This window comes from Neofelis nebulosa, chromosome 3 (genome assembly GCF_028018385.1).
Source record: "Neofelis nebulosa isolate mNeoNeb1 chromosome 3, mNeoNeb1.pri, whole genome shotgun sequence".
NCBI lineage: Eukaryota > Metazoa > Chordata > Mammalia > Carnivora > Felidae > Neofelis > Neofelis nebulosa.
In genome coordinates, this window is record NC_080784.1 from 41,177,196 (window position 1) to 41,441,170 (window position 263,975).

The following is a 263,975-nucleotide window of genomic DNA, read 5'->3' on the forward strand; positions in this document are numbered from 1 at the left end:
GAGTATCTTAGAAGCAGTGGATAAGGGCAGCTGAAAACCCAACACCTCTCACCCATATCTCGGTAACTGGCCTCCAGTGCTCCCTATTAAGCTTCATGTTTCTTGTGCATTTTTTTCTTTTGAATGTTAAGTGTTGATATCGAAGAATTTAAGTAATACAGGGTTTTTTTGTCTTTCGAAATTAAAATCTTAATTATACAGGTACTGTGTATATGATATAGAAAAGGTAAACATTATTGAACAACTGTTTACTATTATGTGGCTTTTTCACAGCAGTAAATAAAGTCTCTGTAGTCATGAAGTTTACATTGTAATGAACGGTAACAATATACCACCCTAAAATATGTAGGTATTCAGGACATGCCACTTCAAAAACTGCTGCTTTGGTATACTAATTATTTCTGAGCTGTAGGCACTTGAAAAACAGCAAATGCGGTCAGAAGCTTTCTCTGAGCTCCCTTTATTTGCCTAAAGACAAATCTTAAAAAACCCTCTGTTGTCATAAACCCCAACACTGGGGTTTCCAGAGTAGAAGTGGAGACCATATCCAGACGAATTTTGTCAAAATATCATATCCCATCTACTCTTCTAAGGGCTCATTCATCTTTCCTAAAAATCATTCTTCCCTGAGACGCCTACATTCCCACTTCCCTTTCCCTATTAAGATGATATTTAAGCCTGAATTCTAAGCAACCTCAGTGAATTACTAATTTTTTCTAAATATCCTCCATGTATACGTGAGGCATACATGTTAATAAATCTGTTTTTCTCTTGTTAATCTTTTATTGCAGGGTTCACAACCAGGACTCAGAACAGTAGAGGGAAAATTATTTTTCACCCTCTACATTTTTTCTGGAGCCCATTTGAGCAAAGGCCTGAAACAGGAAAATGCATGCCACGTAGAGCAGATAGGGAGTACATGCTTAGTGTGTTCTCGGCTCAGCAGGGATGCTAATATCACTGAAGTCCTGTTAATGAGGGGAAGGAATTGGTAAGTGATAAGATTAAAGAAGAAGCCAGGGGCCATGGTAAGAATTTGAAGTGTGTGTGAGTGTATATGGTAAAATAGTCATAACATAAAATTTATCTTTGTAATCATTTTCTTAATGTTTATTTATTTTTGAGAGAGAAAGAGAGCATGTGCACAAATGGGAGAGAGGCAGAGAGAGAGGGAGACAGAATTCAAAGCAGTGTCCAGGCTCTGAGCTGCCAGCCCAATGTGGGGCTTGAACTCATGAACCATGTGATTATGACCTGAGCTGAAGTCAGGCACTTAACTGACTGAGCCACCCAGGCACTCCTCTTTGTAATCATTTTTAAGTGTACTTGTTCAATGGCATTAAGTACATTCACATTGTTGTACAACCATCACCACCATCCATCTCTAGAATTTTTCATCTTCCCAAACTGAAACTCTATGCCCATTAAATAACTCCCCATTCCCTGTTAAAAAGAAAACAACAGACCTCAAATGGAACCACTATATTAAGAGCCCCACATCAGCAAGCCAAGACTTAATACCTAACCTGACTGCAGTTTCAACCTCTCTGCCCATCCCTACCCCCAGCAATGTAACCTTTAACTAGCCAACATGGAATTTACTGGTCAGTACGAGGAAATTCACTGATAGACCCCTTCTGTTACCATCAGGAAGGTGACCGTGCCTTACACAATGGATTCTTTGCTAAATTCCTTTTTTATCCTCCTTCTCTACCTTTAAAAATCTTTCCTTTTCTGCAACTTGATGGAGCACCACTCTATTTGGTAGATGGGATGCTGCCCAATTCATGACTCAATTAATAAAGCCAATTCTATTTTTAAAATTTACTTGGTTGAATATTTGTCATTGAACACCTTTTCCCTTTAACCCCCCCAATAATCAGCTTTTACTTCATGTCTCTATGAATTTGATTACTCTAATCAAAGAGTAATCCTCATAGAAGAATCATAATAGTATTTGTCCTTTTGTAATTGGCTTATTTTGCTTCACATAATGGCCCCCAGGTTCATCCATGTTGTCGCATGTAGCAGAATATCCATTTTTAAAGCTGAATAATATTCCATTGTATGTATATACCACATTTTGTTATCCATCTGTTAATGGATAACAACTTGGGTTGTTTTGACCTTTTGGCTGTTGTGAATAATGAAATATCTCTTAGAGTCCCTGGCTTTCACTTCTTTTGGACATACCCAGAAGTGGGATTGCTTGATCATACGGTAATTCTATATATATATTTTTTAATGTTTCTTTATTTTTGAGACAGATATAGAGTGAGAGGGGGAGGAGCAGAGAGAGTGGGAGAGAATCCCAAGCAGGCTCTGTACTGTCAGCGCAGAGCCCGACGTGGGGCTCAAATTCATGAACTGTGAGATCATGACCTGAGCCAAAATTGAGGTGGTTGCTTCACTGACTGAGCCACCCAGATGCCCTGCTATGTTTAGTTTTTTGAGGAACTTTCCCCCAACCCCCAGAGGTTCTAATTTCATTGGTTTAGAGTGAGGCCCTGGCATCATGTTTTATTGTGGGTTGTTTTTTTTTTTTTGTCTTTTTGTTTGTTTGTTTAAAAAATTTTTTTTAATGTTTATTTATTTTTGAGACAGAGAGAGACAGAGCATGAACGGAGGAGGGTCAGAGAGAGGGAGACACAGACTCTGAAACAGGCTCCAGGCTCTGAGCTGTCAGCACAGAGCCCGACGCGGGGCTCGAACTCACAGACCGCGAGATCATGACCTGAGCTGAAGTCGGCCGCTTAACCGGCTGAGCCACCCAGGCGCCCCTTGTTTGTTTGTTTTGAGAGAGGGAGATGGTGAGCAGTAGAATCAGAGAGACAGAATCTCAAGCAGCTCCATACTTAGTGCAAAGCCCGATTCAGTACTCATTCTCATAACAGTGAGATCATGACCTGAGCCAAAATCAAGAGTTGGATGCTAAACTGACTGAGCCACCCAGGCACCCCAGCAACAGTATATTTTAAAAGCTCCCTTTATAATTCTAACATGCAGCCCAGGTTGAGAATCTCTACTCTTTCAGTCCATGGTGCATTAAGTCATTAAGTCTCCCAAGGATATCAAGGTGTCACAACTGCTGGGGAGACAGGCCAAGGTAGAGTTGAAAAGCAACCACTATGTCATGGTAAATACAAATAAACCAATCAATAAAAAAATGTTAAAATATATTACTTTTTAAAATATAAATAACTCACAATGTGTGTATAAATAAAATAAGATAGAAGTTGTAGTGCAAATTATTCATCAATTTTTAACAGCTTTATTGTTGTATATTTTAAATATCACAAAATCTACCTCTTTCATAAGTATAGTTCATCATCAATTAATTTTTTATTTTCAGGAATTAGGGATAAGAGTTTTTCATTGGTATAGCTGTTATTACTACATGATACTACTAATTTGATTACACTCTTCCAGAGTCTTCCCCTGAAGTTTGGTAGTTATTAGGTGCCTAGAGATTGTGTTAAATGCCTGGGCTTCCAGTTCCCCCCCCAGTGCTCTCTAGGCTTCACCATTTTCTCTTTGGCTACAGTCAGAAAGGATGATACCTATACTGCTTCAGGACATCGATTGCACTCCATGAGCTAGTACCTGGTAGAAAGGGAGGAGGAAAAAGGGAGGGGGAAAAAGAGGGGTAAAGTAGATGATTACTGGTTAATTCTGGTTGCCAGAACGAGGAGCCTATGTTTGTCTTTTGGCTGCTTAACTCCACCATCAAGACTAACGAAAGCTGTAGCTCATCTTTCTATAAAGGCCGTGTGAAATTTTGTAAAAAAGAAAGACAATTTCAGTTTTATCAAGGCAGCTTGCTTCTGTCTGAACACTCTGAAGCAACTGTTAAAATATATTGCCAAATATAATGTGTAGGCTGGCTTCCTCTTAGAAACAGATAGTTTTTAATGACTGCATGATATTCCTTTTATATACTGTACTTTATATAGTACTTAATCATTCATACATCATTCAATATTTAACATTTATAATTTTTCACTGTTATATTTCATTCAATGACTATCTTCATATTAATAAACATGATCCATGATTTAATAAGGATTCATTTTGTGACCAGTGTGGACCAGTTACTGTTCTCAACAGCAATGAAAAGAAATCAACAACAAAAAACTTCTGTGCTTATGGTACTTTCACTATAGTGAGGGAGATAAAGAAGATAAACATGTAGTATTTATTGAATGCTGACAGTAACAAATGCTAAGGAGAATAGGCAGGAAAGAGAGAAAGTGTAGAGGTGGGTTACTACTGATGTCGATAGGGAGGCCTTCATTTTGTAGGTGACATTTGAATACAGATTTGAGTGCATCAATGTAAATATCTTTCCAGAAGATCATTTCTGGCAGAAGTCCAAAAACACTGAGGAAAGTGTTCATGATCTCGGAGGCTAGTGTGGGAGTGTAGGTGCAATGGAGTGGTTGAAGGGTAGGGTACTAGGTGATGAGGTCAGAGAGTTAAGGCAGAGCAGATAACATAGGGCCTTACAGGATTTTGGCTTTTACTCTCGAGTTAGATGGGGAGTCATTGAAGGATTTTGAGTAGTGGAGTGATGTGATTTATGCGTTTACAGGTCAGTGTCTTCTGTGTTGAGAATGGACTGTCTTTCATCCATTCAAAATACAGTAGCATGGAAGGGCAAAGTAAAAATAAGGAGGACCAGACAGTTTACTGCGGTAATCCAGGAGAGATAGTGACTTAGACTAGGGTAGGAATAGTGAGAGTGGTGAGAAGAGGCCAAATTCTGGCTAAATTTTGAAGATTGACTTGTCAGGAATTGCTAGGCTATTGGATATTGGGTTTGGGTGAGAGAAAGGGAGGGTCAAGGATGACCCCAAGACTTTAGGCTTGAGCAGTGATGTTGACATTTGCACATATAGGGAATTCTATTGCAATAGGGAAAAGTGTGTGTGTGTGTGTGTGTGTGTGTGTGTGTGTGTGTGAGATTGGGAGGGCATTTAGGAGTTATTTTGGACATGTTAGGATTGAGCTACCTTTTACATATTCAATAATATAAATTGAGTAAACATTTGAATATATGAGTCTGGAGTTCAGTCAGGTCTGTACTGGAGACTCCAATACGGGAGTCTTTAGCCCAAAGCTGTTATATAAAAATGAAAGACTGAATGAGATTATTAATGTAGTGAGTGTAGATAGAAAAGAGTAGAGGAGGAAGGGTTGAACTCTGGTGGCATTTCAATCATTAGAAGTTGGAGGGGCGCCTGGGTGGCTCAGTTGGTTAAGCGGCCGACTTCGGCTCAGGTTGTGATCTCGCAGTCCGTGAGTTCGAGCCCGCGTCAGGCTCTGTGCTGACAGCTCGGATTCTGTGTCTCCCTCTCTCTCTGACCTTCCCCTGTTCATGCTCTGTCTCTCTCTGTCTCAAAAATAAATAAACGTTAAAAAAAATTAAAACAAAACAAAACAAACCCAAACATTAGAAGTTGGAGAGAAAAGGAAGATCCAGCAGAAGTCACCAAAAAAAAAAAAAAAAAAAAGAATAGCTGTAGCAATGGTAATAGTAGAATAATGAGACAGATGTAGTGCCCTGGAAGTCAAATAAAGAGTTTGACAAAGGTGAGAGGGATCAACCTCAAGATATACAATTTTTTTTCCCTGAGAGTTTTATAAATTGTAGCGTTTACAGTTAGGTCTATCATTAATTTGAATTAATTTTTGTATGTGGTCTGAGACATAGGGGTCTAACTTCATTCTTTTGCATATGGCTACTTGTCCCAGCATGATTTGTTGAAAAGAATGCTTTCCCCATTGTATGGTCTTGGTACTCTTTTCTTTTTTTTTTTTTTTTTTAAATTTTTTTTTCAACGTTTTTAATTTATTTTTGGGACAGAGAGAGACAGAGCATGAACGGGGGAGGGGCAGAGAGAGAGGGAGACACAGAATCGGAAACAGGCTCCAGGCTCTGAGCCGTCAGCCCAGAGCCCGACGCGGGGCTCGAACTCACGGACCACGAGATCGTGACCTGGCTGAAGTCGGACGCTTAACCGACTGCGCCACCCAGGCGCCCCATTGGTACTCTTTTCAAAAAGCAATTGACCATAAAAGTAGAGGTTATTTCTGGGTTATCACTTCTATTCCATTAATCTATGTATATCCCTATATAAGTATCACACTAGCTTGATTACTACAGATTTGTATAAATACTCTATATTTATTTTTTATAATGGAAAATGTCAAATACACCCAAATATGGGGAAAATAATACAATGAACTATCATTCACCTGTCACTCAAATACTGTAATCATCAATTTATGGATACTCATTTCATCAATATCCCTTACTTGATCTCCCAACCTACTGGATTCTTTTGAAGGAAATCTAAAACATCATATAATTTTACTATAATACAAAGAGTATAATTCTACTACCATTATCCTGCCTACATTTATAATAATAAAGACTTCTGTTACTACCAATATGGAGTATCAGGGACTGGAACAACTGAAAAACTGGATCAAAAAATGAGACAACAGGGGCGCCTGGGTGACTCAGTTGGTTAAGCGTCTCAGTTAGGCTCAAGTCATGATCTCACAGCTCGTGGGTTCAAGCCCCACATCAGGCTCTGTGCTAACAGCATGGAGCCTGGAGCCTGCTTTGTAATCTGTGTCTCCCTCTCTCTGCCCCTCCCCTGCTTGTGCTCTCTCTCTCTCTCTCTCTCTCAAAATAATAAATAAAAACATTTTTTAAAAATAAGACAACAGTTCTCAGATCACTGGACATCAGAAAAATGAAACTGATTCTGGAGCAGTGGGAAACAAGTAAGGTGAATCCTATAATTGTTTTAACAGCCTATAAAAAATTTCCAAATCAGGGCTGCTGGGTGGCTCAGCTGGTTAAGTGCTGACTTTGGCTCAGGTCATGATCTCACGGTTTGTGAGTTCGAGCCCCTCATCGGGCTCTGTGCTGTGCTGACAGCTCAGAGCCTGGAGCCTGCTTCGGATTCTGTGTCTCCCTCTCTCTCTGTCCCTCCCCTGCTCATGCTCTGTGTATGTGTCTCTCTCTCAAATATACATAAACATAAAAAAATCCAAATCATCATGATGTAGTGAGGGGAAACACAGTCAGAACATAGTCGTCTTTCTGAAATGAGGCAGAGCTGGAAGTCTGAGGAATCCAAAGTGGCTATATTTTAAAGGGCAGAATGCCTGAAAAGAGACAGCTACCAAGAGGGAACTCCAAAGATTTGCAGAAGTTTTCAGTTGAGTTTCAGTTGAAAAATGTGTTTCAGTTGAATAGTATATGAGTTTCAGTTAAATAATGATCAGTGTATGTGTGTAAGGAAAGTAACCAAGGCTGGAGAAAGTATTGCACAAAGGATTAGATAGAATTCCCAAAGCTCATACAGGGTCAGGAATACTGCCATCTAAAGTGAGAAATCACATAATCCACAGGGCATTGGGTAGAGTAATCAAAAAGGTCTTGCCTTAAAACAAGACACCACCACACACCTATTAGAATGGTCAAAATCCAGAACACTGACAATACCAGATGCTGACAGGGATGTGGAGAAACAGGAACTCTCATTCACTGCTGGTGGGGATGCAAAATGCTCAGCCATTTTGGAAGATGGTTTGGTGGTTTCATACAAAACTATACATATTCTTGTCATACAGTCCAGCAATTGTGCTCTTAGGTACTTACCCAAAGGAGGTGAAAACTTATGTCTACACAAAACCTGTACACAGATGTTTTGTTTTTTAGTTAATTTCAGGAATAGAATTTAGTGATTCATCACTTACATATAACACCCAGTGCTCATCCCAACAAGTGCCCTCCTTAATGCCCATCACCCATTTAGCCCATCCCCCCACCCAAGCCCCTCCAACAACCTTCAGTTTGTTCTCTGCATTTAAGAGTCTCTTATGGTATTAGTATATGGTATTAGTATAGTATAGTGTGATTCCAACTATATGACATTCTGGAAAAGGTAAAGTATGGAGACAGGAAAAAGAGGGACAAAATAATCCTAGAGTAAGCACTGCTCTGTTTAGGTAAGATGCAAAGGGATAAAACTGTTTCCAGTTAACTTAGTCATATCCCATAAAAACAGTTTAAGGATTATTATAGGAAAACATTCAGTACTCAACAAAATAAAATTCATAATCTATGGTATACAATTAAAAATTATTAGGCATGCAAAGAAGCAGAAAGATTTGACTGGTAATCAAGAGGAAAAAATTCTATGAATCAAAATTGACCAGGAACAGACAAAGACAGTACAGTCAACAGACATGGACATTTCTACAATTATAACGGTGTTCTATATTTGTCAAGAAGCTAGAGGAAAGATTAAACATATTAAGTAGAGATGTGGAAGATATACATAAAACCAAAACACCAAAAATATATGGAACTTCTAGAAGTGATGAGTACACTGAATGGCATTAAAGGCAGATTGGGCATTACAGAAGAAAAAAGGAGTAAATTTGAAGACAGCAATCGAAACTATCCAAAATGAAACAGAAAAAAAAAACTGAAAAGAGATTAATCAGTGAGCTATGGGACTTCAGTTCACTAATAATGTAACCAGAGTTCCCAAAGGAGAAGAGACAGAAAAGTTATTTGAAGAAACAATGGCTGCAATTTTTATAAATTGGATGAAAAATATAAATCTATGGATCCACAAATCTCAAAGAACTGCAAGCATTAGAAATGTGAAGAAAAAGTGGCCCCTGGGTGGCTCAGTCGGTTGAGCGTCCAACTTTGGCTCAGGTCATTCATGATCTCTTGGTTTCTGAGTTTGAGCCCTGTATCAGGCTCTGCGCTAACAGCTCAGAGTCTGGAGCCTGCTTTAGATTGTGTCTCCTCCTCTCTCTTCCCCTCCCATGCTGATGCTCTCCCTGTCTCTCAATAATAAATAAACATTTTTAAAAATGTGAAGAAAAATATATACTGGCAAATCAAAATCAAATTGCTTAAAATGTGATACAGAGATTATCTTAAAATCAGCCACAGTAAAAAGATACACTATGTACAGAACAAGCAAGGATGACAGCAGATTCTTACTGGAAGGTGTGGCAGATAGCCTCAAAGACAGCCCTTAATAACTCCACCTGGTGTTCATGCCTTTGTATAATCCCCTCCCTTTGAATGTGGGCTGCACCTCATGACTAGGTGTGGGCACCTTTATGTCTCTCAGAGCTCTCCCTCACTCTGAGGGAAGCAAACTGCCATGTTGTGAGCTGTGCTATGGAAAGGTACATGTGGCAAGAAACTGATGTTGCTGGCCAATAGTAAGGAAGACCCAAAACCTACTAACAGTTATGTAAGTAAACTTGAATGTACACTGTTCCCCAGTCCAGCTTTGAGATAACTATAGCCCCTTTGTTATTATTGTAGACATTCTACCTTTTTACTTATTTCTTATTTGAGAGAGAGGAAAGAGAGACAGAGAGAGAGAGAGCGAGCGAGAGGGATAGAGGAAGACAGAGAGAATCTCAAGCAGGCTCCACGCTCAGCATAGAGCCTGACATGGGGTTTGATCCCATGACCCTGGGATCATGACCTGAGCCAAAATTGAGTCAGATACTCAACTGATCCGCCCTGGTGCCCTCCACTTTTCTATTAATTTGTGTTGACATGATACATCTTTTAAAAAATATTTTTTAAGTAAGCTCTATGCTCAACATGGGGCTTGAAGTCATGACCCTGAGATCAAGAGTTGTCAACAGCCAGCCAGGTGCCCCAATATATCTTTATATTTTTTTTTGTACTTTTTTTCCACTTTTCTTTTAAGCAATTCTGTCTTCATATTTAAAGTGGTTTCTCGGGGCGCCTGGGTGGCTTGGTCGGTTAAGCGTCCGACTTCGGCTCAGGTCATGATCTCACCGTCCGTGAGTTTGAGCCCTGCGTGGGGCTCTGTGCTGACCGCTCAGAGCCTGCAGCCTGTTTCAGATTCTGTGTCTCCCTCTCTCTCTGCCCCTCCCCTGTTCATGCTCTGTCTCTGTCTCAAAAATAAATAAACGTTAAAAAAAAAAAAAAAAAAAGTGGTTTCTTGTAGAAAGTATACAGTTAGGTCTTCCTTTTATATCCTATTTTTTTAATTCTGTGTTTAAGCCATTTACATTTAATATGATTACTGATAGTATGAGGTTTAAATCTACATTCTTGTTATCTGTCTTCTATTTGGTCTTTGTTCCCATTTCTTTTTCTGTTTTCTTTTGGAATAATTGAGTATTTTTTATTCCATTTTCTCTCCTTTGTGGACTTATTTGTTGTAACTTTATTGTGTTGTTAGTGCATGCTTTAGGACTTATACTACATTTCTTAACATGGTCTAATTTCAAGTGATATTATATTCCTTTTTTTAATGTTTATTTATTTATTTGAGAGAGAGAGAGAGAGCGAGCAGGGGAGGGGCAGAGAGAGAGAGAGAGGAAGACAGAGAATCCGAAGCAGGCTCCAGGCTCTGAGCTGTCAGCACAGAGCCTGACATGGGGCTCAAACTCACAAACTGTGAGAACATGACCTGAGCCAAAGTTGGACACTTAACCGACTGACCACCCAGGCACCCCTCAAGTGATATTATATTCCTATAAGTATAGCATAAGAACCTTCAATAGTGTACTTCCATTTCATCCTTTCCAGCTGTTATGCAAGGGGTGGGGATCTCTGGAAACATGTTCTTTAAAGGCAGAGAACTTTGGCTAGGAATATAGACACAGATATTTATATTCTCAACAATTTCCTTAAAACATAGTCATAGAAATTAACTATTACAGTAAGGTGTAGAAACATTTAGCTCATTTTTAAAGTTTATTTGGGGGGGGTGGGAGTGGGAAAGGGGCAGAGAGAGAGGGAGAGAGAGAGAGGATCCCAACCATGCTCCACACTGTCAGTGCATCCCCCGACATGGGGCTCGAACCCATTAACGGTGACATCATGGTCTAAGCTGAAGTCGAGAGTCAGACGCTCAACCTACTGAGCCACCCAGGCACCCCTTAGCTCATTTTATATACAATTGGATAAAAGAACCATGAGCATATTTGTGGCTTCAAATTTAGTGGAGTTTTATGTAGTATTTACCTCAGGTTTTGCTCATACTGAAATTATGTACCTGATTGTATACCACTATGATTGTTTTTGGCACAGGGTTTAAAAGATATGGAAAGATTCTGGCTTCAGAAGTATGATCTTCATAGAAATCTTCCTTCCAATGGCAGCTGTGGTAACTTGGTATTCCTCCATTGAGAAGTGGAGTGTATTTTTGGTCAGCCCTCAGAACCCACTCTAGTCTGTGACAATTTTGACAAAAATGATGCTATGTAGTTTCCGGGCCTAGGTCCTAAAAGCTGTGAAGCTTTCTTTCACCTGGGTCTCTTAGAACTCACTCTGAGGAAGCTAGCTGTGTGTAAGTTCATCTACCCTGAGACTCCATTTTGTGAGTGTCCAAACTAGTCATGTCAGGAGGTTGTGTGTGGAGTTGCCTGATCAGCCCTCAGGTATTCCATCTGTATCAGTCTGGATACCAGATGTGTGACAGAAAGCCTTCAGATGGCTCCAGCCTCAACCATCATCTATCTGCAGCTCAATGAGGGGCTGAGCCCGTCTCCAGATGCAAGAGAGAGATTATATTGTTAAAGCCATTAAGGTTTGGAGTGGTTTGTGATGCAGCAATAACCTGAACAGTATATAAATGTATTTAAGGCAAACTGGTAGGTTTTACCTGAGTGAGGCTTCTATTTGGGAACTTTTCTGTGTTGTGCTTCATTTAACCAAATCTTTGAAGGCCAAAAATACTTTGCTTATTTTTTGATTCAACCTACCTTTGTCCTTCACTTCAATATTAGGAGAGACACTCAGAAAATGCTAAATAAATATGGTATCTCCATGGTAATGAGTGAAGAAAACTTATACTTATCTGACATTAAAATGGGCACTATTTTGACTACATAGCTATTTTTTATCTTGGTGCTAACTTCACTTTGAAATTAATTAGCTGATTATTTTAATGTAAATACAATCAATTTCCACACTGCTACTGCCACTTTATCCAACACTAAAGATGTCATATTCCAGTAAGGTTTAGGGTGGAGATGAGGAAAAGGGTGAATTTTAAGGGTGGAAAAGGAGCAGGAAAAGGAAGGAAAGGAAAAGGAGCTCATATCACCTAAATGGGATGCTTCAAGAATAATGCTTTAGGGGTACCTGGGTGGCTCAGTTGGTCAAGTGTCGGACTTCAGCTCAGGTCAGGATCTCGCATTTCGTGGGTTCAAGTCCTACATCAGGCTCTGTGCTGTCAGCTCAGAGCCTGGAGCCTGCTTCTGATTCCGTGTCTCCCTCTCTCTCTCTGCCCCTCTCCTACTCATGCACTGTTTCTCAAAAATAAACATTAAAAAAACCCCTTTTTTTAAAAAAAAGGATAATGCTTTATATTATTAAAGAATGCAATTACTCTACCATTGGTTATTGCTGTACTGTCGGTAGTAAGGTTGATGGTGCTAATGTGGTAACTCTGAGAGGGGAGAAGCTGTAATGTTTAGCTTTTATCCCTTAAGAACTTTGGACAATCAGCTTACAACTATTAAGAATGAGACTAAATCAAAACAAAATCTCTGATAGGTACTGGAAAAAACCCTCAAAGAATATTTAGTAATTTACAATAAGTCAATGGCATAAACTTTATTATTGTCTAAGATTATTTATTTAAAAAATATTTTTAATGTTTATTTTTGAGAGAAAGAGAGAACAAGCAGGGGAGGGGCAGAGAGAGAGGGAGACAGAGTATCCCAAGCCAGGCTCTTCACTGTCAGTACAGAGCCCGACATGGGGCTCGAACTCACAAACTGTGAGATCATGACCCTAGCTGAAATCAAGGATTGGATGCTTAACCGACTGAGCCATCCAGGCACCCCAAAATTTATTTATTTTTGAGAGAGAGAGAGAGAGAGAGAGAGAGCGAGCAGGGGAGGGAAGACAGAGAAAGGATGAGAGAGAATCTCAAGCAGGCTCTGCACTGTTAGTGCAGAGCTGGATGTGGGGCTCAAACTCACCAACCATGAGATCATGACCTGACTTGAAATCAAAAGTCAGACACTTAACCGACTGAGCCACCCAGGTGCCCCAATGGCATAGTCTTTAAATTGATAGTACACTATGGCAAGTGCCAAAGGCAAGTGGATGAATAGTATTAGATAATTATTAAGTATGTGTTTGTCATGGTTTAAAGAGTAAGAAGAAAAATCTACACTGAATTTTTATACAAGTCTTTATTTACAACTTGTTTAACAACTGTACACTTTTTGCAGCCTTGAAAACATTTTTGTACTTGAATGGGAAAATATAGTTTGACCAAATCTTAACTTTATTCTTCATATACATATACATATATTATATGCATACATATAAACATATACATATAATTAATACCATAACAAGTTGGCAGTCATAAAATTAAAATGAATAAGTGATATCAAAAGGAAATGCAATATAAGATTTCAAAAAAATTAAAAATCTCTCTTCCGGTGGTTTATTGGACTTAATGTTTCTGTGACTTTAGTGAAAATTTCTTACTGAGGCTAATAAGTCATTCACCTCAGAAAAACAGAAAATCCACCGATCTAATATACAGTAAATGGTTGGTAAACTTGGTAAATGTGGAAAAATCCTTGGATGCTGTTATGTACTATGTTGCTAAATCTGTATTGATTCCATTGTGAAGTGAGAAATTTAGAGTTGTATGTGGCTTTCATTTTTGGATTATAATGACAAAGAATGAAGTTGTTGAATTATAAATTCAATAGTCAACCAGAAATAAGAATATACCAAGTAATATCCTTTTTGCCAAAGCTTAACTGCAAGGTGGATAACTGTGATGCCAAATAGGAAACTAACAACAATTCATAGAACAATCAATAATACTTAAGACATGAGTATAAGGCTTTAGAGCTGGGACTGTAATCAATACAATTCCAACTCCAATGTACTAAGGTGTTTTCCAGCTCATCTGAAAAGTTTAAAAAATACTATAGGAAAAAAAAAGCCTTTTCTATCCTCAAATCTTTAATAGAATTTACTAATCAAAATAAGGCAAATTATTAAATTATTAGATATGTTTGAATTTTACCATTCATTACACAACCAAAAACTGGGTGTTATAAATGGTGGGGCAATTGTCAAAACATGAAAACTGCAAAACAAAATAAATCTGGAAATTATTCTAGGTGCAAAGCATTCTGAATTACACATAACCTGTTCACAGCAAAGTTAGTGACAGCAATGACATTTTAGTGCATCTAAATTTTAAATAACTAAGGCTATTAAAAAATAAAAGGCTACTATTTAAAAAAATTAAAAGGCCTCAAATCATTGATTGGCATTTGTGTACAGTCTTTTCCTGTATTTATACTAAAATACTATGTATTTCAAGCATAATGAGAATTTCCCTTAACTAACATGAATCTCTGTAGAACACATATTAAATTAGGCCAACAAGAAAATAATAACACAAACTCAAATCACACCATTTACCGATCTGTACTTGAATGATGATAAGAATTTCATAATTTGCTTGGAATTTGACCTACTGGATTGAGTCTGTTGCTTGATTTAAAACATTTAAAACGGAAGAGGAAAGCATCATGACTTCCTAACAGGACAGTTTTAACTAAGTACCAAGCCTACTGAAAAGAATTATGATTAAGTCCCTTATTTTCATTAAAAAAGTCAAAGATGCATCCATGTGCATCCTTTTCGTTATGTTAAAAAGTAAATTAATAAATATAAAAAAATGTTTCATTGACTAAGTCACTGGAATAAAATTCTTGCTTCGTATATGAAACTGAACTTAATTCATGTAATCCAAGTTATTAAGAGCAAGAAAGTATGAAGAAAACCAAGGAATTATTTGGATCTTGATATACCTTTAAGGGGGAAACAATCAAATGTGATGTTAGGGAGAAATGTTTAAAGGGACAGAAACAAAAACTGTTGCCACTTTCATTAGATCTATACAGATTTAAAAATAACAGAAGGATAAATGTTTAGTAATTTTTATTTGTGAATAAATAAAGCATTCATTGGTTTTTGCTCTATGTGTGTTAGAAACTATGTATCATCAATTTGAGGACTACAAAACAAGGAGAAAAAAGCCTGAAGATACTAAGTTATGATTTATGAAATGATTTAATTTTATCACTTGAAAAGTAAAGTGCTAAGAACCTGTTTAAAAAAATACATTGAAAACTAGTTTCAAAGAATGGGGTTTTGATTTTTCCAGTGTCTTTAAAAAGGGCTGGTATTAATTTTTATATGAAAAACAGCTTTCTTCAACTACGGCAGTAAAATCTAATAGTTATTATAAGTTAACTGAAAACTTTCATTTTGTCCTTGTTTTCTCTTTGGGCATGACAGCACTGTACAAAGGTATTTTCTGCAATGATGGAAATGTTCTAAATTTATGCTGTCCAATATGGTAACCACTATCCATGTGTGGCTACTGAGCACTTGAAATGTGGTTGGTGATTAGAGAGAACCAAAGTTTGAATTTTATTTAATTTTAATTTAAATGTAAATCACCATGTGGCTAGTGGCTAATAAATTGGACAATGTAGGCCCAGGATCTACTCTTATCTAAATCAGCAAAAGCCACCGGATGGTAAAGACATTTAGAAGGGAACTTATTCACTCAACAACTAAATTAACAGATATTCAAAACATCATATTCTGTCTTTGTGTGTGTGTATGTATGAGCATATTTCTTTTTTAATTTTTTACTTCAGGGGGACAAAAGCAGCTCTTCTCTCAAAGGTCAGGGTCTAGACTTCTCTATTTCAGTGTTGCTCTCTTCTAGGTGACTTGCTTAAGCAAAGCACATCAGTAGAACAGGGGGTAATGCAGAAGAAAATACTACAGAAACTTTTCACAATATAAAGGCATTTCTCTCATGTGAAAGCACAAAACAAAACTCTAAGAGAATGTTCTTATGAGCAAATCTCCCTATTCTTTGGCAGTAATCATGTGTCAATGTTTACATAACAACAAATATTTCACTACTTTTTGACTATGATTTGAGTATTAACATTTTTAAGTTACAAATGGAAGAGTCCTGATTTCTAAAAATATCTCTGAAGAGAACAAGCCGAAAACTTAGCTACTTTTGAACTTAAGAACAGTCAAGTTCATTAAGCATCTGTTATAGCAGAATGAAGAATATTTCTGCAGCGTTCTGCTACCTTTTCTCATCAACTAACTCCCACCATTTTCCAGATTTTCCAACTTTATGGCTCCTGGAACCTGGTTTTCTTTCTCCTGTCTTTGGGTATAGGCAATGATGAAGAAACTATGAGAGTTAAGGGCAATTGGTAGGTTTGTATTTTAGGAAACAGCACAGCAAAGGTGAGAACTCCCCATGGCTGATGGTCCATCTCTCTGGGAGTCAGGAGGACCAGGAGTGACTTAGTTATCAGGCCAGTGGACACTTCCCCTTTTATCAGGAAGCCTGCTGAGAACAATTCAGCTGGGTTTAAAGGGTTCGTCTAAGCCCAGGAACTGGACTATTCTTGTCTCTCAAAATCGGGTACACACAGGCCATGGGACTAGGTGCCTTCTGGTATTCTCTAATTAATTAGAAGATTGTTTACTTTTTACTAATATAACTCCAGAAAACAAAAGGTTTCAAGGGTGTTGGCATTTGAGAGAATTTGGCCTCATGAGTACTGACTTATACAAGTCTTATTAATGTGAAATATAAAATGCAATTTATGCCCAATAGCCCCAATCCAGCTTCAAATAGATCTTTAGACTTGGATTTTCAGATCCCACTTTAAACATTTCAGGAAGAGTACAGAGCCCATTTCTTTGGGCGATCTTTTACATTTTTCTTAGTGAGTACTCCAAAATAAGGAAAAGACCCTAGCAGAAAAGACATAAGTAGAAAATGCCACAGAAAAGAAGAAAAATAATTATCTAATATTAGTAAAGTGCTGTGAACCTTGCAGTAAAGTATAAATACATAAATGATTAGATAGAACAGTAAATAATATTAAGACACTCATCTATAATAGTGACATATACACACTATAGAATGTATACAGTAAGCACTGCCCATAGGTTGACAAATACACCAAGAATAAACATGAATCCCTTTTATTAATTTTAACAATTGCTAAACTAATTATTTTCCTTTGTCACCTTAGAGATATCTAAAGTGATAACACCTGCTCAGAAGTCTCCCACATACATTAAAGCCTCAACATGCTTTGGTAGTTTTCTTTTTCTCATTTTGACATTATTCTTGTCATGGTATTTAATTCTTCCTTTAAGCTCTGAGTAGGTAGAATTTAGGACATTTGATAGCCCTTTGGGCCTGAAATTTTGAGGCTATGGACACTTTTTCTGATGATTTCATCTTCAGATCCTAAAGATCTAATTCAGAGCCTGGTGATAACGTATCAGGTACATAAAGACTCTCTTAAATATATTTTTAAAAATCTCTACTCCTGCTTTCAATTTAAACAAAATATTGTGGGGCGGGGCTACTATGTCTAATTAGGGGGGAACATAAAATTGATCCTAAGGTGTATAAACTAGATAAAGCAGCAGATCTAGAGAAGTCAGTAGTAATTTTCAGCCACCACAGAGTTCTTCTGATCAAATCCAAGTATCCTCAATGGCTTCAAATCACTATCTTAGATTTAGTAATGGGTTAACAGTTTCAAAATAAAAATAGATGCTTTCCCTTCCACTGATAAACGTATAGTTAATATTGTATGCCAGCTAATGCCCACTGAAGGGAAGGACAGTTAGAAACTAAATTATATTTTTGTCTACTCTTCTTTATTTAATGATCATGTAAGAGAGTCAGAAGATTTTATGTAAACTATCACTTGAGGAACATTTGTTAAGACAATGTTATTTTTAATTGTATTAGTACTTCTATCAGCCTGGATATTTGTTTATAATCAGGCCATTTCTTATCCCAATAATACACTCTAATTTCTAGGAATGGATTTGCCTTCACAGTCTTCTGTTACTTCCTCACATTTTTATGCTCACTTATAAATACAGCAGACAAACTGGTCTTACAGAATATTATTGGAAAATAGAAAAATAATGAAGAGAGACATCACATTAATTGTTGACATGTAATCATTAGGAAACATGTATAGACCCCCCCTACAATTGTCCAAACTCATATACTTGCCATAATTAGGTTCAGGTCTCTTGTTTCTCAAATAAACTAATGTCCCTTTCTCTATCAATTTAATAAACTTCATAAGTTTTTACATTCATAGATAACACGCATGAGTTGGATTGGGTTGATAAAGGGCTGTTTAGCAACAAAATAATCAATAAATTCTTCTCAAGAACATATTCAGTGATTTAGAAGAGATGGATATCATCACATTTGTGCTGTCCTTCGTTTTATAAAAAGGAAGCTAAATATTAATATTTCTATGATTTGGGGGAATAGGGAAGGGCAGAAATTAGCTGTGTCAGCACAGAATTATTTTGTTTTTTAGGTTCTGAGAAATGAACAGTATTTACTATAAAACTTTAGAAGAATAAAATTATTGTGCTTAAACTGGACAATAAAACATTTTCAATAAAAGGAACATACACCAATTATTATTTAAATATGCTTTATAGAAAGTAAAAAATTGGATGACACACACATTGAGAATAGCCTTCCTCATATAAAAACTTCATGATATAAAATATTAGAATCATTATAGTTACAAAGAATAAGCTCTGAAACCACTTTCTAAATGTAATGAATCAAATGTACCAAAATAAACTGCCATTTCGACAGTTGGGACTATAGAAAAAGAGATTATCATTATTGAATGACCCTCTTAACTTAGAAAAAGGGAAAATAAAAGGCATGCTAAAATAATTTTCAAAGATTATGATGCCCCATTTCTTTTGTTAACACACTCCTTCGTCTACTTCAGGGCATCACACAGGTTTGACTTTGAAGTATAATGAATATGCTACATCAGCACAATGAGTCCCTTCATCACACAAGGGGGAGAAGTCAATGCTTCCTTCCACAGTTTAAGAAATAGACAACAAAAAGCATTTTGCCTTAATGTTGTTATTCTGCAATTAGCAAAAAGCAAAACACCAAGCACTTTCCTCTCACTTTAGGGTCACGGTGTTCTTACCCACAGGGCTGGAAACTAGCTAGGTGTGCAGTAGCTGTGGGTTGTGGGTGCTTTTTCAGATAATCTCACATGTTCAACTGGCAATAACTATAACATTCCAGAGTCTGAGATCTGGACAATTGGAAATTAAATGCAGAGAGTTAAGATAATTTTAAAAATTTAGACTTTGGTTTCAAGATAATTCTCATATTGGGATAGGGATTTTCAAATTTTTAACACGGTGTTAGCTTGAAAAGATGAATGCTTGTCTGAGAGCAAGAGGCACTGGAAGGTATTTTGTATCATTAGCTAACAAAAATAAACAAAACTGCTATTATAAGGAGAGGTGAGTAAACCAGCTAATAAAATGATCTTTTCTTTAGCCTAACTCATCTCTCACTGAACAATCACTTACTGCTGATGTGCTTGCATAGTGTGGATTTTCATGCTTGTGCAGGGTTAATGAAATGTCAGGGCCAATGTTTCTGACTGGATAACATCTAGCTTAATTTTTTACAATTGAGCTTTACTGTATAAACAAAACAATAAAACTTCAACAAAATTACAAATGCAAAATTATCCTATTATAATCTACTCATCTCACATCCCACCAAGCCAATTTTACCAGGCTAGGACTATCAAATAGAAATAATTCAATCTTAATCAATTTTGGAACATGGGTCCTTTATTTAGGGACTTCTTTTTCTTGGTTATTATCAAGGAATTAGACAAATGATAAAAAGATATGATTGAATTTTTGAAGCTCTTTTCAGATATGTACAGTTGTATTATTTATTCTCTGTTTCTAGGTGGTAAAACTACAATATCTGTTGGATTTTTTCTGATTACAAACTTTGTAAATGCACACTGCAGAACATAAATGTTACTCTTTAAAATTTTTTTAGTTATTTACTTTGTATTTTCTTACCCTGGTTAGAAGGAAAACAGAAAAGAAGATTTTTGTTTATAAGAATTCAACACTGCGGGGATGGGTCACCCCAAGCTAATGCAGTAACACTGTACTTACTCCATTGTGGAGGCCAGGGCTACAGCTCTGTTGTTGTTCGAGCAAACTGTGGCTTCTTGAAGCTACTGTATACAGGGAGTCTGTAAGAATATAGCACAGTATAGCTCACATCTAGATAAAGTGCCTAATGGCTTTTAACTTCCAGACAAACCATGCATCATCACAAACCTCCTGAAAAATTATTAATCATTATTGGAGAAATAGTGATTTATAAATCTCGCCCAAAGCTGGGCAAGGGAAACAAGGTTGTCACTGCTACAGCTCAGTTTTATTCCTGCTTTTTTAAAAAAATATCAGAATGTTTAGGAATATAATTTCTGCTATGCAATGCAAGTAATATACTAAACCCATACAGGTACAGTAAAGGAACATGAAAGTTATGAATGTAAACACCAAAATAATAGCATGCAACAGATGCCAAAGAAAAACGAGTAAAACTTGCTTCTAAAAGCCTGGCACCTGGTAGCCTACCTACCAGGTAGACCAGAAGACCAGGACTGGAGCAGTAAACAAAGAACTGAAATTAAAACCTCTCGTCTCATAGGATATAATCCATCTAATAAAGAGATCATAGACTCTTTTTTTTATTTTCATCTATCTTATTCTGCAGGTAGTATAATTTTCAAACAATTTTAATGTTACCTGTTAGTGTTCATGACCTGTTTTAAAACAGCTAAATCCTTATGTTATTTGTGAAATAAGGGGGCAGGGGTAAGAACCATCTTAACTAGTTTTTAATCTTGTACTGTTAAATTGCCTATGTTGATGAGGTCTGCTTAGCCTCCTGAAACCTCACAATGCATTCTACTCACGTGGCTCTCTCCATTATTACTAATTCTTCCTGCTTTATAGTCTTATCAGGCAGAAGCAATCATACTGCTCTCAGACCTCTGTACGTAATGTAAAAAATTAGCACAGTGTATGGAGTCATTTCCGTGTATACTCTAATAGCTTTCTTCAAGAATGGTTTCTGAGGACAAATGAAAACACTACTAATTTTTAGGTCAATTTTCTTACAAAAAAGAAAGTAAGGATTTAAAATCAAACACTTGAATATAGTTTCTGAAAGTTCTTAATTACATTTAACTTGATTTAGAGTTATTCATTTGTATTTAATATACAAGACTAAATGAAACCTGAACTTCCAAATAGCAAGTACATGAAATAAAATCTTTTTAGGTGACGTATCTGAAACCAAAACCAACCAACCAACCAATCAACCTAATTTCAATAATTTTATGCTTAAAAAAAATTGGCTATGGTGCAAGAAAAAGGCTGGAGGGGAACTTAGATATAATTTGGGACCAAATACTTAATATGGAAAGTTAGGCAGAGGCATTTCATTTTCAAATGAATGCTGTTTCACATTTATATAGCACCTTATACAGCCAAAGTGCTTTACAATCATTATGACTTGATGGCCATTCAAAAAAGTAAATGAACATGGTTTACAATCTGTCAACAAATCTAAGAACTTTGAGGCAACCAAATACCCAAGAGAATCTATTCAGTGGCTGATTCTTGGACTAGTACATAGAATTAAGAAAAAAATGTTAAAAGACCTGTCATAATGTCACATACAAGAAGTCACTTATTGATCTTAAGGACTGATACTAAGATGTTAGGTTTAGGAATTGAGAAATAGAAGGGTTTATATTAAAGAATAAGTAAAATGAGGTGCAACAAGGAAATTGCCCAAAAGGTAAGGCTACCTTTACTAGTAAGTATATGAAAAATAAATCTTTTAGATGTGGAGGGTAACTGAAACTGTAAATGTCAGCCGCATTGCTAGAATCTGACCCTCAGTTACTATGATATTTCAAAACAAGAAAAAAATGAATGCACTGCCTGATTTTTTTTTCTGTAATTTCCCCCCAAATAACCTAACCAATCCATTATCTTCTGTCAGCAAACAAGATAGCAAGAAATAATGAAATTTTATGTATGTTTTAAAAATAGTTTCCAAATCTTCGGACAAATTTAATTTCCTATAAAACAACGTGGAAAACTTATTTTTTTCCCTCTAAATAAATCTATCAGGTGCCTTAGGTAACATCGGATTAGCACCTCTGCCAATGTATTTATGTCTTTGCAAAAAGTGCACTTGCCAACCATTTTATATAGTAAATATGCAAGTTATTTGAAGTGCATTTGGAAAACAATTGAAAACACAGATTAATACATCATAAAAAGATTAATTCCCTTTAAACAAAGACATTCTTATAAAGCATGGTAACACAGAGGCACAATAAAGAATATAAATTGTATATCAATTATTGGCAGAAAATCTAATTCATTACAAAGCCTACACCATTGGGGAAAGGACATTTTCATACAAAGAAAAGTACTACACTATTATACAACACTTTAATTGGGCATTTAAAAATTTTTGGCACATTAAAAGGAACTGAAAGGACTACAAAATAAAGAACCAAGAAACTAAAATATTATAGATATAGGAGAGAGAAAGTCCTCAAATGAGAAACAACTAAATATCAACATAAAAGAGACAAAAAATAAGCTGGCTGAATTTCCTGAAATGTTGTCATATGTAACAGAAGTATGCTTTGAATGTAGGATGTTTTTTTATTCTGATGGCAAGACTTGTCTACCTTGCTGTGGCTGGTTGAACATGGCCCGGATAAGATCTTCTTGTGCTGGTTGCTTGTCTTTGCCTAGCCAGAAATGACTGCCCTGAACCTGTACTAGCAAGTCTATCTTCAGCCGCCTTTTTATGCAGGGTCATTCCCTATATAACATAGGAAAAAAAAAAAAAAAAATCAATATAAAAAAAAGTAGAACATACTCTCACTAAATAAAATTTCTTCACGCGGTATTTGTCACAATGAATCATAAGACACAATTAGGAATGTTAATTCTGCTCATTTCAGATTAAAATCTTACAGAGACATTTTGTTCCAATAATTAAGTACAAATTTTCTCTTGGAAAAATTAAGCCTTAATTTTCTGAATTTACAATAATCAAAACAATAGATTACCCATAATCATATATACTTCCTTCTCAAATCAAATGTATAAAGTGATTTCCCAAGAACAAATAGTGCAATTGATTGGTAGGAGTTGATTCACACGTGGTTGTGGAAATCACATGGCTTACTTATTTTGAGTGAAAAGCACAGGTTGTTTCTTAAGGAGGAAAGCCACACTAGGTATAATACATACCTTCAGGGTGTTTTTCTTCACTTCAGGCAGGCTTGCATTCTCAAGCAAATTAAGAAAAGTTCCTGACAGCCCACAACAGAGGCCCCAAACCAGAGCTGGGGGTCTTTCTTGAATACTGGAGTAGGATGGTCTACTAGCTTAGAAGGGAGAGGATATAGAGTTGCTGGGCCCAGAGCACCTTACCAGGGGGGGAGGAAACCTCTGGGAGCGCACCTTTTCAACTGTTAGTCTATGAAGAGATCAGGGAAATAGTGGTTTTGGTACTTATTTCATAAGCCAGTAAAGAACCTTGGCCAGGGAAACATTAAGAAACAAGAGGAGCTATTTAATCTCACTAGTGATTGGCCACAAGTAAACTGATGGGGAGAAGTGGACGCTGTAACAAGGAAGAAAGTAAGAAATAAGCAACTGAGAACTAAAAGGAGAGCAGGTACATATGCCAAGCAATGTGAAAAGTCCTAGGGCTTTCCTAGAGAAAGGAAAGACTGGCACAGAAGACAGAAGACTAAACAATCAATCTTCCTATCACTAGTTAGCTTCTAGGGAAAACACTGGCCATGGCTGTGTATCTTTAACAGAATCTGTCATGTATACCCAAATACATAACACTTCTCCATTTTCCCAATGAGAAAACCCAGAACATGTATTTTTACTCAATTTGAAATCAAAGCATTTAAGAATCTGAAGAAAACTAACAAATATCTATTGGTAATCTTTAATTTATTAACTTGGCTACATATATTAACAAGTTATTTAAAATAAACTTTTTTTTTTTTTTCCATTTTCACATTTCAAGCAACTTATTCAAGTTCTTCACACACCTTTAAGACCTCAATAGCCACAACTGGGCAATTCTCTGAGATACTTAATGCCTTTTCCCAGTGCCTGTCACCTCCCCTTCCATTCAGTAGTCTGAGATGTAGAACTTTCTGAATATATGTGTGGCTACCTCACTAGAATATAACTTGTGTGAGACTATATGGAGTTACTCCTTTACTCTCTGGAGAGCTAAAAATGTTCTTTAATGCCATGTCACAGAATAAATAAATTTGGTTCTATAACCACAATATGTGAAGTCATATAAATCAATCAAAACTTATGAAATGACTACTAAGTATTGAGGGGCAGAGTTCCAAGATCACTAACACCAACCTTTAAAGAGGACACAGAAGAGGTGGACTCAGAACTAATTCCCAGAGAACTTCCTTAGGTAGTTTTCCCCTATTTTTATTTTTTAATTTTTAAGAAATCTATATTTGTTAATAATAGTATTCTAAACCTAATTTGGTTTGTTTTTGTAAATTATGATAAGATCTGAAATATGTAGTTTTAACCAAGGCAAATATAGACAAATCATGAAATTGTCTGAGTTTCTGACAAACATAAAATCACATTATTAGGAAATCTGGGGCATTACCCTTGAAGACACAGTATCAGTTACAACTGTAAAACAGAAACAACAGTAACATAACTATAGGGTCACAGGGGGATGATGAAAAAAAATCTGGCTCAATTTCCTGTCTTAGGCAACTAACATTTTGACAAGGCAGAAGTGGTCTTACTGGGAAGAAAAACAAAGAAGAAAAAAAAGACCAGTCTAGGACAAAATATTGAAAAAAAAAGTACAGCATTCTTCAAAATTCACAACTATTTATATCCAGAAAGTGTTACTGAAGCCCAGAATGTTGTTGTCCTGCAAAGGCAATGAAATCATTCCACAAAATAAAAGCTACTGCATCTGTGTTTAGATGTTATTAAAGTCCCCTTCCCCTGGAATAAAATGGTTCCAAGGGATAGAAATCAACATCATTTATCTTTCTATGCTGTAGGAATAATGATGTGTTCAAAACGTCCTAACCCTGCTTATAGTGGTTCTCATTTCTGCTTTTCAGTCCTAAGATCAGCATTAGGTTTTCTTAGTGTGTGTTAGGATAGCAATTACTTTCAGATTCATTTAGTAGAATTATTTCTATAATAAAGGTAGTATAATAATTATTACATATTCATTGAACTTTGCAATATGTTTTGAAGTGTTATTTCCTTACCAGATTGTACCAGGCACTAACAATATATTTCTCCTCCATTTCTCTTTGACTCTTTGTTTTCTCATATTCTTTCTAAAAAATAAGCACATGTAAACATGTAAAGATGAAAAACAATATTAATAAAATGTAATTAGTTAGCTAAATTCATGAACACAATTGTATACAGCAAGGCTCCAAGAAAATAAAGAATCAAAAATCAAATACCTTATTGTTATTGTATAGTATAGCAAACTACCTACCTCTAAGGAATGGAAGAGTCGGTCTCGTTCCTGGAGCTGATTTTTAAGAGCCTGTATTTCTGGTGCTGCTCCTTGATTCTGCTTAGGATCTAAAGTACGGATAACCTGCAAAAAGGAATAAAAGAAAAAAATTTGAAGTTTCAAACTTGCAAGAATGTAACATCTAAGGAAGCAGTTATATAAAAGAAAAAATCAAGGACAAGCCTTGTGAGAATCATAAAGCTATCTTACAAGGATACTTTAAAATTTGAATGTATGAAATACTATTCAATTGTAGCTTTCAATTATATAAAACTTTTATCTATGTAAAGAATCAATTTTAATAAGTAATTCTGGCTTAAAATTAATAAAGAATACTACAACACACATTACTGACAGCTGTGTTCCCTTTCCCTTTCTTCTAAAGTGGCTTAGCTACCCTATGTCTCTGAGAGAGCTGATCCTGATGGTTGTCACTGTGACCCGATCTCCTACTCTGCCAGTGGCTTGGTTTAGGCATGGGCATGTGATGCACTTCTAGCATCTTCTAGCACTTCTAGACCTTCTGGGGAAGGTCTTTTTGCTTTTTGGCCCAATACTTTTACTATCAAAACTGATCAAACCTAGGGAAAACTTGGGGCGCCTGTGTGGCTCGGTCGGTTAAGCGTCCGACTTCATCTCAGGTCATGATCTCCCGGTCCGTGAGTTCGAGCCCCGCATCGGGCTCTGTGCTGACCGCTCAGAGCCTGGAGGAGCCTGTTTCAGATTCTGTGTCTCCCTCTCTCTCTGCCCCTCCCCTGTTCATGCTCTATCTCTCTCCGTCTCAAAAATAAATAAACGTCAAAAAAAAAAAAAAAAAACAAAAAAAAAAAACCTAGGGAAAACTTGAAAGAGAGGAACAATAAAAACCCATTTCCTTTAACCCTAATTCGCCAACTGCTGCACTGCCACATTTTCTCTCCACACACACACAGACAACTTGCTTGTTTGGGAGCTCCCCCTGCATCACCTTTTTTTAAATGTTTATTTTATTTACGAGAGAGAGAGAGAGAGAGAGAGAGAGAGAGAGAAAGAGAGAGAAAGAGGATCCAGAGCAGGTTCTGTGCTGCAAGCAGAGAGCCCAATGTGGGGCTTGAACCCATGAATTGTGAGATCATGACCTGAGCCAAAGTCAGATGCTTAACCGAATGAGCCACCCAGGCACCCCTAGGAGCCTATTTTAAAGTAACCAGCATGGGGCGCCCAGGTGGCTCAGTCAGTTGAACATCCAACTTTGGCTCAGGTCATGACCTCACAATTCATGGGTTCAAGCCATGTGTCAACCCCTGTGTCAGGCTCTGTGCCGAGTATTGATCCTGCTTAAGATTCTCTCTCTCTAAAATAAAATAAAAACAAAAAAACAGAATAAAATAATCTGCAGACCTCATGACATGTAAATACTTCTTAGACTAAGGATATTCTCTTACATAATCACAAGATCATCATCATCTGTAAGAAAATGAACAATTCTAGAAGTCATCACTATGGGTTCCAAATCCACATTTCCACAGGTGTCTCCAAAATGTCTTTTATAACTGCTCCTTCCACCACCAATATAGGACTCAAAGATTAATGCATTACATTTGGTACTTAGATCCCTTTGGGCTCTTTTAAATTAGAACAGCCTCTTGTCCTCCCCCATACTCAAATGCCTATTTTTGTTTTTTGTAACATTAACTTTTATCCCCAGTTCTTGATTTATCTGACGATTTCCTGAAGGTGTTATTTAATTTGTTCCAATAAACTCATTTTCCCTGGGAACTGAGTTAGGTTTAATAGGTTGCTTAGCTTCAAGTTAAATATTATGACAATGATACTCCATCAGGAGGCATAAGATGTTGGCTGTCCTACCATTAGTGTAGCTAATTTTGATTACTACTTAAGGAGGTGACTGCCACTTATTTTTTTTTTTTTTTTTTTTTTCCAACGTTTTTTATTTATTTTTGGGACAGAGAGAGACAGAGCATGAACGGGGGAGGGGCAGAGAGAGAGGGAGACACAGAATCGGAAACAGGCTCCAGGCTCCGAGCCATCAGCCCAGAGCCTGACGCGGGGCTCGAACTCACGGACCGCGAGATCGTGACCTGGCTGAAGTCGGACGCTTAACCGACTGCGCCACCCAGGCGCCCCTGCCACTTATTTTCTACATAAAGGAACATTTTCCTCTTGGTAATTGATAACTATTCTGTGGGGTGATCTATTTTGATCACTGCTTTTTCCTCATGCTTTTTCTTTGTCAAAGGTTTCTTTTGTTCTTCTGATAGCTCTTGGCGTGAGAAGTCACTGTATATGCACTAAACTGGATGACCAGTGAAACATGATTAGAAAGTGGAGGGGCACCTGGGTGGCTCAGTCGGTTGAATGTCCAACTTTGGCTCGGGTTATGATCTTGTGGTTCGTGGGTTCAGGCCCCATAATGAGCTCGCTGCTGTCAGCATAGAGCCGCTTCGGATCTTCTGTCTCTCTCTCTGTGCCCTTCCCCCACTCACTCTTTCTCGTTCTCTCTCTCAAAAATAAATAAACATTTATGGGGCCCCTGAGTGGCTCAGTCGGTTAAGCGTCCAACTTTGGCTCAGGTCATGATCTTGTGGTTCTTGAGTTCGAGCTCCACATCAGGCTCTGTGCTGACAGCTCGGAGCCTGGAGCCTGGAGCCTGCTTGGAATTCTGTGCCTCCCTGTCTCTCTCTGCCCCTCCACCAGTCACACTCTATCTCTCTCTCAAAAATAAACAGTAAGAAAATAAGGAAAGAATAAACACTTAAAAAAAAAGAAGAAGAAAGTGGAGTGAGATGCCCAGAAACTCATACTTACACTTTTGGCTTTCTCTAAGTATTTTTTATATCGTTCTTCCATTTGTTTCATTTCCTCTTCTTTCTTTCGTAAAGCTTCTTGCAGTTCTTCAATTTTTAAGGCTACAGATGAAAGAGGGGGGGAGTTAGTGTTTAATGGGCACAAAGTTTCAGTTTGGGAGGATGAAAAAGTTCTGGAAATATTGGTTGCACAACAATGTGAATGTACTTAATGTCACTGAACTATATAATTAAGAAAAGTTAAATTGGTCTTTTTTATGTGATGTAGATTTTACCACAGTGGGGAAAAAGAAAGTCTGTGTCCTGCTCCACACAAAGGAATTAATAGGCTACCTACATGTGTAAATACCAAAAGCAGTCAAAATCTGGCTGACTTACATGCAACTTTACTATGAAAATAGCTAATTTCATAAAATACTCATTAGCATCCATAGTTAAGAAAAAAATCAAAAGTATAATCAGAAATACTCTGAAGATGATTATATACTCTGTAAGTAAGACAAATTTTTTAATTGCTAGGATATGTAACAGGACCTATTTCTGAAAGAATTTTTTTTTTTTGGTTAACGTTTATTTATTTTTGGGACAGAGAGAGACAGAGCATGAACGGGGGAGGGGCAGAGAGAAAGGGAGACACAGAATCAGAAGCAGGCTCCAGGCTCCGAGCCATCAGCCCAGAGCCCGACGCGGGGCTCGAACTCACGGGCCATGAGATTGTGACCTGAGCTGAAGTCGGACGCTCAACCGACTGAGCCACCCAGGCGCCCCTGAAAAAATTTTATATAAACTTATTACTAGGGTAATGCCTGGCTAACCAATTTAAAACTATGCTAATTGGCAATATGTCAACTATACTTCAATTAAAAACAACTATGCTAATTAGGAAAAACTCACAGCTGTTATTAAATCGTGGCTCAAGATCTTCAATAATGGCTCTCTTCTTCTGCAATTCATTATTGGCTTCATGCAGCTTCTCCCTGCAACAAAATATATAACACATTGTCACCTACTACTGGTTCGTGTTTTTCTCCACTTGAAAGATTTAAGTTCTTTATTCTTGGGATACACTTGCATAGCACACAAGTGCTATGAAACAAAGATAAAAAGCGTAATCCAACATGAATTAAAACACACACACAAAATAAGCAAAAAAAATAGAGACAAAAATCTCAGACTTTGAAAGTTATCATTTCTTTTACAGAAACATGCACAAGAAGGTATAAAGAATTTAGTGATCTTCATCTTCTAGGAGTAAGGATATTATAAAAATTAATTTAAAACTTTACAGAGGTTTTACAATGCAAAATCTTATTCTAAAAAGTAAAGCTCTAAAAATAAAAATTAACAGAAAGAGCACAATCCTCCAATAAAAAAGAATTAATGATACATGCACCCACCAGGATAGATTCCACAGAATAATGGTGACCATAGTAAGTCAGATACAAAGGGTAATGCTTTGGATCCTTTTTTTTTAATGTTTATTTTTGAGAGAGAGAGAGACAGAGAGAGAGACGGAGAGGGGCAGAGAGAGAGAGAGAGAGGGAGACACAGAATCTGAAGCAGACTCCAGGCTCTGAGCTGTCAGCACAGAGCCCGAAGCAGGGCTCAAATTTGTGAACCACAAGATCATGACCTGAGCCAAAGTTGGATGCTTAACCAACTGAGCCACCCAGGAGCCCCTGTAGGATTCCTTTTTTTTTTTTTTTTTTTTTTAAATTTTTTTTTCAACGTTTTTTATTTATTTTTGGGACAGAGAGAGACATAGCATGAACGGGGGAGGGACAGAGAGAGAGGGAGACACAGAATCGGAAACAGGCTCCAGGCTCTGAGCCATCAGCCCAGAGCCTGACGCGGGGCTCGAACTCACGGACCGCGAGATCGTGACCTGGCTGAAGTCGGACGCTTAACCGACTGCGCCACCCAGGCGCCCCTGTAGGATTCCTTTTATATGAAGTTCAGAAAGTGTCAAAACTAATGAAAGGTGATAAGAGAGCAGCATAGTGGCTAGATTGCGGATGGAATCAATTAGATGGGAAAACGAAGAGTCCGGGGAGTTGCTGGAAGTATTCTACATGTTGATTTGGGTTACCTTTATATTGTAGGAAAACACTCATCAAGCTCTAGACTTAGGAACTTAGAAGTTGTGTACTTTATGTAAGTTATATTCCAAAACAAAAGTAAAAAGTGAACAGAAAGTTTCTTCCTGGTAGTTATATAATATGCATAATTCTGGCACTTTATGAGAGGGGAAAAAAGGCTGCACAAATTGGAAAATACAGGAAAAAAAAGCTAAGAAGAAAACAGCACTATGTTAAGTCTATTCCTGTTTTTTCCTACGTATAATACTTCAATAAATTAGTATCTTTTAAACAAATTCTTTGAGAATGTGATATATCTAGATAAATAATATATAGTTTAAAGAATATGTAACCTAGTAAAGAAACAGGTTATGAGACAAATTATCACAGAACCTTAGGGAACCCAAGCCCAGAATTTTCACCTTTCTCCTGATTTTTGTGTAAGACTTTGTGTGCATTCCTGAACAATATACTGCTGAATTTTGCCCGATTTTACTTTGTACATTATACTGTATGTATTGGTCTTGTGACTTCCATCTTTAACACTGTGCTCTCAAGATTCATGTATGTTGGTGTGTTGGCCCTAAGTTACATATTTTACCACATTGTTTGAATATACTTCATTCTATCTATCATTTTACAATTGGTGGCATTTGTATTGTTTCTACTTTTCTATGATTACAACGTCCTTTCTTACGTTGTTCTACATGTCTCCTGATAGATGGTAACAGCATTTCTAGGAATCTAGGGCTTATACAGGGAGAACTGATGGGTCACAGGATAGGTGCATGTTCAGTTTACTAAGTAAATCAATGTATAGTCCTACCATCAGTGAATTAGAACTACCATTACCGAACAGCTTTGGCAATTCTTAGTATGTCGGACTTTTAAATTTTACCAACTTGGTATGTGTCAATCAGCCTCCACTGCAGGTATAAATGTGCATGAGAATGACCATTTGAAATGTCTACGGACCCTGTTGTGGAATGAATTGTATCTCCCAAAAAAGATATAGTGAAGTCTTAACTCCCAGTACCTGTGAATGTAACATCATTTGAAAATACCATCTTTGCAGATATAATTAGTTAAGATGAGGTCATAATGAATCAGGGTGGGCCCTAAATCCAATGACTGATGTCCTTATTAGAAGGCCATGTGAAGATAAAACAGAGAGAAGAATGCCATGTGAAGACGGAGATAGAATGATGTGTCTATATGCCAGGGAACACAAAGGACTGCTAGCAGCCATCATGAAGAGGGGTATGGAACAGATTCTCTCTTAGAACCTCCAGAAGGAATCACTTCCTTGATTTTAGACTTCTAGTCTTAAGAATTGGTGGAGGATAAATTTCTGCTTTTTTTAGCCACCCAGGCTGTAGTAATTTGTTGTGGCAGCCACAGGAAACTAACATAGGCCTCATTATCACTAATAGATTCTTTTAGATGAAGATATTTACCATGTAAATGAACACAGAACAATGGTCAGTTTTATGAAACAACAGGTACTCCACTTTTTTTGCAATAAAGAAATGGGAATAAGAAAAGGACAGAATTCAGGCTCTAGGTAACCTCACAATGGCTAGAAGGTACCATTTTCTGTCTACTAGTACATTAAGAATCTGCCCATTGTTAGACTTGCCAGCAAGTGTCCATTGCTAGGATTATCTCACTTTTCTCATGTTAAAAAAAAATTGGAGGTGCCTGGGTGGCTCAGATGGTTACACTTCCAATTCTTCATTGCCGCTCAGGTTATGATCTCACGGTTTGTGAGTTCAAGCCCCACATCGTGCTCTGCGCTGACAGTGCAGAGCCTGCTTGGGATTCTCTCTCTTCCTCTCTCTCCGTCCCTCCCCTGCTCGCTGGCTCTCTCTCAAAATAAATAAATAAACAAAAAATTTTTGAAAAAAATTTATTTCATCTTTAGATTAAAAAGTCATTTTCAGATGTATTTGCAATTGAAGGATATGTTTGCAAATCTGCTACGGATAGCTTTGTACTACTTTAAAACTTTACTTCAAAAGAAAGATTCAGCTGGCTATACTCTAGGGCTGGCAAACTACAGTCTGTGGGCCAAATTCAGCTTGCTGCCTGTTTTGGTATAAAGTTTTATTGGAATAGTCACAACATCAGTTTATAATCAGTCTATGGCTGCTTTCAGATTACAGAGCTAAGTGGTTGTGGCACAGACCATGGCTTGCAAAAGCTCTCTGGCCCTTTACAGAAAAAGGTTTCTGCCTCCTGATCTAGACTGCCTCAAACTCCTCACTATAGTTAGTTATAAATACTATCACAAAGATGTAAAACCCAGGAATCTTATTTGAGAAAACAGTTCTAAAGCAGTAATTGCTTTGATTTAAGGACCTTGGGTTGAGATGACCCTTTAGACACTATTAACATGTCTTATAATTTCCCTTATCTTCAGGGGCCACCTGTGCCATGGCCTAGACACTCCGTAACCATCTAACAAAATACTTCTATTTCACTAGAAAATAGGATAATGAGACGCAACAGCTTTTATACTTACAGATGTTCTTCAAGCTTCTTTTTTAGAAGAACTGACTGAAAATGGAAAATAAAGAAGTTTATTTAAAATTTTAACTAATAAATTATTTTTTTTAAATAAAGAGTACAGTAGTAACCAACTCTGAATAAATTCGCAGTAAGTTCTCTTGTCAAAGAGCTCAAAACACACAATGTACCTAGGTCTATTTCTTTTTGGTTAGAGAGAGAGAGAGCAGCCCCTGATTGATAGTAATTGGTATAAAATACCCAGGAACTGCATATCTGAAATCTCTATAGTCATGAGGGTCAGGAGGAAATGACTGAGAAGACCATTTATATATAGACCTAATATTCTTGGAGTCAACAGGCAGGTAGCTAGAACTCTAGTAACTCTAATAGATTTTTTCCCAGGGCATGTGGCTCAGTCAGTTACATATCTGACTTTGGCTAAGGTCATGATCTCATGGTTCATGAGTTCAAGCCCCATATGGGGCTCTCTGCTGTCAGTGTAGAGCCTACTTTGGATCCTCTGTCTCCCTCTTTCTCTGCCTCTTCCTTGCTTGCGTACATGCATTCTCTCTCTCTCTCTTTCAAAAATAAATAAACATTAAAAAAAAAAACAATAACAGATTTTTCCCTAACATATTCTTTATCTACTGTATTATTTCCTTGTATCATGATAGATACTGGGATTAACTTCCATAAATACTGACTCACTCCGAGATTTCTGAATATGCACACAAATAATTTATGTGATGGTATGGGAATGCGAAGGATGGCATATGCACAGAATTTAATGGACTGAAGAACACGGCTTTGGCTGAGTATTTTTTAAAAATTCTCCTAAAAAGCAGATCAGAATTGACCTAAAAACAAAAAATAATGGCATTCTACATAGGACCACTAGGTTTCATTATACTTGTAGGGCACATATTATTAATGAATTCTATCAAACATTCCATTTTGAGATAAATTCAGCCAAACCCAGTTAATAAAACAAACCCAGCTTATAAAACAAACTGTCCAATCAGTCAATAGCAGCAGTGAGGGGCGAAAAAGCCGCACATTAAGTTCTTTGATTTTCAGTCACCTTATTTAATAACGATTACTATAATTATTCATTCAAGTCCATTGTAACACAGCTCTGGAATTTATCAAATTCATTTCTTTGCTCAGTATATTAACTAGAGCAAGATCAGTGGACTATAAGGTCCTCTATCAGTGCTTCCCCCAAATATAAAAAAAAGGGAATAACCTATTAACTTTCAATTATTGCTTGTTCCTTCTTTAGTACAGAGAGTAAAGTGAACATATTTTCTAAATACTTTAACTACAACTTTGCATTTGTATTTTGACTGGAATCTAGCAAAATTAGTTTTAACTGAGATAATACACAATAATTACCTCATGAACGGTTAATATACCAGACACTGTGTACAGTGTGTACTGTGTACAGACTGTCGCATGCAGTCTCATGTTAATCTCACAATGTGAGCAATATTAGCCCCATCTTATAGGTGAGGGAGGTAAGACTGGGGAGCATTCAGTGATTTCAAGTGGCAGACCCAAAATTAACACCCAGGTCGGCCAGACTCCAAAGTTTATACATGGTCTTTACTTCCATGTTTTCGATGCTCCAGTACTTCTCCACTAAAGACTGTTACTATTAAAGTAGTGGCAGGAGGCCAGTTACTATTTGCCATAGGAAAATAGCTTCAATGTAATTTATAAAAGGGGGTAGAACAGAAGTGGGATGGTAAAAAAATAAGAGCAGAGGTTTTTTGGTTTGACTTGTTTTCAATATCCTCTTAAATATCTTAAGTGTAAAGGGCATAAACCTATAAGGCAATAATATTGGTATATTCATTTTCCATAAAATTTGTATCACTTAAGAATTTAATACCATCAACTGTGATGGAAGAGAATGTACATAAATCAAAAAGTTGCTCAATATATAGAAATGAATAGGAAGCCATACTTACAATAGCCTTTTGAGCAGAAACCATGCCAAGAGACAGAGAGGACATATTAGTATGAAGCAAACACAGCAGTCAATAGAAGGAACGATTTAGTAATTCATGAATAGAAGTAAAAGTTATGCATTTTTTTTTTTCAAAAATGTACAGTTTTCTTTCTTCTATGGTGTCCTCATCCTGTCTCGTTCTCTGGAGTTTTATACAATGTGGCTAGCTCAAATTATCCATATGACTGGATATAACAATGTTTTTCTGCTTCCATGCTAAAAATAAATGACATAAAAATAATAATAAAAATGTGTAAACCATCCTACTCTGACTTAAGGTCACATGAAAGGACTGTGCTTTTGATAACAGAAATAGGCAGGAATTATAATGTTCTCCAGAGAGGACCAGTTCCACTGGGCAGGTTGTCCTACATACTACATACTCTGGAGACGCAATGCCGTAAGGTAGTGAAAGAGAAGAGGAAAGCATCAAACATTTGCTGGGGGAAAGAACCACATACTTTCTCCACACCATTTTGAGGCATATCAGAGAAAGTTCCTATTGGAATAGGAACTCTGAGGAAATATCTAAGAATTTAGAGCAAGACATTTAGAATCTGGGCAGTCAAATAAATGGACTACCTTATGCAAATAGTACTTTTAGGGCCAGGATCTCACTTCTGAAATATGTTCTCTTAAAGTGATGGCACAGAGCATATTCAATTAGATTTGATTACCACAGTGATATCTCAATCAGGCTACACAAAATTATTTTTTACAGAATAAATTCCCTCTGTGTCTCTAATATGAGTAAGAGAATCAAGCCTGTACAATGGCTATCGCTATAACACTAAAGTAGAGCTGATACTGATGTTCTGCCACTCTTACTTCCTATGTACCACATGCCCTTCCCCTTTCTACCATAACAAATCAACAAAAAGTCTCCTCAAAAGTTTTAGAGACCAAAACTAAGTCTACATTTACCTCAGTTTAAGGGACCCAGTGATTTCACTGAAGAAATCACTTTGGTTCATCTCTAAGAACTTAGCTGGGCTTCCTAATACTTTAATACACTAATGGTGGTTTTGCTTCACCTCTTCCTGGTTTAGCATTCCGGATTAAAAGTATGTTTAATCAAGTATGTTTATGACATTTCAAACTAGTTCTATTTTAATAAGGGAATAAGGTAGGTTGGATGTTGGTTACAATTTTAGGAACTAGGAATCAATCTGGGATCTAAGAAAGACTATCAACACATTAATTAAAGGATAAATTAAACCACCGATCTTAGAGGATCCTGTCAATAGAAGACAGATACATGTTTATGAAACTCCTAAAATTAGGTCAATAATGAGCTTTATGCATCTAATATTTGGAGGTTTTGAGTAATATACTGGTTTAATACCCCTTTTTTGGTTCCTTTTGTTTTTATGCCCTCTTATATTTATAAGGCTGGAAAGAAATGATAGATCTATAGTTCTGACATTCTCCAAAAAGACTACCAATGGAAGCAACTGTGTAGGTTTATACTCAAAGGCCAGAGTTTATAGCAAATTATACCAGCAATAATAAAAGAGAACCAACCGACTGAAGCAAAGATTAAACTATTTTTGAATACTTTATTGTTGTAATTCTACTGTATACTGCTTATTAAATGTAAAGGATTTGGAAAATTTGATTTATTTGCACTTTCATCAGAGACTGACTATTATGTGCTACAGAAGCACTGTGATAGACAGTGAGCATGAGAAGACGAAAGTCCATCTAGTTCCTGGCTTAATGCATTTACGATATTCTAGTGTGAGCGTGCCATTCAAGCAGGCAAGGCTATGACAGACATGCAGTACTCTGCATAAGAGAATATAAAAAGAAGGTCAGTGAACTTATATTGAGTGGGGCAGTGCTGGGGATAGTAAGAGGGATTCAGAAATCCAGAGGTGGTTATTTCTAGGAATAACACTATTTTTAAAAATATCAATTATACATAAAAATTTCTATTTGAACATACTAAATTTGTACAGCATTTTTGTTGTTGTTGACCAGAGGGAAAAACCTTGTACTCTGAATACTGAGAGGAGTACATTTAAAACACAAAGCCTCAGGGAGCCTGGCTGGCTCAGTTGGAAGAGCATGTGACTCTAGATCTCAGGGTCGTGAGTTTGAGCCCCACGATGGGTGTAGAGGCAACTTAAATGAATAAATAAATAAAAACTTAAAAAAAAAAAAATCCTAGCTTCTCTACTCTGTAAATCAAACAAACAAAAACCCCACGAAGTGAATTCCTTAGTTAATAACTACAAATAAACTTCTAATTCCCAGCAGAAGGATTCCAAAACAGACAATGAAGTACTGTCTGGTCCTTTTCACAAGGAACATTAGTAAAAGGAAAACACTGTTTTGTTTTTTTTTCTATAACGAATATAATTATAAATTATTTTGACAGAGACCATCAAAAAAAAAAAATAAATAAAACTTATAGCTTTTCTTAACATTGTGAAACTTTTGGACCATGCTCAGTACACATTAAAACTTACATCTTCTGCTTTTGAGCCTTGATCCTGTAAAGATTTTTGCAGTTCTTCAACTTGTGACTGTACTTCCAGAAGTCTTTGATTCACCAGCCTAGAAATCAAACATATATTAATTTGTCAAGTTCAGACTTACTTATACCTTCTCCCTTGGTTTTCATATTGGTTAGAGACACAGTATAATTAGCAAAACAAAGCTAAGATAGTAGTGCAGCTTACTGTTCAGATTATTTTTTGTTTTACTTGAAATTAAAAAAAAAAGTTTATTTTTGAGAAAGAGTGTTTGTGCATAAGTGAGGGAGGGGCAGAGAGAGGGGTACAGAGGATCCAAAGCAGGCTCCACACTGACAGCAGACAGCCTGATGCAGGGCTCAAACTCATGAACCATGAGACTGTGACCTGAGCGACAAACTCAGACACTTAATGACTGAGCCACCCAGGTGCCCCTTACTTGAAATTTCTATGATGATTTCAAATATGGTATTTTAGTGGACATATCTTGTCATACCACTATACTTATGCATATCTAATTATCTGAAATTCACTTCAATACATGTTTATTCGCACTATGTGTCATGCACCATGCTCAGCATGGTGTTAAAAGATCCCTGTACTCAAGGAATTTAGTGGGGAAGCAAAATGTTAAAATACAAGATAAATACTTCAACATATCACATAGAGGTACAAAAAAGAATAATGATTGCTCAAAGCAGCAAGAATTAAATCTAATTGTATGGGGGAGTTAGGCTTGACTGAACTGAGACTAGAACAATAAATAAAACACTTAAGTGATTAAGGATGGAAAGGGGATTTAAGACAAAGAATTCATCATGTCCAAAGCACACAGAAATATGAGGGGGCACAGTGAGTTCAAAAATGGCATGTCTAGAGCCTACTTAAAATTAAAAAAAAAAAATTCTATTTTTTTTCAATGTTTATTTATTTTTGAGAGAGAGAGACAGAGAGACAGAGTGCGAGCAGGGGGAGGGGCCATGAGAAAGGGAGACACATAATCCAAAGTAGGCTCCAGGTTCCGAGCTGTCAGCACAGAGCTGGACGTGGGGCTCCAACTCACAAACCATCAGATCATGATTGTGACCTGAGCCAAAGTCAGATGCTTAACTGACTGAGCCACCCCGGTGTCCCCCTCCCCAATATTGTTTAAGTATGGGGGTGTCATTCAGTTGGTACGGTGTGTGACTCTTGATCTCAGGGTTGTGAGTTAAGCCCCACATTAGATCTGGAGCCTACTTAAAATTAAAATTAAAATAGGTAAAGTTAAAATTAAAATAGGTAGTAAAAAAAATTCCTTAAGAATGGCATGTCTATGAGGGGAACAATGGCTAGATGAAACCAGAGAAGAGGAGAGGTTGTTGAGTACAGCCTTACATGAAATGTGTATTTAGAACTTATCCTATGATCTGGCCTAAAATCTGGCTGAATAACTCAGCCTTTAAGAATGTTGATTCTGGACCTCATACATCCTCTAAGTCATTATGATGCAACACTCAGTATACCAGCCTGGTTCTCTAGGTCTTGGGATTCCTCCTTGGAATCTCTGAAGGATTGCCAGAGGGTGAGACTTAATCAAAAATAGTTTACAAAGATAACATTGATTTGAGGATGGAAGATGTTATTAAAAAGGTCAAAGTGAAGGCATGAAGACCGGAAGGAGACTACTACAATTATTACTAAATATGCCTGAAAGAGGAGGGAACAAGGATGAAATATATCTAAAAGGCAAAAGACTACAAGGATTAAAAAATAACACTCAGAATTCTGGTTTGAGCTTTTGGAAAACATTTACTGAGAAGGAGAATATAGGAGAAGCAGGTTGCTAAATGAAGGTAAGCTCATTTTGTAGTTGTTGAAAATGCAGCACCTTGAGTTATCTGTCAAACAGCTGTATCTCTGCATCTGAAGCACAAAGAGAAATCTGAGTTGAAAAGATAGATGTGAGAGCCATTTGGAGTTAACAGAAGCCTTGAACAAAAATAATATCGATTAGAAAGAATGTAAAGAAGAGTAGAAAAGAGGAACAAAGATGGTCCATGGCAGATCACCAACCAGAGGGTAGAAAGAGGAACATCACCCTGAAGAGAAGTAGGAGAAACATAAGAGAGGTATCTTAACTGAAATTTTAAAAAGTTTAAGGAAGGGGAGGATGATCAACAACAATAAATACAACAGACACGAGGAAAGATAAAATTTTGAATGCTCCCACTGGATTGGCCATTTACAAGATGACTGGTTATTTTAGTAGGAAATTCTTTAGTGGAATGGTAGAAGCCAGACTATCTCAAATTAAGGACAAAACAGGGCAATGAACATTTAGAATCTAAACAGCCAGAAAATTCAATAAGCATTTTTTTTTACTAAACAAACTGTAAGAAATTCTTCCCATAAATGTTACAGGTTCTATAATTAGTGACAATCACATTGAAAATTCAATCTAATCTCTGATAATAACTAATGTTTTTCACATCAAGGAACAGAAAATCTAGGTGCTTTTTATTTATTTTATTTATTTTCTTAAAGTTTATTTATTTTTTGGGGGGAAGGAGCAGAGAAAGAAGGAGAGAAAGAATCCCAACCAGGCTCCATGCTCCATAACTGTGCAATCACAACCTAAGATTGTGAGATCTTAACCTGAGATCAAGAGTTGGATGCTTTACCAATTGAACCACGCAGGCACCCCTAGGTGCTTTTTAAATAGTGAAGGAATTATTTGAAAATCCATATTCAATATGGGGAGATATACAAATACATTATTAGTGACACTGTAACTTTGTTCAATCTTTTCAGAAAGTAATATGGAAATAGATTTCAAACCATTAGAGTATTTCAACCACCCATCTTGGCCATTTTTGAAATTATTTAGTCAGCAAATACTGTAAGCCTATTAGGCCTTGGTAAATGCCATATATATTAAGTCTACCAAGATGTTCCTTGGAAGTATTTGAAAACAACACAAATTTTCAGTAATGGGGAATAGACAAGCAAATACCCCAAACATTAATGGGGAATAAACAAGCAAAAGTATGAAGTATTTACACACATACAAGTATGAAGCTATGTAAACATATGAGCTCACCTTTTTTCAAAAAAATGCAAACTTCAAAAAGCCAAGATAAATGAGGACTCTAATACCTACTTCATGGTGCTGTTTAGAAAAGTAAGGTCTTATATAGTGTCTAGTGCAGTATCTGTACAGAGCAGGCACTCTATAAGTGTGAATTGCTTCTACTTATTTTCTCCCCCTTCAGAAGTTATCATATTAATTAAAATCTACTTACATATAATTTTCAAGGGCGTACAGAAAGAGGATGAGCTTGTAATCACAATATACTCTGGGCAGGAAGGGAACAAGGTCACGTATGCTTTGAGAAAGCTCCCTGAGTGAGGGTCAGCAGGTATTACAGATTTTTAAAATGCCAACTTGCTGAGAAAACTAATTGGAAAGGACTTTGGAGGTTTACTACAAACCTTTCCTTCTGACAGACAATGTACCGGTGCTGAACAAATTGTGTTTAAGTTAAAAGATTCAGTGGAACTCAAGTTTCTTTGTACTAGTCTAATGCTGTACGCTTGTAAGAGATTAAGTTGGAGACAAGGTCATCTACTTACTTATTAAACTCAGTAAGAACTAACTAATCCTGAAGAGAAAAAAATCCTCTGCAGGAGAAAGAAAAAATAAGTTTTGCAAACACGGAAAAAGATAACTTGGCAAGAAAGAGTATGGATGGGGTGCCTGGCTAGCTCAGTCAATGGAGCGTGCAGCTCTTGATCTTGGGTTGTGACTTCAAGCCCCAGAGTGGGTATAGAGATTGCTTAAAAATAAAATCTTTTATTTTTATTTTTATTATTTTTTAAAATAAAATCTTTTAAAAAAGAAAGGCAGGAAGGGAAGGAAGGGAGGGGGAGAAGAAGGGGAAGGGAAGGGAAGGGAAGGGAAAGAGAAAGAGGAAGTAAAGAAAGAAGGAAGGAAGGAAGGAAGGAAGGAAGGAAGGAAGGAAGGAAGGAAGGAAGGAAGGAAAAGAATGAAGGCAGGCAGGCAGGATTAGATAGAGGCTCTGAATTCGGGCAGCCTGGGTCTAAGCCCAAATTCCCTCACCAATAAAACTTTAATAAAGATAAGACTACATATTTAAAATAAATAGCACAATGTTTGGAACAGACAAAAGCTAATAAACATTAACTGCTATTATTAATATTATTATTGTTATAGGTTACAGATGGTCATACTATAAATGTAAGGTATCAGCACTGTAATTCAGGAAATAGTTCTGCTAGGAAAATGGCAGAGTAGGAGGACCATGACTAAGCTCATTGTGGCCCACAGCTACAACTAGATAACATTCACATCAGTGTAAATAACCTACAAAATGACCCGAGGACTGGCAGAACAAACTTCACAACTAAAGGTAGGGAAGAGGCCACATGGAAGAAGGTGGCAAGGGCAAAGCCATGGTCTGGGAGTGAAACAGACCATGACTGTCTGTGGCGGGGAGGGAGCCAGAAAGAGCAGAAAACAGACTTTCAAAATATTTGACTTTGAAAGTTAGAGGGGCCAAATTTTATGAGTTCTTAAAACCAGCAGGACTTAAAGCCTGGAATTTTAAAAACTGGTGAGCTTGGTTCTGGTAGAGACCTGAGTGCATTAGGAAGTGGTGCCCCAGTCTGTAAAGAGACAGCATGACCAACAGCAGTGTAAGTAAATACAGCAGAGAACCAGCAGTTTGAGGGCAGATGAGAGGGAGAGTGATTTGTCCATCTCAGAAAGTGGCCTAGAGAGACATGGATCATGCAGACACCCCTCCAGGAACAAGGAGCTGGTAGTCACCATTTCCCTTTCCCTGGCCCAGAGCATCAACACACATCACCACTCCTACCTAACTTCTTTGCACCAAGCACTGCTCCTGATGTTCTGCCCTTCCCAGTCATGCTCCCCTTAGTCCCTCCCAGCACTGTAGGTCCCCTTCCCCCAGAAGATAGTGCAAACCCTGCCAACACCACATCTCCCAACCCACATGTTTTGTGGGGCAGGTCTCATTTTCCAAGCACACCGTTGCACATTAAAATGCACCCCACCCCTGCTGGGGACCAAACACTGCCCACAATACGCAAAGAGAGCCTCTATAGACAAATGACTGAAGGACAAAAAGGTCAAGACACAACAGCAGGGTACACACAAAAGACTCCTTGAACTGCCAAGCCCTGGGGAACAGGGGACACTGCACTGCAAGGCACCACAGGACCTCTTCTTCATAAGGCTATTATCATTAAAAGTAAGAGAAGTAGCTGACTTTCTGAACAAAAACAGACATAGAAAACAAAATGAAATGAGAAGACAGAGAAATGTTTCCCAAATGTAAGAACAGGACCACACCACAGCAAGAGACCAAAGCAAAGTAGACACATATAATATGCCTGATAGGGAATTTAAGGTAATGATCATAAAGATATTCACTGGACTTGAGAAAAGCATGGAGGACATCAGTGAGACCCTTAACAAAGAGATAAAAAAAATGACTTATCAGAAGGGTGTCTGGGTGGCTCAATCAGTTAAGTGTCTGACTCTTGATTTCACGTTAGGTCATTATCTGGAAGGTGGTGGGATCGAGCCCTGTGCGGGGCTCTGTGCTGACAGCATGGAGCCTGCTTGGGATTCTCTCTCTCCCTTTTTCTCTCTCAAAATAAACTTTTTTTTAAAAAATGGCTAACCAGAGATGAAGTATACAATAAATGAAATTAAAAATACACTTGATGGAATAAATAGCAGGCTAGATGACTTGAAAGACACAATAATGGGAAATAACCAAGCTAAGCAAACAAGAGGAAAGAAAATTAAGCAAATGGAGAATAGTCACAGGGAACTCAGTGACTCCATCAAACATAACATCCACATTATAGGGATCTCAGAAGACGAAGAGAGAGATAAGGGGGCAGACAATTTATTTGAAGACATAATAGCTGAAAACTTCCCCAATCTGGGGAAGGAAACTAACATCCAGATCCAGGCACAGAGATTCCCCCTAAAATTCAACCCCAAAAAAGTTCACACCAAGACACATAGTAATATAATGGCAAAAAGCAGAGATAAAGAAAAAAATTTAAAAGCAGTAAGAGAAAAGACAGTTACATAAAGGAAACCCCACAAGGCTATCGGTAGATTTTTCAACAGAAACTTTGCAGGCTAGAAGGGGTGGCATGATATATTTTAAGTGCTAAAAGGGAAAAATCTGCAGCCAAGAATACTCTATCCAGCAAGGCTATCATTCAGAATAGGTGACAGAAAGAGTTTCTCAAACAAAAACTAAAAGAGTTCATGACCACTAAACCAGCCCTATAAGAAATACTGAAGGGGATTCTTTGGAAAGGAAAGATCATAAAGGAATATGAAAAGTAAAAAACACAAAAGTAGGAAAAATAAATTTTTTTATAAAAATCAGTCAAGGGATTCATAAAAGAAAAGGATGCAAAATATGACACTATATACCTAAAACGAGGAGCAGAGGAATAAAGAATGGGTTTAAATTTAAGCAACCATCAACTTAAGATAGACTGCTATATACAGAAGATGTTATATACAAACTTAAAGGTAACCACAAATCAAAAACCAGTAATAAATATGCAAAGAATAAAGAGAAAAGAATCCAAGTATATCACTACAGAAAGCCAATAAACGATGAAAGAGAACAAGGATCAGAGAAAAACTATAGACACGACCACAAAACAAGTAACAAAATGACAACAAACACAAATCTATCAATAATTACGTTGAATGTAAATGGACTAAATGCTCCAAAACACACAGGGTGACAGAGTGGATAAAAAAACAAGACTCATCTATATGTTGCCTACAGGAGACTCATTTCACACCTCAAGACACCAGCAGACTGAAAGTGAGGGGATAGAGAAACATTCATCATGCAAACGGATGTCAAAAGAAAGCCAGGGAAGCAATACTTCTAAAACACAAAGTAGACTTTATTATTATTATTTTTAAACGTTTTATTTATTTTGAGACAGGGAGAGACAGAGCGTGAACAGGGGAGGGTCAGAGAGAGAGGGAGACACAGAATCTGAAACAGGCTCCAGGCTCTGAGCTGTCAGCACAGAGCCCGACGCGGGGCTCGAACTCACGGAGCGCGAGATCATGACCTGAGCCGAAGTCGGATGCTTAACCGACTGAGCCACCCAGGCGCCCCACAAGTAGACTTTAAAAGAAAGACTGCAATAAGAGACAGACAGAGACTATAAGATAATAAAAAAGGGATGATCCAACAAAAGGATATAACAATTGTAAATATTTATTTTTTTTCAACTTTTTTTTTTTTTTTTTTAATTTTTGGGACAGAGAGAGACAGAGCATGAACGGGGGAGGGGCGGAGAGAGAGGGAGACACAGAATCGGAAACAGGCTCCAGGCTCCGAGCTATCAGCCCAGAGCCTGACGCGGGGCTCGAACTCACGGACCGGACCGCGAGATCGTGACCTGGCTGAAGTCGGACGCTTAACCGACTGCGCCACCCAGGCGCCCCATCAATTGTAAATATTTATGCATGAAACATGGGAACACCCAAATACATAAAACAATTACTAACAAACATAAAGGAACTAATCTGTAGTAATACAATAACAGTAGAGGACTTTAACACCTCACTTCCATCAATGGACAGACCAACCACATAGAAAATCAAGAAGGAAACAGTGGCTTGAATGACATACTGGACTAGATTTAATAGACTTAATTCAAAACATTCCAAAATAACAGCAAAATATACATTCTTTTCAAGTGCACATAAAACATTCTCCAGAACAAATCACATATTTGGCCACAAAACAAATCTCTCAACCAATTCAACAAAATCGAAGTCGTATCATGCATCTTTTCTGAATATAATGCTATGAAACTAGAAATCAACCACAAGAAAAAATCTGCAAAGAGCATAAATACATGCTACTAAACGATGAATGGGTCAACCAAGAAATCAAAGAAATCAAAAGTTAACATGGAAACAAATGAAAATGAAAACACAATAGTCCAAAATCTTTGGGATGCAGCAAAAGTGGTTCTAAGAAGGAAGTTTACAGCAATACAGGCCTACATCAAGAAGAAAAATCTCAAATAAACAATCTAATCGTACCCCTAAAGGAAGTAGAAAAAGAACAAACAAAACCCAAACTCCGCAAATGGAATGAAATGATAATGGTTAGAGCAGATAGAGGTTATATAGAAACTTAAAAAAAAAAAAATCCATTAGAACATATCAGTGAAACCAAAAGCTGGTTCTTTGAAACTATCAACAAATTTGATAAACCTGTAGCCACTTATTACAAAAGAGAGAGGATCCAAATAAATAAAATCACTAATGAAAGAGGAGAAATAATAATGACCACGACAGAAATACAATTTTAACAGTATTATATGAGAAGCTACATGCTAATAAATTGGACAACTTGGAAGAAATGGATAAATTCCTGGAAAACATGTAACCTACCAAAACTAAAGCAGGAATAGAATATTTGAGCAGACCAATTACTAACAATGAAATTAAATCAGTAATCAAAAAACTCCCAAGAAACAAGTCCAGGACCAGATGGCTTCACAGATGAATTTTACCAAACATTTAGAGAAGTTAATACCTATCCTTCTCAAACTATTCCAAAAAATACAAGAGAAAGGAAAACTTCCAAATTCATTCCATGAGGCCAGCATCACCCTGATCATACCAAAACCTGATAATGACACCACAAAAAAAGAGAACCATAGGCCAATATCTCTTAGGAATATAGATGCAAAAATCTTCAACAAAGTATCAGGAAACTAAATCCAATAACACATTAAAAACCCTCTGCAAAGTAGATCTACAGGGAGCATACCTCAAGATAATAAAGCCCTTATATGAAACATCCACAGCCAACATCATATTCAATGGTGAAAAACTGAGAGCTTTTCCCCTAAAGTCTGGAACAAGACAAGAATGTCCACTCAGTACTTTTATTCAATATAGTACTGAAAATCTGAGCCACACCAATCAGACAACCCGAAGAAATAAAAGGCATCCAAATTAGTAAGGAAGAGGTAAAATTCTCACTATTTGCACTTGACATGGTACCACTTATAGAAAACTCCACCAAAAAATGACTAGAACTGATAAAAAAAATTCAGTCGCAGGATACAAAGTCAAGATACAGAAATCTATTGCATTCCTATACAGTAATAATAGAGCAGCAGAAAAAGAAATTAAGAAAACAATCTCATTTACAACTGCACCAAAAACAATAAAATATCTAGGAATAAACTTAACCAGAGGTGAAAGACCTGTAAAAGAAATTTAATATGAAGTAAAGAAATGGAGAAACATTTTATGCTCATGGATTGGAAAAAAAAATATTGTTGGGGCGCCTGGGTGGCTCAGTCGGTTAAGTGTCCGACTTTGGCTCATGTCATGCTCTTGTGAGATCACGTAGGGCTCTGTGCTGACAGCTCAGAGCCTGGAGCCTGCTTCAGATTCTGTGTCATCCTCTCTCTCTGCCCCCATCCCCACACTCACGCTGTCTCTGTCTCTCAAAAATGAATAAATGTTAAAAAAAAATTTTTTTAAAAGGAAGAACATTGTTAAAATGTCTGTATTATCCAAATCAGTCTACATATTTAATGCAATCCCTATCAAAAATGCCAATAGCATTTTTTCATAGAACTAAAAAAAAAAAAAAAAAAAATCCTAAAATTTGTATGGAGCCACAAAAGACCTTGAGTAGCCAAAGCAATCTTAAAAAAGAAAAATCTGGAGGTATCACAATTCCAGATTTCAAGTTACATTACAAAACAGCAGTAATTAAAACTTTATGGTACTGGCATAAAAATACACAAAATAGATCAGAAAACTCAGAAATAAACCCACAATTCAATTAATCTTCAACAAATGGTGTTGGGAAAAATGGGCAGCCACATGCAAAAGAATGAAACTTGACCACTTTTTAAAATTTTTTTAAATGTTTTTATTTATATTTGAGACAGAGACAGAGAGACAGAGACAGAGAGAGCATGAGCAGCAGAGGGGCAGAGAAAGGGGGAGACACACAATCTGAAGTGAGATCCAGGCTTTGAGCTGTCAGCACAGAGGCTGACCCAAGGCTCGAACTCACAGAGTGTGAGATCATAACCTGAGCTGAAGTCAGACACTTAACTGACTGAGCCACCCAGGCGCCCAAACTTGACCACTTTCTTATACCATACACAAAAATAAACTCAAAATGGATTAAAGACCTAACTGTGAGACCTGAAACCATAAAAATCCTTGAAGAGAGCACAGGCAGTAATCTTTCTGACATTAGCTGTAGCAACACTTTTGTAGATGCGTCTCCTGAGGCAAAGAAAACAAACTATTGGGACCACATCAAAATAGAAAGTTTGTGCATAGCAAAGCAAACAATCAACAAAACTAAAAGGTAACCTATGGAATGGGAGAAGATATTTTCAGATACCATATCCAATAAAGGGCTAGTATCCAAAATATATAAAGAATGTACACAACTCAACAATCAAAACCCCAAATAGCCCAATTAAAAAATGGGTGGAAAACATAGACATTTATCCAAAGAAGACACACAGATGGCCAACAGACACAGGACAAGATGTCCAACATCACTCATCATTAAGGAAATGCAAATCAAAACTATATCAGAATGGCTAAAATCAAAGACACAGGAAAAAAGTGTTGGCAAGGAGCTGGAAAAAAAGGAACACTCTTGCACTATTGGTGGGAATGCAAACTGGCACAGCCACTGTGGAAAACAGCATGGAGATTCCTCAAAAATCTTAAAATAGAACTACCTTATGATCCAGTAGTCGCTCTACTATTTAACCCCCAAAATACAAAACACTAATTTAACAGGATATTTACCCCCAAAATACAAAAACACTAATTTAACAGGATACATGTATCCTTATGTTTACTGCAGCATTATTTACAACAGCCAAACCATGGAAGCAGTCCAAGTGTCCATCAAAAGATGAATAAAGAAGATGTATTCACACACACACACACACACACACACACACACACACACACGCACACTGGAATATTATTTAAGCGTAAAAAAGAATGAAATCTTGCCATTTGCAACAAGACAGAGCTAGAGTATAATATTAAACAAAATAAGTCACTCAGAGAAAGACAAATACCATATGAACTCATTCATATGTAGAATTTAAGAAATAAGAGGTGCCTGGCTGGCTGGCTGGCTCAGTGGGTTGGGTGTCTGAACACTTGATTTTGGCTCAGATGATGATCTCACAGTTAGTGGGTTCATGGGTTCAAGCCCTGTGTTGGGCTTGGTGCTGACAGCATGGAGCCTGCTTGGGATTCCTTCTCTCCCTCTCCCTCTGCCCCTCCCCCACTTTCACATACTACCTCTCAAAAATAAACACACATTAAAAAAAAGAATTTAAGAAACGAGCAAAAGAAAGGAAAAAAGAGAGAGACAAAACAAGAAACAGACTCTTTATAAGGAACAAACTGATGGTTACTAGAGGAGAGGTGGGTGTGGGGATGGAGGAAAGAGTACACTGATCATGATGAAAAAAATAAAATAAAATGATTAAAAAAAAACAAACACAATACTAAAGTGTAAACAGCTGTAAGTGGCATTGGGACTTGGGAGGCAATCAGTCATCTACAACATGAGTGCTGTGTAAATGACAAGTAGTTGTTCTTTTTCTGATCAGAGAAGACCAATGGCCATAAGATCTGTGAGAAACAATGCAAAGCATTATAAAGGAAGTTATGGGTGTTGATTCACTGGAAAAAAATTAAGGTACAGGGAAGACCTTCCTGACTAAAGATGGATAAAATATAGCCCAGAAGCAAAGGACGATGGAGATGAACACAAGTGCTCTCACCCATGGGGCTGCATGATTGCCAAGCTGCTTTCTGCAAGTCCCTTTTCTCCACTTTTCATTCTAAACTTTTTCTAAGTATTTTAAAAAAGTATTCATTCTCTATGCTCTAAGAATTGATATAAAACTGTCCTCCTTTTTATGCTTTATTATGCTCTAATAATCACCCTGTTATTTATGCTTTTTGCTGATTTTACCACAGCAGCTTTAAAAATCAAACTGCAGGGGTGCCTGGGTGGGTCAGTCGTTTAAGCGTCCAACTTTGTCTCAGATCATGCTCTTGTGGTTCTTGAGTTCAAGCCCCACTTGGGCTCTGTGCTGACAGAGCCTGGAGGCTGCTTCGGATTCTGTGTCTCCCTCTCTCTCTGCCCCTCCTCTGCTCATGCTGTCTCTCTCTCAAAAATAAATAAACATTTAAATAAATAAATAAATAGAGAAATAGATAGATAGATAGATAAATAAATAAATAAATAAAATTAAAGTGCCAAGAAGGGCAGGGCATGTAAAATGGTCATAACATTGTTGACTCACACCTGGGAAATGCCCAATCAATCAGGCATAATAAACTGTAATATCAAGCAAACTATGAAACCATTAATGAAAATGTCAAATCCCTCAAAAATGACATAATATCACAACACTAAGAAAAGGAAAAGACACCATGTTTGGTATCTAAGAAACATTTCCAAAAAGGAAAAGAACTAAAAGACTGTCACAACAAAATATAAACGTAATTCTTTCCAGAGCAAGCTATTGCTGTACAGTTGCTTTGAATGACTACATAATGATTTTCTTGTTAAATTTCCAGATTCTGAATTCTCATAATTGAATTGTTTATAAAATGAATGACTTCTTTTCAGGGTCACAAGAAATAACAGGTTTGAAAAAAAAAAGAACAAAAACTCTTGTCAATTCAGTTCTGATGGATCCTGTTTTTCTCAAAACTGATCCTTCAACACATTAGCTTATAAAAACAAGGTAAACTGTATTATTCTGATAATGAATAGAACTAAAATTGTGAAAGACTGAATTAATAATCAGATTTTTTTTTAATCTTCTGGTTTTAATTAGTAATTAGAAAGGGAAAAGGGTGGGGTGGTTGGTATCAGTTTGCTTGAAGAAATAAAGAGGGGAATGCTATTATAAAGAGGCACAACACTTTTATGCAAGTCTATCTGTAAGCAGAAAAATGGATTAAGGTACTCTTAAAATGAAATGGAATAACACATTATCACTACTCAACATACAATCCAAATCTTTGTTTAAGGGAATCAAAATCAAGGAAAACAGAGAAAACCTGTGTCAAAATGCTGTCATCTACATACATCTTTACCTATTCTCTGTCTCCAGTTCATTCTTGCGTAGGTTTGCATCATCCAGAAGACTCTGCAATAAGGCAATTTTTTCATTGTCTGAACCCTCTTGGTTAATTTTTAACATCTTATTCTCATGCTGAAGACGAATAAGTTTCTCCCTGAATGAACAAAAGAAAAGCTGATTATGTAGTACACTGATGCAATACTGTTACCAAAATCCAGCTATTCACAGTTACAGATTTAATGCATAGAACAGAAATGAAAAACAAAATACTGCAAAGAATTCAGCTCTTGTAATTGGCTAAGACATTACATTCAGGTCTTCAGTACTTTCTTTTCAGAATGGATAATCTGAAGATAACAGCATCTCCAAACATCATGACTGTAATGAACGATACCTCAAAATTCTATTTCCTTTTTGGTTTAAATATTTAAGCTGTGAATGCATTTATGTATTTGTTTTTCAGTTCTCATCAAAAAACATAATCTCTAATGCTATGCTCTTGAACTACCAATCACTTGATGTCAAGACATAATATTCAACAAAGAAAGCCTTAAATATATGTAGTCCACCCATTCCTATAAATATGTGAAATTGTATTCTTGTTAACAAACCATGTTCTGAGAGCTGCATCTGCTATTCATACTTAAGTTTGCACAATCTTTTCATATCATTAAATATTATACCTTAATGATAAATATAACACTTTAAATGACATGTTAAACAACATACTGCAGATGAATTGCTATTTAGTTAATCAATGCACAATTATTTGGAATTTGTTATCAATTTTGAGCTTTGATGTGATCAAAGTGATCAGCTTTATTGGTTATTTCCTTAGGATTAATTTCTAGAAAAATATGACAATCCTGTCAAGTTGCTCAAAACAAAAGTACCACCACAAGAAAAAAAAAGTTGTAATTATGTGTGGTGATGAATGTTAACTGAACTTACTGTGGTGATCATTTCACAATATAGACATTTCAAATCATTATGCTGTACACCTAAAACTAATACAATTTCATCTCTTTTACCATTTCATTTTCTTGATGGCTCTTCTGGAGACAGAGTATATTTGACTTTGTGATGAGTCATACTCAAAAAAGCCATTTTATTTGTTGAATCTTTATCATTGTTCTTTTTCTTCAGGTTAAAAATCCAACTGCAAAATCTAAAAGCTTCCTTAAAACTGTGGTTTTTCTTTTCTTCTTCTTCTTTTTTTTTTTTGATATAGCCCTGTATTTAGATTCATTCCACAAATTTTATTGGTCCAATAATAAAGTACCACATCAGAAGGTAGAAAAGGAAAAGGTATATAAGATGCTTCCTGTGTTGGTGCTACATTATTCTCGTTTTGTTTATCCTCCCTAAATAAATGCCAACAATAAATAATGTCTTCATTTATTCAACAAGTAACTGAATGCCTATTGTAACTTTCAAAGTTTATGAAACCCTTACACAATCATTTCACTTAATACCCTCCCAAAGATTTTATGAAGAATCAAGGCCAGTGTCAATTTTGTTTTATTTTTTTTTACTTGTTTTATTTTTTATTTTTTAAAATTTACATCCAAATTAGTTAGCATATAGTGCAACAATGATTTCAGGAGTAGATTCCTTAGTGCCCCTTGTCCATTTAGCCCATTCCCCCTCCCACAACCCCTCCTGTAACCCTCCGTTTGTTCTCCATATTTGTGAGTCTCTTCTGTTTTGTCCCCCTCCCTGTTTTTATCTTATTTTTGTTTCTCTTCCCTTATGTTTATCTGTTTTGTCTCTTAAAGTCCTCATATGAGTGAAGTCATATTATTTTTGTCTTTCTCTGACTAATTTCACTTAGCATAATACCCTCCAGTTCCATCCACGTAGTTGCAAATGGCAAGATTTCATTCTTTTTGATTGCCGAGTAATACTCCATTGTATATATGTACCACATCTTCTTTATCCATTCATCCATAGATGGACATTTGGGGTCTTTCCATACTTTGGCTATTATAGCAGCATACACTGCTGCTATAAACACGGGGGTGCATGTGTCCCTTCAAAACAGCACAACTGTATCCCATGGATAAATGCCTAGTAGTGCAATTGCTAGGTTGTAGGGTAGCTCTATTTTTAGTTTTTTGAGGAACCTCCAGACTCTCTTCCAGAGTGGCTGCACCAGCTTGCATTCCCAAGGGCCAGTGTGTCAATTTTAAAAGGGGGCAAATAGTCCCCAAGAAGGTAAAAGCAATATACAGGGTTAATCATTCTCCTTCTGTCAGATACTTGGTGCCTCTCCCCTAATTTTTAATTCTTACACATCAAGGCAGGCATATATTGAAATAAATGGAATTTTAAAAATGCTATCCCTAAATAAAACTGTAAGTTAATACTGAAGGAAGAATACTAGAGAGGGGAAGATACGTCTGTCTACTGTAATGTATCTTTCCCAGACAGATAAATCTTAGTGACTAATTATTTTGAAGGCTGTTGGGTAGGCATAACCTTTATCTTTAGGCCAAGTGGTTTCACTGCTAAATGTCTGCTAAGAATACCCAAGCACAGATATATTAGTTTGCTGTGAATGTGCGAAATACTGTCCTACCCAAGTGGGAAAATGTCTCTTGGGCCAAATGAAGAAAGCTTCTAACAGGCTGAAAACATGGACATTTAATACTGAGTTCATGTTGAAATTATTAGTAATAATGAGTAAGAAACTCCTCTTTATACTGTAGAGGAGTAAGTTTCCTCTAGGAACATTGTGCAATACGACTGAATGTCATATTCTCCTTACCTTATCTCAGGTGTAACAATCTCTGCTGCCAGACTATCTGAAGATTCTTGACTTCCCAAAGGCATTAACCCTACAAATACACAAACATGGATGCAAGGTTTAAGAGAGAGTATATCGATCTCCTTTAGTTTCTATATGAAACACTACTTTGAGCATTAATTTTAATATCTAAAATCTTTGTTTTAGTCAAGTAAAAGACTATCACAGTTGCCTTACGTTATTATCGTTTTAACAATTTAAAACAAATTTTATGTTTTATTTTTTATATTTGAGAGAGAGAGAGAGACAGAGCATGAGCAGGGGAGGGGCAGAGAGGTGGAGACAGACTCTGAAGCAGGGTCCAGGCTCTGAGCTGTCAGCACAGAACCCGACGCAGGGCCTGAACTCACAAGCAGTGAGATCATGACCTGAGCTGAAGTCAGACACCCAACCAACTGAGCCACCCAGGTGCCCCTCATTTTAACAATTTTTAAGTGTACAATTGAGTGGCAATAACTATATTCATTATGCTGTGGAATCATCACCACTATTTCCAAAACTCCTTACCCAAAAACACAAATTTTGTAACCATTAAGCAATAACTCCCCATTCCCTTCTCCCTTAGCTCCTCGTAACCTTTATTCTACCTTCTGTCTCAATGAATTTGCCCATTCTACATACCTCACGGAATCATACCAATATTTAACCTTTTATGTCTATATTACTTCACTTAGCATAATGTTTTGAAAACTCACACATGTAGAATTTATCAGAACTTCATTCCTTTTCATAGCCAAACACACACACACACACACATTTTCTTTATCCATTCCTCTATTGAGGAACATTTAGGTTGTTTCCATCTTTTGGCTACTGTGGATAATGCTGCTTTCAACACTGTTAAACCAGTATATGCTTGAGTCCTTGCTTTGAATTCTTTTGCATATTTACGTAGGAATGGAATTGCGGATCATGTGGTAATTTTATGTTTAACCTTTTGAAGAACCACCAAACTCTTCTACCAGTGGCCTCCTATTTTACATTCCTAACAGCAATGCACAAGAGTTCCAATTTCTCCACATGCCCCCCAACACTTATTTTCCTTTCATTCTTTGGTAGTAGCCATCTAAATGGCTGTGAACTATCTCATGGTTTTGATTTGTATTTCTCTAATGACTTTGATATTGAGCATCTTTTCATATGCTTTTTTGCCATTTGTATATCTTCTTTGGAGAAATATCAATTCAAGTCACCCATTTGTGAGCTTAGCTGTTTTTTATTGTTGAGTTGTATAAGTTCTTTATATATTCTGGATTTCAATCACTTATCAAATATATATATATGATTTACAAATATTTTCTCCCCATTTTATGGGTTGCTTTTTACTCTGTCAATAGTGTTCTTCGAGGGGCGCCTGGGTGGCTCAGTCGGTTAAGCGTCCGACTTCGGCTCAGGTCATAATCTCGCAGTCCGTGAGTTCGAGCCCCACGTTGGGCTCTGTGCTGATAGCTCAGAGCCTGGAGCCTGTTCAGAATCTGTGTCTCCCTCTCTCTGACCCTCCCCCGTTCATGCTCTGTCTCTCTCTGTCTCAAAAATAAATAAACGTTAAAAAAAATTAAAAAAAAAAATAGTGTTCTTCGATGCACAGAAGTTTTAATTTTGATGAAGTCCAATTTGTTTCATTTGCTGACTTAGCTTTTGGTATCAATTCCAAGAATTCATTGCCAAATCCAAAGTCATGACAATTTTCCTCTGTTTTATAGGTTTAGCCCTTACATTAGGTCTTTTACCCATTTTGAGTCCATTTTTTAAAACATGAGTTTGGATGTAGATATCCAGTTTTTCCAGCACAGTATATTGAAAAGACTTTCCTTTCCCTCACTGAATGGTTTTGACACTGTTGTTGAAAATCGACTGACGACATAAGGAAGGGTTTATTTCTGGGCTTTCTATTCTATTCTGCTGGCCTTATATGACTGTCTTTATGCCTATACCACACTACTCTGATTGCTACAATTATATTAAGTTTTGAAATAATCAGGGTGAGTTCTCCAACTTTTTTCCTTTTTAAGACTATTTTGGCTATTCAGGATCCCTTGAGATTCTATATTAATTTTAGGATGGGTTTTTCATTTTTCTGTAAGAAGTGGCAACAGTTTTCAGGGTGCAAGTCTTTGCTTCCTTGGTTAAATTTATTCCCATGTATTTTATTCTCTTTGATCCTGTTATATATAAAATTATTTTCTTAATTTCCTTTTTAGATTTTTCATTATTAGTGTTTGCATATATATTTTTGCTGCTAATGTAACTGAGCTGCATCCTACAACTTTGTTGAATTCATTTTACTAGTTCTAACGGGTGTTTTTTGTTTTTTGTGATCATGCCAACTCGAAAGATAGTTTTAGTTCTTTCCAATTTAGATTAAAAAATTTTTCTTTTGTCTAACTGGTCTGGTTAGAACTTGCTGGGCTATGTTCAATAGAAGTGTAGAAGTGGTGGTAGTTGGTAGTCTTGCTTCTGATCTTAGAGGAAAAGCTTTCAGTCTTTCATAATTGAGTTGATGTGAGCTGTGGATTTTTCACATATGGACTTCATCATATTGTGGAAGTTCCCTTTCTAGCACTCTTCCTAATTTATTGAAGTTTTTAATGTTTTTTTTTCTTTTAATAATGGTGTTAGACTTTGTCAAATGCCTTTTCTGCATCAATTGAAATGATTATGTGATTTTTCTCCCTTCATTCTCTTAATGTGATATAGTACATTGATCTTTGTATGTCTACTCTTATGTGAATTTCATGCTTTTCAATTACAGTAGCTTTATAGTAAGTTTGAAATCAGAATGTGATTTCTCCAACCTTTTCCTTTCCAAGATTTTTTTTCTTGGTTATACTGGTTCCTTTGTATTTTCACATAAATTGAATAAGTTTGTCAATTTCTACAAAGGAAATCTGCTTAGAATTTGATTGGGATTGCATTGAATCTTTATTATTCAATAAAGTCAATATTAAGAGGACTGCAGTCTTAACTAGAGTGAATTTTCTGATACCTGAACATGGATTGTCTCTCCATTTATTTAGATCTTTAGCTTGGCAATGACTTAATAGTTTTCAGTGTACAGGTCTTATGCTTATATATATATTTTTAATTCAAATCCAAGTTAGTTAACATATAGTGTAATAATTATTTCAGGAACAGAATTTAGCGATTCATCACTTACATGTAACACCCAGTGCTCGTCTCAGCAAGTGTCCTCCTTAATGCCCTTCACCCCTTTAGCCCTTCCCCCCAACCCAAACCCTAGAGCAAATGAAGAGTTTGCTCTTTGCATTTAAGAGTCTCTTATGGTTTGCCTCTCTCTGTTTTTATATTATTTTTGCTTCCCTTCCCTTATGTTCACCTGTTTTGTATCTTAAATGCCACGAGTGAAATCATATATTTGTGTTTCTCTGATTGACTTATTTTGCTTAGCATAATATACTCTAGTTCTATCCACATTGTTGCAAATGTTATGCTTCTTTATTAAACTTACTCCTAAGCATTTTATTCTTTATGCTACTATTGTAATTTCATTTCCAGATAATTTACTCATAGTACACAAAAATATAATTGGTATTTATATACTGATCTTATTATATATTGAGGCCTTGCTGAACTCATTTACTAGTTCTGTGATTTTTTTTTACGTCCTCCTTTCTAATCTGAATGTGTTTTATTTCTTTTTCTTGCCTGACTGCAAGAACCTCTGATACGACAATGAAAAGAAGCAGCAAGAGTGAACATCCTTTATGCACCCCCATGTTTACTGAAGCATTATTTACAACAGCCAAATTATGGAAGCAGTCCAAGTGTCCACTGATAAATAAATGGATAAAGAAAATGTGATATTCATTATATATATAATATATATTATATATATATATATATAATATATATATGTATATATAATGCAGCCATAAAAAAGAATGAAACCATGCCATTTGTAACACCATAGAGGGAGATAGAATAATTCTAAGTGAAATAAGTCAGAGAAGGAAAAATATCATATGATTTCACTCATATGTGAAATTTAAGAAACAAATGAACAAAAGAAAAAAAAAGAAGAAACAATACAAAAAACAAACTGCTAACTATGAAGAACAAACTGATGGTTGCCAGAAGGGAGGTGGGTGGGGGGATGGGTGAAATAGGTGAAGAGGATTAAGGAGTACACTTAGAATGAGCAGTGAGTAATGTACAGTATTGTTGAATCACTGTACACCTGAAACTAGTTTAACACTGTATGTTAACTATGCTGGAGTTTGATAAATAATAACACATAAAAAATAGTGATCATCCTTGCCTTGTTCCTGATCTTAGGGAAAACATTTAGTATTCACCATTAAGTATAAAGTTAGCTGTAGGTTTTTCATAGATATCCTTATTAGGTTGAGGAAGTTTCTTTCTATTGAAGCTTGCTGAGAGTGTTTCTCACAGATGGTGTCACCATTTTTTTTAACTTAATGACATAACATACATATCTCTCCAGGTCAGGCATATAAGATATAGTTCTTTTTTTAAATGGCTCTACAGTTTACAGTTGAATGAGACTTTTAGGTTGTTTCTAAATTTCACTATTATAAATGATGATTTAATTCATTAGGGTAAATTTTTTGAGCAAATTTGCTATGTCAACGACATATACATAAATAAGGTTAAAACATATAGGCTCATAGGTAGCAAAGAAACAAAAGTGTAAGTTTACATGAGATAGCCTCTCTTGATATGGGGGCTGAGAGTTAAGGAATTAAGGTTTAGGCTGATTCTTAAAATTTGGGAAAAACTTATACAGTAGATTAGAGATACATGAAAGGATTACCAAGCAGCAATGAGTATCCAATTACGTTCAGAAATAATTTTTGGTGAAGACAAGCAAGATATGTAATTTTCTCAAAAGCAAAAATCTGACTACTTCAAACTAAAAAGCCTCTCCATAGCAAAGGAAACTGAACAAAATGAAAAGACAATGCACTAAATGTAAGAAAATATTTGCAAACAATACATCTGATAAGGGGTTAATATAAAAACATTTAAAGAGCTCATACAACTCAACTACAAAAAAACCAATTAAGAAATGAGCAGAGGATCCGAATAGACATTTCTCTGAGGAAGACATCCAGATGGCCAACAAGTACATGAAAAGATGCTGAACATCACTCATCAGGAGGGAAATGCAAATCAAGACCACATGAGCTATCACCTCACACCAGTCAAAAGGACAAGAGATAACAAGCGTTGGTGAGAATGTGGAGAAAAGGGAACCCTTGTGCACTGTTGGTGGAATGTAAGTTGGTGCAGCCATTGTGGAAAACATAAATTAAAAATAGAACTACCATATGATCCAGCAATTCCTCTTCTGAGAATTTAATCACAGAAAACGAAAATACTAACTTGAAAAGATACCTGTGCCCTCATTATTTACAATAGTTAAGACATGGAAGCAGCTTAAGTTTCCATCAATTGATATATAAACAAATTGTGAGATTATATATATATATATATACATATATACACACACACACATATGTATATATGAACTCCATAAGAAGGAAATCTTGCCATTTGTGATATGATGCATCTTGAGAGCAATATGCTAAGTGAATAACTCAGACACAGAAAGACAAATATTGTGTGATTTCATTTACATGTGGAATCTAAAAACAAAACAAAACAAAATAAAAAATACAAAAAAACCAAGCCACAGATACAGAGAACAGATTGGTGATTGCCAGAGGTGAGATATGAGGGGGTGGGCAAAATGGGTGAAGGGGTCAAAAGGTACAAACTTCCAGATATAAAATAAATAAGCCACACAGATATAATGTATAGCGTGGTGACTACAGTTAATAACACTATATTGCATACTGAAAGTTGTTGAGAATAAGTTAAAAGTTCTCATCACAAGAAAACAAATTTTGTAACTGTGTATGTTGACGAATGTTAATTAGACTTCGTGTGGTGATCATTTCACAATAAATACCAATATCGAATCATTAGGTTGTACACTTGAAACTAATACAATGTTATGTCAATTATACCTTAATTTAAAAAAGGAAAAAAAAAAGAGAAAGATATATAACCGTCTTTAGCTGGCCCTGGTTAATTTGGAACAGAGAAAAAAAAACTTTAGGCAATCTGAACTGGTGTTTGACAAGCTTTCACCATTAAGGAAAGATGGTGGTGATCAGAACAAAGTTAAATGGCTGTGAGGTGGGCTGTGTAAGCTGGAAAATGAGGCCAGAAGAGAGCTGATCAACAGAAATAGAAATCACAGAGGGGGGGGGCACCTGAGTGGCTCAGTCAGTTAAGCATCCGACTTTGGCTCAAGTCATGATCTCACGGTTCGTGAGTTTGAGCCCCGCATTGGGTTCTGGGCTGACAGCTCAGAGCCTGGAGCCCGCTTCAGATTGTGTCTCTCTCTGTCTGCTTGCATTCTGTCTCTTGCATTGTCTCAAAAATAAATAAACATTAAAAAAAAATTTTTTTAGGAACAACAGAGAGGGGGTTAAAGGTGAAATGCGGTAGGCAGAAGGAATGAGGAGGAGAAAAAGGAGGTTGTAGTCAGAGGAGAGGAAGAATTCCAGTTTTGGGTAACTGAAAAGCCAAGGGCAGGTTACTGGAACAGGGGTGAACAAACTGTGAAGCTGTACAAGTCACCGTTCAGGCTCCACATCTGCCAGCATGATGACAAAAGTGGAAGGGACTAACTTCGAGCTAAGTGCTGCTCCTTCCCTGTGAGAAGAGCAGAGTTCTACTTTGTACAGAAGTCCTGTAATGCATTGATATCCAACTCACATCTCAGGCGAAAAAAAAACCACTGACTGACTTTTAAAAGAGGTCATAAGAAACTTCCCAGAATAAAATTTTCCAGGTTTATTATTAACACAGATGATTTAACAAATGTTTATGCTTTTGATCTAATAAAATTCAAATATTTACATATAATTAAAATACAAAATAGGCCAAGTAAATCTGGTCTTATTAACTACAGCCTATTTGCCACAAAATCTGGGTAACAGTTTATAATTTATATCAACTTCATGCCTCTTCACCAGTTTTTCATTTTCATCCACTGGTGCAAGCATCTTAAAATGAATCAAAAATTTCTACTCATACTGTAAAAAATAAATGATCTTGCTTGAGCTACTGAAATGTTTTTACCTTGAGTTGTGAGCTGTCCTTCTTGCGCCTGTACACAACGAAGCTCTTCAATGGTTTCCTTCAGAGAATCCCTTTCTGTTCTTAACCTCTGGAGGGACATCAAAAATAAGGAAAGTTAGCTTTACATTTTATGAATTTATTCATCAGTGGTCTTTGCCTTACCTAAGAGAGTGATGAACAGTAGGGAACATGGACATGTTTCATGTTTTGATCTTCCATAGAAAGATCATAAAAGGACAAAATTACAACAAATTTAATATTTAACAATATTAAATATCTACTATGTGCAAGGCAATATGTTATACACAGTTAAACATAAGAAACAAAACTGTTTACTCCAGTACATTATATAAAGTACATTATATAACATTCTTTTCATTAGACATAAAAAGATCAAAGAGCTAAGACTAAATATTCATCAACCATGACAAAGTAAAAATATTTTTAAAAGATTCAAGATATGATGAACAACAACAAAAAGAATTGTGTCCTCTCAATTATACAGAAAACAGAAACGCTATTCAAATTTATAGAAAGTCATGAGCAGAACAATGTATGAGAAACAAAAGTGGTAGAAAACATAAAAGTATACAAAAGAAATTAGAGTGGAAGTAAAAACATTCTTTTAATCTTTTATTTTAGATTTATTTCTGAAACACAAATGTAAATCGTCTATAATTTAAAAACAAATAGGATCTCTAATTTTTAAATTTATAAATAGAAGGAATTATTATAGTCCAAATATGAATTAAATGTCATTGTCTTAATTTTAGCAATGTTCAAAACCAAAGTGCCTAATACATATATACTCACATCTTTTTCTTTTTGAAGACTGTCAACTTTTTCTTTTAGCCGCTTATATTCAAAATCTAATTTATCTGCTTTCTTCGATTCTTCAGATAATCTATTTTGTAGTTCTACTACCTGATACAGAAAGGTACCATTAATTTTTAAAATTTGAAACGTTGGAAATTATCACTATTTTCTTCCACAGAGCTATGAAAACTCCCCCCTCCAGCAACAAATACAAAAAGAAAAAAAAAAAAAGTGTACAATATAGCAGCCTAACCCAACAGAGAGAACAAGTAACAAAAATCTGCTCAGACATTATGGGTTCTAAAATCTGATTATCCAAAGTAGCAATGTACAAAATTACAAAGAATGTACAGTACAGACTTTCATTTCCTGTACTACACATAACAGAGGGGTCTGAAACTCAGCACAAAGCAAAAGAAATGCTAGGGAACAAAAAACCTGATTGCACAGCTGTGCTTACAAGAAAGTAAGAGAAAGCTTCAGGGCCTGAAATGAGTAGGAAGTCTGTATGGAAGCTACAGGTTCCACGAGGCACCAACTGCTAATACCAGGAAACTAGAGCTTTGAATGTAAAGGAAGACCAGTTGTTTAACCATCTTGGGCTCTAAAAGGTGCTGAGTCAGTAAACAGGTAGGTTAGGAAAAAAATCCATTAGCTGGAAAAAATCAGTAAGGAAGCTTGCCTGTCATAAAGTGAGTGCTCTGGGTTTAAACAAGTATAACTTGAGAGTTTGTAACTATGGCCTACTAACATGTAGATTTGTGTTTCCATTTTTACCACAGGCTTTATCCAGCAAATCCTAACACAGGCAATTAATTTAAAGTTGTCCTGGTTGGTAGTGCTGTGACAAATCTGGCATATACGAAACATTGTTTGGAAGAATACAACATCAACCAAAACCTCCTAGTATTCCTGAAGATAAAGAGGAGCCAAATGAAAGAGCAAAGGCCATAAAGAAGCCACCATGAACACCATTATCATTAACAACACTAACAACAAACTAGTAGAATAAGACCTGAAAGGATTTCAGATTGGAATTATTAGTTATAAAATAGTAGGTTTAAGTTTAATACTTAAAGTAAATAAAGATGGAAATCTAAATTAAGAAAGGAAGATGATCAGGCAGGTTTGAAAGAACACTCAAAGAGAACTTTTGGAAAGAAAAATATTATCATTGAAAAACAAAGTATATTAAGCTCCAGATCAGAAATAGGTGGAGAGAATTAGTGTATTACAGAATTTCACTGCAGTATTTCTAGTTGTAGATTCCTTATTTATTTAGTTTGTAATTCACTGTAAATACTACCTCTGATGTCCTTCATTAGTTCTAAAACAATGTTCACCCATCCTTTTCCTCAAATAACATCTTTTTATATTTCTTGCTGTTCTCTTTTCTGGAACTCTAATTGGATCATCTGATTTTAATTTAACATCTTTTAATGTCACGTATAGTTTCTTCGGGCTACATTTATTTTGGGTAGTTTCTTAGTCCGCATTCAAGTTAACTAATTCTTTCAACTTTAGTGTATGTTGAAAATTGAGTAATAAAATGTTGGGAAGAAATATACCCAGGGGGCGCCTGGGTGGCTCAGACGGTTGAGTGTCTGACTTCGGTTCAGGTCATGATCTCACAGTTTGTGAGTTCAAGCCCCACATTGGGCTCTGTGCTGGCAGCTCAGAGCCCGGAGCATGCTTCAGATTCTGTGTCTCCCTCTCTCTCTGCCCCTCCCCTGCTCACACTGTCTCTCAAAAAATAAGCATTAAAAAATAAATTTAAAAAATAAAGAGAAATATACCCAGCAAAAAACTTGCCAGTATTCACGGTGCACAGAGCTGTTCTACTAAATCTTCTCCAACTCATTTTAAGCTAGTATAGTTTTGATGCCAAAATCAGATAAGGAAAGTATGAGATAGAAACCTTCAAGTGAATCACAGAGGCAAAATATTCTAAATAAAATGAACAAAGCAAATCTAATAATGTGAAACCAATAAATCTGCAGTGACTAAATGAGTTTTGATTCAGGAATGCAAGGATAGCTTAAGCAGAGACAATCCATTAATATAATTCATCAACATTAATAGAAAGGAAGAGCAGAATAGGAGTATCTCAATAGTGCAGGAAAAGGAGCTGATTAAGTTTAATATCCATTTAAAATAGACACCCTGAACAATATATGCTAATACATTGGCAAAACATTTAAAGCATTCTGTACAAAATCAACAAGAAATGGTTGCCTAATATGATTACTTCTATTCTGAGTTGTATCACAGGTCAAACATGCTGATTGAGAAGGAAAAAAATGGTATGGAATAGAAAAAGAGAAACAAAACTATTTTATTTGTATTTTATATGACTTCGGACAAGAGATACTGCAGACATTACTAGAAGTAATATGAGAATCTGGCATGGTTGTAAAATGACATAAACATCGATTTCAATTGCATAAATAAACAACAAACTGAAAATGGTATCCTTTGTTTTGCTAATTGCAGTTATAAAATCTGAACAAGGTACCTAAGAGTAAATGTAATATGTGCATGACATTTAGAAGAAAATTACAAAACTGAAAGACACTGAAGATCTAAATAAATGGAAAGATATATTGATCAAATAGGAACATTCATTGTCATAAAGATGTCAATTCTCCCCAAATTAACCAACAAGAGTCAATGCAATTATAATTCCCAAAAGTTTTGGGTATTTAGCTAAGGAAAAGTTCTAAGAGACAGTTTTGAAAAAGAACAAGGTGTATTATCAAATATTAAATTACTAAAAATTTATAAATAATAAGACAGTGGGGTATTGTGTCAGAATAGACATATAAACCAATGAAACAGAAGAGAGCACCCAGAAACAAACTCACATTTAAGATGGAAACTTTAGGTATGTGATAAGATGGACTTGCAGGTCATTGTGGAAGAAACGGACTACTAAATAAATGCTACTACGTTGACTGGTTGCCTACACAGACAATGAGGTATTCAAATGGATCCTTAACCTAGCATCCTACACAAAAATTAATTCTGTGTGATTTGAAGAACTAATTGTGCACAAAACTAACTTTAAATCTTTGTTAAGAAAAGAGAGGTTAGTCTTACATCTTTATGTAGGAAATTATTTAAGACAAAAGACAGAATATTTAAGACAATATCATAAAAAGATATTTAAAGTTAATCAATCTCAAAAAAGGTAAAGAGAAAGGTCACAGAATGGTAGGAAATAAAAATAGCAAGTGTAATTGACAAAAGATTAATAGCAAGACCATATAAAGAACTTTCAGAAATCAGCAAGAAATAACACAATTTTAAAAATGAATAGAAGATTAAAAATGGGCAATTCACAAAAGAAATGTAATCAGTAAATATATTTGTAATTAGGGTAATGCAAAGTATAATCATGAGGCAACACGATTTCATATTCAACCAACTGGCAAAATTTCAAGTGTGACAATACTATGTGTTGGTGATGATGTGGAACAACAGGGATTCATACAAACTTCTGGTTAGTAATACAATCATTTTGAAGAGCAATTTAGCAGTATCTCATTAAATGAAGATACTCTAGGAAGAAATTCCTTATAGCTGTAAAACTTTCACACATGTATAGAAGAGAACATGTTCAATACTATTCATTGTGATATTTCTTGTAATTAAAAGAAATGTTGAAACATCCTATGTTGTCCTTCAATAGGAAAATGGATAAGCTGTGGTTTCATGACTCAACAGGATACTGTATAGCAGTACATATGAAACGAATAAAGCTATATCTGTCAACATAAACAAATTTCACAAATATACTGAGCAAAGTAAATCACAGAAGAGTCTTTTTACTATATCATTTATAGAGTTCATATATAGAGTTTATAGAGAAACATGTCAAAAATGTTACACATTATATATACACATATATACATATATATACACACACATATATACATATACATATATACATATATATATGTATATATATATATATATATATACATATATATATATATATATATACACATACATACGTATACACATACATGAGTAAATATATATGCACCAAAAGAATAAAGAGATGCACGGGAAAGAAAACTACAAAACAGCATAGTGTTTACTATAATGAAGAGGGGAAGAGTATGTTTTATTTTTTTAAGCATAGATACTTATATTATTCTTTTACTTTTGTGTATTTCTTAAGTATTACATAATAACTTAAAAATAAAAAACAATAAAAAGATTTGCTATAGAGACTAGTTGGTAACCTCTGGATAAGAACTAAGTTTTAATGTTAGCTATACTGGAATTAAAATTAAGAACTTAGTAAGAAAAAAAGAATGAAGTTTCCATAGGTAAAAAACAGAATACTGTGAAAACAAAAGTCAGTGGATTTTTGGTAAGCCACAGTATTATAATGGAAAGCTTGCTTGAAAACATCATTAAGAAACTTTGTTACTATTCTTTTTACCTGTCTCTTATATGTCTCAAGTTGACTTCGAGCTGCATTGGCTTTTCTTAACTCTTCCTCTAGACTGACAGTGTTCTGCATATACATAGTATTCTTTTCTTCTAAGAGTTTAACCTGACGCCTCAAATCACCAAGATCTTCTAGCTTCTTTTTATATGATTCCACTTGGCCTTCTAGTTTAGACACTTTATCAGAAGAATGTCTAGAATGAGATGGGAAATCAGAAATCAGAAACACATCGAGTTGTAAAGCTGTTTTAATAGTGCTAAACCAAGAGGGACTGCCAGAAAAGAACACATTCAAATGAAGTTATAAGACCAAAGGTGACTCTAGATTAATGTTTTGTTCAGGCTAAAAAATATAACCAAAATTACAGCAAAACTTGTAATGGAGAATGTCATATAATTTCAGGAAAGCAAGTGGTGGTGGTGGGGTGTGTGTAGGGGGGTAGCCAGCACAGTGACATGTAGCAAAGAAGCAAAATAAATTGTGCAGTGTCCAAATGATTTGGCAATTAGAATGACATTAGTGACTAAAGGAACAGCCATTTCCGTGCAGCAGTGGGAGTAGGAGAGGGCACATTTTAAGGAGTTAAGGAGAGAATGTAAATTTTACCTTGTGTAATCTAAATTTGTTCTGGAGGGAAGGAGAGAGGAGTAAGTCTTTTTTCTAAGATGAGAGACCTAAACATATAAATATATGCTAAAGTGGGAGATCCAAATGCAAAGAGAAATGATAACAGATGGAACACAGTCCTTGTGTAAGCAAGAAGTATTGAGACCCAGAGCTCTGAAGAAGGAATCAGCACTGGACATGAGAAAGAATGACAAGTCTACATTCTAAAAGCAAAAATGAAAAGATAGGTGGGAATGCAGGGCAGTTAGAGGTGCAGGAAGTACAGGACATGGAGAGTCCCCACAGCTCATGGTTTTTCCTTGATGCAGTAGGAGACAATGTCATCTACTGAGACTAAAGCATTGAGAGGTGGGGGGGGGGAGGGGGGGGAGGGGTGGGTGTCCAGGTGAAAAGAGTTATGGAAATAGGTGCTAGCTATGAGAGAAATGGGAGACAGAGCTATCTATCATGAGCAGCAGAATGGTGGACCACAGGTAAGAGCCCAAGGAAGAGTAAAGATCATGGCTTTGTAGTAGGACAAAACTGTATCACTATGTGATTTTCTCTATTCATTCTCAGTATTCAAAGAGCAAAAGTGTAAATGGCTGGAATGATCCGACAGAAGATAGATTATACAAGTGGAATGGTGGCAAATTGAGGTGGCAGAGAGTGAAGGCACTTAGTGAGAGAACAGTCGAGGTGCAGGTAAACTGGTCCAGCAAGGAAATGATGCCTCGTGGGGTGTGACAGTATCCGAGAAAGAGGAAGACTGAGTGAGCAGAGGACTTGAAATTAAAGAAAAGGAGTCATAATAAGAAAAGCTCCAGAGCTACACAAGTATTTAGTGATGGTCGGAGACTAGTTTCTATTTAACAAACATTTATACAGCACTTACTTACTTGACAGATGCTGTTCCAACGGTTTAGAAATAAAAACTTACTTAGTTCTGCATCTAAATCTGAGGTGGGAGGTGTATTATCTCCATTTTACAGATGAGAAAATGGTTACACGAGAGGTTAAATAAATGACAGCACTGGAATCTGAACCCAGTTAAATACCCTGCTATGCTCAGAGATCCTAGAGTTTATGAGTGGCAGAGCTGTTCTGGGTGATGACAGGCCTGAGAGGTCACAAAGATGGGAAAACTGTTTACCTAAGAACATCTATTTCATCTTTTAGAGACTGAGCGTCATCTGCCAAAGTGGTTAGTTCATCATTCTGTTGCCGGAGTTCAGAGATTTCCTTTTCTAACTCTTCACAGCGTATACGATAATCATCTTTGGCTGCTTCTAGTCTGTAATCAAAACAAAATAGACCAAGAAAATACTATTTATTGTCTAATAATTCTCCTTAGAACAGCAAAAGGAAATAAAAAACATGAGAATACACTCTTGAACCTGTCTCCTACTTCTGTGACCATAAGCTCTATCTTCAAGTTTTATCCTGAAATGGATTCCACTGGTCCAAGGCTTATGGAAACATAACAACTGATTATCACCCCTCTGTTCAGAAAGTTAGACATCACGTAATATTTTTCCAAATACAGAACATAAAATTTATTTAAAGTTTTATTTGTGACCATGAAATTAACAGATGTTCCTTGTTGAAAATTTATAAAATACAGAAAAGCAAGCAAGAAAAAAATATGTATTAATCTAAGTAGATAATACTGTTAATTAACATTTTTGAGTATATCCTCTAGTCTGGTTGCTATTCATAGGTCTTTTCCCCTCTAAATATGGATAATACCGTTCACACCTCTTATTTTATTTCGCTTTAACATAAATCTTTACTTTTGATTTACAGGATTGTCTCTAATGTCACAAATATTTATTGTTGATTATTTATTTTTTTTATTTGAGAGAGAGAGAATGAGAGTGAGTGAGCATACGAGTGGCAGAGAGGGGCAGAAGAAGGCAGTCTGACGTGGGGTTTGATCCCCTGAACACTGAGAATCAGGACCTGAGCTGAAATCCAAGAGTGGGATGCTCAACTGACTGAGCCACCAGGTGCCCCCGACTTTTAAAAAATTTTTTTTGAGAGAAAGAGGGAGCCTGAGTGGGGAAGGAGTGGAGACAGGGAGAGAGAGAGAATCTTAAGCAGGCTCCATGCCCAGCAAGGAGCCTGACCAACCACGAGATCATGACCGGCACAGAAATCAGGAGTCGGACTCTTAACCAACTGAGCCACCTAGGCGCCCCCTCAGGTGTTCCTTTGTTTACTTTCAATTTTATTTATAGAAGTATTTCAATTTAACAGAAATTCCTAATTTCTATGTAATTCTATTGATGCATTTTCTACCTTATAGTTTTCACTTTTGGTGTATGATTATAAAGCTTTTTTCTTTTATATAAAACATAAAAATATTACAAATATTTTAAAATATATTTAAATATAAATAAATTTAATAAATAAATTTTAATAATTTAATGAATAAATTTTACTATAATTAAATACAAATTTAAATAAATTTAAATATACACATATATAATACAATATTATAAAAATATTTTATATTTCTTGTCAGTATTTAACAGGGTTTCTTTTTTTTTTTTTGAATTTTTTTTTTTTAATGTTTATTCATTTTTGAGAGACAGAGAGAGACAGAGCATGAGTGGGGGAGGGGCAGAGAGAGACACACACACAGAATCCGAAGCAGGCTCCAGGCTCTGAGCTGTCAGCACAAAGTCCGAAGCGGGGCTTGAACTCACAGACTGCGAGATCATGACCTGAGCTGAAGTTGGATGCTCAACCGACTGAGCCACCCAGGTGCCCCCAGGGTTTCATTTTTAACACTAAAATTCTCAATTTCCCCTGGAATTAACTTTAGTATATGATGTAATGTAGGAATCTAACTTTTCCTGCCAAAATATTTACCTACTATCCCAAAACTATTTAACAGATAATTTAATCTTTACCTATTGATTAGAAAATGCCACCTTTGTCATATTAGAAATTTATGTATACACTTGGGTCAGTTTTCTGGATCTGCATTTGTGTTACTGGTTTGTCTACTTTGCTGCACCAATACCAAAATTAGTACAGGTGTGTAACGTTTCAACAATGGACACGGCAAGCACTCCCTCATTATACTTTGAGTGTAAACGTTCTGGGAATCTCCTGCTCAATACGTCTGGCTGAACACAAAATGTGAATTGGAATCAAGTTCAAATTATATAATAATTTAAGAGAAAATGGCATTCTTACAATGCGCCGTTAAAAACGTGTAAAAAAAAACAAAGTAAACAAACAGATGTTATCGTTCTCCATATACTGAAATACTTTTTATGTACGACTAAGAAGTTTTTGTTGTACAAGTCCCTCATATTCCTTTTAAATTTTATTATTCCTTGGGTACTTATAAACTTACAAAAGCAAGTTTTTCCTGATGATCCTACCTAGTTATTACTAGAACATCTTATGACCTATACAAATGTCTTATAGTTACTCTCTTCCCATTGTTTACCGGTTCTGAGAACTTTAGGTTGATTCACTTCACATTTTCTAGGTGGACCAACCTATTATCCATAAATAATGATCATTTACTTTTTGTCATTCCAAAATTTTATCTTACTTTTATTTCATTTTCTAGAAAAGTAATAACTAAATTGTATCTGTGTGTTAGGCAATATTCTCAGTACTTTTCACATGTTAACTCATTTAATACAAAAATTCTAGAAAGTAGGTAATTTTTAGACCATCTTACAGTGAATGCAATGGAGGCATGCCCAAAGTTACACAGCTACTAAGTGGCAAAGCCAGGATTTTTGGAATGTCTAGAAAAAAACTCAAATACTAGATTAATACAAATTATCATCTTGTTCTCTACTGAGAATTTCACACACCAACCTTATTTTATACTATTCCTTCTCCTTTAACTTATGGATTGAAAGAGCTAAAATAAGAAATTTAATAGTTATTGTAATAGACTTAATAACAGGTTAACGATCCTGGCATAAAGTTTATTGTAATAAAGTACCAATTGAAGTTGCTCTTGTTTTATTTAGGATTATTTAAAAAATACTCATATATCAGATGTATTTTTAAAAATTATTTTTGTTGGGTTTGATGTAAGGGAAGGAAAAGTGAAAGTAAATTCTTATGCTCCAGATGTTATCATTGTCTAGAAAATTGGATTTAACCGCCCCCCCCACCATTTACTTTTAAATATTTGAAATCTACAGACAATTTGAAAGACTAGTTCATGAATACCTGCACACCCTTTGCTAGATTCATCTACTTATTGTTAACATTTTGCCTCATATGCTTTCTCTCACTTTATGGGTAAACACATACATAAAATACACACGTACATTTTTTTTTTGAGAACTATCATAAAGGAAGCTGCAGAGGTCATGACCCTTCACCCCTAAATACTACAGCAGTAAGGATAGTCTTATTCATCATCGAAATACCATTATTATATCTAAGACAATTAATATTAATTTATCTAATATGTAGTCCATATTTATCCAACTGTAGTAAAAATGTTCCCTCTTTCCACTTTGATCCAGGATCCAAAGAAAAATTTTCACATTATCTTTAGTTGTATTATCCCTTTTGTATTTCCTTCCTTTTGTTTTTTATAATATTGACTTTTTTGATGGGTGGCTGGGTGGCTCAGTCAGTTAAAGTGTCGGACTTCAGCTCAGATCATAATCTCGCAGTTTGTGGGTTTGAGCCCCAGGTCGGGCTCTGTGCTGACAGCTCAGAGCCTGGAGCCTCCTTCAGATTCTGCGTCTCCCTCTCTCTCTCTCTGCCCCTCCCCCACTTGCAATCTGTCTCTCTCTTAAAAATAAACATTTAAAAAATATAAAAAAATAAAAAGAAAAAATAAACTCCTATTTTTTTGACTTTTTTGAGTAGTCTTACCCATCTTTAAGGATATTCCTTATTCTGATTATTTCTTCATGATTACATTCAGGTTAAATATTTGGCAAAAATACTATACAAGTGACACTGTGTACCCTGTGGGTGGTGCTGCTTAGTTTGATGATTTAATTAAATGGTAACTGCCAGATCCCTCCATTAAAAAAATATATTGTCCCTTTTGTAATTAAAAATAATCCATGAGGGGCGCCTGGGTGGCTCAGTCAGTTAAGTATCTGACTTCAGCTCAGGTCATGATCTCACAGCTCATGAGTTCAAGCCCTGCATCAGGCTCTGTGCTGACCGCCTGGAGCCTGCTTTTGATTCTGTGTCTCCTTCACTCTCTCCCCTCCTCTACTCATGTGCGCGTGCTCTCTCTCTCTCTCTCTCTCAAAAATAAATAAAAACATTAAAAAAAATTAAAAGCACAATACCACTATCACATATATTAAAATTAATAATTTCTTCAAAAAAAATCTATGAGAGTTAAAACTTAAAAGCTCGTATCAATGCTCAAAAAAGAAAAAATATGAAAGGTACAAGGTTATAATACAGATAACCCAGAAGAATTATATTTGACTATAAGGAATAATAAATACTAAGAGGTATAAATATGTAGTACTGATAAGTACTTGAATTGTTTAAGCGCTTCAAAATAATAATTGCAATATGTACTACAACATGTATTCTGGAACAAATAAAAGACTCAGACACTATTTCCTTCATAATGAATACACAGGACAATTCTAAATACCACTTCCCCAAACCATACTTTAAAAACTAGCCACAATTTAGGGGCACCTGGGTGGCTCAGTTGGTTAGGCATCCAACTCTTGCTTTCAGCTCAGGTCATGGTCTCACAGTTCAGGAGTTAGAGCCCTGCATTGGACTCCACGTACTGACAGTGCGGAGCCTGCATGGAATTCATTCTCATTCTCATTCTCATATTCTCTCTCTCTCTCTCTCTCTCTCTCTCTCTCTCTCCCGCCCGTCCACCCCTCAACCCCCCTTCAAAACAAAACAAAGCAGAAAAAAAACTAGCCATAATTTAGAAACAAAAGGGTACAGTCATACTTAGATTTTACTATCTACCAATTCTGTCTTAGAAGGTCAAGATTAAGATGAAGCGTTCTCAAACTTTTTGGTCTCAGGACCTCTTCACACTCTTAAAATTACTGACATTTCAAAGAACTTTTGTTTACATAGGTTTATCTATGGATATTTACTTATCATATTTAAAACTTAAAACAGAAATACCTAAATATATTGAAAAGGACAGTAATAAAACTATTATATCAATATAGACAACACATCATTTATGAAAAATAACTGTATATCCTAAAACACAAAAATAGGGAGAAGAGTGGTGATGTTTTACATTTTTGTGATTCAAATAATCCAGTCTCACAGGAAACAGCTGGGCTGTCATAGCTATTTCTATATTCACCTGTTGTGACACCTTTTTGGCTGAAGTGTATGAAGGAAATCCACCCTTGCACAGACATGTAGGTAGAAAAGGGATGGGCTGGAAGCCTCTCTGAAAGGGTCTCTGCAAACCTGCAGGGGCCCACAGACCATATCTTGAATTGCTCATGTAGACCACAGGGGATGAACTATTTCTAAGGTTTCAGAAAAGACTTAAATATAGTTTTTTTATTTTTTCCTGTTAAAGCAAAATATATGTCTTACTGCTAAATCCTTCAATTGTGTGGTTCTGTTTTATCTGGCAGGATGCCAAATTTTTCCTTTTCTCCTTTTCCCTTTCACCATCCAATTGCCAAAGGGTGATTCTCCCTTCCTCTTAGCCTTTTCCTCTCCCAGAAGATGTGTTTAGAAAACAGTCCCTCTAAATTAGCTTGCCCTTTAAATAAGCCTATCTCTATAAATCATGGACCTGGCCTTTTTATTGTGTCCCTTTAAACCAAGTACCTGCAAAGGGCACCAATCTCTTTATGTTACTGCCACTATGTTTTCAGGGTATCTGGTCCTTTAAGGCAACTCACTTGACTTTAAAATCTTTTCCCTGCAGTTTGTGGTTTAATCTCTTTTTTGTCTTAAAACTGATTTCAGATTTTGAGTGAGTTTAATCTTTCTGATGATCTCTCCAACTTACCTTACCCTCAGGCCCTGTATTTTTCTGTCTTCCTCTAATTTTTTGTTAATCTGCCTTTTACTTGCCTGAAAGCACCTAGCAGGATGGGGTGGGACAGGTGTATGGGATGTGTGGTTCTTGTTTGCTTTTCTCACAAGAACAGCTGAGGCATACTGTCTTTCAGGTAATATTGAGCGTGTGGTTTTGATAGACTTTTTCCTAGGTATGAAGTTACCTTCGTGTCACATGGGAAGATTTGGGGAAGTTGTTTATTTTACATCCTCCTGTGGTTTGCAGCCACCTAGTGTTATAGTCCTAACACTATATTCTTAACTTTAAAAGACAATTACCAAATGTTTTAACGGATAGACTTTAGTGAGGGGTCTTTTACCTGAATGTTTCTTCTTGGAGTTGTTCTAATTGAGTTTGGAGCTGCAGATGCCTTCTTCCTGCAGGACTGTTCGGATCTTCTATAGAATCAGATTGATTAAGTCTTTCCATTAATACCTGATTCTCTGCCAAAAGACTACTTTTCTCCTCTTGCAATGCTGCAACCTGTTAGAATATAGGAAGACAGCAATTATTTCTTTCAATTACACTGGCATCAGCACAATCACTTGTGAATTACCATTATGAATTAAAGCCTGTTTTGATCAACCTCCACTGCAAACATTTACACTACCTTTGAATACTGCACAGGCAGAGCAATATATAAGAGTAAGCAGGAATTCATTCTTTACATCTGAAAAGATAGTCCACCAAGTAAGATATGTAAATGGCAACTAAGCACACAAAAAGATACTCATGATTAATCATTAAGGAAATTTAAATTACAACCACAATGTTCTACCAATACACTCCTAGAAAGGCTAAAATAAAAAATACTGGCTATACCAAGTGTTGGCAGAGATGTAGAATAAATGGAAGTCTCATACGCTTTTGGTGACAATGTAAAATGTTTCAAGCACTTTGGAAAACAGCTTTGCGTTTTCAAAAAAAATTAAACATGCAACTACTACATGACCTAGGCAGTATTTACTTACTCAAGAGAAATTAAAGCACATGGCCACATAGATTTATAAAGAATGTTAACAGATGTTTTATTTGTAATAGAGAAAAACTAGAAACAACACAAATGTTCATCAACAGGTTAATTGGTAAATTCTAGTATGTGGATATAAGACAATACTATTTGGCAATGAAAAAGAATTAACTATGGATACCATCAACACAAACGAATCACAAAATAATGGAAAAAATCAGACAAAAAAGTATACAATGTATGATTCCTTTTATATACAATTCAAGAAGATACAAACAAACCTATAGTGACAAAGCAGAGCTGGGGACTGGAGGGGGAATACAGAGTCATGAGAAAACGTTTGAGGGTGATGGGTTCATTATATCAATAGCGGTAATGTTTTCACACATCAATACATGTCAACAGTTTTGAATGTACACTTCAAATATGAGTTTATTATACGTTCATTTTATCTCAATAAAGCTGTAATAACAAAAGTTAACTGCCATTTCTAATTCTCGCTCCCCATCCTCCACTTTCTCTTGAACTCATTCTAGCTGGGCTATTGGCCCTACCATTCTACAAAACTGCTCATCAGATCACTACTGACACCTCCATGTCACTGCGATCAATGTTTGAAGCAACTGACCACATACTCCTCCTTGAAGCATTTCCTTCACTTAGCTACCAGGACCCCTTACTCTCCTGGTTTCTATACCAGCCTACCAGGCTTCCCTGTCTCCTTAGTCAATTCCTCTTTATTTCCCTGCCATTAGACTAGCCTACAGCTTTTCTTCTTTACATACAGTGATGGCTTCCAGTTTCATGGCTATAAACGTCCTTGATTCAGTGATAACTTGCACATTTCTATTTCTAGCCTGCATGCCTAAACTGGACATCATTTACACTTGGATGTCTAACAGGCATCTCAAATTTAAATTGTCCAAGTGGAGCTCTTAATCGCTTCTCACTCTCATTCCCTCCAGTCTTTCCTATTTCAGTGAAAAGGAACTCTGTCCTTCCAGTTGCTCAGTCATAATCCTTAACATCTTTCCTTCATACTCACATCCAATTTGTCAGAAAATATCATTGACTATACCTTCAAACATATTTTGACCACTTCTTCCTAAATTCCAATCTAAGCTAACATAATTTTTTTTTGCCTGGATTTGTGCAGTGGTTTCTTAATTAGTCTTCTAAATTTGGCCCTTGCCTCCCTTTAGTCTATTGTCCATACACCGGTCACAATAATCCATTTAAACAAAGTCAGCTCACATGACTACTTTGCTCAAAATCCTCCGACTTCCCATTTATTCAAAGTCAAAATCTTTACAAAGGCTTCTAAGGCCTCTTCAGACTGATATCCACTTCACACACTCTCTTCAGAAGGCACTCAGTAACATTTGTTGAATAAATGAATGAAGCTAAAATGCCAGCTCTATAATTTGTCAGGTTTCTATAAATGCATGAGTCTTGTCTCAGAAGAGAGCAGTGGCTCTATTCCATGTCACTGGACTATTTCATCCATTTCTGCACCTTCCTCCTTTTTTTTTTTTTAAATGATGTATGCCTGTGTATTTGGCAAAAGTCCTTTTCACACACACGGAAAACGGAGACTACAGGCATACCTTGTTTTGCTGTACTCCTCAGTACTGCCATTTTTACACATTGAAAGTTTGTGGCAATCCAGTCTAAAGTCTATCGGCACCATTTTTCCAACAGCACTGCTCACTTCATGTCTCTGTCACATTTTGATAATTCTTATAATATTTCAAACTTCTTCATTATTATTGTATTTGTTACGGTGATCTTCGATGTTGCTATTGGAATTGCTTTGGGGTGCCAACAAACACACCCATATAAAATGGTTAATTTAGTTGGTAACTGTTGAGTGTGGTCTGACTGCTCCACTGACCAGCCGTTCCTCCCCCACTAGTCTATCTCACTCCTCAAGCCTCCCTATACTCAGAGACACAAAAATACTGAAATTATTAGGCCTACTATACCCTGTAAGTGTTCAAGTGAAAGGCTGCGCATCTCTCATTTTAAATCAAAAGGCAGAAATGATTAAGCTTAGTAAGAAAGGCACGTTGAAAACCGAGATAGGCTGAAAGCCAGGCTTCTTGTATTAAACAGTGTAGCCAAATTGTGAATGCAAAGGAAAAATTCTTGAAAGAAATTAAAGGTTTAAAGCTACTCCAGTGAACACACAAATGATAAGACAGTGAAACAACAGCCTTATTGTTGATATGGAGAAAGTTTTAGTGGTCTGGAGGGATCAGCCACAATATTCCCTTAGGGCAAAGCCTAATCCGGAGCAAGGCCCTAACTCTCTTCAACTGTGAGGGCTGAGAGAGGTGAGGAAGCTGCGGAAGAAAAGTCTGAAGCCAACAGAGGTTGGTACATGAAGTAAAAGGGAAAAACTACCTCCATAACAAAAATTGCAAGATGAAGTAGCAAGAGCTGATATAGAAGCGACAGACACCAAATTATCCAGGAAATTAAGGAGTTGAGATAATTCATGAAGGTGGCTACACTAAACAGATTTTCAATGTAGATGAGAAATTCTCTTCTATTGGAAGAAGAGGCTATCTAGGACTTTCACAGCTAGACAGGAGAAGTCAATGCCTGACTTCAAAGCTTCAACAGACAGATCGATTCTCTTATTAAACATTGAGGCACCTGGTGAGTTTAAGTTAAAGCCAATGTTCATTTACCATTCTGAAAATCCTAAGGCCCTTAAGAATTAATGCTTAATCTGCCCTGCCTGTCCTCTACCCATGGAACCAGAGTCCCGATGACAGCACATCCGCTTACAACATGGTTTACTAAATATTTTAAGTCTACTGTTGAGACCTACTGCTCAGAAAAAAAGATGACTTCAAAAATATTACTGCTCACTGACAATGCCCCTGGTGACCCAAGAGCTCTGATGGAGAAGTACAATGAGATTAATGTTCAAACCTGCTAACACGATATCCACTCTGTAGACTATGGATCAAGGAATAATTTAGACTCTCAAGTCTTATTATTTAACCAACACATTTGGGGGGCACCTGGGTGGCTCAGTTGGTTATGCGTCCAACTTGTGATTTGAGCTCAGGTAATGATCTTGCGGTTCGTGAATTCGAGTCCTGAGTTGGGCTCTGCACTGACAGCATGGAGCCTGCCTGGGATTTTTCTCTTACTCCCTCCTCTCTCTGCCCCTCTCCCACTTGTGCTTGTGCCTCTCTCAAAATAAATAAATAAACATTAAAAAAAAAAAAAAAAGAAGAAGCACATTTGGTAAAACTGTAGCTGCCACAGATTATAATACTTTTTCTAATGGACCCGGGTACAATGAATTGAAAACCTTTGGAAAGGATTCACCATTCCAGATGGCAATAGGAACATTCATGATTCATGGGAAGAGGTTAAAAAAAAAAAAAAAAAAAAAATCAACATTAACAGAAGTTTGGAGGAAGCTGATCCCAAGCCTCATGGATGATTTTGGAGTTCAAGACTTCAGTGGAGAAAGTAACTGCAGATGTGGTGGAAATAGCAAGAACTAGAATTAGAAATGGAGCTTGGGGGCACATGGGTGGCTCAGTGGGTTGAGCATCTGGCTCTTAATTTTGGCTCCGGGCATGATCCAGGTCATGGGATGGAGCCTGTGTCCAGCTCCTCACTGAGCATGCAGCCTGCTTAGATTTTAAGATTCTCTCTCTCTGCCCCTCTCCCCCACTTGCACGCTGTTTCTCTAAAATTAAAAAAAAAAAAAAAAATTCTCTTTCTCTTTCCCTCTGCCCCTCTCCCTGGCATGTGCGCTCTAAAAAAAAACAAAAAACCAAACCAACCAACCAACCAAACCAACCAAAAAAGAAATGGAGCCTGAAAATGAGACTGAACTGCTGCAATCTCAGATAAAACTTTAATAAATGAGTAGTTGCTCCACAGGGACAAGCAAAGAAAGTGACTTGGGGTGGAAAAGTGACTTGGGGTGAAGATGCTGTGAAGGTTGTTGAAATGGCAACAAAGGATTTAAAGTATCACATAAACAGTTGAGAAAGCAGCAGTAGTGTTTGAAAAGACTGACTCCAATTTTGAAAGAAGTTATACTGTGGCTAAAGTTATCAAACAGCATAACATGCTACAGAGAGATCATCTGTGAAAGGAAGAGTCAATTGATAGAGCAAATTTCATTTTAACAAACTGCCACAGCCACACCAGCCTTCAGCAACCACCATCCTGATCAGTCTATCAGCAGCCATAAATGCTGAGGCAAAACACTCCACCAGCAAAAGAAATTATGATACACTAAAAGCTAAGATGATGGTTAGCAATTTTTAGCGATAAAGTCTTCCTAAAGTGTATACATTTGTAAAAAAAAAAAAAAAAAGGAAAGAGAATATACATTTGTTTTTATTTAAAAAAATTTTTTTAATGTTTATTTTTTGAGAGAGAGCGAGCCAGCAAGCAGGGGAGGGGCAGAGAGAGAAGGAAACACAGAATCTAAAGCAGGCTCCAGGCTCTGAGCTGTCAGCACAGAGCCCGATGTGGGGCTCGAATTTACAGACCGCAAGATCATGACCTCAGCCGAAGTCGGACGCTTAACCGACTAAGCCACCCAGGTGCCCCTACATTTTTAGACATAATGCTATTGCATATTTAACAGACTACGATAAAGGATAAACATAACTTTTATACGCACTAGGAAGCCAGATAATTCATCTGACTTGGTTTACTGGGATACCAGCATTATTGCAGCAGTATGGAACAATAACTCCTAAGTATGCTTGTAATAAAAAATGATACTTAAACATGATTTAAGAAAAAAAGCAGACAAAAAAGGGGTTTATCATAAAAAAGCTATAGTTTCCCGCAGAGTGCTTCTGCTTCTAACAGACAACTAATTTTAACTATTCCTAATTTTCCTGTCTTGGGTTGTTATTTTACATCTCTAAATGTTTTACACTTCTATTTCTTGATTTATCAACATCAGACATTATCTAGTGACTTTCTCCTCTGACAGGTTAAATTACAGCAACTTGTGCCATCCTTCCTTTCCACAAACAGCTATATCACTATTCTTGTTTCCTTCATTGGTCACCTCTGCAATCTTAACTACTTACTAACTCCTTCCACTCAATCCCCCACCCATTTATGCACTCACTCATCTGCCTACTATATGGACCACGGACCACAGGACCATGGAAAGCCTTTCCGGGAGGCCTAATTTAGTACTTCACACATTTAAGTGCCCAATACATATTTTATGCCAAATTAATCATGTGATTTTGAGCTGAGACTGGATGACTAGAAGGAGCCAGCCATGTAATAGCTGCTGTGCCACAGAAGTGGTTCTTGACTTCTTGGTAAGACAAGAACATTAGTGTTCCTCATGGCTCCTATCCTAGTTTACTTCTCAGCTACTATCACCTGCACCTCTACTTTCACAATAACATTTCTCTCTAGGACAATTCTAAATGTTGAAATTGGTTTATATTATTACATTAGAAATCAGAGTATCAAGTGTATTACTACTATTTTCTGCAGAACTAAGTGTGTCATAGGGCAACCCCTTCTATTCTCATAACCTGTCTGCAACCCTGCCATTCACTTTGCAGTATGTCTATACCAAGTTTGGTAAACTCTTCTGTAAAGAATCAAGCAGTGAATATTTTAGGCTTTGAGAGCCATAGGTCTCTGTGGCATGAACTCTGTCCTTACAGCATGAAAGCAGTCATAGACAAGATGTGAAAAAGCAAGGCTGTGCTACAATAAAACTTTACTTACAAAAACAGATGACAAGGTGTAGTTTACCAATCCCAGTGTATAACTTTAATGTTATTGTGACCAGATAATATTATTTACCTTCTAACCCAACAAGTGTGTTATGATTATACTTCCTCCTGTGTGCATCCAAAGCAATGACCAACACCTACGCCTTTCAAAGTAAAGTGCTTCTATTATAAAATATTATGAACTAAGTATATTCATAACCCAGCTTTAACAAGCATCAAAACATGGTCAGTTATGTCTTATTTGTACCTCTCTCCATGCCCCCAACCTCCTTAATTTTGAGGTAAATCCCAAATATTTTTTTTCTTATTTTTTTTTTGTTTTCTCTTTAATTTTATTTTTTTATTTTTTAAAATTTACATCCAAATTAGTTAGCATATAGTGCAACAATGATTTCAGGAGTAGATTCCTTAATGCCCCTTACCCATTTAGCCCATCCCCCCTCCCACAACCCCTCAGTTTGTTCTCCATATTTATGAGTCTCTTTTGTTTTGTCCCCCCCCCCCGTTTTTATATTATTTTTGTTTCCCTTCCCTTATGTTCATCTGTTTTGTCTCTTAAAGTCCTCATATGAGTGAAGTCATATGATTTTTGTCTTTCTCTGACTAATTTCACTTTACTTTCTGTCTTTTTATTGGTGACTTCTTGAAATTTACCTACCCTATTAATTTTATTTTTTTTTTTTTAAAGATTTTTAAGTAATCTTTGTACCCAACATGGGAGTCAAACTCACAACCCTGAAATCAAGAGTCACATGCTCTACAAGAAGCTGGCCTGCATGTAAATTAGAGTATTTATACTTTGGATACTGGAAAACACTACAATCAGGGCTTTTAAAAATCTCCACTCCTCCCTAAAGCTAGCACTGATATCCTTCCTTTCTTTTCTTGGGTCCTTATGCCATTTTCATTCAGTTATTATCAATCTAATAGGGTTGCAAGAAGGAAACAAAGCTAACATATTTGATTAGTCTATTTTTAATCAAAAACCTGTTTTCCCTTTTTTTCTCTTTAATTAGGGTTGTGTTACAGCCAAACTATACTACATGGTAGTACACAGTATATCTGGTGTTACTTATAATGGTGCATTTCAAATAGGTAGTACACAGAACGGATCTCTTACCTGCATATCCAGTTCATGGCACCTTTGAGCGATTTCTTCCTTTGCTGACAGAGCTTCATTTAGTTCCTCCGTAGTTTTCTTCAACTAGTTATAAACAAAGAGATACAATAAACATTTCAATATGAAGTAGCAACAGTTAATAATTACATAGGTACAATAAAGAATTAAAACATTTCCGTCCCATTTCTTTCTGAAGGGCAGGGAGAAATGGAGAATCCTTCTGGAGAGTCAAAAGAAGGCATTTCTAACTGAGTATCTTCTAGTCCTAAGTCTTGTTTTCTCAGATTCTCTGAATCTGGTACTTTCCTTTTATCAAGTTTTCTTACATTTGCCTATCTGGGCTACATGATTCTTGGTAATGTTGATTCTGTAATAAGTGAGAAATTTTACCTTGATAAAATATGCATGTGCTAGAGGATAGGGGTTTCCATAGTTGAAATATATAGCCGATGTATTTCAACCCAAGTTCTTCAGTCATATTAAACCTTTATGTTAGTTTGCATAACAGTTTTTAAATTATTATTCTGATTCTCAACACAAACCAAACACTTCTAAGTTGTGTCCCATTATTATATAAACTCTAAGTTAGCAAAGCATGAAAAAATTAATTAATTAAAATTAATTACTTAATTAAAAAAAAGAAAAATTGGCTAAAAAATTATAGTGGCTTTTCCTTTCACATGACCAAACTTCTGTGTAATATAGATACAAAAAAATTCATAAAGGTAACAAACTTTAGGGGTGCCTGGGTGGCTCAGTCCGTTAAGAGTCAGACTCTTGATTTAGGCTCAGGCCATGATCTCTGGTTCCAGCCTCCCCGCCCCCCCACCCCGGACCCCCCCCCCCAAGGGATTTTCTCTTTTTCCTTCTCACTCTGCCCCTCCCCTGCTCACATGCTCACACATGCGTTCTTTCTCTCTCTCTCTCAAAATAAATAAACTTAAAAAAAAGTAACACCTTTAAAACCTAACATCACAAAGTAAGGGAAGCAAATTACAACTTGGGTTAAAATCATATGTCCAAAGACTTTCCTACAAAACATTTAGAAACCATGGGGAAGAAATGAGAGAGGGTAATGTGAAGATATCTGTTCACCCTTTGGGACAGATGTCCCAGGATAGTTGGAACATAGAAACTGACAATGTAACTAAGAGTATTCTATTGAAAAGTAGTAATTAAAATTACAAAATAACTTTTGGTTAAAACCACAAGAATACACCACAGAGTTCCTTTAAAAATATAGTACATTCCTTAATGCATTTAAGTATCTGTTGACCGTTCGTCACAAAGATAAAGGGTAAACGGTCTTTCTCACAAAGATAAAGGAAGAATAATGTGAAATAAAAGGTATTTTGTATTATAAATAAATCATAAGATTAAATGCATGCCATTTTTCAGGAAATTCTGTGTGTTAAATGTAGCATGAAGAAAGATATCACTAATGGAAAAAGAAAAATCATGACTAGGAAATACGAATTACAATGACTTTAAGTTAATTTAAAGTGGGTTATGCAATATTTTAATTACAAATTACAAATTTAATTACTAATGTGTAATATCCACTAGTAAAGTAGCTTAAGCTCTTGAATTTTAGTAAAAAACAACGAATTAAACCAATATATTCTATAAGCAATTTCAAATGAAACATTCTTTTTGTGAATATATAAGGTTTATTCTTTTCAATCTCTGCATGGATAAAAACAATGCAAAATGAGATACCTGGCGATCAAGGTCAACATAGGCATCATTTCCAGCAGAAACAGGAGATTCCTTACTCATCAGCTGAAATTAAGATTTAAATGATTGTAACTATGTGGCAAAAAAGACATCATATAAAACGCACTTACATAACAAAACGAATACCCAAATCACCATAAAATTATAAAAATGAAAATGAAAACACAAACATAAAAGGAACATTTTCTTATACATTAAAACTTTTCAGTCTGGAATATTTTTTCATTCTAGAATAATGCCTTCATTTAAAATTACAGGTCTAGGGGACACTTGGGTGGCTCTGTTGGTTGATTTCAGCTCAGGTCATGACCTCATGGTTTGTGGGATGAAGCCCTACGTTGGGCTCTGGGCTGACAGTTGGACTCTGCCCCTCCCCCCACGCTCGTGTGCACGCGCACACTCTCTCAAAATAAATAAATATTAAAAATAAATAAAATTATAGGTCTAAATTCTGGTGCTCATTTTCACTGTAGGCCCAGTCATAAGAATCAAGTATTCTTATCACTAAAAAGACAAGTCTTTTAGTTTAAGAAGTGGCTAAATATTTTAAAACTGACTTTTCAGTAAAAAACAAAACAAAACAAACAAACAAAAAAAAACAAAAAAACCCAGCAACACAAGTAACTATTTCTAAAGAATAAATATGGGCAACATCAATATAAATCAATATAAGCCAAAATGGGTTGGCTGATGTTTATAACACATGCACACACAAATCTATGTCTTAGCCTCTCTCACCCTTGTGTTGCAAAGAGAAAGGATCCATAAAGTGTGAGGGGCTAGGGGAGAAAAAGATAAAATCTGACTGTGACAAAAGTCAGGGGCAGACCCAAATGGTCTCAATTTTCTGTTGCTTCCTTCTTATGTTCTGTCTGAAGGACAAAAGAAAGGGGGACAATCAGAAATGTGGGGATGTTCTGTTGAGAGATTTTATAATTTCAGCCTTTAATCCCAATCTGGAGTGACCTGAAATGTTATGTTCAGCTGTACCTTGTTCTTATCAGTGGTTTTCAAAGTGAAGTTCTCAAAACAACAGCATCACTATTGTCTGGAAACTCATCAGAAATGCAAATTACCAGGTCCCAGCCCAGATGTACTGACTCAGAAACTCTGGGGTTAGGGTTCAACAACATGTTTAATAAAGTCCTCCAGCTGATTCTGATGCATACTGAAGTTTAAGAATCACTGCTCTATATTAATGGGATGAGAAGAGTTCAAAGTCCCTTAGGGGGAAAAAAATCTTAGGAAGAGCAAAAAATGCTGGCTTCAATGTTTATGCTTTTATTGTGACAATATTAATCAAAAGATTTTTAAGACTTCTTCCAACTGAAAAAATAATCCCATGGTAGAGAAGATATAATTCATTAAAAATATAAAAAGGAAAAATCATTATTTTACCATCTACAATAATCACCTTTTATAATTCTGAAATATTTAAGAAGCTACCAACCATGGGTGTAGCACAGGTCAAGTGAAAAAAACCATCACAGTGTGATAAGGGCTGTGACAGATTATCAGAGAGGTGGGTATCTGACTTGGAGGCAGGTGGCAGAAATACTAGGAGTGATCTCTTCCCCATCTTTTTCCTTTTCCCATTATTGCAGTTAAGTCCTCCTCATAACACAGCAACACTTCTGAATAAAAACCTAGGTGTCCTACACTCTGAACACAACCTTCTGTCATCCCTGCTCTCTCATTCAATTATGTTTAGTTTACGTGCTTCTCCGCTTGAGGTTTCCAGGCCCTCTACCTCCCTCCTTTCTCCCAGGTTTGCAGTCGGAACCCATCACTTTCTTTCTTATTCTGCTTAGACTTTATAGTAAACATTCTTGTTTTTGTCTGCTCACATTTACTCTTCTTTATTTTGCTAACATCATCTTATTTTGGGCAATCTTCCTCCACTGATTTAGCTTCCATGGTTCATCATTTGTTTAACCAACTACCTTCTCTTTCTAGCCTAGATTTTTCACGGTCTATTATGTTGATAACTTTTGTCAATATCATCACTTCTCTTACCTCCATTCCTTCTTCTTCCTGGCAAAATCTCAATCTAGAATCAATCCAAATACCTGTCTGTTCTGACCATAAATCCTGACTGCTAAGTACTGAGACAGTAAACAAAAAATATTTTAATCCTAAAACACTATTAATACATAGTTTCCAATTTCAACTGTGACTTCAAAGTTGTCCCCAAAGTATAGTTATGCTTCCCCAGTCAGCAGTCTCTTTATTCCCTTCAGAGATTATTCTAAACCTTTCCTACTTCTCAAACCTCACCAACACCCCCATACTCTTCACCAGGAAACTTTGTCTCCAAGATGAACATAGGGGAGGGAAACAAAAACAATATAAAAACAGGGAGGGGGACAAAACAGAAGAGACTCATAAATATGGAGAACAAACTGAGGGTTATGGGAGGGGCTGTGGGGGGGGGGATGCGTTAAATGGGTAAAGGGCACTAAGGAATCTACTCCTGAAATCATTGTTGCATTATATACTAACTAATTTGGATGTAAAATAAAAAATAAAACAAGTTTAAAAAAAAAAAATCTTTGTCTCCAAATAAGAATTTCCCATGTCTTAATCCACAAAATTGGCAACATTCATGCCCATCCTTTCCTTCTCCAATCTTGTAATACAAGTATTGTTCTTCCCATAGTAGGCTAATCCTTTCACTTGTGCTCCCTGACCCAGTCCCTTCCCAGCTTCTCACAGACCCTGTACCATTTATCATCTTCTCTCTTATAAATCAACATCTGTCCTTCTCTTACTTGTGGCTTCTTCCAATTACCATTCAAAGAATTAAAAGACTTATCATTTACTTGACCACCATTTACATTTCTCCAAAGAATGATCCCATGAAAAGATTCTCAACATCATTTGCCTTTAGGGAAATGCAAATAAGCCACAAGGAGATACCACTTCACACCCACTAGGATGGCTATTATAAAAAAGATGGACATCAACAAGGGTTAACAAAGAGGGGAAAAACTAGAATCCTAGTGCTGGTGGTGGGAATGTAAAATGCTACAGCAGCCATGCAAAAGAAGTTGGTGCATCCTCAAAAAGTTAAACAGAATTACCATATGACCAAGCAATTCAATTTCAACATAGGCAGAATAGGTGTTTTATAAAAAAAAAAAACAAAAAAACAAAAACAACAAAAACAAAAACAAAAAAAACCTGGGGAGCCTGAGTGGCTCAGTTCCTAAAGCATCCAACTCTTGAGTTCAGTTCAGGTCATGATCTCATGGTTGTGAGATTGAATCCACGTCCATGCCCAGCGCAGAGCCCACTCTCTCTCTCCCTCTCCTTTTGCCCCTCCCCAGCTGTCTCTCTTTCCCTCTCAAAAACAACAACCCATATACTAACATTCACAGAAACATTATTCACAATAGCCAGAAGGTAGGAACAACCCAAATGTCTATCAACTGATGAATGGATAAACAAAATGCTACACATCCATACAATGCATTATTCAGCATAAAAAGGAATATGTATTGATACATGCTACAAAATAACCTTGAAAATATTATGCTAAATGAACAATGCTAGACACAAAAGGTCACATATCCTATGTTTCCATTTATATGAAATATCCAGAATAGGGAAATTTATAGAGACAGAAAGCAAATTACTGGTTGATGGGGGCTGGAGCAAGGAGGAAATGAGAATTGCCTGTGTAATGGGTGTACAAGGTTTCCTTTTGTGCTGATGGAAAAAGTTCTGGAACTAAACAGTGACAATGCTTGCACAACATTATGAGCACACTAAATGTTACTAACGGCAAATTTCTGTTATATGTATTTTACCATGGTAAAAAAAAAAAAAAAAAGTCTAAGTCATTAGTACTTGAATAAAGAAATACAAATAGAATGTGCCAAAAAAAAAAAAAAAAAAAGCCCTTCTTCTATTATTCTATCCAGCTACACCTTCTCCCCGCTAGGTCCAATCAATCACCAAGCCTATTGATTCAAGCTCTAACAATTTTCAAATCTGTCCACCTGTCTCCACCCTGCCGTAACCTAGTTCAGGCTTCCGTCATTCTTTGCTGGATAATTATCAAGGTTTCTCAACTGCTCTCCCATTTTCTAACCTGGTTTTCCTCCAAACCATTCTTCTCATCATATGGATTTTCTTAAATACAGACTTCAGTGTATTTTCTCCTTAAAATCTATTCATTGGTTTCCAAAGTCCCAAATCTCTAATGAAACTGCTCAATATTCTAACGATCTTAGGTCTCTGGTTTCATTTCTAAGCACTTCCTACCTCACCATGTTTGCTACAGGCACCTTCTTTCAATACCTCCAACATTCCATGCAGGTCTTGCTTCTCTTGCCACCTGGACTTTAGAACAATTTTTACCCCTTCCTTATGTCATCTCATCCTTCTGTGCTCAGATGAGATGCCACCTTCCCTGAGAAGCCTTCCCTTAAGTCCCCAAGCTGAGTTAGCTACTTCTTGGAGGTTCTCTTAATATTTTCCCCAACATGGTACTTTTCATTTTGAATGCTTTAAATGTACCTGAATTGCTTGGTTAGCCATTTCTCCCATGAGACTTAGACTTTCTGGGGCAAGAGACCATGTCTGTCTTTTTCACAATTGTATCCTGAATGCTTCTGGTGTATCTATAGCTTCTGGTGCATATTAAGGGCTTGAGAGTATGTGTTAAATGCATAAAAGGAATACGCACATAAAGACATATAATCTATTTTTAAAATCTAGTTGTATGTATAATTTTATATACTTTGTTCACGTGACATTTTAAATGTTTTCCCTTTGTCATAATATACTTTTAAAAAATTTTATCAGCTATATAATATTCCATGAGATGGAGGTACCCTAAGTTAAACACTTGCTTACTAATGGATGCACATTATTTTCATATTTCTATTAATATAAAATAGCTTGGGGGTGCCTAGCTGGCTCAGTCAGAAGAGCACTGATTCTTGATCTTGGGGTTGGGAGTTCAATCCCCATGCTGGGTGTAGATATTAAATAAATAAACCTTAAAAATAAATAAATAAATAAATAAAATAGTTGGAAAAACACTGTTGTACCCAATCTTGGTCTGAATTTCTAAATAATTCCTTGGGCTAGATATGTAGAATTAAAAATCGCTTGGTCATAGACTTTAATTTTAAAAATATTTCTGATTATAGATGCAAACCTGTTATTATAGAGAAACTGGCAAATACAGAAAAGAATATAGAACATCCAACCACTTGGAGATAATTAACATTTTGCAAGTTTGTTTTCACTCATCTTAATCTCTAACAGAAATGGGATTCTATTGCTCATGTGCTCTGTTTCCCTAGACCAGTCTGACCCATGTTGTTATATGTTTTCAATGCTACATATTATGCCAAAGTATTATTCTACCATAATTTACTTATCTGTCTCCCTACTGCTGAGTTCTATGCTTCACTTTCCCTTTTATAAAATGGGGATAATAACAGTATATACCTCAAAACATTACAATTAATTTTTCATTTTTTTATTGTGGTATGTAGAACCACATGTAGTTGTAGAACTATTACATGTAGTAGTATGTAGTAGAACATACTATATGTATGAACATATACAGAACATAAAATTTGCCATTTAAAATTTTAAGTGTACAGGGGCGCCTGGGTGGCTCAGTCGGTTGAGCGCCGACTTCGGCTCAGGTCACGATCTCGCGGTCCGTGAGTTCGAGCCCCGCATCGGGCCCCTGTGCTGACAGCTCAGAGCCCGGAGCCTGTTTCGGATTCTGTGTCTCCCTCTCTCTGACCCTCCCCCATTCATGCTCTGTCTCTCTCTGTCTCAAAAATAAATAAACGTTAAAAAAAAAAATTTTTTTAAAATAAAATTTTAAGTGTACATTTCAGTAGTATTAATTATAATTTTAAAAGAGTTAATAGATGTATTGTATTTAGTAAGTACCAGCACTATCTTGCACATAGTAGGTGCTAGATGAATATTTGCTATTACTATTATGTATCTCTGTATTTCAGATCTCCTTCGGATAAATTCCTAAAAATAGAATTGTAGGATCAATTATTGTAAGGCAGAACTGTTAGTGGCTCCTTATTCTTTTTCCTATTTTTTGCTTAATAACAGACTCCTCAAATTGTGGTTGGGCTATGACTACCTGGAATAAAGACCACATTTCAGGGGCGCCTGGGTGGCGCAGTCGGTTAAGCGTCCGACTTCAGCCAGGTCACGATCTCGCGGTCCGTGAGTTCGAGCCCCGCGTCAGGCTCTGGGCTGATGGCTTGGAGCCTGGAGCCTGTTTCCGATTCTGTGTCTCCCTCTCTCTCTGCCCCTCCCCCGTTCATGCTCTGTCTCTCTCTGTCCCAAAAATAAATAAAAAACGTTGAAAAAAAATTTTTTTAAAAAAAGACCACATTTCAGGGGTGCCTGGGTGGCTCAGTCAGTTGAGCAACTGACTCTTGATTTCAGCTCAGGTCATGATCTCATGGTTTGAGAGACTGAATCCCATGCTGGACTTCGTGCTGACAGCGTGGAGCCTGCTTGGGATTCTCTCTCTCTGTCCCTCTCCTGTTCTCTATCTCAAAATTAAAAAAAGACCGTATTTCCCAGTTTCCCTGTGTAGCTGTGTGAGTAATATCTGGCTAATAGGAGTGAGAATTGTTGAAAGTTTACTTAGAGGAAGTGAATAAGTATCCCCTCAATCCTTCCTGATGGCTGGAAATGTGAATGTGATAGATGGAACTTGAGAAGCCACAGATGACTCCCACTCCCACAGATGCTCCCACTACCTGGGAATCATATATTAAGGATGGCAGACAAGAAAGCTGGATCCGTCATGACGATAGAGCAAAGTCCAGGACCACTTAAGAGCAAAATCTGCTATCTTGCTTAAGAGGTACTCGTTTTGAGGGATGCCTGGGTGGTTCAGTCAGTTAAGTGTCTGACTTTGGTTTGGGTCATGATCTCATGGTTTGTGGGTTCGAGCCCCACATTAGGCTGTGGGCTGAGGGCTCAGAGCCTGGAGCCTGCTTTGGATTCTGTGTCTCCCTCTCACTCTGCCCCTCCCCAACTCACACTCTGTCTCTCTCAAAAGTAAAAGAAAAACATAAAAAACTTTTTTTAAAAGAGATCATTGTTTTGATACTTTAATACTCATGACTTAATATCTTACATGATATAAAAGAATATGACATGATTTTAAGATGTATCAGTTTATCTTCCTACCATCAGAGCTGACTGCTAAAGTGATCTTTTCAAAGCTTTGTTTTTTTGAAACGTCCTGTGTAGTAATGAATTTGGCTGGCCTTTGTCCCGTTACTGGCAAGTAGCCTCTCAATCTCTGGGATTTCCTAACTGATAAAGAGTATCTATGATCTGTGGGTCTCTAGGTAGCTTAAGCTAAAAAGATGAATGACTCCAGTTGGGGGCTGGTAATGCCAGGAAGACCAGATGTATCAGATTATCACTTGATAATGAGCCTGACTTCTGATGGGGAGGAGAGCTAGAAACTGTGTTCAACCCCATGGTCACAGATCCAAACAATCATTCCTTCATAATGAAACCCCAATGAAAACTCTGGACATGAAAACTCAGGTGAGCTTCCCTGGTTGGCAGTACATGTTAACATGCTGGGGGAGTGGTGGTATGCCTTGATACTATGGACAGGTAACAAGAGAAACTTTGCATATGGGACTCTCCTAGACCTCACTCTATGCATTTTGGGGGTGGGGGGAGTTGGTTCTGGTTTGTATTCTTCTATAATACTGTCATCATTCCTGAGTTCTGTGAATCAGCACCCTGAGGGGGTAATGGGAACCTCCAGATTTATAGTCATTTGGTCAGATTTTTAAAAAACCACAACTTTACTTAATTTGCATTTAGCATTTTTCATGTTTGTTATATTTTTTCTCTGTCAGTTGCACATTCACATCCTATATTGTTTTCTAGTACCCCTAACAATCTGTTCCCCTTTTATGATCAAAAACATTCTCACATCCTGAGATAAACTGGTTATATTAATCTACATTTTTTACTTTTATAGTTTTATGTTTCACATTTGATGGAGTTGAGGACATGCTATCCCAAAATGTGGCATCCTGGCATACTGAATATTTCAAGCTGAAGGAATCTGAGTAGGTACAGGAAAGATTTTCTACCTTCTCCTGAAGCAGGTCATAAGACCCTCATGTGAGAGGTGCTCTCCCTATACTCAGATGAAAGAAGCATCCTTATCTCCAAAGATAGATTTTGAAAGGATTCTGAATGAATAGGATATGCTGTTTTCCCCAGGTTACTATCCTTAGCTCAAACCCTTTTTTGCCCTATCACATTTTTCCATGATTCTCCACTCTTCATCAAACCTAGCATCAAAACACTCAGGTTTAAACACGTCTTTAGTCTTCATTTCCTTAAGAAGGTTCTGGTGTAATGTAAAACATCCTTTAAATACATTTGTACCCTTTTTCTTGTTAATCTGTCTTTTGTTAATAGAGGTCCCAGCTGCGAATTTGGATGGGTAGAGGAAAAAGATATTTTTCCTTCCCCACAGTTTCAGTATAAATATTCATCTAGAAACTGCTCTGGGTATGGTTGGAGTTGAAGACGTATTTTCTGCCAAACAAGAAACTAATAATTAAGTGTGAGGTACACTGCTGGTTTAAGATATGTATTTATAATGGCTTTAGGAATTAGTCTACTATTCCTAGTTCAGTAGAGCAATTTTAAAAATTAGGAAGTTACTGAATATACCTAAAGACAAATGTTTAAGTTTTAAATAAAAATGAGAAAAATGTATGATTTTTTAAAATAAAAATGAGGCAAGCTATATTGTAAGTGTAAGAAAAAAAATTCTCAAAAAAAAATGAGAATCTTTTTTAAAAATCTTTACTTCTGCTATTCATATTCCTATTTGCTCCTTTAATTTCTCACACATAAAGTTCCAACGTACCTCTTGAATGGCTGTCATGACAACATGTTGAACAGATTCCTCCATCATCATAATGGCTTGGATGTACTCTGAAAACAAGAATAATCTGGAATGTCACTGTTCAAGTTAAAGATACTCAAGGGAGTAAAAGGCTTATACTTCATGAATTCTTATAAGTAGTCTCCCATGTTTTGACTCTTCCCAGGAATTCTTCATAAGTGGTTAAATATCTGCACCACAGGTAAAGTAAAGGCTGAAAGTTACAGTAGTTCTTTCTTTAAGAAACCACACCCACCACCCCATTAATTTACAAAGTTTGAGGCTACAAGCTAAAGGTCACAGGAATACAGTATCTCAGGAATGCAAGACAATGAATTGGCAAAGCCTAAAGCCAGGATGGAAAGAACTCCTTATTGCTATTCCTAAAATTTAGAAATCTTTCACATTATACTTTGTTACAAGTTAAAAAAAAATAACTCTGAAGTCTGTGCCTTATGCTTGTGTGACAAAGCACTGCACTGTGTACAATTTCTACCTTAATATTTTCTGCTATAGAATAGAAAAATCTTAATAAACCAGAGAGTTGCTTAGGACAATGAATTAAGATGAAATTAAGATAGAAACTGATACCATAAAAAAATAAATATTGCATAACCCTGGACTTTAAAATACACACATCTCTAATAAGCTGAAGTACCAACTTCATCAATCTTACCCTCGCCACTGCCAAAAAAAGAGAAGGATCTCTCAGCTGTCAGTAATGAAAAAGCTGAAAAAAATTATTTGTCTCCTAAAAACAAAGCCCTAGAAGTACTTTTCCTTATTTGCAAATCCAACAATGAATGGAAAAAGTGGCATTAAGCATAAAATAAAATCAACAGGCCAGGTGGGTTCTAACAAACATGGTAAATACATTTTAATAAGAAACATTTAAAAGAATAATTAGGAAATTTTAGTCTCAACCTGCCTCTCTCCACATACATCCAAAAAATCCTCTCCATACGTACACCAAAAACTTGTCTCTGCACTTCAAGTATTACATGATGGGAGTCTTACTGTGAAATTGTTAAAGTGAACTTACGAGACTCATGTATTTGGAATGCCAAGGTGTATAAAGCTGTGTGTGTCAGACAACTTATTAAAAACAAACAAACAAACAAACAAAACCAAAGTATTTTGACAACACTACTAAATTGTGACATTCTGACATCCTGGTTATTGATGCCAAAGATTTTAAAAAACATGTTTTTAAGCAAGTGTTGTTCTTAGGATACTTGTACCCAATCAAATGTGTGGTGACACAAACATACACAACACACTTAAATCACAGGTATTTTCTTAGGATAATAGTAGGAATGTATCAGAACCACTATTTGGGGAAAAAAAAATTCTTTAGTCTGAGCTCCGTTTCCTGTTCTGTTTTGTTAATGAGGAGCATCCTCTAAGTGTTGGAATGCAAGGGAGTGCTTGTAGATGTTCTGTTCAGAGCTACTACACACAGAATCCCAGGGCTATGGAGAAAATGGCATAGCTAGGATGACTAACAGCCCTCAAAATAAAAGACTGTGAACATGGAAAAGAAAAAGCAGTGGCACTGATAATGGGGAAGGAAACTTAATGACAGCCTATTGGAAGTGAAGAAACTAACAGTGGGAACAGGGAGGTAAGGAAGTTAGTAAGGTGTGAGAGGGGAAGCGTTAGTTAAGAAGCGGTGTTGCCACGTCAAGGCCCTTCCCCGCGAACACCGTAAAATGCTACATGATAAAATGATGATGACAACTACGTTAATGTACAAATTTTGAAAAGAAAAAAAATTTACAAATCTTGTGTCCAAAATATAAATATATATGATTATTGGGTGCAGATCTATGAGGCAATGAATGAGGTGTGCTATGTCACAGAGTTCATCCTGAAAACAGCTTTTTTAATGCCAAAATTTATAGCAGGTGAGTATGAGGAGCATGATTTAAACATGGAGAGACATGGGTTATTGTCCTTGCCTAGCCTTTCACAAACCAGAAACCTTGGGCAAATCATGTAATACTTAGTTTTCCTCATGTGTATAAAGTATTTTTTTTGTTCTATGAGTACTTAATAAAGTACCAGGCAGAAGACAGACACTTAGAAATTATTAGTAGTATGTTTTATGTTACTAATATTTGCCTTTTCAATTTTACCACCATTTATTTGCCCTGTTTAGGAAGACAGATGGCCAACATAAATGTATGTTAAGTCAATGTTCTGAGCAATTGCTCCTTACTTTTAGTAACTGAAAAACTCATCTAAACATAAAAGCTTTTTTATCCGTATAGCACTTTACGGATTACAAAGTAAATACGCATATACAATTTCATTTACTCCTCACGACTATCAGGTTTTGTATCCTCATTCTGTACATGTGGAAATGGGCCGAGTACCTAGTCCAAAGTCAGTCAGGTAGTAAATGGCAGAGCCGCTTTAGTAAGCCTCACATTACACTGAAAATCTGAACTCAGGAATTCATTTACTTTGATTCTTGGTTCTCAACTATGTTTCTGAAAACAGGGAATGCCCTCTGGATAAATAAGATGTTAAAATCCTGTTCAAAGGTTTCATCATTTATACACAATTTCAAGGGAAAAAAATGAATCTAGGTGTTACACAGGACTCTTGGTCTGTGTGAGAATCTGGATAAATATTATGATTGCTTTCCATAGGACTACGAATATAGGTAACATTCTTGTCTTTTCCTGTGATAAATATAATTGGTCAACTCTTAACAGGTATGCTGCTTCCAAGAGTAGGTGAATCTCCTAACAGAATAAGCACATAAGAGGTCATTATCTGAATTCAGTCAACTACATTAAATAATTTTCATACACCTTTTAAAATCAAAGCATCTACTTAGAAATTTAATGTGTCTGGAATCTTATTTATAGCAATCTTCTAACTTTTGGCAAAAAACTTTTAGACATCTTAGTAATATATAAAAATCACAAATGTAGAAAGTTCTCCATTTTAATTGTTAAACTGAATAAAGAAAACTAAAACTTACTGTAAGAGCATGCATACTAAAATCTAACAGGAATGAGGACAAAGAGAAATAAATATATTGTTAGAAAAAAATTCCCGGATCACACACCAATAAAACTAGTCACAGTTTCAAGAAAACAATATTGACAGCTATTAAACTTATCACATTAGAACACTGAAAAGGTATAGACAATTTAAATAAAAATCTGTTTTGCATTACCAGGAGTGAGGAAGAAGGAATAAGAAAAAAAAATCTTTGGGTTTAAAACATAAAAACCTCCGTCTTCTACGAAGTTCATACAGTAACAGTAAAACGCTGTGCCCTCATTGTTTGGAGTAGTCCCTATGTACCTTTCTTCTATTTCATCACCCCTCATCCCTTCCTTACTACTCTCTAATTATAGTGGTGGGTTTTTTCAGTCTCTCAAAGATAACCTAAGTCATTATGACATTCAGTTTCTACTACTCAGATTACTCTTCATCCATCTCCACATCTTTGCTTAAATAACTTCCCTGGCCCATTACACTTTACCTTCACAGCACTCATTCCCATTCAGACCACACAGTTATTATGTGTGACATTGCTTCCTGCCCTCCCTCCACTCACCAACCTGTTCCACAAGGGAAGGTACCGTGTCTGCTCTATCTGGCAATGTGCTCCTAGCCCCAGCATAATGCAGGAGTTTGGTAAATATTTGTGAAATAAATCCTTCATACTTGCAATCTAAAGTATCCAATTTTAAGTTCCCAGAGCTAAACTGATCCAGTATAACATTACCATTATTACTGAGATTAATTTAGCTGGACATTCTCCAATTAACAGTAAATTTCATCACATTCACTGTAGCTAAAACTAATCTAACTCAAAGAATTATATAGTCCTGCAGATAGGGAGAGAATCCTCATAATCAAATTTATTCTAAGCTGCAATACTCTTTTAAGCTTGCAAACAAAGTACTAGCAAAATCATAGAAAATGGCATTGTTTGAGGGTGGCCTTGTGAAGATGCTATTGTTTGTACTAGTGATTTATATATAATCTATACAATATGTATTCCTTTGCTTAATTATTTTAAATGCATACCCTAACATCAAATAAATTACCTTGCTTCTGTTCGCAGTTCACAGCACAGCCTAAGATGAGTTGAAGCATCCTTCCGAGCTCTGCGGCATCAGAATGTTCCCCAATGAGGTTCACATCAGGAAGGGTAAAGTCATTAATTTGCTGTCCTAAAATCTGAATAGAGACAAAAGGATTAGAACTGCATTTACATTTATATGTCCAAATAAAAATATTTGATACAAATTAGCTCATCAGCACCAGAAACTCATTGCTAAGGGCAGAGCTATTACATCAATTTCACTTTCAATTTCTATTTTTACCTCCTATAAGCTAAATTATAATGATCTTGATTTAGAAATTTAGTCCCAATCTGGTATATGGTATGAACACTGAGAAAAGAAACTGAATACTTTGATTCCTTCACCAGCTCCCAAAAGAAAAATTCTCTGAAGTTCAAAGCAGAGCCAGAGAGGTTCTGAACAAGGGAGCACCAGAAGGAGCAGAGATTAAATATAGATTCATGCCTATATTCAATATCATTTAACCCCAAAATGCTGATAGCCAAATACCTGTATCAGGAAGGAAACAGAGGATTCCTTTATGGGGAAATTGGTCCCAAATGAAATGAAATATATGCAGACAAACGGGTAGGTTCCTATCTAATAACCCTACAGTGAATAAAGAAAATCCTAGAAGCACACAAGCAGGATGAATAAGGCACTAGTGTTACAGGTGAGCAGGGCAAGAAGCACAGTACCTGGTGGCTCACGGTAAGAGCTATGAATTTGATTCTCAATAGGAAACCACGAATAACTTTTGAGAAGAATGACATAATCAAATTTTCATTTTTAAAAATCATTTTGGTTTTAGAGTGAAGAATAAGAACAGACTGTAGACGGGCAAGAGTGAAATCAGGGTTACCAGTCAGACTACTCTAGAAATATAAGCAAGAGCTAATGATGGCATGGTATAAAGTAGTGGCAGTAAAGAAGGAAAAAGCTTTATTTTGGAGATTTAGGTCTTATGACAATATTTAAAAAAAGGAAGGACTATAGGATGACTTATAGGTTTTGGACCACTTACTGAGTTGTGAAGATAAATGATACAAGTATAGATGTAGGTATAAATGAAAGTAAGTTCATGGGGTAAAAACAGTTAAGTAACATGGGCGTCTATGCTTTGTTGTGTTCATTTGATTATCTGTGATCATGAAATTTAAAGTAAAACTAGTTCCACTGCCTGATTTTTAATACCTTGACTGTTCTGATGCAGACTCAGAGGATAAACTGAGTTAATCTAGGGATGGAGGTTTGCCACGGAATAAAACTAATGTAAGCAAGGGAGTTGGCTATAATGCCTGCATTCTAAACTACCTTCATAAGAGGAGAAGAGGAGAGAGTTCATATATGGCAGAAAGTAAAGTATAACATTAATAATCATCTACACACTATCCACGTTACAGTGAAAAAGAGCCTCTATTTAGTAACCACCTAACAGATAGTTGTTTGAACCAACATCTAAAACAATGGAAGATAAGCTGCTTTTTAATTTTGAGGTAAATTTTCCTTTACTCGAAACCACTGCAAAATATTGTAAAATTAAATTTCCTATAGTAATACTTCTAAGCAGAGTGAGAAAAAAGTTCCTACCTCATGATTGTAATCCAGGATTCCTTTTAAAATTTTCTTTAAATTGCTTATCTGTTCAGAGAGAGATAAAACAACTGGGTAAAAGTCAAGCATAGATCAAAATATAATTTAACATAAAAAATTTCTGAACCAACTAATCATTCTAGTTAATCATAAATATAAAAAATAAAACTCAACAGCATATGTGAATTCCATAATCACCAAAAAAGGACTATCAGTGGCTTAATTTATGTGATCTCAAGAGATTATAATAAAAAAATTAAGTTTCCAATCATGTTAAATTTTCAATGTTATGATCACACTGACAGAAACTGGAAGGTAATTGAACAAGACTTAACAGTAAGATTAAAAGTAACAGATTTTCCGCAAGTAAAGAAAAAAATGTACCATCCTTACTGAAAACATCCTCTAGTACTGTCTTCCCTAGAAAAATGGAGTTGCATCTCACATAGAGGTTAAATTCTAAAATTAGAGCATTAAGCGAAAATTACGGTCAAAATTAGGTTTGGAAATGTCTCCAAATTTTCTTCACTGTCAGAAAAGACTGCTGATTGTTTTGTTTCTTTTTAAGGACTGCTGATCAGTTGAGCACCAAATACTGAGGAGCCATATGGTTAAAAATATACTATGTTGAAATGCTAGTACAACACCCGGCACTGCAAGATACTTGTGGTACAAGAAGCATCCTCTAGAAGCAAGAGAGGGTGAGGGACCAACATGTTTCCTATCACTCAGCCACTCTAAAGTAAGGGTTCACTGGCTTATATGTTATCTGAGTGAAATGACAGGCACGATAACCTGCACTATTTTAAGCTGTTATTTTTTCCTTTTTTTTTTTTTTTGACCCATCTCATTCAGTTGATACTGTGTTAAGTTAAATGTGTATACGACAGGATTCTGTTGACCCTAACTGTCCCTACCCAACAGTAGTAGCTGAAGATGTCCTAGGACAGAAGTACACAGTAGGACAGAAGTCACAGTAGAACCTGTGACTATCAAGTAACAGACACTCAATCATGGCAGTGCAATCCATTGCAATCAGATGTATTTATTTCTAAGGGAGAATATAAACTGAAAACTTATTTAAAAAAAAGCTCATAAAGAAAACGAATATGTTCATATTTCTAGAAAGATTTGGGGACATGGCAAATATACAATATACTTTATTTCCTTTATTTTAGAATGTTTGGGTTTTTTTTTTCATATTTTAACATTTAAAATTAACATGTCTTAAAAATCAATGTGTTCATTTAAAATGATAGTTGAGGGACGCCTGGGTGACTCAATTGGTTAAGTGTCCAACTCTTGATTTCGGCTCAGGTCTCTCAGGTCATGATTTCACTGGTTCATGAGACCGAGTCCCATGTCGGGCTCTGCACTGAGTGTGGGGCCTGCTGGAATTCTCTCTCTCTCTGCTGCTCCCCTACTTGTTCTCTCTCTCTTTCAAAATAAATAAGCATTTAAAAAATAATAAAATGGTAGTTGATTTCCTATTAATCCCAGTTCTGAATATTAAGAATATGATAAAGTTTTTCCCCTTCTCTATATTACTGTCTCTGCCACACTAATGATACTAAAGATGAAGACAGGATGTATGTTTATGTGTGTGTTCTGTGCATGCAAGTTGGGTAAAGAACTCCCTCTTTGGTCAAGATAGCAAGCAAACACAAAATGATTCGTAGCATTTTTTTTTTTTTTAATATATGAAATTTATTGTCAAATTGGTTTCCATACAACACCCAGTGCTCATCCCAAAAGGTGCCCTCCTCAATACCCATCACCCACCCTCCCCTCCCTCCCACCCCCCATCAACCCTCAGTTTGTTCTCAGTTTTTAACAGTCTCTTATGCTTTGGCTGTCTCCCACTCTAACCTCTTTTTTTTTTTTTTTTTCCCTTCCCCTCCTCCGTGGGTTTCTGTTAAGTTTCTCAGGATCCACATAAGAGTGAAACCATATGGTATCTGTCTTTCTCTGTATGGCTTATTTCACTTAGCATCACACTCTCCAGTTCCATCCACGTTGCTACAAAGGGCCATATTTCGTTCTTTCTCATTGCCATGTAGTACTCCATTGTGTATATAAACCACAGTTTCTTTATCCATTCATCAGTTGATGGACATTTAGGCTCTTTCCATAATTTGGCTATTGTTGAGAGTGCTGCTATAAACATTGGGGTACAAGTGCCCCTATGCATCAGTACTCCTGTATCCCTTGGGTAAATTCCTAGCAGTGCTATTGCTGGGTCATAGGGTAGGTCTATTTTTAATTTTCTGAGGAACCTCCACACTGCTTTCCAGAGTGGCTGCACCAGTTTGCATTCCCACCAACAGTGCAAGAGGGTTCCCGTTTCTCCACATCCTCTCCAGCATCTATAGTCTCCTGATTTGTTCATTTTGGCCACTCTGACTGGCGTGAGGTGATATCTGAGTGTGGTTTTGATTTGTATTTCCCTGATGAGGAGCGATGTTGAGCATCTTTTCATGTGCCTGTTGGCCATCCGCATGTCTTCTTTAGATAAGTGTCTATTCATGTTTTCTCGTAGCATTATTTTAAACATCCACAATTGTTTTATACATGTTACACCATATAAAAGTAATCATTTAATTGCCTCTTATTCAAAGATTATTTAGAAATTAAAACAGTGGCTTAAACAGTGTTCATTCACTCTAGCTTAGTTTAAAAAAGGGAATTAAATGTTGGCAGACTCAATATTTAAGCAATCAGTGAATATTGTTCATCAAATATGTGTTTTATGAAAGAAATAAAAAGGGGACGCCTGGGTGGCGCAGTCGGTTAAGCGTCCAACTTCAGCTCAGGTCATGATCTTTCGGTTCTTGAGTTCAAGCCCCACATCAGGCTCTGTGCTGACAGCTCAGAAGCCTGCTTCGGATTCTGTGTCTCCTTCTCTCTCTGCCCCTCCCCCATTCACGCCCTGTCTCACTCTGTCTCTCAAAAATGAATGTTTAAAAAAAAAAAAGAACTAAAATGACAAACTAAGTTTAACATATCTTAAGTCCAGGGGCTTCACATTCTTACTCATTTGCATTTCTGAGTCTCTACCTATCTATATCAAAGAGAAATGGGCAGCATCGTGGAGACTTGCAGAGATAAAACAACTCTGTGTCTTCATTGTGATTATGGGAAACCACGTATCGATAGAGCTACACAGAACTGTACACAAAAACACGAAAAAACATAGATAAATCTGGTGAAAGCTGAATGAACTGGATTGCATCAATGTCAGTTCCTTAGTTTTGATATTGTATTATAGTTATGCAAGATGTAACCACTGGGGAAACTGGGTGAAAGGTACACAGAACTTCTCCACATTTTGTTTTGCATCCCCTGTGACTCTAGAATTATTTCAAAATATAAAGTTAAAAAAATAATTTAGTGGGTTGCAACTAATGTTTTTTAAAATCAAAACATCAGTGCACAGATTAAGGGAACTATATCTGCACATACATTTAGTTGACAGTAGGCTGCAATGTAAACTGTATTTCTTACCGTGGGTTCTGGTCAAAGAAGCTTGAGAAATAATGGAACTTAAGGCTACTAGGATAAAAATGAAAATATTTCATTCTGTGAGTGCTCTGGACTCAGTCAACTATAATCAGTATTTTCTCATTATTAGTAACAACACCACCGGCAACTAACATTACATGTGCACTATCCTAAGTACGTTATATATACCAACTCATTTATTTCTGTGAGGTAGATCCTTTTACTATCCTCATTTTACAAATAGGGAATCTGAGGTACAGAACAGTTAGGAGGACTTCCCCAGACAGTAAATGTAAAGTTATGATATGAATACAGGCACTATGGCTCTAGAGTCCATGCCATTAGTCATGGTGCTTTACTAACTCACACTATGTATCTTTGTGAGCAACCTCAGGTTACCTCCAATCTTTAATTCTGGATTATTTCACTACAGGCTGTCTAGGTTTCTAAAGCTCACTGGACACATCAGATAAAATTCCAACAAATATTACACACATACTACTAAAAGACCATTTAACAGATGGAAAAATAAAAAGAAAATACCTTTAGCCTCCAATTATCTCCTACTTCGGTTTTGATTCTGTTCAGCCAATTTTCATCAAAATATGCAGGATCTCTGCAAATCAGAAAAAGCTAGCATATTAAGATCATGCAGCTATCAAGCTTAAAAAAAAAATGAAATCTATCCTTTAACTGCAACATAAAAATGTATTTACCACATACCAAGCAATTAAAGAACTCAGTCTGGAGATTGGATGCAATTTTCGCAGATTTCTCTAAAATCAACCTATTACCAGAGCATCATAAAATATGCATGTATATATACATATATGTATACACACATATATATATACATACACACACACACACACATATTTATATATACATCATATATAACGTATATTACGTATATATACATACATTTCCCCCAAAAAAACAAACTAGAAAAATGGGCGCCTGGGTGGTTCAGGCAGTTAAGAATCCAACTTCAGCTCAGGTCATGATCTCACATTCATGGGTTTGAGCCCCATGTCGGGCTGTGCTGACAGCAGGGAGCCTGCTTCAAATTCTGTCTCCTTCTCTCTCTGCCCCTTCCCCACTCACGCTCACACTCACTCTCTCTCCGTTGGTAAACATTAAATTGGGATGCCTGGATGGCTCATTCAGTGAAGCATCTGACTTCGGCTCAGGTCATGATCTCATGGTCCATGAGTTTGAGCCCCGCATCGGGGTCTGTGCTGACAGCTCGGAGCCTGGAGCCTGCTTCAGATTCTGTGTCTCCCTCTCTCTCTGCCTCTCCTCCACTCACTCTCTGTCTCTCAAAAAATGCATAAACATTAAAAAAAATTAAAGGTAAACATTAAAAAAATAAAAATAAAAGTTGTAACATACAGTTGATATATTTATTTTTTTAACTAAAAAATAAAATTACTTATTTTGAGAGAGGCAGAGACAGAGAATCCTAAGCCACCTCCACACTCAAAGCGTGGAACTTGATCCCAACAAACAGTGAGATTATGACCTGAGCCGAAATCAAGAGTCAGACACTCAACCGAGTCACCCAGGTGCCCCTACGGTTGATACATTAAAAAAAAAAAATTTTTTTTAATGTTTATTTATTTTTGACAGAGAGAGACAGAGACAGAGAGAGAGAGCGAGCATGAGTGGGGGAGGGGCAGAGAGGGAGGGAGACACAGAATCTGAACCACGCTCCAGGCTCTGAGCTGTCAGCACAGAGCCTGACGCGGGGCTCAAACCCACGAACTGTGAGATCATGACCTGAGCCAAAGTTGGGCGCTCAACCAACTGAGCCACCCAGGTGCCCCTACGGTTGATACATTAAAAAAAAAAAAATTATAGAGGAATATGCTACTTTGGAATTAACATAATGTTTAGATACAATAATATCTAAAAAGTCAAAATCAATGACACAATTTTAAACAGACAAAAGAAATATATCAAGAAAAAAGTTAACATTAGCCTTTCAGTTAATATTTCAATGACCTCCATCACTTAATATTTTGAAGGTCACCAATAAATAATAAATGCTATTAAAATTTCAATTCCTTCAAACAGTATAGATTGAGAACCACTTTCTCAATGTAATACTAAGCATTAGACATGTTGGACATATGTGGACATGTGTCACGTGGACATATTTAAAACACCTGTGAATATACCTATACTTATTTTTCTTAGGAAAATCTCTCAAACTATGATAAATAGTAGAAAAAAAAATTTTTTTTACCCTGGTATGATCCTCATTTTAAGGTTTTTGAAACTAATGCTCTATGACATTATTTGTTCAAGACCAGAGACTGAATACCTATGTTTATCCTGCTTTAGCAAATGCTAAGTCCAAAGATCTTTCCATAACACCACAGCTGTCTCCATTTACCCAAAAAACATAATGGCAATGAAAGAAATATGTTAGAGAAAAAAAAAAAATCTACATTTCAACTTATATTGTCACTCAAACTGGAAGTACAATCTGTGCTAAATTTTGTTGATATATTTACATGAAGTCACATGCTATTTATAATTTTTAATGTTACTATTAAGAAAGAAAAATATATTTATTTAGGTATAAAATTTATGAAAAAAGTTACAACTAAGTTACCTCTGTATAAATCTATTATTTTTTTATTTTCAAATTTTTATTTATTTTTTATAATTAATGATTGTTTTAAAGCTTGTATCAAAGTGAACATTAACTTTGTACCTACTTTTAAAAACAGCTTGAGTTAGAATTCATATACCATACAACTCATCCATTTAAAGTATACAATGCAATGGGTTTTAGTACATTCACAGAATTGTACAACCTAACCACAATCTTATGTCAGGACATTTCCATCTTCTCAAAAAGAAATCCTTAGCTACCTGTAACTCCCCATTTCCCTCTCTCTCTCTCTCTCCAGTCCCTGGGAATTACTCCTCACCCTTGTGTCTTTTTGGGTTTGCCTATTCTGGACATCTCATATAAATGAAATCATACACTGTGTGGTCTTTTGTGTCTGGCTTCTTTCATTTAGTATGGTTTTAGGATTCATTCATATCGCAGTATGTATCACCACTTCATTCCTTTTTATGGCTCAACAATATCCCATTTATGGATAAAATACATTTTGGTAATCTATGCATCAATCATTGTACATTTGGGTTGTCTCTACTTTTTTTTTTTTTAATTTTTTTTTTTCAACGTTTTTTATTTATTTTTGGGACAGAGAGAGACATAGCATGAACGGGGGAGGGGCAGAGAGAGAGGGAGACACAGAACCGGAAACAGGCTCCAGGCTCCGAGCCATCAGCCCAGAGCCTGACGCGGGGCTCGAACTCACGGACCGCGAGATCGTGACCTGGCTGAAGTCGGACGCTTAACCGACTGCGCCACCCAGGCGCCCCAAGGGTTGTCTCTACTTTTTAGCTATTATGAATAATGATGCTCTGAATGTACTAGTTCTGTGTGGACATGTTTCATGTGGGTATATGCCTAGGAGTAGAATTGCAGCGTCCCGTAATAATTCGATGTTTAACATTTGAAGCAAGGTCAAACTGTTGCTTCAAACATTTGAAGCAAGGTCAAGCTGCAGCACTTTACATTCTCACCAGCAATGCATGTTGGTTCCAATTTCTCCACAGCCTTGCCAACACTTGTTATTTTCTGTCCTTTTAATTACAGCATCCTAGTGGATGTGAAGTGGTAGGTCACTGTGGTTTTGATTTGCATTTCCTTAATGACTAATCATGTTGAGCACTGACCGTTTGTATATTCTCTCTGGGGAAAAATCTATTCAGTCTTTGCCTATTGGGTTGTCTTTGGGGCACCTGGGTGGCTCAGTCGGTTGAGCATCCAATTTTTGCTCACATCAAGGCTCACTACCGTCAGCCTGTCAACGCAGAGCCCGCTTCAGATGCTCTGACCCCCTCTCTCAGCCCATCCCTCTCTCTCTCTCAATAAATAAATTTTTAAAAATGTATAAGATAAATAAAATAAAATAAAATTTGGGTTCACTTTTTATTATTGAGTTCTAAGAGCTGCTTTTGGGGTTTTGTTTTTGTTTTTAAGTATTCAAGATAAAAGCCCCTTTTCGGTCATAAAATGTGTAAATAATTTCTCACATTCCGTGAGTTGTCCTTTCACTTTCTAAGAGTCTTTTAGCTCTTATACTTAAGTCTATGACCCATTGTGTATGGTGTAAGGGAGTAGTCTAAATGCATTCTTCAGCATGTGGATAGTCATATACCCCTTTTATTTTTAAGCTTCATCTTCTTTAGAATTCAACAAAAGAATAATAAAAATGAAGAGAAACTAATTTGAGTAAGCTTATACCAAAAAAAGGAAACTTACTGGAAGACCACTGAGGTATGTTACGGTACTGAAAAATAACTGGGCCTCACACAGTACTGGAATAAGGATCTGGAAAGCTGTTAGGAATCCAGACAGTACTCTCCTTTCATCTTTGTTTCTGTCCATCTATACCGTTTCTCTCTGCAGACCAACTTTTTTCTGTTTCTCCACATACAATGCTGAAGATAACTGCAGACATGTTCCAAGTCTTCACCACTTCAGTTCAAGCAAATAGTTTAAAGACCAGCCATCATTCAGTCCCAATTCTAAATTCCCAGATCGTTTCAAATAATTCAGCTAGAGTCTCTTTTTCATCCCTAATCCGATTTATATGTAACCAAAAGGATTGAGGGCTGCAAGTAGGACACACACAACTTTAAGAGGAAGAATGACCACATCTGGCAGGATAAGAGTGAGTTTTCAGAGAAAGTGATTGTGAAAAACGGGCAGACCACCCCCAAAAATGTCCTTGTCCCTTAAAACCTCTTGTAAAAATAGATAAGGCAGGGCGCCTGGGTGGCTTAGTCAGTTAACCGTCCAACTTCAGCTGAGGTCATGATCTCGCAGTTCATGAATTAAAGCCCTGCATGCTCACTGCTATCATTGCGGAGCCCACTTTGGATACTCTGTACCCTCTCTTTCTGCTCCTCCCTTGCTCACGCCCATGTGCACTCTCCCCCCTCAAAAAATTAACATTAAAAAAAAAACAGATAATGCAAAGAAAAGCAACAATTGAGTTCTAAAATACCAAAGTATTATAAAAATACAGAAATTAGAAAATATTCAATATTTTTTGATACTTGAATAATCTAAAGAGCATAATCATTGCCAATCAAATGTTAGTCTTCCCAACCAAAAAAAGACTCATAAGGAAGACAATCTGAGTTTGGTGCTATTTGGCTGATAATTAGTCAAAGCCAAAGATGCTGAATTTACTGAGTGGCAATTTAGGGTCACACTGCTTAAAAATACACTTCACCAGCAAGCTCATAAACTTGCAGAAAAGAATGCTTTAAAATGTGTAAGGAGGGGTGCTTGGCTGTTTCAGTTAGTAGAGCACATGACTCTTGACATTGGGATCATGAGTTTGAGCCTTGTGTTGGGGGGTATAGTTTACATAAACAATTAACTTTAAAAATGTGTAAGAAAATTATATACTCTAAGAACTCCTGGGATACTTAATTTGCAATTTAGAACAATACTTATTGTAACTAAAAGAATATCTGAATAAAATATTGCAAATCAAACGCTATGATACAGTTTGCTTATTCCTTAAAAGATTATGTCTAAGCTACGAAGGGAAAACACAAAAACCACTGCTAAGGACTAGTAAACATACCAGTCATTGAATCAGGTACTTTACATTCGCAATGACATTGCAAGGAAGGTATTATTATCCCTCTTACCATTGAAGAATATCATACTCAGAAATTAAATAATTTCCACAAGTTCTATCAGATAATTAAGCAGCAAAGTTGACAGAATAATTTTTGTTAAAAATTATATCAGCAGAGGGGCACCTGGGTGGCTCAGTCAATTGAGCGTCTGTCTCTTGACTTCAGCTCAGGTTGTGATATCATGGTTCATGAGTGCGAGCCCTACATTGGGCTCTGCGCTGCTGACAGTGCAGAGCCTGCTTGGAATTCTCTCTCTGCCCCTCCTCTGCTCTCTCTCTTTCTCTAAATCAATCAATCAATCAATCTTAAGTCAGCAGAGCTCAACACAAAACTGGTTCCAGCAAACAACAATAAAGGTCCTGTGTCTAATTATCTCCTTCATGCATGCTCAATAAACTAGATCCCAAAGAGAAAGACCAATATTGTTCATGGCACTCTATGTTGTTCATTAAGGGTAGGTATTTGTTCCCACTCCTTCCCCATACCTCATTTCTAACACATAGCAAGTTCTCAATAAATATTGTGGACTAAAATATGGGGTGCTTACGTGGCTCAGTTGGTTGAATGTCCAACTTTGGCTCAGGTCACGATCTCGCAGTTTGTGGGTTTGAACCACACATCAGGCTCTGTGCTGACAGCTCAGAGCCTGGAGCCTACTTTGGATTCTGTGTCTCCCTCTCTCTCTCTGTTCTTCCCCTGCTCGTACTCTTTGTCTCTCTCTCGAAAACAAATAAACATAAAAAAACTTTTTTTTAAATATCTGTGGACTAAAATACATTGGGGGGGGGGGGCGCCTGGGTGGCTCACTTGGTTAAGAGTCTGACTCTTGATTTCAGTTCAGGTCATGGTCTCATGGTTATGGGATTAAGCCCCGTGTTGGGTTTTGCACTGACAGCATGGAGCCTGCTTGGGATTCTCTCTCTCCCTCACTCTCTCTGTCCCTCACCTGCTCATACATGAATGCCCTCTATCTCTCTCTCAAAATAAATGAATAGACAATTAAAAAAAAAAAATAAAATAAATGTGGAAAGTGAACTTTTAAGCTATCCATAAGCCTCCAATCTACTACTTGCACAGAACATAGCAAGAACCGTAGTCCAGTCTTCTTATATCCAATGTGACTTTTCCGAGTAATAAATATTGACTCAATATGCAGGCATCTAGCCATAACTGTTTCTGTAAGTAGCTTACAATTTCAGCAATGCTTTCTAAATACCCCTTAATTAATGCTCTCAGGTTATGATCAAACAATATAAATGTACTTTTCTCCAAGTTCTTAATAGATCATAGTTCTGCACAGACATGTAAACAACAACGGATAATCTTACTGGAGCATTCTTCATGAGTAAGAAGCTATCTTTAGCTTCTTACTATGTCCTGTCTCTTGCTAAGAAAAACAAAAAAACAAGAACCTATGAAACGTACAAAACCATTTCCTTAGATTTTTCCAGTAGCACATCTATTTGACTTTAACTTATGTACCAGTCATAGCTTCTTAAGCTAAAAAATAAAAAAAGAGACAGAGAAATAAAAAAAGAAAAAAGCTCATTGACTTTAATACTTAATAAAATTCCAGAAATATATTATCTGCCTGCAGTTAATTGCCTTAACAAAAATAAACATATTAAATTTCATTTGTACTGCTAAATTACTTAAGCACCATAATATTCTTACTGAACTCAGCCAAATCGAGACAGGTCCAAAACCAACACTATGATTCTCTCTTACTATGGCATTTTTATTAGCAAACCTTAGTACTTTTTTAGATATATTGATTCTTAGGTCTATTTTCCTATGTTTTAATTACCCAAAACAATCACTTTGGTCCCCTGACGCTAAATGTCTATTCAAGAGTTAGCTATAGTAATTAAATTTCACATCTATAGTAACAATAAAATTATAGGGAATTATGCTTAGCCCCTACTGTATCAAAATAAGCAATAAAGGCACATAAGGGATAGGCTCTGAGCCAAGGACCAACAACTCAGGGCTCTTTGAAAAGTATCCATTTAAGAGGCTTGTGACCATTGTGCACAGCTTGACCTTCATTTTATCTCTTTTGGTCTCCTATTTTATTTTCCCCTCTTTCTAAAACTCTGAAAACTAGAACTAAAGGCACTCAGAGGCACAACTTACTACTTCTGATTTTACTCTTTCAATCAATATGTGGTTGTGGTATAATAAAAAATATATTTGGTCTTCATCCCTGGTTCTTGGCACTGAGTTCCTAAAACCCTTAAAATGTCCTCAGAAGGAGTGTGTCCTTTGTAATTTATAATGAGCACTTTCTGACCATAACTGAGTTTATGCTAATGAGGTAATTCATCATGGACCCCTAGACAGCTTCAGGATGGAGGCTCGTTCCAAAGGAACAAAACACATAGAGGGTTGGAACTTTCAGCCCCACTTTGACCTCCAGGAAGGGACTGGAGATTGAGTTCATAATTTCAATCATACCTATGGAGTGAAACCCCAAATAAAACCCCTAAAGAACTGGGTTCAGGGAGTTTCTAAGTTGGTGAACACATCAGTGTGCTGGGAGGGTAGTATGCCTGGAAAGGGCATGCAAGCTCTGCGCTGCCCCAGCTCCATACCTTGCCCTATACATCTCTTTCGTTTGGCTATTCTTGGATTTTATCCTTCATGATAAGATTGTAATCATAAATATAAAGCTTTCCTGAGTTTTGTGTCATTCTTGAAAATTACTGAAAGGGGTGGCAGTGGAGGGGAGTTCACAGGAACTCCTGAATTTGTAGTTGGCCAGGAAAAAGTGTGGATGCACTGAAGACCCCATGTCCCCCTGGCATCTGAAGTGGGGGCAGTTTTATGGGACTGAGGCCTTAACTTGTGGGGTCTGTGCTAACTCAGAAGTTAGCATCAGAACTGAAATGCAGGACATCCAGCTGTTATCAGGGAAACTGTTGATGGAAAATGACAGAGTGGTGGTAAACTCTTCTTGGATACAAAAGATAAAAGCTGCTTTAATTTCAAAGCCAAAATTTGTAAGTCCATATTCATTCATTCAATAAATATTTCCAAAATACTTACTATGGAGCAGGATAAGAGGATTAGACTGTAAGGGCGCTGATGATATTAAACAGGTAGTCAAGGCAGGATATATTGAAAAACCAGCCTGTTTCCGATTCTGTGTCTCCCTCTCTCTGTCCCTCCCCCGTTCATGCTCTGTCTCTCTCTGTCCCAAAAATAAATAAACGTTGAAAAAAAAAAAAATTTTAAATAAAAAAAAAAAAAAAAAAAGGGGCGCCTGGGTGGCGCAGTCGGTTAAGCGTCCGGCTTCAGCCAGGTCACGATCTCACGGTCCGTGAGTTCGAGCCCCGCGTCAGGCTCTGGGCTGATGGCTCAGAGCCTGGAGCCTGTTTCCGATTCTGTGTCTCCCTCTCTCTGTCCCTCCCCCGTTCATGCTCTGTCTCTCTCTGTCCCAAAAATAAATAAACGTTGAAAAAAAAAAAAAAATTTTGAAAAACCAGCAAATATTGGTGAAGGCTGGAAGGTGGTAAGAAGAGTGTTGTGTGGATATCTGATTTATGAGAGATCATGTAAAAGTCCTAAGGCAGGAGTTGCCTGATGTGCATAAGGATGAGCAAGGGAACTGATGTGAGAAAGAACACGAGTAAACAAGGCATCAGAATGGTAACAAGTCGTCCAGATCACTTAGGATATACTATTATGAGTACATTGGCTTTTACCCTGAGTGAAACGGGGTGCCAATGAGAATTCTAAGCTAACTAAAAAAATCACTCTGGTAGCTGGGTTCACATTAGACTGTGGGCAGCCAAGTGTAGAACACCCCAGTCAGGAATTATTAACACGATAAAGGGAAGAGATAATGGTGGTCAATGTGGTAGCAATAAAGGTAATAATTTTTAATATAAAACTTCTCCAAACATTCAGAGAAGGAAAATATCATGGTGAACAACCATATGTCAATCATAGAGATTTAACATTCTCCCATATTTGCTCCATATTTGATTTGACATTTTACTCCTAAAAACTCCACTATACATCTCTAATCAGTAAGGCACTTTCTTATAGTTCTGATAATACACCTAATATACAACACTCTCCAAATACCACCCAATATTCAACCTATTTTCAAATTTCCTACATTATCCTTAAAACGTCTGCTATAGTTGATTTGTTCAAATGAGATTCAAGAAAAATCATGCACTGCATTTGTTTGTGTTTTTAAAATTGTGGAAAGAACACTTAACATGAGATCTACCCTCACAACAAAATTTTAAGTGCACAATACTGTTAAGTATAGGCACGATGTTGTACAGCAGAACCCTAGAACTTACTCATCTTGTATAACTGAAACTTTATACTTACTGAACAGCAAGTACCTTTACTTGCCACTTGCCCCAACTGCTAGCTCCTGGCAACTGTCATTCTAATGTCTGTTTCCATGCATTTGATGATTTTAGATACCTCATATAAGTGAAGTCTTGCACTATTTGTCCTGTGATTGGCTTATTTCACTAAGCATAAATGTCTTCCAGGTTCATCCACGTTGTTGCATATGGCAGTATTTCCAAGAACCATGCAATGCATTTGGTTAGTGTCTCTGTCTCACCTCTTCAGGCTCTTTAATTTAAAACAGTCTACCTCCTTCCTTTTTTCTCATGACACTGATTTACTGAGGAGACTAGGTCAATTGCCCTGGGAAATATCTTACTTTCTGGATTTGCCTAATTGTTTCCTCATGATTTAACTTGTTTCTCTAGCCTCTAGCTAAAGGCTAGATTTAGATATATTTTATAGATATATTTTAAAAGTACAGTTATCAGGATTCTTGATAGGTTGGATGTGGGATGGGGAGAAAAAGAAAGTTTTACGGTTTGAGCAACTGGAAGGCAAGAAACGCCAACTGAAATGAAATTTTTGGCTGAGTGACTTTTGGGTAGCAAATAGGGAATTTAGTTTTATATATAACTTTGAGATATCTTTTAGACTCAAATGGAGACATTGAGTAGAAAATGAGCTAAGTCTAGAAGTTAAAGGAAAGATTGATGCTGGATACACAAACTTGAGAGTCATTAAGACATGGATGACATTTAAATCCATGAGACTAAAAGAAACCATCAAGGAAGTGAACACAGAAAGTAGAGGAGCAAGGCCTGAGTTCTTATTGCACTCCATTGTGAGGAAGTAGGATAGAAGAGGAAAAATGAGTAGAGGAAATGCAGATCATCTGGTGAGACAGGAGAAAAACCCTGAAGGTTGGGGCGCATGGGTGGCTCAGCCAGTTGAGTGACTCTCTTTCTCTCTCAAAAATGAATAAACATTAAAACGAACAAACAAAACTCCAGAGGGTAACAAGGAGGTAAGTACTTTGAATGCTGCTGCCAGGTCCAGATACGGATTGAAAATGGGCCATGAGAATCAGCAATGTGTAGATAATTGGTGGTCCTAAAAAGTGCCATTTTATTAAAAAGAATTTTTTAACGTTTATTTATTTTTGAGAGACAGAAACAGAGCATGAGCCAGGGCGGGGCAGAGAGAAAGGGAGACACAGAATCTGAAGTAGGTTCTAGGCTCTAAGCTGTCAGCACAGAACCCGATGCAGGGCTCGAACATGAACTGCGAGATCATGACCTGAGCTGAAGTTGGACACTTAACTGACTGAGCCACGCAGGCGCCCCTAAAAAGTGAAATTTTAATAAAATGATTGGGGAAAAAAAAAATCCCTGCCTGAAAAGTGCATTTAAGAGAGCAGAAATAAAGGAATCTGAGATGGTTGGATACATACTATGCTTTAAAGAAGTTTTTGCTACAAAAGGAGAAATTGATTGACAGAGGTGAGATCATGAGAAGTATTTTTAAAGAGAAAAGAAGTAACAGTGTGCTTACATGCTAATAGATACGACCCAGCAGAGAAGGGAAAAGTGATGATGTAGGAAAGAGAGGCAAACTGCTTAAGTGATGATCTTGAGTAGGCGAGAGGCAATAGGGTGCAAAATACAAAGTGCAGGTACTGACTTTAAGATAGAACCCTTCCCTATCAACCCCACAGCTCATGTGTAGACAACAGTTTGCAAGGCAAAGTCAAACTGATGCTGGTAGATGGGTTCACGTCGTCATGGGATTCCACGGAAATTCTTTCATATTTGTTTCAACTTCCTGAGAAGTAGGATGTATCCTACCTTGTTAAGGGGATCAGATGAGAGAGAAGGGGATACTGGAGGTTTGAAGAGAGAAAAGTGTGAGACAGTCATCTGGAAGGCTGGGGGAATGGGAAGACTAGGGAAACACAGTACAACTGTGGGATTCCATAAGGTAACACTTGCAATTTTGTGGTGAGAAATTTAAAATGAGATCCATCAGCATGTTTGCTTTTTTTTTTTCAGCTGGGTTCAGCTGCATAGGTAAGAAGTAAAACTGGTGGGACGGTAGATTTAACCAGAGTTGTGGTTTTACCAAACAAATTATGAGGGGGGCAGCAAAGCTAAAAGTATACACAAGGGAGTGATTATGATTGACCATGCAATTTCAGCTAAATAAGAGGAATGAAAAAGAGATGAAGGTGGACAATGTTGAGATCCCACTGGCAGAAGAAAATCGAAGAATTATTGGACACTTGATACCAGAGGAAGTGAGGTGGCAAGACAGGAAACAATAATCAGACAGTGGTAATGAGAAAACTGAGATTATGGAGGGATTACACATTATCACTAATTATAAGGTACAGGGTATGACCATGGGGATGAGTGGCTGAAATCTAGCAGAAGACAAGATCAATGGAGAAGAGTTCAAGAAACTGGTAGGCAAGGATATCCAAATCACCAAGAATTTAGATAAGAGTAGTATTGAAAAGAGCCAATAGTGTGCCAGGATCCAAAACTGTTGAGAAACAAGAAGAAATGATAGCAACAATGAAGGGTAGTGGATGATATCATAAGATTCAAAACTAGGGTTTTGGGGAAGATGAAGAATGGTCTGGAACAGCACTGAGGAGCACCGCCTCTGGGCTAAGTGTACTTCTAAAGCCTGTGGGAGTAAAAATAGCCATCACTTGAGAAGCCTGCACAAGTAGCATTAGGGGAGAACCAGATTTCTTTCAGAGCCAAAGCTGATGAGGAAAAGTGCTGATTGTCCTTTGGCACACATACTGCAGGTTAACCAAGAATCACAGGCTTAACAGCACAGTCAATTTAAATCCTGTGCTCTCTGAAGTGGGTTGAAAATAGAAAATTCATTTAACAGTCACAGTTCCCTCAAGACTTAAGGGAAAAAATAGGTTTTCGTTTTGAACACCTTAATGTTTCTGGTGAATGATCTATTAGTAAAAAATATTTAAACAAGTAAGAATTTAATCATCTATGGATGATGTCTGTCTGGTCATTAGGCAAATCAACATAATCAAAAGTCCTGAAAATATGGGAAAGGGATCTTTTTAATAAATAGCGCAAAAAAGAAAAAAAACAATCCTCTATACAAAAAATAACTCAAAATGCATCATAGACCTGAATATAAGCACTGAAACTATAAAACTTCTAAAGGAAAATGTAGAAGAAAATCTTAAGTGACCTTGGCTTTGCTAAACATTTCTTAATAGAATAAACAAAAAACAAAAGACAAAAAACAGGGCATCTGGCTGGCTCAGTCAGTGGAGTATACAACTCTTGATCTTCAGGGTTGTGGGTTCTGGCGCCATACTGGGTATAGATATTACTTAAAAACAAAACCTTTAAAAACATAAAAAAAAAACATGAAAGAAAAATAAATTAGATTTTATCAAAATTGAAAACTTTTGCCTCTCAAAGACACTATTAGGAAAACGAAAAGGGAAGCCACAAATTGGGAGAAAATATTTTAAAATATATATCTGAAAAAGGACTTGTATTTAGAATATAAAGAACTCTAAATTCAGTAATACAAACAATCTAAATAAACAACAGGCAAAAGATTACGGGAAACCATTCACCAAAAAAAGATATACAGATGGCCTGAAATGATGCTCGACATCATTTAGTGATTATAGAAATTACTTAAAAATAAAATCTTAAAAAACACCCCACAAAACACTGACCTTACAAGTGATGGTGAAACTGTGGTGCAATAGGAACATTCATACACTGCTTGTGGGACCACAAATGGCACATCCACTTTGGAAACACTTTGGCAGTTTCTTAAATATTAAACACACACTTAGTTAGAGAGGAAGCCAAACCATAAGAGACTCTTAAAAACTGAGAATAAACTGAGGGTTGATGGAGGGGTAGGAGGGAGGGGAAAGTGGGTGATGGGCACTGAGGAGGGCACCTGGTGGGATGAGCACTGGGTGTTGTACGGAAACCAATTTGACAATAAATTTCATGTAAAAAAATATATATTAAACACACACTTAACCATATGTTCCAGCCATTCCACTCTTAGGCAGGATTTTACTTGAGGGAAATGAAAGCATATTTCCATACAAAGATTTGTACACTAATGTTCAGAGCTGCTTTATTTGTAACAGTCCTAAACTAAAATAACCCACATGTTCATCAGCAGATGAATGGATGAACAGATCATGGTATATCCATACAATGAAATATGTATGAACTATTACAGGCAATAATATGAATGAATTTTAAAATAATTATATTGCATGAAAGAAGCCATACCTTCTCCCTCAAATAAGAGAATATATTGTGTGAGTCCACGTATATAAATTTCTAGAAATTGGTAATTAATCTATAGTGATGGAAAGCAAACCAGTGGTTGCCTAGAGATGGGAGAGGGGTGGAAAAAGGAAGGACTGAAAAACTTTTTGAGTGATTGACACATTCATTATCTTGACTGTGGTGATAGTTTCACAGGTATCTACTTAGGTGAAAATTTAACAAATGCTATACTTTAAAAATGTACAATTTACTATATGTCAATTTCATCTCATTGAAGCTGCAGAAAAGGGGAGGGAAGTACTAGAAAGAAATGAGCTATCAAGTCACAGGGAGAAATCTTAAAGGCAATATTGCTACGTGAAATAAGCCAATCTGAAAAGACAACATATGATTATGATTCCAATTACCTGACACTCTGGAACAGGCAAAACTATGGAGACAGTAAAAAAGATCAGGGGTTGCTGGGAGTCTGTCTAGGGGGAAGGAGGGATGACTAGGTGCAGCAAAAGGGATTTTTAGGACAGTAAAACTCCTCTGTATCTACACGTATCTACAGTGAACTTTAATGTAAATTAGGGACTTTAGGGGTGCCTGGGTGACTCAATTGGTTAAGCAACCAACTCCTGATATTGGCTCAGGTCATGATCTCACGGTGGTGAGATCAAGCCCTGCATCGGGGCTCTGTGCTGACAGCTTGGAGCCTGCTTGGGATTCTCTCTCTCCCTTATCTCTCTGCCCCTCCCTTGCTCACACTATAAATTTATAAAAGAAATTAAGAAACTTAAAATAAATTTGGGGGCACCTGGGTGGCTCAGTCAGCCAACTTCAGCTCAGGTCATGATCTCACGGTCCATGAATTTGAGCCCCACATCGGGCTCTGTGCTGACAGCTCAGAGCCTGGAGCCTGCTTTGGATTCTGTCTCCCTCTCTCTTCTGCCCTTCCCCAGCTCACAGTCTCTCTGTCTCTCAAAAATAAACAAACATAAAAAAAATTGTTTTTAATAAAAAAATAGAAAATAAATAAATTAGGGACTTTGGGTGATAATGATGTGTCAGCACAGGATCATCAATTGCAACACATGTAGCACTCTGGTATGGGATGCTGATAGTGGGGGAAGCTCTGTGTATAGTGGGGCAAGAAGTATGTGGGAATTTGCCATACTTTTCTCTCAATCTGTAAAAACTTTTTTTAAAGTAGTAAAATATACATAAAATTTGTCACGTAAACTATTTAAAGTGTGTGGTTCAGTGGTATCAAGTGCACTCACATTGTTGTGCAACCATCACTAACATCCATCCCCAGAACTTTTTCATCATCCCATTTGGAAACTCTTTTCCACTCAATTTTGCTGTTAAACCAAAACTTTTCTTAAAAAAACGTGTCTTTTAAAGAGGGGGGACATGAACCTATATGGACAAAAAAAGAGAAAGAAGACAACAGCAACAAAATTTTAGAAGCTGGAAAGCAGATTAATAGGAAATGATTTAAAAGACTAAAGAGAGAAAAAAATTACAGTGACAAGAAACATACTTACATCCATTTATATTTGCTAACATTTCTACTTAAACTACAGAAAGATACAGTTTTTCACTTACCAGCTCAGATAAAATGAAAAGATTTGCAATTTGCAATGCAACTCTCTGCCTGGCACCCACCTTTTTGGCTTTCCTCATACCTTTCTGGCACTTCTGCTGTTTGAGGTTCCAACCAAGAATTAAATGTCAAAGTTCTTCAAGGCTCAGGCTACACATATTTTCTTCTTATGCTGTACTATTCCCCAAGTGACTTAATCCACAATAATGTCTTCAATAAGAGATAGCCAAATTGATTCTGGACTTCTACCCTTTTGATCTATATGATCTATTGCGAACTTGGCATTTTCTCTTACGTCTCAACACCAAAGTCAGTGTCCCCCAAACTAAACTCATGATACATCCAGCACTCCTCCATAGCAGATCACCCTTCAACATTCCCACATCAGTCATTTGCACCTTCTTCTATGTATTTGCTTAAGTTAGAAACTTAAAAGTCAATTTTGATACCTCCCATATCAATCATCAACATTTGCCTTTCTCTACTATTTTGAGTTCACCCACTTGTCTTCATCTCCTTCACTACCTTCTATTTTTTTTTTTTTAATGTTTATTTATTTTTGAGACAGAGAGAGACAGAGCATGAACGGGGGAGGGTCAGAGAGAGGGAGCCACAGAATCTGAAACAGGCTCCAGGCTCTGAGCTGTCAGCACAGAGCCCGACGCGGGGCTCGAACTCACGGACCGCGAGATCATGACCTGAGCCGAAGTCGGCCACTTAACCGACTGAGCCACCCAGGTGCCCCTCCTTCACTACCTTCTAATCCAAAGTACCATAATCTCCCTTCTGATTTACTACAAATTTCTTTCCAATTGATCATCCCTCATCATTATGGCCTCTTCTAATTTATTTTACACCTGCAGAATATTTTCAAGATGTAAACCTGACTAGAATTCAAATAAAACCTTAAAAAAAAAAAAAAAAAAAAGAGGGCCATCTGGGTGGCTCAGTTGGTTAAGCGTCCAACTTTGGTTCAGGTCATAATCTTGAGGTTCGTGGTTTCAAGCCCCACATTGGGCTCTGGGCAGACAGCTCAGAGCCTAGAGCCTGCTTCAGATTCTATGTCTCCCTCTCTCTCTGCTGCTCCCCCACTCATTCTTTCTCTCTCTCCCTTGTTCTCACTCTCTCTCAAAAATAAACATTAAAAAAGAAAGAAAGAAAGAAAGAGAGGAGCTCCTGGGTAGTTCAGTCAGTTGAGTGTCCGACTCTTGATTTCAGCTCAGGTCATGATCACAGGATTGTGGGATTGAGCCCTGCATTAGTCTCCATGCTGAGCCTGATTCTCTCTCTGTGTCCCTCTCCCCTTCTTGCATGCACACACCCTCTCTAAAAAAAAAAAAAAATTAAAATAAATAAATAAAAATTTTAAAAAATAAAGAAAACCGGTGCAGCCACTCTTGGACAACAATACGGAGATTCCTCAAAAAGTTAAAAATAGAACACCCTGGGGTGCCTGGGTGGCTCAGCTGGTTGATACTCTGACTTCAGCTTAGGTCATGATCTCGTGGTTCGTGAGTTCTAGCCCCACGTTGGGCTCTGTGCTGGCAGCTCAGAGCCTGGAGCCTGCTTCGGATTCTGTGTCTCTCTCTTTCTCTCTCTCTCTCTGCCCCCTCTCCCGCTCACATTCTCTCTTTCAAAAATGAATAAATGTTAAAAAAAAAAAAAACACCACCCTATGATCTAGCAATCACACTACTGCTGTTTACCCAAAGAATACAAAAATACTAATGCAAAGGGATACATGTACCCAATGTTTATAGCAGCATTATCTACAATAGCCCAGACTTGGAAGCAACCCAATATCCACTGAATGGATAAAGACAATATGGTGCACATTGAGATACACACACACACACACACACACACACACACACACACACACACAGTGCAATACTACTCAGACACAAAAAATTATGAAATCTTATTATCTGCAACAATATGGATGGAACTGAAGTGTATTATGCCAAGAGAAATAAGCCAGAGAAAGACAACTACCACATGATTTCACTTATGTGTGGAATTTAAGAAACAAAACAAACCAGCAAAGGCACCAAAAAAAAAAAAAAAAAAAAAAAAGAGAAAAAGGGAAAAAAAAAAAGAGACTTAACTATAAAGAACAAACTGATGGCTACCAGAGGGGAGGAGTGAAATGGGTTAAATAGGTGATGGGGATTAAGGAGCGCAGTTGTGATGAGCACCAGGTAATGTACAGAAGTACTGAATTACTATACTGTACACCTGAAACAAATATAACACTACGTTAACTAACTATAATTTTTTTTAAAAAGTTTAAAAAAATGTAAATCTGACTGTTAACCCTTCCCTGACCCCAAATCCCTCAATTGCTTTTCACAGCCCTTGGAATAAAGACATGAGGCCCTACGTGATCTGGCAACATCTATCCTTCCAATCTCATTTTGTAACATGCTCCCCTGTCTCTGCTTTAATCACTCAAACCCTCTCTCCGTGGTGGTGTTCACCATGCTCCATCAGCCTATGAGGCCTCAGTGTATGCTCTTCCACATGCTAAGAAATCTGTTACCAATCATATTGCAGATTTAATTTCTTTATTCAGGTAAATGTTTGCGTCTTCTTTGATTAAGTTAAATAAGCCTCTTTACAAACTTTCATAACATTGTGTATTTTTGCCCTGGAGCACTGGTTATAATAGCAATTTTGTTTTCATAGTTATTTAAACTCTGTTTTTCCTAAGGCTATAAACTCTCTGAAGGTACCTGCCCTGTGGGTTGTAGCTTACCCTTGTATCACCAGTGCTGGACACAAAGTAGCCATTCAATAAATACCACAGGGACAAGGAGGAACTGAACTTCCTTGAAATCATACATATTATACAGTTATTAAAAATAAATAACATGCAACAATATGAATGAATCTCAGCCGTTATGTTGAGTGAAAGAAGTCAGACACAAGAGTACATACTGTATGATTCCATTTATAAGATGCCCAAGAACAGAGAAAACTAATTAGTGGTGTAGATGTCACAATCATGACTATTTGGGGGCAAGGGTTATTGATTAGGAAGGGTCATGAGGGAACCATCTGGGTGGTGGTTACTTAGATGTGTATACACACACAAATACATACAACATGTACATACACAAATTCATTTTTATTATGCTTTTCTGTGTATGTTATACCACAACAATAGGAAAAACAGAAGGCACTTTGTGGGAAAAAGGTAAAAAAAAAAAAAACCTAAGTTCTGATGAAAAATATGCCTACAAGACTTTGGTAAATTAAAATACTGTATGTTATGATCTTGGTTTGGTAAAACAATATACACATACAGTCCTTCTGGTTTCTGCAGTGACAGAAATCCTACCCTAATTAACTTAAAAAATCCATTTAGTGACATATACTTGGAAAGCTTAGCTTCACTGAAACTCTCTAGACCATTCAACTTCTAAAACTTATTAGGGCATCACTCAGAGGTGACCATGAAAATCACAAACTCACTCTTCTCAGAGTGCTAAAACCAAGCCTGATCCGAGGTTTCAAATGAGCCCTCTCACACTCCATCAAGAAGTCTATGCGCCTATGTATCTGGAGAGATGTGTCACGTAGTTCTGGAAGAAAGTGACAGCAAGCTAGTTTTCAAGCATGAGTCCCCAGTACTAAAGGCACACTGATAGATTCTCTGAAATGCAGGCATCTGAACTGCTTTTCAGATGGGCAACTCTACATAGTCCACTGCAAAGTGAACAACAGCAAAAATTCATTTACTGATGATATTAATTCTTAACACAACTGCAGGAAATCCCATTTATTGATATGCAAATCTCTAATATCATGAGGCCTCAAAGTGCTCAGTGCTTCAAAGACAAAAGTATCTCCCTATGGGGAGCCTGGGTGGCTCAGTCAGTAGAGGTTTGACTTCGGCACAGTTCAAGAGTTCAAGCACTGCTTCGGGCTCTGTGCTGACAGCTCAGAGCCTGGAGTCTGTTCAGATTCTGTGTTTCCCCCTCTTTCTGCCCCTCCCCTGCTCGCTCGTGTGCACTCTCTCACTCACTCTCTCTCAATAATAAACAAAACAAAATTTTTAAAAAAAAGTATCTCTCTCAAATCACATCAAACCTAATGATTTTTTAAATTTACATGTTATGATTTATTTGAAAATTTCCCAGATCAAAAGGTGAAGATAGCCATACAACATCAGTTTTACAACTACTATGTTTTCAAGTACTTAGAAGGAAAGAATCAGGTATGTTTTGTATATCCCAAACAAGTATGTCCTTCATTCAGTCATTCAGTAGACATGAGTACCCATGATGCAAACTGAATCTTGAAAAACTTATATTTGTGACCTACATAGGGCATTTTCATATGATTCAACCAAAAACCAAACACTGTGCTAGGATACAACTGTGAACAAAACAAATTCCCTGCCTCTGTGTGGAGCTTACACTGTGTGTGAGTGAGTGTGTGTGTGTATGTGTGTGTCTGTGTGTACACGGATGTGGAGGAAGCAGCATAAAACAAATGAATGCGTGGTATATAAGATGGTGTTACATACTTCAAAGAACACAAAAGGTTAAAAGGGAATGGTTGTCACTTATTTTATATGAGCGGTCAGAGAAGGCCTCACTGATAACATTTGAGCAAAATCCTTTAGAGGGATTAAGTCTCTAGATTCTGATACAATGAGAAAATCTCATCACTAACATGAAAATTTCTGCCAAGCTTATGCTGAAAAACACAAGAGCAAAATAATTCTGCTAAAACTACTGCAGTGTTATAACAATTAAAGCCCTAATTGAACTTTCAGCCAGTCAATCTGTACCTAAACGAGTACATGCCATCAAAATTTTCACCGACACAGTTCTTATTCTACATCCAACACACATTTCATATGAACCCTTTATTTTTTGTCCATATTTTCAATCTAATAAATATTCACATATAAGAACATACAAAAAGACAAAGCAATTTATTCTTACATTTTTTGAAGAACCTGGGCCATCACAACCCCATTCGTTAAATCTTCTACGGTCTGGCATGGTGCATCCACGTTAAATGTCTGGATCTGGAAGGGGAAAAAAAAAAAAGGGAGGGGTGGGGGAGTTGAGTTCGGTGGATTCCATGATTAACTACACAGAAGATTTCTTAGCTTATTTTTGTGATTATCTCACCTCGGGAGTAGGAATAAATTTTAAAAAGTGGAAGAGTTGGAAACATTTTCCCTTGTGGGAAATTTCCTGCAGGTTCTTACTGTAATTTTTTCCCTTGGGTAGGAAAGAAATTGTGCTGGGCACCTGGTGACTTCCCAGCATTCATTCTCATCACAGATAATCAATCTAAGCAAGTCCTGATATCTTCATCTCCTCTACCAGTGACAGACTCTGAGATTGACAGGGCAAAGACAATTTGAACCAAAGAGCTTACTTGAGCTTTTGGGAAAGAAAAGCCAATCTCCTCTTTTTAAATTAAACTGAATTTAGTGGTTTTTTAATCTAATTATGTATTTTTTTAATCTATTAAATTAAATTAAATTAAGTAATCTCTACACCTAACATGGGGCTCGAATTTATAACCCCAAGATCAAGAGTCACAGGCTTTACTGACTGAGCCAGTCAGGAACCCCAAAGCCAATCTCCTCTTGATGTGAACACATATGTTGACTCAATGGTCACAAGCAATCATCTTGGCTCTTAATGGAATCCATTTTACGATGAGGCCAATGCAGTGTATGACAGAAGAAGGATACAAAGAACTAGGTCCCTGAGGCCAAAACTGAGCCACTGAATTAAAAACTGTTGAAGTCTCAAAGCATGAGATAAATTTGTTTAAGCCTTGCCAAGTTGAAACTTCTTTTACTTAAAACCAAAATATCTTTATACAGATGTAGAAGTTACATTCACTGCAGTAGGTTAAATATTCAATTAATTTTTATTTATTTATTTTTTTAAAGTTACATCCAAGTTAGCATATAGTGCAACAATGATTTCAGGAGTAGATTCCTTAATGCGCCTTACCCATTTAGCCCATCACCCCTCCCACAACCCCTACAGTAACCCTCTGTTTGTTCTCCATATTTAAGTCTCTTATGTTTTGTCCCCCTCAATTACTTTTGAATTTAAATGTATTCTGAATTAGGGGCACCTGGGTGGCTAAGTTGACTAAGTGACTCTTGATTTCAGCTCAGGTCATGATCTCACAGTTGTGAGATCTCATTCCCTTGCTGGGCGTGGAGCCTGCTTGGGATTCTCTCTATCCCTCCCTCTCCCCCACACTTGTGTGCATGTGCACAGGCATGCTCTCTCTCTCAAAAAAATGTATTCTGAATTAGAACTTTGCAAAAAAAAAACCCCCAAAACTAACTTTGTACTAGTCAACACATCAAGACTGAGAAATAGTAGAAAGTATTTCCACAAGTAAGATAATACAGCCAAGCCAACAGTGATTATACCCAATAGTGCAACCAAGACTTAAAAAAAAAAAAAAAAATCACTGAGAAAAGACAGAGGTAGGCCATGCTCTTGCAGTTTATAGGTTAGCAAAAACAAAGAGCAACACAAAGATTAGAAGTGAGAGTGGGATGCAGTCTAGGAATGAAAAACGTTTGCTTACCATGGGATGGGGGGCAAGAATAGGAGGAAGAGATGGAACAAGGAGAAGAGTATAATGGTGAAAGATGGGGCTAAAGAAGGAAGCATTATTGTACAAAACCTCGTAAGCCATGTTAGGACTTTATCCTAAGAACAATGGGGAGTAAGCAAAGGACCCCAAGCAGGAAATGAGATTTGCACTGCATAAAAACCACACTGGCTGCAGTATGAAGGAAGGATTAGAGGGAAAGAGGCAGGCACAGAGACTTATTTTAGTAAGTTTACATTATTAACACCGATGAGATCAAACTAAGTAGTGACAATGGAAATACTGGGAATAACAGTTCTTCTCACACATTTTTATTTACTGGGTTACATTCTCAGAAGTGAAATTACTAGTCAAAGTGTATGTACATTTTAAGGTTTTTGATAAATATTGACAAACTGCCCTTAACAAATACTCTAGTAATTTAGTCTCTTGCTAACAGAAGATGAGTGTCTACTTCTTTGTACTGTATCATCTATCAAACCTTTAAAAAATAAAAAGGCTGACAAGTGCAGTCAGTAGCTTTTCCATATTCTCTATATAGGAGAGTCTTGTGGGCAGTGGTGGTTATGGTGACAAAAACTAAGGGAATTACCTTAAAGCATATGGCAAGTGTATTTTATCTAGGTATCCATTTGGGAGAAGCAATGAAAAGTCATTCCCGGACACTAACCTCAAGTCCCAAAGTCATTCCCGGACATAACCCCCTACCAGGAGTTCAATAAATAATTAGTAGATGGTAGGGGTTCAATAAATAATTAGTAGATGAATAAATGGAACAAATAAATACCTCTGCAGGAACTGAGATTAAAGTTTACCCCATACTATCTCTAGTTGCCTTTTCAATGGTAATATGGTAACAACAATGTAGTTTAAAGAGATAAGCACCTTTCATTTTACAGTTGATACATCAATCTTTCCTGTAGGTTTGTTTAGAATGAAAAAGCAGCAGTGAGAACCACATCTCATTCATCTCTCTCACTAATCTTAGTACAATGTCTGATACAGAACAAGCCCTCAGTATGTTTTGAATGTAATAAACTAATTCTATCTCCAGCTCTGCCCCTAATTTGCTGTGTGAACCTGGGTGTGCTACTTTACTTCTCTTATTATGAGTTTTTCAATCTAGCAATTGGGAAAAATACATTAGGGGGAGATGTGCTGCTAAAAGAATATATGAGAAAATGAATGCACATTAGGTATTTTAAACTTACAAGCAGTGATTCCCAAACCTGGTATACATCAGAATAATCTGGGAAGTTGCAGAAGGCTAGGAATCTACTTTTAACAAGCTTACCAAATAATTCTTATGTGGTGGGGCACTGGGCATTTGAATCCTTCTGATCCAAAGCAGATTAAAAAACTGCCTGTGGCCAATCAGAAGAAAAAACTCAATAAAGCAGGCAATTCTTCAATAATTCTTCAATTCTTTAATAATTCTTCTTAAATAATTTAGTTTTAAAATTCTGTTTCTGTCTTGGGATTTAGAAAAAACTATCTTCATCCTGATTTTTTAAATGTGGCTTTCTCTGTACTGGGTCTTGAGGTAAATAATTGATCATGAGGGTAGATGATGTTCATCTCTGCTCTGAGATAAAGTAGAGCAAGTCCCAAAGAAAATCTGTTTTTATGGAGTTTCCTTCGGGATGATGAAAATGTTCTTGGAATCAGATAGTGGTGATAGCTACACAACCTGGTCATCATACTACAAACCACTGAATTGTACATTTTAAAAGAATGAATTTTATGGTATGTGAATTGTACTTTAATTTAAAAAATAATCTCTCCTCTACCAGTTCTCATAACCTCTGAGTTAACATCTACAGCATATTTTGGGATACCAGTACAGTAAAATTTAAAGATAATTACACCTAAAAGCATTAAGATGTGAAATTCTATGGGAAAGGTCATAATCTCTCTCTCAGTTCCAAAAAGCTGTATTAACACTATCCAACCTCCACCTCACCCTCCTCAACAAAAGCATGAGAAAAGTAAAACATGAAATCACCTGGAATTAGTATCTCTAGAACAGCAGTGCTCAACCACAGGTGATTTTGCTCCCTATGAGACATTCCTGTTTTTAACAAATTAGTGGGTGCCATTGGCATCTTGTAGGTAGAGGCCAGGGATGCTACTTTCAAATAAACAGGGTACTGTCCACAACAAAGAATTATCCAGCCCCCAAATGTAAGTAATGTTAAAGTTAAAAATCCCTGCTCTAGAGCAGTGGTTCTCAAAGTGTGGTTCCGCAGGTCACTAACAATAGCATCTCCTGGACGCTGGTTAGAAATGCAGAATCTCAGGTCCCAGCCCAGACCTACTGAATTACAAACTCTGGACATGGGGCCTAGCCATCAGTGGTTTTTTTGTTGTTGTTTTGTTTTTTTTTTTAATTTTTTTTTTTAACGTTTTATTTATTTTTGAGACAGAGAGAGACAGAGCATGAATGGGGGAGGGGCAGAGAGAGAAGGAGACACAGAATCCGAAGCAGGCTCCAGGCTCTGAGCCATCAGCCCAGAGCCCGACTCGGGCTCGAACTCACGGACCTCGAGATCGTGACCTGAGTCGGACGTTTAACCGACTGAGCCACCCAGGCGCCCCTAGCCATCAGTGTTTTAATGAGCCTCCAATGATTCTGATCAAACACAGAGATAAAGTAACTTATCCAAAGTCACCAACAGTTAATATGAGACAAAGATAGGATTTGAATCCAGGTAGTCTAATGTCAGAACCTATACTCTTGCCTACCATTTTATGTTGACCCTCAGTTTTAAAAAAGAAAGAAAATTAAAGCTTTTAAAAAATGTGTGCTTTAACTTTTGTACATGGATTTCCTATTCCTCCATCAGAGGACAAAAATTGTTGGTAGAAGAGAGTTAGAGCAGAGAAAATGGAATGTGGGAGATAACATCACAATAATTATACCTTCCTCAAGTCTATACACTAGTACGCATTTCACTGGCTAAGTAATATGAAAATTACAAGGATATGTTAATATTGCTGGGTTTCCCAGAAGAAATGTGAGCCTATGTGACGATTCTTTTCCCAGTCAGCTTCTTGCCATTAACTGGTAGCATTCCAGATTATTTCTGGTTTTTCAGTTTCTAAAACCCAGGAAAGCACAATCTTTTCATGTGAAGTTCAAGAAATTAGGCTGGACAGGTGTAATAGGCAGGGCAGATTTCTCTAACAGGTAAGAATACATTTTGACTCAGAGGGTGGGGAGAGGAGGTAGAGTGGAAATTTTCAAGCACATCCTGCTGAACTTGCTTGCTGCATAAACTCTGATAGGGAATTTAAGTTTAAAGTATTTTCCATTGGTAGGATGGTACCTTGTCTTTTCCTAAGTATTCCACTTTCAACAAAAATTTGGAACATTTGGTTCTTGAGCTAGTAGGCTCCTTGATACAATAACAATTTATCCAGCATTTAAAGCAATTCCATGTCCACAGAAATGAATTCTGCACAGGCGACTAACATACATCCCTTTAGACACCTGAGGTTTTATTATTTTAACTATTCCTAGTGGAAGAATTTTTGAAGTATACTATATACCACCTATCTAGTACTAAATGCTATGTAGTGAAAATAAACTTTTGATATTCAAGATCATAATTATGATCTTCAATAACTGAGCATGGAGGCTCTTGAATTCTATAAGGCTGTCAGTTCAAAGGGTGAATCACCCAGACTGAACTTTCAGTTCTTGGATCTTCTAGGTCACTAGCAGCTGTCTTGTATCTTGCCTAATATTACAGTTACCTTCTAACCTTCTGTGTGCACAGAACCCACGTGACCAAGGCGGCTAGAAGTTTACGTAAAATAGAGCAAATCAGTCTAAATGGGAGTTTATTCTTTTCTAAGTAGGCTCTATGCCAAACATGGGGCTTGAACTCAAGACCCTGAGATTGAGAGTCACATGGGTCTACTGATTGAGCCTGCTAGGTGCTCCAATGGGAGTCTTGTCTTTGGAGTGTACTGCATGCATTTTTTTCTCTTACACTTGGTTTTGGAATTGTTTTCAGCATAAGCTGGCCTCCAGATATGAGGGGAACTACTAGACTAAATGTACACTTTCAGCTACCTCAAACATTTTCTGCACATTTATTCTGCTTTCTATAACAAGTTAAAGAAAACAAATCCAGCATTTAAGCTCAACTTTATTTTGAAAACATTTCAATGCACAAGGTTTTAAAATGTTTCAAAATCTCAGAATTGTAAATCTTTGTGTAGACTATGCTCTCCAGTTTTGTTATTGACAATCTCTAATTAAAAAAAAATTTTTTTTTAATGTTTATTTTTGAGAGAGAGAGACACACACAGAGTGCCAGCAGGGGAGGGGCAGAGAGAGGAGGAGACACAGAATCAGGATGCAGGCTCCAGGCTCTCTGCTGACAGCACAGAGCCTGATCTGGGGCTTGAACTCAAAGACCAGAAGATCATGACCTGAGCCAAAGTCGGATGCTTGACTGACTGAGCCACCTAGGTACCCCGACAATCTCCAATCTTATTTTCTCCAGAAATTTTCCTTGATGAGCTTTCCAGTGACATTTCAAAAATCCTTTTAAGGGAGTTGGTTAAGTGTCCGATTTCGGCTCAGGTCATAATCTCACGGTTAGCGGGTTTGAGTCCCACTTCCCGCTCTGTGTTGACAGTTCAGAGCCTGGAATCAGCTTCGGATTCTGTGTCTTCCTCTCTCTCTTGCTCTCCCTGGCTAGCACTGTGTGTGTCTCCCTCTCAAGAATAAACATTGAAAAAAAATTTTTTAATCCTTTTCTACAATATCATATTCCCTGACCTCTCTAGTATCTGATAACCTGTTTTTTTTTATATTTACCAGATTCTAAATAGATGCTCTTGTGTGCTTCTGTTAGTATCCCTTCAAACTTCCCTTTATGATTCTTCCTCTCTATTTTTATTAGCATTTCTCACTCAAATAATTGCACCGATTACCATCTTTTTGTGGATGCTCTTCAAATACACCTCTACTTCCAAGACTTGTCTTTCTAGACTTTAAGCAATGTAGCCCCACTTCAGATTCAGTTAGCTTCCTCATCTTTGCCCTCTTGCCTCTTTTTCTAGCATTGAGGGAGGCACTTATATAGACTCAAAAAGCACACCTTAAGATTCTCAATCTTCTGTTTACAACCTCTGCCAAATCTAGTTCTTCCACAGTACCAAAGAATGCGGTCATTCTTTCCTTTATCTCTCCCCTGCCTTGGCCACATTATGCAGTTTATCAGTTTTTCTCTCCTCTAAAATACAGCAGTGAAATCCATCTCCTCGTTTGAAGCTGGAACCCATTGCATTTGTAAGTTGTATGTTAACTGCATTATTGCAAAAAACAAAAACAAAACCCTTGAAATCCCAATAGCCTAACATCAAAAAAAAATTACAGAATATATCAAGCCCGACCATTGTATGTATTATATCAGAAGACGTAATCTGAATCCTGACACAAAACACATTATGAAAACCTTAAGAGTATTTTCACCACCTTTGTTACAACCTACCTAAGGCAATGCTTCTCTAAACCCTCTACGGAAGTGCTCCCACACAGGAGAGTGACATCTATACTTCAAGGATTTAAACTTGTAACTCAAGGCACCGCTGAACAGAATCTCTGCCATCTGCGTCTTACCTTTAACATGAACCCAAATGCTGTAGTCACCTCAATCAACATCCTACTCTAGAAATGACGTTTAACATTTTTAGCAATGAGTAACACTCTGGGAAAAAGCAAAAGGTTTATCCCGTGGGTCTGCAGACCTCTACACACGCGCACACACACACACACACACACCAAAAACTGACACCAGAGTTTGTGACACACACAGCATGGGTTTTAAGTCCAGCTCTCGAAGAAGCTGCTAAAGGCACAATTGTTAGCATCAGAATTGAACACGTAATGACTTTAAAACGTGACCATTTTAGTAAGAGTTTAATAATTTAAGATCAGAATCCCACAACGTTGCCCCCAAAATGTCGAGTTCCATTACTGATCCCCACATATCTTCCAGATTTGTTTTTATATTTATACCTTTAACAAGTACCTCCACACCGCTTACTTTGTAATCGCTGAAGCGCATCTCTCACTTAAAATACGGTCTCGGGGTGCCTTTTCATATTTTTCCTATCTTCCCTTCAAAGTACTTTTCTCTTCCAGTGGGCCTGGCTCATCCCTCAAGGGGCAAACCTCCGTCCTCCGTGAACGCTACAACAAAGGCGAGGAGCGTCGTAACCAAGGGTCCCGAGTGCCTCTACCGGCTGCGCGGGGCGCAGGGACAGCCAACACTTCGGTGTCCCTGGCAGCGCGAGAGGGAAGCACCAGCGCCTCATCAGCTGCAAACAACAACAATCCTAATCACAGTGCCGCCTGCACCCCATCATTAGCCTCCATAGGGCCGGTTTCCTCTCGGAGCGCAGCCAACACCTCAAACCCCAAGCCTGGCAAATTTCCCCCTCGGACCCGGGGCCGAGCCCCCAGCGCCCAGACGATACGCGCAGCCCCCGGCCCCACCCGGCCGCGGGGTAGACGCGGCCCACACCGGCGTCCCCCGGCTCCGCCCGCCCCAGGCCCCGGATGTGACGGCACCGCCGCCCTCGGCGCTCGCCCCCCGCGACAAGCGTGGGGGATCCCGGAAAGGAGGCCTGGGGGAGGGGGTCTTCCCCCGACCCGCCAGTCATCACATACCCAAGTGAGAAGGCTCTCGCACAGCTCCACCCGCTCCACCGACTCCACGTTGAACATCTTCCCCAGCTGGGGCTTGGCAGCGCCTCCCCACCACTCCAGAAACCGCTGCCGCTCGGTCTGGGGCTGCGTCGGAGGGTCTGGGCAGTTGACCTGGCCTCTGGCCCACCTTCTCCTCCCGCCCGGGCCGCGGACTACCTTCCCGGCGCTGCCAGCGGCTCCCGCACCGTCACCCCCGCTGCCCCTCCTTCTCTTTTCACTCGGGACCGCGCGCCCGCCGCGCGCGCCCCCGGCCACGCCCGCAGCCCCGCGTCCCCGCCCCCAGCCCCCACACCCCTCCTCCGGAGAGCGCCGGCCCAGGCCAGAGCCGCGGCCGACGAGCCACTGCGCACAATCGCGCTCCGGCCGGCCCGCCTCCCCGCTGCCGCCGCCGCCGCGCGCGCCCCGACGCCGGCCCGCTGCGTGTCGCGGCGCGCACGCGCCCGGCCTTGGCGGCAGCGGCGGCGGCGGGTGCTCCTCGCCTGTCCGCTCGCACCCTTACGGAAGCTCGGCAGTGCGCGTGCGCCTGTGTCCGCACTCCAAATTGAAAAAGAGACAGCTAGTGAATGCCTGGGAGGGTGGCGGGGGCCGTGCCCGGAAATAATCTCTAGTCTCAGTCACCGGGAATTGGCGAGGTATCCTCTGCGGTGGAGAGGTACGCGCCCCCTCCCCCTCCGCGGCCCGCCTGGCCGCGGCCGGCCACGCCCACCCGCGTCCGGGCCCGCGGGAGCAGCCGGCTGGGCTCAGACGAGGGCGGGACTGCCCTAGGGGTCGCCTCGGGCTTCGGGGCGGGGGGAGTTGCTGCCTCGGACTCAGGGGTTCCGCCTTCCTTCGGGAAGCCCGGGGCTGAACCCCAGAGTCGCCCGGCTCCCGCCCGGAATTCCGGAGACCGCGGAAGGGCCGACGTGGCGGGTGTCTGGTGGTTCTAGGTGCTTGGCCCGGGTGAAGAGAGCCAGCCGTTCCTTCTTGGGTCGCGGTGAGCCTCGACTCCCTGAAAACTTAGGCTACTTTAGGGAGAGGGTGTGCGCCAGTTAGTCCGTGAGGACCCCGATAGTTCTTACGGCCTGTTTCTCCTAGCGCAGAGCTAGGAGTTGGCCGTCTTAATTAATGGCTTGCTTGATTGTCCTCAAGTTCTCTCACCTTTTTAGAGTTGTGGATTTCTGCTGGGGTACCGTATATTTTTATGCGACATAACATGCAGAAAAGTGCATACAATGTACATTGTTAAAGAAAAATATTTAATAAACACCCAGATAAAAACAAAAGAACACTGCCCATATTTCAGAAGTTCTACCCACACATAATGTTCCTTCCTGAGAACAATTCCCTCCCTAGACTGACTTTTAGGATACTCACTTTCTTGCTTTTCCGTAGAGCTTTACTATATGCATGCCTGAACAGTGTAGTTTTACTTTGCGTGTTTTTGAATTCTAACGAGTGGGATCAGTGTATTTTGTGGCTTTGAATTAATAGTAAATTTGTTTATATCGATAGGTAATTTACATTGCTGTCTAGTATTTCGTTGCATGACTATAACAGTGTACACATTCTGTTAATGGACATTTTTTTGTTCCAGTTTGAGGCTACTAAAAACAGTGCTGTAAGCATTCTTACACCTGGGTACTAGTGCAAATGTGTAAGGGTTTCCTTAGGATACATGCCTTGGAGTCCTAGGAGAATTGTTGAGTCATAGAATATGCTTAACTTAATAAGATAATGCCAAACTTTTATTTGGAGTGCAGCAAACTTAACTTCCTAGAGCACATCTTTACTCTGGTTTGTCAGTTCCTGGAGCCCCCCTTTTTCCCATTAGGAGTAGGTTTTGTCCGTGAGCATTAAGAATTGCAGTGAGTTTTTAAGGACGCCTTACAAAGTACCAGTTAACAGTTGACACGTGATGATTTATCATTTTGCAAATGTAAAAAAATCTTACCTGAAGTCTTCTCAATGGTCATTTTAAAAAATGTTCTTCCCTATGCCAAGGGCAGAGAAATCTTTAGAAATGATAAATATGTATCTTGACTGCCTTTGTTTCCTCTGTTGTTGCCTCTGGATCTCTGTCTAACCAGAGTTCCTACATTCCATACTAGGTTGTTTCTGTCGAATCCCTAGCACTTTAATGACCATTACCCTTCTTAGACATGTAAAGTCAGTAAGTATATGTTACATTGACTTAAGCCTGACTCACCCACAACTTGTGTTTTGATGTGGAGAACTATATTCTAGCTTTTTCTGGAGGGACTGTGGTGTAGTGAACACCTTTACTCCAGCTGCTCAGGTTTTTAAGGCTTTGACACAGATGACCTAAGCCTCCTTTTTCAGTCTTGACTGCTCACCCATAATGCATTTATGCATGATACTGCAGTGTTCTTGAGATTTCATTTGTGGCTCTGATTATCCTCGATGAAGGAAATTATATTAAAAGCTTCTTGGATGTAACTGTGGAAGTCATGTGACTATCATGTTTCTACATGAGCTTGGGTAAAAAGACAAAGGATTTCTCCTTTGGAAGTTATGGAATTTCCTGTATTTCCCTTATTTTTATTTACTTATTTTTTTCTGAAAATTTTGTAAAAGACCAAGCTGAGAGGTGAGTATAATTTGCCTTAGCCGTCTCCTTACTTTGGTTAGTTGGAGACTAGTTGTCATCTATAGCTGTTTATCAGATTCAGATAAACATGGGGGTGTCCTATGTGGCCATGTTCCCAAGTCTTCTCAGGGAATACATACTTAGAGCTTTGATTAAAGAGAGTTTGAGATGCACCATAGTGCAGCTATAGGGAATGCATGGCTAAGTTTTAGAGTGGTTCTTCTTGACAGTTGTTAATAATAGTAACCAAGGGCTGCCTGGCTGGCTCAAACTGTAGAGAATGCAAGTCTTGATCTTGGGGTTGTAAGTTGGAGCCCCATGTTAGGTGTAGAGATTACTTAAAAAAATTTTAAAACATAATAATAAAGTATTATAACTGTTTACTGAAAGTCTGTATGGTGTAACAAGCAATATGCTAAATGCTTTACCTTCATTATCTCATTATAAACTCCATAAAACAAGGAGCTTTTTTTTCATCAAAAAGTGGGCATTTGAGGGGCACCTGGCTGGCACACTAGGTAGAGCATGCAACTCTTGATCTCAAGGTTGTAAATTTGAGCCTTACGTTGGGTGTGGAAATTACTTTTAAAAAAAGTGGGCATTTGATATGGTTAAAATTATTTTTACATATTTTACATATGAGGGAGTTGAGATGCAGACTTCACATGAGTACACAGTTGCCTGACTCCAAAGCTTATGCTTCTCTAATATATGAAGCTACTTCTTATTAAGACTTAGCTAATCAATAGCAAAACCCAAGCTAGAAACCCATTCCTCTTCAGGCTTCTATCAATTATACCACACTGTCTCCAAGATCTATGGTGTGTTGTTTCTGTGCATCTCAAACAAAAATGAAGTACTGGTAACTCTTATCTTCATATTTGATAGGATCCTTTGAAATACATTAGAAATCATGTTCTATAAGTTTATAAACTTTATTTCTGGGTTTCAAGTAAGCATTTAGTGGCCCCTAACACATGTAATATTCCCTGTGCACTGCTCTAAGGAATAAGATGTCTCTGTGAGTGTCTTAGAGTGCCCTTGATAGATACCTTTAGAAGGAAGGCGACCATCAGGAAATAGAGTGACTAGGGTGATAGGTAAGAATGGGACCGGACACAGACATTTTGTCTTTGAGCACTGAAGCCTAATTTTCATCACTCAAGGGAGGAAGTTAGGCACTCTGGCTTTTATTTTTATGGTTAAAGGAATACTATAGAACTGTGTCCTGGGAAAGGTGAAAGGCTGGCTCTCAGGTCTATTTCCCACGTGTAACCACTTTTAACTTGTATTTATCTTTCTGAGGTTTTTTGTTTGTTTTGTTTTGTTTTGTTTTGTTTTAATTCAAAAAACCCTGAATCAGAGAGATGTAATTCAGGAAGGAACTTAAGAATCCTCAAGCGCAGTTTTTACATTTTGCTGAAAATGAGAGGTCATTAGAGTTTATGTAGGGCACAGTTTGTGGTAGTAGAATTGGAACTAAAATCTAGGACTGTTAATGTCCAAGTAGCAGTGCTTAGGCTTGAGTTGAGAGCCAATGCCATTGAACAAAACCAGGAGCACTGTTCTGATCTAGACAAGACCTGACTGTGAAAAGCAAAAGTTGAACTGAAGTTCAGATAAGATTGACTTTTCGAGATTGAGATATTATGTCATCTCCTCAAGTAGAAAATTTTCTTTTTAGTGTTTATCCTCTGTAATCTTAGATCAGCCTCTTTCCAAACAGAGTGATGTTATAATACCCCATTTTTGAGCTATTAGTTCCTGCAGTTTTGTTTTGTTTTGTTTTGTTTTTTAACTCTGATCATAAGAAAAATTACTGGTGGAAGTTGAGCTATTGGCAGCCCGCAACAATTAGGTCAGTGATTAGTAGTTTTCCATATGAAAGCTCTAGGTTTAGCTGGGATTTCCATGTAACCAGAAAATGCAGCTGACCTCTCTGTTCCTCTCAGAAATTTATCAGCACTCTCCCCCCTACCTCTCCTCTCTAAGCCCAAACACCTTTGGGGATACTAGAATTTGTGGTATTGTGTCTTCATTTTAATAACATTGGGAACTTTTGCTGTAAAATTATGCAAATAACTTCATATGGCCATGCAAGAGTTAGAGTATCCTGGCTCTCTGAGCTCTTGGAAGTGTGCCTGAAGCAATATCATAAGCAATATCTTAGTTGCATAGAGGTTAAATATACAGTAGGATTAAAAGAATAGATAATTTGTACGGTGGAATTTAGTCACATTACCATTGATTGCACTTGAAAGAACACAAAAACAAGTGTAACCCATTTAAAAAAAAATACAAGGAGTGTAGGGGAGAAAAAAATAACTATCTCTCTACTAGGTTCTTGGCAGAGACTCCCCTGTAATAAAAGACAAATTAACAGGAAAAAACCCCAGAAGTTTAATAACTTATAAACCTTCTGCGTACATGGGAGGTACCCAGGAAAACTGAGTAACTCCAAAATGTCCCAAACCATCACATTATATACCACCTTCAGCTAAAGACCAAAGAAAGATGTTGGGGGAGGGAGGGAGCATAGTTATGAGAGATTCCCAGGAAAAGCACAGCAAACAAGGGTAATGTTATGCAGATTTAAGTCCCTGCCCCATTCATAAAAGTTTCTAGATATTTAGTCCTCCTCTTCCGGTACAGAGAGAGACGCCCTTACAAATGGAGATTTTACTCATAAATGGCTCTTAAAAAAAGGATAGCTTCTACTTAGTTTTCAGAGCCTTTCCTTTGCTGTTTGTTTTTAATAACCAGTCTAAAGTAATTCTTAAACCAAAAGTCATATTTTGGGGTGACAAATTCTCCTATTCAGTAGTGAATTGCCTAAATGTATAGCATAGGGAAAAATCTTTTCACTTTTCAGTAGTTAGAGGTGGGAAATCTTGACACAAGGGGATAGCATTTTGGTTATCTTTCTGCAGATAGAAATAGTTCTGACTGTTCTTAGGACTTTTGATACAGCTGTACATAGCATCTCTAAAAAGAGCCAGACACCTGGCTGGTTCAGTCGCCGGAGCCTGTGACTTTCTATCTTGGGCTTGTAGAGTTGAGCCCCACGTTGGGTGTAGAGATTACTTAAAATCTTTTAAAAAATAAAATAAAATATAAGAAGAGGAAACCTGAAAAAATAAATATCTAAATACTACATGACCCACCCCTACACTACTTGAGGCTGTTGTTTCACTTTCATTTGGCAGTTCATTTAACTGTTCTTTTGAATGAAAATAATGAAGTTACAGCTGCTTTTCCAAGTTTCCTGGTGTGTGGCCTTCATAATGGTTATTTGAAACCTATCATTAGAAAGTTCCTGATATATTAGGCTGTTATTATGTGTAAAGCCGATGGAAACTGACCTTGATCTGTTTGTTTGCTTCCATAAGGTAAATTTCGTTTTTAGCTGCTAGTTCAGATTCTCTTAAAGGTGTTAGACTTTCACAGTTTCCTCTTAACAGAGACTCACTAGATTAATGAATAAAACTTATCAGTGCAATAAGGTACCTATATACAGAATTTTATTTTATTTTTTTAAGTTTCTTTTTTTTTTTTTTAAGTGTATATATTTTTGAGAGCGAGAGACAGACAGAGCATGAGGGGGAAGGGACAGAGAGAGAGGGAGACACAGAATCTGAAACAGTCTCCAGGCACCTAGCTGTCAGCACAAAGCCCGACACGGGGCTTGAACTCAGGAGCTGCGAGATCATGACCTGAGCCAAAGTCAGATGCTTAACCAACTGAGCCACCCAGGTGCCCTTGCAGGATTTTATTTTAATTATGAATAGTCATATATATTTAATTGAATATTTACTTCCTTTATTTTCCTTGTGGTGTCTTATGAGACTACATTTTTCTCTTTTGCCATATAAAAAATAAGAATTACCTATGATACTTGGACTCTGATGTGGTTGGATTATTTCCCTTCATACCTATAGAAATTGAATATTACCATTTTTCTCTAGCTTAGTGTATGGGAAGCAGAGTTTCATATCCTCCCTCTTCTCTTCATAAGGAAATGCAGCCTCAGAGTGATTCCATATTCCAGGCAGTTCAAAGAATTCTGAACCATAAGCTGAGTTTAGTTCCAGGTGAGGCTAATTGTTTTCAAGCACCAGAATTTTCATTAATTCAACTAATCTTAGTAGACATAAATGTGCTATAGCCTAAATGTCTTTTACTTTTCAAATTACTAACACTGTAAGTAAGGTAAGTCACTTTTATTTAAACGTGTATTTATTAGGTCCTGCTGTGTACAGAGCACTAAGCTAGATAATATAGGAATATTTACATAAGAAGAGAATATATTGCTTTCCTTATCTATACATGGTGCATTCCAGGACACATTTAGTGCTATAAGGGAGAGGAGGGATCTGATTTACTTGGAGAATTGATTTGGTATTCAAGAATGAGAAGAGCTGTTGAGCATGAGGAATGTCTTTTTTTCCTTTAAGATTAAAGGAACTGACCTTGAAGAAGAAACGGTATTTTTTAATTTGTTTTTAAAAACTGTAAATGGATGACAAATTAGAGTAATTGTTTACTTTAAAGGAAGTAGAATTTTCTTTTCCTCAAAATAATGTGTCTGGCAAATTTTACAGAACTCAAAGGGAGAATCCTCACTGGAGTTGTACTTAATGCAACAACCTTCCTTAAGTGGGCACTCTGAAAATTTAAAAACCTTAGAAGTCAGTTATATTTACGTTGTTTTGATTAGTATATTTCATTTTTACTGTGTCATTTGTAACTTTCTTCTTGTTTCTTTATATTTTAGACTTGGAATGGCCAAATATCACAGTGAGGTTCAAAGTTTGAAACTGGATGATGATTCAGTCATAGAAGGAGTAAGTGACCAAGTACTTGTGGCAGTTGTGGTCAGTTTCGCTTTGATTGCTACCCTGGTATATGCACTTTTCAGGTGAGACTAAAGGACAAAAGAGTTGAAATAATATATATTTGCAAGGGCCACTGCCTTCTGACTGCTTCTAGTAATTTTTAATGCTTCATTTAAAAAGTGAGTAATAGAGCTCAGTGATTGTATATATTTACTAAGGTATTTTATTTTCCATTAGGCTCTAAATGCTACTATATATTTTTCCTGTCCTCAGCTGTCTTATGAGATAAAATTTAAACTTATCACCATATTTTGAATAAAATATTAATATTTTCAATGGAAGTATCACAGTTTAAGATAATAATTTTCATAATTGAATCCCTCAATTTGTAAGTGATGCAGACAATAAGTGCAAAATATTTTCAGTCTTCAAATGGAAAAACAGGCAAAAAAAAAAGTTGGACAGTATGTAGGGAATTAAGATTACAATTAGGGGCACCTGGGTGACTCAGTCAATTAAGCATCTGACTCTTAATTTCAGTTCAGGTCATGATCTTACGGTTTGTGAGTTCAAGCCCTGCATCCAGCTCTCTGCTGACAGCCCTCTCTCTCTGTCGATCTCTCTGTCTCTCTGCCCACCCACCCACCCCCCCCCCCCCCCCAGTCATGCTCTCTCTCTTTCAAAAATAAATAAACTTAAAAGCAGATTAGGGGTGCCTGGGTGGCTCAGGTGGTTGGGCATCCATCTTTGGCTCAGGTCATGATCTTGCAGTTTGTGAGTTCAAGCCCGGCATTGGGCTCTGTGCTGACAGCTCAGAGCCTGAAGCCTGCTTCAGATTCTATGTCTCTCTCTCTGCTCCTCCCCCGCTCGTTCTCTCTCTCTTTCAAAAATGAATAAATGTTAAAGAAAAAAAAAAGATTAAAATTACTGCTGTAGAATCAGGAACAATCTTTAAAAGCCTCAGATGTTTATATGCCAATACACAGACTAGGATATAAACTAGAAATTTAAGTGTTAACACACAAAGATAAATAAAATTATATATATATATGTCATATATATACACATATATACATGTATATATATATACACACACACACATATATATATAAAATTGAAAACAGAAATGGAAAAAAAGTATACAAGTATAAAATAGAAGTGCATCTGGGTGGCTCAGTCGGTTAAGTGTCTGACTCTTGATTTTGGCTCAGGTCATGATCTCATAATTCCTGGGATCGAGCCCTACATCAGGTTCTGCACTTAAAATGCAGAGCCTGCTTGGGATTCTTTCTCTCTCTTTCTGTCTGCCCTCCCCTGCTTGCAAGCTCTCTTTTTCTTTTTCTCAAGATAAATACATAAACATTAAAAAAAAAAAAAAAAAGGTATGGAGGCACCTGGGTGGCTCAGTCGGTTAAGTGTCCAACTTCGGCTCAGGTCCTGATCTCGCAGTTCGTGAGTTGGAGCCCCACATCAGGCTCTGTGCTGACAGCTTAGAGCCTGGAGTCTGCTTTGGCTTCTGTGTCTCCCTCTGTCTCTGCCCCTCTCCTGCTCATACTCTGTCTCTCTCTCGAAAATAAATGAACATTAAAAAGTTTTTGAGAAAAGTATTAAATAGAAAAAAAGATTAATTTCAAAAATTACAAATCAATGAATTTGTTGTAAAAATTATAGAAAAGGTTCTTAAACATCAAGATTCTTAGATATGACACAAAATATGGGCAACAAAAGAAAAAATAGATAAACTGGGCTTCATCAAAGTTACCAAATTGTGTACTTGAAAGGACATAATCAAGAAAGTGGAAAGCCCATAGAATAGGAGAAAACATTTTTTTTTAATGCGTATTTATTTTTGAGAGAGAGAGAGAGAGAGAACGCGTAAGCAGGGGTGGGGGCAGAGAGAGCAGGAGACACAGAATCCAAAGTAAGCTCCATGCTCTGAGCTCTGAGCTGTCAGCACAGAGGCTGATGCGGGGCTTGAACTCATGAACTGAGAGATCATGACCTGAGCTGAAGTCAGATGCTTAACCAACTGAGCCACCCAGTCACCCCAGGAGAAAACATTTCAAATCATATGTCCATATGTCACATGGATCTAGAATATATAAGGAACTTACAACTCAATAATAAAAAGGCAAATAATGCAATTAATAAATGGGCAAAGAATGTGAATGCACATTCCTTCAAAGCAGATATACAAATGGCTAATAAGCACATGAACATATGCCTGACATTGTTAATTATCAGAGAAATCAAAATCAAAATCACAGTGATACACAATTTCATACCCACTAGGATGGTTAGAATCACAAAATCAGATAATAACCATTGTTGAGGATGTGGAGAAATTGGAACCCTCATACACTGATAGTAGAAATCTAAAAATGATTCAACCTCTTTGGAAAACTATCACTTCTTCAAATGATTAAATATGCAATTTCATTCCTAAGTGTATATATATCCATGAGAAATGAAAGCACATTTGCACACAGAAACTTCTATAAGAATGTTCATGGCAGCATTCTTCGTAATAGCCAAAAGGTAGGAAAAAAAACAAATGTCCATCAATGGATGAATGGATAAACACATGTGGTACACACATACAATAGAATATTTTTCAGCTATATAAAGAATAATACTGATACATGCTACATCATAGACGAAATTTGAAAACATATAGTAAGTGAAGTAAGCTAGATACAAAGGCCACATATATATGTGTGTTCATATGAATGTCCAAAATAGAGAAACCTGTAGAGATTGGAAATAGATTAGTGATTGCTTGGGACTGGAGTGAAAGATGGGGGTATGAGGAATGATAGCTAAGGGGTACAGGGTTTCTTTTTGAGGTAATGGAAATGTCCTAAAATCGACTGTAGTGATGTTTGTATATATGTGTGAATATGCTAAAAACCATTGAATTGTACGTTTTAAATGGGTAAATTGTGTGGTATGGTATGTGAATTATATTTCAATAAAGCTGTTTAAAAATGAGTCATGACTTGGCAGATACAAATGAAGTATCTGCTTTTTATTAAGAATGGGATGAAGATAGAACTTTGTCAAGTTGAAGTATCCATGATAAATTGTGGAGTGAGAATTGTTGATTGAAAGATACATCATGGCATGCCTGGATGGCTCAGTTGGTTAAGCATCCAACTCTTGATCTCAGTTCAGGTTGTGATCCCAGGATCAAGGGATTAAGCCCTGCAGTGGGCCCTGCACTGAACATGGAGGCTGGTTAAGATTCATTCTCTCTCTCTCTCTTTCTCTGTCTCTCCCCTCCCCTTCCCCCTTTGCCCCTCTCTTCCACTTGTGCTCTCTCTAAAAGCAAAAAAATTTAAAAGACATCACAAAACCGTAAGTCAAGTAAACCATACTGTCTAAAAATTATTTTTGATAAAATTAATTTTATTTTAAAATATTTTTCCCCTTATTTTTTTTTTTCTAATTTCCCTACTATGGGTATTTATTACTTATATAATAAGAGTGTTTTCCCCACAGACTGGGAAGATATGAAGCCCAAACTAAAAGTTTTATATTTAATATATAAAATTGTGTGTTGGAGATGTCAAAAACTTAACAGTATTAGGCTGCAGTAATCAAAATAACCAGGAAGAGGTCACATTTGGCTTATATACAGTTTGGGTGAATTATTTTATTTTAATTTAATTTAATTTTATGTTTGGGGGGGTGAATAATTTTAAACCGGTAAACATTTCAGGGGAAGTTTTCAGAATGGATAAAGCTATAGAAACCATATAGAATGCTTGAAGGGACTGGGGATATCTAGCTTAGTGGAAAATACTGTTGGACATAAAAGTTGTCTTTAAAAATGATCAGGGTGGGGCGCCTGGGTGGCTTGGTCGGTTAAGCGTCCGACTTCGGCTCAGGTCACGATCTCGCGGTCCGTGAGTTCAAGCCCCGCGTCGGGCTCTGTGCTGACTGCTCAGAGCCTGGAGCCTGTTTCAGATTCTGTCTCCCTCTCTCTCTGCTCCTCCCCTGTTCATGCTCTGTCTCTCTCTGTCTCAAAAATAAATAAACGTTAAAAAAAAAAATGATCAGGGCTTTTTTTTTTTTTTAGCTTTTTATTTATTTTGAGAAAGACAGTGCAAGTGGGGGAGGGGCAGAGAGAGGGGGGGCAGAGAGAATCCCAAGTAGGGGATGGGGCCCGAATTCATGAAAGCATGAGATCTTGACCTGAGCTGAAACCGAAAGTGGGACACTTAACCAAATGAGCCACCAAAGTGCCCTGATCAGTGCTTGTTTTATTGAAGAAGAATTAGATTTATTCCATGTGGCTTCATTGACAGAACTAAGACCAGTAAGTAAAGATAAATGATAGATTTTGGATCAGCCTAAGTCACTTTTCAAATTATGTAAGGTGCTCCATTATTTAGACATTGTCTTGAATCGGTCATCTGATTGAGTGGGAGGTCAGTTTAAGTTTCTGTCCAGCTCTTCAGATTCAAATTCACTTGGCATTTGTAATCCTGTTACTTCAACTGCAGTTATCAATTAGTGATGAGTTGGGAGAGGGGTAGCATGTGTAGTTTATAATTCAAAGGAAACTTTTGTCTCTTTTCTGTAATTTCTTTGATGTTTTGAGTCATAATTTTTTTGTATTGTGGTAAAATAAACAGCATAAAATTTACCACTTTAAGTGTACAGTTCAGTGGCATTAAGTACATTCACAATGTTGCATAACCATCACCACTATCTATTTCCAGAACTATCTTCTCCTAAACGGAAACTATGCCAATTAAACAATAACTGCCCATTCTACCTCCTCCTAAGCCCTGGTAACCTCTATTCTATCTTGTATCTCAATGAATTAGCCAGTTCTAGGAATCTCATAAAGTGGAATCATAAAATAATTGCCCAGTTGTATCTGGCTTATTTCACTTAGCATGATGCTTTCAAGGTCCATCTACATTCTAGCATGTATCAGAATATCATTTCTTTTTATGCCTGAATAATATTCCACCATATATATATACCACATTTTGTTTACCCATTTATTTTTGATAGACATTTGGGTCTGTCAAATGCTTTTAATTGGAATTGCTGGATCATATGGTAACTCTATTTCAACTTTTTGAGGAAACTGTTTTTCACACTAGCTGGCCCATTTTACATTCCCACCAGCCGTGCACAATGGTTCTGATTTCTCTGTATCTCTCTCTCTTTTTTTTTTAAGTCTATTTATTTTGAGAGAGAGAGAAAGAGCAAGTTGGGGAGGGGCAGAGAGGGAGAGGGAGAGAGAATCCCAAGCAGGCTCAGCTCTGTCAGTGCAGAGCCCAACACGGGACTCAAACCCACGAACCATGAGATCGTTACCTGAGCTGAAGTCAGATGCTAACTGACTTAGCCACCCAGGTGCCCCTGATTGCTCTATATCTGTGCCAACACTTGATACCTTCTATTTTTTTTTTTTTTTATAATTGTCATCCAAATGGGTATGAAGTAGTATCTCATTGGAGCTTTGATTTGGCATTTCATTCATGATGTTGATCATCATTTCATTTACTTATTGGCTATTTGTGTATCTTCTTTGAAGAGAACTCTATTCAGATTCTTTTCTCATCTTTGAATTGGGTGCTTGCTTTTTGTTTCGAGTAATGAGAGTCTTTTTTAATAGATTGTCCACACAATGTGGGGCTTGAAGTCAAGACCCCAAGATCAAGTCTTATGCTGTCTCAACTGAGCTAACCAGGTGTCCTCTGAGAGTTGTTTGTTGTTTTTTTTTTAATCAAAGTATAGTTGACACAAAAGTTGTGAGAGTTCTTGATATATTATGGCATTAATCACTTACCAACTATATGATTTACAGATGTTTTCTTCGATTCTGTGTGTTGTCTTACTCTTTTTTATTTTTATTAAAAAACTTTTTTTTTAATGTTTATTTTTGAGAGAGACAGAGGCAGAATGTGAGTGGGTTAGGGGCAGAGAGAGAGGGAGACACAGAATCTGAAGCAGGCTCCAGGCTTTGAGCTGTCAGCATAGAGCCTGACATGGGGCTCGAACTCAGGAGCTGTGAGATCATGACCTGAGCTAAAGTCAGACGCTCAACCGACTGAGCCACCCAGGTGCCCCTTTTTACTCTTTTTTAAAGTGCTTTTTAGTTTTCAGAGAGAGAGAGAGTAAGTGAGGGGCAGAGAGAGAGGGTGACAGAGGATCTGAAGTGGGCTCTATGCTAACAGCAGCAAGCCTGATGCAGCACCCAAACTCATGAGCCCTGAGATCATGACCTGGCCAAAATCAGATGCTCAACCAACTGAGCCACCCAGGTGTCCCTCTCTCTTTTTTTAAAAAAGTGTTTATTTATTTTGAGAGAGAGAGAATGGGAACAGAGGGCGGGGCAGAGAGAGAGGGAGACAGAGAATCCCAGGCAGGGTCCGCACTCTCAGTGCGTAGAGCCCAATGCAGGGCTCAGTCCCATGAACCATGAGATCATGACCTGAGCCAAAATTAAGGGTCGGACACTCAGCAACTGAGCCACCCAGGCACCCCTTTACTCTCTTTATGGTGCACTACTTTGGTAAAGCCCAATTTTTCTGTTTTTTCTCTTGATGCCTGTGTTGTTGGTGTCATATTTAAGTAATTATTGACAAATCTAAGGTCACAAAGATCTTCCCCTGTGTTTTCTTCTAAGATTTTTACAGTTTTAGCTCTTTGATTCATTTCGAGTTAATTTTTGTGTATGGTAGAAGGTAAGGATCCATCTTCATTCCTTTGCATGTGGATATCCAGTTTTCCTAGTATCATTTGTTGAAAAGACCACCCTTACCCCACTGAAGGGTCTTGGCATCCTTACCAAAAATAGTTTGACCATTTATATGAGTTTATTTCTGGACTCTGTGTTTTATTCCATTATTATATGTTTGTCCTTATGTCAGTACCATACCATTTTGATTACTATAGCTTTGTAGTAAGTTTTGAAATCAGAAAGTGTGTGTCTTATAACTTCACTCTGTTTCAAGATTGTTTTGGCTAGTTGGGATCCGTTGATGTAACATACAAATTTTTATTAAAAAAATTTTTTTTAATGTTTATTTATTTTTGAGAAAGAGAGAGACAGAGTGTGAGTAGGACAGGGGCAGAGAGAGAGGGAGACACAGAATCTGAAGCAGGCTTCAGGCTCTGAGCTGTCAGCACAGAGCCCAATGTGGGGCTTGAACTCACTAACCCTGAGATCATGACCTGAGTGGAAGTTGGACACTTAACTGACTGAGCCATCCAGGAGCCCCATTAGGAGTTTTCTTTCTTTTTTTTTTTTTCCAATTTTTATTTCTTTTAAATGTTTTTTTTTTGTAAGTTAATTTTTTATTTATTTTGAGAGAGAGATAGAGAGCTAGTGGGGGAGGAGCACAGAGAGAGGGACACAGAATCCAAAGCAGGCTCCGCAATGTCAGCACAGAGCCCGATACAGGGCTCAAACTCACGGACAGTGAGATCATTACCTGAGCCAAAACCATGAGCCAGATGTTTAACCAACTGAGCCACCTAGGTGCCCCTCAATTTTTATTTTTAATTGCAGTATAATTGACATGCAATATTAGTTTCAGGTGTATAACATGGTAATTAGGTAATTATAAACATTACCAAATGCTTACCACAATGAGTATAGTAACCATCTGTGAACATAAAAAATTATTCACTGTATTTCCTATTTTGTAATCACTGTTGTGATTTATTTATTTTATAATTGGACATTTGTACCTTTTAATCCCCTTCACCTATTTTGCTCATCCCCTTCCCCTCTTATAACCACCAATTTGTTTTCTGTATTTATGAGTCTGCTTCTGTTTTTTCGTTTGCTCATTTGTTTTGTTTTTTAGATTCCAGATATAAATAAAATCATATGGCGTTTTTGTCTTTATCTGACTTACTTTCATTTAGCATAATACCAACTAGGTCCATCCACGTTGTCATGAATGGCAAGATTTCATTCTTTCATCCTCCTTCCCCTAGATTTCATTCTTTTAAAATATTTTTTTCATGTTTATTTATTTTTGAGAGAGAGCGCGTGCACAAGTGGGGGAGGGGCAGAGAGAGGGGGATAGAGGATCTGAAGTGGGCTTCACATTGACAGCAATGAGCCCAATGTGAGGCTCAGATTCACAAACTGTGAGACCATGACCTAAGCCGAAGTTGGACGCTCAACCGATTGAGCCACCCAGGTGCCCTTAGATTTCATTCTTTCTTATGCTGAGTAATATTGCATTGTGTACATATATTACATCTTCTTTATCAGTTCATCTGTCAGAGGACAATTAGGTTGTTTCCATATCTTGTCTATTGTAAATAATGCTGCAGTAAATATAGGGGTGCATATATCTTTTCAAATTAGCGTTTTCATTTTCTTTGGGTAAATCCCCTGAAGTAGAATTACTAGATTGTATGATATTTCTATTTTTAATTTTTTAAGGAATTGCCACTTGGTTTTCCACAGTGGTACCAATTTACATTCCTACCAATAGTTCACAAAGGTTTGCTTTTCTCTACATTCTGGCCAGCACTTACCATGTCTTGTTTTTTTGGTAATAGCCATTGTGACAGGTGTAAGGTAATATCTCATTGTGGTTTTAATTTGTATTTCCCTGATGGTTAGTGACACTGAGCATCTTTTCATGTGTTTGTTGTCCATCTGTATGTATTCTTTGGGAAACGTCTTTTCAGGTTCTCTTACCACTTATTAATCGGATTATTTGTGGGGTTTTTTGGGTGCTGAATTGTATGAGTTCCTTATATATTTTGGATATCAACCCCTTGGTGGCTATTATCATTTGCAATTGTCTTCTCCTGTTCAATATATCACCTTATTGCTTTGTGGATAGTATCCTTTGCTGTACCAAAGCTTTTTAGTTTGATTCAGTCTCAATAGTGTATTTTTGCTTTTGTTTCCCTTGCTTGAGGAGAGAGGACCAGAAAAAATATTGTTAAGGCTGATGCCCAAGAGTTTACTGCCTGTGTTTTCTCCTAGGAGTTCTATAGTTTCATGCTCTACTTTAGGTCTTTAATCCATTTTGAATTTACCATTGTGTATAAAAGTATATGAAAGTGGTCCAGTTTCATTCTTTTGCATGCAGGTGTCCAGTTTTCCCAACACCATTAATGAAGAGATTGCCTTTTCCCCCATTGTATATTCTTGCTTCCTTTGTTGTAAATTAATTGACCATATAAGCATGGGTTAATTTCTGGGCTCTCTGTTCTATTGATGTGTCTACTTTTGTGCCAGTACTATACTGCTTTGATTCCTATAGCTATGTAGTATATCTTGACAACTGGGATTGTGATACCTCCAGTTTTGTTCTTCTTTCTTTGGCTCTTCAGGATCTTTTGTGGTTCCATACAAATTATGGACATTATTTGTTCTAGTTCTGTGAAAAATGCTGTTGGTATTTTCATAGGGATTACATTGAGTCTGTAAGTTGCTTTTAGTAGTATGGACATTTTAACAATGTGAATTCTTTGAGCCCATGAGCATGTTATATCTTTTCATTTGTTTGTGTTGTCTTCAGTTTATTTCATTGGTATGTTATAGTTTTCAAAGTACAGGTCTTTAATCTCCTTTGTTAAATTTATCCCTAGGTGTTTTATTCTTTTCAGTACAATTGTGAATGGGATTGTTTTCTTAATTTCTCTTTCTGCTACTTTTTGTTTAATGTTTATTTATTTTTGAGAGAGAGAGAGTGGGCACAAGCAGGGGAGGGGCAGAGAGAGGGGACAGAGGATCTGAAATGGGCTCTATGCTGACAGCAGCGAGCCTGATATGGAGCTCAAATTCATGAACCAGGAGATCATGACTTGAGCCAAAGTCAGACACAATCAACTAAGCCACCCAGGTGCCCCTCTGCTATTTCTTTATTAATGTATAGAGATGGAACAGATTTTTGTATATTTGGTATCTCGCAACATTACTGAATTCACTTATTCTAATAATTTTTGGTGGAGTCTTTAGGGTTTTCAACATGTAGTATCATGTCATCTGCAGATAGTGACCATTTTACCTTTTCCTTACCAATTTGGATGCCTTTCATTTCTTCTTTGATTGCTGTGACTAGGATTTTAGTAATGTGTTGAATAAAAGTGGCAAGGATAGGCATCCTTGTTTTGTTCCTGCTCTTAAAGGAAAGCTTTCCACTTTTAACTATTCACTATGATGTTAACTATGGGTTTTTTATCTATGTCCTTTATTATGTTGAGGTATGTGTCCTCTAAACACACCTTATTGAAAGTTTTTATCATGAACGTATATTGAATTTTGTCAAATGTTTTTCTACATTTATTGAGGTGATCATATGAATTATATCCTTCATATAGTTAATGTAGTGTATCATGTTGATGGAGTAATGGATATCGAACTATCCTTGTATTCCTGGAATAAATCCAACTTGATCATGGTGAATGAACCATTTAATGTATTGCTGAATATGGTTTGCTAATATTTTGTTGAGTATTGGTCTGTAATTTCTCTCCCTTTTTTTTTTTATTGTATCTGTGTTCAGTTTTGGTATCAGGATAATGATGGCCTCATAGAATAAATTTGGAAGCATTTCTTTCTCTTTTATATTTTTAAAGTAGTTCAAGAAAGATAAGTATTAACTCTTCTTTAAGTGTTTGGTAGAATTCATCTGTGAAACCTTCTAGTCCTGGACTTTTCTTTCTTGGTTGTTTTTTGATTATGATTCAATTTTGTTATTAGTAATTGGTTTGTTCAGATTTTCCTTTTTTTCTTGATTCAGTTTTGGAAAATTGTATATTTATAAGCAGTTTATCCACTTCTATGTTGTCAATTTAGTTGGCATATAATTTTTTATAGTATTTTACAGTCTTTTGTATTTCTGTAATGTTGGTTGCAACTTCTCTTTCTAATTTTATTTATTTGAGTTCTCTGTCTTTTTTTCTTGACGAGTCTGGCTAAGATTTATTAATTTTGTTTATCTTTTGAAAGAACTAGCTTTTAGGTTCACTGATCTATTTTTTTTTGAGTCTCTATTTCATTTATTTCTACTTTGATCTTTATTATTTCCCTCCTTCTACTAATTTTTGACCTTGTTCATTCTTTTTCTAGTTTCTGTATGTGTAACATTAGCTTGTTTATGAGAGTTTCCTCAAAATGGATTAAAGAACTGAATGTGAGACCTGAAACCATAAAAATTCTAGAAAAGAGCACAGGAAGCTATTTCTCTTACATCAGCTGTAGTAACATTTTTCTAAATATGTCTCCTAAGGCAAGGGAAATAAAAGCAAAACTAAACTATTGGGACTACCTCAAAATAAAAAGCTTCTGCACAGCAAAGGAAACAGTCAACAAAACAAAAAGACAACCTATTGAATGGGAGAAGATATTTGCAAATGATATATCCAGTAAGGGGTTAGTATCCAAAATATATAAAGAACTTATACAACTCAATACCAAAAAAATAGGGGCACCTGGATGGCTCAGTTGAGCGTCAGACTTCAGCTCAGGTCATGATCTCACAGTTCGTGGGTTCATGCCCTGTGTCAGGCTCTGTGCTGACACCTCAGATCCTGGAGCCTCTTTCAGATTCTGTGTCTCCCTCTCTCTGCCCCTCCCCTGCTCACGTTCTTTCTCTTTCTCTCAAAAATAAATAAGCATTAAAAAATTAAAAACAACAACAAATAATCCAATTACAAAATGGGCAGAAGACATGAATAGATTTACTCCAAAGAAGACATACAGAGACCAACAGGTACATGAAAAGATGATCCACATCACTCATCATCGAGGAAATACAAATCAAAGCTATAATGAGATATCACCTCACACCAGCCAGAATGGCTAAAATCAAAAACATAGGAAACAACAAGTTCTGGCAAGGATGTGGAGAAAAAGGGTCTTTGTTCACTGTTGGTGGGAATGCAAACTGGTACAGCCACTATGGAAAACAGTATGGAGGTTCCTCAAAAGATTTAAAATAGAACTACTCTGTGATTCAGTAATCACTCTACTGGGTATTTATCCCCAAAATACAAAAACACTAATGAACAGGATACATACACCCCTGTGTTTATTTGCAGTATTATTTACAATAGCCAAATTATGAAGCAGCCAAGTGTCCATCTATAATTTTTTTTTAATGTTTATTTATTTTTGACAGAGAGACTGAGCATGAGCAAGGGAGGGGCAGAGAGAGAGGGAGACACAGAATCCAAAGCAGGCTCCAGGCTCTGAGCTGTCAGCACAGAGCCCGACGTGGGGCTCGAACTCACAGGCTGTGAGATCATGACCTGAGCTGAAGTCGGATGCTCAACTGACTGAGCCACCCAGGTGCCCCCACCAAGTGTCCATCTATAGATGAATGGATAAAAAGATGTGGTATACAAATGCAGTGGAATATTATTCAGCCATAAAAAAGAATGAAATCTTGTCATTTGCAACAATATGGAGAGAGCTAGAAAATGTAATGCTGAGTGAAATAAGTTGGAGAAAGACAAATACCATATGGTCTCATTCATATATGGAATTTAAGAAACAGAACAAATGAGCAAGGAAAAAAGAATGAGAAAGACAAAACTATAGAGAACAAACTTATGGTTATCAGAAGGGAGATTGGTGGGGAGAAGGGTGAATTAGCTGATAGGGATTAAAGAGTGCACTTACTATGATGAAAAAATAATAAAAAGTGAGTATTGATAGGTATGAAGTTATTGCCATTTTGTCAGCTATTCTCTGGTTTTTGTTGTTCTCTTTTCCTTCTTTTTCTTTTGCTCTCTTCCCTTGTTATTTGATTACTTTTTTTAGTGTTTACTTGTATTACTTTCTCTTTATTATTTGTGTGTCTATTGTCGGATTTTGGTTTGTGGTTACCGTGAGATTCATATGTAATATCCTATGTATATATAACAGTCTACATTAAGTGGAAGGTTGTTTAAGATTGAAAATATTCTGAAAGCAATACATGTTTGTTCCTTCCCTGCATGTTTTATGTATATGATGTCATATTTTGCATCTTTCTATTTTGTGTATCTTTTTTTTTTTTTTTTTTTTTTTGAGTTAGCTCTACACCCAATGTGGGTCTTGAACTCACAACCCTAGATCAAGATTCATATGCTCTACCAACTGAGTCATCCAGGCACCCCTGTCGTGTGTGCACGTGCGTATCTCAACTAGTTTTTGTAGATATAATTGATTTTACTACTTTTGTATTTTAACCTTCATAGCAGTTTTATAAAAGAACGATCTAACTTTACTGTATGTTTGCTTTTACCAGTGAAATGTTTTCCTTTCATAATGTTGTTATAGTTTTGACTTTTTTCTTTCCCCCTGCTTAAAGTTTCATTTAACATTTCTTACAAGGCTGGTTTAGTGGTGATGAACTCCTTTAACTTTTGTTTGTCTGGGAAGCTCTTTATATCTCCTTCAATTCTGAATGACAACTCTGGCAAATAGAGTAATCTTGGTTATAGGCTTTTTCTTTTTAGAGTTTGAATATATCATACCAGACCTTTTTTGGCCTGCAAAGTTTCTGTGAAAAACCAGCTGATAACTTTATGGGGTTTCCCTTGTATATAACTATTTTATTTTTTCTTGCTGTTTCTATGATTCTCTCTTTATCTTTAATTTTTGGCATTTTAATTATGTGTCTTGGTGTGGACTGCTATGGGTTCATATTTTTGGGGATTCTCTGTGCTTCCTAGGCCTGGATATCTGTTTCTTTCCCCAGTTTAGGGAAGTTTTCAGCTATTATCTCTTAAGTAAGTTTTCTGCCCCTTTCTATTTTTCTTCTGCCTCTGGATCCCCCCATAATTGTGAATATTAGTATGCTTGATATTGTCATAAAGATCCTTTAACCTATCCTCATTTTTTTAAAAATCCTTTTTTTCTGTTCAGCTTGGATGCTTTCCCCTACCTTGTGTTCCATTCGTTGAATTGTTCTTCTGTATCCTCTCTTCTGTTGTTGATTCCCTCTAGTGTATTTTTGATTGCACTTACTGTATTTTTTTCAGCTTTGATTGGTTCTTTTTTTATGTTTTCTCTTTGTAATGTTCTCACTGAGTTCATCTACTCTTCTCCCAAATACAGTGAAAATGTTTATGACCATTATTTTGAACTCTTAATCATGTAGACTATTTAATCTCTGTTTTGTTTAATTCTTTTTTCTCCAGTTTGGTTTTGTTCTTTTGGTTGGAACATAATCTTCCGTCCCTCATTTTTTCTGATTCTCTGTGTTTGTTTCTATGTATTAGGTATGTCAGCTAGGTCTCCTAGTCTTGAAGATATTGGCCTTCTGTAGAAGGTGTGCTTTGGGGCCCAGTAGCACAATCCCACCCCCCATACCTCCATCACTAGAACCAGGTGCTCCAATGGTGTCCTCTCTGTAGGCTGCAGGTGCTATCTGGTTGTGCCTGGGCATGTGTGTTGCTGCTGCTATGGTGGGTGGGGCTGGTTCCTGCACCACCAGCTGAGCGTCCTAGCCACATCTGCTGCAGCCATGCTGGTGTGCAGGGCTGGCTCTCCTCCCTCTCTGGGGCAGGAATTGCTTTGGAGCAGATGCCAGTTCTAGCCAGGACTGTTTGCTGGGTGCACCAGGGCAGGAACCACTTTGAAAGGGTGCCTGCCAGGGTAGAATGATTGGGTGGGGCAGTTCCACAGGTGAATGCTGGGATGGGGCGAGCAGGACTAACAAGGTTAGCAAGGTAGAAAGAGAGTATCAGAACTGTCTCCCATAAACATCTGGCTACATAGGCCGAATGCAGTACAGTTCCCCAAGGCTGGGGATGCCCAATGTTAAGCTTTATCTCCCTTTTCAGAGTTGACCTTCATGCCTGTGATATCCCTCCCACTTGTGGGATACTGTGTAGAGGGTTTGGTTCTTGACCACATCTCTGCCCTTGCCCTTCTTGATGTGGACTTCTCTTTATATGTTTAGCTGTGGAGGAGCTGTTCTGCCAGTCAGTTCAGTTCCAGAGTGAATTGTATTACGGTATGTAGTTGTTGCCTTGATGTGTCCATAGGAGGAGGTGAATTCAGGATCCTCCTACTCTGCCATCTTCCTGAGATCTGGGTTTTTCTATATTGCAAAGAATCCTGTTGGGATGTGACAGGGATTGCATTGAATCTGTAAATAGGTCACTTTGGGTAGTACTGACATCTTAAAAATATTAAGTCTTCTAGTCTATGAACACAGGATGTCTTTCTATTTATGTCTTCTTTAATTTCCTTCAGCAGTGTATTACAGTTATAATATATTTCTTTCTAAATCTTTTTGTCCTCCCTTCTTAAGCTGTTATGAATAGCTGCCATTTGTTGACATACTAAAAACCAGTGCAAAGGGTTTGGTAAGCAGTTTAACCTATAAACCACAGATTTGCTCTTGCACATTTGTGAACTTTGATTCAGACTTTGTTTCTTGACCCAGAGTTTGGGTATCATTTATTTCCTCTTATCAGAGATTCCTGACTTCTTTCCAGAGCCACATAACTGGTTTGATAATTTTGGTTTCTCCTTTCATGAATAACAAAGGACCATAAATCATTGGTAAATGATATATTTTGTTTCTGTATTAGAGCCATTGTTTTCCTCGGCATCTTTAGACCTAGTGTCAAATGCTGTCATTTTCTCATCGCTGAAGTGATCACATCTTGAGGTTTTCTAATCTCACTTTCAGTCTGTCTTAACTATCCCATTATTTTCTAGATTTTTGGTTCTGGACTCACAGTTGCTAATCCCATTTAATTGCCTAAACTACAGGCTTCGTTCAACATCTCAGGCTGTTTGTCTTGTTCTTTGGTTATACTTTGACTTTTCTAACATTCTACTACTAGATTTTACAATCTTGTATCTTTTCTTTTATGGAAAGAAACCAAAAGAAAGACCTTCCAGTTACATGGTTTATATGTGTACTCTGAAAAGTAGTAACTGTCTTTCTTTCAAGGAGAAGGGAATGGTTTTCCACTGTCAAAGAACAGAGAAATGCTGTTTAGGTAGGTAGTTATTGATACTTAAATGAGATGGTTCCTTGGGCTGTTCCGGATAGATTGTTTCCACCACAGAGATTGTTATTCAGTCGTAAAAAGGTAATATTTAAAATAAATAATCCACCAGAATTTAAGATGTTTAAACAGTTCAAGTAGCTTTATTACATTTATGTTTAGTTTCTGATTAGAAATTTGACTTTTTTGGGGGCTCCTGGGTGGCTCAGTTGGTTAAGTGTCCGACTTCGGCTCAGGTCCTGATCTCGCGGTTCGTGGGGCCCCCATCGGGCCCTGTGCTGACAGCTCAGAGCCTAGAGCCTGCTTCGGATTCTGGGTCTCCCTCTCTGTCCCTCCCCTGCTCACACTGTCTATCTGAAAAATAAATAAACATTAAAAAAATTAAAACAAAAAGAAATTTGACTTTTTTAATGTTCTTCAAAACTAATGGGTTTTTTTTGCCAGCTTTTTTCCTAAAATTTGGATTTTTTGCTAAAAATTGAATAATCGTAAGATGTATTTTAAAAAGTTTTCCATGTCCCATTAAGTTATTGATTTAGAGTTTTTATCACTGTTGGGTATTAGCTCACCCAGGAAATAAAGGCTCTTATATAAAGTAACACTGGGATTTTGTGGACTTAAAATATTGCTGTTAAAAAATGTTTAAGTTTAGAAGAAACTGTTACAGCCAAATGGAATTAAGCTGTGATTCAGATGTAAATCTTCAACCCCACCCTGCCAACCTAAACCACCCCTTCCAATTTCCAATACCCACATACCTTATCTCATCCTTGTGTATCAGCCACTAAATTCTTGCCTTTGAATCTCCCTTTTGATTGTTAATGTTAAGGTATAAGTGGTATGTTACGTCTGGGTTTTTCTGTATGACATGGTTTTATTTTCTGTTGTTTTGTCCCCCTTTCCTCATAAAAGCTCTATGAAGATCTGTGAAAAGCTCTATGGGAGAAAGATCTAATTAGATATGCAAAAGTGTTCAAATGCATAATAATATCTAGAATTATATAGTTTATTTTGAAGGAATTTTGCAGAAGAAATAAACGTGTTAATCGTTCTTCAGATGATTTGTAAACCTGCAGTTACATCAAATCTACAAGGTGCTAGGCCTCTGGATTTCATCATTTGCCAGCTGAACCTGAAATCCGCTGTATTCGGTAACCTTAGAACGCCTCACAGAGTAGCCTGGAATGTTCAGTCCTGGAATTGGAGTACAGTTGTGTGCCATCATTTACGTTTATGAAGTTCTTGGTTGAAAATTAGACCCATAAAGAAAACGGATTCATCTGGCAATATTTTGTATTCAAAGCTTATTATATTTTATTTAACAGAAACGCCCATCAAAACATTCACCCAGAAAACCAAGAATTAGTAAGGGTGCTTCGGGAGCAACTTCAAACAGAACAGGTACTATTGCTATTATATAAATATGTGTATTTATGTAAGGGGTAGATGTTGCTATTCTCCTTACATATGAAATGGTGATGAAACAATAAATTACTGTTTGGAAACATGGGGTGTTTTCCTGCTTTACTAATTTAAGTGATTCTATTGATTGTATATTTTCAGATTAGGCAAATGACTAGTTTTAACTATTCAAATGTTTTCATGTGCATGTTTGTTTGTTTATTCTGAGAGAGAGGGAGAGAGAGGGAATACCAAGCAGGCTCCACATTTTCAGTGGAAGCTGGATGTGGGGCTAGAACTCCTGAACCTGTGAGATCATGACTTGAGCCGAAATCAAGACTTGGACACTTAACCAACTGAGCCACCCAGATGCCCCAAAACTGCTTTAAAAACAGCAGTTTTCCGGGGTGTGTGGGTGGCTCAGTTGGGCATCAGACCTTGCCTCAGGTCATGATCTCACGGTTTGTGGGTTCAAGCCCCACATAGTCTTTGCCCTGACAACTTGGAGCCCACTTTGGATTCTCTGTCTTCCTGTGTGTCTGCCCCTCCCCTGCTTACACTCTCACTCTCAAAAATAAACATTAAAAAAACAACAACAACAAAAAAAACCCCAGCAGTTTTCCTATTAGTTATTTGTGAGGAAATAATATCTAATTGGCTTTAATGAAATGTAATGGAAAAACTATTTTTCTTTTTTAAGTTTATTTATTTATTTTGAGAGAGAGACCACATGTGCACATGCAAGCAAAGGAGGGTCAGAGAGGGAGAGAGAATCCCAAGGAGGCCCCATGCGGTCAGCACAGAGCCTGACAAGGGGCTCAGTCTCACAAACCATGAGATCATGACCTGAGCTGAAATGAGTGAGACGCTTAACTGACTGAGCCACCCAGGCACCCTAGATAAGCTATTTTTCTAACATCTAAGACCTACAAAGAAATGACTGTAAGGGGTGGCTTTTTTTTTTTCCTCTTCTTTTTCTTCAGTGGTCAAAGTTAATAAAACTAGTTAGGCAAAAAAATAAAACTTTTCTGCCTCTTCTTTGCTTTTAACCAAATGGACTCTACGAACCAGAAATGTATTTCACGAAGGCTGGAATAAGTAGGATATTATACACCTGTATGTCAAGATAGCTAATATCAAAAAAACAAAAACCCTTAAAAATTGATTTCCCACCAATTAAATTTTAATTCCGAAGAGGGTTTTATAATTTATCCATTCACCAAATATTTATTAAACATCTACCATATGTCAGACATTGTTGTGGGCATTGAGGATTCAGTTGTGAGCTAAACAAACAAGAATTCCTGCCTTCATAAAATTTCAATTCACTGATGTAAAAATAGCTTAAGCATGTTAATAGTACTCTGTTCAAGGGCTGTTGTTATTAATAATTCATGCTGGGATAGTGTTTTATAATTTACAGAGTGCTTTCACATTACAACTATCTTATTTAATCTGCAAACACAAGTAAGGCAACAAGTATCATTCCCATCTAACATGTTAGATCACTAAGATTTACTTAAATGCACACTGGAATTACATGAATAGATCTGGCTATCCAGAAGTCCTACACTGAGCTGGATATTCCAGATTTCTTTGCACCACTTTCCAGTTCACCTACCTCACACATGGCATGTAGCTTTCGTTAGAATAAAGCTAGTGACTTAGCCCTTCCTGTGCGGGTCTGTATAGTAACAACTACCCATATGTAGCCATTTAATTTTAAATTGACCAAAATTAAATACAATTTAAATTTCAGTATGTTTTAATTACACTAGTCACCTTTCAAGGACTCAATACTCAAAGATATAAAGGAGATATCCATTACTGCAAAAAGTTTTGTTGGACAGCACTGGTAACTGGTAATTGTTTTTGTTTTGTTTTAGTTAATTTACAAAGAATAATAAGATAAAAGGTAGAGAGGGAGACTTAATTAAGTGCTATGTGTTTTTCTGTTTTTCTGTTTTAAATAATATAAAAGACTATAACATCAAGGTGTGACCGTAGCTTATAGAATATTCTAGTATTTTAGGACTGGTAAGAAATAGGAGATTTTGGTTATGTTTATTAGTTTTAGGTGACAAATCTTTTTTTTTTTTTTTTTTACGTTTATTTATTTTTGAGAGAGCACAAGTGGGGGAGGGACAGAGAGAGAAGGAGACACAGAATCTGAAGCAGGCTCCCGGCTCCCAGCTGTCAGCACAGAGCCTGACGCAGGGCTCAAACTCACAAACTGTGAGATCATGACCTGAGCCAAAGTCGGATGCTCAACCAACTGAGCCACCCAGGCACCCAGGTGACAAAAATCTTTGATTTGGTTTACAACTAAGAATAGTTCATATTTAGTGAATTCTATAATTTTTTTTTTTTTTTTGGTATTTGACGTTTTTAATGCTGGCTACTTTATAAGAGGTGTGCTGGGTGCTGTGAATATAGTTTTTTATAAGTATCTTCAAAGATACACATTACATACTGTGCTAGATTCCTTCCAGTGCCTGGGTCACTGCAGCGAGTCCTATAGGTAAAGTGCTCCTTCATAGCACTTACATTGTGATGGGTTCTTTGATATCTGGATGCTTCTTGTAGTGATGATTCTATTCAACATTCCTATTACAATCTCATAACAGTGATGTAACTGGGGAACATTAAATTTTACTAATCTGACCATGTGGAAGATTAAGTTCAAGGTACCAATGGTATTAAATTTCCTTCTTCCAAAATGACCAATATTCTTTGCAAGTTTAATTCTGGTCCCTTTGTGAGGCACGGCACACGTGCAACACTTACCAGGAATGTATGAATGAAAAAGATGTAAGAAATGATTAAAAGCTATTACTTGGGAAACCGTTTGATATATCTTTAGCTTTTGCATTAGCTCAGCCTGTGTTTCTCAGAATAACATAGTCATTCTAACAGTGAAAGAGAAACTCCTGAGTCAATGTAGGTTTTTGTCTTTAAAATGTGCTCAGGAAGGAAGGTAGAGACCGTGGAGCTTAATAAAACAACAATTTGGCTTCATAATTTTATCAAACTTATAAGACTTTAAGCTAATGCACATCTAAAACTTGATGAGGATTATACACTATTGACTGTGTTCTTAAGTATAATTAAGAGATAACTTTGAAAGCCCTGGGTGCATTGTGTAATTATGAATCCCTGTTTTCTCCTCAGGATGCCCCTGCTGCTGCTCGACAGCAGTTCTACACTGACATGTATTGTCCAATCTGTTTACATCAAGCCTCCTTCCCTGTTGAAACAAACTGTGGACATCTTTTTTGTGGTAAGCAAACAATACTATATTTGGTAAAAGTGACTATTTAGACCAAGACCCATAAATGTACATGGGCTAGATTCCTAATTTACTTTTTGTTTATTATTAAATTATTCCTAATTTACATTTTATATTTCACAAGTGGGGTAGGTTGCTTCTGATATCCTGTTAGCCACTTTTATTTAGTATCTGTGAGCTCAAAGATTAAAAGAAACCTAATTATTCAACTTCTCAATAAACAGAAATGTGTTTCTTTGAATGGTAATTCAAGTATATGAATACCATGAGGGATTCACTGAATCCTTCATTGTTTATCACTTTTTGGTAGTCCTTCCCAAGGCAGGAAGGTTCTCTCAAGGACCCTGCCCAAGACCTTCCCTTAGCTCTCCTACCTCCTTTTTATCCTGCGTCAGCACAAAAGTTATTAGCCTGTTGTGTGTGTGTGTGTGTGTGTGTGTGTGTGTGACCTTAGGAGGGTTTGTAAGAGAGAATAAGAACACAGAGCATATAGTAGGACAAGAAGGGAACACCAATTTCACACTTGCTTAGCATCAGTAAGGGGTGCTTTCTACCTCTAAGCATTTCTTTCCTCCAGAAAGATTTCATAGAGAACGAGGTATCATATAGTCATTGCTTATTGTGCTCCTATGAGATTGAGGAGCGTCAGTTACTACATACCTGCTATGTGCTGGACATTTAAGTTATTTCATTGTGTCAAACTCCAGATATGAGGAAACTGAAACTGAGCTAAGAAATTTTATAAAGGGTAACCCAGCCAGAGAAAGAGCCAGATTTTAAATGTAGGTCTACTTCAAACCCTGTGGTCAATTCTATTACGTGATTAGTGGCTTACATAACTACTCTCTACTTACCATTTATCCATTCACTAGACCTGTTGTTTTATTTGTAGCATTTCTTTCTTGTTCCAATGGCTATATTCAAGATAGGGTTCTAATTGTTCCCAAAATGTACCCATTTTCCATTTTAAGACTAATTTAAAATATAGCATACAATGATCCTTTAAGCTTCTTTCTCCCTATTGTATCTTTTGTTTGGGATTATATAGAATTATTAGGTATATAGTGCTATTATTTATGCTCTCAGGGATGGCATAAATACTTTGAAATCCATATCATGCAATGCAGGGTTTTCTATACCTTTTCTATACCTGACCAGTCCCATTATTGCATCATCCATTAATTTCATTGTCTTCCCTAAAGGTTTTGCCTAAATTAGCTAACAAGTTATAAAACACTTATTTCAGTGTCTTTGTCTGTTGGGAATGCTAATGAGCAGCAAAATTATGAAAGATCAGCTACAGGGAATTAAATGACCACAGAGAAAGCAGATACTTTTCCCCCTCTCGAACCTCTGGTAGATATTCCTCATCAATTGGACATTCTTTCTGAGTCTGGATATGGCCTAAATGGCCATCCTTTAACACAATACTTTGGACAGGTGTTAAGAATCAGTGCGGTTTGGCAGGCTAGATGAACTCTATTTGCCAGCCCAGGCTTAGGTAATTCACTGAGTGGATAACCTAGTCAATTCAAAGATGGCTATATTGTGTTCTTGGTTTCTGGGTCTGACGTAATTGGGTAGATTGCTTCTGATATCCTGCTGTACTTGCTAGACACTTATTTACTGTCTCTAGGTTCAAAGATTCAAAAAACTTGTTACTCAGCTTCTCAAACAGAAATGTGTTTCTTTGAATAGTAGTTCAAGTATATTGATACCGTATATATCCAGAGCACCTTAGCTTAGTTCCTATATATGGAACTACAGTTCTGTTCCTTTACAGTGTGTTAAGAATAATAACAGCAACAGACTTCATCTTACTTGCATTTGTAACCCACATTGTTTTATTTAATTCTCCAGCAGTCTTATGAGGTGTTTTTCCCATTTTACAAATAAATAGATTGAGAGAGATTGTGACCCAGATTAATGTCATTGTCTCTCCCACCATCTTATTTAGGTGGATCTCTCTTTTTATACAGGGGGAAGGTTGAAGAAAAGGGAAAACATTAAGCATATCACAGCAGATGTGTGTGAACTGAAGTGTTTGATTTGCTGGACCATAGTTTTTCTGTGCAGGCAGTGGCCATTACATAATTTGCAAAACAAGGACATCTGTACCCCAATTTGTAGAAAAGAGATGTGGGATTAAATAAGTTAACATATGTCAAAACACATTGAACTTTTGAGTGAAAGGTCATAGATAAAACTAAGGCATCATTACAGATGTTAATACTGACAAGATTTATAAGTTTTGCTTTCATATAGTTTCTATATGAAATTAGATTGCTCAAATTAATAAATATTAGCTAACACAGCACTCTGAAAGTAGGAAAAGATACCAGATAAAAATTCTTTAGCTTTTAAATTCATCTTTAAATCACTGAACCAGTTTTACATCACAGTCACTGTAATGTCCAATTTTTTTTTTTTTTTTAAACGTTTATTTATTTTTGGGACAGAGAGAGACAGAGCATGAACGGGGGAGGGGCAGAGAGAGAGGGAGACACAGAATCGGAAGCAGCCTCCAGGCTTCGAGCCATCAGCCCAGAGCCTGACACGGGGCTCGAACTCACGGACCGCGAGATCGTGACCTGAGCCGAAGTCGGACGCTCAACCGACTGAGCCACCCAGACGCCCCTGTAATGTCCAATTTGGATAGCCTTTGCTTAGCCCGTTGGATGCTCACCAGTCTCCTTACATACCACTTAGTTCTACTTCTGGTATTTGCTCTTTGCTATTCATAAAACTTGGAGCATCCTCCCTCCTGTTTTCTATTTCTAAATCTTACCTATCCTACAAAGTTCAGTTCAAATCCTTTCTCATCTACAAATGACTCTCTGATATATCCCAGAATTCTCTCTCCTACATACCTTTTGTACTTAAAGTTAATATTGCATAGTTTGAGATTTAACTACCTTCTGATTGATTTCAGTATGTCCTTGGACTTCTCAATTAGACTGTCATTGCTTATTCCAAATTCTAGACATTTATTTGATCTGGAAGAATCAGAATAAGGAACGCAGAAGGGCTAACCTAGGTTGCTAAGACAAGGATAAGAAGACAGATAGGGGCGCCTGTGTGGCTCAGTCTGTTAAGCATCCGACTTCGGCTCAGGTCACGATCTCATGGTTCGTGAGTTCAAGCCCCGCACTGGGCTCTGTCTTGACAGCTCAGAGCCCGGAGCCTGCTTCAGATTCTGTGTCTCCCTCCCTCTCTCTGCCCCTTGCTCGCACTCTCTCTTTCTCTCTCTCTCTCTCTCTCTCAAAAATCAATAAACATTAGAAAAAAACTCTTCTTAAAAAAATTTTTTTTAAAGAATACAGAAAAGATCTTGGAGGTAGAAGTGAGACTGGAAGCACTTAGTTCAGATTCACAATGGGACCTGAATGGTCTGAGAAACAGGCGTCCTGCAGAGAAGAAATGAATTGGGCCCTTAAACATCAGATAGGATTTTAAAGTATTCCTCCTCCTCTTTCTTCTTCATAAATAAATAAACAAAATAAAATAAAATAAAATAAATATTCCTTCTTCATTTGTTACTGGTCTGAACTTTAGTGCTTATACACTTAGCTTACCTGCTAATTTTGAGGTCTATAAACTCTTCCTTTAAGCTGTGTTTAGTTGTTTTGCTGCTCATGAACAGCTTCAGGCAGAAAAATCAGATCTATCCAGTACAAAAGTTGATTGAATTATTGAACTAGATTATAAACTTTATTAGGTCAGATAGCATGTAATTTTTGTATCCTTTGGTTCCTTATTCATAGTACTTTATTATTATTATTGATACTACTGTAATTTGGCATTCTAAATTTTTAAAAAAATAGAAGCTATGTTTTTGTAACATACATACCATTTGGAACAGAAAATTTATGCTGTGATTTGTTGGTGATCATATTTGCAGTGATGTTCATTTATTTTACATAGGAAATGCAGTATTTTCTATTAAGCCTCACAGTATTGAAGCAGTTAATGTATTCTTGCTTTGGATTGTATAATTTTATCTTAATTGGTAGTTCAAATAAAAATATTTTTTAATGACTGGGAATTATTACCAGATTTGAATTTGCCTGAAATGAAATGAAATAAAAATATTTTAAAATAAGATGATGCTATAAAAATATTTCAAATTTGAAACTTTCTGAGGACTCATGGGCTTTAAAATTTAAAACATCAGTATTAATGGTTTTTTTTTCTCATTAGGTACCTGCATTATTGCATACTGGCGATACGGTTCATGGCTTGGGGCAATCAGTTGTCCAATCTGTAGACAAACGGTAATGTTTGTATCCAGAAAGCATCATTTATGCTAGTTTATTTTGTAAATTTTTATAATTTCCGTATCTAAATTTTCAATTATTTTTATTAAAGTTTTTATTTAAATTCCAGTTAATTAACATATAGTGTAATATTAGTTTCAGGTGTACGATATAGTGATTTAACACTTGGATATATCACCCTGGGCTCATCCGGGATTAAGTGCACTCCTTAATTCCATCATGTATTTAACCCATCCCTAACCCCCCCGCCCCCCGCCAACCATCAGTTTGTTCTCTATAGTTAAGGGTCTGTTTCTTGGTTTGCCTCTCTCTCTTTTTTCTTCCCCTTTGCTCATTTGTTTGTTTCTTAAATTCCACATATGAGTGAAATCATATATTTGTCTTTCTCTGACTGACTTATTTCACATAGATAATACTTTCTAGCCCCATCCACATCATTGTAAATGGCTAAGATTTCATTTTTTATTATGGCTTAGTAATACTCCACTGTACATACATACCACATCTTCTTTATCCATTCATCAGTTGATGGACATTTGGGCTATTTCCATAATTTGGCAATTAGAGTATTTTTGTATCCTTTGGGTAAATACCTAGCAGTGCAGATGCTGGATCATAGGGTAGTTCTATTTTTCCAAACTTCTATAATGTTACCCCTTATTTATTTTTATTTTTATTTTTTTATTTTAGAGAGAGAGAGAGCACGAGTGGGGGAGAAGCACAGAGGGAGAGAGAGAATCTCAAGTATGCTCCACACTCAGTGCAGAGCCTGATGCAGGGCTCAATTCCACAACCCTGGGATCATGAGCTAAGCCAAAACCAAGTCGGACACTCAACTGACTGAGCCACCCAGACATCCCTCCATTATTTTTTTTTAATGTCTTACAGACACTAAAAAAAAAGAAAGAAATTCCCTTTGAAATCCTTTAGTTGTAATAAAAAACAGCTGCTAAATGAATCCTCCCTAAAATTCTAATGTCTTTATTATAATACTAGCAAAGGAATAACTGAACTAGCTAATCAAGCTTAAACAGATATTTCCCCTACGTATACTTCTTTTGAAAAAAATATTTTTCCTTTTTTATTTATTTTTAATCTGCCCTTCTCCAGTGAGGGTGTAGGTAGCTTTCTATGATGGATAATAATTTTTTAAAATGTCTGTTTTAAGGTGCCTTCTTAGCACAGCGGGCAGCGCATCAGTCTCATAAAATGTCTCTTTTGGAGACATAACCACATTACATTATCCAGAACAGATCAGACCGTTATAGTTAGTACAGAAGCTACTTCAGGAGGGAGACAGTTTTTATAAACATATATTGAAGACTGAAATGTTAGCACAGATGATATGTGCCGCATTTTCTCAATTTCTTTGACAAACTGGAAAAACAAAATACTGAAAAACCCGAGAAAATTAAGTCTTAGTTTTTTAATTAGCAAATATAGTAAAACAGAACATTCTAACAGTTGTATACTATTTTTTCATAATTTCCTATATACTTGTTTCTCATTTAAAATAATATTGGGGCACCTGGGTGGCTCAGTTAAGTGTCTGACTTCAGCTCAGGTCCTGATCTCACAGTTTGTGGGTTCAAGCCCCGCATAGGGCTCTGTGCTAACAGCTCAGAGCCTGAAGCCTGCTTTGGTTTCTGTGTCTCCCTGTCTCTCTGCCCCTCCCCTGCTCACACTCTGTCTTTCTCTCTTTCTCAAAATAAATAAACATTAAGAAAATTAAAATAAAAATACCTTTCTAGTAATGAGTTATGAACATGAAAAAGACAGCAGCTCCTTAGGAAGTCTTCCAAAGTGCAAAATGAAGTCCTAAAAAGGATAGAGAGCTTCCAAGTTAAGATGTCAAATTGAACACATATATTTACTATTGCTTGCCACCCCACTAAAAGAACAAGACATTTTGTAAAGGCATAAACCCACAGAGATCAGAAAATAAACAAAATGATAGAAGAGGTGACAATTTTTGAAAAATTCTTGGTAGAATATAACAGACATACACAAAACAAAGAAGTACTGCTTATTGAATTACCACAAAGCAACACTTCAATAATCACCACTCAGATGAAGTAGAAACTGGCCAACAGCCCCCAGGAATTTCTTTGGGACCCCTTCCAAATCTCTACTCTCCTACATCTCCTAGAGGCAACTACTATTGACTTTTATGATAAGCATTTCCTTGATTTTCTTTATAGGTTTATTACCTTAGCATGCATCTCTAAGATTATTGTTTAATTTTGTCTGATTTTTGGACTTATTGTTATATGAAGCACATGCACAGATACTTACAACCTTTGTTCTGGCCATCCACTTACCCCCATTACTGCCTCCCTTTTTGGTGTAGAGAGAGAGGTGCAGGGCTTTATCTTTTTTCCTCCTTGCTTGTACATTCCCAAATTCTGCGTCTTTCACATTTGACTTTGTAGCACATGGCAGGAGGAAAATCTTTTTTGTTTTTGTTTTTGGTTTTTTTTTTGGGCACTGCCTCTGTGGCTGATTTAATATGTGACACAAAGCAGTCAACACTGAAGTTTATTTGCCAGTACCACCTCTCATAATCTTTAGCTATCTGCCAGCAACACTGAGACCAGGCCATAGGTCTAGCATTAAAGAGCTAGTTCCACCTCCTGTCCCCTTCTTGGCTCTATCCATGGCTTTTCATAGGGTGTATATGTATTAGCAGGTGATATCCTTTGGATCACCCATAAATTGCTAGAGGCTAAAAAGGTGGAGATAAAATTGTTTTTATATAATAGCTTTTGGTTCCCTAACTGTAGAATAATTCATCCTAGAAGCAAGACAGGTGGCAGATACCTGCTCCCCATCCTGTTTCGCTGGAAATAGTGCATAGGCTGCTGCTTCCGACTGTAACATACTCACCACTTCTCTTCCTGAATGTATATGCTAACATACCAATAGTCCTACCTGCACTTCAAGGGCCAGCTTATGTTTCCAGTATTCTGAGCACCCCAAGCAGAAGTCCTTCCTCTGAAGCATCATTGTAACCCCCACCATAGTGCCTTGTAACAGGCTGTTGAACAGGTCTGCCTCCCCTTCTATCTTGGGTGTTGTGGTTAGCAAGGAGCAGGGCTATGTCTTCATTTTGGGGGTACATGTAGCCCTTAATACAGTGCCTGGCCCACAATAGGTACTCAATTATTATTTACTGAAAGATGCATTTTTATTAACATATTTGTGAAAACAGGCTGTACCTGCTTTCCTACCACCTACAGTTCTTTGTCAGTTCTTTGTTTGGAAAGCATCTGAGTTTGGAAAGCATCTATCTGTTTGGAAAGCTGAACTGATGAAGGATAAAAACACCTAGATGATTTAAACCTAAATCTGTTACTGCTCCTTCCCGTTTGTATCTCATCATACATTTAGCATTTCTATAGACATTGTTGTATTTTTAAATATACTGATTTTTCAGGGTACTCTCATCTTCAGATTACCCCAGTTATGTTCCTGTGATATTTGTGTATACTCACCTTTACCATGGAGGAAACCAGGCTAAAAATATTGTGTTATATTACAGTGTCACAAATTACCTTTTTAAAAAAAAAAAATTTTTTTTTAATGTTTATTTATTTTTGACAGAGAGAGAGAGAGAGAGACAGAGCATGAGCTGGGGAGGGGCAGAGAGAGGGAGACACAGAATCTGAAGTGGGCTCCAGGCTCTGAGCTGTCAGCACAGAGCCTGACGCGGGGCTCAAACTCACAGGCCATGAGATCATGACCGGAGCTGAAGTTGGACACTCAACCAACTGAGCCACCCAGGTGCCCCTACCCTTTTTTTTTTTTTTTTTTTTTTTTTTTTTTTTCAACGTTTTTTTATTTATTTTTGGGACAGAGAGAGACAGAGCATGAACGGGGGAGGGGCAGAGAGAGAGGGAGACACAGAATCGGAAACAGGCTCCAGGCTCCGAGCCATCAGCCCAGAGCCTGACGCGGGGCTCGAACTCACGGACCGTGAGATCGTGACCTGGCTGAAGTCGGACGCTTAACCGACTGCGCCACCCAGGCGCCCCGCCCCTACCCTTTTTGATTAGAGTAGGGATGGGTGCTTGAGAGTGGGTCCCTGCAATAACTTAATCTCTGTATTCTGTTTGGTAGCATTCAAAGATATTTCAAATACCAGTGAGGTTGAAGAATAATTTTGATCAAAAAAAGAAATTCCAGGGGTACCTGGGTGGCTCAGTTGGTTGAGTGTCCTGCTCTTGATTTCAGCTCAGGTCATGATCTCACCATTCATAGGATCGAGCCCCATGTTGGGCTCTGTACTGACAGCATGGAACCTGCTTGGGATTCTCTCTCTCTCTGTCTCTCTCTGCCCCTCCCCTGCATGCAAACTCCCCCTCCTCAAAAAAAAAAAAAAAAAAAAAACCAACTTCCCTAATTTTTCTCTCTCAGAGTGATATATATTTTTATGTCACTTTGCCCCTGAATATTTTTTTCAGTTCTTGTATCTTCAAATATTTGTTAGTTCAAACAGAGAACTACTGGCTTTATCCCTGGTGTGAACTGGAACATATTAGAACCAGTGTTTGGTTAAGGTACACATTTGATTTTATAGGAATTCAGATTACATTTTGCATTGGATTTTATTGTAAGGCAATGATAACTTACTTTCTTCCCCATGTTGCCTGTATTAAAGGAAATGAGTGAAATATAAATTTAGAAGCTTTTCTCATTCTGTTGAATAATAACACAAAATGAAAAAATTAATGCTGCAGAAAGGTTTAACAGTGTTTTTTTGTTTGTTTTTTGTAATATACAGGTAACTTTACTGCTAACAGTATTTGGTGAAAATGACCAGTCTCAGGATGTTGTATCATTGCGTCAAGATATTAATGATTATAACCGGAGATTCTCAGGGCAGCCCAGATCTGTAAGTAATGTTATAGCAGGTGCAAAGTTACAGTATAATGATACTTCTCTTTGATGAGGTGAGATTTACCAACAAGTATTCTTTGACTGTAAAAGAATCTCATTGTTTATGTGTTTAGGTAAAGTTTTAACAAACTTCATCATTGTTGTCAATCACTGAGTTACAGCTTTCCCAAGAACTACAGTTTTCTGTCTAAAAAAAAAAAAAGGATTATAAAAGTCTTTATAAAAGAGGCTTATAACTTGAGATCTGCTGGAAAGTTTTACAGTTGTGTTTTCCTCTTTTTTACTTACCCTGGTTTCCTGTTTGAAATGTTTTCCTAAGTAACCCTCGGTGTTAGGCAGTTTTTTTGGTATATCATTTTAGCTACTCAAAAACATTTGATTTTTAAAGAACACGTTCATTTTACAGTTTACCTCCTCCCAAAAAAGGCGTTTGATAGATTATATACTGTCACATTTTACTGACTCATTCCAGTTTTTTCAAAATCTAACAATTTTAGAAATATGTGCATGACTATGTACTTCAAAAATCAGAATATTCTAAGTACAGATTTATATGGAGGGCCTAGACCTCTCCTCTGAGCTCTAGGCTATACATTTCCATATCCACTTGGATGTTCCATAGGCACCTCAAATGTGACATGTACAGTATTGAATTGCTTGTCTGCTCAACTCAGTTTGCTCTTTTTTCAGTCTTAATTGTTTTGATTTCCTTTCCCTCATTCCCTTCATCTGATCTATAAATAAGTTGTATCATTTTTTTCTCTCTTTTTGGGAGATCCTGTCATTTTAATTTCATAAAAATGTCCTGTGTCTATAGCCATCATACTAGCCCAAGCCACCATCATCTCTTGCTTAGAATAACTGCAAGTGGCCTCTTCACTGTGACTTTTTTCTCTGCACAGCAGCCCAAGTGATATTTTGAAAACATAAGTAAGACCATGATATTCTTATATTTTAAAACTTCCAATGTTGTGGAATAATGTTCCAACTCCTTACTGTGCTTACAGAGCCCTGTATGACCTGGTCCCTCCCTTCCCCTCACCCAAAATGCTTCACCTCCACCAGTCACTTTTCACCTCTCAAAATACACTCCAAGTCTTTCCATCTAATGCTTTCACATGTGACCCCTTGGTTTGGGGTGCTTGTCCCTCTGCTCTTCTTATCCTTTAGGTCGCTCTTAAATAGACCTTCTTCAAAGAGGGTTGCCCTGATCAGCTAAGGTATTCTCTATTATTGTCCTCTATACATTTCCCTTTGTAGCATTTATTACAAACAGTATTCAAATCTTGTTCAGTATCCTTTTCTCAGTAAACTAAAAGCTTCATAAGGGCAACGACCATGTTTATATATTCACTGTTATATTCTCATTGCCAATTTCAGTGCCCTGGGATACAGTAGGCCCTTAATATTTGTTGAATAGATTAATAAGCTATCCTTAAGAATTGATACTACTACTTTCCATCAAGAATATAAGCTGTTAAAATGCTTCAGTATTAAACACTTGTATGCTCTTGTGCACCCTTGCACATGTTCCTTATACTGCGATGTCATATACCTTTAAAGGCATACCCATGTGGATAAAGGGTAAATATTCTAGATGTTTAAACAAAAAGAAAATTTAATCCACAGTTATCTGGGAGCCTCTTCTGCTATTTTTCATCCAGCAATTTTTTTTTACATATTCTGCAGTAACATCTATAGGATGATTCTTTGAAAATTCACATGTTCCAAATTCAAGAACTACCACTGACCTTAAAAATAAATCATTTTAAGATATATATTAATATTTGTAAGTGTGAAGCATACCATTGCTCAATTATTATTTTTTTGGTACATACCAGATATTTAATAAATAAGAAATCTTTGTAGGTTATGAAATTATAGTGTAATAGAAACATTTAGCTCTTAGTTTGATATTCTGTCACCTCCAAAGTTGAAGTAAGATTGTGATTAATATATAAACATTTCTTAATAACCCATTTCATACTTCTTATCTATTTATTATAGATTTTATATAAATGACACCATCTGAGAAGTGAACAAATAGCTCTGATAAAGGACAGAAAAATATTCAAAAGATATCCTGTCTGGTCACTAGAATATTTAAAGTAACTGACTATAGACTTTGTGAAAGTTGTGCACCTGTCTTGCTTTCAATATTAGTTTCTCCCATAAAGAATAGGAAATTAACATTTGGAATGATTCTAAAAAGACCATTTTGTTTTTTGTGACCAGTTTTCCAAAAAAGATTTATAAGATAATCTGGTGGAGTTTATAAAACTGTTTCCTTAGAAAATAGTTCTTCCCATTTTTATCTCCCCCTCCCTCTCATTTGGTACTTGTTAAACACACAAGATACATACCTAGACTTGGATATATAGTAATTATACAGATTATTAAAAATAGCTGAACTGTTACAGTGGAATGACCACAGGAAGTGACTTTCTTCCTTTGGTCAGTTTCTCTGCATCTCCTAGCCCCTGAGAAATGAGATAAAGAAAGAAGTTATATTGAGAAGTCATGGTAGTTCATTACCACACAGGACCTTCTAGATCATGTAGTCAACAAACAAACTACACAAAACAAATGAGAAGTTTGCAGTCAGAGGATAAACTAACTCGCTCGAAGCAATACAAATAGATACTAGTACTTATTTTAACAGCTTTATTTAGATGTATTTTACGTGTCATAAAGTGCAACCTGTATACAGTTCAATGGTCTTTCATGTATTCAGAGTAAATATAATTGGATTATCACCATAATTAATTTTAGAATATTTTCATCATTCCAAAAGCTTTAGCCATCCTTTCCCATTGTCCCCTTTCCTGTTCCCTACCCCCAGCCCTTGGCAACCACTAATTTACTTTCTGTCTCTATAGATTTGGCTACTTTGAATATTTCATCATTTCATTGAAATGGGATCATATAGTATTTGGCCTTTTGTCTTTGGCTTGTTTCACTTAGCTTAGTGTTTTCAAGGTTCATCCATGTTGTAATACATCTATCAGAACTTCATTGCTTTTTGTGGCCAAATATATCACATTTTGTTTATCCATTCAGTTGATGGACATTTGAATTGTTTCTGTTTTTTGGCTATTATGGATAATGTTTCCATTAACATTTGTGTACCAGTTTTTCTGTGGACATATGTTTTCATTTCTCCTGGGTATGTACTTCATTATGGAATTGCTTGATATTATAACTCTATGTTTAACATTTAGAGGAACTGCCAGATTGTTTCCAAGGAGGCCATTCATTCCCACCAGTAGTGTATGAGGGTTCTAATTTCTCTGAATCCTTCAATTTTCAAAAATTTATATAATTTGTAAAATTTCAGCCGTGAAAATTATGCTCACTTATGTAAAATCCCAGTAATTGATGTTTCTGTACATATTCAGAAACTTAATCATTTTCAGAAAGGTAGGGTCTGGCTTTCCAAAAATCACTGTGGCAGTTAGTAATTCACTTAAACTCAAGTTAAGCCGAATAAACATCCTAAGATGGAGTCCCTTTCATTGCTGTTCTTAGACTGTCAGAGTCCTCCAAGTTACCGTGTCTTTAACGTATACTACTTATATATTGTCTAGCAATTTATAAAGATCTTTTGTATACAATATCTCTTTTAGTTCTTACTAGTCCTTGTGGCATATCATACTCCATTAGTTGTTGCTGGATCTCTAGTAGGTTAAACAACTTCCCCCAAGGTGATTGACTTGGAGTTTAAACCCAGACCTGTCTGACTTCAGAGCTGAGACTTGATAAGTTCTTCATTTCGTTTATTTTATTAATTCAAATAATAGAGGACTTGAGTTTTGCCTCACTGTATCCTCTATTTTCAAGTTTGTGGACATTTTAGTTGCCTTTCAGTTATCTGCAATAAGATCTATTTTATAAGAACCTAGTAATGAAAGATCTGTTTGAAGTAAAATGTGTAACTAGAAAATATATGAAACTCCTAACTCATGTTAACGGAGTTTGCACATAGTAAGAAAATTATATTATTTTGAAGTCTGACATATTAGATGACAAATCATATTTGTTCTTTCCTCTGCCAGATTATGGAAAGAATTATGGATCTACCTACTTTACTGAGGCATGCATTCAGGGAAATGTTTTCAGTCGGGGGCCTTTTCTGGATGTTCCGCATCAGGATAATACTTTGTTTAATGGGAGCTTTTTTCTATCTTATATCACCTCTAGATTTTGTACCTGAAGCCTTGTTTGGAATTCTAGGCTTTCTAGATGATTTCTTTGTCATCTTTTTGTTGCTCATCTACATCTCTATTATGTATCGAGAGGTGATAACACAGAGACTAAACAGGTGAAAAAATGTGAGTTTACTAAAATATTTCAGCTAATACGTGAAATCAAACAGAAGGACCCATGGCAGCATATGGCATTTGAATATTATTATACGAGCGTAAAACCACTGTATGACAAACATTTGATTTCATTTGGCAAATGTCTAGCAATATATGACTGGAATTTTTACATGTACAGGTTCTAATATTAAGGTTAGAATTATAATAATTTACAATTATATCCTGATTCTGTGTTGTCTATGAAGTGTCTGGAAAAAATATGGAATTATATAAAAAGGGATGATTTTTATATCTTTTTTTCCCAAAAATTACTCAGATTAATTGGATGTATATAGTAAGATATTGTTTTACAGTTTATCCAATTTATCCTTCTCAGTGAGTACCTATATGGTAATATATTGGTATGAGATACGTCTAAATATTTTTGTTACAATAAAATATTGTACAATATTGGGGGAAAGTCAGTGTTTCTTTCAGTACTAGCTAAGTTTTATGTACTTGGAGCAGCTGTGCTTTTCCATTCTGATATAATTGTTTGCTAACAGCTAAAAGTGAAAGAATAAACTTGAAGTTTATAATTTGATTTCATATACTAGCTTATAAGACACTTCTTAATCAATAGAAGAATTAATAAGATATAAGACGTTTATCTCCAGTCAGCACTCTTGATTTTCTCACTTATGACATTTAAACAAGAGTTTGGTCCTTTTATAAGAATAGTATATACAAGTAACTGTAAAGGGAAATTTTTTTCAGGAACCTCTATAATACTGCAGACACATAGTAGTTTGATGCATTTCTAAGGAAAGTAGATTTTCATGGCAATGCGCATTAAAGACATTAGGAGGGTAAAGGAACACTATTTAAATTTGACAAGAGAAATTACTGGTGAGCTATACCAACAAAACGGCCAAATTTGCTGTTCTCTGGTCAGAAAACTTTTGTAATACTGTCCCTAGATGGCAGCATAGAGCCCAGATTCCTCAGGTGTAACTGAATGCGCAAATGTCTGAGGCAATTCAGTAAGAAAGTTATCTTGCTTTTTTGATAGCTACAGCTTAAGTCCCCAGTGCTCTCATCTGCAATTTTCTGGTTTAGAATATTCAAAACCACAAGTGTTATGAAATCGTAACTCCCTCAGGTGGCACTGCTCATTTGTGAACTGCTCATTTGTGAACTAGTCCTTGATGCTAAGGGTTAGTGTTGGATCTGTTACCTGCAGTCACTGATAGTCATACTGTCCGTTCATGTATTAGTGAGCCTCATTATGTAGTGATAGGGAGAGAAAAACCAAATCTATCACATTCTCTCAAGTTCATCAGACTAGTCATCAATTAATGAGATGCTGAATGAAGTATCAGTAACAGTGTTTTCTAATTTGGGCCTAGGACAAAGCTGCTTGTCATAGAGAAAAAGTGCTTAAATATAGCACATTATAATTAAAGCATTTCTTCCTTACTTTTAATTTTATCATTAGGATAGTTATGTGAAGGCTTTCCTTTTCACAGATAAAACCCATATGTTACAGGTCAAAGTTTTTTTGCCTGAAGCCACACACAAATAAGTGACTGAACAGGTATTATACTCTTAGTAGACTCCCTAGTATGGGTTCAAGCAGATCTGAAGGTTATGGAGAGGGGAAGCAGGAGAGAAAGTGGGATCCTTGGGAAGTCTTTCAGAACACATTGGAGTACCATAACTTAGGTGATCCTAAAGGAAAGGTCTAGAAAGGTTATATACCAAGACTTCATGAATCCTAATTCTACACTTCCAAATCAAATGTCTAATACAGACAGTGGCATGCTTCATAGAAAACATTTCAGTGGCAGTCACAAGTTGAAAAGCTAATGAGTTAAGAGTTTGCTATACTACCATTTACCAGACTAGAAATGGATTTTTCACCAATTACAGATTTGGTGTAGGGCTACAGCAGTGTCATTTTTTGGAAAGGATTTAATTTTCTGTGCATGTATTCTGCTTCGCGTGTCATGTTTCTAGTTACAATTTTATTGTAATATTTGGAATTCCTTCTAAGACTTTCCTGGTAGAGGTGTATTGTACCAACTTTGTAACATACAAAAACACTATATAAAGTGAAGTCTTATTAAACTAAAAAGGGAACATGTAGACATCTCAGAATTTTAGACCTGCTTATTATGTCCTCTTTACTGATCACTGGTAATAAACATGTAAGGGATCTGAGAAAGTATTTAAAGTAAGTAGTCAATCAGTGTTTTAAACATCATAGTAATACTTCTATGATTCAGAGTTAGATCATATAAATCAAAAGAACTATTTGGATTTTTGTAAATAGCAATATTGTAACTTTCACAAAAACACTGTCCAACCCCAGGAGCAGAAGATAACTTTGGGCAGCTCTGTAGGGAACAAGATGAAGAAATAATTGTTATAACTGTCCACTAGAACAGTGGTTTCAGCTACCACAGTTCTCAGCATTTGAGAGCAACAAGAGACGAAAAGACTTTGTCAGTCCCTGTGGCTGTGCAGATACATACCTCACAGGACTATTTCAGCGGACTCGTGGTTTGGTCCAAACTTTGTGATTTAAGTTGTCAAGCGGATATTCTTTTGAATAAAAGCAACATATCTAAAATTAAAAACTTGTGTTATATTCCTTTCTTTTAATATTTGCTTTAAAATTCAGAACTCCTGAAATAGCATTCCTTTGCCACTAATGGACATCTGATGTCTCATCACATTTCTTCTATTTTTTTTTAATGTTTATTTGTTGGGGTGCCTGCGTGGCTCAGTTGGTTGAGCTCAGGTCATGATCTCACAGTCCGTGAGTTTGAGCCCTATATTGGGCTGTGTGCAGACAGCTCAGAGCCTGGAGCCTGCTTCCAATTCTGTGTCTTCCTCTCTCTTTCTCTCTGCCCCTCACCAGCTCATGCCCTGTCTCTGTCTCTCAAAAATGAATAAGCGTTAAAAAAAATTAAATGTTTATTCTGAGAAAGAGTGCACATGCACAAGCGAGGGAGGGACAGAGAGCAGGGAGGGGAGGTGTTGGGTGGGGGTGTGGCAGCTAGTCTTAAACAGGCTCTGCACTGTCAGCATAGAGCCTGATGCAGGACTGGATCTCACCATCTAAGAGATGATGGCCTGAGCCAAAATCAAGAGTTAAGACTGAGCCACCCATGTGTACCTCATCACATTTCTAATTAATTATGCTTAGATATTGTTAAATTGAAAAAGCAGAAATGTTTTGTTCTTGAGGAAAATTCTTTAATCTGGACAATCTATTCTGGACAATACAGGTGAATTAGAAATTAGGCCTGTACCCTAATTCCCCACTCCTGTTTCTTTTGAGTATATATTTGATAACTGAAAGGTTCTTTTTTTTAACTTATTTTTTTAACTTTAATTCCAGTATAATTAACATACAGTTAATATTATATTAGTTGCAGGTATACAATACAGTGATTCAACAATTCTATACATTACTCAGGGCTCAACATTATAACTGTACTCTTAATCCCCTTCACCTATTCTACCCATCCCCCCACCCATCTCCCCACCAGTTCTCTATATTTTATATAGATATGTAATATTTAAGAGTTGTGGTTAAATAGGGATGCCTATATCTTTCTTAGATGTTTCTTAACTTCCATAGGAGTGAAATCATATGGTATTTGTCTTTCTCTGACTTAACTTCACGTACCATTATACCCTCTAGATCTATCCATATTGTTGCAAATGGAAAGATTTCATTCTTTTTTATGGCTGGGTAATATTCCATTTTGTGTGTGTGTGTGTGTGTGTGTGTGTGCGCGCGCGCATATACATATATATATATGTACATATATATATACACTATATATATATGCACACACACACTGAAGAAGTTGCAGTGTGTGTGTGCATGTATACATATATGTGTGTATACATATATATATGTATACACGCACACACTGCAACTTCTTTACCTATCAGTGGACATTTGGGTTATTTTCATATCTTAGCCATTGTAAATAATGCTGCATTAAACATAGGGGTGCCTATATCTTTTTGAATTAGTATTTTCATTTTCTTTGGGTAAAGACCCAGTAGTGGAATTGCTGGATCACATGGTAATTCTATTAATTTTCTGAGGAACCTCCATACTGTTTTTCATAGCGGCTGCACCAGTTTGCATTCCCACCAACAGTGCAAGAGGGTTCATTTTTCTCCACCTTCTCATCAACACTTGTTTCTCAGGCTTTTGATTTTAGCCATTCTGACAGGTGTAAGGTAATGTCTCATTGCAGTTTTGATTTGCATTTTCCTGATGTTTAGTGATGTTGAACATTTTTTCACATGTCTATTGGCGATCTGTATGTCTTCTTTGGAGAAATGTCTGTTCATGCCTTCTGCCCATTTTGTAATTGTATTATTTGCTTTTGTGGTGTTGAGTTGTATAAATTCTTTATATATTTTGGGTATTAACTCCTTATCGGATAGATGATTTGCAGATATCTTCTCCCATTCAGGTTTTTTTCTTGTTGGCTTCCTTTGCAGTATAGAAGCAGCTTTTTATTATTATTTTTAGAGAGCGTAAGCAGGGGAGAGGGGCATTATTTTATTATTTTAGAGAAAAACCTTTTTATTTTGATACAGTCCCAACAATTTTTTTTTTTTTTTTTGCTTTTATTTTACTTGCTTCAGGGAACATATCTAGAAAAATGTTGCTATAGCTCATGTCAGAGAGAATACTGCCTACACTCTCTTCAAGGATTTTTATGGTTTCAGGTCTCGTGTTTAGGTCTTTAATACATTTTGAATTTGTTTTTGTATATATTGACATAAAGTAGTCCAGTTGCATTCTGTCGCATATAGCTGTCCAGTTTTCCTAACACCATTTGTTGAAGAGACTGTCTTGGGGCACCTGAGTGGCTCAATCAGTTAAGCATCTGACTCTTCATTTTGGCTCAGGTCATGATCTCACAGTTCCTGAGATTAAGCCCACATTGCGCTCTGCACTAACACAGGGCCTACTTGGTGGTCTCTCTTTCTCTCCCTCCTGTGCCCCTCCCCCACGCTCGCTCTCTCTCAAAATAAATACTAAAAAAAAAAAGACTCTCTTTTCCCCATTGCATATTCTTGCCTCCTTTGTTGAATATTGACCATATAATCGTGTGTTTATTTCTGGGCTGTCTATTCCACTAATCTGTGTGTCTATTTTTATGCCAGTATCATACTGTTTGAGTATTACAGCTTTGTAGTATATCTTAAAGTCTGGGATTGTGATACCTCCTGCCTTGTTCTTCTTTCTCAAGCATGGTTTGGCTATTCTGGGCCTTTTGTGGTTCCATACAAATTTTAGTATTATTTGTTCTAGTTCTGTGAAAACTGATGTTGGTATTTTCACAGGGATTGCATGGAGTCTGTAGATTGCTTTGGGTAGTACAGACATTGTAACAATGTTAATTCTTCCAATCCATGAATGGTGTACCTTTTCATTTACTTGTTATCTTCAGTTTGTTTCATCCATGTTTTATAGTTTTCAGAGTATAGATCTTTCACCTCCTTGGTTAAATTTATCCCTAGGTATTTCATTCTTTGTGATGCCATTATAAATGGAATTGTTTTCTTAATTTCTTTCCGCTACCTCATTATTAGTACATAAAAATGCTACAGATTTCTGTATATTGATTTTGTATCCTACAACCTTATTATATTCATTCATCAGTTCTAGTAGTATATTGGAGTCTTTAGGGTTTTCTATATGTAATATCATGTCATCTACAAAACGTGACAGTTTTACTTCTTTCTTTTCAATTCAGATGCCTTTTATTTCTTTTTATTCTCTGATTGCTATGGCTAGGACTTCAGCACTATTTTGAATAAAAGTGGTGGGAGTGGACATCGTTGTCATGTTCCAGACCTTAGGGGGAAAGCTCTCAGTTTTTCACCATTAAGTATGTTGCTGTGAGTTTTTCATATATATCCTTTATTATGTTGAGGGTTTTTATCATGAATGGATGTTGTACTTTGCCAGATGGTTTTTGTACATTTATTGAAACGATCCATATGTTTTTGTCCTCTCTTGTGATGTTGAAATGTTCTTTTCTGAGTCTGTGTCTTTATGTTTGCACCAACACTTTCCTTCACCACTCTTTGAAATACTAAATGTACTGATGTACTCCAGGCTCTTCTGTTTTGCTAAACAGCAACCCAAAAACCTGGGAGTGGGTCAGAATAGGAAAGGGCACTCAAGTTTTTATGGCTCTAAGACTTAAGAGTTTCCCAGGATCAGGCCAGTGGGCTCTAAAGGCTACTAATAGGAAGCTATATTATAGAATAAAGACAATCACTGAGCTTTTGTTATTCTCCCCAAACCAGACCTTCTTCATGGCATTAGTATTTGTTTTAAGCATTGAGATACTGACTGCAAGCAAATTTGAAGTGTTATCAGTCGCTGTCCTCTTCATCCACCTGCATCTCCTAACTTGTTCTATGTCCCAGAAGGGTGCACAAGAGGAGTAAACACCTTGTTAGAAACACTGAACGTGTTTGGACACTGTCCCTATTCTTTCAGACTAGTGGTATTTAGCTGTAGGCCTTTTTTTTTTTTTTTTTTTTTAGAGCGAGAGAGTAAGAGACCGCAAGTGGGGGAGGAGCAGTGAGAGGGAGACACAGAATCTGAAGCAGGCTGTCAGCACAGAGCTCGAAGTGGACTCAAACTTGTAAACCACCAGATCATGACCTGAGTCAAAGTCAGATGCTTAACTGACTGAGCCACCCAGGCACCCGTAGCTGTAGTAGGCCTTTTGAGGGGAATATAGTTTATGTGATGTAGGAGAGGGCTAAGGGCTAATGATGTTTTAAACTGACTGGTATAGGGGCACCTGGGTGGCTCAGTTGGTTAAGTATCCAACTTTGGCTCAGGTCATGATCTCATGATTCATGGGTTTGAGTCCCGCATCAGGCTGTGTGCTGACAGTTCAGAGCCTGGAGCCTGCTTCAGATTCTGTGACTCCCTCTCTGCCCCTCCCCCACTCCCTCTCTCTCTCTCTCTCTCTCTCTCTCTCTCTGTCTCTCTCTCTCTCTCTCTTTCAAAAATAAATGAACATTAAAAAAAATTTTAAACGTGTATCTAATAGTTTACATTTCAATTTGTTTAAAAACAAATTTTTGAAATACCTGATATTCAGATCAAAACACTAATAACCCTTCTAATCAGTCTTAGAGAAAATCTGTGTATCTACATGAAAATTACTCTAATCTTTGTTTCACTAATTCTAGAATACCAGAGTGGAAGGGACCTTACAAAAACAGATGAAAGCTACTGATAGCTCCCTAGAAAAATGCATATATACACACCTATGTATGATTTTCTTTCATTTTCAGAGGATTCAAAGACCTTGGCATTCATGGATTTCAAATTAAAAATTCTTCATTTAGTCCCATAGCTTTTTTTATTCTACAGATAAGGATAAAGAGAGCCAGAGAGAATGAATGCTAGGTATTTTTAATAAAAATTTATAGAAAAGGAAAGCATAGTTAGAAATTAAAATCTAAACTGTTTGAGATCAGTGAGTTTAAAACATGTTCAGTCCTTATGTCAAAACAAGTGGCTTACTTCTTTCCAGTTTATCAAACATGAAGACAAAGTTAAGCCTTCTACAATAATTGTGACACAACTTATCCTTTTAATGTCAAGGGTTTTCTTTTTTCCTTAAAAACTGTATTTATCTATTTCCTTAAAAAGCCTATTAGTAAGTGAACCAGCTCTTGGCCTCTTAAGACTTTGAAAAACATCAAACTTCTAACCAACCTTCCTCAACTTACCTGTATTTATTCTCATTCCCTTAAATGGTCATATAAAGCTAAGACATAAATTCATTTTTGATACTTAGGTAAGGAGCCAAATGAAGACATCACATGAGCATATAAATATCTCCCATTCTCTAAAAGAAAGGCAATTTTACATATTTTATATAGCCCTTGTTTGCTTAATAAACTTTTAGTTTATTAAAGTAGAATAAACACCAGAGATTTTCTAAATCGTCAGGGTCAGATGATGAAGTATCATAAAGTGAACACACTATTTTGCCACCACTTCAGTCAAAACACACATTACCACCATCCGGTAAGTCCCCTTTCATTGCCTCTCTCCCCCAAAGTAACAACTTACTGACTTTTACCTACCTTTTTTACTCTACAAAAAAATAGGATTCCATATTTACTTTTGTGTGACTTCAATATTATGGGTGTAAAAACTATCCATATTGTTGTGGGTCATAGCTTTACTTTGATTGTTGTATAGTATTCCTTTATATGACTATACCACAATTTATTCATTCAACTATTAACAGGCATTTGGATAGTTTCTATCAACTTTTTAAAAAGGCAGATGGTCATCTTTGAAAGTAAAAATGTTTCCTCACAGTCACCCTTTGACAAGTTGAGAACAGTTATGTGAGCCTTAGGAAATGTTGAGAAGAACTGGATGAAGGAGAGAAGAAAACCAGACAATGGTTGTAAATTAGTTTAGAAAAAGTGAAAATTATTGTTGTATTAAGTAAATAATTTTTAAGCCATGCAGAGTGAAAATTTAATTTGGGGGGTGTTTTAGAAAGAAAAATTCAACATTCAGTTCAATTAATATTTTAAAAATTATATACAATTTACATTATCAATTTACCATTTTGAAGTAAGGAAAAATGAGGATTATATTCAATAATAAAAATGTAGATTTCACTTCCAAATTATAGATAGCTAGAAGAAAGAAAACAGAAAAAAAGGGGAGCAAAGGAGAACTTCATGGAAGGAAATCTAACCAAATTAAATTGACTAGTTTCACTCTACACTGATTAAAAATGATCACAAACCAGGGTGTGTGGTATCTCAGTCAGTTAAGCATTAGACTCCTGATTTCGGCTCAGGTCGTGATCTCATGGTTCTTGGGTTCAGGGATTTGCTCTCTCTACCCCTCTCCCCAAAAATAAATAAATAAACTTTAAAAAAAATCACAAACCTCAGAAGGGCACTCTGCACTGGCTGGTGATCCTTCATGCTTCTTTAGTAACTTGCATTACCAACCTTTGAGAACTATACATTCTTTCTCTTCTGGCACTCCCCAGTCCTACAACCCCCATGGCTGATGACCCTGCTTCCTAAATTGCTCCCATCTCACAATTCCTGTTTTGTGGGGGTTACATTGCTCTCTTATTCTTCTTTTTTTAATATATATTTATTTTTATTTTTTGTAGTTTGGCAGTTTTTGTTCTCTTTCTTAAAGGCCATCCACATCTCAGTAAATGCTCAAGCCAGAAGAAATTCAAGTACAAGTCAACCTTAATACCTTGATTCTTTTCCTCATTCTCATATCCATCTGTGAGCAAGTTTTGATGTTTCTACCTGCAACATACTCTCAAATCCTGGTCATTCTTTCTCCGATGCCACTACCTAAATCCAAGTTACCAACTTATCTTACTTGCCTGCAATGGCCTCTTTATTGGTCTGCTACTCACTTGCACTGATAAACTCTTCATATAATAGAATGGCCTTTAAAAATGTTTAGATCAGGTCTCTACCATGCCTAAAAAGGTTTGTTGACGTCCTGCTGCACTTAAAATCCAAACTAACAAGTCACTTACTTCTTCAACCTCATTTTATACCCTTCTTCCCCTGGCTCACACCATAGTCTCCATTCAGTTCCCAGGAAATACTGAACTCACAACTGCCTCAGGCCCCAGTACACACTCCCTGTCTGGAGAATGCTCTTCCCATCCTCCCTATTTTCATTCTTCACATTACTAGATTTTTTTCTATTCTTTGGTTTTCAGTAAAATGTTCCCTTCTCAGAAAGACTACCTAACTACCCCAGCTAAAGTAGGTAGTGACCCCTCCTCTAACCTCATTCACCTTTATAACATTGTAATGTATTCAGGCATCTCAGCACAATGTTATTTTATTCACATTTTTATTGTATGGCTTCCCCTCACTAGGATAAGCTCTATGAAGATAGGTAATGTTAGTCTTGCTCACCAGTATATTCCCAGACCTAGCATAATGCCTGCCACCATAATAGGTACTCAATAAATAAAGGTTAATAAAGAAATGGAAGGGAATAAGGAAGAGATAACAAGATCACTTCTTACTCCTTCACTGTTACCACCCAGGTGTAAGCCACCATCATCTCTCACCTAGGTTACTACAGAAGCCTGCCTACCAGTGTCCTCGCCTCTAAGTTGCCCCCTGATATCTATATACAACACAATAGAGTGATCGTTTTAAAAGACTGGGTCACTACTCCTCTGCTTAAAGCATGTTCTCCATCTCAGAGTTAAAAGTCAAAGCCTTATTACCCTCGCGTACAAGTCCCCATAGGACTGCATCCTGTTTCCTCTGACCTTATATTTGTCCCCCTAGCTCACTCTGCTCCAGCCACACTGACCCTTTACTGTTCTTTGTATAGGCTGGGGACACTGAGCCTCAGGAGTTTTGCCTTAGCCATTCCCTCTGCCTGCAAGGCCCTTCCCCCAGATATCCTCAGAGCTAACTCTCTTACCCATTCCACATCTTTGCTCAATAGTCCCTTCTTCTATTAGGCCTGTCCCATCCATTGTATTTAAATTGCAATCCCCTCATCGCCACCTAGCCCCCTCCACCTTACAACATTTTATATGGTCAGACTTCTCTGCCTCCTCCAACCTCCACTAGAATATTAGCTTCATGAGGGCAGAAATCTTTGTCTTGTTCACTAATGTATCCCAAGCTCTTTGTGCATAAAACAAGTGTTCAGTAAATATTTGTTGAATCAACTGATGAGTAAAGAATTTCAGTGAACTCTTAAAATAGACTTCAGTTCACAAGCACTTATCACATTCAGATACTTCCTGCACAGCAAACCATGGAGGAAATTACTGCCTTTGAGGGTAAGAGGCCATGAGGGCCTGATCAAGAACAAGAGAGACTGAAAGGGATGGATTTAATAACTATTTACTTATTCTATATTATCCTCGTCATCAAACGGATGAAGAGGGTGAGAAAACTAAGGTTCCGGTTTAAGCAACTGAATAGATAATGCAGACAATAATCCGAAGGCAGAAAAATTTACATAAGAAATAGAAGACTTGGTAGATCATAGCATTTTATTGAATTCAAGCAGCAGGGTGTTGAGTGAGAGGAAGACAGAGGATGGAACCCTGGGGAAGGAACAAGATTTGGCGGGGGTGGGGGGGAGGGAGAAAAAAGTTTAATAGAGCACTGGAATTTGTCAACATCCCGCTATCCGGATTTCCAGACTCTGATCTGCATAGAGAGGAAGGGCACGCAACAGGAGGCAAATGGTGTGAAAACAGCTTGCACCAGTTCTAGAGTTCCAACACAGCACCTGGAGATCATTACAGCAATGAAAGCCTTCAGAAGTGAGAATGAATGTTTTCTCTCATTGTTAAAATTCTGGCAGCTGAGTTCTCACAAAGCCTGTGATACCTGAACGACAGGTAATGGGATGAAGACTGGCGATGTGGGAAAGGGATCCACAAAGTTTCACAAATCATATACCATCTGTGGCTGCCCTTTTAAAGAAATGGGAAGAATTACCCAACGACCTCAGTTTTACATCTGTCCTCCTTTAGGCCACCAGATCCAAAGGCCGTACTGTTCCTCACCCTAAACCGTCCCAGAAAATATTACACAAGAAAACCCAACACGTTGCAAAACCTGGCCCTACAATCACGCTGCCCTCCCCTCCCCACTCCTCCGCACGCATGTCTCCCTTCGTCCAAGCACCTCCTTTCTCCTTTCCGGAAGCTAGGAGGCCCCACCCACTTCCGCAACGCCGGGCTTTAGCCAATGGCCTGCTTCCCAAGGAACGTTACCTCTGACCTCGGGGCTAATCAGAGACAGTGGGACAAACTCCTCGCGAGAGGTGAGGTTGAAGCTGCCTCCGCCATCTTGGAGATGGGAGACGGGCGATGGCTGTGGTTCTTCTGCTAATGCAAACAACAAAACGGGCACATTAGTCAACCCGAGAGAGGTTATCATCACTGTATCTGGTGACCAAAACTACACAAGAAGCGAGGGTGTCAAAGCCCAGCGCGGCGACACTGAGAGCTTCTCCTGCCTGCTGGAGCAGCAGAAGTGAAGTGACTGAAAACCGGAAGGATGGTGCAGTCCTGTTCCGCCTACGGCTGCAAGAACCGATATGATAAGGATAAGCCCGTTTCTTTCCACAAGTAAGTACCCAGCGCCTCTCGCGGGGCTGGCCCCAGCTGGGGCTGGGGGCGCGCGGCCGGTTAGGCTCGGGGGCGGAGCCGGGCGCGTGTCCGCGCGAGACTAATAAGGGGGGCGGGGCAGGGGCGGGGCACGACCGGATCTTCCTCACAGTCCGTCTCGGCCGCGAGCGGTGGGTGTGCCCGCCTCTGGTAGAAGTTCATGCAATGTCGCCCTGGGCTGCGCGTTCTCGGCGCAGGTCGCCGTGGGGACCGTTTCTCGCGCTCCAGGGTTGGAACCCATGCGTGAGGTTCGCCCGCCTCCTGCGGTTGGAGTGTTCGGGACCTCGGAGCTATATCTCACGGCCCAGCGCAAGTCGTGAGGTCCTCCAAGCCGAGAGGCATCTGTATTTCACTCCTGGGATAATAGAGAAACCAGGTGGTAATAACGCCTTAGAAGTAAATTTGAAATAGAAACAAAACCTTTAAAATCCCGAAGTCACTCTTTTTCGTTCTTGCTGTGGATGGGAGGCCGGCATCACAGAAATTAAAGATTGATTTTGGCCAGAATTTCAGGGAGGATGTCTTCACCCAGTTTCTAGGAACTAACTTTTAAGGACCCTTAAGTTTTAGAGAAAGCTTCTGGTACTACCAGGATGAATACTTAATGTTTTCAGCGGACAATAACGATAACTTGGACAATAATAACACAGATCATAATGAAGTGTCATAATAAAGGTCAGTATGCGTTCTTATGGGCACCTATAGGAAGCCCTTGGAAAAGAACCTGCCCCACAACTTTCAGGGCTGTTTTATCCAAAAAGCGCTGCAGTTAGAGGCCTAGAGGGGAAAATGTTCTTTTGAAAATACGAAGAGAAAACTGCAAAATGGAAACGACTTACTGATAATCAGATGTCTGCAAAATGTGACACGATGGTATTTTTATTCGGCCAAATACAAATTTTATTACATTTACATTACTTTGTTTTGCGAAAATTCTCCACTCTGAATAGATGGTAGCTAAGAAACTAGAACCAGTGGTCAATTATAGGAATTATTCATAGGTAAATAATTACAAAAGCAAAATTAAGTATTCCTTCAATTTTTGGTGGGATTCGTTTTGTGTTTAACAGAGCATAGATGCATTTTTATGTTTCATATGAGAGGGACCCTATAGAAATGAGTGCTTTGCAGCATAGAAAGATCTTGAGTGTTGATGTACCACCACTACCAACACCCCTGGCCCCCCACCTCCAGGAGGAGCTAGAACACCAACACTTGCAAGATTTACTTCAGTATATCCTGGTATTACTTAATTGATTTATTGGAATTTCTGAAAGCTGATGAATTGACTTCCAGTTCTTTGAAAGTGTTGGAATAAGTCAGAAGATGGTGACATGGTTACATACAGTTTGCTCCCTGCAACCACATTTCTAATTTATGCCAAACACTGCAAGCTGCTGGGGTTTACAAGGCTAAGTAAGACAAAGTCCTCTTAATATGCAAGGAATCTAAAATCTGAAGAAATCTAAAAATAAGGAAAATCTTTCATTGGTACTGGAAACTAAGGATGGCATTCACACATCAGAAATAGTTTCTTCTGGCTGTCAAACAATTGATTAAATCAGAAGAAGGGCTGATCTGCCTCCCATTCTTACCTATAAAGAACGGTTTTTTGAGAGTAGATGGGAATACCTTGACAGAATCTCATAAACAGCCTGAGCATTGTAGTCCTTGAGACAGGAGGCCCGAGGTGCTGAATTGTACCAGTAATTGCTACCATAGTTTGTATTTCTGTAGGCCATTTCCAGCAGGATTTTCTAGGAGTACTTATTTTCCCGGTTTCTACACAGTGGCCCAGTGGCAGCAACTATGCTGGGCGAAGAGAAGAACTGTCCCAGGATTGGTTAGGTCTTCAGAATATAGCAGAGTCAGGCTGTAGCATACCTTACATGGAAGAGAAACTGGAACATATAGTTGAAACATCTTTTGGCTTCTTTCCAGTCTCCCCAGTTCACTAAATACTTGACTTGGAAAAGTAAAATCACAATAAATTTAAACTCTTCTTAACCCCCCCTTATTTGGGCCTAAGAGACATATTCCAGTTGAGTTCAAGGTAAATTCAGATAAATAATATTCGTATGCTGGAATTAAAAACAAATTGGAAGACTAAAATAAATACAAATTTTAAAAATTAAAAAATAAAGACTTCCCAAACCTGGGGAGAAACTTGGATATCCAAGTTCATGACACTAATAGATCACCCCGTTTCAGTTCCAGTCTTCTCCAAACGCATACATACATACGTACATACATACATACATACATACATAAAATATTGTATTTATCATTAGGATTTGACTATGATTTGATTAATTCATTATGTCAGACTGATCCTAAGAGAACTAGAACCTTTTTTGCAGTATGTAGATATAAACATGCAATTTTATTTTTATTGGTTAAAAAAATTAATAAATTCACCCCATAGTATGTATTTTACTTGAAACTCTTAGTGTCTTTGACATAAAAAGTTAAACATTAATAAATGAGAGAGGAGCTACATGATTTATCTTTGTGTATTTAGATGTGTGTGTAATATCTGTATCAATTAGTGAAAGTCATTTACTGTAACGGAGAGAGACAAGCAATATTACTACATATTTCTCTCGACCCCTGACCTCCCATCATCTCCTCCTCCCATTGCATGGCTAACTTTTAATATGCATCTTTTTACATTTTGTAAATTTTTATCAGCCTATCTTGTTCAAATTGTATACATCATTGTATCTGACATTCTCGTAATTACTCTGTGATCAAAAGATTCCTATAAAAAATACTGCTTTTTGGGGGCGCCTGGGTGGCTCAGTTGATTAAACGTGTGACTTTGGCTCAGGGCATGATCTCGCATATCACGAGTTTGAGCCCCGAGTCTGCGCCCCGCGTTGGGCTCTGTGCTGACAGCTCAGAGCCTGGAGCATGCTTCAGATTCTGTGTCTGCCTCTCTGTCCCTTCCCAACTCATGCTCGCTCTCTCTCTCTCTCTCTCTCTCTCTCTGTCAAAAACAAATAAAAACATTTAAAAAAATTCTTTTTAAAGCAGTATTTCTTTTTGTTTTTAATTTTTTAAAATGCTTATTTATTTTTGAGAGAGAGAGAGAGATAGAATGCGAGCAGGGAAGGGGCAGAGAGAGAGGAAGACAGAATCTGAGGCAGGCTCCAGGCTCTGAGCTGTCAGCAAAGAGCCCGACACTGGGCTCGAACTCCCTAACCCTAAGATCATGACCTGAGCCAAAGTCAGGTGCTTAACCCACTGAGCCACCCAGGCACCCCTAACAAATACTGCTTTTAAAAAAAACAAAAATTCCATGCTGGGAGGGGTGGTTTACATCCCACATTAGTGGATGGTCACTTTATTTATAGGATCTTTAAAACAAGTACATTCTTAACTAAGGTGAATAAAAGCACAACTAAAAACTGTCAAAAAAAAAAAAAAAAAGAAAAGAAAAGATAGCAGAGCTAGTGTTTTAATCAAATACCCCTTAGTTTGTTAATGCCAATGTAAGATAGTTTTTTTCTAAGCAGGAAAGTCTAGATGTGCCTTTTTTTTTCTTTTAAAATAAAGTCAGAGAACTGAATTATCTCTTCTTCTTAGGTTTCCTCTTACAAGACCCAGTCTTTGTAAAAAATGGGAGGCAGCTGTCAGAAGAAAAAACTTTAAACCCACCAAGTATAGCAGTATTTGTTCAGAACACTTTACTCCAGACTGCTTTAAGAGGGAGTGCAACAACAAGTTGCTGAAAGAGAATGCAGTGCCCACGATATTTCTCTGTACTGAGCCACATGACAAGGTAATATGTGTTTTAAAATACTGGGTTTTCTATTTATAAAATTAATTTGTTTTTATTGTGGAAAATTCAGATCAGTGTTAAGAAAATAAATGTTACCTGGAAGCCATCACTTGTACATAACCACTGTTAACAACGATATACTATTTAAAAATACAAAATGCAGTTTATTAAAAGTTAAACATCCTCACACTAAGAAAGTCAATTTAGTTTTGTAACTTACTTGAAGATCACTTTCTACCCCTACATATATGTTAATAAGTTTTGGGTTTCCTTTATCAGTGACAGTTCAGTTTCAAAGTTTTTCCCCTCAGTTTTAAGTGCTTAGTATTTTATTAAATCTCACCAATCATTCTTTCTCTTTCTTGCATCCCATTTCTACTCCAGGTGGAAAAGTATAATTATTAGAACTTAAATTTTTTTCTTATTTTAGAATATTTCCATATCAAGGATTTACAAAACTCTAATATTCTTTTGTTTTTAATCCAAGTGTAGTTGACACATGATGATGTTACATTAGTTTCAGATGTAAGCATACTAAATAGACTGATCTATATATTATGCTACACTCACCACAAGTGTAACTACCATCTGTCACCATATAAGGCTATTAAAATACCACTGACCATTGTCCCTATGCTGTACCTTTCATACTTGCGACTTGTTCATTCCATAACTGGAAGCCTCTATCTCCCCACTCCCCTCTACCCTTTTGCCCATCCCCCTATCCCCTCCGCTCAGGCAGCCATCACTTTGTTCTCTGTATTTATGGATCTGTTTCTGCTTTTTTGTTTTTGTTTTTTTGTTTGTTTTTTTTTCATTTGTTTTTTAGATTTCACATATAAGTGGAATCACATGGTATTTATCTTTATCTGAATTGTTTCAATTAGCATAATACCCTCTAGGTCCATGCATGTTGTCACAAAATGGCAAGATCTCATTCTTTTTTACAGTGAGTAATATTGTATTGTGCATATGTGTGCGTGGGTGTACATATATATGTGTGTATAGATATATATGTAACACACACAACATTTTCTGTATCCATTCATCTGTTAATGGACATTTGGGTTGCTTTCATATCTAGGCTATTGTAAAAAAAAAATATGTTTATGCAGTAAACATAGGGGTGCATATATCTTTTCAAATTAGTGTTTTTATTTTCTTTGGGTAAATACCCAGTAGTGGAATTATTGGATCATATGGTAATTCTGTTTTCCACAGTTGCTGCATCCGTTTTCATTCTCACCAACAGTACATAAGGGTTCCCTTTTCTCCACACTTGTTATTTCTTGTCTTTTGATAATAGTCACTCTGGCAGATACAGTGATAACTCATTGTGGTTTTGATTTTCATTTCCCCGATGATTAGTGATGTTGGGCATCTTTCCATGTGTCTGTTGGCCATCTGTATGTCTTTGGAATACAGACATCCATATGTCTTTGGAAAATGTCTATTCATGTCCTCTGCCCATTTTTTAATTGGATTGTTTGTTTGGTGTTGTATAAGGTTTTTTTTTAATTCTTTTTTCTTTTTCTTTTTTTTTTTAAGTTTATTTATGTATTTTGAGAGAGAAAAAGGGAGAGCACATGAGTGGGGAAAGGGCAGAAAGAGAATCCCAAGCAGGCTCCATACTGTCAGTGCAGAGCCTGACAGGCTCGATCCCACTGTGAGATCATGACCTAAGCCAAAATCACGAGTCAGACGCTTAACCAACTGAACCACTCAGATGCCCCTTGCATAAGTTCTTTATATATTGTGATTATTAGCTCCTTATCAGATATATCATTTGCAGATATCTTTTCATATTCAGTAGGTTGCATTTTAATTTTGTTGGTGATTTCCTTCACTGTGCAGAAGCTTTTGGTTTAGTTCCAATTGTTTGTTTTGCTTTTGTTTCCCTTGCCTGAGGAGACGTATCTAGAAAAATGTTGCTGGGGCACCTAGGTGGTTAAATGTCTGACTTCGGCTCAGGTCATGATCTCACTGGTTGGTGAGTTCAAGCCCTGCAGCAGGCTCTGTGCTGGCAGCTCAGAGCCTGGATCCTGCTTCAGATTCTGTGTCCCCCCCGTCTCTCTGTCCCTCCCCCACTCTCTCTGTCTCTCTCTTTCTCTCAAAAATAAATAAACATAAAAAATAAAAAAAAGAAAAAGAAAAATGTTGCTAAGGCTGATGTGAAAGAAACTACTGCCTATGTTTTCTTCTAGGATTTTTATAGTTTAAGGTCTCACACTTAGGTCTTTAATCCATTTTGGATTTAGTTTTGTGTATGGCATAAGAAAATGGTCTAGTTTCATTTTTTTTCATGTAACTGTGCAATTTCTCCAGCACCATTTATTGAAGAGTCTGTCTTTTCCCCATTATATATTCTTACTCTCTTTGTTGTAGATTAATTGACCATTTAATCATGGGTTTATTTCTGGGCTCTCTGTTCTGTTCCATTGATCAATGTGTCTGTTTTTGTGCCAGTACTGTACTGTTTTGATTACTACAGCTTTGTAGTATATCTTGAACACTGGGATTGTGATACTTCCTGCTTTGTTCTTTCTTAGGCATGCTTTGTTATTCAGGGTCTTTAGTGGTTCCATACAAATTCTAAGATTATTTGTTCTAGTTCTGTGAAAAATGCTGTCAGTATTTTCATAGGGATTGCATTGAGTCTGTAGATTGCTTTGGGTAGTATAAACATTGTAACAATGTTACTTCATCCAATCCATGAGAATGGTATATCTTCCCATTTATTTGCATCATCTTCAATTTGTTATATCAGTGTTTTATAGTTTTCAGAGTACAGGTCTTTCACCCTCTTGGTTAAATTCCTTCCTAGATATTTAATTCTTTTTGATGTAATTATAAATGGAATTGTTGTCTTAATTTCTCTTTCTGCTACTTCATTATTAGTGTATAGAAACGACCGATTTCATATATTAATTTTGTATTCTGCAACTTTACTGGATTCATTTATTATTCCTAGTAGTATTCTGTTGGAGTTTTTAGGGTTTCCTGTATGTATTATCATGTCATCTGCAAATAGTGACAATTTTACTTCTTTCTAATCAGTTTAGATGCCTTTTGTTTTTCTTGCTTGATTGCAATGGCAAGCACTTCCAGTACTATGTTGAATGAAAGTAGCAAGAGTGGACATCTTGTCTTGTTTCTGATCTTGGAGGAAAAGCTCTCAGTTTTTCACCACTGAGTGTGATATCAACTGTATGTTTTTCATATATGGCCTTTATTATTTTGAAGTATGTTCCCTCTTTTTTTTTTTTTTAAATTATTTATTTTGCGAGAGACAGAGTGAGTAGGGGAGGGGCAGAGAGAGGGAGAGAGAGACTCAAGCAGGTTCCACACTGTCAGCCTGGAGCCCAATGTGGGACTCAAACTCATGAACTGTGAGATCATGACCTGAGGTGAAACAAAGAGATGCTTAACCAGCTGACCCACCCAGTTGCCCTGAGGTATATTCCCTCTAAAGCAACTTTATTGAGACTTTTTATCATGAATGGATATTGAATTTTGTCCAGTGCTGTTTTTGCATTTATGGAGATGATCATATGATTTTATTTTATTTTATTTTAGAGAGGGAGAGCATGAGCAGGGTGACAGGGACAGAGGGAGAGAGAGAGAGAGAGAGAGAGAGAGAGAGAGAGAGAGAGAGAATGAATCTTAAGCAGGCTCCACGCTCAGCACAGAGCCGGATGCAGGGCTTGATCCCGTGACCCTGGGATCATGACCTGAGCTGAAGTCAAGTCACACGCTCAACCAACTGAGCCACACAGGCACCCCTAAATGATCGTATGGGTTTATCCTTTATTTTGTTGATGTAGTGTTTCACATTGATTTATGAATATTGAACCATCCTTGCATCCCTGGAATAAATTCCACTTGATCTTGGTGAATGATCCTTTTAATGTATTATTGAATATTTAATGTATTATCTAATACGCTCATTTTATTGAGGATTTTGCATCTGTGTTCATCAGGGATATTGTCCCTATAGTTTTCTTTTGTTGTAGTGTCTTTGATTTTGATATCAGGGCAATGCTGGCCTTATAGAATGTATTTGGAAGCTTTTCTTTCTCTTGTATTTTTTGGAATAGTTTGAGGAGAATAGATATTAACTCTTTAAGTATTTGATAGAATTCACCTGTGAAGCCATCTGGTCCTGGACTTTTGTCTTTTGGGAATTTTTTGATTACCTTTTCAATTTTGTCACTAATGATTGGTCTTTTCAGATTTTCTATTTCTTCTGATTTGTTCTTGGAAGGCTGTATGTTTCTGGAAACACATCTATTTCTTCTAGGTTGTCCAGTTTGTAAAAAGTCATTCTTAAATTCCACAGGTGGATTCATTTATTCATTTATTTATGTATCTATGTATGTATTTATTTATTTAATGTTGATTTATTTTTGAGAGAGAGAGAAGACAAAGCATGTGTGGGGGAGGGGCAGAGAGACAGAGAGAGACACAGAGTCCGAAGCAGGCTCCAGGCTCCCAGCTGCCAGCACAGAGCTCGTTGCAGGGCTCAAACCCACGAACCATAAGATCATGACCTGAGCTGAATTCGGACGCTTAACCAACTGAGCCACCCAGGCACCCTGGGTAGATTCTTTTAAACTGTTATTTGTAGTTACTAAACTTCAACATACTCTTAATTATCGTTGTAGAAGGAAGATCTTCTGGAGCCACAAGAACAGCTTCCCCCGCCTCCTTTAACACCTCCCATTTCCCAGGTTGATGCTGCTATTGGATTACTAATGCCTCCCCTTCAGACCCCTGATAATCTCTCAGTTTTCTGTGACCACAACTATACTGTGGAGGATACAATGCACCAGAGAAAAAGGATTCATCAGCTAGAACAACAAGTTGAAAAACTCCGAAAGAAGCTTAAGACCGCACAGCAGCGATGCAGAAGACAAGAACGACAACTTGAAAAATTAAAGGAGGTTGTTCACTTCCAGAAGGAGAAGGATGACATATCAGAGAGAGGTTATGTGATTCTACCAAATGACTACTTTGAAATAGTTGAAGTGCCAGCATAAAAAAATGATATTTGTATTGGTTTTTAATGGGGCAAAACCACATACCTTCTTCTAGCCTATTAAGGAGTTTAATTTGAAAAAAAAAACACTTGATTACTTGTATAAAAACAATTCAGAATATTTTTTTAAAAAAATAAATTAGATATATACTGTAAAATTGTAAATTTTTTGTTTGTAATTTCAGGGTTTTTACATTTTAACAAAATATCTTAAAAGTTATAATCTAACCTCAGAACTCCAATGTAAGTTGGTTTCAAATTGAGGAGTTTTGTTTTTTGAGTATTTATAGAAATGCAAAAATTGAAAGTAAAGTGAATGAGAACAGTACAGCAAGGATGATTTAAGTTTAAAATGTAAAATTAATGCAGTTTATTAAAAGAATTTAGTTACATTATAAATCAGAAGTATAAGTCAGATCATGGGACATAACTTCTCAGAATATATATATATTCTTATTCACATATTCTTATTTGTAAAGTCAGAAGATTTGTTTATCTTTCTTAATCACTTGTCAAAGATAAATTGACAAGTCAATACTTAAAAAAATTGCTTGTCTTCAGAGCATAAAATGAAGAATCATTCTATACCTAATCAATATTGTTACATAACTTTATAAAGGATGAATTTTTTAAAAAGTGGGTCCATCTTTTTTTTTTCCCACTGTCTAGCATTATTAAATTAGAAGTGTATTTCCAGTGGAAGAGACATTCTTCATTAAATAAAGTAAGCATTGTTGTTAATAAAGTAATAAAAACGGGGGCCTGATCCATAGTATGCCTTTTTCTTTCACTACCCCCAAGCTAAGGAGCATCTAGTTTCCAACTGTAGTTATATCCGTATCCAAATCTCCAATAAATGTGTTCTGTCAGTAGAGTTTGATTTGTACCGTAATAGGACTAATTGATTTTGGTCAAGTCTTCACATAAAAAAGGATTTCTTCACTTTTAACACAAGTTAGAAATTATATCCCATTTACTTAAATGAGTGATTTGTATTCCAGAGGAACTTAATGTGTAGTGTTTATTTTACTGAATGTTGAGATTTAAACACTGAAGTTTCTGTTCAAACTATGAGTTGTGTTCTGACTTTGTGAGAAGTTTTAGTTATATATTTGAAATGAAAATATGTTCTGATTAAACAAATACTGCCTTAGGAATTATCTACTTAGATTTACAATAACTGTTCCAATTATAATTATTTTATATTTAAAAGTATACTGAGATAGTTGAAGAGTAACAGGCCTTTTTAAGGCAGTATTAAAAATCTGAAACAATGACATTCAGAAGTGTCTTTTGTAGATGTGGATTCCAATGTAATTTACTACTGTCCTGCCAGTGGATAATACCGTGATTTTTTATGAACCAGTATTTCAAAAATAGAAAATTATGATCAAAAGATTACTTGACCTTATGTTGTCTGATAACATTTAGAACTAGCTCTAATGAATCAGAAGACTTTCTCTAGTTATTCATGAATCTCATCCCTGGTTTGGAAACCCATGAAATCTCCAAGTAGTTTGTTTTTACATTTCATCTCACTAGCAATTACTGGAGGATATATGGGTAAACATCTTGCAAAGTATAAATCTATCTAAATTGTCACCTACATAAAAGGAAGTGTGTGTGGGTGTGTATGTGTGTGTGTACGTGTGTATTCCCACAGTCAAGAATCCAACACTGAATTGTAAAAGTAGCGATCCTAATTACTTAGCATCTTACCATTATGATTTAACCTGGAGTTACATTCTTTTCCTAACAAACGTAAATCCCTATTTGGAGAGAACTGAGCAAGCAGCATGTATACCAACTGTTTGCATTTAAATAAATTACCATAGTTTAACATAGGGAGTTTGAGGTTACAAGTAGTTATTTCTGAATATGAGATGTAACATTTGGTGAATGCTTTCAAAATTCATTCTGTCTACTGTATTGTTTATTACATTGCCAAGTAAAGGAAAACTGGTCCTTAAAATAGGTCCTGTTCAAGTATAGTCAAACTCAGTCTGAAACAAATGGACAAAGTCTCAATCTGGAACAAATAGGGGGAAGACTCATGTGAACTGCAGCATATTCTGAAAGGTGACATTTAAGCAGATACAGTAACATACTAAAATTTCCATCTATGTGTAATGACATAATCTGGCGATAATGGTGAGAAGAAATAACTTCTTGAATAGAACTGTTAGGAAAACTATAGACTCAGAATTTTAGAATTAGAAGGGACTTAGACATGATTAAACACTAACCTAACCTCCAAACCCTACAGAAATCTGTTTGTAAAATATCCGTGATAAGTGGTCATCTATTCTGTTTAAGCAGTTATTCTTATTAGATTCTTTAAAATGAGCTTCTGGATTAGGAAAGAATTAGTTACCACTCTTTTTATACTTGTTTATAGTGGAAATACAAACTTCACTTTGAACTGCTGCATAGTTTGAACCATCACATTCCAAGTTAAAGAAGTTTTAAAATTTTGTAAAATAATTTAAATGTTTAGTAATTGTATACCTGTTCTGTGAACTAAAAATAATTCTGTTGTTGCAGTAAAGAAACAGCGGTGTTTAAAATTATTAGCAAAACTTTTACTTGGAAGTCCAAGTATGTAAGATTTTTTTTTCCTCTTTTTTAAAAGTGTAGTAGTAAGGGTGAAAGCAAATGAAAGTTTCATTTGATATGGGGTTTTCTGGTGAAATTAATATTCTCTGGCCATCTTTAGTTATTACAAAATTATACACACATACACATACTCAACACCTATGACTTTTATAAAGTCAGTGGTAAGCAACATAAATTAGTAAAAGTCCATATGATCTATAAAAAGAAAATTCCCGTTTATGTTCTAGGATTTTTTAAAGACAGCCATCGATGAATAACAAAGAATCACAGCAGGCTTACAAATCTGCTTGGCTATTACTCTTCCTGATACTGGCAACCATGTGAATTAGATAACCAATGAATGAAGAGCATTGATGATGTTAACTGGTGTTTCTGGGCATTATGTTTTTATATTGTGCATTAAAATACAATTCTTGGTGTGATCAAAAAGCAAACAATGATTTACAAACAAGCAAAAAAGCAGTTATAATTATTGTACTTAAAATAACAGAAAAAGTTACAATTCCATGTCTTGATAACTTTTTCTTTTTTTTTTTTTAACCTGGGATGTTGTTTTATTCTATTGGGATTTTTTTTTCTGAATGATAAATATTTTTTAAGCTCAAAAAATATATTGGGAATTTTTATTCTTTTCTAAATTCATATTATTTGGTGTTTTGAGATTATTAAATTTTCATTTTTAAAATATCCTAAAGGATATGAATAAACTTCCTTTGCTTTAAACTGTTTTTCATGAGACAAACTGTACAATATTAATAAATAGACAAATGACTTCTGGACTGGCTACATGTTCACCCTAACTACCATGATTGGTTAAAAAAATTTTTTTAAACAACCATTTAAGTTCTCTGCATGTTGTCTTAGGGGCATACAGCAAATGAAGAAACATTCAAGAACATCTAAATCTCTGAAAGAGTGTTAAGAGTCTGTGGCATTGAGGTGCCTAGGTGGCTCAGTCGGTTAAGCGTCCAACTTTGGCCCAGGTCCTGATCTCAATGGTTTATGGGTTCGAACTGCATGTCAGGCTGTCTGCCATCCGTGCCAAGCCTGCTTCATATCCTGTCTCCCTCTCTCTTTCTCTCTCTCTCTCTCTCTCTCTCTCTCTCAAAAATAAATAAACATTAAAAAAAGAGAGTCTGTGGCATTTATGCCACAACTTATTCTTGCCCTAAACCACCTGTCCACCACCACTCTCTCACACACACAGCACAGTGCTACAGAACTCCATTCTGAATGGATACAGCCAAGAAGACAATGGTCACTCTCCTCCCAGTACCCAATTAAGTCCTGTGGTATTTCCCAAGGGACAGCAAGCAGCCAATATTTCTCATACACCCCTAGATCTGTGTTGCAAAGGCTAAACTACAGGTAAGTGCAGCCAAAAGGTCAGGACTCCCTCCACCCATCTCCCACTCACAAGGTGGAACTTTACCCTAGGTGCAGCAGGCCAAGAGTACCAGGACTCTGATCACCTTCATCCTAGATGCTCATAGGGCAAGGTTTTCATGCCAGGAGAAGTAAGCCAAGAAGACCAGAAGCTACCATCCCAACTGAGTTCTGCTCATAAAGCAAGCATATCAATCCTAAAGAAGCAGATCATGTCATCTACTACCTGTAACTACAGTGGAGTGACATAGACTTTTTTCCCATGGGAGAGAAGGCCATAAGAAGAGAGCTCTGAAGCTCACCCCAAAAGAACTAATTTTATTTGGAAGAGTTTGGGGAAGTTCAAGACTAAGGGAACTAACTCTCAAGGACAATGGAAAATTTAATGGTAAAAAAATTAAAGGAGGCTAATAGCTCCACCAGAGTAATAAGCTGTTATTTTTAGGCTAGCTAATTTACCAGAGAGAACAGGAAAAGAAGAAGAGCCCTCCTGGGGTCATAACAAGCCTTGAAGACCAACCTCAAAACCTACCTTGCAAAAGGCCTGAATCTAAGTGGATCAGGCTACAGAGCAATATAAGCTCTAGGACATCTTCAGAAAGCCATTAACTGGCAGTTGGAACTAACATCTGAGTTTGGTACCAGCAAAGGCTAGATAGTTTAACAAAGAGATCAGGAAGATAGAGAAGGGCCTGTTAAAAGCTCTGTCACTCCAAGTGACAATGTTCATGCCCAAGGCTGCACTTTCTAAGAAATGAAATCAGAGACTTCACCCTGGAGAGGAAATAAACTTCACTAATAACTCAAATAATTAAAAAAAAAAAAAAAAATCCAAGCCTGGGAGGGGGTGGTGGGTGGGTCAAGGTCCAAAGATCCTACAACAGTTATAATCTAAAATGTTGTGGTTTTTTTTTTTTAAGTTTTTAAAATTTATTTCGTTAGAGAGTGGGGGAGAGGGACAGAGGGAAAGAAAATCCCAAGTAGGCTCCATGCTGTCAGCACGGAGCCCAACATGAGGCTTGATCTCAAACCATAAGGGGATTGATCTCAAACCATGAGATGATGACTGGGGCCAAAATCTAGAGTTGGACACTTAACCAACAGAGCCACCCAGGCACCCCTAAAATGTCCAGTTATAAAAAAGAAGTTATGAGATATGCAAAGAAACAGGGTAGTTTCTTACATGGGGAGGGGTTTGGGCAGGGAGCAAGCAAGAGAAACAGAGGGGCAGATATCAGAATTAACAAAGACTTCAAAGCAGCCATTATAAATAAGCTATGTAAATATTAGTTCCAAAGAACTAATGGAAACCATGCTTAAAGAAATGAGGGAATGATGACAGTATCTCATCAAAAATAAAATATCAAGGAGATACAATTTTGTTTTTAAAGGATATTCTGGAGTTTTAAAGTACAATAATCAAAAAAATTGCTAGAGAAGCATAACATTTCTGTGTTTTAAAGATTTTATTTTTAAGTAATCTCTACACTCAATGTGGGGCTCAAACTCACAACCCCAAGATCAAGAATCACACAATCCCCCAACTGAGCCAGCCAGGAGCCCTGAGAAGCTCAACAATTGTTTGAACTTGCAGAAGAAATATCAATGAACTTGAAGATAGATCAAGAGACAGAGACAAAATGGAATAGAGAAAATAAACAGAGGCTCAGAGAAACATAATACCTCTATTTTTTTAATATATGTATTTTTAATATATTTTTTAATGTTTTTATTTTTGAGAGATAGAGCATCAGCGGGGGAGGAGCAGAGAGCAAGGAGATACAGAATTTGAAGCAGGCTCTGAGCTGTCAGCCCAGAGTGTAATGCAGGTCTCCAACTTGTGAATCACAAGATCACGACCTGAGCTGAAAGTTGGGACCCTCAACTGACTGAGTCACCCAGAAGCCCCAAGAGAAAAATAATAAATCTAAACTCATCAATATATGCATAATGGAGTACCAGAAGAAGGGAGAGTAGAATAGAAATGACAGGGAGAGGGAGAAAGGAGCAGAAAAATATTTGAAGAGGAGTGCCTAGCTGGCTTAGTTGAAATATGAATCTACAAATTCAAGAAGCTCACCAAGTACTAAGGAAGATAAAGAGATTCATACCCAGACATATCATAGTAAAGTTATCAAGATCAAAACCAGAGAAAAATGACATTATATGCAAGGGAACCCTAAGATTAACATCTGATTTCTCATCAGAAATAATGAAGACCAGGGGGCAGTGAGATGACATTCAAAGTCCTGAAAGAAAAACTTGTTAACCAAGAATATTATATGTAGCAAAACTATCAAAAATGAAGGAGGTTTCTAAGAAGGTGCAATAGAAACCACCAGGAAATCTGTCTCCTTACCTAGGCCACGCTGGCACTGACATAATCTATCTGATATAAATATTTGGAACTCTGGAATCTATCGAGGGCCTGCAACTTCCAGAAGAAAGTTTGGATGGTAAACTGTGGTTAATATCAGTCAATTTCAACTATTAGCTCAGTGGCAAGGACCCATTTACCACCCCCAGCCCCAATGCAGGCAGTGGAGGAGTTGCAGGAGAAATTTGTATTCAGCTGGTGAGACCTATGATGAACAATAAGGATCCTGTCCTCCAAATATCAGAGATCTGTGTTCTAAAAGGTGACTACTATTTTTATCCTAAAGGTGAAAACACAGAATAGGCAGTCATTGTTGCATCCCCCTCACTCTCCAAGCCCTCTCCTCTGACCTAAGTGACTTCAGGGAATTTAAAAGGCTGGTACCTTCCCCTCCCTACTTCATTTTTTCCCCTCCCCTTTGGGGGCCGAGGCATTAAAACATCCACACAATTAATCATTGTGCATACTCAGGGGAAAATAAAATCTTGGGGAAGACCTGAGAAGATGTTAAGTTCACACTTTATGCTGACCCTTGGTAGAGTCTTAGTAGATAGGCTAAAGCAATAAAAAACAACAACAACAATAACAACAACAACAAAAAAAGTAAAACAAAACCCAGCAAACCCTGAGGAGGGGAGAAAATCAGATTTCCTCAGTTGCCACATTATTAGATTCAAATTTCCAGTTTTCAACAAAGGAGTCATAAAACATACCAAAAAAAAGGGAACATATGACCCATTCAAAGGAAGAAAATAAATCGAAAGCAAATTCCTGAGAAAGAACAGTTGGCAGACCTACTAGACAACTTTACTCTTAAAACAACTTTAATAAAGATGTGAGCTCAAGAACTAAAGAAAGACATGGAGAAAGTCAAGAAAATGATGTATGAACAAAATAGAGACAGAAAGCAAAAAAGGAATTAAAAAGAAATTTTGGATCTGAAAAGAAACAGAAGTGAGAAATTCACTAGAGAGGTTCAGAGGCAGATTTGAATAGGCAAAAGAACAAACATGAAGCCTGGGAAATTCAAATTGTTGAATCTGAAGAAGAGAAAGAAAAAAGATAGGAAAAAAGTGAACAGAACCTAAGAGACATGTGGGACAGAAATTAGTAGACCAACATGTGCATCATGGGAGTCCCAGAAGGAGAAAAGAGAAAGGAAGTTTGGAAAGAGTATTTGAGGAAACGATGGTTGAAAATTCCAAGTTTGATGAAAGACATGAATATAAATACCCAGGAAAGTCAACAAACTCCAAATAGGACAAACTCAAAAAGACTCATAGTAAGACACATTATAATCAAATTGTCAAGAGACAAAGAGAATACTGAAGGCAGCAGGAGAGACGTTAATCACTGCATATAAGGAATCCTCAATAAATTATCAGCAGATTTCTCAGGTGAAGCTTTAGTGGCCAGAAGGCAGTGGGCTGATAAATTCGAAGTGCTAAAAGAAAAAACAAAAACAAAAACAAAAAAAAATCACCTGTAAATAAGAATTATGCAGCTGGCAAAATTGTCTTCCAAAAGTGAGAAAGAAATTATGACACTCCCAGATATACAAAAGCTGAGGGACTTCATTACTGCTAGTCCTGCCTGCAAGAAATGCTGAAAACATAAAAAAACAAAAACAAAAACAAAAAAAAAAACAATTAGCGAAAAAGATGGTATTGTAACTTTGGCTTGTAATTCCACACGTTGTTTTCCACATAATTTAAGAGACTAATACATTAACAAAAGTATTAGTTTATGTTTTTACTCACACAGTGTAATTTTGTGACATCAATATTGAAAGGTGTAGGAATGAAACAGTAAAGGAGCAGTTTTTCTATGTTACTGAAGTTAAAATAGTATAAATTAAAATTATAGTGTTATAACTTTAAGATGTGAAATGTAATCACCATGGTAACTGCAAAGAAAATAGTTAAATCATACACACAAAAGGAAATGAGAAAGGAATTTGAATATTTCACTATAAAAAAAATTCAGTGTAACACAAAAGACAATAGTACAAGAAACACAAAAAAAGCTATAAAGCATATTGAAATTAAGTAGCTAAATGACAAAAGTAAGTCCCTCCTTATCAGTAATTACCTTTTTTTTAAATGTTTATTTATTTGGAGAGAGAGAGAGAGAGAGAGAGACAGAGCATGAGCAGTAGAGTGGCAAAGAGGGAGACACAGAATCTGAAGCAGACTCCAGGCTCTGAGCTGTCAACACAGAACCTGACATGGGGCTCGAACCCACAAACAGCCAGATCATGACCTGAGCCCAAGTCAGCTGCTTAGCCTACTGAGCCACCCAGGTGCCCCTATCAGTAATTACTTTAAAAGTAAATGGAATAACTCTCCAATCAAAAGACAGAGATTGGCAGAATGGATTAAAAAACAAACAAACAAGGGTGCCTGGGTGGCTCAGTCAGTTAAGAATCCACTTCGGCTCAGGTCATGATCTTGCCGTTCATTGGTTCTAGCCTCAAGTCAGGCTGTGTGCAGACAGCTCAGAGCCTGGACCCCGCTTCAGATTCTGTGTCTCTCTCTCTCTCTGTCCCTTCCTACTCACACTCTGTGTCTCTCTCTCTCTCAAAAATAAACATTAAAAAAAAAATTAAAAAACAATCAGGAGCACCTGGGTGGCTCAGTCGGTTAAGCGTCCAACTTCGGCTCAGGTCATGATCTCACAGTTTATAGGTTCGAGCCCTGCATCAGGCTCTGTGGTGACAGCTCAGAGCCTGGAGCCTGCTTTGGATTCTGTCTCCCTCGTTCTCTGCCCCTCCCCCACTCACACTCTGTCTCTCAAAATAAATAAAGGTTAAAAAAATTTTTTTAAACAAACAAACATGATCAAACTATATGCTTGTCCCTAAGAGACTCACTTTAGATTCAAAGACACAAATAGGTTAAACATGAAAGGATGGGAGAAAGAGAGTCACTACAAACAGTAACCAAAAGAAAGCAAGGGTGGCTATCAGACAAAATAGGCTTTGGATAAAAAAGTTCACAAGAGACAAGAACATTTTATCTTAACAAAAGTTTCAACACAGCAATAAGATATATAACAATTATAAACATTCACATACCTATTAATAGACTACCAAAATAGAAAAATTTGGCACAACTGAAAGGAGAAATAGTTCTACAAAAATGAAGATAAAGTAAAAAGATTCTCAGGTAAACAAAAACTGAATCTGTTGCTAGCCAACCCACCTTAAAATAAATACCAGAAGAAGCTTTTCACACTGAAAGCAAATGACACCCAACAGTAATTTGAATAATAAAAAGATTGCCAGTAAAGGTAATAGCGTAATCATAAAAGACAATATAATTGTATTTTTCACTCTGATTTAAAAAGCAATTGCATAGGGGCACCTGGGTGGCTCATTCAGTTGAGCATCTGACACCGGCTCAGGTCATGATCTCGAGGTACATGAGTTCAAGCCCCTTGTCGAGCTCGGTGCTCTGACCCTGCTTCAGATTCTGTGTCTCCCTCTCTCTCTGACCCTCCCCGTTCATGCTATGTCTCTCTCTTTCTCAAAAATAAACGTTAAAAAAAAAAAAAATCGCATAAATCTATGTGTACAATTGTTAGCCTATAACATAGAGAAATGTAATCAATTTTACAATAAGAAGTGGGTGGGAAGAAAGCTATACTGAAGTAAGGAAATAACCAGATGGTAACTTGAATCTATAAGAAGACATGTAGAGAAACAGAAATGATAACTAAAAGGTTAATAAACTGTAAATATACACTTGCTCTCCTTTTTTCTCTCAGCTTTCTTTGAAGATATAAAATTATATATACATTTTAGTAATTATAAAAATACATTGTTGGGTTTGTAACATAGACAGAGGTAATATGCATAATAATAGACAAATGGGAGAAGAGGTAATAGAGCTACACAAAAGTAATGCTTCTATATCTCACTGGAATTAAGTTGGTATACCTTTGAAATAAATTATGATAAATTAAGATGTATATGGCAAGCCCTATAGCAACCAGTAAGAAAATAACTCCAAAGTGTAGAGGGGAGAATCATTAAAGGAATTAAAACTTTAAATGAGACACCTTCACTTCATGCAAAAGAAAGCAATAAAGGAGGAATAGAGAAAAAATACTTGAGACATATAGAAAACAAAAATCAAAATGCCAGACATAAATCCAGCTATATCAGTAATAGCATTAAATGTGAATAGATTAAGCTATCCAATCGCAGAGATTGTCAGACTAGATAAGAAAAACAAGCTCCAACCATATGCTGTCTACAAGAGACACAGTTAACATTAAAGATAAAAATAGGTTACTGAGAACAAACTGAGGGCTGATGTGGGGTGGGAGGGAGGGGAGGGTGGGTGACGGGTATTGAGGAGGGCACCTTTTGGGATGAGCACTGGGTGTTGTATGGAAACCAATTTGACAATAAATTTCATATTTAAAAAAATAAGTAAATAAATAAACATTTAAAAATGTAAAAAAAAAAAAAAGATAAAAATAGGTGGAAAGTAAAAAAAAAGATGGAAATGACATACCAGGCAGACAGCAACCACAGCAGAGCTGCAGTGGCTATGCTAATATTAGACAAAACAGAAAATGTGTATTATATATATATATATTACTAAATATAAAAGGATATTTGGTAATGATAAAAAGTCAATCCATCAGAAAGATACCTATTAGAAACATACATCTGCCTAACAACAGAACCCCAAAATACGTGAAGTGAAAAGTGACAGAAATTGAGAAATAGACAATGCAACAATAATAGTTGAAGACTTCAATAATCAGTAGAACAATTAAGTAGATAATTGGCAAGAATATGGAAGATTTTAACAGCACTATAAACAAATTAGACTTAACGGACCTCCATAAAACACTGCACCCAACCCCTGCAGAGTACATATTCTTTTTTTTTTTAATTTTTTTTTTTTAATGTTTATTTTTTATTTTTGAGACAGAGAGAGACAGAGCATGAACGGGGGAGGGGCAGAGAGAGAGGGAGACACAGAATCGGAAGCAGGTTCCAGGCTCTGAGCCATCAGCCCAGAGCCCGACGCGGGGCTCGAACTCACGGACCGCAAGATCGTGACCTGAGCTGAGGTCGGACGCTTAACCGACTGAGCCACCCAGGCACCCCTAAGTACATATTCTTTTCAAATCACACAGAACATATGATGGGCCATAAAAAGTCTCAATAAGTTTTGAAGTATTGAAATCATACAATGTATATTTTCTAACCACAGTGGAATTAAATGAGAAATCACTAACAAAGAAATTTGATAAACTCTTAAGAATGTAAAAATTATAAAGCATGTTCTTATGCCACCAATGGAACAAAGGGGAAATCACAAGAGAAATTTAAAAATTCTGTGGGATAGATAAAAATAAATAAATAACATCAATACTTATTGCATGCAGCCCAAGCAGTGCTTAGGAGGGAAATTTATAACCTATATTTAAAAAAAGATCTCAAAAAAATTAATAAATAATAAAAATTAAATAAATAAATAAATAAATAAATAAATAAATAAAAAAAAATAAAAAAAGAAGATCTTGGGGCACCTGGGTGGCTCAGTCGGTTAAGCGCCCAACTTCAGCTTGGGTCATGATCTCACAGTTGGTGAGTTCGAGCCCCGTGTGGGGCTCTGTGCTGACAGCTTGGAGCCTGGAGCCTGCTTCGGATTCTGTGTCTCCCTCTCTCTCTGCTGCTCCTCCGCTCATGCTCTGTCTCTCTCTCCTTCAAAAATAAATAAAAACATTTAAAAAATAAAAAAAAAAGAAGATCTCAACTCAATAACCTAACCTTCCACCCAAAGACATTGAGAAAAGAACAACCTAAACCTAAAGTATGCAAAAGGAAGAAAATAATAAATATTAAAGTAGAAATTAATGAAATAGAAAAATGAGAGAGAAAATAGAAAAAACTAAAAATTGGTTGTAGGGGAAAATCAACAAAATGGACAAACTTTAGCTAGACTAACCAACAATAATTAAATGCCAATATGACTGCCTGCTTAAAGGAATTTCACAGAACTGGAAACACATTTGGCTAATAACCATATAAGAAAATATTTAATCCCATCAATAACTAGAGTAATGGAAATAGAGACCATAATGAAATATAATTTCATACTCATTTGATGGTTAAGAATTAAGAAGTGAAAGGTAAAAACAAAAACAAATCTGTTAAATGAATAGTCAATTAACTGAATAGCAATCTGAATCATATCTTACAAGAAACAAAAACATAGAATTGACTTTACTTATTCAACTTTCATTCAATTAATATTATTTAGTATTTTTAACCTAACATTTTAATCGTAATGTATAATTATAGCCCACGAATGAACATAAAATTAAGCATGCTGAGACAAAACAGCTTCCATTCTATTCTTTTTGAGTTGAACACAAGATCAACTTTGATGCTCAGCAGCTGAAATGCCATATGTGTATTTTCAAATATCCTTCTCTATTTTTTTAAATATGATTTTTTAAAAAGTGTTTATTTTATTAGTTTTGAGAAGACCACAAACAGGGGAGGGGCAGAAACACAAAGAGAGAGAATCTCAGGCAGGGTCCCCACTATCAGTACAGAGCCTGAGGCAAGGCTTGAACTCAGAAACAGCTAGATCATGACCCGAGCAGAAACCAAGAGTCAGCCACTTAACCAACTGAGCCACTCAGACGTCCCTATCCTTCTCTATTTTTAGCAAATTAACAGAAAATCAACTGCTTATTTGTATAATTGTCAAACAAGGCCCCCAAATAAATGTGTCACTGAAAAAAAAGTCTGACAATACTTGGTTTTATTTTTTTTTTTTTTTCAACATTTTTTATTTATTTTTGGGACAGAGAGAGACAGAGCATGAACGGGGGAGGGGCAGAGAGAGAGGGAGACACAGAATCGGAAACAGGCTCCAGGCTCCGAGCCATCAGCCCAGAGCCTGACGCGGGGCTCGAACTCACGGACCGCGAGATCGTGACCTGGCTGAAGTCGGACGCTTAACCGACTGCGCCACCCAGGCGCCCCAATACTTGGTTTTAGAGAGCATGTGGACCAATGTGATATTTTACATATTGCTAATGAGACTGTAAACTGGTACACCCATTTTGGGAAACAATTTGGCATATAAACTAGTACGTTCATTATATTTATATGCACAAGAGAAATTGTTGCACATAATGCACCAGAGGCATCCACCAGAATGGTCATAGAAGCAGTGTTAGAAAAGAAAAAGGAAGTGTCTGAATTCCCATTGATAGGAGAATGGATGAACTGTGGTTTAGTCACACAATGGAATATCATATAACAGTGAAAATGAATGAATTAGGGCTCGTGAAATAACATGGATGAATTGTTGTAGTAAAATAATGTGTGATAAAAGCAAATCTTAGGACACAATGTATAGTTTGTATCCTTATTCTAAAGTACAAAGCCAACAAAATTAAATAATGTATTGTTGAGCCATACAGGTATATAACTTATTTCTTCAAAAGGTATTTAAGAGGAATGCCTCAGTTAGGTGGCTGGCTCTTGGTTTTGGCTCAGGTCATGATCTTATGGTTCCTGAGTTTAAGCCCTATGTCAGGCTCCATGCTGATAGTGCAGAGCCTGCTTGGGATTCTCTCTCCCCTGCTCAAGGGCTCTCTCTCTCTCTCTTTCTTCTATCAAAATAAATAAACTTAAAAAATAAAATAAAATAAATACAGAGGTATTTAGGAGTAACACAAAATTCAAGATGGTGGTTATCTCTGGGAGGAGGGAGGCTAAAGGAGAGGACAAGGTGAGAGCCTTTAAGTAGATGCAAGTTATTGATAATAATATAGTTCTGGGGTTGAGTGGGTTGGTATGTATCTAATATACTATTAAACAAGCTAATGTAGAAAAATTTTAAATGAAGACAAATGAAATAAAATGAATAAAACAAGGGTACTGTATGTGGACTAATGATGACAGTGGGTTATGAATAAAGGATCAACCAGTTAATTTTGTAAACTGAGGTTCCAAACACACACAAAAAATAGCAACAAATAGCTACTCTATTAGCAGTTAATGTGCATTAGACACCTTACTAAACACTTCATACCATTTGATCCTCAGGACACCTCAATGAGTCAGGGAGATACTATTATTATCCTCACATTACACATGGGACCACAAAGGGACAGAGAAATCCCACAGTTAGAAAGAAGCAGGACTAGGATTTGAACTCTAGCAGCCAACTCAAAAATGGGCACCCTTAGCCATCATGATATATTGCCTGCCTTCCCTAAGAAGTAAAAAAGTGGTCCTAATTTTGGATGAGAGGAGTGTATGGTAAAGAAATCCACACCTATTTAGACATGTTTCTATTCCTTTCAAAACAAAGAATCTGAAAAACCAGGGCTTGACTAGTGTTCTAGAGTCTTAAGAAAAATAAATGGTTACACATTTTAAACATTCTGAATTCTAGCCTCTCGTGAGGAAGTATTTTAAATACTAAAAGCAATTTGGAGATGATCTCAGAGACTTACTTGCACAAATTTCAGGACATGAAATTCATATGCTTATGAATATTTGTTGCCAGTTGCAACAACATGGATAAAACTTAAGGGTATTACGTTAAGTGAAGGAAGTCAGAGGGAGAAAGAGAAATATCGTATGATCTCACTTGTATATGGAATCTAAAAATGCTGAACTCATAGAGTGGAGCGGTGGTTACCAAAAACTGAGGAGTAGAGTAAATGGGAAGATGTTGGTCAAAGGTAACAAACTTCAAGTTATAAGACCAATAAGGTGTGGGGATCTTTTGTACAGCATAGTGATTATAGTTAATAATACTATATCATATACTTGAAAGCTAAGAGATCTTAAATGTTTTCATTAAAAAAAAATGTATCTGCATGACCTGATGGAGGTGTTAGATAATGCTACCACAGAAATCAGTTTGCAATGTATAAATGTATCAAATCAATGTTGTACACTTTGAACTTACAAGCTATTAGATGTCAGCTATGTTTCCATAAAGCTGGAAAAAAAGAATGCATGATAATGAATTTAAGTCAGCATAAATACTTTAAAAATTATTATCATTATTATTGTTATTCATGCAGAAAGCACTTCCATACAGTCAGATCTTTTTCATTTAAAGTTTTGGCTATTTTGATTTACATTATTCTAAACACAAAGTTAAATTCTGATTCAGGTAATGGCGAATAAAGACCATCACAAAGATTTTATGTTATTCTTCTCTATGTAATTCTCACTTAACTTGGAAAGGTAGTTTTTAGCCCTATAATAAATGTTATTTTTTTCTTGATATGCAATAATAAGTTTTATACAAGGCAAAAAAATGTCTTAGTCTGAGGGTACTAGCTTGGGGTTTTTCAATTTCTATTTTCTCATAACTTAAAATTTTAAATTGTTGAAATGTTTTCTAAGGAGCTACTATCTTCAAATATATGAAAGGCTTTCCAAAAGTAAAAGTGGAAATAATTTGTCTATTACTATCTTGGAGGGAAGAACCAGGACCAATGAAGCTGAAACATGAACTGCAGTCCCTGGGGATCCTTGGTGTCCCTGGGGCTTTGATTTTGGGGTGGGATCAGAATTTTTGTGGTTCTGGCCTCTCCCTAGCATTAAGCATGATTTTCTTTTCACCATGGGTTTCCATAGAAGGGCATTTTGATTTCACCAGTAGATCTTATCCCAATCCTCCCTGTAGGGATATTTGTCATTCTTTCTGGCTGCCCCACATCTGAATCCCCGTTTTACAGTTGGAGAATTCTCTTATCTATAAGTACTGGCCAGAAACCAAGTCCACTTTCTACTATGAAGGACCAAAATGCCAGATACTTGTTTTCCCAGTTTCTGTGGTAAGGGCATTAATACCCACCTCAGTCTTTGTACCAGAAGCTAATAATGCAAAAAGGTGAGACATAGGGAAGGGAGGGGTGGGGAAAAAAAAGTGAGACGTGGTCTCTAGTAGGGATTATAATAGCGCAGTGTTGAGTTCTGGTCAGCATTGGCTGTGATGCTGTAGCGCTAAGGTTATTGGTTGTATGAGCTGTGGTATCCATGCTTGGGAGTGGGAGTAACGGTGTTCACACCATACCATTTTTCTGGAACGATTTTCAGCATTATTCTTGACTTCTAACCTCAATTTGGTTTTCTTGTTCTCTCCATAATTCCTATTTACAATACCATCTCAACTGTCACCAAATCTAAGAAACCTTCAAATGATCAGTGAACCAGCAGTTCATGTACCACTATCTTTCATAGCGGTTGCCAATTCCATGATGACACAATGTCCTCTTGTCACCAGGAATGTTAAATCTATATACTCATCAAAGGTGTTTTTAAAGATGTATTTAGACATAGTTCCTTATATATCACCTGTGGATACATGAAAAGGAAAATATTAGCAGATCAAATGGCTTACTGTATCCCTAAAACATCTTCTCATTCAGAGTCTGACCTTTTAGAATCCTTAAAAAACAGCACACTCTATGTCACCAAGAGCTTAGGTGATTTAATAGAAGAGTGCCCTATTATTGTCCACTCAAGGTTCTTCCACGTCCCTTATACCAGTTGTTCAAGCTGCAATGCTCACACTTTCTTGATCTCACCACAGATGTTAATAGAAGATTGTCGGACAAAAGCAGGCTCATGTTCTTCCCTCACATGGACCTTAAATGGCTTGTTGACAGAAATGTCCAGGATTGCACTTTTCCATCATGTCAATGGAAACATCAGTGTTCAGGCAGTGACAACTGTATCATAACTACCACCTGGCCAACAGCACTTACAAGGCACCATCTATTGAAAGATATTCCTGATTTCAAGAGATGTTAAAAGTAAACAATATGTGTATAGGAATCAATGAAATATGGTCATTTTATCTCTGCTTAAGTTCACCAGAATTGATTTCTCTTTGTTTAAAACAAAGAGCCTTAACAGATATACTCCCTAACTCACACATTCAAGTTAGACATTCATAATAGCTAGGGCCTTCAAATAGAGCTCTTGGGAATATGGTGCTCAGAAGGACTTAATGTGCACCACCCCCCATCCCTTTCTCATTTCACCATCTAGTGTAGGATGCCTGGCTGCCAGCTGGGCCCCGACTCTCCATCTTGGGGGAACCATGATGAGCAGGGGCTAAAGCAGAAGCATCAAAATAGTCCTGTCTGTTGAACAGGTATAGGAATTTAGGCTTCTTGCTTAAATTTTGCTGAGACATGGGGAAAAGTTCAGTAACTGATCAGCTTCTGGCCTGGGACAACTTCAGCGTACCAAGAGTTATGGTTATTGGCCAGCCCCTCTGTCGTTTATTTGAAATCTCTGATTTATTTATTTATTTACTTATTTAATTTATTTTTACTTTTTAATCTTTTGGAAACTTTGTTTTTCATGTATGTCCAGAAAAAATATTTTCTCTCCTCCCCTTCGCATTTGTCATTAGGGAACCTGTGGTATACTTGGCACAGGATTCCCTATTCGGTCAGTGTAAGACTTTGGAGGACCTAGGTCTCTGTTCACATTCATTCATTCATTCAGTTGAAACAATATGCCTTCGTATTTACAAGCTGGGCCACCATGGGGCAACTGAACACACTCTTATGATATAAGCTGTTGGCAGTCAAGTTGACAGCTGTTTAACATTTTATTAACATGCTTACCTACAGCTAAGTCATTTGATGTTTCCCACCAATAAAAGGACACCAACACGGAATGTAAATAATGCATGTGCACTGCATGGGGGAACTCATTTTGGGGTCATTCTATCCTAAGAAATATCTAGATAATGTCTTCCAATTAGAAGATACTAATGATACTTCACCATAGGCCAAGATGTAAATAGGCTACTTGTAAATAAGTAGCTTGATTCATTTACTAATATTTTTAAAATATATGGTGATTATCTTATTCTCATTGGTTAATATCAACAATAAGAGTAGTTACTGTAAGGAGGGATTACCAGACATTACATTTTCTTAGTCAAAGGAGCCATTTAGGAGTTTTCAGCTACTTAGTCCTCTCAGAGCAGATTTTCCATGATCTGTGAAGAATCATGCATCGTTTAGTAGATAAATAATTACTGTATGCAAAAGATGAACATATCCATGTTTTTGGTTTGACCAGGTTGCCCTGCCAGAAAAGAATTTTATTGTTATTTTATTTTTAAAGATTTTTAAAAATGTTTTTTATTTATTTTGAGAGAGATGCTCACATGCTTTTGGGGGAGGGGCATAGAGAGGGAGAGGAAATCCCAAGCTGGCTCCATGTGGTCAGTGCAGAGCTGTCACAGGGCTTGATCTCACGAACTGTGAGATCATGACCTGAGCCAAAATCAAGAGTCGGATGCTTAACTAACTGAGTCACCCAGGCGCCTCAAAAGAACTATTTATTTATTTATAATTTTTTTAAATGTTTGTTTATTTTTGAGAGGGGAGGAGGGACAGAGAGAGGGAGACACAGAATCGGAAGCAGGTTCCAGCCTCTGTCAACACAGAACCTGACTCAGGACTCGAACTTATGAACTGCAACATAATGACCTGAACCAAAGTCAGATCCTTAACCAATTGAGTCATGCAGGCACCCCGAGAATTTTATTTTCAAGAGAAACTTGTGGGTAAGAAAGAGGTGAATAAATTTGTGTAAGAACCAGGGAGTCATCTGGGAGAAATGGGACTAAGACCTGACTCTTCCCCATCCCCTACCCCCTCTTTCTATTTTTAAAATGTTTATTTATTTTGAGAGAGATAGTGGGGATGGGCAGGAAGAGAGAGAAAGAGAGAATCCCAAGCAGGCTCCACACTGTCAGCACAGAGCCCAACATGGGGCTCAATCTCATGAACTGCGAGACCATGACCTGAAACTGAAATCAAGAGTCAGTCGTCTAAACAACTGAGCCACTCAGGGACCCCAGCCATTCCCGTTTTTTAAAATAAATTTTTTACTTTGGAATAATTTCAGATTTTTAGAAAAGTTGCAAAGTTCCCACATAGCCTTGCCCAGTTTCAGCTTCCCCTGTTTTCATTTTACATAGTCTATGGCACCTTTGCCCAACTAAGAAACCACCATTAGTATGTTGCCATTAACTAAACTCCAAACTTAATCAGATTTCACCAGTTTTTCCACTTATGTCCTTTTCTGTTCCAGGATCCACACTGCATTTAGTTGTCATGTCTCCTTACTATCCTCAGGTCTGTAGCAGTTTCTTAGCCTTTGTTATTCATGACCTGGACAGTTTCAAGGGATACATTGCACTCCCCTTTGAAGATTTAATATTATTAGAACCTTTCTGAGAGCCCAAGTGATGTCTACTAGCAGGGAAGGCCCTAAGGAACACCCCTCCGCCCCCAACCAGAGGAACCAAGTATGAAGAAATAGTTCATCTGGACTGGTGACTGGAAGCCCAGGGCAGGGTGTGAAATGCCTGGTCTATCCTCCTCAACTCACAGTGGGTGTGCCCAGGCAGCAATGCCTGGCACATGAGCAAAAAAGAAAGTGTGTGGGGGCAGCCTTGACCAGATGAGTGAGAGGATTGTCCGTGTGAAGAACCACTGGGGCTGGGACAGGATTTGTACTACCTGTGGGGGGCTGCAAAGGGGTAGACACCACAGTTTGCTTTGGACATGACTCTTCCAACAGCAGTTTGTTGGCAGATGTTGTTCTGGCAGTGCCCATTATCATCCTTTACCCCGCGGTCTATTTTCACTGCTAGTAATGGCCTGCCTTATCTTCCAAGGGCCTGCATCCAGTTCTTGCTTTTGCAGGACAGCACAAGAAAGAGATAATGAGCTTTCTGCTAATCTGGTCAAGGTGGATTTGACTGATTGCTTTCAGAAATAAAAGTGATGTGGAATTCAACATCACATGATAAAAATACTCAACAAAATAAGAATGGAAGGAAACTACCTCAACATAATAAAAAGCATGTGTGGAAACCCCATAGCAAACATCATATTCAATGGTAAAAGACTGAAAGATTTTCCCCCTAAGAACAGGAACAAGACAAGAATACCTGCTTTCATCATTTGTATTTAAGAGAGTACTGGAAGTGCTAGCCAGAACAATTAGGCAAGAAATAAAAGGCATCCAAATTAGAGAGAAAGAAGTAAAATTATCTGTTTACAGATGCTATGATTTTATGTGTAGAAAACCCTAAAGACTACACACACACACACACACACACACACACACATACACACAAAAACCCTGTTAGAACTTGGGGCGCCTGGGTGGCTTAGTCAGTTAAGTGTCTGACTTTGGCTCAGGTCATGAGCTCATGGTTCATGAGTTTGAGCCTCATGGTTCATGAGATTCTCTCTCTATCCCTCTTTCTCTGTCCCTCCCCCACCCACGTTCACCCTCTCTCTCAAAATAAATATATAAACTACAAACAACATTTTTTAAAAAAACTAAAAAAAAAAAAAAAAAAAAAAGAACTATGGGGCACCTGACCATCTGACTTTGGCTCTGGTCATGATCTCATGGCTTATAGGTTTGAGCCCCATGTTGGGTTCTGTGCTGACAGCTCAGAGCCTAGAGCCTGCTTCAAATTCTGTGTCTTTCTCTCTCTCTCTCTGTCCCTCCCCCACTCAAAAATAAAAAAAAAAATTAAAAAAACCCTAATCCATGAATTCAGAAAAGCAGCAGGATACAAAATCAATATGCAAAAATCAGTTGTATATCTATATACATGAACAATAAACACTTTGATCAGGAAGCTACAGTTGAGCAATTTCATTTACAATACCATAAAAAAATACTTAGGAATTAACTTAACCAAGGAGATAAAAGACATGTATAATGAAAACTTCAAAACATTACAGAAAGAAATTAAAGAAAATATAAACAAATGGAAACACATCCCATGCTCATGGATTGGAAGACTTCATATTGTTATAATGTCATTACTGCCCAAAGCAGTCTACAGACTAAATGTAATCCCTTTCAAAACAATGATTTTTTTTTTTTTGCAGAAATAGAAAAACCCATCCTAAAATTCATAAAGAATCTCAAGGGACCCTGCATAGCCAAAAAAATCTTGAAAAAGAACAACACCGGAAGACTCACACTTCCTTATTTTAAAAGTGACTACAGAGTTACAGTATTAGAAACAGTATGGTACAGCCATAAAGACAGACATATAGACTAATAGGATGAAGATAAAGCCTAGAAATAAACCCTCACATAGATGGTCAAATGACTCTTGACAAAGGTACCAAGACCATTCAATGAAGGACAGTCTTTTCAACAAATGGTACTGGGAAAACTAGATGCATGCAAAATAATAAAGTTGGACCCTTACCTAACACTTTATACAAAATTAACTCCAAATGCATTAAGAACCTGAATGTAAGACCTAATCATGACTCTGGATTTGGCAATGATTTCTTGACTATGACATCAAAGGCACAGGTAACACAAGAAAAAGTAGACAAATTGGATTTCATGACAATTCAAAAATTTTGTGGATCAAAAGACACAAGTTACAGAGTGAAAAGTCAACCCACAGAATGGGAAAAAATGTTTGCAGATCATGTATCTTATTGGTGATTAATATTCAGAATATATAGACAGCTCCTAACACCCAATAACAAAAAAATAAACAACACAATTCAAAAATAGGCAAAGACCTGAATAGATATTTCTCCAAAGAAGATATAGGAATGGCCACTATGCACATGAAAAGATGCACAACATCTCTAATTATTAGGGAAATGTGAATCAAAACTGCAACAATATACATAACCTCACATTGGCATGGCTACCAGAAATCAAGTGTTGGTAAAGATGTGGAGAAAATGGGGAACTTGCACACTGTCAGGGGGAATGTAAATGGTAACACTGCTGTGGAAAACAATATGGCAGTTCCTCAACAAATTAAAAATAAAACTGCTGTATATTTCAGTAATCCCACTTTTGGGTTATTATCCAAAAGAACTAGAAGTAGAGTCTCAAAGAGATATTTGTACACCCATGTTCACAGCAGCATTATTCACAGTAGGCAAAAGGTAGAAACAATCCAAGTGTCCACTGACGTATGAATGGAGAAGCAAATGGGATATGGACATACGACTATTTGGCCTTGGAAAGAAAGGATATTCTGCAATATGCTACAATATGGATGAGTCTTGTTCCATTATGCTAAGTAAAATAAGCCTGTCAGATAAAGACAAATACTGTATGATACCAGTTATATGAGGTATTTTAGAGTAGTTAAAATAAAAAAGACAAAGTGTGACAGTAGTTGCCAGGAGCTGGTGGGAGGGGAGAATGAGACGTTATTGTTTAATAGGTAGTTTCAGTTTTACAACATGAAAAGATATCTGTGGATGGATGGTGGTGATGCCTATACAAGATGAATATATTTGTACCACTGAACGACACTAAAAATGGTTAAGGTAGTAGGGGTGTCTGGGTGGCTCACTCAGTTAAGTGCCAACTTTGGCTCAGGTCATGATCTCACAGTTGGTGAGCTCGAGCCCTGCGTTGGGCTATATGCTGACAACTCAGAGTCTAGAGCCTGCTTTGGATCCTATGTCTCCCTTTCTCTTTGCCCCTCCCCTGCTCGTGCTCTCTCTTTCTAAAACAAAAAAATTAAAAATTTTTAAAAATGGTTAAGGCAGTAAATTTTATGTTACATGCAATTAATCTTTGACAAAGCAGGAAAGAATATCCAATGGAATAAAGACAGTCTCTTCAGCAAATGGGAAAACTGGACAGTGACATGCAGAAAAATGAATCTGGACCACTTTCTTATACCATACAAAAAAACTCAAAAATGCATGGAAGACCTAAACATAAGACAGGAAGCCATCAAAATCCTACAGGAGAAAGCAGGTAACAACTTCTTTGACCTTAGCCGCAGCAACTTCTTACTCAACACGTCTCTGAAGACAAGGGAAACAAAAGCAAAAATGAACTATTGGGACATCATCAAAATAAAAAGCTTCTGCACAGCGAAGGAAACAATCAGCAAAACTAAAAGACAACCGACAGAATGGGAGAAGATATTTGCAAACAACATATCAGATGAAGGGTTAGTATCCAAAATCTATAAAGAACTTATCAAACTCCCCACCCAAAAACCAAATAATCCAGTGAAGAAATGGGCAAAAGACATGAATAGACACTTCTCCAAAGAAGACATCCAGATGGCCAACCGACACATGAAAAAATGCTCAATATCACTCATCATCCGGGAAATACAAATCAAAACCACAATGATACCACCTTACACCTGTCAGAATGGCTAACATTAACAACTCAGGCAACAACAGGTGTTGGCAAGGATGCGGAGAAAGAGGATCTCTTTTCCACTGCTGGTGGGAATGCAAACTTGTGCAGCCACTCTGGAAAACAGTATGGCAGTTCCTCAAAAAATTAAAAATAGAACTACCCTACAACCCAGTAATTGCACTACTATATATTTATCCAAGGGATACAGGTATGCTGTTTCAAAGGGACACATGCACCCCCATGTTTATAGCAGCACTATCGACAATAGCCAAAGTATGGAAAGAGCCAAAATGTCCATCAATGGATGAATGGATAAAGAAGACGTGATGTATATATATATATACCACTATATATATATATATATATATATATATATATATATATATATATACACCCCCACAATGGAGTATTACTCGGCAATCAAAAAGAATGAAATCTTGCCATTTGCAACTACGTGGATGGAACCAGAGGGTATTATGCTAAGTGAAATTAGTCAGAGAAAGACAAATATCGTACAACTTCACTCACATGAGGACTTAAGAGATAAAACAGATGAACATAAGGGAAGAGAAACAAAAATAAAATAAAAACAGGGAAGGGGACAAAACATAAGAGACTCTTAAATATGGCGAACAAACAGAGGGTTGCTGGAGAGGTTGTGGAAGGGGGGATGGGCTAAATGGGTAAGGAGCTTAAAAATCTACTCCTGAAATCATTGTTGTACCATGTGCTAACTAACTTGGATGTAAATCATAAAAAATAAATAAATTACAGAAAGTAAAAAAGAAATTATGTTACATATATTTTGTTACAATAAAAAAGTGATGTGCAATATGGAAGCTCAGGCTGGTGAGACAGGTCACAGAGCTGCCATTTATGAAGTGTCTGCTACCACACGTAAGTCTCATAATAACCTTGTGAGGTTGGTTAACATGAATGCTCCCGTATGGTAGATGAGGTGAGGACAGACAAGTCCAGGTGATGCTGAAGGTGCATGAGTAGTTTAGCAGGAAGCTGTCCCAGCAGGTTATTCATTATGCTTTTTAAATTTTCTGTATCTTATGTTTTGATATCTCTTGGGGACCTTTCAGTCCTGGAGAGACACTGCCCTTCCCAGGGTTAGCAACTTCCTAGGGACCGCGAGTAGCTTGCCTAGGATACACATTTCATGTGCAGACTGGCAGACATGAGACCAAGACCCTTCTCTGACTCTTGCACACCAGTATCTCCCCAGCCCCAAATCCCCCCGGGCCAGAAATAGGACAACTGGAGACCATGTCTGAACTAGCCAAGCCTAACCTGTAAACCCAGCCCTGCCTTGCCTTTTCTGCCTAAACCCCAACAGAACCTCTGGCCTCAGCTTTCCCCTCTCTCCTGTCTTCTCCCACCTGGCCAATCCTGGCTTTCCCCTGTGGCTCTGTGTGTCCTTGTGTGTCCCCTTCTCTTGGGAAATATAAGTGATAAATTCTCTCAGTGGCATTGGCCTCTCCTGTTGGCACTTGGTCCTGCCCTTCATGAATTAAAATCCTGCAGGTGTAATTTTTTTTTAACTTAAAAGTTTATTTTGAGAGAGAGAGAGACAGAGAGACAGAAAGAACAAGTGGGAGAGGAACAGAGAGAGAGGGAGAGAGAGAGAGAATCCCAAGTAGGCTCTGCACTGCCAGCACAGAGCCCTATGCCAGGCTCAAACTCACAAACCACGAGATCATGACCCAAGCCCGAATCAAGAGTCAGACGCTTAACCAACTGAGCCACCCAGGCGCCCCTGCAGGTATAACTTTTGAACACACATCCAATAGGCAGAAACCAGAGGCCGTCTCTGGAGGTTCAACCTTCTAAAAAGGTCATTTCCTCCTCTAGGAAGTTCTTGTAATTATGGCTTCACCTAAATGTTCCCCCTGACTCTCCCCCCTCCCCTGAACATAGCTAGATTGTTATTTTGGAGTGGACTCTGCTGCCTTTCTACCTGTGAGCTTCCAAGGAAATGCTCTCCTTCATTTATACCTCATGGTGCTAGTGTCAGGTGGTTTGGGGACCCTCTGCACAAAGCAATCACAGAAAGAACTTCATTAATTTACCCAAGGTCTCGCATTTGTAAATGGTTGTGCTGGGATTTGAACCTGGGTTCCAAATGTCAACTTTCCTGATTTTTACAAATCTCATCATCTACCCAAGACTTCTGACTTTTTTCAAAAAGTATATGACCATCTCTGTCCAGTGTTTCCCCATGAGGAGGATATGATACTGCTGAAATGTTGCTGTCACAGAAAGCAGCTGAATGACAATTCAGGGCAGCATGTAATTAGAGGCTATAAACAATGGTTATGACAAGAAAAATGACTGTTTTTTTACACTTTCTTGACTTTGTTCTTCCCTGGAATGGACTTCCCTCTCCAGCACCTGGGCAATGCCTCTGGCCTTTTTGCTCTCCTACTAACACAGGACTATCCCTTCTTACTGTCTCTCCTGTGCCTTGGGAGTCTTTTTATTATAGAACCTATAATACAGTATTGAACTTAGTCATTTACATGGCTGTCTTTCTCTGCTAGACTGTAAGATATCTGAAAACAAGTCTGAAGTCATTCACCTTAGTCCCCAATAGGGTGTTCAGCCCGCCATGGGCATTCAATGGTTAAGAAATCAAAGCCAAAACATGGAAGTAGGGCAAAGGATGCCTGCAAGTCTCTTCAGTGTCTTACTAGAGCATTATCTAACAGGCTCACCAAAGACTATTTCATTCTCTAAAAAACTATACCTTTGATTGACTATGTAGTAGTGATTAGGACTAAGACTCTTTGAAGTTGCAGGCTAACCTGTACATTTTTTGCCCAATAAGGATGCACGAGACTTCTATCTGGTAGAAGAGATAACCCCAAAGGTTATAGTTTTATTTCCCTGTTTTGAATCTAATCTAGCCATCATATTCCAGCATCTGGCTTCAGTACCTATTCATTCTTTCAAACACTGAACCAGCTTTGTTATGCTGCTGACTCCCTCGTGAAGGAGTTAAATGAATCTTTGACATATGCTCCGTTAAATAACAAATATTTTTAAAAATAACAAAAATTCAACTGAATAAATTTTAAAGATCTAACTGGCTTTATTAATCGACTCATGAATCTAGCAGTATCTGCTAGATGGGGTAGAGAGGAACCCCAAAGGGCTACAGAAAAAGGAAGATTTTTAAAGGTAGATAGGGAGTTGTAAAAAGGAAACTATTAGCAAAGAATGCATTGTTTTAGGCAAGGTTGCCCTCCCCCTAAGGGGAATGGAAGAGGTCTATCAGTAAACTTTCTAGAGCTGACCAGGAAATTCCCATGTTGACAGCCTAACGGTCACATTTCTGGGGGGTTGAAACTCTAGTTAGTTTGGCTATTAAGTCTTGGTTTACTGACCTGGGGCCTCAACCTAAGTGACACCATTTTGGGCCTGTGGCTTTCTTTTTAACAGTAGACTATACATTTGCAAAGTGAAGTGAGGCATTCTTTAAATGTTTCCACTGATGCCTCAGATTTCAGGAACAAATATTTCTACTAAGTCTTAATATTCGTTGGCAGAGAAAAGATAATGAGAGAATGTGACCCAATTAATTTATGTGGCCAATAAGCCAGAACCAGACAATGTAAGAAAATAACATATCAGGCTTGAGTTCATTAATTTTGGGATAAACTCAAGTTAAGTTTATCCCCCAAATGCAAGAATGGCTTAAGTCTGAAAAAATCTGCTAATGTTATTTACTGGAGTAACAGAATGAAAGATGATGAAGGAAAGAAAGGCAAGAAAAATGTAGTTTTAAATTTTTTAAAATATAATTTATTATCAAATTGGCTAACATACAGTGTGTACAGTGGGCTCTTGGTTTTGGGGGTAGATTCCCATGGTTCATCACTTACATGCAACACCCAGTGGTCATCCCAACAAGTGCCCTCTTCCATGCCCCTCACCCATTTTCCCCTCTCCCCTCACCCCCCATCAATCTTCAGTTTGTTCTCTGTATTTAAGAGTCTCTTATGGTTTGCCTCCCTCCCTCCCTCTCTGTAACTATTTTTTCCCTTTCCCTTCCCCCACCGTCTTCTGTTAAGTTTCTCAAGTTCCACACATGAGTGAAAACATATGATATCTGTCTTTCTCTGACTGACTTATTTCACTTAGCATAATACCTTCCAGTTCCATCCACGTTGCTGCAAATGGCATGATTTCATTCTTTCTCATTGCCAAGTAGTATTCCATTGTATATATAAACCACATCTTCTTTATCCATTCATCAGTTGACGGACATTTAAGCTCTTTCCATAATTTGGCTATTGTTGAAAGTTCTGCTATAAACATTGGGGTACATGTGCCCCTATGCATCAGCACTCCTGTATCCTTAGGATAAATTTCTCGTAGTGCTAAGAAAAATACAGTTTAAGTGAAATTCCAGCTTGCAGCCCATTCATAGATGTCAGAGACCTGCAGCGTGTAACACTCCCCAAGACATTTATGGCTGCCTTAATGTTCATACTTTCTTAAAAAATAGAAGCAATCTTATCTTGATAATAGCTAAATCTTCAGGGTCCTGTGAGCCCCTGCTTTCAGCATCCAGAAATTCCTTGAAAAATAACATTATCTCCATCCCTCTCTCCCTCCACAAACTTAAAAGTATATGATGAGTAGCTCCTCACAACCCCAGTGCAGCTCTTTCTGCCATGGGTCCTGTCCCCGTGCTTTAATAAAATCATCTTTTTGCACCAAAGACATCTCAAGAATTCTTTCTTAGCTGTTTTCTCATGAATCCCACTTCAAATTTTGTCAAAAGAGACAAACCAAATAGAATTATCCATATATGCAGGGCTAAGAAGATAAGTTTTTTTTTTTTTAAAGTTAATTATTTATTTCTAAGAGAGAGAGATAGAGAGAGAGAGAGACATAGAATCTGAAGCAGGCTCCAGGCTCTGAGCTGTCAGCACAGAGCCTGATGTGGGGCTCAAACCCAAGGACTGTGAGATCATGACCAGAGCTGAAGTTGGACACTTAACCGACTGAGCCCCCCAGTTGCCCCTAGAAAGATAAGTTTTAACACACATTCATGATAAAAACACAACAAAAAGTAAACTCTTAAAAACTAGGACTAAAGAGAACTTCCTGATAATATCATGGGCTATCCAAAAGTGCTGGTTTTCACCATTTCTATGCAACTCTGTACTACATCCCAGGACAGTATAAGAAGATCAGAAAAACAGGTAACAAGAATAAGAATTTAAAAAGGAAAAAAGATAATAAAAACCCATGGAAAATATAATTGCCTTCATAGAATATCCAGAAGAATCTGCAAATACAGTCTTAGGGGTTAATGAAAGCACTTAACAATGTTACTGGACAGTAAACCAATATAAAAAATCAGTTGCATTAATATACCCTAGTACCAAAAAAAAAAGAAAGTCTGTTAGGAAATGTCATTTAAAAATAATCCATTTAGAGGCTCCTGGGTGGCTAAGTTGGTTGAGCATCTGACTTAATTTTGTTACAGAACCAGGCTGGAATGCTGGTGGAAAAACCAAGGGGCACTCGGAGATCTTGGTGGATTGGAGATTTATTTAACAGTGGCAGGCTCAGAGGAGACCGTTTCTCCAAAGATCTGAGTGCAGAATGCAAGTGAGAAGCGTAATTTATAGTTGTCAGCTTCCATATCTGTGGGGGTTTTCACGCGCTTGGCAAACAGGGCAAGAAGAACCCGGAAGAGGGGTCTCCAAGCTAGAGACCAGAACTTGTTTTAGTCCCGTCGGCCATCTTATGGTGTAAAACTTTATTTCCCAACAATTTCAGCTCAAGTCATGATCCCAGGGTCATGGGATTGGGCCTTGCATCAGACTCCATGCTGAGCATGGAGCCTGCTTAAGATTCTCACTTTCCACCTCTGCCCCTCTCCCCTGCTCATGCTCTCTCTCTCTCTCAAATAAAATAATAATAATAGTTAAAAAAATAAAAACAATACATTTACAATAAAAATATGAAATACTTAAGAATGAATCCAATAAAGGAAATGAAAGATCTTTACAGAGGCAATTATAAACCTTTATTCAAGATGCCCTAAAAAACTTGATTCACAGATCCTGTGCAAAAGGCCATCAAGCACATGAAACTAGAACCACAAAGAGATATCACTGCACACCCACTAGAACTACAAAAATTCAGAAATCTGACAATACTGATGAGGGAGCATAAGGCAAACTGAGGGCAAAGCACAAGTCAGCACCCCCCCCTCCCCCAACCTCCCCAGGAATCTGTGTGACATCCCTCAGGCACTCCTGCCTGCCCAAGAACAAAGGAAAGGACAGAAAACAAATGGTTAAACTGATAGTCTCCATCAGTTTACAAATATCTTAGTAATATTACAAGAAAAAGAACAATCTTATCAATAGCCTCATCTCCAGGAACTCCCTACTGTCTTAATGTTATTGCTTTGCTGGAGGAAAAAACAACCTCAGCTTGACAATAACAAGGCGTCCAGTATCCTAGGAGTCTTCTTTAGCATATGGAAATCGCTTTAAGAAACTTCCTCTTGACTTTACCTCCCCCAACTCCATAGTATGTAACCAGTCACTCTTCACAAGCCCAGTGCAGCTCTACTTGCTCATAGGTCCTGTCCCTGTATTTTCATAAAATCACCTTTTTGCACCAAATACATCTTTAAGAATTCTTTCTTGGCTGTCAGCATCGGACCCCCATCATTCCAAAATCCCATCAATATCAAGTACAAAACAATTGCATTATTGCTAACTAAGAAACTCAACATTTACATGTGAGGACATATTCTAGAATGATCAGAGCAGCAACATTTGTATTAGTAAAAAAATTGGAAGCTATCTAAATACATATCAAAAAGAGTATGGGCAAATAACTTATGACATATCCATTACACAGAATTCTATATGGCAGTGAAAATACACTGGTCAAACATGGATGAATCTCATAAACACAATGTGAATTCAAAAAGTAACTTGCAGGGGCACCTGGGCGGCTCAGTTGGTTAAGCATTCTACTCTTGATTTCAGCTCAGGTCATGATCTCATGGTCTAGACCACCTGCATTGAAAGTGCAGAGACTGCTTGGGATTCTCTCTCTCTCTCTCTCTCTCTCTCTCTCTCTCTCTCTCTCTCTCCCCCACCCCCACCCCCCCTGCCCCGGCCGTCTCAAAACTAAATAAGTAAACTTAAAAAAAAAAGTAACCTGCAGATTTCATATAGAAAATTCTATACAAAATGATACTCTTTAGGTGAACTTTAAAAACATGCAAAATAACACCCGCATAGCTTAGAGATATATACACAGAAAAGCAAAGAGGTGTGTTGGGATGATAAGCATATAATTCAAGATATGTACTTAGGAAGAGGAGGGGGATGCAATCAGGGAGAGGAATACAGGAAATTCTAAACTTCATTGATACTATTTTATTTCTTAAGCTGGCACATTGTGGTGATGTTTTTTATACTTTAGGACTTATTCAGAAGATATTTTTTTTTTAAGTTGCAACCAATAACCAGCAGGTGGCAGGGAAAGCTTGGTATTTGAAGAGTCTAAAAGGGAAAAACCCAGGTTCTTCCGTCCCCCTAATCACAGAAAAATAATGCTTCCTTTAAAGTCCTTGTGATCACATGTCACTCTCCAAATTAAAATGAAGTAGCCAAAACTTGTGTCTTCCTTTTCCATACACACTTGCATTCTGGTAGCCATTGTCCTTAATAGTTATTCTGTGATCTTTCTTGCAAAACTTAACTTCACGGTGGGGCAACTCAGGCTTGTATTGAGTGCCACCTCTGCTGTGCTTTTGTGAACCGAGCTTGACCTGAAGGTCTGTGGTAGTAGAGGGTTAATGCAGTGTTTCTCTCTCTCTCTCTCCCTTTCTCTAACACACACACACACACACACACACACACACACACACAACTCGAGTGCGCAGGGCAAATTTTCAGTCATCCTGGGTTCTTGCCATCTCCCTCAGCTTAAGTGCAGACCATCATCCATACTGCTGACATCTGCTTTCCCACTCACTCCCAAGAAATTTTGTTTTTGTTTGGCCCCCAAATTCCACCAAAATTACACATTTACCTTACTTTTGTTATGCAGATGAACTAAGCAATGCACACTAGCTCAGCAAAAAGATCCATTTGCATATTTTCCTAAGTGGGCACTGCAATTCTCTACTTACAGATAGTGTTTTTCTTCTAGAGCAGAATTAGAAAATTCTAGGTCATGGTCTGAATCTGGCCAGCAGACATATTTTGTGGGGCCATAAGCTATTAAAAATGTTTCTTAAACAAAATTTAAAAAATAAAATAAAATGTTTTTTAATTTGTTAAAATTAAGGATCAAGAAAGGGGCACCTGGTGGGCTCAGTGGGTAGAACACGTGACTCTTGGTCTTAGAGTCGTGAGGGTTTTTTTTTTTAATTAAAAAAAATTTTTTTTAACGTTTTTATTTATTTTTGAGACAGAGAGAGACAGAGCATGAACGGGGGAGGGTCAGAGAGAGAGGGAGACAGAGAATCTGAAACAGGCTCCAGGCTCTGGGCTGTCAGCACAGAGCCCAATGCGGGGCTCGAACTCACGGACTGTGATATCATGACCTGAGCCGAAGTCGGATGCTTAACCAACTGAGCCACCCAGGTGTCCCTGGAGTCATGAGTTTGAGCCCCAGATTGGACATACAGATTACCTGAACAAAGGAAAAAGAAGAAGGAGAAGGGGAGGAGGGGGAGGAGGAGAAGGTGAAGAAGAAAGAAACGAGAAATCACATATAATGGAAAGTTTGTGTTTCTTTTGAGAAATCAATCCCGGCAACGCCATTCCACGTGGCCACAAGTGCTGGAGCCAAACAGGGTTGTGGCAGCCCGGCAGGGGGCAACTTCCCCCACCTGCCCTTTTACTCCTGGCCGATGCTTGTTGGGCTCTAAAGGTGTTTGAGTTGGCAGGTCTTGCTTAGAGCAACAGTCTTAAGCTGCAGCTTGCTTTTAGAATAGTAACTATTTTTTCGCCATCACCATACATTTCCGTGTATGGTATTCACCATACATGTGAATCTTTCTGGATAGAGGCTGGCAGTGGAGAAGTTGGATTTCATGTACACTGTCCACCATCTCCTATTTCTCCCGATTATCCACAATGAGAACAGCTTGAGAATATCAGACCAGTATTTGCAAACGTCTGCAGTTCTGTTGCCTTTTTAAAAATCTTATTTATGATACTGTTTCTTTGTTTTTGTTTTTTTTAAATATCAGAGACCAGTGTAATGCAGTTTTCTTCTTTTCTTAGCTATATCACCCATCGACTTCAAAAGTTTAGAAGATTTCCTATATATATATATTTTTTTTTCTTCTGAGAGACTGAGTGAATTCCCCATGACAATGTCATAAACTCATGAGTTTACTGGAAAGGGACATCATATTTATTTATTTTTATTATTTAAAAAAAATTTTTTTTAACGTTTATTTTTGAGAAGAGAGAGACAGAGCATGAGCAGGGGAGGAGAGAGAAAGAGGGAGACACAGAATCTGAAACAGGCTCCAGGCTCTGAGCTGTCAGTATAGAGCCCGACGAGGGGCTCGAACTCACAAACCGCAAGATCATGACCTGAGCTGAAGTCGGACACTCAACCGACTGAGCCACCCAGGTGCCCCAAGGGACATCATATTTAGAAATGTATTATTTTTTTTCACATATGCATAGCACATAAAAACTGATATTGTAGGAAATGTTATCAGTATAAAGCACATTTCTAAAAAAGTACTGAAGTATTTGCACTACTTATTTGTATATAATTTGAATGTAATCCACTGTGCACTCCCCTTTAAAAGGTGCTTGTGTAGTTTCTATATTTCTTCATTTTTCAAAAATTTGTGGCTCAGCAGCTTTGAAGTTAGAAGTGGTCAGTGAATTTTTGGATTTCTGCATTAGCAATAAACTCAAATAACGGTATAGATAAATATCTTTCTCAGAGACCCCCAGGTTCTTTTTCAAATATGCATCCAAATCTTGCCAAAATATGCATTTACAAACACACTTAAACAGCTTTTTTTTTAAGTTAATGTATGTATGTATGTATGTATGTATTTTAATTTATTTTTGAGAGAGAAAGAGAAAGCGTGCACAAGCAGGGGAGGGGCAGAGAGAACGAGGGACAGAGGATCTGAGGCAGGCTTTTCAGGCTTTGACTTTAAAATAGCAGAGAGCCAGATGTGGGGCTTGAACTCATGAACTATGAGATCATGATCTGAGCCAAAGGCAGACACTTAACTGACTGAATCATCCAGGTGCCCCTATTTATCTATTTTTGAGAGAGAGAGTGAAGGACAGCAAGAGAGGGAGACAGAGAATCCCAAGCAGGCTCCACACTGTCAGTGCTGAGCCAGCCACGGGGCTTGAACCCACAAACCATGAGATAATGCCCTGAGCTGAAATCAAGAGACAAACGCTTAACCGAGTCACCCAAGCACCCCTCACTTAAACAGCTCCTAACAAAACATTTACGAGACAAAAAATGAAACCTCTTTAATTTCATACATTCTTTCTTAAACTACAAGGTTTTTGTAGCAGACAATTCAGAATTATGAGAACACATGCCTTCTCATGGTTTTTGCTTATTTTTTAGGCAACCAATACAACCGTGTCTTTTATTTTCTGATAAATTGTTGACTTTCTCTTAAAATTTCATATTAAGCCCAAACCTTATGATTATGACAAATTTTAATTTCAGACCCAAACTTCACTTGATAAAATTTGTTAGAGACTTTTAATGCCTTGCAGAACAGGGAGTATTCCAGATATGCACATATGTATATACACATAAGCCACATTAAACAAAACAGTCCAAACTTTTTGTCTAGTCTAATTTGGCCATCGTTATATAAATATGACCTTCAGGCTAGAATCCTTGAAGTAATTTGATTTTGTGTTTAGCTTGAGAGCTACCATAATCCTGTCTTTTAGCTCTTTGACATTTAAAATGCCTCTTTACACAAGAAGTCACTGTTACTGGTTAGCCTGGAAGGATTCAGGCAGGTAATCACAGTCTCTAAAACTTTCCTCACTCCATGATTCCAGGTCTTTTCTGAGTGGATAACCTTTATCATCTTGCCTTCACCATCTCATGGTTTTATACATAGAGATGATCTCTGTACATTGTATTTATGAAATAGATCATTTCCTCAGTCAACTAAACACCAACATTCACTACTAAAGGTGTAAAGAGTAAAAAATATGACCACTACCTTTAAGAGGTCATTTTCTGGCTTGGGTAAGTGGTTTGGACTTTGGTATTTCCACTCCCTGATTAAGGCTCTTGTGGGTGTGGTTGATCTCAAACATCCATTCCACCCCAGATAATAAGGTTTGAATTAACGTTGACAATTCTTTCCTCTTAACCTGTGACAAAGCTGTAGTTAAAATATGGTGGATTGAAAAATGCCTCTCATGCAACTGAAACTCCATTAAAATGCTAGGAATAAACACAGGGTAAAGATGTTGGAAGAAAAGGACAAAATTTTGCAAGCTAGAAGAGAGATAGATGAGTAATAATGGACTTCATGAACCCAAGAAAGCTGAAACCTAAGCCAGCAGTGGTAAAAGCCCTAGATTGATTGGCAGATCCTCAGAAAGGTCAGGAATTGGAAACACTGGATACTTATGAAATGAGAGATGCATATGACAAATACAGGAAGATGTATGATAATAAACACTGGACCCCAGATCTCCTTTCTTCTTCCAAGCAAAGGGCTAGAGTTTCATTATCTTGAGATATTGAACCAAAGGGAGTCTGGCCCAAGGATGAGGCTGGGAGGAAGATACCATGTTGAAAATAGGGAGATAAAGTGAAATTCTTCCCATTGAATGATGAGACCCCCCCAGGGCATAGTGAAGTGAGTGAGGCTCTTGCCTTGGACACAAAATTTAAGAGAGTATCAAAAAAATTCTATAGTCAAGTAATGTTTGTTTACATCAATCTACATGTTTATGATGCTCCTTGCTATTTCTTCTTTCCTCTCTAATCTAATATGATCTCTTTTCCTTCTTTTTTTTTTTAAATGTTTATTTATTTTGAGAGAGAAAGAGAGAATGAGAGGAAGAGGGGCAGAGAGAGAGAAAGGGAGAGAGAGAATCCTGAACAGGCTCTGTGGCGTCATCCAAAGGCCAGATGAGGGGCCTGATTCCTCGATCTGTGTTATCATGTCTTGAGCTGAAATCAAAAGTTGGACACTTACACAACTAGGCCACCAAGGTGCCCCACTTTCCTTCTTTCTTAAGTACATCTTTTAGAAGGTACCACAGTGAGGGTCTCTTAGTTAACTCTTAGGTTGTATTATCTCTATTGAAAATGTCTTTATTTCACCCCAGTTTTGAAAGACAGTGTTATAAGGTTCACAGTTGTAGGTTGACAATAGTTTTCTCTAAGCACTTTGAAGATACTATTCCGCCACCTTCTTACCTCCATTGTTGCTATAGATAAATTTATATTCAGTGTAAATATCATATCTTGGTATGTGATTTGTCTTCCTACCTGCTTTCTTTTGAGATTTTTTTTTTCCTATGGCATTCTGTATTTTTACTGCTCTGTGGATTTCATTGTAATTGTCCTGCTTGGTATTTATACCAATTTATAAATGTAATGTCTTTAATAAATTCTGGAAAACCCTTAGCCATTATTATCTCACCTGTCGTACTGACTCCTTTGTGATCCTAGCCTATCCTCTCTAATTAGATGTATCAATCTTAGACCTTCTTTCTCTTTCCTCCATGTCTCTTAATATCTTTTATATTTTCCATTTATTTGTCTCTGTGTTGCATTCTAAATAGTTTTTCAAATCACTATTTCATTATGTCTAATTTCAGTCTAAGCCATTTATTTAGTTTCTAATTTTAATTATGTTTTTCTTTTCTAGAAGTTCTATATGATTCTTTTTCGTATCTGTCATTTGGTTATTTTGAGAGTCTCCTGTTCCTTTATCGTATTTATGATAACCATCTTTTATTTCTCTTTAAACATGTAAAATATATTTCAGAATCTGTATCTGATAAATAATTTTTAACTAAATCTTTGCAAGTTTATTCTGTAGTTTACTGTTTCTTTGGACTTCTACTCAGAGTGGCTTATTTTTTTATGCATCTATGATTTTTTAATAATGTTTTTTATTTATTTTTGAGAGAGAGACAGAGAGTGAACAGAGAAGAAGACATAGAATCTGAAGCAGGCTCCAGGCTCTGATCTGTCAGCACAGAGCCCGTGAAGGGTTGAATTCACAAACTGCGAGATCGTGCCCTGAGCTGAAGTCAGACGCTTAACCAACTGAACCACCCAGGCGCCCTTATGTGTCTGTGATTTTTTAAAAACTATTCCTTATATTATATAGAGTTTTATCTGTCTGAAGTTTTTGAGGATTGGGCTTCAAAGGGTGCATCCAAAAAAGATATGCTTTGCTTCTTTCGGGTACCTGCAGGGAAGGGGGCAGGTGCCAACCTGTGCACTCTGTGCATTTTAAACTGGATTTTCCCCTTGGGGTTTCCTGTGTAACTGAAATAGGGTGAGCACCAGCCCTAAACTCATGGTGTGAGGGGGGTGGGGGCTCTACAGCTTTGTCTCCTCTCTGAAACCAGGGATCAACAGATGCTACCTTAGGGCAAATGTTTTCTTTATTTCTAATGTTTTTCCTTTCCTTTCCTTTCCTTTCCTTTCCTTTCCTTTCCTTTCCTTTCCTTTCCTTTCCTTTCCTTTCCTTTCCTTTCTTCTCTCACTCTTTCACTGACTTACATGATTTTCTCTTTCCTGCCATCTCATCCATGAATTAAAAAGATTTTGAAGGTGGGGGGGCACCTGGGTGGCTCAGTTGAGTAAGCATCTGACTCTTGATTTTGGTTCAGGTCATGATCTCATGGTTCATGGGATCAAGCCCCCCGTAGGACTCTGCACTGACCACGTGGAGCCTGCTTGGGATTCTCTTTCTCCCCCTCTCTCTCTGTCCGTACCCCGCATGCACATATGCTTTCCTTCTCTCTCTCTCTCTCAAAATAAATAAACATTTAAAAAAAATTTTTTTGGGGGGGGCACCTGGGTGGCTCAGTCAGTTAAGCCCCTGACTTTGGCTCAGGTCATGATCTCAAGGTTCATGGGTTCAGGTTCTGTGTTGACAGCTCAAAGCCTGGAGCCTGCTTGGGATTCTGTGTCTCCCTCACTCGCTGCCCCTCCCCCACTCATTCTCTGTCTCCATCTCTCTCTCAAAAATAAATAAACATTGAAAAAAAATTTAAAAAGATTTTCTTTTGGTATTTAAAAAATGTTTATTTATTTTTGAGAAAGAGATAATAGGGGGAGGGACAGAGAGAGAGTAAGACTGAGAATCCCAAGCAGGCTCCACACTGTTAGCACAGAGCCCAACATGGGGCTTGAACACATGAATCATGAGATCTTGACCTGTGTCTAAATCAAGAGTCCGATGCTCAACCAACTGAGCCGGCCAGGTGCCCTTTGTTTTTTTTTTTTTCTGTATTTTTAAATCTCATTTTAAGTGTTCTGTTCTCAAAAGCTTTCCGATACTTTTAGTGTATGTCATATTGCTGGAAATAAAAATTCTGAATTTCTACTGAATTCTAATCTGAACTTTCTACTTAGAAAATAGAAGTTTGGCCATTTAGAATACTTTTACCAAGCTGAGACAGTTAGGTTAGTGATCTATTTCTGGGCCATTTTTGAAAACAAGACTGTTACTAACTTGGGAGACCCATTGGCAAGGGAAGTGATATTAACAGTGCAAAGTTGATTCTTCTTTCTACCTAATCCTTTTCTCCAAAGGTCATCCCTGACTGTTTCTGGGAGGACATTGAGTAGACAATAGCTTCTAAATGTGTGAATTCCTCAGAGTTCCAGGGAGAAAATGGTCCTTCTCTGACTTGTAGCTATCCCACATCCCACACATATTAGTCATTAAAATGCTTCTCTCTGTAGATCAGTGTTTGAGAGAGGATAGTCTGAGAACTCTGACTTTATGTGTTGGGTAAAAATTAGAATCTCTGGGGATTTTCATTAATTAAAAAAAATCTCCCCCTCAAAAAACATCTCCAGATAATTCTTATATACTTGAAAGTTTGAGAATCTTCTAGATTTTATGGTATATGAGGGTAAGGATTATTACTATTTATCCCAGTAACCTCTCCCTCTCCCCAGTGCCATACATATATTATATACTCTATGGACACTTTTAAAGGAAAAGAGAACATTAAGTGTATACTAACAGAACATATAACAATATAATCGGCTGAGCCATACAAAATTAGGCTCAAAAACAGATCAAAACAGCCAAATTCATTTGGTGTAACCTCATATTTGTTAGGGAAAGTGAAAAATGGCCTTGTCAATCATTTCAACTGAACTATATAAGCTATCAGATAAATTAACCTGCTTAGTTTCGAACTCTCTAGAGAGCACACGGAAACTATATAATTCAAGTCTTAGGTTATAAATTCCTTAAGTCCAAACAAAAATGTAAAAACTGTAGTAGCATATGTATTTGCAGTAGATTCTAAAATTTTTCTTGTAAGTCAGGAGAGCATTGGACTTGAAAAGAACACAGGGTTTTAAAGTCTTAAGATGTCTTAAGAGAATTAGTTTAATGCATTTCAATCCTTTTCAATTCCTTGAAATATGCTAGAGAAAATACTTATAAATTATTGAAAACAAAAATCTGATACATCAAAACAAACACTACAAAGTGGAAGTTAATGCTCTCAGAATACAGTTTCCATCATGTGAATCCCATATTCAAACTTTCCAGTGGTTTCGTATTACCCAAAGACTAAACCTGTTAGCTTACCATTCAAGTTCCTCCAAAATCTAGCTCCGAGCTCTCCATCCAATGGCATCATCACTCCTCAGTTGAGTAGCCAAATTGATCTACTAACCATCTCCAGATACCCTGCTTTCTCACTTCTTTTTTCCCCCTGCCCTGACTGCTCCCCTTAGTTCATCTCATTTAAATGAATGCTTTCTTGCTTTCTTTCAAGGCACTTCTCTGCACCTTCTAATATTAGGCTAGTTTTTAAATTAAAACATTGGTGGGGTGCCTGGGTGGCTCAGTCAGTTAAGTGTCTGACATCGGTTCAGGTCATGATCAGACAGTTTGTGAGTTTGAGCCCCACGTCAGGCTCTGTACTGACAGCCTACTTGTCTCCCTCTCTCTCCGCTCCTCCCCCATTCTTGCTCTCTCTCTCTCAAAACTAAAAAATAAAAAACATTAAAAATAATAATAAAAAAAATGAAAACATTGCCCACAGTAGGCTACCACTGCTCATGTTGCTATATTTCGTTGAGTACAACTAAGAGCTGGGGCCTTGAGTTCCTCTGGTCCTTTCACCTCCTTTGAAGGAAGAAGTTGTGGCCCAGAGAGGTAAAATCAGGGTCTTACTGTACACAGGGCACAGGTGTTGGGGGAGGCAGAGCCATGTCTCTTGACACAGCCATGGTTGCCTCTGGCACACTGCTTTCTGCTTTGCCATGGGGCTCTAGGCAAAGCTCTAGGCAACAGTACACTTCCCTTTCCACAAGTTTGACTTTCTTTCTCCTCCCCGTGTAACTCTATGAGTAACAGCACGTAGAGTGAGCCACCCCAGTGGCCCCTGTGAGGAGTGCCTCACTCCTCTCTCCTCATTCCCTTCTTTCACTCGCTGCTTCTGGATATTGGAGCTTCCTGGTGCCAACCTTCTCCCCAGCAATTCACATCCATAGGTAAGTCTTCGGGCCTCTGACTTTTTAGTTTGAGGAAGAGGGAGGTGTTCTGGTGTGGGGGCTCCAGGAGAGAGGGTGCATTGAGAGTGCAGGGTTTAGCTAGTGGAGACTGTATCTTAGCTGAGGGCCCAGAGGGCACCCTTAACGTCATGTTTATAAAAGTCCAGGTAAGGCTTTGGGCACAAACAGCCTCATGATTTGTGGGGTTGGCGATTCTTTGTGGTTCTTCCCTGCCCAGATCCTCTCTCCCATCCCCCATTCCTCATCTCTACCTCTCAGACCTTACGGAGGCTTTGATGTTGGGAAGACAGCCATGCTCTGCAAAGTAGCAAGAAGGCCTGGGGGCAGAGGCAAGCCTCATGGAGGCCGGAGGCCTGGGCAGCAGACTGAATAGCAAGGCATCTTTGGGAAGGGGCTGCATGCTGCAGAACTGGTGTGATCATCACTTTAGGGTTGATATGATCCTTGTTATATTCAGACTGAAACCTGAGCCACATGACTCCCATCCACTGTTAGCCTTACCTCTCTGACCCTAGAAAAAGAGAAAACTGATACAACATTTTGACATCTTCAAGAAAGGGAAGTTTGGAGCATTATCTTGGAATTTTTAGTTTGCTTTTTTGTGGACAGAGAATGTTCCATATGGTAGATTCTTTGTTACTTTGTGAGACTTTTTCTGGTCCTAATAAGAGGTCAATTTTTGTAAATATTCCATGGCTACTTGAAAACATAAATGTGTATTTTCTACAGCTATGTTTTAGCATCTATCCTGGTGCCCAAAGCATAGCAGACTTAAGTAAACACCTATGTTGAATGAGCTTTTCCACACAAAACACAGTGCTTGTATAGCAACTTCAGAATATCTCTAACATTTCTGTTTTACAACCTATGCATTTGTGGGGACACGTATGTCCTAGAAACGTCTAACTCTATAATATCACAGAAGCACACCGTAGATGGACCGTGTGGAAATCCCGTAGCTCACTGGAGGAGCTCCTCACGTGTGTACCACTGCCCACCTGCGTCAGGATCAACTACAGAGCTTTTTAAAAATGCGGTTGCCAGGTCCCGGACCCGGTGAATCAGGATTTCTGGGGACGTCCCCCAGAATCTGATCTTTGTTTTTTGTTGTTGTTGTTGTTGCTTTAATTTATTTTTGTTTTGTTTTGTTTTTAGTGTTTATTTACTTATCTTAAGCGAGACAGAGAGAGCAGGGGAGGGGGAAAGAGAGAGGGAGAGAGAGAATCACAAGCAGTCTCCTCGCTGTCAGCACAGAGCCCCATGCAGCTCAGGGGGTCAGTCTTATGAACCATGAGCTCATGACCCAAACAAAATCAAGAGTTGGACGCCCAACCTACTGGTCTTTTAAGATTGCCTCCTACCCTTGATTCTGATGCACACTAGCATTTGACTACTAATCAGGAAAATCAGGACTTTTCAGAATGTCTTCTGTGAAAGAACAAGGAATCTCCCACTCTATACAAAAGCAGTCATACTTTCTGGGCCTCCCCACTGGTCCGCAAAGTCCGTTGTACACGTCAGAGCACTGTTCTCTGGAAAATGAAAATGAATGTGTATTTGCCCCTATAGCACTTCAGTAGCTGCTATTACATACACTTTCTAATTAAATCTTCACCACAATCCCGTGAGATTCTGTGGTGGGTTGAATAGTGCCCCCCCCAACCCCGGGCAAAAAATATATGTGTCTGTGCCCTAACCCCTGGTAGCTGTAAATGTTACCCTCTTTGAAAAAGGGGCTTTGCAGATGTAACTTAGTTAAGGATCTTGAGATGGGTTCATCCTGGATTACCCAATAGGACGGTAGTTGAAGGCCTCCAGAAGGAGCGTGGTCCTGCTGACACCTTGATTTTGACTTCTAGCCTCTAGAACTGCAAGAGAGTAACCTTCCATTGCATTAAGCCAACAACTTTGTGGTCATTTGTTAGAACAGCCCTCAGAAATGGATACAAATTGGCATTGTTATTCCTATTTACCACCATAGAGCTGGGTCTACTGTAAGTGTGATAAATTTTGTTACAATTCTATTACTGCTGGGTTCTGGGACGATGGTAACCTTGAATTGATTTTTCCTTTTTAGGGGATTTATGATTTAAGCACATTCCGTTCTATGTTGAAGAACCCAGAGATAATTGCTGCCCATTTAGTGAAGAGGAAATCCTGGAGGGAAGTTACAGAATTCCCAAAGGTCTGTGTAGGAATCATTCTGGCTGGAAGAGTGTGGCCCATCATGCCCTTCACCAGTAAGTGCTTGGCCTATCGACCTTCGCAGCACAGCCAGCAACAGCACCCCCGAAGATGTGATGTGGCTGCCGTCACCCACACTCCCAGGTTTGGGAACTTGCCTGATGTCAGCTTGTGACTTAAGTGGGGGCAATCTCTGGTCTTTCATTTCTGTTTGGCATTACGTGCTCCACTACAACTCCCTTCATATATTAACTTTGGCTTATGTGAGGGATCCATGGAGAATGCAAATGAAGTTAGTGCTAACCATGGTCCATTTCAATAACAACCCTCTAAAAATATATTGAACTTATAAGGTATTCATAGATCTAAAAGAACTTGAATATAGCTTTAAGGCGAAAGCGTAACTGTAGATTCAGACAGACTGAGATTGGAATCCTAACTCAGCCATTGGACCTTTAAGCAAGGACCTGCTTGAGTGTCAGTGTCTTCACCTATGACATTGAATCTCACTTCCTAGAGTTACTGTGGGGATTAAAAGAGAGAATGTAAAGGGCTTACTTAGCCTGCTGATTGGCATGTAGGCTGCCAAGAAGGATCCATCATTGCTATGCACGATCTTAGCATTTCAACCCAGTTTCAACTTTCTTTCACTGCTTTACCCCACCCTAGGTTCTAAGGCTTTCCTCTTTAAAAAAAAATTCAGGTGGACAAAACATAGGTATCGTAAGGATTAATTCGAGTCTCTCTTATGAGCTATTTATTAAATGTTTCTTCGTGGTCTAAAATTAGCATCTAATTTGAATACTTACCTTACTGCTGTTTTATTTTTCCTGTGTGGGAAATGTCAAGTGAGGTGGATGTGAAATACTACTGACTAGGATATTGAACATGTGACAGTTTTAATGACAGTAGTTAAAAAAAAAACAACCGGCATATGGGATCATTAAATTATTGATGATGTTTTGCTGCAATGGATTTATAAATAATACATGTTTAAAGTGTTATTTCCTTTACATTTCTTTAGGGACAACTGAAGAGTCTTCTCGTTTTGAGTTTAAAGCGAACTGACAGTTGGAGAAAGGTCAACAAAATGTTCACCCATGCAGTTTCTATGCCATAAACCCTTCAGACTTCAAATAAGCACATAACCAATTTTATAGAGTTTTATCAAATAGTCGCCCTTGTTTTTAGAATGAACGAAGCAATGACTTTAATTTAGCAACTGGGGGGGGTGCTTAAAAAATATTAATAATTAAAAGTTTCATATTAAGCAGTATCACTGTTTGTTTGGGTTTTTTCTCAGAAAAACTTCCAAATTGAAGTTAGCGTCTACGTATAAAAATGAAAAAGGAACTAGGGGCGCTTGGGTGGCTCAGTGGGTTAAGCGTCCAACTCTGGTCTTGATCTCAGGATTGTGAGGTCAAGCCCTGAGTTGGGCTTTGTGCCCCACTTCCCTCCCGAATAAAGGGAACCCAACAATTACTCTCTGAAGCTTATCAATTTCCTTACACATTAGCTCTTTAGAATGTTATTTTATAAAGGGAGGATGTGGAGTCACTGGGAACAGAAAGTGGGAAAACCATAAAACCAGCTATGGTTACCCCCTCCCCAGGGTTAGGAATCTCTAGGAATTAGATGTCAAATTGTGTTTGGTATGCATAGGGGATGGAGGAGAGGCATAGGGTCCATAGTTTTCATGGACCTTGAAAAAAGTTCCATTGCTTCTTCCTTTTTCCTTTTGGAACAGGCTAAGAGGAATGAAGGGGCTGAGAGTGGGGAGGGCAAGACAGGACTCTTCCCATGTTGGGTAACCTCTCACTCAGCCTTTTCACCTCCAAAAACCATGACCAGCATTAAACTTCTGGTTGGTTCAAGAATGCAGTTAAACTAATTACAGGAATGTGAACATGAAATGGCAACCAGCAACACCAGGAAAAGATAAAATGTCTTTAATGCTTTTGTTTCTTGAATTAAATTTTTTTTTAATTTTTTTTTTAACGTTTATTTATTTTTGAGACAGAGAGAGACAGAGCATGAATGGGGGAGGGTCACAGAGAGAGGGATACACAGAATCTGAAACAGGCTCCAGGCTCCGAGCTGTCAGCACAGAGCCCAATGCGGGGCTCGAACCCACAGACCGTGAGATCATGACCTGAGCCGAAGTCGGACACTCAACCGACCAGCCACCCAGGCGCCCCTCTTGAATTAAATTTTAAAAAAATTTTCGGGGGCTCCTGGGTGGCTCAGCTGGTAGACCTTCTGGCTCTTAGTTTCGGTATGGGTCGTAATCCCAGGGTTATGAGATTGAGCCCTGCATCGGGCTCCATGCTGAGTGTGGAGCCTGCTTAAGATTCTCTCTTTCCCTCTGCCCCTCTCCCTCTCATGTGCATGCATGCAAGTTCCATTCTCTCTCTCTTAAAAAAAAGAAAAAAAAAATTTTTAAATGCGCTTTTTTCCTCCTGTGTGTTTGGTTTTAACTTCTATCCCTGCAATTTTCAGAAAGAATTTAAAGCAGGAGGCAAACCCATAATTGAATTACAAAACTTAAAACTTTTCTGATGATGAAGGATAGTATAAAATTTCCTTTGACTAGGAGAATGTATATTCTATATAAGCATTTAAAATACAGCACATTTTTCCTACAAGTTCAGGCCCAAGAGCTACTTAATTGTGTTAATCTGTTTGTAGTGGTGAAAGGCAAGAGGGGCACCTGGCTGGCTCAGTCGGCAGAGTGTGTGACTCTTGATCTTGGGGTCCTGGGTTCAAGCCCCATGCTGGGTGTAGAGATTACTTAAATGAGTTATTTAAAACAAAAATTACATGAAAAAATGGATAGGGAGAGATTAAATGATTTATATTACCGAATTTGATCACATTTTTCTCAAGACAGAGCTAAGGGAGTTTAAGTAACTTGTCTAAATATCCCCCAAGTATCAGTGCCAGAATCTAAATCTAGGTCTGTTTGACTCCAAAGTCCAATCTCTTCCCTCTGTATTCTTCACCTCCAGTGAGGCTCTTCTGTGACCTCCCCTCATAAAGTCCCTGGTCCTCCCACTCTGCACTTGGTTCATGGGGACAGACAGACTGCTCCTGTAGGAAATCAGAGCTGATGTGGGGCCCATCCCAGAGGATTGCTCCCCTGGAGTGATTCTTTAAAGTGACAGGTGATGGCTATAGAGAAGGATTGTTGGATAAAACAAAAGATGTAAAACAACAGTTTTCTTGACAGACAGCAATGTGCATCTGTTAGAAAGTGTGAAGAGCAAATCAATCAAAGCTTAAGAAATAGAAATGGTTGAGGGTATTGCTGGTGTTTTGGAAAACAGCCAACTTGATATGGGTTTTACTCTAAAAACAAGTGAGGCATTGTGCTATTTTGGGGTGTGATGTGGCACGTTATCCCTCATGGTAAAGTGTTGTCCAGGCTTCTACTCTTTATCACCTTCAATTCTCTCCAAACTCCACAGGATACTTCAGCAAAGGACAGAAGCCCATCTGCTAAGGAAGTGCTTGAGTGACATCTTAAAATGACATGTCTGAAGCAGTCAGCCAGCACTGGCCTGGTCTGAGTTTGGTGCTAAATGTTGGTTCCTCTTTCATTCTGTCAAGAGATATGAGGTTAATAGAATTTTGAGGAAAGTCATTGGTCTGAACTCTGCACAATGGCAAAATGTGCTACATTTGTGATGATGTCACAGAACGTTTGGATGGGAAGGCCCTGAGGGATCATCTTCGGGTCTAACTTCTCTTCTTTTTCCCCAGCTTTATTGAGGTCCAATGACAAATAAAAATTGTATATATTTAATGTGCACAATGTGATGATGTGATATGCATATGCATTATGAAATGATACCACTGGTGGTCAAGCTTGTCAACATATCCATTGCCTCACTTAGTAACCAACTGTGTTTGTGTGTGTTGAGGAAACCACTTAAGATCCCTCTCTTAGAAGAATTAAAACATTTTCTTATTTTTTATTTTTTAATTTTTAAAAAATGTTTTATTTATTTTTGAGACAGAGAGAGACAGAACATGAGCAGGGGAGGGGCAGAGAGAGAGGGAGACACAGAATCCGAAGCAGGGTCCAGGCTCTGAGCTGTCAGCACAGAGCCCGACGTGGGGCTCGAACTTACAAACCTCGAGATCGTGACCTGAGCTGAAGTCGGACGCTCAACCGACTGAGCCACCCAGACGCCCCTTAAAACATTTTTTAAAATTAAATTTTATTGTTTTAAGTAAACTCTACACCCTACAGGGGGGCTCGAACTCACAACCCTAAGGTCAAAAGTCATATGCTCTACCAACTGAGCAAGCCAGGTACCCCTCTCTTAGCACATTTAAAATATGTAATAACTATAGTCACTGTGCTGCACATTAGATCACCAGAACTGATTAATTTTATAGGTGGAAGTTTTTATCCACCAGCCTACTCTCTGCTTCTATGAGTTTGACTTTTTTAGATTCCACACATATGTGAGATCATACAGTATTTGGCTTTCTGTGTCTGGCTTATTTCACTTAGCACACTGTCCTTCAGATTCATCCACATTGTCTCAGGTGGCAGAATTTCTCATGGCTGAGCAATATTCCACACACACATGCACATATATACACCACATCTTTGTCTATTCATCCATTGACAGACACTTAAGTTGTTTCCATATGGTGATTATTGTGAATAATGCTGCAATGAACAGAGAAGTGCAGATCTCTCTAAATTTTTTATAAGTTTATTTATTTTGAGGGAGAGAGCACAAGCGGAGGGGGGGCAGAGAGAGAGGGAGAAAGAGAGAATCTCAAGCAGGCCCCACATGGTCAGTGGGGAGTCCGACTTGGGCTCGAACCCTTGACCCTTGAGATCATGACCTGAGCTGAAATTGAGAGTCAGAAACCCAACCAACTGACCAAATGAGCCACCCAGGCGCCCCCAGATATCTTTTTGAGATACTGATTTCCTTTGGATATATATCCAGAAATGAAACTGCTGGATCATGTGGAATTTTTTAAAAATTTTAATGTTTATTATTGTTTTTGAAATATTAAAAAAGACCCAACCATCATCACCATATATATTTAGATCTGATCAAGTGAAGTGAAAGATGTCAAAAAGAAAACCTAGAATATATACATAAGTGCACACACCCCTGAACCCAGAAAACCTAAAAGAAAAAATAGCACAAAGTTCTGTTAACAGATAAATTTATCTTTATTTCTGGAAGACGTTTCCACACCCCGTTCTACATCCTCTTCCTCTTGCAGCCACTTGGGCCTTCAGCATAGCAGCTTTTCTCCGGCCAGACCCTGAGCCTTGGTGTTTATTTTTCATGCTCTTTATTTTTTATTTATTTATTAAAAAAAATTTTTTTTAACGTTTATTTATTTTTGAGACAGAGAGAGACAGAGCATGAACGGGGGAGGGGTAGAGAGAGAGGGAGACACAGAATCTGAAACAGGCTCCAGGCTCTGAGCCGTCAGCCCAGAGCCCGATGTGGGGCTCGAACTCACGACCACGAGATCATGACCTGAGCTGAAGTCGGACGCTTAACCGACTGAGCTACCCAGGCGCCCCTTTTTCATCTCTTTAACATGGGCACATTTGTCAGCATGTCAGGCGAAGTGAGAAAGCGGATCTTTTTTTTTTTTTTTCTGTTTTTTATCTTATTTTTATTTTTTTATTATATGAAATTTATTGTCAAATTGGTTTCCATACAACACCCAGTGCTCATCCCAAAAGATGCCCTCTTCAATGCCCAGCACCCACCCTCCCCTCCCTCCCACCCCCCATCAACCCTCAGTTTGTTCTCAGTTTTTAAGAGTCTCTTATGCTTTGGCTCTCTCCCACTTTAACCTCTTTTTTCTTTTTTTTCCTTCCCCTTCCCCATGGGTTTCTGTTAAGTTTCTCAGGATCCACATAAGAGTGAAAACATATGGTATCTGTCTGACAAAGCAGATCTTAATGTCACAGATGTACACCTGCTCCAGCTGTGCCACTGGACCTTCCCTGTATGGGACCGCGATGTTGGACATCTGGCAGTTTATGTTGTCCTCCCTGCCACTGAGCTTCCCATGATACATCTTGTCAGTGTTGGTCTCACATGTCATGATATGACCCGCAGCCTCTTGTAGGACGTTAATCAGCACACTATAAGACATCTTAGCAGGAAGAGAGTTCTCACTGGCTCCCGCACAATCTTCCTCTCAGGTGCAGAGGCAATTCTGGTGGCTGCAAAGGCATGAGCCAAGCGAATGGCGGGCCCTGTGTGCCTGGCAGTTCTCTTTGTAGTTTTTTGAGGAACACTTCCCCCCCCCATGCTGTTTTCCATAACACTTGGCACCAGTTTACATTCCCACCAACAGTGCACAAGGGTTTCCTTTTCTCCACACCCTCACACTTTTTACCTTATGTCTTTTTGACCATAACCATCCCAATAGGTGTGAGGTAATGTCATATTGTGATTGATTTGCATTTCCCTGATGATTAGTGACTCACTTTCAACATACCTGTAGGCCATATGTATGTCTTCTCTGAGAAAATGTCTATACAAGTCCGTTGCCCATTTTTAAATTGGACTTTTTTTTATATTGAGTTGATATTGAGTTCCTTATATATTTTGGATATTAATTCCTTGTCAGACATATGGCTGCAAATATTTTCTCCCATTCTGCAGGTTGCCTTTTCATTTTGTTGTGCGTCTAACTTCTCTTTAACCAACACCAAAATCTTACCAGAATCCTATTGACATTGAACTTACAGAAGCAAGAAGAAACTTCCAGGAAAACCAGTTGGTGACAGGGTTGTTTAAATAAATATAGGGCTGTCCAGGTGGCATCCTGTGTTTGGTATTCATCCTTCTCATTCTGACACTTAATCTCTAATCCTGGATGGTGATTTCTGACCTCGGAAAGACAAGACACTAGAAGCCCTGGAGTCAGGCAAAATCAGATGAGTGCTGTTCTCTCTAAACCACACCTATTAAGACAGGAAAAGAGACTCATATTTTAGAAAGTTTTCTAATAACAAGGGTAAGCCTTGATTAACTAGACAACTCAGTGAATCAGACCATACTGTCTGGGACCTAGCACGTGCTTTACCTGGACTTGGAGGTCGGTAAATGGGTGTTCCTTCTCCCAAGGATTACTGCTGAGACTGTACTACAGAAAGATCAAAGGCAGGCAGTGTTTTCCGTCCTCTCTCTGTCCTGCCTGCTTAGCGTTCTCTCACTGCTTTTCTTCACTGTTCTTGCACGAAAGAGATCTAGGGTGACAGGAAAGTGATGATTCATCTGACATCAGATTGAGTTCTTTTTATTTGCCCTTTTGTTGGCCTCAGTCTCTGATATTGGGAACATCCGTGTTATGTTTGTGAATGTTTTTATTTCACGGAAGACACACATGGATTGCAGTGGGACTCTGATGATTTAAAGGTCTGATGCGTGTGGCTGTCTGGTAGCTCTTTGTTTTCCACAATCCTTTGACCAGAAAAAGAAATCAAAGTGTGTTTTAATCATGCTGACCAGCGAGGGCCAGGGATTCCTTCACTTTGGTTTGTGTCTCTGGTTGTGTATGTTCATACCTTTCTTTAAAGGTAGGTTTTATTTCTGCTTTATCTCATATTCTCTTTTCAGCTACATATATTTATTCTTCTTTTCTAGTTGTGTTTGATTGAGCAGAGATGAAATATTCTTTGTGTAAATATGTAGAGGGTCTGCACAGGAATTACTACTGTTATAACTGTTAATTAACCTATTTCTTATTGGTTAGGTGTTAACACTGAACATGAGATTTTGGAGATGGTGCAGGGAAGACAATGAAACATTGTAAACCATATCTTATTTTATTGTTCCAATAAAAATATGGTAATAATAGTGATGCAGTTTTCTATCCATCTCTGGTATGGATGTATTCAACTGATTTATCTGTATTTGTATTTAATTTTTTTTTACAACTATGATTTGTTTGTTAGCTGAGACTTAGTCCATGAACCCTTCCATTTTGAAGGTAATCATCTTTGTTTTGGGAAACATGTCATATTACTCTGCTGGAATGTGTCCTAAGAGTAAGATAATTCATTTTAAAAGTTAAGACTTGGAAATAGACAAGTGGTGTTCTGCTGCAGAAAACCACATTCCCATGTTAGCTTTGCAGGGGACTTGTTCTTCAAGATTCACAGAGGGTTTATCTACAATATCTCAAAGAGGGGGAAATGGTAATGGAGTAGTGGAGAGGATTTTTTTATTGTCTATTTTACATAGAAATATTTCTAGCATTATTAATTATGGTGGCAAGAGTACTATTTCACATTTAAAATTGTTTTTTCCTGATGAAATCTCAGAGTTTGTTTCCAAGTGCATTTGTCAACGACTCTTTATTTAGTAATATAACAGCTATCCTTTTGTTCATTTTTGCCAAATGAGTTTTCAGTGCCTTTAATCTTCTTCTTTCAAGATATAAATCCCTTTTGGAAATTTGTAGAATTGTTTTTCTGATGTCAAATTTGAGTTCTATAAGGGAAAATATAGAGGGGTATTAATGAAATGAATAATGTCAAATGAAGGCAAGTATCTTGCTTTTGATGCATTCTTGGAAAAATACAGACATTCACATTAAACTGTGTAAATTTTAGTGACTGAAAACGCTGTTATTTAAGAGCTAGTATTGAATTCTTTTAAAACCAATTAAATAAGTTTGCCTTAAAAACCTTGCACTTGACACAAGTCTGCTAAATAATTGAATCCGAATCAGATTTTAAAAAGAAATACGGCTTGCTAAGGTCTTAATAAACTTACTAGTTATTTCGGTTTGCTTGGTGGAGGTTCCCCAGCTAAACACCTTGTTGGTTGTAGAAACAGGTGGTTGGATCAGCATTTTGACCAGAAAATGCAGGACTCTTCCTTAAAAACCAGACCAGTAAGATCGTGAGTTATCTTCAATGACATAAGCAAAAATTGGAGCTCATGCTGTCCCTTTGTATTTGTGGTGCATTAGACTTGTAAAAGTGCTCTTACAATAGTATTTTATTTGATATCATAATAGTTCTGGGATGTAGGCATTACTCTTCTTATCTTCAGGGCTCTGAAGCCCTGTGTGGGTGGACAGAACACAGGGGCGGGAGCGCTCAGGTGGCTGGGACACCCCACTGTCCTAGTGGCCTGGCGAGGGGAGCTGCCAGAACCTCCCCATCTGCGAACACCCTCTTGGCCTCTCTAACTCTTTCTCTGCTTGGCCATGCAGGCTCTGCAGGCTGTGCATCTGAAGAGAGGCTCTTTCACAAACTGTTTTCTCATTATAACCAGTTCATCAGGCCTGTGGAAAACGTTTCTGAACCGGTCACGGTGCATTTTGAAGTGGCCATCACACAGCTGGCCAATGTGGTAAGTGCTGCCAGTTCACCACGTGTACCTGGAGAACCCTTGACTCGGGTGGGGGTGCGGGCAGAGCAATTCCTGAACACTGTCCCAGTTATTGCACGTGGTAAACATAGAAATTTTAAAATATGAACAAACACACATCTACATGAATGCTGGCTCTTCAAAGCCTTCCTGCTGGGAAGAAGACATTGATGCTGTAATTATTTACATCAAGGCAGGGTCTTTCTAGAAGTGCTTTCAGAACCAGTTTATGAAACAGAGAGGTGAAGGGATAATACAGAGGGAGTTAACTTCATGGTGCACCTATTCACCAGTCACTGTGTCCACACTTAGTGGCTGTCATTTGCATTTTATAGCTGAAGGGAAGCTCAGGAAGGAATTTTCCCAAGGTCATACAATTATAAAATGGTGGAACTGAAATCTTAATCGGGCCTGTCCAACTACAAAGCTCATGTTCTTTTTACTCTATAGAAAAAGAACTGTTTTGGGGCACCTGGGTGGCTCAGTCGGTTGAGCCTCCGACTTCGGCTCAGGTCATGATCTAGTGGTTCATGGGTTCAGGCTCTGTCCTGACAGCTCAGAGCCTGGAGCCTCCTTGGGATTCTGTGTCTCCCTCTCTCTCTGACCCTCCCCCACTCACACTCCGTCTCTCTCTCTCTCTCAAAAATAAATAAACATTAACAAATTAAAAAAAAAAGAAAAGAAAAAGAACTGCTTTAAATAGTCTATGTTATGCAAGAAAGAAAACAATCACCTGTTTTCATATAGCTTCCATCCAGCCCTGAGAAAACAGATGGCAATTTGGAGTTCTTAAATTTATTGCTACTATGTTCAAGGACAAGTGACTACAGTTCTTTCCTTTGAATAATCTTCATGCCCTAGTTGCCAGGAGAGGAGGTATTAGGGCCTGGTATTTATAACACAGAGCAGGGTTTTGGGCTCAAAAGCGTAGGAGGGGACAGCGCTGGCTTGCCGACCAAATTCCAGGAATAGGCAGGCTCAGGAAGTAGGGGGAGGCTAAAGCATCTCCAGAGAGAGATGCTAGAGCTCCTGAGACTACAAAGGGAGCCCCTTTCATCTTATCAGTCCCAGCCTATGCATACGGAAGGAACCTTCTGTCTTTCCAGACTTGCCCTGTAGGAAACAGTGGTGGTTCTTCAGGTTCACTGGAGGAAAGACCTTAGTTACAGATGTGAACTCAAGGCTCACCATGTTTCTCCAGTCCATGCTTCTTGGTGGACTAGGTTGACCCTGGCCTGGTCCTCTAGCTTCTGACCCAGGTTGGAAGTATGTATATACTGGTACATATTGGTTAAAAAAATAAAAATAAAAAGTCACAGTTTTCTTTTGTATAGATGGATATACTAATTTCTTTAAAAAACATTTTATTTGGTACCTAATCTGATCCCTTTCACCCCCAAATAGTGTTGTACTGATTACTGGTCTCCTACTGGGCTGGGAGCCATAATTTGCTGTGGAGTATTATAAAGTAAGTTTCACCTGAAGTCAGTCTATTTCACTATACAGCATCACTTCAAATTCCTGGTTGATACACCCTTTCAGGACATTGTTCTGAGGATGGTGTGTGGAGATAATGGAATACAGATTTTGACATTTGCATTTGGTCACTATCAGAGACTTAAAAATAACATGGCTTGAATAAAACAAATTGATTTCTTTCTTGTGTAACAGAAATCTAAAGGTTAAAAGTTTAGAAGGTTAACGCCAGGTGGCTTTGTGGTGTTGGTGATTGTACCACTGTGTTCAGTTGCTTAGGCTGGGCACTGCAAAACTCCAGGGGATGCCAATCACACTGACCACGATGCTAAAAGCATAAACCATACATGGTGACAGTGAGCAAGGTTCCTATCTTTCTATTTCAGCATATGGTTTCTTCCCTCAGTGTTACCTCATGGTCCATGATAACTGCTGATTTTCACTCATCATATTCACATCCTTCGTAAGAAGCAGGAGGAAGGGAGGAGGGGACATAACAGACATATGTGACTTCCTTAAGGAGTTTTCTTAAAAGTCCGACTAATATCTTCTGCTTCCTGTATCATCGACAACTTCTAGTTGTAAGGGAGACTTGGGAAATGTAGTTTTTTTAAGTTGAATTTTTGTTTATTGAAATACTTGTAGATTCATATGCAGTTGTAGGAAATAATAGGAAGATCCCACTTTGCCCAGTTTCCCAGTGGCAACTACTAATATGTCTTCAATTTCTAAAATTTTGTCATTTCAAGAAAGTTAGATAAAAATGATACAGTATGTAACATTGTGGGATTGGCTTTTCCACTCAGCATAATTAAAAAAAAATTTTTATGTTTATTTTGAGAGAGAGAGAGAGCACGTGTGCACGAGTTGGAGAGGGGGAGAGAAAGGGACAGAGGATTCGAAGCAGGCTCTGTGCTGACAGCCCAGTGTGGGGCTTGAATTCATGAAAGATGCAATCATGACTTGAGCAAAGCCAGACACTTAACCGACTGAGCCACCCAGGTGTCTTCACTCAGCATAATTTTCTAAAGACTCATCCCAGTTGTTGATTATATCAATAGCTCATTTCTTCTTGTTGCTGAGTAGTATTCCATGGTATTGATGTGCCTCAGTTTATTTACTTTTTGTTGGTTGAAGAACATTTGTATTGACTCCAGTTTTCTTCTGTTACAAATAAAAGTGCTGTGAACATTTGGATACAAGTTTTTGTGAGAACGTAAATCTTTATTTTCCTGGGATAAATCCCCAGGTGTTCAATTGCTGGGTCATACGGTAGTTGTGTGTTTAATTTTTAAAGAAACTGCCAAAATGCTTTCCAGAGTGAATGTACCCTTTTAAATTCCTATCAGCGATATATAAGTGATCCAGTTTATCTACATCTTCACCAGTATTTGTTGTTGCCACTATTTTTTTATTTTAGCCATTCCGTTTGGTATATAATAATATCTCATTATAGTTTTAATGTGCATTTTCCTAATGACTCATCATATAGAACATCTTTTCATGTGCTTATTTGCCATCTGTATATCCTCTTTGGTAAAATGTTTCCTCATGTTTTTGTGCCTGTTTTCTAATTGGATTGTTTGATTTTTTTTTTAACTGTTCAGTGTTGAGAGTTCTTACTATATTCTAGATACTGATGCTTTGCCAGGTATGTGGTTTGCAAATACAGTTAACTTGAGTAATGCAAGGGTTAGGGACATCGGCTTCCAGCATAGTCAAAATTCTGCATGTGACTTTTGACTCCCCCCAAACTTAACTACTAATAGCCTACTGTTGAGCAGAAGCCTTACTGATAACATCAACAGTTGATTAACACATATTTTGTATGTTACGTGTGTTATATTCTGTACTCTTACAATAAAGTAAAAGAAAATAAAATGTCATTAAGAAAATCATAAGGAAGGGAAAATACATTTATAGCACTGTAGTGTAAACAATTCTACATGTAAGTGGACTCACACAGCTCAGACCTGTGTGTTCAAGGGTCAGCTGTATTTTACCCTAGTGTGCAGCTTCTCTTTTCATCTTTTTCACATGGACCTTCACTCAAACTTTTCAATTTTGACGAGATCCAATTTATCACTTTTTCCTTTTATGTGTTGTGCTTTTGGTGTTAAGCCTAAGCATTCCTTGCCTTTATTGCAGATCCTAGAGATTTTCTCATATATTTTTTCTAAAAGTTTTACTTATGTTTTACATTTGAGACTATGATCCATTTTGAGTTAATTTTTGTATAAAATGTGAGACTTGGGCTTTTTTCCTTTTTGGTCTATGGGTGTCTAATTGCTCCAATACCATTAGTTGAAAAGGCTATCCTTTTTCCATGGAGCTGGTTGTGCACTGTTGTGAAAAATCCCTTGAGCATACTTGTATGGGTCTATTTCAGGTCTATTTCAGGTCCTCTATTCTGTTCCGTTGATCTATGTGATGAACCCTCCACCAATACCACACAATCTTGATTACTGTAGCTGTATAGTAAGTCTTAATGTTGGCCAGAGTGATCCTACCACCTTATTCTTCTTTGTCAAAATTATATTCACTGTTCTGGGGCCTATGCCTTCAAATAAGCTGCCTATGTATACAAAAAGGCTTGCTGGGATTTTGAAAGGAATTGCATTCATCTATAGATCAATTTGGGGAGAAATGTCATCTTTACTATGTTGAGTGTTCCCATCCATGAATGCAGGATATTTCTCCATTTATTTAACTCTTTTTTCATCAGCATTTTATAATTTTCAGCATGCAGATCCTGTCCATATATTATTATGTGTATATTTGTTTTATTGTCCATGTACTATTATGTGTACTTTGTTTTATTTAAGGCAATTGAAAATAATATTGTACTTTTAATTTTGGTTTCTCCATGTTCATCATTAGTATACAGAAATTCAATCAGTTTCTATATGTTGATGTTGTATCCTGAGATCTTGCTGAAATCATTTATTAGTTTCAGTATTTTTATAGATTCCATGGGATTTTCTATATAGGCAACCATGTCATATGCAAATAGAGATGGTTTTATTTCTTCCTTTCCAAACTATGCCGTTTTTTCCCTTTTTCTTGCCTTATTGCATAGTATTGACTAGAATTATCAGTACTGTTTTGAATAAGAGTGGTGAGAGTGGACATCTCTGCCCTGTTCCCAATCTTAAGGAAAATTGTTTAGTCTTTCACCTTTTAGTATAATGATAGCTGTAGGTGTTTTATAGAGGTTTTCAAATTGAGAAAGTTCTCCTTTATTCGTTAGTTTTCAGAGAGTTTTTATCATTAATTGATGTTGAATTTTTGTCAAATGCTTTTTCTGTAACCATTGATATGATCAGATAATTTTTCTTCCTTACCTTGTTGACATGGTAAAGTACATTGATTGATTTTTGAATGTTGAACAGCTTTACATCTCATTTAGTCATGGTGTATAACTTTTTGTACATTGTTGGATTCACTTTGCTAATATTTTATTGATGAGTTCATGACAGACATTAATCTGTAATTTTCTTCTTTTGTATTATCTTTGTTTGGATTTTGTGTCAGGGTAATATAGCTTTATAAAAAATATTTGGAATTGTTCCATCTTCTTCTATGTTCTGGAAGAGACTGTGTAAAATTGATATTGATTCTTCTTTCATAGTTGGTGGAATTCTCCAGGGAAACCTACTAGGCCTAGAGATTTCTTTTCCAGGAGTTTTTAACTACAAAATCAATTTTTAAAAATGGCTATAGGCTATTTAGATTGTCAATTTCATCTTCTTTGAATTTGGATAGTTTGTGGTTTTTGAAGTTTTAGTCTATTTCTTTTAAAAATTTGATTGCATAATAAAGCTGTTTATCATATTGTCTATTCTTTTTAATGGCTACAGGATCTGTAGTGATAGCTCCTATTTCATTCCTGATGTTGGTGAGTTGTGTTTTCTCTGTTTTTATTTTTGTCGATCTTGAGACAAGTTTGTGAGTTTTATTGGTCCCCATCCCAAAGAATTAGCTTTTTATTTAATTGATTTTTTTCTATTGTTTTCCTTTTTCAATTTTATTGTTTTCTACTCTTTTTTTTTTAAAGTGTATTTATTTATTTATTTATTTATTTATTTATTTATTTAAGTAATCTCTACACCCAGCATATGGCTCAAACTCATGACCTGGAGATCAAGAGTTGCATGCTCCAATGACTAAGCCAGTCAGGTGCCCCATGATTTCTACTCTTATCTTTATTTTTCCTTCCTTAAGCTTGCTATGGGCTCATTTTGTGCTTCTTTTTCTAATTTCTTGAAGTAAGAACTTGGATTATTGATTTGAGACCTTTCCTCATTTCTAATGTAAGCATATAATGCTATAATTTTATTTTCAACATTGTTTTTAGCAATGACCTTCATATTTTAAATATGTTGTGTTTTCATTTCATTCAGTTCTATGTATTTTTAAAAATCTCCTTTGAGATTTAAGCCCATTTTGATCTTTGACCCATGGATTATTTAGAAGTGTGTTGTATAATTCCTAGGGGTTTAGAGAGTTTCCTGTTGTCTTTTTGTTGTTGGTTTCTAGTTTGATTCCATTATAGTCAGAAAACACATTGTATGGTTTCAGTTCTTTTAAATTTGATGAGGTTTGTTTTATGGCCCATGGTAAGAATATCCCATGGGTTAATAATCCCATGGGTTAATATCCCATGCATTCTTGAAATATATGTGTATTCTGCGCTTTTGAAAGAAGTGCTCTATATATTTCAATTAGATCCTGTTGGTTATGTTCTTCAGATCTTCTATATTTTGCTGATTTCCCCCCTAGTGGTTTTGTTGGTTGCTGAGGAGGATGGTGTTGAAGTCTCCAACTATATTTGGAAGTTTGTTCCTTCTTTCAGTTTCACCAATTTTTATTTCATGTAATTTAAGACTAGTGTTTGGTGTGTATACAGTTAGGATCATTATGTCTTCCTGGTGATTTTATATTTCCATCATTATATAATGTCCTTGGTCTACAGTAATTTTTTTTCTGAAGTCTACTTTGTCAGATATTAATATAGCTATTCTTATTGGTGTATTGGAAGCTACCTGTTCTCATGGAGGGCACCAGAAGTCCCTGAGGGTCATATTCATTGTCATTGAGCCATGGTGAGCTCTGGGGATGGTTCTGTGATGCAGGACAGTCAGGATGAGCAATTACCAATTCCCTTATCAAAGGCCTTAGCAGGCCTTTTTTGCTGCTCTACATGGAAGTGTGTTTGCTGCAAACACACAGAATGACTCTGGCCAGAAGGTTTTCTGGGTGAATGATCTTTCAGTGTAAGAGTATGTCTGCTGTCCCCCCAACAGGGATCCAAGACAAAGCCCCTGTGTAGTGTTTTGATGGCCTCACTATCTGAAATGACTAACTTAAAGGCTTATAAAGTGTAGCCAACCTGGCTTTCTGATCTCAATCTCTGCTGCTTCAGAAGCTAATCCTTTTGAAATTATAACTCCAATCCTTTAATACAGGCAGGGTGCCAACTAATTTATTTTCCCAAGAAAGAGATACAGAGCAATGGTCTCAGGAATGTGGAGTGGTATTTTAGGTCCCTGCTTCCTCCAGCTGGGCTGTCTGATGGTAGTGCTCATGACCATCAGTGTGGTACAGAATTGCATGGAGAACAAGACTTGCCAGACCAAGTCCTGGTCCATAAAGTTGGCGGACACCCCTAAGAATGTCCACACTACATTGAGCCTCACCAGCCTGTGGAAGTGTTGGGGAAAGAGAGAGATATTGATAGGATGATATTGCCAACAGATTTTAATTCTTTGAATACTAGTTAACAGTGTACACTAGTTCTGTGAACACAGAATACAAAGAGGATGCATAAGACTGTATAGCTAGTCCATTCTTGATTGACAGCCAACAGATTTATTGACATGGCCCCTGCTGGAATTTATAGATCACAACATCACCCTCTCATGAGCAGAAGGCAATTACCTTAGGCTTGGGTAATACTTGGCCAATGGATAAGTATAGCCTTTTTAATTTTATTATTATTATTTTTTTGCTTTTCTTGACTAATAAGAAACCATGATTGTAACTCCTTTTGTTGACCTTTTAAAACCTGGGGTTTACCATGACTAGACACAAACACATTTGAAGGAGGAAGCTTGGCAGGGGGAGTGGAGAACTACGGAGCAGCTCAGTGAAAAAGAGCAGCTTGGTGTCAGTCTTGGCCATGGCTCTGTCAACCACAGTTGAGTTCGTTTACTCTGAGGGTGTTCACGTATATTATAAAGCAACGTTGGTAAGTTTGGGGAACCCACTGATGGTCACTGGAACACCCAATAGCTTTCAAGCTGCCGTGCTGTAAGGTTGCTGAAGGTTCTGGAGTGTCTTCAGTAGTTTTCCCACTGAAGGCTGGTAGCTACTTAGGAACACATTGTATTTGGGATATTGGCCTGAAGTATTTTTCCTCCAGATAGCTGTATGACTCTCTTCAGTCATTTAGGTACCTGCTTAAACCTCCTCAGAGAAGCCTTCTTTGATCATTCTGTCTAAAAAAGATGTGTGTGTGTGTGTGTGTGTGTGTGTGTGTGTGTATGCATGCACACACCACTCCATCTCTCTTTATTTTTCTTCACAGGGACTTATAACTATCACACATTATATTATATATCTATTATTGATTTTTTGTCTCCCAAATTAACAGTTTAGATGCATGAAGGTAGAGGTTTTTTCAATCCTGTTTACTGCTGTAGTCCCAGAATTTATAGAGCACATAGTAGGTACTCAATAAATATTTGAATAATGAATAATTGAAGCAATCAGCATGGCTTAGATGAGAGTTGAGATGTGTTGAAGTGGAGTGGCAGGTTCCAGCTGGAAAACTCCATGGTGAGCAGAGGGTGACATTTCAAAAGGCAACTGGGCTCAAGACTCAGAGCCTAGAGAGTGGTGAGCACAGTTGAAGAGGGAGGTTTTCAAGGAAGGGGGAAGAATACAGTAAAAACAATGAACGAAGTTCTGATACCTATCACCATCTGCAGTACTTTCCCTGTCTCCTTTCTACTGTCCCTTCTCTTCCTCCTTTCTTTCATGGAATCAGACACCTTTAATGGGCTGCGGTGGTCAGAAAGGCTTCAGTGAAGAGGTCAGACTTAATTAAGATTTGAAAGACATTTTTTAAGCCACATTTTCTTTTAAAGTCAACAGAGTTGGAACCAGATGTGAAAATATCATATTTCTGGATGCATTTTATAAGTTGCCTTTTTAGTCTTCTTTGTTTTCCTCTGTTAGTATGAATAACTCAGATTTGGCTCTCTTTTGTTGTAATTCTTGTTCTAAGAGCCACCTTTATTAGCAAGTTCATTTAAGGCTAAAAATATTATTTCTTCTTCCCAGGATGAAGTAAACCAGATCATGGAAACCAATCTATGGCTACGTCACGTATGTGTCTGCATCACATGTCCTTCTCTTGGACCTGTCTTACTTGTGTGTTAGCCTAACAATGTCTAATGGATAAATTCCAGTAGAATTACTTCTTTCCATCTCCAACTTATAACAGAGTATAAACTATAATCTTTCTCCAAAGCCTAGAGTTCAGTTCTGGGACAGCTGCTTGATACAAACTTCACAGGTGCAAAAACATAGTGATAAAGTTCTCTGGGACATAGAGACCTGTCCCTTCCGGTTTCTGCCCTCAAGTCTCCTATTTTTATCTGTAACTTGAGCCCCAGTATCAGAAGCTTGCCCAGTCTTTGACTCTGCTGCACCAGGCCAAGGGAAGTAAGGAACTGAGCATGAGAACACGTGGGTTAGAGTCCCACCAGTTGTTTTTATCAGTTATACCACTTCATTCTTCCTTCTTGTCTTAATCTTTTACACAGATTTATAACAAACTCATTATCGTACACTTGAACTATCTTTTTGATATTAGAAATGAGTTGTTACTCCAGTGTGAATACAGTTTATGGAACATGGAAGTTGAGTCTATAACCTTGGTCAGCTAATTAATAATCAATAGTTAATTATCTAATGTCAGATGATTTATATTTGCCAAAATCAGCCCAGCTGCCTAGCCCCCTATTCCTCATGGATTTAATATCCCAACTTTTGATAGAAACCAATGCACTCTTTATTTTTGTTTAAGTAGGCTCCAAGCCCAAAGTGAGGTTGGACTTACGACCCTGAGATCAAGAGTTGCATGTTCTACCAACTGAGTCAGCCAGGTGTCCTCCAGTGTATTCTTTAAATGAGAACTTATTTTTTTTTTCAAAACACTGAACCAACATAGAATTAACATGGGAAGAAAGTTCCCTGTAAGTTACTAAGAATTTTTTATTCAACTGACTTCTATTGCCTTTAGATATGGAATGATTATAAATTGCGCTGGGACCCAATGGAATATGATGGCATTGAGACTCTTCGTGTTCCTGCAGATAAGATATGGAAGCCTGACATCGTTCTCTACAACAAGTATGGGGTTTTGACAGCAGTAGACTTGTTCCAAAGTTGCCTTTGGTACATGCTGACCCAGGCAAGGGGGTGTTACTAATGGTGTCTGGTTTACTTTGTAGTGCTGTTGGTGACTTCCAAGTTGAAGGCAAGACAAAAGCTCTTCTTAAATATGATGGCATGATAACCTGGACTCCACCAGCTATTTTCAAGAGTTCCTGTCCTATGGATATCACTTTTTTCCCTTTTGATCATCAAAACTGTTCCCTTAAATTTGGTTCCTGGACATATGACAAAGCCGAAATTGATCTTCTAATCATTGGATCTAAAGTGGATATGAATGATTTTTGGGAAAACAGCGAATGGGAAATTGTTGATGCCTCTGGCTACAAGCATGACATAAAATACAATTGTTGTGAGGAGATATACACAGATATAACCTATTCTTTTTACATTAGAAGATTGCCAATGTTTTATACCATTAATCTGATCGTCCCTTGTCTCTTTATTTCATTTCTAACTGTGCTTGTCTTTTACCTCCCTTCTGACTGTGGTGAAAAGGTGACACTTTGTATTTCAGTTTTGCTTTCTCTGACTGTGTTTTTGCTAGTAATCACGGAAACCATCCCATCCACGTCTCTTGTGATCCCACTGGTGGGTGAGTACCTACTGTTCACCATGATCTTTGTCACACTGTCCATTGCGGTGACTGTGTTTGTGTTGAACATACATTATCGCACCCCAACGACACACACCATGCCCAAGTGGGTGAAGACAGTTTTCCTCCAGCTGTTACCCCAGATCTTGATGATGAAGAGGCCTCTGGACAAGATGAAGGAGACAAGTTCAGATAAAAATTCCAAAGGCATTTCTGGTAGGCCCACCAAAGTCAATTTTGATAATTGCAGAGAGACCAAACTTCCTAAAGAATGCTGCCACTGTCATAAATCAAGTGAGCTTGCCACCAGCAAGAGAAGATTAAGTCATCAGCCTTTACAATGGATGACTGAAAATTCAGAGCACTCGCCTGATGTTGAAGATGTAATTAACAGTGTACAATTCATAGCAGAAAACATGAAGAACCAAAATGAAACAAAGAAGGTAAATGCATGTCTCCTGTAGCTTGGCATCCCTCAGCTGGCTTAGATCAGACCTAAGATCAGATCTTCACTGGGAGTTCTGTTCACAAGAGGGCCAGGGAACAGTACTCTAAGACCCAGCTCTATCATTATGCAGTTATGGGTGAAGTGACCTGGGGGTTGGGTGGAGTAAAGTAATAGCCTCAGAGCAAATCTCCACCTCCAGAAATGTTAACTCAGGTGAAATCTAGTTAAAATAAATATTCAAAACAGGCTTGGTTAATGAAACTGTTTCTTAAATACAGTGACAGATGAAATTCCTGCAGAGCAGCCCGCAGTCTGAGGCTGGTGGGGGCAGGCAGAGTGAGTCCTCTGAAATTCCAACCACACTTATTCTACTTGAGAGGGATTTAGGTGTTTATTGAATGAACCTCAGGGATATTCTTAGCATCAACATATTCTGCTCTTGCTGTCCAGAGTCTAACTATAGCAGCATGAACGTCCCCCATCCTCCAAAAAGAGAGCTCAAGAAAATCATGCCAATTTTCCATATCCCAAGCTGAGGGCATCTGAAAACTTATGCCAGGTGTCTGGGTTTGACCTTATACTGCAGCTGCTGGCATCCATATCTCCTGGTGAAAGGACGTCTTGAGACCTGAAGTCCACACCGTTGGTGCAGGGGAGGATACTATGACGGCAAGTCACAAGTTAGGGGCTGGAGGGGATGCATCATGGGACAAGTGAGCCCAGAACTGTGCCTTCATGGTAACATCTTCATAAAATCGAGGGAAGGTTGTTGTTGACTTAAACACCACCAGGTAGGGCCCTCAAGACCCAATCTGAGATGTTAAGTCTCAGGCATGAGTTGGAGGTCAGGAACTGGAAGGATGTGAGAAATGCAATGAACTCTCCATAAGCAGCATGACTTTGAGCTCTAGAGGGCTGCCTATTCCTGATAAAGTGTCCTCCATTCCTCATGTCCTATACCCCCTGCCTCAAACCCATTTTCCAGACTTGCCAAGGTGTCAGAATATCCAGTGGTGCCAATGACAAAAGTTGAGCTGTCTGAGCAGCATTCTTGGGAATGGTTTTTGCAGGAAAAGTCATTTGTCACCTGTGGAATCCTGCTTACTCTCTAGCCATCTGTATGAGGCACCAAAGGGGCATGTGTATCTACCTTCTTCAGACAAAACAAAAGTTCTTCTATGAACTGTATAGGCAACATGGGTTAACCATGATAAAACCGCTATTTTCTTCAAAAATTGCCAAGGAAGTCTTTGAAAAGGAAGCAGCTTATTTATGAAACAGAGCATATTACCTAGTTTCAATTTTTTAACATTGCTTTGACTTTTTGTTTGCCTTTCAGGTAGAAGACGACTGGAAATACGTAGCCATGGTGGTGGACAGAGTATTTCTTTGGGTGTTTATAATTGTCTGTGTGTTTGGAACTGCAGGGCTATTTCTACAGCCACTATTGGGGAACACTGGAAAGTCTTAGGATGTATTTTCCTTTTATCTTTTGAAACTTACAGATGCTGTATTTGTTCTATGTTCCCTTCCATGAGGAAAGGGACATAAAGCTTTCCACCTAAGTCCCCCATCTACTGAAGCTGATGGTTAGATGGAAAAAGAGGACTATATTGCAAATTTGGAGGCTGAATGCCCTCCTTTGTAGCACAGAGCACATTTAAGATGTTTGATAACACTGGAGCCCAGAGTTGGTGGCACCCACAGGCTTCTCTTCTCTGTACATGTTTGACTTCCAGGGACATAACCCATAATACAACAAGCCATGTAATCAACATCAAAGCCATGCTAAAAAGGCATTCTCTTGTACCTCCAGTTTATGCTACTTGTCAGTATATTGACACATGCCAGACACAAAACTCTGGAGCTTGTACCTTGCTGGCATCTGCAATGCTTGGGAACTGTTATGTGCTTGCTTTCTAATACGTGCCTCTGGGATGTACTCACACACTTCAACACTTTTTGATATATTAATTGGCAAAAAGTAATAGCAGGTAGTCAGAGTCGATCTCAGCAGGCTGCATCAAGTTAGCATTCATCTGGCAAGCAGCTTGAGTGGTAACCCAGCACTGTGCTAGGCATTGCAAGCACAACAGAAATGGGTTCTGTCCCCAGGTGCTTGCAGCTTTTTAGGAAAAGTCATAAACACAAAGATCTCCAAGACCAGGTATCATGGGAATGTAACTAAAGCAGCCAAAATAAGGAGAGCATGATGTGGTATGGCCATGCAAACATGAAGCAGGCTTTGCGGCAGGTCAGAGAGGTGTCTGTTCTTGCCAGCAGTTTCCATATGTTCATTGTAGCTGAGACTGCAAATAAAGTTATTTCTTCTGCAAGAAATTGTGATTTTGTACCTTTTTGGAGCAATACCTTTTCTGAGAAGGAGCACCTTGGGAATTCTGTTTTATTCCACTCTAATTTATCTTCATGTTTGTTGTATAAATGTTATTGTAATTTTAAAGATATATTTCAAAGCAGAAAAAAATAAATCTACCCTAACAAAGAAACTAATTTCATTTCTGCCTTTTCTTGTCTCATCCTCTTCTCTGTGCACCCATAATTTTACACTTCAATTTTACCTTCTAATTTTGTATGTTGCTGTTTTCTCAAAACATGTCAGGCGACATTTTTCCATGATGTTACGTAGCCTTGAATGTGGGGTGTCCTGACTTTGTGGGGGCTGGCAGTGCGGGCAGTGGAAGAATTTTCATCCAAGGCAGAACAACAGAGATAAAGGTTTATTGAATACAGGGCCAGGGAGCAGGACAGCAGAGGAGAGACTGCCTGCAAGGAGGCAGTGGGTAGAGGTCATATTTAAAGCTGGAAGATGAGGAGGTATGGGGAACATATGAAATTTTCTCTTTTTTGGTACCTGTGCCTGTTTGTAAGTAGCCCATTGGTCAATTAGGGCCTATGGCCATTTTGAGGTGGGTCACTTAATGGCTGGCAGTCCTCATGGGCCCTTTTGCCTTGCTTAGGTTTCCATTGCTCAAGCCCGTTGCCCAAAAATGGCCTCTACATTGAAGTATACTTTTTATGATTGCATAATCTCCATTGTGTTGATACTCCATAACTTCTATTACCTCATGTTCGTTCTTCCTTGTCTACCTTATCCAGGAGCATAAGGCTCACTGTGGTGTACCAGGCAGAGGTCTTGAACTTGAGCTGGAACTCTGTTTTAAAGTATGTTTACTGCCTCTCATATTTGTGATCATATCTATATTTTATCTTTCTTTCTTACAATGGGTTTGGTTTACTTCATACATTTTTCTTAGTACTAAGTCAAATCAATATTTAATATCATTGTTTAAAAAGTTTTAATTATGGGGGGCGCCTGGGTGGCGCAGTCGGTTAAGCGTCCGACTTCAGCCAGGTCACGATCTCGCGGTCCGTGAGTTCGAGCCCCGCGTCAGGCTCTGGGCTGATGGCTCGGAGCCTGGAGCCTGTTTCTGATTCTGTGTCTCCCTCTCTCTCTGCCCCTCCCCTGTTCATGCTCTGTCTCTCTCTGTCCCAAAAATAAATAAAAAAAAAAAAACGTTGAAAAAAAAATAAAAAGTTTTAATTATGGTAAAATGCACATAACAAAATTTACCGTCTTCACCATTTTAAGGATACGGTTCAGTGGCATTAAGTACATTTACCATGTTGTACAGCCTTCATCACCATCTATCCACAGAACTTTCTCATCTTGTAAAACTGGAAGTCTGAACCCGTTAATAGCAACTTCTCATCCCATCTCTCCCCACCCTGTCACCCCTGTCAACCACCATTCTACTTTGTCACCATGAATTTGAGTATTTTAGGTACGTTATATGAGTGAAATCATACACTATTTGTAACTGGTTTATCTCCCTAAGTATAGTCTTCAAGTTTCATCCATGTTATAGCATGTGTCAGAATTTCTTTGCCTTTAAAAAATAATTAATTTGAATTTAAGTACAGTTGACATTGGCACAAAAACAGACACTCAGATCAATGGAACAGAATAGAGAACCCAGAAATAGACCCACAAACGTATGGCTAATCTTTGACAAAGCAGGAAAAAATATCCAATGGAATACAGTCTCTTCAGCAAATGGTGCTGGGAACACTGGACAGCAACATGCAGAAAAATGAACCTGGACCACTTTCTGACACCATACACAAAAGTAAACTCAAAATGGATGAAAGACCTCAATGTAATATAGGAAGCCATCAAAATCCTTGAGGAGGAAGCAGGCAACAACCTCTTTGACCTCGGCCACAGCAACTTCTTACTCAACACGTCTCTGGAGGCAGGGGAAACAAAAGCAAAAATGAACTACTGGGACCTCACCAAAGTAAAAAGCTTCTGCACAGCAAAGGAAACAATCAGCAAAACTAAAAAGCAGCCAACAGAATGGGAGAAGATATTTGCAAACAATATATCAGATGAAGGGTTAGTATCCAAAATCTATAAAGAACTTATCAAACTCCCCACCCAAAAAACAAAGAATCCAGTGAAGAAATGGGCAAAAGACATGAATAGACACTTCTCCAAAGAAGACATCCAGATGGCCAACCGACACATGAAAAAATGCTCAATATCACTCATCATCCGGGAAATACAAATCAAAACCACAATGAGGTACTGCCTCACACCTGTGAGAATGGCTAACATGAACAACTCAGGCAACAGCTGATGTTGGTGAGGATGCAAAGAAAGAGGATCTCTTTGGCACTGCTGTTGGGAATGCAAACTTGTGCAGCCACTCTAGAAAACAGTATGGAGATTCCTCAAAAAATTAAAAATAGAACTACTCTACAACCCAGCAATTGCACTACTAGCTATTTATCCAAGGGATACAGGTATGCTGTTTCAAAGGGGCACATGCACCCCAATGTTTATAACAGCACTATCAACAATAGCCAAAGTATGGAAAGAGCTCAGATGCCCATCTATGGATGAATGGATAAAGAAGACGTGGTATATATATACAATGGAGTATTACTCGGCAATCAAAAAGAATGAAATCTTGCCGTTTGCAACTACGTGGATGGAACTGGAGGGTATTATGCTAAGTGAAATTAGTCAGTCAGAGAAAGACAAATATCATATGACTTCACTTATATGAAGACTTTAAGATACGAAACATGAGGGAAGGGAAACAAAAATAATATAAAAACAGGGAGGGGGACAAAACATATGAGACTCTTAAATATGGAGAACAAACAGAAGGTTACTGGAGGGGTTGTGGAAGGGGGGATGGGCTCAATGGGTAAGGGGCATTAAGGAATCTACTCCTGAAATCATTGTTGCAATATATGCTAACTAACTTGGATGTAAATTAAAAAAATAAATTAAATTTTAAAAAATGAAGTAGAGTTTACATAAGAATTTATTTGTGGGGCACCTGGGTGGCTCAGTTGTCTGGGCATCTGACTTCAGCTCAGGTCATAATCTCCCAGTTGATAAGTTTGAGCCCCGCGTCGAGCTCTGTACTGACAGCTCAGAGCCTGCAGCCTACTTTGGATTCTGTGTCTCCCTCTCTCTCTGCCCCTCCCCTGCTCATGCTCTGCTCTCTCTTTTTCTCTCTCAGAAATAAATAAAGATTAAAAAAATTAAAAAAAGAATTTATCTGCTTTTTGAGGCTGAATAATATTCCATTGTATGTATTTACAACATTTTGTTTACCCACTCATCCATCAGTGGACATTTGAGTTGCTTCTTCCTTTTGGCTGTCATGAATAATGCTGTTATGAACAGGAGCATACAAGAATCTCTGAGTTTCAGTTCTTTGGAGTTTATACCCAGAAGTAGAATTGTTGGGTTATATGGTAGTTCTATGTTTAATTTTTTAAAGAACTGCCATGCTGTTTTTCCACAGTGGCTGCACCATTTCCATCCCTACCATCAGTGTGCAAAGCTTCCATTTTTTCCACATCCTCACCAATCCTTGCCATTTTCTACTTTTTTCCCCCTTCTAGTGGCCATAGTTCTTTGTGGTTTTGATTTGCATTTCCCTAATCTTTGTGATGTTGAGTATCTTTTCATGTGCTTTTTGACCCTTTATATTTCTTCTTCTTCCCCTTCTTCTTCCCCTCCCTCCTCTCTTCTTCTTCTTTTTCTCCTTCTTCTTCTTCTCTTCCTCCTCCTTCCTCTTCTTTCTCCTCCTCCTCATTTGCATATCTTCTTTGGAGAAATGTGTATTCAAGTCCTTTGCCTCTTTAAACATCTGGTTATTTAGTTTTTATTATTGCATTTGAGTTGTGGGATTTTTTATATATTCTGGATATTAACCTCTTATTAGATATAAACACAAGACTTACAAGAACTGCAAAGCAGGAAGATGGGAGGAAAATGCTCCCAGCTAGGAGCAGGGAAACCCTGATCCTGACTTCTTTACATTTCTTTTATACATGAACATACCTCAGACTTTCCAGCCCAACTCTCTAGAGTTTGCTCAGTGATCCTCAGATGAGAGAGGATCTTGTGTTCACAAGTAAACAAACTAGCATATGCAAAAGAAATGAGATAAGCATGTGAATTAGAGGGAAGTCACAGCATTTGTTCAGAAGAACAAGGGAAGCAAGGATTGAAAATTCATAAAGGGTCATGAAGACAGTAAAACATTAAAGAACTCTTTGTTAACTGAGATTTTTGACTTTTAGGATTGACCTGGAATTTTCTTGGTTATGATTTCATTATCAATATCTTCGTGCGTGTGTGTGTGTGTGTGTGTGTGTGTGTGTTCACACAAGTGCACATGCATGGGAGTGTCTTTGTGTATCTGAACTATTAGATCAGTGACTTTTAGGGATGGAATGGAGCTCATAGGTTATTTAACTCAACTCTTTTTTTTTTTTTAATCTCAAGAGGTAGAGTGGCTTGCTCATGATCACACAGCTAACAGGTTCTACATCTCCTGACTCTTAAACGATTTCCCTGACCCCAGTGCAATTCAGTCGCTCTTGTGAGAAGAATAGAAAAAGATAGTAACTCACCTGAGGTAGCCCATCTTTTCCCCTCAAAACCCCCAGACTAGCCTTACAAAGCAGAAAGCTTCTCTCACGGACAGTAATCAGAAGGAGGGAGACATGTAATGCAAGTGAAATGGAAATGAGGCTAGAGAGATGAAGCCGCACATACTCTCTTATTTGGGGAAGGTCAGGACTATTAGGGTCAAGCTTTATTTTAATGGCAACAGGGCATATAGGTATGGGCTTGAACTTTGGATTTTTTGAGAAAAGCTGAAAATCCAGCTTTTTATATAAAATCTCCTAGTTTTAAAGTATGGCAACTAAATGAAGAAAAAAGAATAGTGTCCTCGTGTTAGCCAAACAAGACCCATGTGCTGGGCCTGGAGTTTGTAGCAGGGACATGAGTTTGCAGCTTTGGCTGAACAAACTGGTGCTTGATTCCTTCTGTTGGTTGAGATCATACCAGAGGAGGCTAAGTCCTGGTGGAGGGAAGTGTGAGAAGTGGGAAGGGAAGGAGTGGACTCAGAAGCATGGAGGTACCACCTGAGGGCCTAGGGAGCATCTACTTGGGATGTCTTCACCTAGCCCCATCCTTCCACAGGGCCCAGGGTATGCCTCTTGTGTGTAGCGAGGGGATAGGCCAACAAGAACAGGGGAACAACGTCTGAGCACCTCTTTTTGCCCATCCCCCCTTTTGACTTAAACTGTCATTTGGACCCTTCAGCAGTATCCAGCCATTGTGAACCAGAAATGCTATTGCACCCCATTTACACACACGCACACACACACACACACACACATTCTATTTCCAGTTGGTATTTGGAAATGTCTAAAAGGTCATTTTTGCTTGTTGCA

General features: G+C 37.6%; 4 protein-coding genes and 1 long non-coding RNA gene across 18 annotated transcripts; 3 read left to right on the forward strand and 2 right to left on the reverse strand.

Moving 5' to 3' along the window:
* Positions 1-13,226: 13,226 nt before the first annotated feature.
* HOOK3 (hook microtubule tethering protein 3) lies at positions 13,227-130,806 on the reverse strand. Of its 6 annotated transcripts, none has more exons than XM_058720487.1 (23): positions 130,602-130,805; positions 122,254-122,339; positions 115,122-115,220; positions 101,867-101,939; positions 97,820-97,870; positions 96,212-96,344; positions 92,118-92,185; positions 83,177-83,239; positions 81,458-81,541; positions 73,925-74,088; positions 67,726-67,866; positions 65,958-66,159; positions 61,502-61,612; positions 60,689-60,776; positions 53,513-53,582; positions 50,756-50,896; positions 37,522-37,609; positions 33,047-33,081; positions 29,339-29,421; positions 28,446-28,546; positions 25,617-25,721; positions 25,378-25,449; positions 13,227-22,898 (listed from the first exon to the last, which is right to left on the reverse strand). In XM_058720487.1, exons 1-23 carry the CDS (start codon positions 130,656-130,658, stop codon positions 22,758-22,760), a joined length of 2,256 nt encoding a protein of 751 aa, XP_058576470.1. In that variant the 5' UTR covers positions 130,659-130,805; the 3' UTR covers positions 13,227-22,757. The 6 variants fall into 6 exon arrangements, with proteins under 6 accessions (XP_058576470.1, XP_058576472.1, XP_058576473.1 ...); XM_058720489.1 differs by lacking the exon at positions 130,602-130,805 and adding an exon at positions 129,976-130,357; XM_058720490.1 differs by lacking the exon at positions 115,122-115,220 and having other exon boundaries at positions 130,602-130,804.
* Positions 130,807-131,154: 348 nt separating this feature from the next.
* On the forward strand, positions 131,155-174,831 carry RNF170 (ring finger protein 170). Of its 6 annotated transcripts, none has more exons than XM_058720497.1 (8): positions 131,250-131,292; positions 137,243-137,318; positions 138,002-138,145; positions 155,348-155,423; positions 158,595-158,703; positions 162,913-162,986; positions 167,773-167,883; positions 171,944-174,831. In XM_058720497.1, exons 3-8 carry the CDS (start codon positions 138,009-138,011, stop codon positions 172,211-172,213), a joined length of 777 nt encoding a protein of 258 aa, XP_058576480.1. In that variant the 5' UTR covers positions 131,250-131,292; positions 137,243-137,318; positions 138,002-138,008; the 3' UTR covers positions 172,214-174,831. The 6 variants fall into 6 exon arrangements, with proteins under 6 accessions (XP_058576477.1, XP_058576480.1, XP_058576478.1 ...); XM_058720495.1 differs by lacking the exon at positions 131,250-131,292 and adding an exon at positions 131,369-131,613; XM_058720494.1 differs by lacking the exon at positions 137,243-137,318 and having other exon boundaries at positions 131,155-131,292.
* Positions 174,832-183,288: 8,457 nt separating this feature from the next.
* Positions 183,289-184,176, reverse strand: LOC131506668 (uncharacterized). The gene is made up of 2 exons (XR_009259087.1): positions 184,039-184,176; positions 183,289-183,735 (listed from the first exon to the last, which is right to left on the reverse strand). It is a non-coding gene; the product is annotated as an uncharacterized LOC131506668 (long non-coding RNA).
* An 81-nt stretch (positions 184,177-184,257) lies between these two features.
* Positions 184,258-194,654, forward strand: THAP1 (THAP domain containing 1). The gene is made up of 3 exons (XM_058720501.1): positions 184,258-184,395; positions 188,023-188,218; positions 192,883-194,654. Exons 1-3 carry the CDS (start codon positions 184,325-184,327, stop codon positions 193,255-193,257), a joined length of 642 nt encoding a protein of 213 aa, XP_058576484.1. The 5' UTR covers positions 184,258-184,324; the 3' UTR covers positions 193,258-194,654.
* Positions 194,655-242,978: 48,324 nt separating this feature from the next.
* CHRNA6 (cholinergic receptor nicotinic alpha 6 subunit) lies at positions 242,979-259,478 on the forward strand. 4 transcript variants are annotated; one of them, XM_058720502.1, is made up of 6 exons: positions 242,979-243,395; positions 245,042-245,181; positions 254,023-254,067; positions 254,987-255,096; positions 255,198-256,176; positions 257,521-259,478. In XM_058720502.1, exons 1-6 carry the CDS (start codon positions 243,317-243,319, stop codon positions 257,650-257,652), a joined length of 1,485 nt encoding a protein of 494 aa, XP_058576485.1. In that variant the 5' UTR covers positions 242,979-243,316; the 3' UTR covers positions 257,653-259,478. The 4 variants fall into 4 exon arrangements, with proteins under 4 accessions (XP_058576485.1, XP_058576489.1, XP_058576488.1 ...); XM_058720505.1 differs by having other exon boundaries at positions 243,293-243,395; positions 245,104-245,181; positions 257,521-259,477; XM_058720506.1 differs by lacking the exon at positions 245,042-245,181 and having other exon boundaries at positions 243,289-243,395; positions 257,521-259,477.
* Positions 259,479-263,975: the final 4,497 nt, after the last annotated feature.

Excerpts from the sequence above, each read along its gene's own strand:
- HOOK3 (XM_058720487.1), bottom strand. The coding sequence starts at position 130,658 with ATGTTCAACGTGGAGTCGGTGGAGCGGGTGGAGCTGTGCGAGAGCCTT. Across the intron at positions 60,777-61,501 it reads GTCTTCAAAAAGAAAAAGAT|AGGTTAAGAACAGAAAGGGA; the intron begins GTGAGTATATAT and ends ATGTCCCTCCAG. Across the intron at positions 33,082-37,521 it reads AAGGCTCAAAAGCAGAAGAT|TCAGTTCTTCTAAAAAAGAA; the intron begins GTAAGTTTTAAT and ends TTCCATTTTCAG.
- RNF170 (XM_058720494.1), top strand. The coding sequence starts at position 138,009 with ATGGCCAAATATCACAGTGAGGTTCAAAGTTTGAAACTGGATGATGAT. Across the intron at positions 158,704-162,912 it reads CTGTGGACATCTTTTTTGTG|GTACCTGCATTATTGCATAC; the intron begins GTAAGCAAACAA and ends TTTTCTCATTAG. Across the intron at positions 162,987-167,772 it reads GTCCAATCTGTAGACAAACG|GTAACTTTACTGCTAACAGT; the intron begins GTAATGTTTGTA and ends TGTAATATACAG.
- THAP1 (XM_058720501.1), top strand. The coding sequence starts at position 184,325 with ATGGTGCAGTCCTGTTCCGCCTACGGCTGCAAGAACCGATATGATAAG. Across the intron at positions 184,396-188,022 it reads AAGCCCGTTTCTTTCCACAA|GTTTCCTCTTACAAGACCCA; the intron begins GTAAGTACCCAG and ends TCTTCTTCTTAG. Across the intron at positions 188,219-192,882 it reads GTACTGAGCCACATGACAAG|AAGGAAGATCTTCTGGAGCC; the intron begins GTAATATGTGTT and ends TTATCGTTGTAG.
- CHRNA6 (XM_058720502.1), top strand. The coding sequence starts at position 243,317 with ATGCTGACCAGCGAGGGCCAGGGATTCCTTCACTTTGGTTTGTGTCTC. Across the intron at positions 245,182-254,022 it reads TCACACAGCTGGCCAATGTG|GATGAAGTAAACCAGATCAT; the intron begins GTAAGTGCTGCC and ends TCTTCTTCCCAG. Across the intron at positions 254,068-254,986 it reads CCAATCTATGGCTACGTCAC|ATATGGAATGATTATAAATT; the intron begins GTATGTGTCTGC and ends TATTGCCTTTAG.